Here is a 263,421-nt window from a genome sequence, read left to right as displayed (position 1 = left end):
CCAGGCCGCGCCCCCCGCCTCGGCGGGGCCGGGCCGGCTCCCCCCGCCCGCCGCCGCTGCCCGCCAAGCGCCCCCCGCCGCCGGGGGGCCCGGGGTGAGGGGGAGAAGGGCCCGGGGCGGGGGGGCCGCGGTGCGGGGCGCCGGGGGGCGTCGGGGGCCGCGCGGGAGGGGCCCTCCCGGCCGCGCCGCTGAGGCCCTTGAGCGCGCAGCCCCTGCCCCGCGCACAGGCCGGGAGGGGTCCTCGGGCCGCGGCGGGGCGGCGAGCCGCGCCCGGGGCTCCGCGCCAGCTGCCCGGAGAGGCGAGACGGAAATCTCCGAATCCTCCCAGGAATAAATGTAATTCCTGCGCGCGTCCCCGCCTCGCCTGCCCGGCGGGCAGCGGGCTGGGTGCCCAGGGCCCGCGGCCGGGGCACGGCGGCGCGGGCGAGCGGGCCTCGAGGAGCCCCGAGCGGGGAGACACCCGCTCCGGGACGGCGGACGGGCGCTCGGACAGCGGCCCCGCGGCAGGGCGAGAGAGATGGCGCGAGGGAATCTTCTGGAGGAAATGGAGGTACGCGGGCCCAGCCCATGGCCGGGGTCCCCATGGCCGGGGTCCCCATGGCCGGGGTCCCCATGGCCGGGGTCCCCATGGCCGGGCCCGGGCTCAGCGCGGGGCACCCAGCGGACCGCAGAGCCGCGCTCCGAGCCCTGCCGCGGGCCTCTGCCGCTGGCAAACCCGCTTTACCCTGGAAGTTTGCGTCTGGGCCCGTCAGCGTTTCGACAATATGAATGGGCTCGACAAATTTTTGATCAGCCTAATGGTTGGGGCCTATTAGAAGCTGCGGAACATGCTCACGATCAATTCCCTTATTCAGATGCGTGAATACAAGCTTAGAAAAGTAATTACAGGCACCTTTCTTTGGAAATCTTGAGGCTGTGTAGTTTCCCCATGGGAGATATGAGTAATAAATTCCCACCAAAAAAGAAAAAAGAAGCAAATGTGCTAAGCATTGTTCTTATTTTTTTTTTCTTTAATATTAAAGATTGTTGATTAAATGTTCCAGGTAGGGTGAGGGTGGTTGAATGCAAATCCTTCATTTTAACTCTTGTTTAAAAGAACGTGCAGAAAAACTTGATCTTAGTAATTTAGATCTTCTTTTCACTTTTTCAATTTTAGTTACCTTTCTTAAGAGAAACTGAGCAGGATTTCCTTTTTCGGTGAACATGTAAACATAAATTTGCAGCTGATCAGTATTACCAAATCTGGCTACTTTGATTCTTCAGCTAAGAGGTGACGTTGTATTCTATACACATTGAAGTAGTCTAGTTTAGCTTTAACATCCTTTATCCAGAATATTAACTTCTCACCCATTATAACTGTTACAAAATAGTGAATGGTACTTTACATTTTTAGCTCCTTATTTATGATTTGCGTCAAGTTCTGTTTGTATGAAAACTGACATTCAGCCAAAATTTACATGAAGTCATTTTAAAATTGTTCATTAAGATTACCTTAAATATGCTTGATGGATTTCAAAAGCCATGCTTGCATTGTAAAATATTTTATGAAACAACTAAAATAATGCCCTGTAGAATGGGAATTAAAGCAGAAGCTTCTGGTAGCCATGTCCTTCCCAATCTTTAGAGAAAGTAGATCTTCCCTGTCAGACTTGGGTTTAGCTGTAGATTGAAGGAGGAAAATAGGCAGGCTTTCTGCTCTTAGGCTGATTTTTTCAGCTTTGAGTTAAATAGTTCTTAACTGAACTACTCAAATGGATTGAAACAAAGACGACACTGGCCCTGCCTGCAGAGGAGACTGCAGCTCTCAGAGCTGGCTTTCCTGCATCACTTGCATCCTGCTCCATCTGCTTGGCCAGGGACTCCAGGCAGTTCAGTGGCGTCACCTCCAGAACTTCAGCACCAAACATCTTTTTTGATTGACTGTCTTAGCTCACGTCAGTACACGACAGCAAGTATAAAATCCAAGTTAGCTGCAATGTCAAGTACAAATTGAAGAGATGCAGATAAAATACCAACAAAACATTTCTTGATTATTTTTTTTTAAATAATGAACTTTGGGAGAAAATTTTATGGAATAATGTTGTCCAGTTAGGACAGTACTTGTAATGGGATTTTGATCAAATGCTTGGAATAATGAAGCAAGGAACCCTTCCATAGTTAGCCTGGGTTGTACAAAGAGATTGTTCCTTTAAGGTGGAAGAGCTTACAGATCTTATTTTTTGCATTAGTTTTGGTGGCAGAAAGGGTTCAGTGTGAACCTTCACTGACACAGCAATGGACAAAAATTAATTTCAGATGATAGGGGAAAAAACGATCCCCTTATTTAAAATGAGAGGCAGTCTGGCAAATGAAGTTCAGGAGACCACTGGGGAAGGCAGAAATGGATAATAAATATCGTCCTGTGTAACAGCACATCACTCTGTTTCTGCTGAATTTTTGACCATAATTTGGGTTTCCGCTTGTTGCCAACTGTGTATGTGTCGTTTAATTTAAATCTGTACTTCGAACCTACCCATTGAGTGAACAGATCTAGTCTACTTTAGGGGTTTTTAGGATTCTCGAGCCATTTGATTTTTACAGATAAGAGTTGGTGCAGACCTGTCAGCGCAGTGTCGCTGCAGAGGAGGAACAGTAGGCCACTGCTGAGTGACGGCCTCGAGCTCTGAAATCTGCAATCCATCCTCCCTGACGCTGCCCGTTTCGCATCCTCTGTGCTTCTCTGACGTGTCCAGCTCTGCACATGCACTGCAGAGCTGGTCTGTGCACGACTCGGGCTGGTACGTCCTAAACTGACTGGGCGCCTGTGGTACTTCCCTGAAGGCTCAGATGCCACGTGTGTCTGCAGGTAACAGCGGATCGGCACGCTCGGCGTGCTCTCAGCCAGGACACTGCACACAGAGCCTGCAAGTCACCCTTAGTGTACATGAGCTGTGATGCGTTGCTGCGTGTCCATAAAACCTGGACAAAGACAGGAAAACATCAGGTTGTGCCCGAGCATACTTAGTGCAGGGAGAGAATGACGTAGGTAGGGAGCCTCCTCTGTAACGTACCTTTACCTCCTCGTTGTCCGGAACGGAGAGACCCGTTACTTGGGCAGTGGAACTCCACTGCTAACATAGAAGATGGATTACAGGGTTTTTACCCTAAATTTTACATCTTTTCCACAGAAATTTAGAACAGGGTCTGATGCATGACTTGACTTTTTTTCCCATTGTCATTTCTTCAGTGGAGAGGAGTTCTCTAACATGCACTTTACTTTTAATCTAATAAATACATAGCTAGCTCTTAATGCTAAACATATCAAATCAGCCTCACGTAGTTTTCCAGTAAACCTCAGTGATCTTCTTTCAGCTGTGGTGAGGTGTTCCCTCCTAAAAAAACTCCTCATAAAACACAGAACTGCGATACTCTGCCTGTGGGGAGAAGCCCGCAGCCACGTAGAGATGTGTCTGTTCAACAGCGTGAAAGAGAAATTCCCTGTTCACAGTCCTGCATAGTCAACATTACCTGCTGGTAAACTTCAAGTTGCTGGAGTTGCTTACCATCGTGATTAAAAGCCTTTCTCGCATTATGTTGTGCTGGGCAAAAGAGGAGAGACAAAAGTCTCACAATTGCTTTCATACCGAGCAAACAGTTGTGCATTGTCCAATTGTACAGGCTGTTCTTGTTCTTAAAACTACAGTCTAGCAATACTATAGATATCATTGGGCCTTTTAATTTGCCCATCACCAGCAAAATGAAAAGCCAATGTCTGGAATCCCAAAGCACAATTATGTGGCTTATGAAACCGAGTAGGTATATCCAGCAGCTAAGGAAAAATGACAGGACAGAACCTCAGGCAAGCCAGCATTGTTTCATCCCGAAGATGCCAATAATGGCTTTGGAATTATATTCAGCTTTTAATTAAGACAAATGAGAAATGTCACAAATCATTCGTTGTACAGGTCACAGTGAAACCACGCAACTACTGTAGGGTTTCTCCTTCTTAAACACTGATGTAGTTCCCAGTTCCATTTAACTGGAGTTTTTCTTGACGTTTACTACTGTGCCAGAGGCTGGAGTACTACAAGTAGCTGAAGCCTGAATAGCACTTGCTTATGTTACTAATAGTAAGATAAAATATCTGCATTCTCCCGTATTAAAAAGGGAAAATTAAGTAGAGTGAATAAAAAAGAAAACCAAGTATTCGTATTTTGAAAGATCTGGAGTTATGTATTTGGAACGGCTCTAAAGATGAGCTTCTTTTCAGGGCTACACATTTAGAAATGTAACTGAGATGCCATCGATAGTGACGAAAGGTGTTCTCTTTTTTTACCAGTATTGTGTATCCTTCAGCTCAGGGGAATAAGTCCATTTCAACAACCAAGTGGACATATTTGTGCTCCTGTTTTAGGAACACAGATCCCTTTTATAGATGTTAAACACAGTTTACTAGTGAAAAAGTTTCATTTATTACAACTGCTTCATGTAGTGTCTTTCATGTAAACGTTATAAAAAGGATTTAGTGTTGGATTTAGAAGTTGGGGTTTGGGATTTTTTGCCCTTTGTTCTTGTTTTGTATTTTATTTCTTTGGAGGACTCTTTTTTTTCCCCTTTCAGGAAATTTCACATAATCTTTTCCATTCGTCATCAGCCAGGTTGCTGATTACCAGAGTAACTGCCAAGCTTTCAACTCCTTGTCATCAATGGGCTGTGAATGACAGACAGCATTAATGTTGGCAAGCTCCCACTCTCCTTTTCGCCTTTCCCAAATGTAATTAAACTGCACTAATACAGCAAAAGAAAAGCTGCAGCTTTATTTTACTCGCCCTAATAACATAACAATTAAATCACAGAAGCACACAATACAGTCAAATAAAGCCGTCATGACAAGGAAATTCAGAGGTAAGGGAAGTGGGTATCTACCATTTAGAGCAAAACCTGAGTAACGAGTCCCTTCCCCTTCCCCTTCCCCTTCCCCTTCCCCTTCCCTTCCCTTCCCTTCCTTTCCCTTCCCTTCCCTTCCCTTCCCCTTCCCTTCCCCTTCCCTTCCCCTTCCCTTCCCCTTCCCTTCCCCTTCCCCTTCCCTTCCCTCCCCTTCCCCTTCCCTCCCCTTCCCCTTCCCCTTCCTCCACCCACCGCACTGACCTTCCGCGGACGACAGGCCCACACCTCAGTAACCACTCCTGCAGCCTGGGGAAAGGCCTCAAGCGCTTCCTCTTCTCTTGCCCCTTGGGTTGAAGTGTAAAGGGAATAATGAGCTTCTCCTGCCGCTGATCTGTTACCTCCGGGGGGGGACAGCTGGGTAAGGAACAGAAAGGACGGGGGGCGTAAGGTGCCGCTTGGCCTGCCAGAAAGAGCTGGCGTTATCCTGAGCTCTGAAGAAGTTCGGGGGGGGTTAGAGGATGGCCAAGAGTCAGGAAGAGGGAGAACCCAGAGTCCTCACTTCGCTTGCAGAGGACTGTGGAGGCGTGTAGAGTGCACGGACACCACTGAACATTTCTGGGTAGATAAAGTGTCAGTAGATGAATTTATAGACATTTCTCTGGGCCAAGGCGAGAGCAGAAGCTGCTGGTCCTCCGAAAGGCAATGGAGTGTGCCCATAAACCTGCCCCTCCTTGCAGCAGTGCTCTAGGACGGGATGCACGCCCTGGTGAGGCTGAGGCCTGACTGCCGGGAGCTCTGGCAGCCCAGCTCGGAGCCCAGCATACACCCTGGCACCATGGCCGGGCGCCTTCGTCAAGCCATCGGTAAAAACAATACAGTTGGCTTATAAGAACTACTGTAAATTGACAGTAACGCAAAGAAATAGTCTGACTAAATGCAGACAGAAGAAAATAGCTAGCCAGAAACAAGGGAAGTCAAGAGGGAACCATGGAAGAGCCAGGACCCTCCCCAGCTCCCACCTGCGCAGCAGGGCTGGGGCTTGGTTACCGACCCGCGCAGGGACGGCTCCAGGGACAGTGACAGGCGTTAGGCCAGCCTGGCTAAACGGACTCTAAAGGAGCCTGTCTGCTCCTGCAGTTTTGGTGACTAATAGTGACTGTGAGTTGACAGGTGGTACCTTATAAATCCAGCCCGTGCCAAATTCTCTGAAGATCTGTAAGTGTGGAGTAAGTAATCTACCAGTGTGAACAAAGTGTCCTGCAACACTACACACCCTTCAGTGTTACGGCAGCCCTCCAGAGGAAGAAACTTCTGGCTGAAACCAAATTTTAGACCAAGTTTACAGCAGGATCTTACGGGTTACGTTTTTAGTAGCTCTGGAGCAGGTGTGAAGTTTTACATTTGATAATGTGGCTGATGTGTAGCAAAGAACAAAAAGGAAAATATAAAAATGTAAACCCATAATGTAAAAACAGATAGTGTACAGGAGGCACGCTAGAGAGATGGAGTTGAAGGTTTCTGTTAGATTTGTCCCAATACAGTACTTGCTTTAAACAGGCATTGGGAAATGGCCCAGAAGACCTGGTTAAGCGTCCTGCTGTTCCCTTCGACTCAGCAAAGAGGGAGGCTGCAGTGTTCCAAGCCAGCTCCGGGCCATCAGAGGGAGAAACAGCACAGCAAACACCCACCTCATCTGGTTTTGCCATCAAGCAAAGAAGAGGCCACAAAGGACATGGAAAACCATCTCAGAAGAGCATAACTGAGCCTTCAGCTGTTCTTGTGTGTCAACCATAACTCTTGTTAAAAAAAAAAAAAAAAAAAGCTGATTTGTTTTCTGCGTAGAAACTACCTTGAAAACACTTTCAAAGGCTTTCTCTGAGTGACCATGAATAGAAGATTCCCCAGACCATGTAAAAATTTAATCTGATTTTTCAGACTGAATATTAAGAAAAGATTGGTGGTAGGAATTGGCCCTAAAAATGAGAAAAAATGCTTTTATTGCAAGCAAGGTTTGCAGCATTTCCATGAGATGGCCTTTGTTTTTCATAGTGGGCAGCTACATTTGCAGGACCACCGGAGGAGGCTTTGCTCCAGAACTACTCCTGGCCTCTTCGCTGCACCCAGATACTACCCTGAGCACACGCTGGTATCTCTGAAGAAAATGAGATACTTACAAATGGGCTGGGATCAGCTGGAGGCGGCTGGGCTGAAACTGTACACAGAGCAATAGGAATTGTGTGAAAGAATGAATTCAGGCCTGGCACGTAGAACAGTGAGGAGGGAAATCCTACTCTTCAGACCTCTGAACACCAGCCAGCTCCCCAGAGACTTCCAGATGTGCAGTTTTGTGGGACTTCAGTCCTACCAGAGGAGGCTTATTTCTGTGTTTCACAGCATTACATAACCTTTGCATACAAGGGGTAGGAAGGGAATGTTATTTCAGTGGTCAGCGTGTGATTTAGTATTCAGAAGTTCTGACTTTGTTAACTGACCTGAGGGCTTCAAACCTCATTTTCAATTAGACACAGATGCTAGTGTTTATGGAGTGGGTATTGATACAGGGATGTAAATGACTTGAGAGGAGAACAGTTTATTAAGAGTCAATGGCTAAACTCTCCTGGGAAAAATTATCATATGCTCTGCCAGTGATTGAAACTATAGAACATGTTCACAGCTACTTGTATGGCAAGAAGCTTGTGATGGGAATGGAGCAGCAGTGGCTCTTCAATTCCAAAGCAGAGGGGCAGCTCACTCCAGCCGCAGTGCTACAACCGGTTCTGTCGTAACCCAGGAGCGTGGCTCAGGCTTAGCAGTGACTGCTGTTGATGCTTTCTCCAGCTAGCTTCACCCTGGGACTGATTGCAAAGGCCAGCCTAAACAAGCCAGGAGCAAAGAACTGATTGTTCGGGGGCGTGAGCGTGTTTGGGAAGAGGTGATTGTTTTTCTCCCGCCCTGTATCTTGCAGAAGTGGAAGTCCAGTGGGACAGCAGCTATGGGGATTCCCAAGAAACCAAGTGATTCCCACAGAGAGAACCTGATAGCAGAGTACTGTGCTACTGGCAGCTGCTCTCCTGGGACATTGTCTCTCCCTTCGCATGCCTCAGCAAAGACCCTGTTCTCAGGGGGATGGCTCAGGGTTTAGGATCAAGTTCTGTATAAAAGATGGGGAGAAAGCGGTAGATGATGAGATTAGCTGGCTCTGGATCTGTTGAAAAAGAAGGCTGTAGTGTAATATCACTATTTGAAAACTGCTGGATATCTGAGGGGTTGCAAAGCGGTATGATTTCCTTTGCACAAGTTACAAAATAAGTGTAGAAGAAGTGGCTAGGAACCATTAAAAGACAGGGAAGGCCCCTGTCTGGCAGTGTTTTGCTAAGCAGATCTTCCCAGTATTTTTGAATAAGGGCTAGTAATTATTATTTGCTTGAGGTTTTTGAACTAGTTCACAAATGGCATAAAGATTACTTGGGCAGGCATTGTCAGGGCCCTGAGAGCACTAATAAATCTTAATGACCCTGACCAGCCTCACCTGAGGCCTCCACCCACCCTCCTGGGCCCAGGAGCTCTATTTAAGCCCAGCCCTGGCCTGCTAGTCTTTCTCTGAGCTTTGCTGGAGAAGGGAGGGGTTGCACTGTGCTTTATCAGCCTCTTGATCTGGCTCAGCCCATGGGCTGACTTCTTGGCTTGACCTGGCACCTGCCTCATTGCTGTGGACCTGTCTGGTGATGCTGAACCTGATCTTAACCCTGACCTAGGGACTGGCTTTCCAGCTTGACCTGAGACCTGCCCCAGCATCAAGGTATTGTCTTAAGATCTGGATTCTTGCTTGGACCTGGCCACCATCTCTAGGTTTGTCCTGCTGCATCCCTTGAGTTTTGTGGGACAGGCCCTGGCTAGTGAGGCGCCTGCCTCAGTGGCCCCAGCATTGCCCTTGACTGGCCTGCCTTTAGGGAACAGCCCTGCTCCCTCACAGATGAAAGGACAGCAGACTGTGCCAGAGAGGAGGAACTAGACTTGGAATTCTGGGGGTGGGTCATACACAGGTCAGGGAAGAAATTTTGAAGCAAACATGTTTCTATCAATTTGTGAGACCATAGGAAATCTGTTAAATATTGGCCCTCTCGGTGCAGCGCCCCGTGATCAGGCAGTAGAGGCACTCGGAGTGGATGCTGGCGGTTCAGCTGGCTCTTACCGACGCGAGGCAGGAGCTGGCATTTTGGATTCCTTCTGAACTTGTAGGAGTGAAGGCTAGTGCTCCTCATCTTGGCTGGGGGCTGGAGACTCCTGGAAGCCTTCTACCTGGGGTTACTGTAGAGTAACAGTTATTTAGGTCATTCAGGAGTTTTTAATTCCAAGAGAAACCGGAGTGTCCTGTGCTTGCTGGAATGTGTTTAGACAGCCTCCGTGCTCGGCTACTGATGCCTGCAGCGTGTGAGGCAGGAGTACTTCCCTGCTCCTGGGTGTGGGTGCTGTGCTGGGACCAGGCCCGGCGTCCCCCAGCCCTTTGCACGCCCATTGTCACTGCGATTCGGAGGCAGCTGGGAGCTGCTCAGCTGGGGAGATCAGGGCCGCAGGGGTGCACAGATGACACTCGGCAGCACCAGCAGCTCCTGAAACAAAGATGATTTGTTTGAAACATCTCGAGCCCGGCTCGGTTTCACTGGATCTAAGACAGCTTCTGAGTTTCTGGCAAACTTTGGAGACTATCATGTCCTCTCCACAGAGCAAATCACAGATGGAACTACTTGGAACTGGGAGTTTGAGTCTCTCTCGCTGCTTTGTGAAGTCAATGCTCATTTTAGCTGTGATAATCACCGAGCAGCTGAATGGTTTGGGGAACTTCCAGTTCAGAAGAATTCCTGAAAATATCTCACTTAGATTTGATTTGGATTTAAATCAAATCCAAAAAGCCCCCTCAAATTTCCATTGAACTGCAAATCTTGCTTTTGAGCCAGATCTGACTGGAAACCTTAAACTGAGTAAGCCTTGGATGGGACCCTACACAGAAGTGATGTGGATGCAAGTGGTGTCATTGAAGGTAGCCTGGGGTTCAGTCTTGGAAATAAATTGTCATGTCCAGCTGAGAGCATTTCCAAGGTTAAGATTATTCTCCTCCCTTCACCATCCTAGAAAAGGAGAGAATACCTGTCAATCTTGAAATAGCAAACGCTGCTTCAGTAACCAGCTCCCTCCATCAGGACGCAGTGCGGGGCTCAGCCAGCAGTTCCCACTCCTCCACCAGACGCTGTTCAGGGGCCGGTTCTAAGGGGTCCTGCCGAGCAGCCCGAAACGAGTCTGGGCGGGGAATGGAGCACTCCAAAGAAAGATGCCCCAAGGTACAACTGGCTTGGAGCAGCACACAAAAGCATCCTGATAGAAAGGTAGGAAGCAGCTGCTTAAAATTATATAGTTTGTAATGAATCTTCTATAAGGACTCCCTTAATTTTTATTTCCTTTTGGAGGTGACTTATAGGTGTCAACCTTCTGTCCTGAGCTGCAGTGATGAGTGAGGTTAACTGAGATGTGGCTATGAACTGCCTTGAATCTGATCCTAATTGCTGCCTTATACTTTCAGTAAGTGCTAAGAAGCTGTAAAGCTCCTTCATGAAACACTGCAGCAGAAGTGATGGAGATTTCAATCCAATGCTCATGGTCCAGAACCAAAGATAGGAAAAGCTGTTCAGGAATTCACAGGATGTGGCCCCAGAGTCTTCAGTGGGAATCCCTTTGGAGGGAATGCAGCGGGTGGCTATGGAAAACAGAGAAAGCTAAGTAGGCAGAATGAACAAGTATTGGGAGTATGGTCCTAACAAAAGCAGAGAAGAGGTTTTTTGGGCTGAACTGTGCCAGATGACTGGTGCTGTGAGCACAGACAGTCTCCTGCTATTTGCATCCTCTTCTGTTCAGGCAGGATGGCAGCAGAGAAATAGCTGATGACTCCACCAACCCGTTTCTCCTCTGAACTGGAACACCCTGCGATGCCCAGAGTGGTGGCTCGGCAGGTAAGAGGGGTTATAACACACACACGTTACCTGCTAGAAAAGCTGTGATGGCTTAGAAACTAGTTTCTCTCCTCTGCTCAGTGCCTGGATCCAGTCTGTCATCTGGTTGTTTGCAAATGAGCAATAGTGGGAGAAAAAGTCCTGGCACAGGGGGAAGTGGAACCTGCGCACTGAAATTAAGGAATTGGGACAAGTGCAGATGAAAGTCCACAGTAAGAATATTTTTGTTCACAGTGCCAAGAAAAAGCATGAATGATACTGTTATCTTGGAAAATAGAAATATCATCCAGTGATGTCAGAACCTCAGAAAAAATGTCAAAGATGTTGGAACATTTACAATACAATCTTTACTGTTTTGATGTCATCAACATGTTGTTCTCACTATTTTCTATGATGAGAATTTACTGAGTCAACTTGTCTTCAAGTTAAATGTACTATGTACAGTGAGTAAGCTAACCTTAGTTATATAGTATTACAAGGGGGAATGCTAACTACACTCACTTTTGCACTCTTGAAAACTGTATTTCTTCTAACAGAAAACGCCACCCATTCATTTTTCAGAGTTACAACACTCAGGCAGGTGAGAACTGATTTTTAAAAGAATGGCTTCAACAAATAAGAGACGGGGAAGGGGGTTGATCCCACCTGTGGTGCTGAAGTTTGCCTCTTGTTACTTTGCTTCAGCTGGTCTCACACCAGATACTGGTCCATCTCTCCTACAAAAATTACCTCTCAGAATGAGATCCCAAGGTACCTTTCCCTCCTGACGCTGAAATATCGGTTCCTTTTCTGCTTCATTCGTTACTTTAATCTTCTCAGCTCCACCTTTTCACTTTTCCCATCACTTTTCTTGATACATGAGAAAAGTGTCTTCCTCAGCCTTTATGTTCATTTAGTTTTGTCCCTCTTCTCCCCCTATGTATTGACAGAACAAATACTCAGCCCTTTGCATTTTCCTTATCTTTAACCCTGGCTGCTGTGAATCTGCTGTGTGCTCCCAAGGGTCTCCGTTCTCCAGCCTGCTCCTTCTGACTGAGTTGCTTTTTTTGTCACCGTCCAGCGCACGCTCGAGTCCCAGTGGAAGCTAGGCTGCTTGGTGTTAATTCCACACTTTGTTGCAGACTCTGAGAGACTCCAGCTCTCTTAAGAGTTACTTCTGACTGAAGCGGTCTTCGTACAGCTGAACTGAAGTGGCTGTTCTTTTCATGTTGTCTTCTCCACATGGTGGCTGCCTGCCACCTCGAGTTCCCTGTTCCTTCTCCTAGATCCCTGTTCCCTGTCCGTACACACAGCTCAGACCGTGACCCTGTGTATCCCCACACGTATATTCCCTGACATTTTCCTGCAATCTGTTTGAGATCAGCAGTTCTTTATTTGAAATCTCACCCTAAATATCTAATTTTAAATTTTTAACTTTTGCCCTTTCATTTTTCTCTGCAGAACTTTCCCTTTCTTCTCAAAGCAGGTAATTCCTCCGTTCTCTTTCCCTTTTTATATGCTTTTTGAGCAGCTTTGTCTTTTCTACTCTTCAGATGGCTGTTGGCCAAAACCCAATGTATACATTTCAGCAGAGCAGTCATCCCATGCAACTAAAATCTCATCACAGCCCTTTTCCCCCTAGCAAAGGTAGACTGGGTAGTATTTCTAGACAGTTAATGAATCTTTAAGTGCCTCCCTGTTTCTGAGAGGGGTGCCACACACCTGACTCTCTCCCCTTCAAGCAGAAGTGAGGTAGCTGCTTTTGCTAATTACATGGAAGGTGACATATGCAGAGATTGGACAACAAGCAGACTGGAGCCAAACGAGTCCAAGGGGCTCACAACTGGAGAGCATGGTCTGATGCCTCGTTCCTCCCCCTCCTTGCACTTGGCCAAGTATTTCTTCAAAATGTGACATGGGTTTCTTCTCTTGCTAAAACAGTGGTCCTTGCCATACCGTGTCTCTTATCATAGATACAATCTGCAAAATCCTTTGGCTTTGTAACAGGAACCTCCCTTATCTGAGCTAAGCCATTAGAAGCCACAGTCCTTCGGTGTGTCTCATCCGGCCTCTTCCCGCTCCACTTCAAATCACTGCATTGGCTTTTCACACCAAGCAGAAGCTCATTCCTGTTACCCTTCAGTGCTCAGGACCTGTCTGCCAGCTTGAACCCTGCAAACACCCTACTTGTACCAACTGGTATGGGCCATCTTCCTTCCCTGCTGCCCCTCCTTTAACCACCCGTGTGCCTGGGACAGGGTGCTGGGTGTGTGCTGCAGCCCCACTCCTCACCAGAGCTCCCCTCGGCCGCCCTGCAGTAACCTCGCTGTTCTTCTGAACTTTGCCATTGAGGATGTTAAATGTCCAAAAGAAACAACCTGTTCCCTCAATATCAGAACTGCTCGGGTGCTTTATGGAGATGTACTGTGGTCTCTGATGAAGAGCAGTCTCTGACCAAGACTTTTTTCATGGTTGAGACATCTGTCCAGTCACTCACACACATGGATACTTGACATTAAAGATATCTTAATCTAAATGACACCCACCTCAGCAGAGGCAATTGTGGGCTCTTTGGTCACTGGAATTCACCAGTGTTGTAAGAATTCAGTTACTCGGTTTGGAACCCCTGCGCTCTGGTTAGAAGCTGTTAATGACTTGCAGAGGTGCTCTGGGAGGGACAGATGTGCACACTGAGAACACGATTGCACAAGTAAAAGGCCTAGAAAGAGTCTTCTAATGTTTGTAGGCACCATATTAATCTCAAGCTGGTTTATTGTTGCAGTTCTTGTCTATCTTCTTGCACTGTGATTCCTGGTAATACTGCCCTACCTACCACACCGTTTATGGGGTGTAATGTGTTCTTATATATGCACGCTCCTGATTATGTTTACACGGGCATAATGCCCATTTTTAATTTATTTTTTATTACATGAGTATAAGGTGGCATCAGGTGTTTCCCTCCTTTCTGTTGTTGTTCAGACCTGCCAAAATAGGTCTGCAAAGAAACTTGGTGCATGTATCCTTTAAACATACCCAATTATGCAAACTGCCTTCAAGAAGTTCTGCTGGTCTGTAGATTTGAGGGTTTTTATAACTTAGCACAAGGCAATTGAAAAAATAGCTCTGTACCAGCGTACAGAGGGAGAAGTCGGATACTTCTTTTCTCAGTTTTGTTGTTTTTGTTGAAAGAACAAAGAGCTCTGGTGGCAGAGGTCACATCTGTGTCTGCGTTTTGTACAGTGGCAAGCACTCAACACGTAGTCACTGATACACGGGCAGGGCAATTTGCAAATAGGGGTGCTGTAATAATATGTCTAAACACAGAACTTGGGCACTCTATTAAGGTCCTCCAGGGCTCTCACAGTTTGAATCAATTTGGCAGCAATGTTGGGTGCTTTATAAAAGCAAGACTAAACAAAAAGAAAATTAAAAAAAAAAGACTCACTTGAGACATGGAAATTTGGACATTATTCAAACCACAAAGCAAAATGGGTGTTCAGGGCAGTACAGCTGGTGGCTGCTGAAATAGATCTGGAAGTTGGAAGAAGCTCCACTTAGTTCCACTGGTGCAAATCCTCTCAAAGGCGAGAACTCAGTGCACTGCAGCTTTCCAAAGCTGTAGCAGGTAAAAAGATTTGAGCGATTTCTCAAAAACAGATGAAATGGCAGCGGCATAAACACATCTCTCCGATCCCTGATTGTGTTAGAGCTTTAGCTACAGTGCGATTACGGTAAGAAAGCGTGACTCATCACGGGACACTGCAAAATAGAACAGGGGGCTGTGCACACATAACCTTCCTGTTGTTTGGATTTTACTGCAAATGCAATGAATTACAGAACTGGCTTTGGCTAAATATAGACAATAATGAGAGCAGTATTTAAAATTCAGGGTTAAAGAAGAAAACAAGATGGAGTTAGGGTGTCAGTGTAAGCTCTGTGGGGCAGGGTCTGATTCTTTCTCAGCGTTTGCACCATGCCAAAATTAATAAGAGGGCCCTGATTATGGATCTGGAGCAACTAGAATTAGAAGATAAATGAATCTTCAAGACACCCAAATCACAAAGCAATAGCATCCGAGAGAAAATGTCATTAAATGTGCTGCATATGTACTAAAATTAAACCCACTAAAGGGATGCTTAGTCAGAAGATTTTACAAAGTTGGGGCTTTGTATACAGAATTCATATTACATTCTGTATGTATATTAGGCAATAATTTCCAGCTTCCTTAATTTGTTATTTGTTTACATTTTTCCTAATTACTAGCCTTAATTCTGTTTCATTACTTCCCACAATGTTAAACCACATAAAAGAACATCTACCAAGTGAATAATACTTATCACTACCCAAATGAAAGTGTAACAAAACCTAAACCCGTTAACTCTGCAACTGTGCTGAGGCGTCTGTGCTGTGGCGAGGTCACAGCTCGAGGCTGCAAGGGAGGACCCCGGGTCTTGCCTCGGGTCTGCCAAGAAGTGATTCTGGATGCCGTCCAGCTTTCGCTGATGTTAATGTTAGAACTCGCACCAAGTTTAGTGACTGGTTTCAAGTCACGCATCTTCTTATGCCTTGTTTTGCTCCCACTAAAAAGAAACCAAATACAGAATAGAACAGGGTGAACACTTTTTCCCTGCAAAAATGTTTTCTAGGGGGAGGAGGAAAAAGGGGAGTAAACTACAGGAACTGGGCAAAAAGATACCTAAATAGTAGAGAAATTGAGCGATTTGGGTTGCAATACAAAGGATTTCTAAGCGATGTTTAGATGACCCCTTAAACTTTGTCTTGTACCTAAAGTACTTGAGGGGGCAAAACTGAGTTCATAGTTCTGAGGCCTGGCTCTTGGGAAGGCAGTGGATTCCCTGCTTTCCTGGAAAAGCACTAACTAAAGAGAAGACAGTTTCCTGAAACAGACCCATCTTCAAATCCCCTTTCTTATTTTTCATTTTTCTCCAGAATTCTCCTAGCAACTAAACTACACAAGGGCAAATAATAATCTCCCTTTTATTTGATCAACTTCCCTTATGAATCTGGCCAATTCTTCCCCAGTTTTCATTCTTCAGAAACGCTCAGAAATAAAACACTGCAGGTCAAACGGAATGTTTCCTTTCACTCAAAAAGGAATGTTTTCCCTTTTGCTAAAGCCTAAAGTGTTACTGTGGGTCATACTGAAACCAAAAAGTGTCTGAGATTCAGCTACCAAAATCATTTATTCACACAGCTCCGTGGCAGGGGGTTTTTCATGGCAAATTAACAACTGTAGTATGCTTTGGGACCTTTGGATGAAAGGGACTATAGCACTGGAAGGGATTATTAGGTATATTTAATTTGCCTTTAGTAACATGATGGAGGAAATAATCAGTATATTAAACATACATGAAATATTTTTGGAATGTGTAGTCTGTTGGAAAGGAATGAATGGTTCATGTTATTAGCTGGGAAGTGAAGTATATATAATCCACTGTGTGTGGTTGTCATCAAAGTCCTACCAGGAATGCAAGACTAAACGTGCTATTTTTACCTTCTTTTTCTTTCCTGCTTTGTTTGTGGTTTTGGCAGAACAAAAAGAGACCTGGATAAAATGAGAAAGATCGTTTTGCATTTATCATGATTGTGTTTGAGGCACTGTCTTCAGTGTGAAGGCACAATAAGCTTTTCATTTATTATTTGCATTAGAGTAGAGCATGGAAGCTGAGGCTGATACTAGAACTCCATCATCCCAGGCACTCTGTGTACTCACGGGGAGGAACAGGCTCTGCACCCAGAGAGCTGTGATCAGACAGTTATGGCAAATGACGAGGAGTGAGCGGAGTCACAGAGGAGTACCCCTGTGTTTACCCCATACCTGGAAGGGAACAAAGACAGTGCTTGGCTTCTGGTCCGCCGCCTCTCCCGTTCCTTATTTTCTTGAAACACGCTGCCTTCCTCTGGAATGATGCTCCCAACAGCCCACGATTCCCCTAGAAGCATCATCTTTTCTGTCCACAGATCTCAGCTGAGGCAGTGGATGGGTGTGACACGTGATTCCCTGGAAGATGCACACAGAGGCACCCATGTTATTTTAACTTTGTTGTGACAGAAATTTTAAAATAAACATATTCCTTTCATCTCCCAAACCTGACCTGGCAAGAGCATGCATTTAAAGAAGCCAGTGATAACACCATACAAGAGATTAATCAGCCTTAAATCCATACCATTTGTAAGAGAAAATGGGATGGTACAAGCCTAGTCTTATTTTATTTCAGTATTTTAACAACAGATGCAATGCTGCCTTTGTTATTATCCTTTATTCCTCAGACAGTGTTCCCCCTCCTAATTATTACTTGTCGTCTTTAGTAAGATTGAGAAATGGCATTCTCTGAGCTCAGGTAAATATCAAAGCAGTCTTACTTGTAATGACAGACCTGCTCTCGCTGGGGAGTGAAGTGTAATGAGCTAAAAAAGGAATTTAGCAAGCTTTCCAAATTAAATAATGTATTAATTTCTTCCGAACAGAGGTCCCCAGCCCCGCTTGAACACAAGGGGGCTTATAAATACCTGCCAAGTGTGAGGCAGCCCAGCACACCGCAGCCCCGAAGCCGAAGGCCACGAGGAACCCCCTTCGCTCCGGGGCTCTGCGGGAAGCAGCTCCAGATGCACAAAGCTGCCCCCGTCGCCCTGCGTGGGCCTCGGGCCCTTGCCGCCAGCCCGGGACTCGCCCTGCCCACGCCGGCCTGTGCCCCGTCACTCCCCGGTCTGACGGCGCTCCCGCCCCGTGCCACCTCTCACAGCTCACCGGGCGCCTCGGCTGCTGGCATCCTGGTGATAGCCCCTCAAAAATGGCTGGTTTTCAGCTTTTGTGACTGCAGAGAACAGTTTGAATATAGACGTTCTAAAGGCTTGAAAAGCAAAGGCAAGTTAAAACCCAGGCTTTTTTCTTTAATATTTTAATTTAGGCAGATACTCTTTTGTTTTAGGTATGTGTTTATCTAAAAGGAATAATGGACGATAAGAAACTCATTCCGCTCAGTGGTTTTAACCTCTTGGAAAATTCTTTAGGACTGTGCTGAAAAATCAGTGCGTTGAATGATTTTCTTCTGGCAAACATAACTTCTTATTCCGGGAAGGGTTTGGGACCAAAACTCCAAACCGCTTTATGAAGAGTTTAGTGTTTCTCTCAGTGGAGTGCCTTGAGGTGGTTCGAAGCAGCACGTGGGTAGAGGCGACGGGGGAGCTGTGACTTTGCAACCCGCCGGCTCGGTGGGACTCTGCGGAGCCGACGCTGCTCTGGACACGGCGATAGGAGCAGATGGTAAACCTGGGCATGGAAAGCTGGAAGAGAAAGCATGGGAGCCCCGACTCGCCACTCTCTTCAGCACAGCCATAATTAATGCTTTCTTATTTAGGTAGGGAGGAACAGACTTTCAAAAGTGTTAAGAAATAAAGGAACATTCCCTGAAACTGAGAAATTTGCAGGCTATCACGGATATAGCAAAACTGACAGAGCTGGCCAGAAATTTGCCATTTAAGTACTGCTTCCAAAAATCTCATTTTGTTCATTAAATTCAAATCAATTTCATTTAAATCAATACTTAATGAGTGAAATGATCTTTTTCGCTTTGGGAAAGGATCAAGAATCTGCTTTGCAGGCTTCGTTTATCAGCTTTTCCCCTTTTCTATGTATTAATCTTTCGTTACTTCAAAATGAGTCAGTAGTACTGATAGAAATCCTCGGGTTTTTTAGGCCAAAGTGTCAAAATGTCTTTTTTTTCATTAAAATATAAACAAAGGGCAGTTTCAATCAGAATTTAGAAATAGCTGTTTTTGATGTAAAAGAGAAGTTTCCCTCCGGTACCACGGTGATGACGCAGCGTTTGCACCGTACGTTCTTCCTAGTGCCTGGGACCAAGGTAAAAATGTGAGGAATATGTAAATACCGTGTTTAATTTGGATATTTCCTATCCAAAGTGGTTTAAAAATAGGCTCTTCAAGATATTTAGTCGGGAAAGAGGCAGCGGAAGGCGTTTCTTGTGAGGTCCTGAAAATATTTATTTTCAGTCTGACCCATAACGGGGTAGAAAGGGTCGAAACCCCCGGCAGGGCCGGCTCTCGCCGCCTCCTCACCCGCCGCCAGCCCCGCGGAAGGATTTTGACGTGGCGAAAACCCGCCTGTTCCCCCCCAAACCCGCCTGTTCCCCCAAACTCGGCGGGCTGAGGCGGGCGGCAGCGCCCCCTGGTGGCGCGCGGCGGGCGGGCGCGCGCGGGCGGCCATGGCGGCGCCTCCGGGCCGGGGCCGCCGAGATGGAGGGGAGGAGTGAGGCCCTCGGCGGGCTCCCTGCCGGCTCCGCCGCAGCTGCCGCCTTCCTCCGCTCTACGTCTCCTCCCGGCTTCGCCTGAGGGGGCTCCGCGCCCTGCCAGGTCCTGCCGTGCTGGGGCGGGTGTGCTCGGCTCTGCTCCCGTCACCCACCCGCCCCGCGGCCCCCAGCGCCGGTTACACAAAACCCGGCGGGGCCGAGGTGCGGTAGATCACGCACACAGGTGATGAAAGAAACCGAGCCGTTTCCTTCCCCTCCCAAGAGACAGGACGAGGGGTAAATGAGCCCTGCGGTACACGGGCGGCCGCCCAAATCCGTTTCTTCCTTTTTCTTCCAGACTACGTGGACAGAGTGCCCGCCTCGGTTTCCCGCGGCCGCGGGGCCAGTCGTTCGCACTGCGGGCCCCGTGCTCGGCAGCCGGGATCCAGCAGATCCTCCCTACGTGGGAGCGGGGCCTGGCGAAAGGAAGCCTCGTCTCCCGCCACCCCTCCCGAAGAGAGGACAGCCCCGCGCCGCCGCCTCCCCTGCTCCTCGGGTACCGCACTCGGAGGAGGTGGCGCTGCTCAGAGCCGCGGCGCTGCGAGCCTTCCACACGCGCTCGAGTGTTTCTGCCAGAGCCCACCACAGCGCTCTGCCGAGCTCTCAATCCTTGTGCCCGTTATTTTTGATATTTGGGTGAAAATGCTAAGCACAGGGTCTTGGCTGACAGCCACAGGCTGAAGAAACGCCCGTATCCAGGCAATGCTCAGGTATGTGGTAAGTAGGTAGACAGACAGATAAAACCATAGGTAGATTGCTCACCCGATCTGTAGATCAGTCACGGGTGACATCTTCTTCAAGATCATTAATCACTAACAGCCTCAGAAGCAATGCATTAAAAAGTAAATATTTTATGGATTTTTTTTTTTTTAAGATTTTGAGACAGTGTTTGAGGCTTTTGAAAAAACAGGAACATTTAACTCATTAAAAATAGCCATATTCTTTTATTTGGCAAAGGGGGCAGGATTCCCACTTTTTAAAAACTTTCCCATTCTTTTTCCTTACCCACAGGGGGAAAAGTGTGTAAAAAACAGAACACCAAAACCCATTTTTCTGCATAATTTATCTTTTCCCTTGGAAAAGGGATTTGCCTGCCTTGTTTTACCTGAAATGTGAGAGAGGACTTGTGTTCCAATGGGTAAGAAGAAAGTAAATGAGAGGGCTTTTTGCTCTCTACTTACTTTGTTACGTTTTCCTTTTTATTCCATGGAAGAAGAAAAATGGTGACAGAACATTTCTTCCCACACACTCTATTTCGAGTTCTGTGCCCTTTTCTTTGAGAAGAAGGGGTTTAGAGAGCACAGAACTGGAATAAACCCCCCCAAAAAATCCCTTTTTTTTTTTTTTCCAAAATATTTCTTCTTATGAGAAAGGCAGATGTAAGATAGCAAATAACATTGAAAGTGTTTGCTTTTAAAAGTGGTACTAGGAATTATAGTCATGTTTTTCTTAGGTTTTCAAATAACTTTCCTCTTCCTTGAAATGTCTGCTGTTTTGTGGAAGTTGTTTCACTTTTTTAGTCAAAATCTGCAAACGGAAATTTTCTTTCAGGGTTTCAACAGAAGAAAAAAAAAATAAAACGTGAGAAATTTGTCAGGAAAAAAAAAAATCCTGCCAACCAGCTTCCATAGTTACATGAATTGGAAAATGGAGCCATTGCTGGTGCTGCTATCTCTTACTTGACTGACATCTGGTCTGGATGAGTACATTCAGCTAATCAGCACATGGGATGTTAATCAGGTGAGATCCCCCATCCTCTTTGCTCCTTCTGTAATTAGGCACCTGTGGGGCTGTGGTCACTAGGTAAAGCCTCTGCTCCAGGACTGTCCAGGTCAGCCCTGGACACGTGGCCATCCTAGACAGAGCAAGTAGCTCCCTGTGAGAATGTGCCACCTTTACGGGAATGAAAAAAGATCAGGGAAAGGGAGAAGCAAAACAGGAATTAGTGTTTTCACATTGGTGTGGTCAGAGATATGGCAAAGAGTTAAGTACAGGCTCTTTGTGCCAAAAAGGCTGTCTTATATTTTTAGGTGTTTATAATTTTTCAGCCTGCTGCAGCATTTAGTGCTAATAAAACATCAGACTGTGAATATTTGAAGATTAAGCTACTGCTGCAGGTGGATTGCTCTGATACCTCCTCAAGCAGTTTCCAAGCTGGGCAATGGCCTGCTCTGCATTATTACTCTGTGGACAAGGCATGCCCTCATATGTTTAAAGCTGTAAAAGGAAGACGTGACAGTAAATTTCTATGGGAAATTCTTGCTGGGAATATATATTCTTAATGATAATTTCATCAGCTGTTGGCAGAACACACTCATGGCCTTCTGCAGTTGTGGTGGCCTCGTTGCAATCTGTTGGAAGACCTGAGTGCGAGGCAGTGATCTCGCAGTCGGGGCTGCCCTGGGCAGCAGAGCCTCCCCTCTGCAGAGGGCACACGGCGTAACTCCCCGTTGGACCTGTGCTCCTGTGGACTCGCCTTGTCAGGATTCCTGGGAAAGCGCCACAGAGAAGCCAACGGCCAGTGGGATGTTGTCCTGGGGGTTCAGTGGGCTGGTAGGCTCTGCCCCTGCTTATCCAGGTGCCATGAATCCCCTGTAATTCAGGCACATAAATGAAGAAGCTGCCCTGAGCTTCCTTTGTAATCAGCAGAGGAAGTTCCCCCCCGATGGTAATTCAGTTCCTAAGTAAGGAGCAGTGCGTCTCCAGAGGATGTTTGGGCTCGCTCAGGTAGCTCGGCTGAGGTGGATCCTACCACCATCCCTTCGTTCTTCCCCGCTGGAAGTGCCGGAGAAGGCTCCGCTGCCCCTGGTGCCACGGCAGCGAGGGTGCCAGGTGCTGAAGAAATCTGGGTAGTCGCGATACGAGAGGAGGAACAACAGAGATCTGGCTGGTCCTTCCAGCGGCCCGGGGGGCAGGCCGGGCAGCGCTGGCCTGCTGACATGAGCAGGCCGTGCCTGCTGAGCCACCGCCAGCTCCTGTCTCCTCTGGCGCCCGCCAAGAAGCGGAGGCAGCGCTGCCCGGCCTCTCCTCCTGCGGAGGCTCTGCGCCCACTCGCGCCAGGGCAGCCCCGTGACTCGCTCCCCACAGAGGGCTTCTCCAGCAGCTACTGTCTCCTATAAAACGGTGCTGGCTTCCCCCTTCACTGAAGGGTCGGCGTTCTTTCTCCACGGTGTTTCCTCAGGAGTGGCACGGGTAGGCACGCGCCTCGCTGAGCCCCCGGGCGGGAGTTAGGCCTCCGCAGCAGTCTGACCCGCCGAGCGTGGCACTGCTGCCCGCTTCCTGCCCCCCTGCCTGCACTAACTCTCGAGAGAGCCGGTTTGGGGCTAAGACAGAAAGCTATTTTTTTTCTTCTCCTTCAGCTTAGTTCAGGAGCAGTGGGAATGTGTAGCAGGATGCCACAGCAGTCCCTCGCCCCCTCCAAGGCAGGACAGAGCAGAGCCCGGGACCGCCAGCCCCCGGGTACCTCGGTGGCGTCTCCCCCCGCGGGCTGACCGCTGAGCGCCTTCATCTCTGTCAGCACCTACCCGTATTGCTCCAGTGCATTGCTTGGGCTTATTAACCACACAGCTAATTAGAAAGACTTGCAAATGGCTTGAACTAAATTGCTCTCGCACTTGATTCTGGTTTCAAAAGAAACTCTAGATTAGGCATCCCAGTCTCCACAGGGAGGCAGCAGAATACCTGTCAATTTGTTTGCAAGCTGAAACTGCCTGATGCTTTTTTTTTTTTCTTTTCTTTTAAAGAACTCATACCCAGTACATACATTGTTTGGATAAGAGGTTTTAAGAATTTAAGTTCAGATGAAAATTCTTTTTTTTCTTGCCAAGATAAAGCTTGCCAAGATCAACATTCCCCTTATTTCCTTCTAAGCTGCCACTGAAATGATTTACAAGTTATATAAGAGCTGATTTTGAAAGAAATATGCATTTAATTAGAAACTAAAAATCACAGTGTCTCATTCAAAATAGTATAGTTAAAGTTCTGTCAGTATTTCCATTATTTTCAGGGATTTATCACCTCAGAAGAAAGCATTCTACTCTGCTGAAACTTGGAATTTTAGGCCTCAATACTATAAACATAAAATAGGTAGGAGCTAATAATACTATAAGGTCCAGCCTTTCCAAACCAGGCGTTCAAATATCATGGAGCAGACACACACCCAGCGCCACAGATTATGTGACTGGCTTAAAAATAACTGATTTTTCAGAATAATAAACATTATGTTCTTTTTGTTTGTCTTCTGACTTGTAAGAATTTACAATCTATATTTTCAAAATGCAAAATCCTGCCACCACAGGGCCTGAAAACTTACTTTATTTTTGCTTTTCCCCTTTTCCTAAGTGGAAGTTGAGAATTTTTGCATGCTCACATGACCCCGAAAGGTGGTCCTTGAAAAAAAAAAAAATTGCAAATATTGCAGGACATGTGAAAACACATATCTTCACTAAATTCAACTACATGTAACTTTTATGGACTGCCTGTATTCTTAGGGTAGCTTGCTAGGAAACAGTCAGAAATACTTTCAATAAAGCAGAATGGACAGCCAGGAAGATTTAAACTATATATTTGCTTCAGTCCGAAGCAGTTGAATGTAAATGTATCATTCAGAGAAAAGACAGATGTTCACTTTCATTGTTTTTTTTAAAAATGTGAGCATATTCCTTATTTTTAACCGTTAGCTTTATCTGCAGAAGAGGTATCTCACTGCTAGGAGCAGCATGTGTTTCTTTCGTACTGTTCTGAAGTAGGTATCAGTCTGCCTCTGAAGTTCACTTCACAGGAGGAATTCCAAGCAAGCTTTGTCAGCTCCTTTGCCACACCATGTATGTGCAAAAATACTCTTCTCACCAGAGGAGTCAATTAATTGATCCAGTGTGGCAAATCCTCCATTCCTGGTGAGTCTTGGGATTTTAGACTATTCTCACAGGTTCACTGACTTAACGTCTAGTCTGGAGGTAGGAGAGAAAGATTTTGCTCTCTTCTTGGTCATTTCTATCCCATGCAGTGCTAGATTTACTTTGTGCAACTCCCATCTACTTAAGAAAGACGAGGAATATTTTATATTTTTTTCTCTCGTAAGATTCTGTTGAAAGTAAAAGCCTTTAAAATTATAGTGCATTTTTATCACATGCAGAGATTTTCTTGATATGCTTTTCAACACTACAATTCCAAAATTGGTCTGCGTGAAAAGCTTTCAGATTTTTTTTTATATAAGCACACTCCTGTGAGAAGCATTCAACCAAAATGCTTGTCAGGGCCCTGGGAACACTAATAGGTGTGGTCTCTCCAGGGCCTTAGTGACCCTGACTGGCCTCACCTGGAGCCCCCACCACCCCCTCTGTCCATTTAGGCTGGGACTAAAGGCTGTGCTTGTGGGTTGGCTGCCTGGGGGGGGTGGATCTCCTAGCCTGACCTTGGACCCGCCTTGTCACCTTGCTTGGTGCTGGCTGGGGAGGACCTGTTGCTGTCCCCATCCTGCGCCACTGCTCTGTGTCTGGTGCTGGGGGACTGTGCGTGGCTGGTGGGGTCACTGTGCCCCTTGTGTGGTCTTCCCCTGGGCAGTAGCCCGGCTCTTTGCTGCACCCAAACAGTGCTGTTCCATTAGAAAAATTTTTCCTGGTGAAACGGGTAGAGAGAACTGTCCTGCAAGCACCAGGCTGAAGCCAAAGCACCAAACGGTGGCTTTCAGTCCTACCTGAGGGAAGCGGTGAGCTTGCAACCTCGGGGTGAAAAGCTCCAGAACGGATTACCAGAGCCGGGAGCTGTGTAGTGCCTTTGAAACAACATGGTTAGAGGTAGAAGATGAATGGTAGCGATGGGAAGCCATTGATGGTGGAAAGCTCTGGTGAGGCACCCACTTCCCCCTTCGCCACCAGCACTGTTCCTGCTGCTTCGGAGGCGCTTCCCTCGCAGCATTGCTAAGCTGAGCTGAAGGGGGGTTGGATGCCCCACGGTGACATGGAGTGTGTGGCGCTGGGAAAGAGCCAAAGGAGAGCTCCAGCTCTGCAGTGGTTGGAAAACTGGAACTCAAACACTGGACACAACCTAGCATTAGTTAGGAAGGAGTCCTGGACCACACTTCATTCCTGCAGCAACAGCCAGAAGCACAGCCACCAAACTGCACCTTGTCAGTGCTGTTCCATGAGCGTGAGAGGGCTTTAGGCCTGAGAAACTGAGGCCCCAAACCCTGCAGGGCTTGTCCTGCCCCAAGGAGAGAGGGGCCAATCTTCAGCCTCTGCCTAGAGGCTTTGACGGGGCTCTAGCACTGTGGTGTACCCCAAAGAACAGCTGCTGGGTACGGGGGGTGCGAGGCCTCCTGAGCCTTTGGTTCCTCCTCTGTGTAACTGCCAACCTGCACTTACAGGGTTGCTGGGAAGATGAATGCATTAGTGACTGCAAAGCACTACAGGGATGTCTCTTGTCAGTAATTTGTTATCAGTCTTTCCTTCTGCGCTGCCTTATCTCCTGTGTTTGGGTTGGTGTCCTCCTGGTGTCCCAGTGATATTTAAAACGGTATTGTGGTTAAGGACAAATGCACCTCAGAGCTGCCGCACCAGCACCGCTGTGTTTCAGCAGTAATGGGAAGCCAAGGACCTGACAACAGGGCATCACTGAAGTTTTTAGGTTTTTGTGACATCTTCTCTTAAATAAGTGGGATTCAAAGGCTCTGATTTGGGCTCAGGAAAGGACAATCCATCTATTTTTAAAATTAGCTGATCTGTTTTTCACGCCGTTGCGCCGCAGCGTTTCTGTTCCCTGCCCTCCCTTTCACTTCAGATGTAGCCACATTTTGGTGGTGCTATATATAGCATCAAAACACTTTGGGATCCTTCCAGTGCATAAGTCACGGGTGCATGTCAGGTATGTCTTTAGCACAGCACTTTCTCGTAGGCATCGTGGTCAAAGCACAGCCTTGGAGCGCTGCCTGGCTCCCAGCTCAAAGCTGAGCCTACTGTGTGTGGCTTGACTAGAATGTTGGAGTAGTAGACTTGCTGAGAAAAAAAAAAACAATTTTGTCTGCATCTTTGTTATGGCAACAAGCTCCTCACCCTGGATTAATTGCAGTTTCCAAGGAGGTTGACAGCTCTGCCCATTTCCATAGGAAAGGAAATACCCAGAGCAGGCCCAGAGGAGGCCTTTCCAGGAATTCGGGGTTTGCGATACCTATCGGGTCAGATATCCTGTTCCTAGCAGCTGTCAGGACATGATGCTTCAAAGGAAGCTGGGTAAGTTTAGCTAGCCACAGCATAACTAACTCAGCCTGGGAGAACTGAGGTAAGCATCACTTTAGGCAGTGCAGGACTCAGCTTTCTGCCTGGAATATGAGATCTGGTTACCCCTGGCTTAGTGAGTGGTACAGCTGTAACCTTAGCAGCAACCACATTCAGGCTTCTACAGCTCTGCCAGCAATTTTCATTGTCCCTTTCAGTTACCTGTTCAGCATCTGCTATGTATTCCCAAGGGTTTTCCAACCAGAATCAGATACAGCGCAATGGGGAGGCACCGTGTAATTTTGTGTGATCGGTTATGTGATTCTTCAGCAACGTAATCTCTGCTGGGTCCTGATTTTGAAACAGATGGGAAGTGGGCAGAGAGCTGAAAGCCTTAGGACCACTCAGCTTCAGCTGCTTTCCTGCCCACTGAATTGCAAGGTCAGGCCTTCCTTAAGGCTCTGGTAAGAGCCATATGCTAGAGATACCACCAGTCCTTCTGCTGTTCCTTCGAGTGTCTGTTGACTTTGGAGGCCAGACATCTTCTGTTACCCTTTACCGAGTGCAGCATGGAGGCATCACAACACCAAATATTTTATTCTATCCTTCCAATGTGTCTCATCTTTTGAAAGCTTCCGGTGTTAACTAAATTTGCCATCCAGAGCAAATGGACTCTGAAAATCAAGAATTCGCTTACTTCTCATCTGACTTTCCCTCCTCCTTGGGTTGTTGTGTGCCGGTGTTACTTCCTTGCGTCTAGGAATGGGTTGACTTGAAAGTAGGTTGGTAATTTAACCACACTTATCTCTAATTATCTCTACAGGAAGGGGACTCCTGAAAATGTTTAGTAGACAAATAAAATAGAGAAACAGCTTATTTCATACCTTACTAAACTGGTATATCTTTTTTTCTGAAGTGTTAGGCACAGTAGAGGGAGAAAATTTATTTCAAATTTTGTTGGGGTAAGGTAAAGGATTAATCAGTCTCTACTATTCCAAGTAATTTAATTTTTCAAATGGAACATTCCTTCTCCAAGCCTCTGGAGATATCGTATCTTCTAGCACAGGAAAATCAATAGATACGAAGGTTCCAGTTCAGTTTCCCCTGGATGTGATCGAGTACATTCAAATATTAAGTGATAAATGGGCTAATTTACACATCTGCAAAACTTGCATTAGCATTTTACTAACTCCCTGCAGTGTCATGAGGTTTAATTAACAGTTGTAAAGCACTCCTCTGAATGAAAGGTATGACTTTTTACATGTGAGATTATGTAGATCCATCAGCTTCAGCTGTATTTGTAACAGCTGTCTAGAAAACTAATAGCTTTGCAGATTTACTGCTGTGCTCTGCTGCTTTCTGCTAGCCTGCATTTTGTGTAAGTTTGATACTGGTGGTAACTTTCAGAGATCGAGACCAAACCTAAATTTGTATTCAGCTGAATTAATTGTTCAATAGAATTTCCTTGCATTTTAATACCTGTAACTTAGACTGTGTCAAATTAAAACAAAGTGCACCACATTATTAGTGAGAACGCTGGTTTTCAGGTAGCTGTGAAAAAAAATATAATCTTAACTCCATGCAGCCTCAGTGAGCCAACACAGTTGAAATCTTCTGCCTGCAGCATCACCAGGACAGTAAACCTGATCCTGGTGGCAGGACCAAGGTTGAAGGCACTGGCACCTCTACAAATAGTCTTAAGAAGACACTGGCTGAAGTGACAGTTCAAAATATCTGTGCAGTTCTTATCTGAAGGCTCTTTCTCAGTTTCTACTGATGTGGGTTTGTATGTTCCCGCCTTGAGACTGCCCAGAGTGTTTTGACGAGATCACCAGTCCTAACTAAAGATCGTGATGAGACTACCTGACTGGGGTACACAGGGTTTCATTTTTTAAAAAAAACCTCCTTACCCTCTGTTCTACTCTGTCAATGTCTCTCCTGCTAATCTGGTGTAACAACTGCCCTTTTTGGGTAGGTGGAAGGGAAAGAGGTGGCACTGAATGCATGGCCTTCAATTCAGCAGCAAAAACCTGCAGCCTGCTTAAGTACTTACTCACTTTGGCATTTGCCTTTTGAAGTGTTCTGCATCACCTGCTATTGTTCACTTGTTCCAGCATCGCTTTTTCCTGTCATTGGTTTAAAAACTAAAGAGAGACAGACGCAGAACGTGATTGCCTTTGGGAGGGCCCCGTCCCCACTCACTGGAGCTGCTGTGTTCTCTCTGGAACCAGGCGGAGGCCCCGGCCCTGCAGCTGAGCCCCCACGCCCTGCTGCCCCACACCGTGCCTCTCCCCACCTGCCTGGAGGCTGGCACCCAGCTGGCGGGCGTGGGCAGGATGAGAAACCACCAGGTCGGTTGTTGGGCATTGTTCTGTGGTTCTGCGGGATGTGCCAGTACCACGTACGGATCGAGCAGGGTACCCCGGGCCTGCGTAACCAGCGAGAGAATTACCATACTTACATCAGAGTACAGCAGTTAACCTGAAGTTGCATTATACATTCTTTATTGCTCTATTGATCTCAAATATCCAGGACTGCCAATTACAGCCATCTCTGCTTTAATTATTTTTATCTGTATTGGCAGCACACAGATCAGCACTGTAGGAGCACACCTGTCCGAAGCGTTTCCTCACCTTTCCTTAGGACAGCCAATTTATGTTCAATTGTGTTTATAACCCAGCAATTCTCTGGCAAGTTACACAAACCAGAAATCATCCTGACTTGATCCAGATGGTGATATGCATTTTGATGATTCCTTTAGTCACTTTCTAAGACAAGGATGATGTTTGGGATGTACTTTTTTAACCAGCACATCTTGTCTGGATGGATAGAAAGCAGTCTTGCAAATAATTATCACCTCTGCGTCAGTGCTGGAGCAGGAAGCAATGCTGTACTGGTGCTAGTGAAGCACAGAAAAGTGTAGAGTCGTCTTTGGAGCTCTAATCACTGAGCAGTGACTCACCCACAGCAGGTCAGCAACAAACTGCAGTCACCATCATTCTGTTATTCTGCTCTTAAATTGTTTCATTTTCCTGTGAGAATTATGACAAAAAAAATGCACAAACCTTATGTGTGACAGCAAAAATGTTCCAAGAGAGAGAAAAATCTCATTGTTGATGACTTTAATCACTGTACCCTGAAAGGGAGTGAATGATGCCTCCGTGAACTGAAATTACCAATAGTACCTGGGAGTGTACAGGAAGGAAAAAGAGCACAAACAGAACCGTGTCCCTGCTCTTGTATACGCAAGAGCAGGTGTAGGGGCTGCAGGGAGGCGGTTGAGTCGCCTGTGGAACAGCTCAGCCCCTCTCCTCACTGTCCTCCCTCCCTCCCTCCGGCCGGGTGGGCTTTTGCCCCGGCAGGTTCCTGTGGAGGCCCCAGCGCCGGAGCCCTTGGCCGGCCTCCTCCCATGGGCAGCGCCGGGAGCCCTGGGGAAGGCCCCACGCCCTCGGCTCCCCCTGAGCCCCGTCCAGGGTGGGTGCCCGGCCCTTCAGGGCGCTGCCCTGGGCGGGGAGGGGACGGGATCCCGCTGCACCTCCTCAGCGGGAGCCCAGGCGCTGCCCTGCCCACGCTTGGCCAAGCCATCCCGTGGGACGGCTGGAGCGGAGGAGAGTGGAAGAGGTAAAATAACTGGAGACGGTTTAAAGCAGAGAATGAAAGATTGACTTAATAAGCAGAGTTGTCCCGTCATGTTGTAATATCTCCAGAGGGTCTCTGTGCCTCTTTGTGTTGCCACCCACAAAGTTTTAGAGGGACTGCTTTGTTTGTAGCTGTGGCGCAATCTGCAGACCAAATGAAGGATGTGCCGTTCCACTGAAATCTGTTGTTTCATGACTTGAAATTACATCTTTTGTTTGACACTAGACCACATTGTACTTCCTGATTTTTTTTTTTTTCTTCTGTTGGCATTTCAAGCATTGGATGGTGTTTCTCAGTCAAAGCAAATCCATCCATCCTCTGTCAGGAGCACTTCGTTTCTAGGCAAATGAAATGGTCTGTATCATTCCTTGTCATCTTTGTTCTTCAATCAATTATTCTTTAATCTTTATTCAATGTATTCCTTCTGCTTGAAACAACCAAATAGCCCTGATGTTGCACTTCACAGGTTCTGTACTTTCTTTAGTAATACTGATTTGTCTTTCAATTCCACTGGTGAAAAGGCCAATTTGCAAACAAATGGCCTGGGAAACAAATGTGAAAGCACATTACACAAAACCAGGCAAATTATTCTGTGCAATCACTGTTTTGTACAATACCAGCTCGCCACAGTTAGGGTGTCAGCTCGTGGCCAAGCTGCAGCACGCTGAGAGCCTCTGTTGGCAAGATATTTTTCTCAGTTGCCTTGAACAGGTGGGAGAGGAGTGCCCCGTTTCCTCTGTGCTTGTGTTAGGTGCTAAGCTCTTGGCCTTTATTGGCCCTGGACCCTCACTGCTTTCTTACTGCTGTGAGATTTTTAGAGGCAGTGACTGTTGACTAAGGCCTGTGTCATTGCCGTGTGGTGTCCAGTCAGAGGACGCATTCCATCAGTGGAAACTCAAGGTTGGGTGATGCCCCCTGGTCTAGGAAGACAAATAAGGTCATAAATACTAGTTGGATGGTTTAGTATTGTGTTATGGTTCAGCCCTGCAGCCAGCCACTGCGTAGGGAGCTGCAGCATGTGCAAAGTGCCATGCACCCACAGGCCGTCTGCTTCTGTGGTGATGTGATTTATAAGGTAGCTAACAAGCTCCTGCTCTGGCCAGAGGTGTCACAGCGCGTCAACAGCGGCCCATCGGAAAAAAACCCAAACAAAAAACACTGTGAATTGAAGTTTTTTGTTGTAGTTTAACCCAGCAGGCAGGTAAACACGACACAGAGAGAATCAGAAAAAAGGTAACACTCGTGGGTTGAGATAAGGACAGTTTAATAGGACAGAAAAGAAAGGAAAAATAAGAATAATGATAGAAGAACATACAAAGCAAGTGCTGCCCAACGCAGGTGCTCAGCACCCGCTGAGCGATGCCCGGCCCGTCCTGAGCAGCGATCGCTGCCCCCGGCCAGCTCCCCCCCGGTTGCTGTGCTCAGGACGAGGTCCCACGGCCTGGACTAGCCCTTTGGCCAGCTGGGATCAGCTGTCCTGGCTGTGCCCCCTCCCAGCTCTTGTGCCCCCAGCCCGCTCGCTGGCAGGGCAGCAGGAGGAGCTGGAGAGGCCTTGGCTTAGTGTGAGCCCGGCTCAGCAGCACCTGAAACACCGGCGTGTCAGCAGCCTTATTCTGCTCCGAAATGCAAACCCCAGCGCTGGGCCAGCTGCTAGGAAGGACATTAACTTTACCCCAGCCAAAACCAGGACGTTTTAAAGGTGAAATTTGGAAATAGCGCGGGGCACAGCGGGGTCACATTCTGTAGTGCGGGGAGAACCCAGCCTGGAACGGCAGAGCCTCTCCGAGGTGGAGTCCTGACCAGTCTCTGCATTCAGATGTCACTGCTCAGTTCTCATGTCCCAGTTACGTTAAAATGTTTCATGTCCATGGTTTTGAGACAAAAAGTTTACTCAGACACTGAATGTCTCATTTAATAATATGTTACCGAGTGCTTTAATTATACCGAGAGAGCAATTTTATTGTACTGGCACCAACAGTTTCAGCAAATGTCAAGCAAACTGCAAATGAGGCAATTCCAGACTGGACTTTTATTGAATTAAATGGATTATTTCCTTGGTGCCTTCGAATTCTTCAAATATGTCTGGAATCTCTTACCCATTTCTCTAAGTGTGCCGAAACCAGATTATTAAATGGCCCATTTTCCATAATATCAGTCTGGATTTTTCTCATCAGTCCCCTGATTATTATAAATTGCATGGTGTGATATTTCAGAAGATTAATATTCCATCTGCCCTGCACACTGCCAGGAGATCAAAACGATTGGCTGCTCCAGCTCCGACTTAATCTGCATGACAGGCTAAGGGCTGTAAACACCCTACGTGCTCACGGTGGGCTTGTCTACATGGGTGGTTTGTGCTGGTGAAAGCTGCCTCTGTCAGTGTACGGAGCGCCGTGCCGTACATCGTTGCAAAAGTACTCTGGAGCTTTGAATTCAGTTGAGATTAGTAGCACTGTCACAGTGGAATAAATTTTATTGAATATCAAGCTAATTTTGCCCATGCTCCCACGTTTTGTTAGCTGTCGTGTTACCTTCCTGTGTTTCTTGGGATCTTGTCCCATATGGCTGCCCAGAAGAGTCCCACTTATTTCTGCCCATCTGCTGCTGCACGTTGGTAAGCGAGAAAAAGGAGCTCTTCCCCATTGTAAGGGAAGTAGCATTAGTGCCCAGGTGTGTGGGACACCTCCCCACAAGCCTGGGTACAGCACCAGCCCCCCAGCCCCGTCAGCAGCAGCCGGCAGCCCCAGTTTGTTTGGATATGGTTATGGTTTCTGCCTGGTGGTTACGGCGACACGTCACAGCAAAGAACCGTTCTGTGATGTGAATCTCCTTGCACAGTGACATTCACACTGGGGTATAATACACGGCCTGGTCTCTGCTTTCCACACCAGTTTCAGTATGAAGGTTAGTGGAATGAGGATAGCAGCAATAAACCCCATATTTGTAACCCAGAAGAGAGTAAAATTCAGTGTTCTGTTCTGCATCAGTGTGGCTGAGCTGTGAGCTGGAGGCAGTGTGGGTGCTCTCCCAGCCGGAGGCAGGGTGCTCCTTGCCTAGGCCAGCCTCGTCCCATCAGTCCGTGGCTCTGCCTGCGCAGGAGCTAGCGTCTCCCCTCCGTGTGGCAGCACAACCTGCGCACGCTGGTGTTGACGGGAACCCCGCACCTGCCTACGCTGAGAGAGGGGGCTCCAGGAAAGCCCCTGTCATCCTCTGTGTCACATAAAAGCTTGTTCCTGCCATACTCTGAAGGATGGGGTGTACATCTGGCAGCTGCCAGCTGCGGAGTCAGGAGGTAGATCAGAACTGTCCCACCCGTTGGTTGTTCTCAGTCTTTTTTTTCAGTGTCGCCCTGTTCCCTCATGCTAGAGGCTGGGGGGAGACTTACTCATTGAGCCAGCAGCGCATCAGTGTTACGTGGCAATTGGTATTCTTAAGCCATCTGTGACAAAGGTGAGCTTCGCCTCACAGGGGAAGGTGATTCTGGTAATTTTTTACACTCAGAACTAATCTGGATTGTAGATATTCAAAGGCAGTTGTGACACACAGCGTTGTTCACTTACAGAAATGGCTTTTGGTTCTTCTTCCTCTGTATGTTTATACTTGTAGCCTTTGCTGACCAGTTCTGTTCCAGTGTAATTCTGCTCACCATTGGTGCCCAAAGGGACAGGAGAACATTCCCAGAAATTGCAATTGGGAGAGCTTTCGTGAGGCCCACCCGTACATCTCTGCATTTCTCACTGAGCGGTGTCAGGACGTGAAATTCACCTCTTGGTACAACCCCACTGTAATACTGTAAATCAGGAATGAATCTGGTATATTGTATCGCTGAAATCATGGTATGTAGGGTGTTTAATCCCGTGTTTAACATTGTTCTGAATCTAAGCCTTCCCCAGCTCAGGAAGTTTTAATTGCTAATGAACACTCTTTAGAAGCCCTTTTCCGACTCATTTTTTGGTCCCTGCTAATAACAACCACATTTAAACTGCTAAAAGACATTGGAACTGGTGTGAACAAAAACATATTATCTGTTATTTTTGTGTAGTTGAAGCTAGCAAGGCCAACCAAAACCGGTCCTGCTGAATTTCATACAAACACGTGTGAAATAATCACCACCCTGAAGATTTCGCCATGAGGCAGAAGGCAAAGCCATGCCTGCCCAGCTTCCAAACCAGGGACGGCCTCTCCAGCCAGGTCGGAACCCGCAGAAAAGCTTCCCTTTGCGCGTTGTCACCAGGCAGATCCCGTTCCAGTGCACAAAGCCGACGTTACGGTGCCGTCAGGGGGGTGAGCTGGGCGAGGGCTGTGACAGTACAGGGCATCGGGGCTGTGGCAAATGCTGCACAGCAGGTCTCTTGCTGCCTCTGATGTTTGGTCTCTTCTCTTTGATTATTCAGTTTTCTGCATTTTTTGATGGCAGATCTTTTCTCTTTCCTAGTAAGAATAGAACCTGTTGTCCTCCAGATATTTCTACAGACAAAGGATTTTACAAAAAGCACTTTATGAACAGTGGCGGAAGTTGTGACTCTGCCCTTGACAGCGGTTGGACAGAGAGCAAGAGAGGTAGGGGAAAACCAAACATACACTCAGCCTGGATGTTGAGTGGCTGGGGTTTTTTTAAATTTTTTTTTACTTCTATGGAGAATGTCAGTACCCAGCAAATGACTGAATACCACTGAAACCCCACTTTTTTAAGCATTGTCTTAAAAGATTTCCGGTTTGAGTTTTTAATTTAAAAATAGGAAATGATCGCAGCAAACAGATTATTCCCACAAGAATTTTCATTTTGCTGAAAGTCTGATCTTCAAGTGTATGAAAAATTACATTTTTCATCCAGCTCCTGCTGCCCGGACAGAACCAGGATGTATCAGTATCTCTTTCACAGAGACGTTCTCTGAAGATGATCATAGTAGCCCTTTAATGCTACTTGTGCTTATTTAAACTACCAGAACTGCTACTAATGGCTTTGACCCTGCTCCTCCACCCTGCTACAGCTGTGAGTAGAGTCAGGCAGAACTGCTGTAGGTGTTGAAGCACTGCTGAATGCCGTTCAGGGAGCTAACTGTTTCTTGTGCTTGCTGAAGAATTTCCAGTTGAAGTAAAAATATAAACAGCTTTTTTTTTTTTTTTTCTCTGCTGTTTTTAGATGAAGGCTCAGAGTTTCTGCTGGGGGAGGCTGACGTTGCCTTTCAGGGGTACTTCTACAGTCTGGCCCGCTATGTCTCGGTAGTGTTCACTCAGCCCACCCAGACACGGCAGAGACGGGTCACTTCTTCTGACTTTGGGAGCTTAGGGCATGTTCCTAGACTTAGATCTCGTCTAGTGCTCTTTCTCGTGGCCAGGATTCAGAGCCTGAGACCTCTCAAACCAACCATCACACAAATTTTTTGAGTCCTACAAAGGCTTTGAGAACTCTAAACTGGTGCTGAACCTCTCATTCAGCTGAGCTAGAAAAACACAGAGGCAGAGAACACAGGTTCTACCACTGAAATTTTATTTCTAAAGCACCTGGCTGTGCAGGTGGAAACCAAGTTAAGATGATTTATCCAAATTTACCACTTCTGTAAGTCTAAAGTTTTATCATTATTGGGGCAGACACTTCCTGTCTTGCAGGAAGGTCACTGCATGGAGCTGACAGCACTGCAGCAGTGATTGCTTCTGTGTGCTCCTCATCTCCCTTCCGCATTCTCCCCTGAGATACTGCTCCTGGAGTCAGTATACTCAGCTGTGGTCTCCTGCACAGAACTCGTCCTGGTGAGCGGTGAGGGGACGGGAGCTGGGCTGTGCGGAGCTGATGTCCCCAGCACGTCGCTCTGAGCTTTGCACAGTGGTGGCCCTCCAGTGGGCCAGGTGACTGATCTTACCCGGCGGAGCGCCTTGGAGTACCAGAGACTGTGGACCTCACCCTCCTCACTGTCCTACTTCTCCCTTGCTTTATAGACACTTTGAATTAGAAGGCTGCAATAAAATAATAACACTAATCTCTTAGGGACACAGAGGTGCTGACTAGGAGCAGCCAGTGTGTGTGCCGGTCACGCTGCGTCACTAGCCCAAGATCTCTTTGTGAAGCCGGTGTGTTTAGCAGGGTAGATACAGCCACTAAAGGGTAAAGATTAATATTGGAACTTAATTATAAAAGTCACTCTGAAAAAGGTCCTGGATGTTCCAGTTGAATGATGCTGGATATTTTTTATGGCATAATGGTCTGAATTATTCATCTTGCCAGTGCCAAGCATTGTTATCATGGTCTTGAAGATGAAACCCTCTATTTTTTGAGTGTGCAGCCACAGGGAGAGTCCGGGGTGAAAACTGCCCCATTAATTTCAGAGAGGTAGCAATTGGTCTCCAGAAACCAATTTTCTACCTGATATTTGGACAGTCAAGAAAGGGATAGTTTTAGTGACCCTGAGAGAGTCCCACTGAAAGGTGCTTTATCCAGTGGAAATGAAAACAAAATCTGTTCATGATGAAAACCACCCTTTCTATTAGAGAAAAATATTACAACTGGAGTGAAAATAGCCAAACCAACTTTTACACTATTTCTGTCTGAAATACTCAAAACAATCGACTGTGAGATTCAGTTCTTCACGTAACCAGGTTTGTTCCACAGCGGCTGTAACGTGACACAAATGCAGAGGAAGAACACATTCTGAAAAGTAATCAGTTTTCCAATTTGAATATGTGGTAGCGGCTCTCTTTTACAGAATAGCATCTTTTATCTGAATAGTTCAAAGCATTCCTCAGATAGTTTATTACATCTCACCACCCCCTCTCTGAGGCTTTTAAATATTATTTTTCTCATTGCAGAAGATGGAAAAATGGAGAAATCAGAAAAATGAAGTTACTTTCCTAAGACCACACAGTGAGTGAGAATCAGAGTGAAGAGCAGAAGTCTGAAGCGATAACTTCTGCTCTGCCATCCCAAGCACTGGATTATATAGTTTGCCTGTGACATTCCCTACAGTGAGAGGGAATAGCTTTCTAAAGATCTGCTATAATTCAGCCTGGAAGTTACTGGGACAGATGTGTTAATTACTGGGTGAAATTCTGTGACCTAACTATTCAAGGGGTCAGACTAGATGGTCAGAAAGGTCTTGTCTAGTCTTAAAATATAAGACTCATTACCACCATACAAACCTATTTGCCCTTTCTCTCCTTCCAACAAAAGTCAGCAATTAGCCTTGTTTAAAAGCTTGCTATGAAACTGCATTTTTCAAGTCTGAGGCATATTATGCCAGAGGTTAGAAAAAATAGCTTCAGAAATCCTGAAAAATTGACAGATTGAATCAATCAAATCCATTTTTAATTTTATTTTGACAAAAATTCACACTGGGGCTGACAGCTCCTTGTAAAAACAACTTTGCTGACTGCAGTTTGAAACACACATGCTATAAAACCTTGGGAACAGGATTTATAATAGAAACCTGGCAGTCTCCTAACTCTACCAGTATTATCACCATGTGTGACAATAATATATTAGGACCGTACTTCAGAGCTCCTTCATTAGATTCTGACATGTGGAGGAGAAAGGAGAGCCTGAAGACTAGGGAGGACACAGAGTGCAGCCTCAGCTGTGCGTATTTATCATCTAAATCAAGTGAAGGCTATTTATTGACTTATTGATTCTAATTCAAAATGAGAACTTAATTAAAAGTTTAGTTCATTACCACACAATTACATGGCCCTCAAGACATTTCCAGGCTAGTAAAGTGCATGCTTAATCATGTGGAGTATTGGGAAGGCAGAATCTTCAGTTGTTATAAATCAGACATTAGTGGTGCCATGCTAATTTACGCCATCTGGGGACAGGGCCTATTAGTTTTCTATGCAGGAGACAGTTGTTATTGTTTTAAATAAGGGAACTACAATGTAATGTTGTCCTTTGCTGAGCAACAGCATATGTTAACTTCCCACCAGAAGGCAAAGTAGTGATGAGAAGTGTAGTCTCGGTGCCATATATACCACACATCTATATATATATACACCAGCCTCAGAACAGAAGCGCTCGCAAACAGCGTAAAGGACTCTCTGCCAAAATGTTAATACCAGGCCCCAGAGAAGCCGTTCTGCCTCGGAAACGTGCTGTAGTGACTCTGCTAAGAGAGATTCTGGCAAAGAGCAAACGTTCCTGCCAGTCGCTCCGAAGAACCCCCGCACACGTGTACAAACACGGACGTGCTGCGCGAGCGCTGACGTCCCTCCCGGTTCTCACCCCGCGGCCCGCGCCTACACCTCGCAGGGTGTCCCGCTGCTTCCCCTCGGCACAGCCGGCGGGACACTTTGGTCGTGTGGATTGGGCTGCCGAGGTGCTCTGAATGCAGCAGATTTAGGATCTGACCTCGCAGAGTCCCGGCTGTATTTGCGTTAGGGTAACACAGTGTGCCAGGGATCTGATCTGGAGTGTTTTTACACGGTTACTTTTCTTTGGAGCATTTTTGCATATTTACAAATGGTCAGAACTTACAGTCTGGAATCAAATTGTGAAAGACTTTCGCATGCAGGCACGAGGCGTGTCAAGGCACAGAGCATCTGAAGGCAAGTTAGGCTGCTCGTGTGGGTACACATGTGTATTATCAGGGACTGAAGTTCACACACTAAAAAACCTCAGCAAAACCACACAGAATGATCCCCAATAAGAGCCCAAAGTCTTGGCTTTGCCTGGCATCTTTACACAGCTAACGCCTTCTATCTTGGAGCCCCCTAGAAAGGGTTAGGAGGGGCAATTTCTGCATACACTCGTATTTTGGACCCAGTAACGCTGGGCGGGCTAACATCAAGGAACTCACATTAGGGACTAAGTGATTTTTCAGCTTATACGTCCTGTGCTTTGGCTCCAACACGTGAGTCAGCCACCAGGCAGGGAGCGGGCGCAGACACGGTTGCAGCCATTCTCTGTTAGCTACGGGGCTGTCACCTGCAGTCGAGAGGAGGTGACCTGGCAGGGCAGCAGGCGTGGGGGGCGGTGTGAGCAGCACAAATGATACCTGTTTGATCTGAAGGATGGGGGCAAGTGAGTGCAGAAGGACGCCAGACCCTGCCAGGAAGCTGCTTTTGTGCATCTGTCGCCCAGCAAGAAGGAAGCGTGTCAGCGGGAGCGGGGATTGACCTACGCAGGGACACGCGTGTCGTGTGACTGCGGTGGTGGGGACAGGCAGAGCCTGAGGTGACGGAGCTTTTGAAAACCGGCAGCTCTGTGGGCCAAGGAGTGTCCATGTGAGAAATCGATTGAGCAAAGAGGCATTTTAATAGCTGCGTAGTAGGTGCACCTGCTACTGCTCAATGTTCAACCAAACAGTATTTTCAACTATTGATTGAGCACATCCCAGAGCTGCCGAGGAGCTGCTTCCATAATGCCAGACAATGTGTGTGACTGCTCTTCCCTGTTGTCTTGGACATCTCCGGAACAAGAAGACGTAGGCTGAGATGGCCTCTGCTATGCTTGGTTGCAGTATCTCCAGCTAGCAAGAACCCACGTTTTATCCATTACAATTAGGTTAATGGTTTGTGCCTTTCTAGCGCTCAGAGCTCTGAGCCAGCACACTGAGTTTGTGGCAATAGCTGGATGAAACATCCTGCTGTCTCAGATCCCACTTACTGTTGCACTAATTGTTTTTTCTCTCCCTGCTTGTGCTTCCTCCTAGGTTTTGGTAGGTTGAGATCAAGCAGCCTTTTTGTGTGTGGCCAGTATATATTACTGGAACGGACAGAGGCAGAAGTAAGGATAAAAGGGTTTGCCTTGCAGCCATGCTCTGTGCCATAGCTTGTAAACTGGAGTAATTTTTATTTTGCTTCTTTGCTTCTGGTATGTCTGTCTGGTTTTTCCATTTAAAAAATCAAAACAAAGAAAACCCAACATGTTTTTGCCTAGTTCCCTTGCAGAACTTTTGGCATCCGAGAGAGAATTTCCCTGACACCTTATGAATCCCACCGCAGCCTGAAATAGAGCAGTTCAGGGCCAGCAGAGCTCTTCCTAAACCTGCCATCAGTAGACATGCTAACCAAGCAGTTTCTCACTGCTTTTTAGGCTCGCAGAGACTGGTCTGGAGGGGAAGAGCTCATGCCAGATAAATTTTGCATTGATTTCAGATAGTGTCCTAGCAGTGAGGGTAGCTCAACGTTACAACAATAGACGAAGGGGGCAGCATGATTGACATCCCTTGGAGTCTTTAAGAGGCAGTTTGGATATCTTTCTAAAAGATATTCTTTCAAACTGGCTTTGGTATGAATGGTCCCTTCTGGCCAAGGAATCTGTCCAGAATGTATCATTCATTCAGCTCTTTCCTTCATATGTAACAGGCAGAATAAGTCCTCAGCATGATCATCATTTGCATACAGATAATGGTTGTAATAAAAGCCTGTGCTTCAGGGGTTTAGCTGGGTAACCACTGGGGTCAAGAAAGATTTTTTTTCTCCCGCTATACAATTAGCCAGATGTACTCTGGGTTAGTGTTTGCTCAGTGCCTCCGAAGCACTGGAAACTGGCCATGCCTAGAGCCCGACTCCTCCCTGGCGAGCGTCGCAGCGGCCGGGGGTGCCCTGAGCCTCGGCGCCCCGGCCCCGGGGGAGGCCGTTGGCTCTCTGCTCAACCCTCGGTGCTCTCCGGCAGCGTGGGAGCAGGCTGGCTGTGGGTACCTCACCAAGCAATCCCTCCTCCCGGGTCGCCCGGTACCGGAGGGGCCTTGGAAATGTAACAACCTGCAGTCAAGGTTAACGTAACCCCTTTGTTTCTAAACTCTTCTGCCTGACGCCAGTTGCAGAGCTGTAAACCCCTTTTGTGCTCATAATGGCATTTGGGGAAGACGATCCCAAGAAGTTCTGAGGGGGGAGCATCTGCCTTAAACAAGCAGTGGTTCCTTGCAGCCTGCCCCTCTGCTGCAGGATCTGTAGCGCCTGTGTCAGTGCAGCCCCCCCAGTCCCCCCGATGGAGGGGCTGCAGGTGCGCAGGCCGGGGCACACCAGGAGCCTCTGCCCCAGCCTGGGCCCCGGGGTGCTCAGGCACACCCCGTGTATTAGCACCCAGCGGGAAGGCCCGGGGCAGCCTGGCTGCCGATGGAGAGCCTGCTGCGCCCTGGCTGTCTCTGGCAGCGGTTTTCTTTGGAGTGGTGAGGGCAGACTGTGAACCTGGAGGAGGAGAGCAGAGGTGAGGGTAGCCTGCTGGTTTGGTGCTTGCTTTCAGTGCCTTCCAGACAGCTAAACTGTGATAATCCACATTGACAACATGCTTGTGTCAGATTAATTCCTACCTTGGGGACTCTGAGCACTACCTGTATTACGCAGATTCTTAGAGAAATAATAATCCCTGGACTGAATCTTGCCTGTGTGAGTAAACAGGTAAGTATAAAGACCTCTGCCGGAGAGTCTGCAGCAACAGATCCTCAGGCAACACAAAATGGACCTGATCCTTCCGTCCTGATCCCCAGCGACTGTCCTGGAGCAGGACGAAGCCCAGCGCGGTTTGCCAGGAGGCGTTGCTGGGACCTGCTGGCTGCTGCGGAAGACGCGCAGCAGCTCCTGTGCTGCAGAGTGCTCGGGCTGAGGCCCTGGCCCTTTACCGTGGTTCCTTCGGCAGTAAAACATCCATCTTTGCGACAGAGTGGCCACAGCGACGCCATACAAATGCATTTCCTAATGCAGATCCTGCACCTGAGGATCTGTCCTCATCCTGCAGCTCTCATCATCCCTGTTTTCATTGTTGTAAGCAACTGGAGCTGCTCCCAGGAGTGCATCTGCTGTTAATCTTGCCCAGTGCTGGAAAGTTTTACTTCCAAGCATTTTTCTACTCAAAATGTGACTTCCTGTGGCTACTCCACTACACAGGTTTGTTGGCTGTTAATATAATCTAGTTCTTTTCACTTTGTCCACGGTAGCTTTTCTCCTCTTGTTTTGTTCGGAATTTCCACAAAGATGGATCTTAATGCTGGTTTTAGCTGTTGAAACCGAGGCTGGGGGCCTGCCCCTAGTGTACCTAAACTCATAGAGCACCGTCTTGGCACAAAACAAGATCTGATTTGCACCCTTCCTTTCTTACTGCTGCACAGTGGTAACAGCAGCGTGGTAGCAACAGGAGTTATCTAACGTATAACCAAAAATCTGTCTTGTGTAGGGTGGGAAAGCATCGAGTTTCTTAGGACTGAGCACCACAAGAGGAATGCCTGTTCTAAGGAACTTCCTTTCAAGCCATTCTTTCAGTATTTTAGTGTGTTCTTATACTGTCTATTTAGGCAGAGTGCTGGTTTTTCACCAGTACTCTTAAGCGGGGCTGGATTTGTCACATTAGGTGTTTACAAAATCTTCTCCCTCTCCACCCCCCCCTCAACCCCCCTGTATATTTGTTTTCTTTTTGGCATTAATAGCAGAGCTGCCTCCAAATTTTCAAAATCTAAGTAGACAGTTTTTCAGCAAAAATTCTGCCAAATACTGCTTGTTTTCAACCCTCCTGCAGAGTACTAGAAGTCAGTGGAATTTCTTTTCACTAACAAAAGTTCATAAAGTCTAATTGTACTTAGAATTTTTGGACGTTTTTCCAGTTATTTCTAGCTCCTACTGGACCTTCATTTTTGTGCTGTTTGGTAATCTTTTCTTTCCTTTGCAGGGAAGGATAGCACCTGATTTACCCTTAAACCTGCTTTCTCTAGAACTTTGTCACCTTTCAGTGGGTGTGCAGGTATTTTCCCTTCTTTTTTGCAGGGAACAGATATTCCAGTTTCAAGCTGATTTTCTTATAACCACAATCATTTAAATACACATTGGTCCTCAGTCCTGTCTTGCCTAGTGAGGCTGCTGTTGTCAGTGACGTGCCAGCGTATGACACCAGGACAAACATTTGCTCATCAGCAGTCAATATGCCAGCTCGGGGATCATAAACTACCTTTTACAAGCCTTACAAAAAACTGGGAATTTTTAGTTTAGGATATATTGACTGTTAAATATGAAATGTTACCTTTAAAACAAAATCACAGACGTTTAGCGTTACACCAGTTGAAATTCCTCTCTCTCAAAATATTTTAAGTTAGGGTACAATCTAAAAAAAAAAAAAGAACTTACATTTTTCCAACCATTCCTATAATTTTCTTTAGTGAACTGTATTAATCTCAAAAATTTTAATCAGGGTTGCTGCTACCGTTTTCTGTGAGGGTTGGATTTGGTTGTTTGCCCCACTGTCTGAGGAGTGTTGCAATCATCTGTAAACACAGGGGACATTTAGAGTTAATAAAAGGAAAACACTGAAGCTTTGATCCGGGGAGAAGCAGGAGGTGGGTTTTGTTTTTGAATTTCTTCTTCATGATTTTACAGTTTATTAGTGCCAGGTTAAACAAGCTAATGGGTTCAAATTATAACAAAATAATTGCAGTGGTTTATAGAGCCGCTATGAAATAACCCCCCCTCCCCTTTTTAACCTTTCATCTTAGTCTCATTCTTATCTGTGGACTGCCCCTTTGCCCTCCCCTTCCACTTTGCCTGAAAAATAAGCAGAAAATACAGTTTGCATTATGCCTGTACACACTTCTAGTTTTTTTAATACCTCCCCAGAGGAAAGCAGATAAATAAATATACATTTTTCAATAGTTGTAGACCATTTGTTTAACATTGGCTAACTCCCCAATAACTAGCAGAAGATTATACACGCAAATCTAATTTTCTTGCTAACTTAAATCTCTCTTGGGAACCTTGGTGGCTGCCTGCAAACATTTTCCTTGAATCAGCAGTATTATGTTGCTAAAAGTATATAATGTAAAAAGCGAACTAAAAAATGGAAGAAGATTTAGAAAGTAGGAGGAGATGGAAAAGGGAAGTACTATAAAGGGAAGGGCATCTATAAAGACAGAGGGGTCTAAGCCTTTTACAATAGAGGCAGGCTGAAATAACCATGGTTTCTTCTTTGAGTCGTGAGAATAGCTATTTTCTTGTTTAAAAGCTTAAAGAGCTATTAAGTTGGGCAAATCACTGGTAAAACAGCTGGAAATGTAAATAGCAATTTAAACAGTCCATTGCCCCTCAATCCAAATGTGGAATGTGCAGATCTACTTCAAAAAAGTTCCTCTGGTTTTATTATATTGTCAACGGTAAGAGGATTGAGTAGGCATCCTTTCTCCGTGGGCTGAATGGAGACGGTGTGCTTTATTTAGAAAATCCACAATTTTTTTTCCTTTTCTCATTTTTCTCTTTTTTTCCTTCCCCCCCCCTTTTTTTTCCTTTTTTCCTTTTTCTCAATTTTTTTTTCTTTTTTCTTTTTTTCTTTTTTTTTTTTTTTTGCAAGTGAGCAGACGGGTCTCTAATTTTCACACCATTCTCCCTTAGAGACCTCCTTCAATTGCACCATTCTTTCATTATGTGGAACTAATGAAGTGCTCTGCAACCTTTAGGTCTCCAAAGAATCCATTGCTCTAGGAATATAGTCCTTAAATAAAACATGTTTCATTGGCTGACTTCAAAACACTATTCTTAGGGGGGGGAGGGAGGGGGGATAAATAATTGGCCTGGAATCACTGTGTGAAAAAAGAAGAAATTACATCGGACAATGCTTTTAAATTATAGTTACAGTCAAAGGATACATTCAGCAATGGCAGTTTTGGGTCTTATTCCTAGTAAGTTGCCAAAATTGGAATATAATTTTTTGAAGTCCCAAATTACAAATCTTTGTATGACTATTGTCTTTTCAGTGCTTGTCTTCTATTGAAAACTAACGGGTTTTGTGGTGTAACAAATAATGCCATGCCCGATCAATAAGACTAATAATTCAGCAGCTGAGTTTGAAGGCTGGCTGCCTTGGGTGGCTTAAGAATAACACCTCACATTTTATACGTTGCTTTTCATCTCAAAGTGCCCACCAAACACGAACTCACTCACGTGGCTGTTTGTTCAGCCTGCGGAAGCGTAGAGCTGCATTACCCGTGACGTGTCGGGTGCTTTACTCTCCCGTGAATATTTGTGGGTATGAATGCAACTTATTTTCGTTTGCCATGATGGACCTTGTAGAACACAGCTATTTCAAATTTGTCAAAGTCTCTTCTCTTTCTAAGCAATGTCTGCCCTCTGGCATTTTTAATTGATTTGCCTTTCTTCTCTAAAGCTTTTAATTGGTCTGAGCCCTGTTTTCCTTCCCCTGCCCTAAACCCAGTACCCTTACAACTGAAATGTGCTCTCTCATAATATCTTTGTCTGCAAAATCTGCTTAAAAAAAAAGGGGGGGGGGGGGGGGAGGGGGGTGATGACAGGGGGAAATAAAGCTGTAGTTCAACATAAGGTTGCTTGTATATGTCAAGCTTTTATCTGAACCTAGCAAAGAAATGTAAACATCTCATTTTTTATTAGTATTCATTTCCTTTAGCCTTGCTTATCTTTTGCTTAATTTTATTTGGTGCTTGATCTAATTTGTAGCATATTGGATTTTGGCTTTGGTAAACTGAAATAACACTATCAGCATGATTATTGTTATAATACTGGCATGAGAGATTTGCTGGCTTAATTTCAGTGAAAGCTGGAACAAACTGTAATGTCTGTCTTTGTCTGTAAAACAATTTATATTTATAGAAACTGTTGTAATCGTCTCTTTTTGAGTGAAAGGATTTCTTGGAGCATAACTGTTCTACAAAACCCAAGTGTTATCCCAAATTTCTAGTCTAAAAATAACGTATTTAAGCTCCGTCAAACAGATTAGAAAACATTGCTTAATGAAGATGGAGCTTTAGTTTTTGGGTGGCTAAGGACAAGTTGCAGTCTCTAATTAGCTCCCTCTGAATCTTGGTAGGACAGCACACTGCGCTTTGCAGTATTAAAGACTGTGGAGCAGAAGTCAAGAATAAGGACTAAGTTTTGCCAAGGTCGTTAGCAGCGGTGGTTGCCTAATTGTGGACTCCCTTGCGTGGCCTGATTTCAAGCCTGCACGGAGCTCCCTATCGCGGCGTTAAGCCACTCGGAGACACCTGAAATCCCTTCGAAAGCCTCGGCTGTGACTCTGTTTCTGGGTTTCCAAACGTCCCATGTGAACCTGAGAAAGTCATTTAACCTCTCTGTATGTTCTTTATCTTTACAAGGGGAGAATACTGCTCCCCTTTTCTGTGTTACAAGAACTAATTAATGAATATTTATCAATGTCTCTGTGCAGAAGTGAGTTGTACAATAGTGGCCTTGTGATAAATAATTTTTAAGTTGCAGATTTGGAACCTGCTGGAGTTCCTATAGCCTGGTGTAGAGTCACTCCTGAGCTGTATCTGTCGGCTCCTCGTGTGGAACCCGGGTGCCCAGGGAGACGGTTCCTCTTGGGTTCTGCCCCCAGCAGCGTACGCGGTCCCTGGCTGAGGAGCCGTGGCTGGGCGGCAGCGGGAGCCCAGCGGGATGGAGGGGGAGCCCCCGCAGAGCGGGCTGTGGGCTCTGCGGCACCTGCGCCGTGTCCAGCAGGGACTGGGGCAGAGCGGGAGCTTCCCGTGCGCCCCCAGAGCCCCTCATCGGGCCCTTCAGATCTGCAGGGCCGGCACGGCCTTGGCGCACGCTCCAGGGCATGAGTGAAGGCCAAGTAAAACCAGCAGAAAGCTCGACATTGTTCTGAGTTGTTGGGTTGGACGTGCAGATGAGAGTGAGCCCCTGTTTGAACAGGTAATCACATGCTAGCTGAAAACCAAACCTACAGGGAGAGCTGTAGGAGGTGGATATGCCCTGCTCAGTGTCAGGTCAATGAACACTGACATGTAGATTAAATTGTCTGTTTCCAGGTATAAAGAGAGAAACCTGAGATGCTGTGTTTAAAGCAGGTTCTGAACATCCACAAGATCTTACATGTGCCGTCTGCCACCTTGCTCTTGGCCCAGGTACGTCTCCACATACACCTCACGTGGCCTTTCTGGTATCCAAGGATTCTCTGCCTTCACTTGGACATGGGCAGGGCAAGGATTGATTTCGCTTTTCTATCATTCTACTGCAGGTGTTTGACTGAAATGAATTCCAGATTATTTTAGATGTGTAAGTAAAGCATGATCAGTTGAAGCAGGATGAGAATTTATCTGGGAGCTCTCCCGCAGGTCTCAGCTTCTGCTTCCTGTATTTTCCCTCAGTGATAGTATGTGTCTTTCCTGATTTCGTGAGCGCGCTGCTGTGAACCAGTTTTACCATCCTGTTCTGTTCTGTAAGCTGTAATTTAGCATACCCACGTTAATCCAGTCCATCTCTAATGACATAATAATACTAACAAACTGCAACGTTATTAATGGGCCTATGCTGCATTTCATCTCATTTGAAAAGAGAATCGGTAAGCACATGAGACCAGATCCCACTCTCTTTATTCACGCAGCTATGCCCATTCAGTTGAACAGGATAATATGCAGGATTAAGGTGAGTGGAATTTTACCCTTTCTATATCAGGGCCTCCTGAGGACGCTGCATTTAATTCTATTTGATAATCTTCTCTTTTATTTGCCATTTCACACCACCTGAAACTGCAGCTGCCTGTCAGGAATTGAGTTAGTCTGAGCTTGAGCTATCTGGTAGGTAGCTTAGTGCACTAAAGCACTGGCTCCTCTGGAGAGCCCTGAGGGAGAAGAACTCATTTAGCAGAAAATGATAATTGGGTTTCCAAATGGTTCTGGAATTGCCGCTCTATATCTGGGTAGGATGATGCATTTGAAAAGCCTCTGCAAGTGCGTAACCGAGCGGGCTGTGCTTTGAAGGAGAGGCTGGGCTCCTGGGCACCCTGATTCCTGGTTCCTTTAAAGATGATCACTGGGAAAACGTGAGAGAAGCGTTCTACCCCAGAGGCGCAGCGAGCTTTCAGCAGGAGGGGCTCGGGGAGGGATGTTTGTGTTCGGTGCTGGAGAGGGGTCACTGCCCAGTCCTTCACAGCAGCACTGGGAAAAGGGGCTGGCGACTGCACGAGCATGGCCCAGGAGCCACAGGCTCCTCAGCACCACGCACCGCCCTCTGAGCAGGGCTCTGAAATAGAACCTGGGGCTGGGGAAAAATGTCGTAGAGGAATGAAGATTTGCTGCCCTTTTGTTTTCATAAACTCTCTGCAAACTCCGGTTAGAAGAGCTGCAAATACCAACACCCATGGGTGTATAGACTTTTTTTTTTTTTAAGAAGGGGGAGACACTGGTTGATGTAGAAAAGTCTGAGGCAAAGATCTGGCCGTAGATATTTTCTGTGGTATCTCCTCTGTTGGAAGTTTCCCTTAAAGCACATGGTCATGCTACTTTGGTTCCATCGGCTTAGTCGGGTGTGCTGAGAGGGCAGCACGGTTCTGCTCAAAACGTGCTCTTTGCCTGCTGCTGCATAGTTCTGTGGGAACTGGATTTTACTTGTATCGTGCCCATTAAAACCCAAAGCACACAACTGTATTCTTACATCAAACTTTTATTTTTCGTTTACTTTGGCTAGTCTTTCAGACTAAAACATGCTTATCTTCCTTGGGTAATGCTCACAATAGTGCTCAGCATCCACTTTTAAGTGTTTGAACGTCTAAAAATGTGAGGAACACAAATTATCCTTCCATAAAAGAATCTGCTCGGTCTTCTTGAAAGTTAAACGGTATTCTGGTAGTTAAAGAAGCTTGATCCAAGTATTTTAAGGATCCTACTGTGAGATGAGGCAGTCCCTTTTTTCCTTCTCTCTTAAAAGACACTGAGGAAAACGATCTTCTCCCCGCTTTGAACAGTTCTCTGTTCAGAAGCCCTGTCCTGTTTACTGGGAAGAGTTGCACCTCCTTATCTGTCCCACTCCGTAGCTGATCTGAGCGGAGATGACACCGGAGCTGCTTACCCAGGGCTGTAGGAGATGGGACCTTGCTTGTTCTCACTGTGAGCCTTCGCTTGCCCCGCGGTGCTGCTCTGCCAGTCACTTCTTACCAGGTGAACACAGAGTCCTCATGCTAGAAGACTCCAGGCTGAACGTGCTGCTGCCACCGACCTGGTAGTCCCTTGTCTTTCCAGGTGGCCGCCGGAGTGTTTTATAGCCACTTGGCACGGCTGGAGAGGCCTGGGCGACCATCCAAGCAAGGGAGATGCGGGCTCTGTGGGCAAAGCCAAGCCCAGTTCAGCTGTGTGAGAGGAACAGAATTACTGAATTAAAATGTATTTAATTACAGTACAAGGAATTACACATGTTTCTATTTCAATATAGGCTCCTACTTTGCAATAAAACTCAATTTGGTCAACACAGGTTTTGCCTAGGATAGAAGTTGTTACTGGTAATAGACCGGGCTTACTGGATAAAGTCAGGGCTTGATCTAAAGCAGCCCTTTAGCTGCTTTATGCAAATCTCCACCACCCCATAGCTCCCCGCTCCGTAGCTAGCTGGGACTGGGGATCCTAAAGGGATTGATGCCCTGACCTGGGCCTTGGTCCTCCAGATGTTTTTGATGGAAGTGTTTTTCTCCCTGCAGTAAATTGAACATTTGGTGCAATACAAAATTACCTAATTTTCAACAGCATTGGACCCTTTTCGTATTACAGCACATTAAAAGGAAAGCCTTGAGAGTAGCTTTGGTACTATGGGCCTCCCTGAAGAATGCAGAATTTCAGATCAGTACGCAAATCTCACTCTAGCTCTCAGGAGCAGGATGGGTGGGTGGGGAAGGAAGAAAATTGCAGGAGCAGGCTGCATTGCAGATATTTTTCTTTCCCATCTGCATGAAGGTGTTATGAGAAACAACCTTAAATTGTTTTTGGAATTGTGGAGTCAGGAAAAATTTGGATTAAAGAACTTCTGTTGGAATTTTCTTAGTGTCTTGTTGGTGCTGTTAATGTTTGAACGGAAACATTTTGAGTTCAGGAAGGGTCTGTAAGAACTGATGTGAGGGTCTTACAGGATCTTGCCATGACTGGGCGAGATGTCCTGCCAGCTCACTCACCTCTGCCGCTGCTCTCACGGGCTGCAGTTGAGATTTGCAGCCTCTGGAAGTCTTGAGGTTTCGGGGGGGGGAGGCAGATAGGCAGGGCTCTGAATTGGAACAAAATAAAATTTCACAGTATTAAGTCCTCTGTGAAGTGGAATCAGCTTTTTCCTCTGAACTGCTGTTGTGGTATGTTCTGCAGAGCAGAGGGGACTGCCCGTGTGGATTAGAGCCCTGTTACTCCCCACATTTGGCTTTGAGCTGAGCTGAAGGATAAAGGGCCTGTGAGTAGAGGCCGTGGCCCCTTCTCTTTATCTCGCAGTATACGATTCCGAGCCTGCTGAGACCGTCTTTGCAGCAGTCTATATGCAGGAGTGGTCCTGCTGATGAATACGTACGTGATTCAGCGTTCCTTGCCTGTTCAGGGCCTTGATTAGAGCGGGAAAGCACACAGATAACTGACTGCAGATCGAGGGTAACAGTACGAAAGGGAACAATGGAAGTACCTCTGCTTGAGGGCCCTAATCAGGGCTTTGAAGAAGAAATCGGAGCTGGCTGTAGCCATTTTTGAAGGACAAGTTCACCTTAAAAAGACTGATCATAAAATGTCTCCTAAAACAACCCAAAAGCTTTCTCATCTCTTGGGTTACTAGAATTCTTGTTGCTGTCCTGTGCAGTTGTTAGTCAATGACTATCCAGGATTTAAGTTTAAAAATGACTGGCATAAGCCTAAGATACCCAAACCAGTACTTTCCCCTGAGTTGCTTGACCTTTTTAGACAGTGCAAACCTGGGTGGTCAAGAGAATAGCCTGTTGAAACAGCAGCAATACAACATATTTCTTTGCAATCACAATAATCAGTGAAAGGCGTTCTGAGAGTGAGCTGCCAATGGTAAGAATACGACGGTAAGTGATCCGTGCCAGATCAGGAGCCAGAACTCGTGCTGGCATGAAGCGGCTGTTTTGAAGGCTTCTGTGGAGGAGTCGTTGAGTTAAAATTCTGATTCTACTCTGGTCTAAAGTTAGTGGATGGACAAAGAGTAGTGGGATCCTGCTCACTGCATCCCCTTTGTAGTCAGGATAGACTTGGATGCTGGTGTATTAGCACCTCCTACCTCTCCCTGTGAAGTCCAGGTCAGTGTGCTGTGGCTTAGCTTCCGTCAGCTGGTTCTTGTTTAAATGGGAGTGCTCTCGCCATCCATTCCCTTTAGAACATAGGCTGGCACAGAAATCTGAACGCTCAGCTACTGTTTCCCTAGTCTTCCGTTTTTGGGTTGGGCTTTTTTTGCCTTGCTATTTCCCTTCTGGCTCCCCTTCGCCTTCGCTTCCTAAAACCAAACCATTTCAGAATGCTGCTGTCCGTCTCCTTGTGAGCACAAAGACACATCGCTGCCTCCAAAAGTATTTTGGCAACAGAGTTAACAAACAGGACTTTAAGAAAGGTATCCTTTCCAGCTTCATGTTTCCCCAGGTCCTTGTCGTCGTCTTCCACCTGCTGTGGTGTAATCTCAGAGCAGGTAGTACCTACGACCTTGTTCTGTGCAATTTCTCTTGCAGCTTTTGTGGAAGTCCCTCATTCATTTTAGAGGAGACTGCTGCCACCAGTCTCCTGCGTAATGCAGGTCATGAAGTTTTACCCAGCCCTTTATGCATCAAGTCCTCATTCACCTCTTTGAGATTGCAACCTTCATCTTGGAGAAGATGTGTCTTTTACCAGGGTGGAGTGAGCACCAGTAATGGAGGATCTGCTCTGCTTTTTGTGGTGGTGGTGGTATGTTCCAGCTCTTCATTAATATTGTAATCTTTTCCTCTCAGTGGTTACAATCTAAGAAAGAAGGAAAAAAAAATATCTCTTGCTCTTTCTAGTAATGTTTTCCCCCCTCCTCTCTAGCTGCTAAAGCATTTTTCTGATTGGGAAGCTGCCTGCAAGACAGTTAAGGGGAAAGCACAATGCTCAATACGGCGTATCACGATCCACCGTGGTAAAAGATTTGCAGGTTTTTAAGGAAATGTTTTTGTATGAGTTTTAATCTCATTTGGCACCCTGGCAATGGAAGGGGAGGGTCGGTTGGATGAAGCAGGTGACATGTTTTGGAGGAAGGTAAGAAACAGGAGAGCAGCTCTCCTCAAGCGTGAGTTGATGTACCTCTTCAAAGTTTGGCACTAACTCACACCTTTTTTTGGCCAGAATATCCAAATTTACCACTACTTCCACAGTGTTTCAAACATTGTCTCACTTCCTGAGAGAGTAAGATAAAATTGATTGTAATATCACCAAAGGTATGGAATAAATATCCCCTTTTAACTGTTGCAGCAGCTGCTATGTAATTCCCCACCCCCTCCAAGGAAAAAGAAAAAAACATCCTCCTCCTCTCAGACACCAAACCTTCTCGTAAAAAACTTTCATTATGGATTATACTGGACTTTTTTTTTTTCCTCTTTTCTCCCAAGGACAAATCAATGAAATACTTTAGCTGCAGGTTGCTACTTAACTTCTGGAAAATTTAGATGCTGTGTTTTCCTGGAAGGAAGTAACATAGCATTGAGCATGTGGTGCTATGCATGTCCATTGCCTCTAGTTTCTGAAGCTTCCTCTAAATCAGTGTAGAAATGCAAAATAGTCTATATTGCTTCGAAGAGCTGGTTTCACATTGTTCCTTTCTTCCTAACAGAAAAGATTTAAGTAAAGCTTGGAGATACATGGTTCAGTGTTCAAAGTATAGCCGCTCCCTGCACAAATTCTGGCACGTGGCCCCCGTGTCCACTGTCCAAGGGAGCCGGGTTTTGCTCAGCCCTTCATACTACGCTTCGGGGAGAGAGAAGAACTTAAGTTAAATAAAAGGGTTCTCCTGTCAGGGTTTGTATGTCTCCCTGGCCTCATGAAAGCCCTAACTGTGGAGACAGACAAAACAAATTCAGTATGTTATTTTGTGAGGTGCTGTATTAACAGTGATAGACAGGCGCCGCCACAGCAGCCTTGCCCTGTAATCGGCCGGGCTGGCCAGAAGGAAGGAAGAGAACCACAAAGGCAGAGGAGCAGGGATTCCCCGAGGTTTGCACAGCCTGCCCGGCGCTGGCTGATTCCCAGCCCTGCCTACAGCTTGTGTGGCCTCCTGAGGCAGCCTTGCCCTCAGTCCACAGGTGTTGATAAATAGCAAACAGGGAGAACAAATAATTCTGCAGATGCTGTTCTGTCTTCTCAGAGAATTTTTGGAATGGTGCTTGTCTGTGGGAGAAGGGGGTCTGACGGCAGGGCTGCTCTCCTGCAGACACCTTCTGTTTATGCCCTCGGCCTTCCTGACATGCAGGTCTTCGTGGACCTTTCACTCTGGAAAGAGATGGGTCCTAATAAAACATATCTCTTTTATTAGTATCTATTATTATTATTTTATTGGAATATTCCTCAAAAGCTTCATACTGAGGAATATTCCAATAAAATAATAATAATAAATACTAATAAAATAAAAGAAGCCCATGCGACCCGTGAACACGCAAGCTGTCGCTGCAGGCTGCCCGGAGGTTTTGGGGCAGAGCTCAGGTCTGTTGGCAGAGAGCTTAAACAACGGCAGAGGTTCCCAGGCCAGGCCCCCCACCTGCAGCCCAGGGAGCCCCCGGTTACCCCGGCACTCAGCGCAGATTTATGGTCGTGAATCAGGCGCTCAGTTTCCACGTTGGAAGAAGCTGCTTAGTCATTACTTTAAATTTTTCATGGAAGCATCAGTGCAGTTGGTACAGGGATGATGTTAGATGATGATACACAAACACAGAAGCATAATTACAAGTGGAAAAGGTGACAGTCCACAAGGGTCCCTTTTCTGAGAGGTGGCCCTTAGCAAGGGAAACTGGAAATATTCAGCCTGGTACCACAGATCATATTCCTTATTATATGTGATGATCCTGACTTAAGGTTCAGGCCCTCTTTTGATAAACACTGTGCCACTGTATTGCCTGATATGTTCTGTCAGTCAGGATCTTGGTCTAAAATTAAAAAAAAAAAGAGGCCAGTGTGCCACCCTTGGAGTTTAAAAGGACATATCTAGCTAGTGTGATATTTGGATCAAGGCGACTCCCTTTCCTGAGTGCCATACGGGTGGTGTTAGTACTGCTCAGATCATACATAAATGTGTAGAATCCGGGAAGATAGAAGGCACAAGTGTAGTGATTTCTGTAAGTGACTTCACAGGTGCAGTTGGCGTGACACGGTACATGCTAGAGACTGAGTCACCAGGGCAATTGGAGTATTTTGTTGCTTTAGGAAACCTTTTTATTACACTGTGACTTTGTAAAAGTTGAGATAGTTCATGTTTAGACATTTCTAGTTAATTCCGTCATGGAAAATAGACTTTCTGGACAATTTATCCCATGATAAATGTAGTTTGATTTTATGAAGTGCAAGGACAAGGCCAATTATGAAAGCTTTCTAAAAGAATTAGTAGGAAGGCTTAGCCTTATTTTTCACCTAGGACGAAGCTCTGGCAGTTTTTGACAAGAAGAGCCTTTCCAGAAAGGTGGGGCTGCGGGGCTGAGCCGGCAGGGCCGGCCCGGGGAGCGGCCAGGGCGCCCACCGCTCCTTCCAGCGCGGCCCCATCTCACTAGGTGGAGCTCTAAGGTCCCCGGTAACCCCGCGGGGATATCCCGGGGAAGGTCCCCGCCGGGAATTCACAACCCTTGGCCCCTGGTCACCTCAGCAGAAACAAGGGATTGGTACCCTGCCCCAGCCCTGAGGGATTAAGGACGGGAATGCCCACAGCAGGGTGGGAGCATTCAGAAAGCAAGCGGCGTTTGCGCCGTGCTCTGGTTGTTGCGTTTTCCGAAGGAAAAAGGTAGTGGCGTGTACTTTTACTAACCAGCAGCAGGGCTGAGCAACTTCTCTTACGTTTCCTTCCCATCTCTTCAGGCTTAAAGATACTTATTAGTGCTACTCTCTGAGCAGGCACCTTGAACTGAAAGGACGGTTGGGAGGAACTTGACAAAAAGAGGCATCGGAGGCTGCGGCGGGATGTGTTTATGATCCGGGTGACAAGTGCGTGTCACACACACCGGGCAGCCTGGCTGGGGAACTGGGGGGCGTGAAAGCAACCTAGAGTAGCAAAGCGTTTCAGTAAGGGGGGGCTGTTGAAGAAGGTGTCAAGCGGAGAGAGGTGCACAGGCAGGGTGGGGGATGTCTGCGAGCTGTTGCAGCCCCTGGAGAACAATCCCCTGGAAGACTTCGGGGTCGAGAAATTTGCCTCCAGGGGGGCACATTTCTCGCGTTTGGGTTTAAAACGGACGGATTTTGTCCCTCGGGGTGGCGGTGGGGGCGACGCTCACCCACAGGGTGTGCAGCGGGGCCGGTCACAGCCCCCGAGGATTTCGGGGAGAGCGTCCGGCCAGGGCAGGCCGGGGCCGCCTGGGGTGCGGGGGGTGGAGGGGGCGGCCGGGGGGGCCGGAGCCTCCGCAGCCAAGGCGCTGGAGAAAGGCGGCGGGTGGCCGTGACCCCTGGCCAGGGGGACCGGCAGCGCGGGGAGCGAGGCGAGGGGAAGGCCGGGGGGACACACACAGAGCACACACACAGAAAGAAAAAAAAAAAAAAAGTTTTCTTTTCGTCTGAGCCCGGGAAGGGGGAAGATCCCCCCGAGCCGTTGTCTAGGCGACGGGCGGCCGGGCCGGGCGGCCCCCAGCCATTTCCCGGCGGCCCCCGGGGAGGGCGCGGGGCTGCGCCCCGGAGCCGCCCCCGGCCGCGGGGGGCGCCCTGGCGGGGCCGGCGGTGGCGCCAGGGCCCGTGCGCGCGGGCCCCGCGGGGAACAAAGCCGCGCGCTCGCGCCCCGCGGCCGCCCCGGCCCGGCGGAGCCCGGCGGAGGGTTCGCCCGGCGGCGGGCCCGGGGGCAGGCCCGGGGGCAGGCCCGGGGGCAGGCCCGGGGGCGGCCCCGGCCCGGCCCGGCCGCCGGCCCCGCCTCCGCCGCGGGAGCCCCGGCGAATCAGCGGGGCGCTGTCAGGGCGTCAGCGCCGGCGGCTCCGCGCGGCCGCCCCGAGCGCGTCCCTCGGCGCAGAGCGGCGCGGCGGAGCGCATCCTTATCATGGGCACGGCTCGCTTGTCGCGGCGCTGCTGCTTGCTCCTCGCGCTCGCCTGGGCCGGCAGGCTGGCGGCAGGCGGCGGGGGCGCAGGTAAGAAGGCGCGGGGGGGGGCGCTCCGCCGCCGGGCCGCCTTCCCCGGGCTCGGGCTGCGCGGAGCCGCGGCCCCGGGGGGACCGCGTTCGCCTCGCCCGCCCGGTGTAAGGTGTCGAGGGGGAAGGTGGCTCCTGGCCGCTCACAGCGCCGGGGGAGGGGGGCGGTTGTGGCGGGGAGGCGTTCTCCGGCGTGCTTGACACTGCCGGGGCCGGCGGCCGGAGGGAGAGACGGGGGAGAAAAAGTTACTGAAGCGCCTGAGACGGATCTGTGCTGAGCGCGGGAGGCTCCGCAGGGAAGCGCAGGCTGTGAAAATCTCCGCAGGTTTGTCCCTGCCCGCGCCTTAGCCCACAGACCTGGTGCTCCTCCACCGCCGCGCTCGCTCTGGGTAATAGCAGCGATGATACTGAGTCTGTGCTCCGGTGTTTAAAGAGAAAAAAAAAAAAAAAAACAACCAAACCCCATCTGCCTAGGAATGCTGCAAGCCCAAAGTAATTTCTTAAAGATGTGTATGCAGTCTCCGAAGTTGTGCTAGGAGAAAACCTTTAAGGTAGGGGGGCGGGGGCAAGAAAAGAAATCCCTTTTCCTCAGATACAAGAGTTTAAACGCAACAAAATGAACGAAGTCAGCGTAGAAGTTCAAGAAATGCGGTGTGAGATGTGGAGCGGAGCAGGGGCTCGCATTTGGTTTTGCCCTTTCATTTGACTCATTGGCATTCACGCCTGACTCCCAGGCATCCTCTGGTTGCTGTGAAATGTCCCCCTTGGCTCAGTGCAGTTTGAATTTTTGACGGCATTATAAAGAGTCTAGCTGTCACTTTTGCTGATCTTGATGGGAGATGGGTGCCGGTTTAATGAGTCAAAAGTATGAACCAAAGCGTTTAAAAAAAAAAACACCACCAACTCTTCCTTTTGTTTTTGCGCTCGGCTGGTTCTCTGTCTGATCCGGGAACACCCTCGGACCCCCTCAGCTAATTCGCGTAAATCATAGCTCGAGCTGAAGCGGCTCAGCGGTTAAAATGAACGAGCGGAGGGAACAAGGAGGTTCCAGCCGCCCCGCGCCTCTCCAGAAGAGACAGCGCTCTGCGTCCCGTTCCCCTCCGTCTGGAGAGAAGCAGGGCGCAGAGCGGTGCTCCCGGGGCTGTGCCCCCGCAGGACGGGGTTATTCTCCGCTCTCCAGACAGCCCCCGCCGGTGGCTTTGAAGGCTCCGTGTGTTCCCGCCGGCGGCGGCCTTGGGGGTCCCGCTCCAACGGCTTTCCCCGCAGTGCCCCTGCCCTGGGGCTCGGCGACTGGCTGGCACGGACCCGCTGCCCGTGGCTCTCGCTGGGGGCCCCCCTCCGCTCCTGAGCCCTAGAAATGAAGGGGGGTGCGCCCTGCGGGGCTCCGCCGGCCGGGACCCGCCGCCCCGGGGCCGGGGCAGCCGCCCGAGGTGCGGTGCTGACGGGGCGGCGGCGCCGGGGAGCGCGGGGGGCAGGGGTTAGGCCGGGCTTTAAGTGTTCCCATGTTAACCGCACACCCCATCCCTGAATAGGTCGGAGCGCCTTTTTTTTTTTTTTTTTTTTTTCCTCTCTTCTATGTTCACTTCATTAACATTCCCACGACTACCAGATCTCGACTCTCTCTCATCCTCCTCCCTCCCCCATCCTCTTTAAATCCGGGGGAGAAAACGAATGCCCGTCACTGAAATGTTTGTAAAGGCTCGCTACCCTGAAAACAAGAAAAGCGGTCTGGGTCGCCCCTTTCAGCGTCCGGCTCGCCACGAAAGCACCCGCCGGAGCCGGGGCCACAGCTGGGGCTTCTTCCCGCTGAAGGAGCTTTAGCCCACGCAGCTGATGTCGGTGCAGGTTGCTTTTCTCCGCGTTAACTTACCGAGTTTCGTAGGCTCTTCCTTTTACTTTTTTTTTTTTTTTTAAATAAAAGGATTAATGTGGTTTTGCTGTTGAAATATTTCTTCTCCTCATTCCCCCACCAACATAGTTTATTTAAACTGAGGTCTTTCTAAATGAAGGTGCTCGAACATGCAAATAGGCTTTTTTTTTTTTTTTTCCCCCTCTGAACGCTCGTTTAAGCGCTCTGTTGTACTCAGACGTGGGTCTCCAGTACGAGAGCCCCCAGCAGACGCCAGTCTGTAGTAGGGCTGGGGATTCCGTGGTGCGGGGCCGTGGGACCGAGCCCCCCAGCTTGGAGGAGCCGTGCTTACGAGCGACTCGAGGGGAGTAACCGCTCCGTGGGTTCGGGTATTTAACCTCGGCTGCTCCCCGCTCCAGGGGGCACTGGGAGGGAGGCGGGCGGGCAGCCTCTTCGGTCGGTCCTCGCCGCTGTGGTGTGTCTCGGGTCTCCTTCTCATCTGTCCCCTCGGGGTTCTTTCTGTGCTTCCAGAGGTTGATGAGTGCGCAGAAGCGACGGACGACTGTCACATCGATGCCATTTGCCAGAACACACCGAAATCCTACAAATGCATCTGCAAGCCAGGCTATAAAGGCGAAGGGAAACAATGCGAAGGTAAGGACAGCTCGTCTCCTCTCCCGTCTCTCCGCTCCTCCCTTCTCTTATTTGTTTGCTCTTTAAAAGCTTTTGTAAATAGCTGAATTCCTGAAACGATTAATGCAGATTTACAGCTGCTTGACCTCCAGTCTCGGTGTTTATTGGCAAGCGTCCCCCTGCTGCTTCTTCTGATTGTCCGGCGGCACAGGCGTCGTGCCCGCCAGCCTGCTTTTAAACAGTAAAAAACCCCAAACCCCAAAGGGGGTGTTCCCCGCCGAGGTGACTCCCGGGTGAGCACCAGCCGCTCGCCCCGGGCAGGGCCGGGCGCCCCGGTGAGCTCCTGGGGGGCTCCCTGCGGGGGGGCGCCCCTCACGGCTGCCGGGGTCCCGGCCCGGCCGCTCTCCTCGCGTCCCCCCGGGGCAGAGGGAGCTGGCACCTTCCGCCCGGCTGGCGGGGGGGTTACCGGCACCCTCCCCGGCCGGCACGGAGCCGTGTCTCTGTGACACTGGCACTTGCTTCTCTTTGACTCTGCGGGCCACGAGCCTCTGGTTTTGCGTTTGTGGAACGCTCTTTTAAAAGGGGATATTTCAGATTATTGCGCTTACACAGAGTGTAAGAACTTGGTTTACTTCTGTATGTCCTCACATCAATCCCTGCAAATGGAAAAGACCCAGCCTGTTTTATTAGGCACTGTGCACGCTCATATTTCAGATTTTATGAACTCCACCTTGTCTATTGAACCTCAGCAGAGAGATCATTCTCTGGTGAAAAGAACAAATACTGTAATCACAGCAGAATGCCTTGCAAGTAAAAGACGGAAGATTTTTTTTCTTTTCCTGCTTTTGTAGATGCTTAGCAGCTATAAAAATTCTCCTTCCAGTCCTCTCTCGTTCTATGGCAGACTGAAACTTTTTCAAAATGTATATGGCCAGTCCATTAAAAAGATTAAAGACCTAGAAATGACTTTGCTGAAGTCTACAAAAATTTGAAACCACATATTATTCTCCATGGACTTCCAGAGTGTTTGTTCAAGTGCCCTCATAAAGCATTTTTGTGGTTGTCATATTTTTCTGTCTTGGCCTTAAATTGACAGAGACAAATTCCTACTGTCCACCTCTCGGTGCTCTAATGTCTCGGAGCTGCTGTTCATTTAGGAGCCATATTTTCTTTCTCACAAACAGAATAATCATTCAGCACCACATCTTCCTCTATTCACCCTTTCCAGAGAAAGAGCTCTCTGCAGAGAAAATGTGTTCAAGGCCACAGCTGTGGAGGTTACAGCGTTCTCAGAGTTGGTGGTACTTCTTGGGTTGGTTTTCCACATCAGAAGTTTCCTTGAGCATTAACTGCTCCTGTTTGTAGCTGTTGAGCTCTGTTTATGGCAGACCTGGAGGATAGAGATTATTTAGTGCATCTGTTTCTCTTTGCCTGACTTACCTTGGCTCGGTAGAGAAGACAGCTCAATAAGTAGTGAAAAATCAGATTTCTCTGTGGAATGATGTACGTAGTCATTGAAGTTCTGTGGCTGATGTCAGACTCCTGCATCTGATGGAATTTAGTGTCTAATGAGCTTGATAAGTGACGTAAGCTGGGGCAGACTGCAGTGCCTTCTGCACAGATGCTCAGTATTAGGTAAACGAGTGTAAGGTGTCTAAACCAGGTATTACTATGGGTGATACATCACTTTTTTTTTTACAGTGTTACAGTAACAGTTCTAAAGATTTTGCATCAGCTCTGTATCTTAAGTTTGTAATTAATATCAAACTTTTGGGTAAGCAGAAAACTTCAAATAATTCTGGATGCTTCCCTTCTGGAGTTTATTTTAGATTACTTATGTAGTAAGTCTTAATTTGATCCCAAAGTACCTTGAAACTTTGTCACTGAAGTTGTGTACCCCAGCGGCAGGCAGATACTACGTCCCTGCCATAAGTGAGGCAGCTCAGCAGCGCAGGAAGGGTCCTACAAGCCCGTGGCACACCCAGGATCTGCCTCAGCTCCACTTTTCACATAGAGCAGCCTGAGCTCAAGTACTCCAAACCTACAGAAATAAACACACTCTCGCTATTGATTGATATTTAATGTTCTGTCACATCAAAACACCTGTAATTAACCCTTAACAATTACCTTTTATCTTAAAAGTGGTCGTGCTTGTAGTAACAAAGATTAAATACGCCCGATGGTTTTCAATGTGCCAAACCCAAAGCTGGGTCATTAAATGATTCTGGGTCTTTAGAACTGAGCTTTTCTAAATAAGCTTTTTGATCACTTAAACTAGTTACCTATGAGAAGAGGATGGCTTTTGCACAGATAATGTGTCTCTTTACAGGGAGTTTGCTAAAAAATTAGTTACTCTTCCTGTGTGAAGAGCATTCAGTATAGCATGAGTAACTCCCTTACAGCGCGGGCTCTCGCATGCAGCCAGAGTTACTGAACGAGCAGAATGACGATAGTGCAGTGAGCTGAAAGAAATGATACTATGTGATCAAATTTATTCTAATACATTTTAATGAACTACCAGTTTAGGTTATACTGAGGCATTACAATTAATTTAGAAAGGTGTGCATGTTAATTTACCTTAAACATCAGACTTAAATGCTCCTTTAATTCACTTAAACCCCATTTTTAGAGAAAGAGTATGGGAACAAACATGATTTGGATGATTCTGTAGTTTTATAAAAGCTTCATGTGTGTACATATAAAAGCACATATTTGCACAGAGATATCCAGTATGTGAATGTGTATCTTGTGTACTCTTGTGCATTTATTTATAATTTTTTATTAAAAGAAAATGAATGGTTTAAGAAAAATAGGATCTCCAGGCTAATGCAGGAAGTGTGGAGCCCAGCCACTTGTGCAGGATTTTGTGCGTATTTTGACCTAAAGGGCGGGGGGAAATACGTAAGACAGAAACATTCCTTTAAGGGCACGTGTAGAGCTCTAACAGCAATTATAGCTAAATGAAACATCTTCTTGACAGTTTGTTAAATTCCTTTAGCAGGGAATTTGTTTCTGAACTTTGCTTCTCCCGAAGTGCCTTTTGGACTGGGTTTCTCCCGGGTTGGAGGATTGGGGATGACTTCCCAGTTTGCAGATCTACCCTACCTTCTTTATTTCTTTTTTTTCTGGGTAGCCTTCTTGCCTGAACCAGCTGAGCTGTTTCTTTCTGCAGAGCAGAGTTGTTTCTCCAGAGAGAGGAGCTGCTTGTTCCTCGAGTGCCCCGCCTGCCTCCGTAGCTGCCCCCGGCGGGCGCGGCGCTGTGCTGTGGTACCTCCCGTATCACATACTAGAGCCTTTGACCCCGGATTCTCTCGCTGGCCTTGTCGTAGGACAGAACAATGTGTCCAACCCAGGGATTCTTTAAAAAAATATTTGCTTTCAAGTGTCCATTTCTCTTCAATGTACAAAATCTAGGCATCGCTAGCTGGTTCAGTTGCCCTGGCAGACCTGCTATTACCGAGGAGATCTTCCCTGTCGTGATTTTAGTCAGCATCTCAAAGGCTGTGCCCTGCCTTTGGCCGCAGGCATGCTCTCCCATGCTCCCTAGGGCTTTGTCCTTCTCTACATTGACTTTCGGTCTCTCCACAGGTTGGTATCTCAGTAAAATTGTTAGTTGGAAAATTGTGCCAAAGCAATGGAACTTCCAAAGGGTTGAAAAGAATTCCAAGTCCTGAGGTTCCCTGGGCCTTGGTAGGGCCTCCTTTGTCCCCGGTGCCAGTGTTGCCTGTTGTAGGGTACTCTGTCACTGAGCAGTTTATGAAGGGCTTTAGCTCTCAAACCTAGTTAATTGTTATTGTCCATGCTACTCCTCAGGCTGTTCCAAACCCTCACGCCATTAATGGTTAAAATAATCTGTAGAATTTCTGGTTAATGTTTGTCTGTGCCCATTTTATATCCAGTTAGTATGTTAACTTTATTCTCTATTTTAAATACTTCTTTTTCCTCAGCCTACTGTTTATCCTCTGTGTGACTGGTTTCAGTGAGTTGCTCTAGCTGTAGTTTCTTTGTCTTGTGGATGATACCTTACGTGTGGGACGCTTCCTCTACAGTTTGCAGAGGATGTGATTGGCTGGATGTGATCTTTCCTTAAGACATGTTCACTGGGTCCTGTTCCTTCTGGGTTGCAAAACTCTGCTCTGAGCTTTCCCATACTGAGTAAGATTGCTCTCTTGCTGTGTTTTTCCTACTGTCTTTCATAGTATTTGCATAACTGTTGTTCAGTTCTTTAAAGAATTGGTTTCATGCAGCTGTCCTGTTTCTTGAACTCTTGGTACAGAAGAGAAATGCTCACAACTTTTAGCTGTACTTTTTTTTAATTCCCGCTGTGAAGCGTCATAGTGCTGTCGATGGGGTTGTCTCTGAGGGCAGTGTATGTGTACTGTGGTGAAGCACCTTGGCAGAGGCTGCCTCGAGAGTGTGACTGTCGGGTTTCTGCTCGTGCTGGACGTTCTGCTGGGCTGCTGCCTGGGGAGGCCTGGGCCGTTCTGGGGATGTAGGTTTGTCGTATGTCGATGCACTTGCAGTGCTCTTCGTGGCGTATACTCTGCTTATGTCCATTTGGAAACACAGACTGCTTGTCCTTCCTGAACCCCAGTGCTCACCTGAGGGCTGCTTAGCTGAGGGAGGCTTCTGGAGAATGTACAGCCAAATGATCTAGCGAGGCATCTCCTCATCTGGGGCTGATACGCTGCCCGTCACAATTTCTGCCATGGTTCCTAACGTTTGTCAGTGCACGCTGAATGGAAGCAATAAGGTATCTGAAAAAACAACAAATCTGGGTATGTCAGTGCAAGTTATTTCCACGGATGTTGTGTGGTGTCTGACTTTGTCTCCGACACAGTCAGTGGCTGCAGACAGAAAAGCATGGAGTACTGTACAGATCATCTCTAAACTGTTAAAAGCCTTTTTCTGACCTAGGAATTCTCATTTTCTGGCAACAACAGCATAGCGAGTTTCTTAACTTTGGCAAAGGTTTCGGACTCTCGGATCTACCTCATGTGCAGGTGCAATAATGTCCTGAAGCCAAAACTCAAACTACCCACGGTGTTTGCAGCAATTCACTAAGGTTTGAAGTGAAAGCTCATTGCATTTACAGTGAATCAGAAACGGCATAGATAAACCACTCATAATAATCTTCAGTAATTTTGTGGGTGTAAGGTCAAGTTTCTTCTTACACCTGCTTGTTAGATCTGTTTTTAAAGGATTTTAAACAAATCTTAGCAGCTGGAAAAACATACAGAAAACTTATCTTCTTCTCACTCTCATTTGAATAATAATGATTGTTTCTTCAGGCTTGACTTAAAGTTCTTCTTACAATTTTAATCTTGTCCTCCTATTTTACCTTTTGTGTTCTTAAGAAGCTGCTCTCACTCACTGGATCTTAATTTTACTGTAGTCTTTCAAATATCTGCTGTGCTCTTCTCATGTTCTTCAAAAATTAATCCAAATACTGTGACGGGGCTGCTCTGAATCAGTCAGCCTGGAAGCAGCATAGGACATTGCAGAGTTCTCATTTCCCAGCTCCTGGTATCTCACACTGAAGCCGCCTCTGCTCTGCAGGGATAAGTACGGGGCTCTGGATGTCTTAAACAGAACAGCCATCCCATTTCTTTTAAGAGCTCCATGGTGTCCTCTCAGTCCCCTCTCAGCGGTTCTTTCTGAAGTGAACCATCTTTACCAACACTGTCATGTGAGAGTGAATGAGCACTGCTGGGTGTCCTTCGCTCTCTCAGACTTGGGCATCTCGGTGCTTGCACAGCTCTGGTAGGCTCAGGCTTGTGCTGTCTGTGTGTCTCTGCTGAGTAACAGTGATGCGCTGAGCAAGGCAGCTTCAGTGACTTCTTCCTGATTGATGAGTCTGCTAATTGCAATAGAAGGTGAACTCATTCCCTCAGGGAAGGGTCATCCTCTGGGATCTTGCAAATATTGACTCATTTCAGCTGAATATTATCACTACATCCATAGCCTTACTGCTTGGAAGAAGGTGCTCTGGGAAGCTGTTTTGGTCAAATCCACTAATATTATCTACTGATGACATCCCACTACGTGTCTGTCGGGGAACAAAGGATTTTCCATGTTGGTGTATTGAGCCTTTTCCTCCCTGAAAACACTGCAAATATCTATGCCTGTTGTCTGCCTGTTCTGAAAAGCTGCAGGAAGATGGAATGCAAACATTTTTCCTAAATATTGTTTCATCCTCTGTTCATATCCTTATTCTCATTTTGCTATTTTCTGTGCAGCCGTTTCAGGACTGGATCTCTGTTCAGCGCCTGAGGCTTTGGCACTGGTCTGATTCCTTTTGAACTGGTTGTCCGGTAATCTTGAGGTTTGCTGTGAATGTTAGGTACTGAAGCTGCCATGCTTTCTGGTCTCCCAGCTAGAGTACTTAACAGATGGCATTGATGTCATGCGTTGAACCTGATGTCACCCTCCCATGGTGGCTGTGCTGAGGTCTGTGACGCTGGTTTTGTCCTGCTGCCTTGCACCAGCCTGTCTGAGCACAGAGGAGAGACACTCGGCTACCTCTCAGTCCTGTGGTGATTTTTATTTCAGGGTCAAATCTTCCTTCTCAGTTTTATTCACACAGATTATAGCTTTACTCTGGGTGAAGAAGCAAAAAAATGGGGGAGGAAGAATACAAACTAGCTTCTTTGATTTGAGTTAGTAACTATATTATTTTTTCTTTTCTCTCTGTAAATCCTACTTATTTGATTGGGTTACTTGATGCATCTTTTTTGGCTTAGGCTGATAAAAGCGTTTCCCAGAATCAAATTCTGAGGTCTTTTATATCTGTGTTTTTGTTTCGTTGGTGGTTTGTTTTTTTTTAATTGTTTGATACCATTTAATACTTGATTCTGAACTTGCCAGTTTTCTGAATTACTTCAGGGGATGGAGAAGAAGTAGCAAGAAAATACTCCTGAGAACATTTTATAGTAAACCAGAATTGTATTACAGCTTAAGTGAATTAACAGTGTATGATAACTTTTTGTTTTCTCCGTCATGCTGCTTCTGTTCCTTGAATAGGGCTTTTGTTTGGGCCAGGGTCAAGCTTTGATTGTATTTATTTATTTATTTCAGATTGCTTTATTTTTCAGACTGTTCAGCAGTTTATCCCATAATACCCGAGTACCCCTCAGTTGGCTCACAGTGCCATCAGTCCCGGTGCCACACACGCTATTGTTTTCTCCTCTCCCTTTTCCTCCCTACCCTGTCCTACCTCTCCGATCTACTTTCTGGCAGCCCATAATGCTGCCTCAGTGAACAGCTCCCCCGGTGGTCCAGTTTGGAAATCTTCCATTTTTACTTAGAAATTTTTTTTCACCCTCTAGAAATGCTTTTTGGATACAAATATCACTATATTTTGCATAAACAAATACCACACCGCTAGAAATCTGGCCTCATTATTCAGCAGCATTACATGTAATTCTCAATTTGGAAAAACCACGGGTTTTTCCAAGGATACTTCTCTAAATAGTTGATAAGCTCCCTGTCTGCTGGACGGTCTATGGGTACTCCGGGAACTTATATATAAAATTTCATCAGTCTTGACAGTTACTAAGCTGCCCAGCCCAGGGTGGCCTCCTGTGGTGATGTAAACTTGGTGTTTAGAAGGAACAACTTCTTTCTCCCAAATATACCGTATAAACTATCTGGCAGGACAATTCTAATAAAATGAAGGAGCATAAATAGAGTGTTCTAAGCTCAGTATGTAAGAGTCTGTCCTTTTGCCTTCATTCTTTAGACATCTGCCAGCCGCCGCCCAGTGTTCCTTGCGCTCCCACCTGTCACCTTTACTTTGGGAGCGGTCCCTTTTCTCGCAGCCTCCGTTATGTTGTCTCGTACATCCTGTCACTCAGCTGTCTCCTAACCTTGTCATTGCCCTACCGCAAATCCTACATCTCTTTCTTCTCTCCTCTCCTAGTGTATTTTCACCTGCTTCTTTTCCATTTTATTCAGTTTTCCTTCCCTTGTCCTCTCCCTCAGTGGCCTGTTGCTGTTCCAGGGTGTTCTGCGACCCGGTGTCCCACAGCGAGACCTCTGGGACTGGAGAGCCGGTACCTGCAGGCTCTGGGGACTCCTTACCAGTCCCTTCCCTTGAGTTCTGTCGTCCAAGTCGGAACAGCTCCCCCAGCGCTCAGAGTTTCCCTTTTTCTTCCTTTTTCTCGCCCTCTTTCCTGGCCCCGCCACCAGCTCAGAGTTCCCTTGTCCCTCAGCACGTTCCCTGCTGTTCCCACCCCGCAGCCCCACGGCTCTCCCCTCGGGTGCCTGGCTGCCGAGATTGCCTTTGCCTGCCTGCTGCCCGTCGTTTCTCAGCTCCCCTTCGGTTAGGGGGACTGTCCTCAGGGGGATCCATTGCACCTCCACAGCACCCGGTCTCTGTCCTGAGTCTGAAGGTGAGCTGGTGCCCGGGGCAGGGGGCCTCTGGCTGGAGGGTGGCAGAGGAGTTGGGCACCGTGACCTTGTGCCCCTCCCTAAGCCTTGCCCAGAGAAGCACCGCTCCTGCGGCACCCGTCTCCTCTCCTCGGCGCTGGAGCTGGTGCAGGGATGTCAGGGCCCTGTGGGTGTAGTGGGAGTCACGGGTGGGGGTGCAGCGCTGTACCCGTTGCAGAGGATGGTGGAGGTAGCCTCTGCACCCGTGGCAGTAGTCCAACCCCTTCTAGACCAGGATACCCGGGAGCCTTGGCTACAGGGCAAGTTTGAGCCAGCCTCAGGTAGCCCTGGGGTGGAGGATGTGTGGCAGGAAAAATGTGTGTACAGCCTGGCTGGAAAAAGGAGGAATGCTCTCCTTCCTCAGTGCACTGATTTAGAAAGTTCCTGTTTGCTTGATCGTGCTGCTTTTGTTGTTGGTTTTTTTTTTTGGTTTTTGTTTTTTTTTGCATGTGGGCATTGATGTGGGCTATACTTCGAAGAGTATCACTGAAATAATGCCCCCAAAAGCAGAAGAGAAGCCAAAGGATTACAGCGTGGCTCCATAAGCTGTTCTACGCGCTGAAAGGCAATGAACGGGGGTGTAGGGGCTGAAACAAAGGGCAGGGAGAGGGTGGTGGTGGCCAAGGTGAATAGATTTCCTAATCTGGTTTAGTTTCTGGAGCCACTGTGTTGTGAAACTGCAGCCTAAGGCTGAAAAAACATCAACCAAGAAGGACACTTCAAAACTTTAGCTACCTAAATTTCAGCAGATGACTGCTGAGCTTGTGAATTTATTTGATTCTGATTTTTTTTGTTTTAATGATTTTTTTTAAATGCCTATTTTTTTTTGTTTGGTGAATTTTCATCTGTAATTTGGCCAGTTTTTTCTGTCCCAAGAAATCTGCTGAAAGGTAACTCCCTGCCGCCTTACAGGAAACAAAATCCGAGAGCATTAAATCTGTTCAAGTAATTGTTTGGGGTTTTTTTTTTAAATGTAGTAAAGCAGTGAATTTTCCATATGATCATTTCAGAAAAAAGGCAACTTCCTGGGTTTTTTGTTAGTTTTCACTTGTTCTAAATTTCAGCTGAAAAAAAGACCTGCTTTAAAGCAGATACCTTGCATGAAAAATTCTAGCCCATCTATAATTGTTTGGTGGTTACAGGAAACTGAAGGTGGGGTGTGACAGGCGCCCTTGGAATTTCAAGGCTTTTCTACACATTTAGGGTGCTCAGCAAAAGCAATACACTTACATTACGGTTTGAAGAGCTGTTTTGTTCAAATGCTTTGATTATCAGGGTACTTGAGCGTGTGCTTGATCTTAAGAAGCTGTTGCTCTTTAAAGTAATTCTGTTTAAAGGCTTTATGGAATCGAAGATAGTGTCTTTACTTTACAGTGCTCCTTCTCTGGGGCTGTAGAAGATCAGTTTTTCCTTCAGTGACCAAGGAATAGAAGAAAAAGATAACGATCACTTAATGAACTGATGTAAGACCTTCATCTTGCAGGTGCTTTACACCTGAAACTCGGTGCCTAAGACAGGAGCAGTTTGTTTGGTGTGTAGGCCCCGTAGATAACACAGCAAACTCGAGACCATGCTTTCACAACTACTGATGTTTTACGGTGCAGCCACCAAAGACAGAATCAGAAACATTAAACAGATTAAATGACCTTCAGATCATTCTGATTCCTATAATCAATCTGTTAAGCAGCTAAGCTGTTATTTCAGAGAATATAAAGCCCAGTTTTCATTTACTCCCAGTTAGAGATTGCTAAACTCTGCACACCTGCCTCTGCGTTCCCATGCCTTAGTCTGCATGAACCTCTGTCAGTCCTTGCGTTTAACGAGGCATCGTCTCACAGAAGGTTAAATTTTTAACTGGAAAAATAAGAAGTGATGCATAATACTGATTTGGTGATTATTAATGTTTGGGGATGTGGGTGTTGCTGCAGAATAGGCCTCAGAGACAGTGAGTGGGAGCCTCTGCAGGGGTAGTTATCTGTTGGCCATATCGTTGCTGAAGATACTACAGGACGTAACTGCTGTGCATTCCATTCGCTTGTCAGAGTGAAACTGCACCCAAGTGCCTTTGTTCTGATTTCATGATCTGGAAGCAGAGGCTGCATCCAAAACTTTCAGGCAAGTTGTCTCCCTGTTACAGTGAAAAAGTGCTTGAAGTAAGCAGGTACTGCTTTGCTGAATGGGGAGCACAGGTAGCGTGTATCTATATTTTTTGGCAGCACGTATGTAGGAGAAATTTGGCATCTGACTTGGTACCTCTAGAGATGATAGTGTCTCTGCTGAGTAGAGCTGTGTGTGCCTTTGTTCCTTCTGCACTTTGCTAAACTTTCTTGGAAAAGGGTTCCATAAAAATTGTGATTTGGAGACGTGTCTATATTTTTACCTAACTACAAGTGCCAAAGTCTGGCTTTATTTAGAAATGTCCATTTTCTGAGGCATTCCAATCTGTCTGAAGATGAATGTGATCAAAGTTCCTCTTTCCACATCCTTCCCCTCAACCACCCCAGTTATTTTTGTGCAGTGGTCAGCTTCACCTGCTCCGTAAGGCTGGTCTGGGTACGGCACACCCAGGAAGGGCAGGTGCTCGGGAGGGACCGCTCCTGCCTCCAAAAACCCTGCAGTCAGCTCCCGGTGGCTCTCGGTGGGCACGCTGGGGAGAGGCGGGCTGGCCTGGCAGGCTGCCCCAAGGCGTGAGCCTGCCTCCCCGGGGACGCCTCTCAACTCTTGGGCTACTGGAGGGCACACACAAGCGGAGCCCCGGGGCTTTTGCTTGCCCCGAGTCCCTCGGAAAGCGAATTGACCTCTGTACAGACTGGAGTGTGCAGACGTATTCGGAGCACGGGGAATAAATGAGGGGAGGAGGGCTGCCAGAATTACTCTGACCTGGAAGAGTGAGCCAGAGAATAAGGCAGGAATAGACAAACTTGCCTGCTAATAGACAAACTCAGCCTGTTTTCCTGAAATAAAAACCTGCAGGCTGAAATGGCTTGGTTTGGGTATAGGCGGTTCCTTAGGGACAGACTGTCTCACTATGTGAAAATGGAAGCAGCTGCTTCTATATACAAAGAGTTTTGCATCTAAGGAGATTATGGCCTCAGAATGAAAGAACTTTTCTATTACAATTCTCTCAAAAGCTGTAACAGTGAAAGCAACCCCTCAAATTGTTGTTTATAGTATGATTAACTGTTCCAGTTGACTAGGAAACAACTTTTTTTTTTTTTTTTGTGATACGGATAAAATCCAGGGTGCTGTCACTTAGGTTTTATGTTAACAGTTTTGTTAACTTCTAAACCGATATACAAATGATTTATCTTCTTTATGCTTCTGGCACTTTTCAAAACAGAAACAGTGAAAGGATGCAATCTTTTTAAAATTCTTTTTCTTGAGGGAAGTGTGAGAGCTGCTTTATAGAAAAAAAAAAAATTCAGTTGTCTGCATCACATGTGGTTTTATGAAGCAAAACCCAAAAGCTTTAGCATTTATTCTGAGTAAGGAGTAGACACAAATCTCTTCAGGATAGCAGCAGTAATTTCATCCATTTTCTAGAATAGCTTATTGACATAGTTTGAGTTAATAGAAAAGTTTGGAGTGCTTTCACTGGAGTTTGGTGCACAAAGCAAGTGCATGCACATGTACGAATGCCTGTGTGCACCTGCATTCCCACAGACGACCTTGATTACAAATATCATTGTAATAGATTTGGGTATCCTGAGGAGTGTCCAGGTTGTCAACTTGCATGTTAGCCTGTGCCTGAGTAGCACAGTTACTAGAATATGTTCCTGTACTGCTTATCCTCAAAGGCTTTTAGTCGTTGCCGTTAATAGAGATGTTACGGTTTAGGCCCTGGGGGTAATTTTGCAGTGTTTTTCAGACCAGTATTTTGGTGTCCTGGGTGGAAGGTCACGGGCAGTGGCTGCAGCCTGCTCTGCAGTGGGAAGGCACCGCCAGCCCTTACCCCAAGTGGGGTTACGTGGTGGAGCTGCCCGAGTTAGCCGAGGCAGGGCTGGAGGCTCGGAGCCCCGGGGGGACCTTCCTGGAAGGACCAGCACGTGTCTGTGAGCGTTGCCTTTCACTGAGGAAAGGGCCAGAGTTTGTAATCCTGGAGCCGCCTGATGATCCTCTGCAGACGGTTTCTGCGGGTCCCGTGTTTGATGGAAAGGGCAGCCTGCTGTCCTGGTCACGTCACCGGATTTATGCAGGCGAGGGTGTGTGCCTGTGGGGAGCCCTGCAGAGCCCAGAGAGCGCGGTTTGGGGTTTGGGTGGGAGCGTGGACACAGGGTCCTGCAGGGCGAGGGCGCTGCCGCAGCTGGGCAGGGGTGTCCCTGGGGCACGTCGTGCCCGTGGAAATACGGGCCTCGGGCTTGCTCGGCGCATTTTGCTTGAACTCGCTAAAATAACTTGATCTCAAAGATGAGACCAAGCAGGAAGAATTTCAGTCTTTGAAGAAGCTGTGAAAATGTGAAGTGGAAGGAAGGTGAGGTGGGAGTGTTTTGAAAGGTGGTTTATGTAAGCAACACAAGTTGCAGTGTGCTTCAACCTTGACCTGTCAGCAGTCCATACGCGACATACGTGCTTAAGCCTGTTATGCCAAGTCTAAACACAACTGTCAAAAGGGAGAAATGTGCTACTGGGGAGTTTACTGCATGCTTTTATTAGTGAACTATATAAAATTAAGGGAGAAAAACTGTAATAGGAGCAGGCTTTATGCTATATTTATAAAATTACAAAATTAATATTTTATATTTTGTTTTCTAAATTATGCCTGGTAAGGTGTAACATATAAACATTATGTTCTACTGAAAATCTAGTTCACTGATGGGTTCTTTAGTAAATTTTATGAACAGCAAGGAAGTATAAAACTGAAGGGAAATACACATCTTCTGGTCTGAATTAGTCACTGACATGGTCTTTTCTATTATAGTATTTGAAGCAGGAGGGAGTGCTTTAAATGCTTCAACCCATTTAACCTTAATTGCTCAGTTTTAATAGACATTTGCTAACTAAAGGAACCAAATTATAGCTTGAATTAGGCCTTACGAATCTTAATGAAAAGCTCTACTTTATAATCGGAAACAGCCTATGTTTAAAACAGTAAGCCTTTCTTAAATGCCTTATTTTAAAATGCTAAGGCCCTTTTGATAATTGTTCAGACTGAATACGGGTAACCATTATTCTCCTTATATTGCACTTAATTAAAAATATCTTCTCCATGTGGTTTTGTGCCTTCTGCTGGCTGTAAAATTGTTTGACTGGTGGGGGGTGGGATTACTTTACTTTTCCTGTGGTAATTTGAAAACATATTGCTGCCCTTTGTTTTAAAAGTTTTTTGGGGTCAGGAGTTACGAAATTAACATGTGAATCAATGCAAACATTAGCTTCCTGCATTTCTCTGTCCTTAAGTGAAGCTTGTCAGTCACTTCAATTAATTGTTATATTAGGCACGTAATTACAACCATTAATCATACAACCTATAATTCATTGAGTTTAACTTTTCAGTTGTGCTCAGACAGTTGATTTTGGGCTTTATGTTGCACTCGGTCCAGAGACCTGACTTCCAGTCAAAATAGAGACTGTTCTGTCGGGAGGGAAGCCCTGGCGCTCTCTGTTGCGCGTTTGTTATACTGGTAGGGTGTCTGTTCGTTTCAGGGGTGTCTGGAGAGGGCAAAGGAGGATTTGATCCGTCCCAATACGGATCTCAGTAGCACAGAGCAGTGCACCTCAGCAGTTTACCTGCTTTCCCTTTAGAGCTGACGGGGAGAAATAGGAATTTCCTGCAGTCAGGTCGCCTTGTATTGCTGGAGATAAAATCCAGGTCAGGTAAATCGTGCCCTGTAACTGATGTTGTTCTCTCTAACACAGACGTGGACATCTACAACTGGGCGTTTGAAGTTGGGTGGGGTGTCTGGGCCAAAGAGTCAGCAGCTGAGGGTTTCAGAGTCCCTTAAAACTAATGGAAATATTCTGCACTTAACTGTGCTCTGAATTCAACCAGGACAAGGGATTTTTATGCTGCCATATCATCATTTGATCATTATGAAATTCATCCTCCAGTCTCAGTTCTACTTTTTTAAAAACTTAATTCTTTAATTTAAAATAGGCCCCCACCTCTCCAGCACAGGCATATAATTAAAAACAAAACAAAGCAAACCCCCACAACTTTATTTTAGAAAAAACCTGATTTTTTAAAAATTGTGTTTTCTTAGAACTCAGCCTTAAGATTTTTCTTGCTGCATCCTACTTAGGAAGCGCTGCTAGACTGTGTGATCATCCCTTTGCTTTGACTGAACTGCTTTTCATTCCAGTAGCCGAGTTGCCTGCTTGCATAAACAAAGTGTAAATCAAGAGTCCTTTACACTAAAGCCTGCTGGACCTTTATGTGCACTTAGAAGGAACTTTTCAGAAAAGTTACTTGTGCCAGTTATGGAGATGGACAGACCTTCCTGAATGTCAGTCTCATTTGCCTAGTTACCAGGTCTTTGGAATACCCCTTAAGCATTTTTTAGGATTTCTCCTTATTGTCCAGTGTGTTGTATGTTCCGTGTGGATGGAGCGTACAAAGCTTGTTAGATGTTACCCATTATGGGCAGGTAAAACCAGGGCTCTTGGCAGTGGGTTCAAAGAACGCTGGTCCCTACCTATGCTACATACCTATGTGTATTTATCTTTTAATACCTTTAAGCTGGCCAGAACGAGTTTGACTGAAGATCTGTGTAGCCTGATGTGCAGCCCCTGACAGTGGCCAACAGTGGGTGCTGAGGATAGATGATGATAAAACACGTGACATGGAAGAACGCAGTTAGAGGTGCAGAGGCTTCTTGAGCCAGAAGTTTCATTCAAATCACCGTGTTTGACGGCATCTTCAGAACAGAAATGGAAAACGAGTATGTTTGCTTCCAGAGGGGTTGTGCAGGACTCACAGCTGGTGGATGGGTGGTTAGCCATGATCAGTATGCTGGAAAAGAACTGGGCAGGAACAGGTAATCGTATATCCCTGCATATACTCTTCTTGGCCTCCCATCTACTGTTGTTTACCATGAGTGTCACATCATGTTTCTCTCCATGGCCAAATCTTACAAAACCAGATTCTAGTTTTTGGCTGGGCAGCAAACAGCATCTTCAGAACAACCGGCCTTCCCTCTTCCCTCACAATGAGGAAAGTCTCAAGTCAGTTGTGAAAAATGAAGAGGTGCTTTGAAAAGCTTGACCTCAGTGTTTAACCTGGTTTTACTTGGTTACATTGTTAAACCAGGTGCCAGGGATGAACACCCATAACGTTATTTCATTTTGAGCCCTTTACTGAGAGTGCAGTCCTGCATTAATCACCGCCGAGTTAACTAGTCAGGCCTTGGTGCCCTGTTTTCAATGGATAACCAGGGATGTTGTGATGTGTTCTCCCCTGGACTTTGGTTTATATGTCTTAGAAATACTATGATTGTACATCAGATAAAACCTTAAAAGAGGGACTGGCTAGAAAGATGAGAAGGAGGAAGGAAAAGCATGAGGAACTCATCAAGAACATTTCAGAAAGTGACTTCTCTAATCTCTAGTTTTATATTGGATGTCTTGTCAAATTTTAAAAAAACCCACCCTAAACCGTTTATTGGGTTGTTAATCAAGTCTTTAGTCAAGAGATTGCTGCATTTTGCTTATCAGTGCACAATAAAATAGCATTGCTGTAAAAGGCATCTCATGAGAAATCATCTATGAGAGCATTGGGAGTAACTCTCCAGGGCTAAACAAATATTTATATAAACTCACCCACTTTTGTCCGCCTGCTGTTGGGGAGGAGGGCAGTACCCTTAGACTGCCTGGCTTTGTGGTGCCTTCTGTCAAGATTACATCCTTTGGTGTAATGCACAGAAGTTGTGGGCATTCTTTGTTTTTCTCTACCTAACGTTCTCCCCAACGTAACAAACGAATATAATGGCAAAAAATTACCAAAGTAAAATTACCGGGCTATGAATATCAGCTCTCTCCAACTTTCAGCAAATGCCCATGTTACTGTTTCCATATCTGCAGTTTCATTTTTTTCTCTGAATAGCATTAACAGTGCTGGAAGCTGCGTGTGCTTGCCGGTACAGGGTATTTGAACGCTGGAGCAGAAATGTCTAATTTCTGGGGAAAGCCAAGATTGTATCTGTTTGCTCTATCTTTCTTTCTTGTCTGAACATCAGATGTGAGCACTGCTTATAACTGAAAATATTTGAGTCACAGGTCAGTGATGGTGTTTTTCACATTTGAATTTTGGATTTAATCCTTAGCACTTTTCCTGGATCTTCCTCGCTGTGAAGTAGGTGTTTGTCCAGCCCGCCCCGGCTCCTCCATCCCTCACCCCTGGGTGCCAGGCACAGAGCAGCACCTAAGGTCACTGGTTCCTGTGCAGGGAGCCCCTGCTCCTGCTTCTTTCTCCAGTGGCCAGGGAGTCCAGGCAGTGTTCTGAGGAGTCTCTAAAGGGCAATAATGGAAGAGCTGATGGGTTCGTTATCTGTAGATCTGGGTCTCTCTGCTGGACAGTTGTTACACATCCACAGGTCAAAACCCAAGGGCTGCTTACCACTGGTTTTCAGGTTTTCTCCGTTGTTATTTGTCTCTGGTGACAAATAGAGCTCTGTCTCGCAGACCAATTTCTGTGTGGCTTTTTAGAAGACTACGCAGAGCCTACATCATAACTAATAACTCTCTTTGTGAATAATATTTTAGAATCGTCAGCATGTGTCAGTGGGACAGGGTTCTGTGTTTCAGGAATAAAAACCTTGAATCCAGAAATTATGTTAATTTAATATTTGTTTGAAAATAAAACCCTTTTGTATTGTTTCACTACAACAGCATCTAGAGCTTCTTGTTGATACTGGCCAGAGCCATGCTTTCAAAAAATGTTCTGTCTGTACACTCAAACAAAATTACATGGCAGGTACTTTATACATTGTGGAGATAGAATTGTTGTCAAGAAGCTGAGAGGCTCTGCCAGAATTCTGAGTTGCGCAGCAAAATTGCCAAATGTTTTGGCATCTTGAAAATACTTCCACACTTCATGACTGTGCCGTTCCCAAATCCACTGACTTCTTACTGAGACAGCTCTTCGGGCTGTGAACTGTCCCAGGCGGTGCTTTGTAGGCACTCACATCTAGGGTATTACATTTATCACGGGTTCAGTAAGATTTTACTGAAAGTTGAGATTCTGAAACACAATTCTGTGACAAGGTGAATTTGTCATTGCAGGAACAAAATGTGACTTGATTATCTTCAACTCTTGCACAGTAACAAAATCTGTAGCCTAGTAACTTTTTTACCTGTAGAGTGCACGAAGCTGAAGGGTGCTGGACAAAAATGAGTTTGAGCGTTTTGTAAGCCCATCTCAGATTTTTTAAAAATTCTTGTAGGTCTTTGATTTCTATTTAGTTTAGTCTTCTCAGATCTTTTTGAAGCAAATATATCAAGTTCATAAGAGATATTTCTCTTAAATCTAGGGTCCTCTCAACTAACTTTACTCAGTTTGTTTCCTAAAGATGCTGAGTACCCACAGCCCTGTGAGGGACTCGTAAGAAAAATGAATACTTACCATTCTTCTGAAAACATGAGTTTATATGTGGATAATGCATCTATATCTAGGCTGGAGCACAAAATAATTTTTAAGCAGACTTATTACCAGTGTACAACACCATAGAAAAGAGAAGGAAGATCTGAAATCCCCAGTACTGTCTCCTGGATAAGAAATATGGAATGTAAAATGATTGATACTGGAATTTAGGCAACACACTGGTATTAATATATTACTTTTGCCAAAGTTACTCTGGAGGGTTAATTACCATGAGCTGTGAGGGACTTTTAGTTCATTGAGTTTTAACGAATAATGAATAATCTCAGTTTTTAGTACAGTATGTGTACAGCTGTTTTATCATCATGTGGACCTTCCTACTCTAGATAAACACTTCTGTAGCTGGAAAAACTATTTATGGCAAAACCAAACAATGATTCTGAAACAAAGAAGGATCTGTGCTGTGATGATCCAGTTACCCTCCGGTCAGCTGCCGTCTAGTAGGTGAGGAGCTGCAGTCTGCCTGCTTGTGAAGGAGTTGGGAGTGCCAGTCCTTCCAGGCTGCGCTCTCCCCTCCGCAGGCCGCAGTGCTGGGCGGCTGCTGGGGGCTGCGAGAGCCTCCGCGCTCGGGAGCGGGTCGCTGCGCACCCGGCAGCGCTGGCGTCTGGGGCTCTTAGCTGTCGGGTCCGGCACTGCCAGGGGACACAGATCCGTGATCCCCGGAGTATCCCGGTTAGAAGCAGCCACCCGACTTCAGCCAGCGTTGCAATGAAAGGCAGAGCGCTGGGGAGGTCATTTGGGAAGGTGCAGCGGCTCTCTGGTGGCAGCACACGTCCTGGGGAGCTGCCCTGCTCCTGGGGTCACAGCGCTCCGGTGCTCTCCTGGGCCTTCTGGAGCTGGGAAAATCCTCGTCTGATACCTGCCCACAGAGTGGGGAGCCTGAGCGAGTAATGCAGGATGACAGGCAGCCCTGCGTTTTACAAACCCTGTGTGATACAAATTACCTCCTGTTAACGCAACAGAGCACTTCTCAGCCAAGAGTCTGCAGTAGGCCAAGGACTACTGCTGAAGCACGTGTGCCAAAAATATTAGCTTGAGAAGGTAAGCCTGCTGACAGAAGATGGAAATTCACCGTACAAGGGTTTGCAGCTCTGCTGGAGAATGCAGCAGTTCCTCACATCTGAGAAGGTTGAAAGCCGCTGCTCTGTAGCCTGTCAGGCTGCTTGTGGCCTTAGCTGTCCCAGCCTGAAACTGAAGTGGTGTTAATCTGCCAGGGACTAATGACACGTGTGCAGCAGGATATCAAGAAATCGTCCATTCTACAGTATGTGATCTGCCACTGACTCGTTCGGAAACAAGCAAGGAGGAGTAGCCACCTTCTGTTCTCCCACATGAGGGGCCACAGAAAGTAAGTTAATAGTCATCCACTGACAGGTAATAAGGGAATTTATTTCAGAATTGAAGCTTGGGATTGTTTCCTTTTGTCAGTGGACAGAAATGTAAAAGTTAAATGTAAAGGAAGGTTGGAGGTACGCAATTTAAGAATGAGGGAGATGCCTACAGGGGTTGCAAAAAAGAGTAAGTGAATGATATTTGTATCGATGAGCTAGTTCCTCTGGTTTGGATTGCTCCCTCAGAATTTTCAGATGCACATTTCAATTTAAAGATCTAGGAATAACCTCCTGCCATGACCGGCTGAAACAATAATCATTAGGACACAGGCACACCGGTAAGGCGCACAAAAATATTCTCCCTTTAGATCTCCAAGAACTTTCAAGGTTAGATGGGGAATCAAACATTTCTCATTATATTAAAAGAGGGAATGGTGGTGAAAATGGCTGTGACTTAGAAGCGGTGGGGAAAATGCCGTCAAATGTCATGTTTCACATTCATAACAACTTGTGAACAGGAAATCTCTCTGCTTGAGCTTGTCGGGCATGGCAGCTACTAAATAAAGACAGACTCTAAAACTGTGCTGTGCTCTGCAGGTATCCATCTTTATGTGGGTATCTCACTTGCAGTTCAAAGAACTTGCAGCCAGTCTGTTTAAATATCAATTAAGAAAAATGTCAAACCACAACAACCTCTAATCAAGGGTTCAAGATGTGTAATGCAGGATAACAATAATTTTGGGTTTATCTAGAAAACTGTGTTAACCAGGAATGGAGCTGGAAGGGTCCCCGATAGGTTTCCATTGTGCTGGCTGAGGTGGCAAATGTCACGGAAGGATAATACTCTGGTATACAAATAGAAAATACATTGTTCCCCAGGGAAAGAAGTCTGCTTAATTTATTTTTTCCTTTAAATGACTGTAGCTGTCCAAAGGTTTTAGACCCCCAAAAAGTACTCTAGGTAAAAAAACCTGTCTAAACCTAATCTTAATGCAGTAGCAAGACTTGTCAGTTAAGCTGTCAAAAACTGTCAGGTTCTAAATGAAGGGTGTTCCGCATCATTTATTTGATCTCCTCTCTGTTCCTGCTACCATAAAGAGTATTTAAGTGGCTGGCAAATTGCACCAAGTGCACATGGAATCTCAGCTTTCAGCTTCTGTGTTCTTTTTTTATATTTTTAAATATTTTTTATTCCCCTGTACTTCAGTGATAACCTTCCCTTGACAAAGTACCTGTACACTGAAGCAGTAATACCTGCCTTGAACTGCAGGTGTCCTGAGAGTGAATCACAGGGGCAGAGTCTTTGGTCTGTTGTCAGCTTGATTGGCATATCAACGTCCAGCCATTAAAAATGTTCTTAGAACTCTTTGTACCGCAAGTTTAGGCAAGGAGGGAAATGAGCAGGAAGGAGAACAGAGGCAGGAAACTGAGGAAGGGAAGGTGAATTTAAGAAAAATGTAAGGAAGGGAGTCTCCAGAGACCACGTTTCTTATCAGTGAATGAAGAATGTGACGGTCATTCACCAAAAATGTAAAATATAATCATTCAGCTGCTGCAGAAAGTTTGGATTTTCACAATCTTGCCTTGTTTCATTTAACAATATGTGAGCTGGATCAGCTGAATTCTGCTTACCTCCCTGGGCGCTTGACACTGTCCAGCCACTAGAGCCTTTAAATGTGATTTTTTTGTATGACGTGATAAACAGTATTTGAAGATCATGAACCACAACTTGCAGAATGACAAGTGTTAAGCACGCCAATGTTTTCTACAGCCGATGAACTCCAAAGCTGATGCATGCAGTTGCCCCTTAGAGCAGTACTTGTGTGTCTGAAGGCTTGTCTGGTGTTCCCCGGCAGCGAAGGCCACTCTGACAAGGCCATCCCTACTCTGTGAAATCGGACAATTTGATCCACACTTGCTGTGATCAGTGTCGTAATAGGAAACAATTTCAGACACAGGACAAAATAAAGATCTACAATAGGTGTCTCTGCTTTCTCTAAAATTAGGAGATAATAAATGTGGTCAGAGAAAAAAACAAACAGAAAGTAAAAAAGTCCCATCCTACAGCTGGTGATAAATTGGGTGAGGTCTCATCTGGCCTTGCAAATATATCCGAGATGTTTTCAGGCGGGATAGTTCTAAATATGATGTTGTTCACACTTCAAAAATGTATGTGCTGTTCAACCAGCTGGACATACCTCTACATAGTTTGGTTGGTATTCCATTCCCCCCCCACTTCTTTCAGACCAGTACTTCAACAAGAAATAAAGCATGATGAACTTTATGCTCAGTCATCATGGCAGAAAAGGAAACAAAACTCTTACAGAGTACTTGGTGTTTTCTGGAAACTGTATGAAATGGCTTCCAGAAAAACACCCCAACAATACCACAGATTGCATCCAAATCATCTCCAATAAGTTGGCATGGCATTTTCATTTTATTGCTGGTTTAGTACTGGAAAATAGGGGTATGTCACATTTTTGAGGGAAGTTGTAAAATTAATTTTTTTCTTTGTGTATGCACTAATGGGAAAAACATTGAAGGGGCAGTACCCATAGTGGAAAGGCTCTTGAGGGATTACACTGAAAAAACCCTCATGCTAGACAACCCCTTGTACGTGTTCTTTCTCCTTTCTCCACTGAAAAACATCAGGCTGCTTTTTCTGATTTTACCTTATTCCCAGCCTACTCACCCTTGACCTTGGCTCTCAGAGTAGCCCTAATGGCTATCAAATTTTACAGTTTTCTTGGGCGCAAGCATCTTGAAAATATCATGACAACTTGAAAGCTGTAAAAACTGCACTGTGTGTTCCTCTGATTCATTAGATCGTAACATTCCCAAAGTCACAGCATCTAAAAAATAAAGACGTTGACGTTTACGAGTCAAAAAATAAAGTATCTCAGGAAGAACCAGATGTAGCAAATGATAGATTAGAATTTGTTTTCTGTTATAGAAAAAGTGACTTACAAAGCTTTTAATGGGAAGGGATTTTCAGAAGCAGACTTCACTCTGAGATGAATGCCAAGGTGTTGTTTGGAGTAGAAAAAAAATGGAATGAATCTTGATATGTCAGTATTTTCTACATCAGACTGAGACTTGGAGTAGGCGTGGAGTTCCGCTATCACAAAACTCGGAGGGAAGCAGTATTTCAGCAGGTCAGGTTGAGTGGAATTGATAACATTTTCCCAGCTGATCCGTCATAACATCTAGCTGGGTCAGCTCTTGCAAATTTGAAGAGCAGAGCTGAGCGGACTTTACAAATAATTTTGAACATGTGGAAATGTGCTGATGCTAAACTCCTCTTGAGAACATAACCATTTCAGTATTCTTGCTCAGGTTGAATGCTTTCCAGAGAGCTGAACTTTTGGCAAATTTGGCCCTGCACTTGACCAAAATGGTCTCTAACCTATGTGTGAGCTTTTCTCCTGATCTTTGAGGCTGGAGCTGGTTCCTTTCTTAGGGAAGGTGCAACTTGATATTAGAAATGCAGATGTTGTAGGTTCAGGTTATCCCGTGTGCGTGTGTAGCTGCGGGAAGTATATTAAATGTAGAATCTGCCAAAGCAGCAGAGTATGTAGAAATATTCCCATGTTGGTTTTATTTATTTTAATGGCTTTTACAGTCCCCAAATCCAGTCATTAAAGAGAGTAAGATGCTGATCTGATTATGATCCAGGGCTTGAACTTGTTTGTGGTGTTGTCAGTGTGCACATCGCCTCGCCGCCGCCCGCTTCCCGAGTACAGTCCCGGTGTCGGTGCTGCTGCCGCTTCTGAACAGAAGCGGGAATAACAGATTGAAGTGCTGATCCTGTCTGGCATATCTCTTTACTGTGAGTCCCAGGAAATGTATCTTCCTGGCTCCATGAGGCCAGTGGCAAAAACCCCTCTTGACTTTTGTGGGATTGGGATTTCACTGAGGGCGTTTCACCTTTGGATATTACAAGGTCACTTCTTTCCCCAGCATCCGAGATCAAGGTTGCATAAAACTATGCAGTGGTGAAGACAGCTCTGTTCATGCTGCGGCTCTATTCTTAACGGGGTAGGATTTGGAACCCAGGGAGGGGCGTTTCTCCTGTATTTGTCTGTGGAAATGAGGATAATGCCTTGTGATCAAAACCCACTGAAGAATCAGTAAAAATTTTTTGAAAGCCTTTGAGAGAAGCCATAAAAGTGCAAAATATTACCACATGGAAATACGCGTTCCAGCATTTTGCAATGTCCTTTGCTGCATACCAGTTCTGGGTAAGCAGGCAACATGCTGCAGTTGCAGAACTGTAGTATGACTTTTTTTGGCAGAAGACAACTGATAATAGAGAATTCTGCAAGTGGCATGCTTTGTCCTCCATAGGGGGCTAGCAGGAACTTCTCATGGTGCAGGAAGGTAAAAACAGTTTCTTTGTTGGCGAGTTTGTAAGGAAAATGTTATTTACTGTCTCCGTAACACCTCTTTGGCAGTATTTTGTTTAAAGCAGCTAGATAAATAGATAAAAATATACACCAAAATACTTTTCAGATACTGAATGAGTATGTGGATTTATCCATCAATATACACTTACAAAGACTTTATTATTTGTTTTTCTAGCTATTTTATGGATCCAGTTCCTTTAGGAAATATTCCACATCTGCATAATATACCTGTGTGCTAAGTTGTGTTTGTGGTTCTCTAAATTGATGTGGGCAGACAGCTTCCTTTGGCTATGTATTTTAAAATGTCCAAGCACATAAATTACTCCTTTCAAAGTCAATTGAAATTTGTGTTTACTAAATTAACTCCAGATCTTCCCCTTACATTAGTAGTCAAGAAATACTTTAAAGTGAACGCAGATTTTACCCAATCCTACTCCTGTTTTGAACGTCTTCTGTTGCATTGTGAGTGTTGGGATCTGTGGCCTTGACAGACGCCAAGACAAAGGTTGTGCCAATGCACTTTCCCATTTTCTATAGAATCTGTGGAGTTGAAGACTAAAAGCTGGGTTTGGCTCGTTGACTTTCAGGCCTCAGCCATTCTTCCTTTTGCATGTTAATAGCCATAAGGCTTCTGTGACAGTTTAGCTGTGACACTCATCCAAAATTCATCAATTCCATGCAGACATTTGCCTTGATTTCAGTAGCTTTGCTCCTAATGATCTGTAGCTGTGCTGACAAATTTTGTTACATGTGTTGTAATGATTCTTGGACATTCGGGAGCTTAATGAATGGCAACTGGTATAATGAGGAGTGGGAATGGATGTTGCTGGAGGTAGATGTGCTTTCCTGGCTTAAGTCTGTGGCACTTTCTAGCGAAGGTCATTAGTGCTTGGAAAAGATGGTTAGCACACTGAAAAAGCTTAGGCAGGAGGGGAACTAGTGTTTTCCTCACTCTGTGCTACATTTGGTTTGTCTTCTGGACATTAGTTATTGCGTGCTGATGTGTCTTTGTTCTCTGCTGAAACAGAAGGCTGAAATATTGTGATACTGGAAGCAGAAGAGATCAGTTCTTGTTTTATTTTCAACATTCCTTAGTCACGTTGTATGTGCTCCTGGAAGAGCTGCTTCTCCGCAAGGGTGGGTGGCCCTGTGAGACTGCCGAGAGTGCCGTCCCTTTGTTGCAGAGCACACAGATGAAATCAGTTTCTAGGATGGCGTTGGTTGCACCCCTAATAATGCAAGAAGCTTTAACCCCAGGGTGTATAAGGTACATACGGGTCCCCTCAGATTAAAAAGAATTAGGTCACTTCAAGAAGGCAACTTCTAATTCTTTTCCTGTAATTGCAGTATACTGATTATAAATTACAGCACTGCCTCATGGTAACAAATGCTCAGGTTGTCTCAGATACTTGTCTATGTTTTTAGAAAAAGTTCTTGGATGCTTACGTAATAGTTGCAGTCCTGTACAGTACGTCCTCTTTAAGTCCCACCACCGAGGAGGACAGCAGCAGAGCATGGCAGTGCTGTGCTCCCTAGGGCTGCTGATCAGGTATTTCCAGGCTGGAACAAAAAGATTCACCTGTGCTTTCCAGAAGGAATCACGATGTCGTTCCCAAGCTTCTTTCACCTTGGCAAATAGCTGAACCAGTAGAGTTACTAGCACACCCAAGTAAGCAAGGTTCTTTTTATCTCTTTTCTCCTGATAATATTTTCCCATAGAAAGCTTGAAACAAAGAGTGGATTTTGGACATTTCCCAAACCAGTTCCAGAAAGAGAATGGTCAGAATTATCCCACCGACAGCTGAGGATGTGGTTGCCTACATCCAGCCCTGGCACTGGGAGCTGCTGGCTCATTTGAACACAGGAAGCCCAAATAGATTCTTGGCAGACAATACAATTATTATAAGTGGCCCTACGCCTTCTCTAATCATTCTGGTGCGTTTAATTTTGTTTTTTTTTTTCCCAGGGCTTCTGTAATTGGTGGTATTGTAATACTATATAAAATGAATTCCTCTTAGAGAGGAAACTGCAATACTTTAAGGTGTTTTCTGCACTAAACACCCCGGGAGTTGTATGTCTGCACAGCCAGAATTTACTGCAGTGAAAACTTTGTCGGTATTTTGCCAATGTTTCCCATTCAGGTTTCCCACTGAGAGCTAGACTCAGTAAACCTTGCTAATTCAATAGTGTGTGCACCTGCATCCAGCCCAGCAATTTTGTGGTCGGGTGGCAACATTTCTCTGTTTGTCTTGTTTCATTTTTGTGTTACGGTAATTTCTTCGTGGTGAAAGACAATATTAAGTGATCAAATGCTGAAAATGTTAAGGGTAGTTGAAGCTACAAAATTAGTGGGAAGAGTTAACTTTCTGAGTTAGAGTGTTTGGAGCCAAGAGTTTGATTAACACCCGATTCTATCAATTACAGGAAAAAAAGAATAATGGGATATGACCTAACGAAAAGGAAGAGAACAGCACTGGCTCCTGCAAATTTTGAGTTTTACAGTAGATAAAATTAAGAGCAAACCTTCAGGTTTTCCGTGTTTGAATGTACTCCTGTTGCTTTTATCTCTACATTAAGCTTACTAAGGAAGCCATATCCTGCCATGTCAGATGTAATATTGTGCCCATACATTACAGTTGTTCAGCACTTTCACTGAGGCATTCTTTAAAGACTGTCCTCCTCCAGGTATCGGAGGAGAGAACATGGGGTGGTGGTCACACTGTTGGCAGGCACCTCTGCTTTTCCTTTTCTTTGGATGCAGCTGCAGCTTCAAAGAAGTTCAACACTGGGACTTTGCAGGCTCTGTGCATGCTTTTGATGGAGTTTTTTGTTTGGTTGGTTTTGTTTTAAAAAACGAAGTGTTAAATTCACCAGTCTTTATCCCCTTGGTGTTTTACTAGCAATACTGGAGATAGAAATTCCAGTCAGCCTGCCAGGTAAAGTCTCTTAAATAGCAATGTGGTTTTGGAGGGGAAAGAAACACCAAAAAACCCACAACATGGCTCTTAAAAATAGGTAGAATGTTTGGCTCCACTCCTAGTTTTGTACAGCTCTCAGGGTACAAAAGGGTGAAGTAATCTTCCAGTCTTTTTTCAAAATTTAATGTATCTGGAACTCCTTGAGAGAGAGATACAAAAAGAATCTGTTCCTTTTGTTATTTTTCTGGTTTATGTATCTATTAGATTACCCCTTCTGGAATTTAAGTATTTGTCTTACATCAGCACCTTGTGTTGCTAATCACGGTACAGCTTGTTAGAAATAAGTATTATATAAGGGGTAGACATTCCAAAGGCTCTGCGTTTCTTTGATTTTTGTCCCTTTTGAAGGCTCTCCCATCACTTATTTAAACAAATAGTCCTATTTATTCCTTGTTTGAAAAAAGGGCATGAATTGATCAGCCCTGGGTAGTCTGATGCTGAGTAACAGAACAACTGATAACACTTTCTTCTGAAGAAACTCGGTGCTGGAAAGAAGAACAAATCTTGGCAATAAGTTACCACTTTTCCTGAGCATCCTGAAGGAATGCCCGACACGCCTGACATCAAAATCATGTTACGTGCTTTTTGATTATTGACTTGGCCTGTTAAAACATGGCCTTACTGTAGAGCTCTATTTTCATCGCTGTAGCCTGAGAATGAGAGGAAGTTTCTGGAAACATTCATGGTTATGGAAGCTGCAGATACCTGCTAAGTGGAAACCTCCCTGGAACGCTTCGGCTGCGTGCGCGCAGGCGCTGCGGGCTGTGGCTGAAGGAGGGTGGGTGGCTTCTCGGGGACTTCCCCCTGCCAGGCTGCGGCTGTGTTCAGAATGAGCCCAGCGTGCAGTAGGCATCGTTCTGGTTATTGTTTTCAGGAAGAATCAGAGATGGATCTTTTTCTTGCTATACCTGGCTCTGGAAGGGAGAGCACATCCACAAGCTGTGCTGACTCAGCACTTGTCTAACTGGCCGTCGTTAGCAGAGGCTGGGAATTTTCTGAAAGAGAGCAGTGGTTGAAGTTTAAGCAGCAGGTCGTATTTTGTGAGGAAGATCCCTTCTCCAGCTTCTCATTTCCAGCATTGTTGTGGTGCTGAATGCTGAGTTACAGAAAAGCTGACCAGCTTTGCAGTACAGCCCAGTCTGTCGTTCTGGTTTCCAGCTGCTGAGGGGATTGTAGAAGGGGGCATCACAGCTGTTGGAGGGAAGGGGATGGAGACCTGGGCTATTCTCTGTGTAAAGTACATTTCTGAGGGGGAAGGCTTGCAAAAACACTGGGGAGAAGTCTGTCCCTACTCTGACAGATCAAACCTCTCAGGGGATTGTGCAAGGAGGGACAAACCGAGCCCGGCTCGGTCCAAGGGCAGAAATGCCGCCAGTGTCGAGCAGCTGAGTCTCAGCTGGCTCGTCAGAAGAATCTGGTTTTACCAAACTACCTTGCTGCCTTGGATTGCAGCTGGGTATGATACCAGGCAGCAAAGCTTTTCCTGCAGGACTTCTAAAAGTAAAAAAAAAAAAAAAAAAAAAAAAAAGGTTGTGTGAATGTGAACCTAATTCAGAAATAGTCCAGCCACCTTGGCAACGGAAGGCAGGTTTGCAGTGTAGAGCCAGGACAGCCCTGATGTAATAACAGGTGATTTTCTAACAAGATGGCTTGACGCGTTTATCATGCACTGTGTAACTTAGGGCCAGCAGCTGGGGTTGTTGGTCTCGTGCACCAGCAGGTTTAGAGCTGACTGTGATGGTTTGTGGGTTTTCAGTTGGTTGATGGGCACCACTGAATGATTCACGGCAGTGACTGTGCTGCTGACGTTCCATGCATGAGCCAAGATACAATCTGTAAAAAGAAGAAAGTTTTCACTTTCTAAAATGAGTGAAGAAGTGATTTTTTTGTGTGAGGGAGTGACAATCATAACAGGATTGTTTGTAGTTGAAGCAGAATGCATCTCTTACCATTCATGGTACTCTTTCAGACACTGGCCAGTGTAAAAAAAAAAAAATATTCTAGAGTACCTTCTAAGAAAAAAACGTTGGACTTTTTGTTGTGGTTGTTGCTGTACATGAATTAATACAGAAAATTGTAATTCTGTTGTGGGGGAGGTGGAAGAGGCAGACAAAACCGTTCCAAGTTATCAGTAGTAACTTCGTAACGCTCAGGGCACTGTGACAGCTGTTTCAGCAATGGTGTTTTTCAAGGTTTATTGTACAGCACTACAGTACAGCTTTATGTATTGTCAGGAACATACCAGGTCTTCCTTGTTCTAAGACAATTTTTTGTGAAACAAGGCATACTTTTGTCTTATGCCATATTAATAGCATGTTTCAGATAGTTGTTCGTTATAACAAAGTCAAGGGTCTAACTCATTGCTTGATTATTTTAAAGAAAACAAAAACTACATTTTAAATATAAAAAATGTAGTGAAATCAGGTGTTTAATTTTTGACAACATATCATTGTTTACTGTGATGATACTACACTTATTTTGGGAAGGAATTTTCTATCCATTGGCTTGCTGCTTTTCAGTCCTGCACGACCCCGATACATTGAGTCAGTATTTCCCTGAGCAGCTGTTGGATGAAATCCACAGTACGAGTATACAGGAAGATCTGAACATCCCTAGATTCAGAGACCATGCCTGGTTGGAGAAGTTGTTCTGTGTGCTTAGTATTCTCTTTTTACAAAAGTTTCTTCTTCCTCCCCTTGTGTTTTAGATATCGACGAGTGTGAAAATGACTTCTACAACGGGGGTTGTGTCCATGAGTGTATCAACATTCCAGGCAACTACCGGTGTACGTGCTACGATGGGTTCATGTTAGCACACGATGGCCACAACTGTCTTGGTGAGTAGGACATGCTGGCTGGGGTAAGAAGGCCTGACCTGCTGGCTGCGTTTTGTCATCTGGTGTATTGTCAGTGGAGACTCCATCCAGATCACACTGAATAGATTCCAACCTGTCTGTTGACTCCACTGGGGTTTAGACCACACCCTTAAAGTTGGTAGTTGGCACTCATAATCCTAACACACTCAAATCAGTTTGCCCATGTTTAACATTGCTAAAAAACCCCTGACCTCCAAAGCCTGTGCTGGATGTTTGGGCTTCTTTTTCAAGAACAATAACCTGTCCTATCCCCTTAAATATATTTTGCCTGTTTCTTCCAGCTTTTGTCATTCCAGTCATATCTTTAGAGCTCCCCCTCCCCTTTTATCCCTTGTAGGGTAACATAGTTCTGGGATTTGCTGTACAAACATAAATTTCAGAATGTTAAAAGTGCAAGTGTGGTGAGGGAATACTTGGGCAATAAAACAGTTATCAGTAATAGCTGTTTACGAAGGGGAGGGACACCGTCCACAAAGTGTACAAGCCATGTTCAGAGCAGGATCTTAATTGCTTCAGCAGTCTGAGAATTTGGGAATCTGTTGTTTTGATTCATGTCCGTTGTTCTGGTTTAAATAGGTTGGGTTTATGCTATAAGCTAAAATATGTTTTGGTTTGAAATTTCTTCACACCAGTTACCTGGAAATGAACTTTGACTGCTATGTCCAGGTTCCCATACTTGCTTACTTGGCAGTCATTGTAGGCAAATCCTAGTGCCTAGGGACTACCTTTCTCAGTATTCCTAATATAAATGCAATGAGCAGTGTTTTTCACAGTCACAAATTCATTTAAAGGTGATGTTTATAAACAGTGTGGAAAAGGGGTAATTTTTTTGTGTCATGCAGCATCTTTACTTTGGTAAAAACTGAGATTCTTTGCAATAAAAGTCAAGAAATCAGGTAGTGAACCAGAAATAAAGTCCAGTAACACGAGTCTGCACACGCTGAAGCTATGAAACAACTAGAATTTCTGAGCAAGGATTTGGTTAGCCTTCCAGCAGATGTATTTCCTACTGCGTTGATTTTCAAATGGACTAATATTTATTCAGATGGACTATATATCCTGACCACTGACAGGCTTTGGACTCAATCTTCCAAATTTCATTTGTTCTAGAACAGACTGGATAGACTTATTCACCTCAACCTGAGGCGGTCAAATGATTAATTATGCAAGAGGTATTTCTTATACAAAGAGCAGCCAGCCATTCATTTAAAAAAGAAAGGAAAACTCTGTGTATACTAATGTTCATAAATATCTCTTAATAAAACAGGGCACAAACATAATCAAATAGTTCAGCTATTTGGAATTCAAATAACCGTGTACGTCCGTTGTTGCAATCAGCTTGCTATTTTCGATTTGTTTTCAAATGGTTCCCACAGTAGTGGGGAAAGCAGGTTAGCGAGTTTGAACAGCTAAAGGAGTGGCCTGACGAAGGCTGAGCCGCTCAGGAGATCTGTGGGATTTGTTTTGACCCTGCTGTCTGTGGTGTTGCTCTCTGGTCAGGGAACATACAGGTGGGATCTACAGAGATAGCCGAGTTACTCATTTTCTTTTCATTAATTTCTATTCAGTCACTTGGGGTTTTTTTTTTGGGGGGGAAAAAAAAAAAAAAAAAGGCCTACAGTAATAGAAACAGGTGGCTGAGGCTGAGTATGTTGATCCGAAGCTTGCCAAGAGGTCTTTCAAGGTTTTTAGCATCGGTGTCTGTCCATATTCACGGTCTACTCTGAGCTGACGCTTTGTGTTACCCCAAAACTGTTAGGAGCCATGTTGCTTCTAGAAGAGGTTTGGTGAACAGATGAGTGGGAATACTAGCAAAGGGCTCCCTTTCTGCTGCTGTGGAACTTGAGGACACTGGCAAAGGTCACAGTGGCCTTTCTAATGTGAGATCACGGACTGGGGAGGTTTCTCTTCCTCCACCGTAGGTTGAGTATTTGCAACTTGTGACTGGCCTTTGATATGTCTCAGTAAAACAGCTGCTTTTACTTAGAGGCACTGAAAAAGGAACCAAGGCACACTCCTCTTTCACCCTTCTTTAAAATTTGAGTGAGTTTACCAAAGACAAAAGTGTCTGGTTGAGAGGTCTCGGACTGCAGTTTGCAGTCCTGGCAGTGCCTGTGCAGATCCTGCTGTGGCTGCCTGTTGTGTGCAAACCCAGTTTGGGGCACCATTGCTGGGAGAGAAAAAACTTCATTTTCCTGTCACATTTGGTCCCTAGCTGGTGCTGCTGTTCTCAGCTGTCCTGGCTGCTGGGGTGGCCTCTCTGTGCCCGTTAGCACAGGATCAGTTCTGGAGAGGGAGACAGTCCCCAGTCTCTTCCGTTCTGACTAGTTGTGTTTGCCTTCACTTACCTACCAGAATTGGTAAATGCAGTTGGCTGTTTTTAAGAGGATGCAGTGAGGTCTCAAATCAAACCCAAACCTTGTATTTGCACTTAGTTAAATTAGGATTTCTGTAACCTTGTGGGAAATTTTCCCAGCATGTAAAACTTGATTAATTTCTTCCAAAGAATTTTTTTTTTCCCCATGAGAAAATTAGGCACTGAAAGTTTTGATGAGTCCACTGGTTTCCACCTGTTCTTGCCTTTTTTTTTCCCCCCTGCCCTCTACTCTCCTCACCCTCCCTCCCCAACCTCTGTAGGACTTTCAGAACTGCCAAAATGAAGATCGCTAGTTAGGCAGCATATCTTACATTCTATATATCAAGTTCATGTTCCCATTAGAAGAGGCATGTCATGTTTGATCAGCATACTGAAATTAACTGTTTTCACATCAAGTAAGGCTGGTTTGGATCTTGTATAGAATTATGTCATTTCCATGGAATTTGTAGACAAGCCTATGGAAGTCATGGTAGGTTGGTTTTTGAAAACCCCGCCTGAGCCATCTTCTCGTACAGCACCATGGATGCAGATATGCTTGGACAGAAGATTTACTTGGAGTGACCCAACATCAGACTACACTGTTCCTACTCCTGCCTCCTCCTTTGGCCTTCCGGGCATTATTGTTGGGGTCTGTTTTGTCAGCACACAGGGAGCCAGCAGCAAGAGACCTTGGGGGCCAGTATGACTGCCTGAATACAGGAGCCTCGTGGCAGTGAGAACACCCTGGAGCTGGGAGATGTAACGTCAGATCATGGAATCATCCAGTAGCTCAAGCTGGAAGGGACCCGTAAGGATCAGCGAGTCTAGAGGCCTACAGGGGTAGATGTGGAGTGTGAGTCGGCGGGTAGATGGAATGACATTAGGAATCTAAACTGGCACCTGACTCCGATGTTTAGAGAGCTGAATTGCACTCTCGATGACTCGAGCTGCATTTTATCACACACACCCCCCCCCCCCACCTGAGGGTGTTGGCTGGTGATTTCGGATAGAAGGCCCAGGGATGGGACCCCGTGGTGGGGCACGGAGAGTCCTGTAGGCCATCTAGGAAGCAGGTTGTAGCGGATGAGACTGTTGTATCAGGGTTTCTGCAGCTCTTGCTCGACTGAAGCCTATGCAAAATCTTAAGCCATCTCTTCTTGTCAGGGTTTGCATTCCTTTTTAAATCTTCACTGGATGTCTTTCTAGTAACGTCAGTGAGGCATGATTAAAATCTTCTTTATAAATAGCAAACTTGGAGTATTCACAACTAATTAGATCAGATGCAGTTGACAGGTTAAGTGTTTTTTCCTGAATTCTTGTTTTGACATTCTTTCTTTTTAATCAAGTGAAATTTCTTATTTATTTATTTGTTGGGAGGAGGTGTTTGGTTAAGAATTCGTGGTTAAAATTTGTACTGGAAAATGTCCAAAATTGTCCCCAGGGGAACTCAACTTGCTCTCTATTTGACATTTTTATTGAGGAATTTCTTAAATATAACATGAAATGACGCCACTGGGAATTCAAACTATGATGAGATCCTTGTCTGGCTAAAAATAATTTATTTTAGCACTGTAATCACTTGAAATAGCAGTTCTTTCTCAGAATGGCTCTAAATTCTGCTCAGTGCATGCAAGACTAATATTTGGTATCACGCAATAGGTTTTTCTTTATCCTTCATTTGAAACCAGTCATGAAATATGTTCTCCCCTTTCATATATGAAATACCAATCTGGGGTTTTTTTATTAGCAATTAGCTCGCAGGTCCACATGTTCTTTTCTGTTTGATCATGTTTTTCTCCATGATCTTACTGATAAATTGATTTTTTTCCCTTTTTGTGTCTTTCACAAGTTGAGGCACACTATCAATTTTCATTGTCTCTTGCCTTTAGGAGAGATGATGGCATAACTGATCGTCCTGTTAGTGCCAAACACTTTACCCATCTCATTTGCACTAAATCAGAGTCTGCTGGCAGATATCTGGTAAAATCTGTGCATCTGTACTACAGAGTATCAACGGTAAGACTTAGGCCTTTAAAACTGGTTATTCAAAATGTCCTTCCTCCCTGCTCTGCTTCAGCATGACACTTAGAGGTGTTCCTAGTCTGCTTGGTTTTTTTCACTTTCTTGGTTGAATACTAAGAAGACCGGCACTGGGCACTCATATGTGTGAGTGCGTTATTGATTTGAGGCCTCTTTGGCAGTCGACTATACTTGTGCTGTGGGAGGCTTTCAGCAGGTAGCCGAGGAGGTGGGTCGAGCCTGGTGGTGTAAGCCTGGGTGCTGCACAAAGTGAGGTACGTGATGGATGGGGCTGCCGTGGAGGAGGCTTGAGAGTTTGTCTTCCTTTCTGGTGAGAATTTCAGGGGAGCTTGGGATAGCTGCCAATATGGTGACTCTGGAACGTACCCTGGAGGGTAAAAGAGAATCTCCTGGGTTTTTTAGTTGACTTTCAAGCTATTGGAATAGACATTGTCATATGGAAAGAAACCCTGTACTCCCCCTTCAGCGGTAAGGCTTCAGCTGGTGGAGGACGCTGCACTTGGATGGGGCCAAAAGAGAGCACTGAGAATAACGAGTAATCTAGAAAACAGAATCATAGAATGCCTTGAGTTGGAAGGGACCCATAAGGATCATGAAGTCTAACATGGCTAATACCAGAAGAATGAAAGAAAATGTCTAGTTTTCTTCTAGGGAAGAGAAGACAAAAAAGAAGACACAATAGCCATCAAATCCCAAAAAGGCTATGTTTGTATCCCTGTGCAGAAGTGAATGAGGTAGTGCAGTAGTATTTGGTTGCCCCACTTGGGAAATTCCAAAGAAGTGTTGAATTATTTTTCCTTTCTCCTGAAGGACTCTCCTGTGGAGCACCATGACCTTACATTAATCTCTCTCCTGCTGTATAAAGACGTGGCTTCCTGGGAGGGTATTATGTGCTGTGTCAGTCTGAAGCATCACCAGAGTTCTGAAGCTTATCATGGATTACTAAACCTGGGGATTTATCCAGGAAAAGCTTGCTTGGAGCCGTGCTGAAAGCAATTCTTGCTGGTGTTCCTGACTAAGTCTTACAAATTTATTCAGCATCTGGAAATAGGAAGTGGAAGAGAGTGCCATGACTATTTGAATCAGAAAGCAGAGAGCCTTGCTTCACAAAATTTCCTTGCCAAAGGGCTGGTGTATCAGCTGATACCCCAGCTGTTCCAACCCTTCGGGACTCACCTGCCTCTGACCAGAATGTGAAAAAATGGGGCATGAAGAGTGTGCAAGAAAAATACGTGGCAGCAGAAGCTGACTGTCATTGGCTCTTGAGAAAATGATGTAATACCTCCTCCGCATTCTGCTCTTCTATCCTTCTTTCCTGGAGGCAGACTTTTGTACATACAGTTAGGGAATTCTTCCAATAAACCCGACACAAATCTTTGTTTTCTGTTTGTCAAACCAAATCTGGGTGTGACAAATACTTCAGGTTAAAGAATGGAATTGCATGGAGTGATGATTTTCTTTTGCTTATCTATTCAGATATATATGAATAGCTATGAAGTGCTACTCATCTCTGTTTTGTGTGGGGTTTTAATTTAATTTTCTTTCCAGCTTTGATTTGTGATAGTTCCTTTTTAATAGGAAGGAAGCATGGCTTTTTTGCAAAAACACTTCTTGCTTCTAGGTTACACTCAACTCTTCTTTCTTCTAAAGAGTAGCACAGGTTTCATGAAGTCCTCTGCTCTTTATAATTTCTATAATTGCAAGTGTGCTCAAGAAGGTTATAAATTCTTCTTATAAACCATCAAAAAAGATACAAGAAGCATGAACAGAAAGTTTATTATAATGTATTCAGAGACATGTTTATTTTATTCATAGGTTTTTCTGTGGTATTAATTGCTGTAATATAGGAACATGCGTGAACACCTTGTAAATACTGGTAGATTTGTCCTCAGAAAATCCTGTTAGGAAAAGAATTATAATTTTCATTGTTTTATAGATGAGGAACTAGGGCAAACAGATTAAGTTACTTCTCAGTCTTCTCACAGGATGTCGGGATGTCTGCAGCATAGCCAAGAATAGAATCCTTACCCTTCTGAATCCCTGCTTACATTCTCTTATTTCAAATATTCTGTGTAACTTTGGTTGCTCTTACAGAAAAACAACAATTAGTAAATTTGGACGTTATAATATGATATCTTGATTAAATATCTTGTATGTCAGACCTCCTGAAAATAACTACAGAAGAAGGTTTTGATGATGCAGTATAGTTTATGTTTCTTCTCAGTCAGACACAGAATTAACTGCTGAAGAGTCATGGGAAGCCGAGTGAACCTCTGATTATAAATTAAGCCAGAAATGCAATTACTAGTGTGCGTTATGGATTCCATGGAGCCCTCCGCAAGAGCGGGATGTTCAGTGCCGCAGGCAAAAGCACAAGCACGGTGTCAGCTGTGATTCAGCAGCAGAGAACTGAGCAGCAAAGCCTTGGCTATGCCCACAACCTTCCTGGTATCCTCTGGGTAGCAGGCCCGCTTTCCCAGCCTGGGAACGGACACAACCGCTGTATTTGTCTGTTCTCAGATGCTCTTTTCCATTTCTTGACCAAGTGGCTAAGTCACATGGCAGCCCCTGTGGGAGGGAGAGGTGGCACCTGCCCCAGAGCAGCTGAACCTGCCCCAGAGCAGCTGAACCTGCCCCAGGAGCGGTAGGAGTCTGGAGCTCTGGTGGGCAACGGCCAGAGCAAGAGCTGCAGCCAGAGGAGAACTGGGACCAACCCAGAGCAGGCGGTCACAGGCCTCGAAGCACCATCTGACTGTTAGGAAATGGCCTTGGGATCCCAAATCAGCCTAAAAACTAGATTCGTGCTTGAAATCACACAGTTTCATTTCTTCTAAGGTCTGAGGTTAGGATTTAAACCCAAGTTCCCCTTTTGCAGTGCTCCTTTAAAATCTGTTGGTTTATTTTAAGAGGGGAGAGGTTTTAATCCTGACATGTAGGCTGGACTCCTCACTGGGCTGTAGCGATTCCCAGTCCAACTCGGATGGCAAAAAGAACATTAGGATGTACACCCTGTATGTACATCACATTGTATTATTCATCCTCTTTCAGGGAATGTTCCAGTGCTCTATGTTTTTCTTTCAAAACATTCCCAAACCAGCTAGAACCAAAATCTACCTATTCTGCTCTTCTGTTTGAACACCCCCCTCGATGTGGGGGATTATGGCCTAATCTGTTTGTCAACATGAAGGGGGAGGAGAGTTGCAAGTGTATGAGAAATAATTTCTAAAGCTCCCAGATGTAAAATGTCAAGAAGTGGTACATAACTCATTTAGGATTCCATAATCACTGGTATGATTAAAGAGATCAATGACTTCCTTTTAATTTTTCTTCCTCTCCAGACAGCTGTGCACAATGTGTTGCTTGCTTGAACTCCAGACGAATGCATCTATTGCTGATGTTTATTTTTCTGTTTCCCAACAGTTCAAATAGGTTTTATTTTCTTTTAATGTGAACATTTTTAAAATAAAACTAAACTGCTTTTGAAAAGTTGGTTTTAGTTTCATAAAAACAAATATTTTAGAGAAGCTGGAAAATGATCCATTTTCTTGGTCTTCTTTGTCCTTCTTTCTATCTGCCGGTTTTCCTTGTCCTTCTCTCCTAATTCCAGGAGAGCATTAGGTGAGCCAGCAGGTAAGTATTGTCCTCCTCTAGCATGTCAGCAGGGCCTCTAATATTATCATCAGGCATAAACTGTCTTCCTGATTTTCATGGTTGCTAATCTTAAGCTCCCTGGCAGACAGAGGAGGGTGGAATACACCCAATAGCCTTCTTTTCATAACTCTTCGTTTTTATTAAACACATGTAAAATTATGGTATTTTTGTAGGGAAAGTTATTAATCTAAACCTTGAAGCTCTTGCTCATTTCCAGTGAGAGCTTTGCTTGAGTAGAACTTCAGGGCTTGGCTCTGATTTCATGTCTTAAGAGGAGGAGGCCACACTCCCAAATGGGGGCTCTGTGCTTGAGCAGCAGGGATCTGCTCTAAATATGAGGGGCCCAGGCCCAAGATGGGAATGGGGCCCTATATATTACATATTTACAGGCAGGAGGAGAAGTGTTGAAATGCAGGGTTTAACAATAGGTGTACCTCTGTGTTTTAAACCTTTATGCGTTCTGTATTTCTGCAAACGACGCCTGGCAGTGGTTGGGTCCTCGGAGCGCAGTAAGGACCTTGGGATTAGAGGACCCCTGCAAGTGGAGGCCCTGAGGTATGAAGCTACTGAACCTCTGCCAGACAAGCTGCAGTGGGTGCATGCACAAAAATCCACACTGCAAATTGCACAACTAACTGAATTTTAGCGACGCATGCTTCTTCCAGGATGAAAAACTTTAAGTACATTTTTTTTAAAGACCTTTGTTTGTCAGATGCAAGCCTAAATGACAAAGAAAGTTACTTTCTGGTATGTGTCTTCAGCGAACTAGTTTTTACTGTCTTACTGTTTTCAGATCTTTTATCTGTCTTGCTTGCTCTATGTTTTAGATTAATGATAACAGCTGTGATTGATCACAGCAATTTGAAGTATCCAGGTACAGTGGCGTGCACCAGGCTCTGTAACATGGACTACTGCTCTGCAATGCCTTCTGCTAGCTGATGAGCAGGTGCTGAGCGAGTAGGAATAGCTGGGATGATAACCGAGTGTTGTAGAGACAGTTCTGTGTTAGATGTTGACATACAACTTCTGGGTATGTGTGTTTACTTTTGTTACTTGGTTGCCCACAGCATGTGAGAGTCTTCATGGTGCAAGTAGTAGCAGACAGTCACAGAAATAAGTTAAATCTCTCTTTTGAGAGGGGATTATAATATGCTAGTTCGGATGATCTTCCTCTCCTAAACCTCAGATTTAGTTTTATGGCGTCTGGTACGTGTAGGAATTTCCAGACTCTGAGCCGTTTGCAGCCTCCTCTCTTCATGACAGGTTCCATGATGGAGGGATGAGAATGTTATCATGGTGTTTGCATACAAATTTGAAAAACATTTGACAACCAAGAAGTTAAGCCCTACGTTTCTGTAAAGCTTATGAAGCCCTCAAATTAAGAATCACTTCCTTTAAATGTCATAGCCAGCACTTCAGCTGATGGAGTGTAAATGTCTGCGTGGAAGCCATCTATCTGCTCACCTTGGGTCACTGGAGCAGTAGGTGTTTGGTGTGCGTGCCTGCACGCCTCCTGGAGTACCTGCTTACTGTGCTCCAACGAACTGCTACCTGTTTGCTCACAGATGTAGTCCCATGGGCTCCAGTTAACGTACACCTTTGAGAATGGGATTGTTGCTGTTAGACCTTTGGAGCCCCAGATTGGAGACTGATTTTGAAAATGCTTCCACATTCACTCTGCAAATCTAATAAAAATATGGAATTTTCACTGTGGCTGATGAAAGGCCTCTGATACCCAGCCCTCTCTGAAGCTAGGAGCTTTTCTTATCCTGCTTTTTTAATTTCTGTATCTGAAAGTTTACCCCTTCTGAGTTCAAATGAGATACAACTTTCTTTACGTGTTAATTTGCCATGTTTGCTTTCTTAAGCCAGTGTGATCTGAGAAGTACCAAAACCAATACAAATATAAATCAACATAGGCCCAAAGTTTTTTGTGAAGTAATCAAAAGTGTAGGGTAAATCTTGATCGCTGTCAACTATGAAGTTAGATTCTCAGACTGTCATAATAAATTAAGAAAATGGGAGCTATGTGACAGCAGCATCAATCTCAGTCTCTTGTTCCTGCAAGTCTTCTTGTTGTCTGAGTTGTTTTTTTTTTTAAATACTTACTCCCTGAAGGAGGTAATCAATCATAGTAAAGGTTTCTCTGCATGGAACGCTCAGAAAAGTAAAGAATAATCAGCTTAGAGTGTGAAGTTAATATGTATAAGTTAAATCAGTTAAATCCCATAGGGATGCTCTTATTTTGTCTGATGTGGCTGTGTCTTACAAGGTTCAGCAAAGTCAGAGTTTTATTCTGCATTATTTATTCTGCATCCTTACCGCATTCGTGTTTGTATTAGTTTCGTGTACTTTCTCATAATAGCATATTTCAAAGCCAGTGTGGCCTGTATTGATGTATACCTTAAGAGAAAAGCTATAGAATATATTAAAATTAACCAAAGCTATGGGAGCCACATTGTGTTTAGCACCTAAAGCGAGGGAGCGGGTGTTCTCACCTGAGGGTGCAGGATTTCAGCCCATAATGGGTGTGTTTGCCAGTCAGATGTACAGGCTGACCTTCATGGAGCGGTGGCGTTGTCAGCCCCAGCAGCTGCACAGATCCAGTTAAAGCACTGGATGCAGACGGGTTACAAGGAGCCACCAGAGAAGGTGGAGAGCAGTCTGGGCTCTGATTCCAGGTATAGTCACTGTCATTGTGCTCTGCTCAGAATGCAGTCAGTCCTTGGCAGGGTTGATTTATGATAAACAGCGTGACTTAGAGAGTCAAGAAACAGCCATCAGAAAGAATGGCTGCTGTGTAGTTGCTTGCGTTATTAGAAAACGAAACAAACCTCTCTGCCAGCATGGATGAGTACCCGAGAAGAGGCTGGCAGGGAGTTCCCTTGTTCAGTAGATTCCAGGGTCTCAGCTCTCTGTAGTGCCCTGCTCTTGCTGTCTAATACTTCCCATTAATTTCTGCATCTTGTCATTATCCTTTTGACTTCCGTGTACAGGGCGTAAACTTGAAAGTTTGAATCAAACGACAAGACCAAGATAGAGGATTACTTTTACTGCTTCCGTTACCTTCTGCAAACTTCAATCCAGATCATTCTCACGTATCTCAAAATATTGCCTGTGTACACAGTCCTTACCAGAATTGTATCAGAGCACAAGATGTAGTTGTGCGTAAGAGGGGCAGGAAGGAACATGGACTAGTTGATGGCAGCATATTTCAATATGAGTTTGTGATGACTGTAGCCAACATCTAAATAATAATAATTACTCATTAATTAAAATGTTAATTGAAAAGTCACTGGACATGCTTGACAAGAATGAGTGTTTAGAGAATAGGGAAGGTTTAGGATTAAAGCAAAACTTATGATTATCAGGCCTTATGGGGAGAAATGTTTGGAAACAATTGTAATATATCCTTTGTTAAATAAATAGGTCTGGAGTGGACATCGGGTGTTGTGCTGTAGGACAGGAGCAGAAATGAGAGTCAAGGCAAAGCTTTTCCACTCCATCTCACATTATACAGTGAGTATAAGGTATAAGCATTAGTTATCCAGAAAGAAAGTTGGAGAATACTGCTTCAGTTGAGTCTGCAGCAGTGAATGATGCTGCAGAGGATGCCTGGGGGCAAGACAAAGAGAGGGACATTGTGGTAATAGACTGGATAATTTACTCAACTTGTCCCAGGTTCTTCCTTCAGCCGATCAGGACTGCTGCTTGTTTGCATCTGTAATTAGCTTCGCCCCTAGTTTATGGAGGAGTGTGAATCCAGCCCTGCAGTGTGGAATGCCCTCCGTGCGGCTTAGATGTCAGTGGGAGCTGCACGCTTATGGCTGCCGGAGCTGGGGCTGTCCGAGCCACACAGCAAGGGCTTCGTGCCGGCAGAGCAGTACCGTAGGTGAAAAGTAGCTGGTTCAGATTCATCCGAAATTGGTTTAGAGCCCGTATCAGAAGAATGGATAGCTTCCCTCAAAAACAATTGATTTGGAACTCTGTTGTGTTCAGGCACTGTTGTCAGGAGGCCACCATGTGTATGTCTCTAAAACAGGCGTGGCTACCAAGTGAGGGGATAGCAGCTACAGCGAAGATGGCACATTAAGGAGCCTGGATGTTTATTTTGGAAATGCTAAAAGCCGCAGAAAGGCTTTTGGTGTCTTAAAAGGACAGACAGTGGTGCCCAGTTGTTTGAGAAAGGAATCAACAAGTGACGTCCAGAGACTCGACCTTGACGCGGGATTCCCGCAGCGTGGGTGGGGCGGTGCCTGCAGCTCGGGGGGCAGGGCCCGCGCAGGGACCCCCTGCGGGACGACCCCTCCCCACGCTGCCCCCTCTGTGTCGGGGAGGGCTCGGGGATTCCACTGTGTGTCAGAATAGCTACAGAAGAGAGATTTTGAGCGTTCCTTCCCAAGGTGCCCATGTCCGTGACCGTGCAGGCTGACCCGCGGCCTGGCCAGTGAGTGCCGAGGTGACGGCAGCCCCCTCAGGGGAGGGGTTCTCCGGGACGGGTCGCGGGCGTCGCTTCCTGGTACGAGGTTCTAGGGATCTGTTCAGTGGTTGGTTTAGAATGATGTTAATATTCATCACCCAAGAGCTACCTTGTGATTAGTACTTCATGTTTCTCTTCTGTAAAATGTGCTCTTTTTTTATTTTTAGGCGAAGGTAATTTTTCACACCTTTTTTTTTTTTTAATGTCTACTCCAGTAAACATTCACTGCCGTAGGAGCTGGGTTTTTTGCAAGTGGATCTCTTCTCAGCAAGAGCTCTAGTGAAGAATTCTTCAACTGTAGTAGTGTTTAAAGTTCCAGATACAAGGGTGGGATGGTTTTTTTTCCTTTTTTTCACCAGATTTTTCAGTTTCTGAAAGAAGAGGACAAAAAAGCAGTATTATCTCCTTATGTGCAAATAGCAGAAAATCTGGGCCCTGCTCTTCAATTCTTGGTGAGGTCCGATTTTAGAACTCCTGGAGATACAAATGCTGTAGATGTAGGTAGCAGTGTCTCTTTCTTCTGGTATTTCCCTTGGCATGCTCATGTAAGGTCGGTCTAAGCAAGCTGGTTTAGCAGTTATTTCAGTTAGTGACGGTTCCCGTGTCCGTGGCCCCCTCAGCTGATGATGCAGCGTGTCTTGGCTTGTAGGGCCATTCCAGCAGCAGCACCTGCCTGCAGCCTCTCATCTGACACCGCTTCCTTCACTCCCACCTGCCAGACTTACTCTCTGGGTTTCCACACCTATCTTGAAATCAGAGCTTCCCAGACGCCTACTCTGATAGAGCATCGTGGTACTTGGAGGGAATGGAATAGAGGAGTGAGAAGAATATGTGCCAGATGTGGTGTCATTAAGGTCAACTTCTAGAAATGAGCACTTTTTGCTTTAAACATGATAGACTGAAGTCATTTGAATTGTCTCTGTAATTATGATATTTGTGTATTGCTGTGCTCTACGGCTCAGAATAAACGATCATATGAGTCTGAGGGGGATTAGTAAGATCAAGAACGGTGCAGAAAAGGCAGGTAGGGAATGAATATTTACTATTTCTCGCAGTAAAGGGGTTAGGGGGCAGTCATTCAGGTTATAAAGCAGTGTGTTTGAAATAAAAGTATGTCTTTTTTTAATTAACTCACAGTTAAATTGCAGAAGCAATTGCCCCATTATATTGGGTTCAGAAGAGATTAAACAAAGCCGCGCAGGAAAGACCCAGCAGGACAGTGATCTAGCAGGTGCTTAGGAAGGTTAATAGGTACCTGATAGCTGAAAGCTGCTGGCAGCGGTGCTGTCCCACCTCTACAGTCTTCTCCCGAGTGTCAAATACGTGGCAGTGTCAAAGAGAGGATGCTGGGCTAGACATTCTTCTGGTATAAGAATAACTATGGCTACAGTTATTCCAGGAATGTGATTTTTTTTTTTTTTTTTAAATTAGATTTTCAGCCAGCTTTCTGACTAGAAACATTCAGAATATAATGATTTTAAAATTCCAGAACCAGGCACCTGTATTTTCTGAGTTTGCGGTTGCTAACTGTTTCTCTTACAAATACAAGCTGTCCTCAGGGGTGTTTTGTTGCTGACATTTGAGGAAGGTCTGCAGCATTGGGATCAGCAGTTCGTCTCTCGATCACCGTGTTCTGCACTGGTACAATAGGTATCTTTGACACTTTTGGAAGATAGTTCTCTAAGAGCATCTTAGAGAAAAACTAGCAGGATCAGCTCTCTGCATCACGAGTCAGAGTCCTGTTTTTAGAAGTCTCCAAAGAATCTCAATGCTATAGTAAGTGAATTGCACTGTGGCTCCCAAATGCTTTAGAGACTTTGAAGATGAGACTCAGATTTCTGAGAGGCTTAAGTGCTTGTGACGATGCCGGTGTGAAAGAAGAATGTCAGAAGGAAGGAAGAGCCGATCTCGGGAGGAAGTGGACAGCGGACATGCTGTTCTTGACACTGACTCTGTGGAGTGTTGCCACTCTCCTGTCTTCCTGCTTGTGGCTTTGGTTTCAGGTTCCCTTAGCAGACCTCTCCCTTGGGGGTGTCCAGAGAGGACACTCGATCAGAACAGCTTCTGTAGGCCAGATACTGCAGGAGGTTCTGAGCCAGATCAGGGTGAAATACCAGTGGAGCTAGTTTGAAAAGTTCATCAGATAAATTAAATGAGAAACTGAAAACATTTGTTTATTTAATAAATAAAACATCCATCTTTATCAGCTGTAAGGTCTCCTATGCTTTGATACTGTTCCACACTCCCGCTCGCTAGAGGAGCTGGTCTTACCCAGGTAGGGAACACAGGTTTGGTCATGTGATGGCGGTGGGCCAAAAAGCTAGAGGTCTTATGCAAATTCAGATATGCATTAATTTGCATCATGCTTCTGATATATAGATATATCTATCTATGTATGTATTTATGCATCCATTATCTCTCCTTCTCTTTTGAAAGATACTTCTCCTTTCCCAGCCTCTCCCTGAGCTGACTCTTCCCATATTCCTTCTTGTTCTTGGGGATGACTGGCCAGTTTGAAGTGGGGGCCCCTATTTCCCTGGAGACACGGGCTTGTCACCCAGGTCTAAACTCTGTAGAAGCAGTTCTAGCTCTGGTGCTGATTGTCATCTTAGCTATTTATTTCTGCTGGTAAGAATGGTTAAGGGCTGTGGAAACGGAGTTATTTTTAGAAATTTCCATCAGAGACTGTCTTTGGAAGACATAATCCCAGGACAGTACTTTGTGATGAGTGTTCCAGACATTTATTCACTTTCTCCTAGTTTGCCCTCCTCTTTCTGAGGATGGGGGCTGAAGCAGCCATGTGGGATAACCACCTGAGCTCAGCGAGGTGAGACCCTTTTTCCCCCCTTTAGTGAGTTTGGGTTGTTAGGCTTGCTGAAACCTTGCTCCAGCTTCCACCCTGGCATCATCAGTGGGATCATGAGGCTCAGGAGAAGCAGTGGATAATGTGCTCGTAGGAAATCAGCACACCGTCAGGTGGCGAGGCCGAAATGGATGAAAGAACATTTGCCAGATACAGAGCCTGGGAAATGGATTTGAGTTTCCGTGCACCAGCTTGGAGGAAAGGAGACCTGCTCCTGCTGCCTTGGGGCTGTTGTCCTCGGGGAGACAACCCTGGCTCTGGGTAACATGACCAGTGGTAGCTGATTTTGTGCAAAAGGTTGCTGAAGAAGACATGTCTCTTTGCTAAAAAAAAAAAAAATAAAAAAAATAATCTTTTTTATAAAGTGTAGAGTAATAAAGCAAGTGAGCCTTGTATTTGTGCTCAGTAAATTTTAAGGTTTTAAAAATGAGTTTGGCTGGGGCTTAGAGAAGATGTTTGAGTGAAGGGATTTTACCTCCTAAGTGACTTTTCCTGTATGTAGAGTCAGGCCCTGGGGTGTCGGTCTCCAGCAGGTGGAAACTGTCACGCAGGGTGGCCACAATTAAAGTTCCTTAGGATCCACCCTCAGGTTTTCAGACAGTCATCAGCCCAGTTTGACGTGTAGAGCCTCCAAAACTGGAGCCAGAAGATCTCTGTTGAAAACCTGGCTACTTACGTTGGTGTTTATGTGGAACTTAATCTCTAGAAAATCTGGCCCAAAATGTAATCTCACATATGCTGCATTACCGCTGTTTACACGTTCAGCTGTGTAACTTGAGCTGCATTGAACAAGAGTTGCACAAACAACGAAAGGAAGAAAAAGCCCCTTTGGCAGCTATTTCATTTTTGAGCTTTGAAAAAATTCAGATACGTGAAGGAATTATTCTGCCAGATCTGCCAAGGCTTGACCTCGTTGCAGTTGATGGAGTTCTCTCTCCTAAATTCAGAAAAGTTTTCTACCCCATTCTCTAAAATGGGTTAGTAATAGGCTGATCATAAAGTGATTTTATTGGAAAGAAATTTTACCAAGTAAATAATTGAGTAAATATTTTCCAGGCAGCCATGTCCAATAGATTGCATGGTATGGTGGATAATAAGCAATGCTGCCTTTTAAGAGTGCAGTAATACGAAGTGCTCCAAAGAGCCTGACCCTGGTGGGATTGAGGCCTGAGAAGAGAAAATGTTAATCCTCCAGTACCAGGCCAAGATTTACTGGAAGGCTATGGAAATAGAGATATAGTACTCCTAGATCCCAGCTGCTCCCTTTCTTCAACTCCTTCTCTTCATAAATGCATATTAAAATAATTTTGAGCCAAGTAATTGAAAACAATTGGAAGAAATTCCTCATAGTAAAAACTTTTAAAGAGTTTAAATGGTAATAACTTTTGTTCCAGCATATGGATTTGGGGCTTGGTGTTAAATTGAGCTGTCTCTTTATGGAAGCGGTAAATCACGAGAATTTGCTATCAAGAGCAGAAAAAAAATGTTTATAAATCATGGCATTTGTTTCAGATTATTCATCGGAGCTGGAAGGCAATTGTTCAAGTTGCTTTGTGATACTATAAACAGAGCTCTGGGAAGGCTGCGTACTTCATAGCAAAATTCTGGGGTTTGTACATATACCAACTGAGAATTTTCCTTCAGTAAGTGTTCAACTGATGTTCCAGAGAGGAGACTCTAGATTCCAGTGTGCTGTTTAGAAGGAACAGGTTCGAATTGGCGCTAACAGGGCAGCAAGGCCTGCTGACTCAGAGGAAGGGTCTCACCGAGTTGCCTTGTTTCTCATTCCTTCTTGTACTGCAGCAGACAAGGGAAGTCTTCTCTTCTCCTTTTCCCATGCGCTCCCAAACTGCCCTTATGGCCTTATGGAAAGGTTCAAATCTGGAAAGGAGTAAGAACTGAAGGCGCGGAGGATTTTGATACAGAAAATTGGAAGCAATAGTGCTTGACATTTCCTGGTAGTTAAAAAAAAAAAGAGAGAGACTGTCTCCACGCTCGCGCTGTAGTTCGAGACAGGAGGAGACTGCCTGGTTTCCCTGGGTGCTGCTGTAGTTCCTCTGGAGCTTTTTTTTCTCTGTGAGAAAGAGCTGCAGTGGCTGCCCCATGAAGTGCAGCAGCACACCAGCGCAGGCAGAGCTGCCGCAAGCAGCCCCGTTCCTGCGTTAGTTACTGGCTGAGTTTCTGCAGCATTTCAGAGCTTCCTGGCCTCGCCTGCAAGAGTACTGGCAAGAGCACCTTGGTTTTACGTTGGTGTATTGTGGCCAGTCCTGGAGGAATTAACTTCTGCAGGAGCTGTGCCAGGTCTTCTGAGGTTTTGAACGTTGTGGATCCTTTAGCTTCGTTGTGTTTCCCCCTGCCTCCAAAAATAAAATGAAAGCAAAACACCCCAACTCAGCTGCTGACATGTTGGCACATACTGTGAAATAGCTAACTAGTTGCAGAGTCTCCTTAAGAGGAAAACATGTATTTTTCAGGTGGCAAGTTGCTTTTATCCGAAGAAAAACCAGAAATTGGATATGATATACCTTTTATGAGCAAAACAGGAGAGCTGCAAGGTTGAATGTGGGTCAGATATCTTTTAGTGGCGGTGGTTTCCCAATGCTGAAACATATGTCTCTGTTAAACACAACAGCATAAAAACTTTTATGCCAAAGAGAGGTGATGGGGGGTAAGCAGGGACCCTCAAAACAGCCAGTAGCTAATGCTGCCTTTGTGGTTTTTATATATTTGCCTATTAAAATGACAATACAGACATGGAACATTTAGATTTAAGAAGCCTTCTTTTCATTAAACAACATTAAACAAACTGACAAAGTAGGGGGTTATGACTCCAGTAATTGAAACATGCTGTTCTGTTCAAGACCAGAACTCTATAAAGACTCTTTTCACCCAGTAATGCCCTTTGTGTTTGCCTGCTACCCCTGCTAGAAATTACTGTAGGCCTGAAGTATGTCTTTCCAAGTGGAGTGGGAATGACAGGGTGCAACACCACACTTGGCAGATGGGGTCACAGCCTTTTTAGGACGTTAACATTCATTGTGCATTGGAAATCAATTTGCAGCTCAGAATGCATGGAGACTTAGCTGGACTCCCCTCCCCACTGGCTTTTTATGTTAACTTTAAACCTAGGATGCAGGAAAAAGAATTAGATGGATTAATTTGGATTAACTCTGATGGGGTTCGGGTAGTTTTCATTAGCTTCATTTTCAGTGTGCCTTTTTGTGCATTCCTTGCTCTTCTAGTTGTATATTTTGAATCTGTACATTATCTTGATTCTTTGTCCTTCTCTCTTCTAGATGTTGATGAGTGTCAGGATAACAATGGAGGGTGCCAGCAGATCTGTGTAAATACTATGGGCAGCTATGAATGCCAGTGCAAAGAGGGCTTTTTTCTGAGTGATAACCAGCACACCTGCATTCATCGCTCCATTGGTAAGTTGCCAGTGTGTAAATTGTGCTCTTTACAAGAACTGTGTTCAATCAGAAATCCACAAACTGTTTGGGGGGATTTTTTTTTTTAATCTGTAGGGCTCCCAGAATCATTTCACTGGTTGGTTGGAATTGATTGATTCCTCTGCTACCCAAACTTGCAGCAGAGCCATAAATAAGACGGGAGACAAGGCTCTAGTTTGACACAGAAATGAGACTTCGTTCAAACAGCAGACTCCTTGGGCAGGCAGGGGCAGATTTGCAAACAGCAACTTTCTGCCTCTGAGTTTCCAAGGCTTAAAAGTTTCTCATCTGTTTATGGTATAATAGTTCACCTGTCTTCCACCTCGGAGAGCATGGTATCTTAAATCAAAATGAACAGCTTGTTGTTTCTGGAAGCTGTGCAGGTTATGGGGTTTTGCCAGTCGTGTAACTCATTGATTCACTGCAGACTGGTGATGGCTGATATTATATTGACACAGCGTTTTATTTTGGTTCAGTACCCTGTCTGGGGTGGATTGGAAAACTGCTCCTCTGTTGCCTATGCAGTAGCAGTAGAAATAAGGAATCCCTGCAAAACTTTGATTCTTGTCTGCAGCTGATTTTGACTAGAATAAGCAGCTCTCCCTTTTCTATACATGTCAGACATGGAAGACAAGTTTGAGTGGAAAGGGAGAAAAGAAAACAGCATAGCTATAAATCTTTGCAATTACGTGGAGCCTTGATGTGCTCCTTGGGAGTTGTAGTGACCCTGGCAGCACTGGGAATACGTGCTAGCCAGCTCATTTACCCGTGGGCACCACAGAGTGACAAAGGGGCGAGACGAGTCTGGTGATCAACCATGTGAGCAGGCTGTAAATTTCAACAAGCCACACAAATGGTTCTGAACTATTTTAAGTCACTAAAATTAACCAGAAAATCCTACCTGAGCATAGAGTATGAATTTTAGTCACTCTGTTGACAAGAAAGCAAAATCTTGTAGCCTAGCATCTCTCAGAAATGTGAATGTATTTCTGCACCGTGTGTCTGTTTACACAGAGTTACAGAGACAAGTAGTAATTTTGATTTTCAAAAATGTGAACCTCCAGAATATATTCACAAGTCCACTTTTTAGCATGATTATTAAGTTTTAAGCAATTGAGGTATTTTTCTTATGACAAGACCATAGAATTAAGCTCCATCAACCAGTGCATTTTAAAGGTTGTTATCTAATAGGTTTTTAGTCATTCTTTTCAACATAAATTGTTCAAATTTCTGTCTGGTGTAGAGTAACCCTGACACAAAGATATCCAACAGAGCAAGGAATAGTAGCTGGAGGCTTAATGAAAGCCACTTGCAGAGTACTGCGATACAATCGTTATTTCAATTTGCACGTTATAAAAATTCCCAGCTGCAATAAAAGAGAATTTGGTTATCTGAGCTGGAAACTAATGAAATAAATGAAAAATGGGACTTTAAAGGCAAAAGTTTCTCCTAAGGAATAGATTTATTGAGGGAGTTCTTATGGCAAAGAGGATTCCTGGTTTGCCGGAAGGACTGGGGGAGTGCATTGGAAGGTTGGCTGCTGCGTGCACATAATAAATGCGCGTGGAAATAATGTGTTTGTGGTAACTTGCTTACAAAGAAAATGCCATATAAGACATGGATGTTTAATTTGAAGCAACATCTTCAAATTATTTTAGATCTGGAAAAACCAAGCAACCTTCCGAATAGACTGGCGGTGATTGCCAAGTGTTTTATGAACAAATGGTTTGTAGCTTTTCAAAAGTAAAGTGTCAGTTTACAGCAACAGCAAACGTTACCCTGCAGTGCCATGCCCCCCCCCAGATACACCGTGTGGGTATGCGGGAGGAAGGAAATGAGGTGAAATTATCCCTTCCACTTGTCAGGGGTGACTGAACTGCAAATAGTAAACATGCACGGTGAGAAAGTAAATGGCTTTTTTAATATCTGTATTTACTCCCTTTCATCTGTCTCACTTGTAAGTGGGGCTACAGAAACGGTTGAAACGCAAAAATACGGATGGACGTATTGAGCCAGAACTGTGCCCAGGGCTCGCTTGTGTCTGTGCCTCTGTTGATAAACAAGGCTGAAGTGGACAAAGGCACACCACACAGCCAGCTCTGCAATCCAAACACAAAGCGCTGACTTGCCAAAGCCCTTTAGCAGGGCTTGTTGACTTTGAGCATAATAAGATCCATTAATTGCAGTGGGATTACTTTTCTGTCTCTGAAAAATGCATGTGCAGTCACACAATCTCGGTGTCCTTGACGTTACCTAAAGTCTCTCCAAGGACTTAGCTAGTCTAAAGCAATCAACCACAAGGTTCTGCATGCAGCTCGCTGCCACCTTTTCCCTCCTGTTTTCGAATGCCGTGGGAGAGGGGCAGAAGCCCCGCAGGGTGCTCGGGGTGTCCTTGGGGGGAGCTCGGAAGGGAGGGAGCAGCCGAGGCCCGGGCGGTGCCCTGCCCGCAGGCCCACGGCAGGGCTGGGGCTCTGGGCTCCTCAGCCCCTTCAGTGCTGGGGTAGTTTCAGGGTTGAAAAAGGCGTTGGACGTTCTCATGGGGGCTGAGCAGAGGAAGGAATATGTCCCTTCGTGCACTGAGCGGCCAAGGGAAAGGTGTCTTCCAATATGAGGCACCTCCCTAAGACTGTGGGCTGCTGAGGGGGTTCCTCGGGTTCCAGCGGCGGCTGTGCCCGTCCCAGTGTCTCAGGGCTGTGTTGTACCACCCTGCTCCTACCCACAAGCTGGGTTAAAAGCCGCACTAGAGCTCAGGGTACGGGCTTTTAATATCATCCTTGTGTCCCAAATGACATGTTTGCTTGCCATCTAGAAGTGTGCTTACTATTTCCTGCAGGCAGAAAGGATTAATGATGCACAAGAAATAGGAATTTTATACCGGTGGGAGGCCAGGCTGACATTAAAGTCAGGGCAAACCCTTGTTTCCCAGGACTTGCTTTGTTTCACTGCTTCATTATGGGCCTACTGATTTCTTATGTTTAGTCTCCAGTATCTTTTGGGAGGATATTATGCCCAGTAAAACTTATGTCAATTTATTTTTGCATGAAACTTAATTTTCTTTTGCTGAGTCAGATTTCAATACTAGTTTACTCACAATAATGATGACAACAATGGGGGGAAAGAACGGGAGGGAGAATGGATTGTAAAAGGTACAGAGAACTTAACAGTTGTTTATCTTGCTACATCTTAACTGCAATAATAAGTGTGAAGACTGTGAATTATGCCAGAGACAGGTTTGTGTTTGCTTCCTCATGACTTAAAAAGAAACGAGAATAAAACAGCTGTTACTGTGTCATCTCCAGCTCCAGAGGGAGCATGTGTTTAATAAATGTGGAGATTAGTATTGTACACTACAGCTGTGACTGGGTCAGGTGAGTGGGTTACAGCATGAGTTCCCTTAATTGGATGATAAGCCAAAAGCCCCGATTCAGCAAAGCTTCTGGGCACATCCTTGAAGTCTCAGCGATAGTGGAGTTGGTTATAAATCTGAGTTGGGCTTAGAAAGAATCACAGCAGACAGAGTTGGCTGTATGTGCCTGTATCTCCGTTGAAGCTCAGAGCCAACAGAACGGAGGGTATGGTGTGTCCCACCTGCGTCACAGCTCTAGAAGACGTTGTGGTCAGGAGCCCTGGCTATGAGCTGCCTCACCAGAATTCTCAGCTGGAGGGCTGTAGAAAGCCCTTGCTGCCCCACCTCCAGCGGGCACGTCTCCTGACACACAAAGGGTGTTTGCTTCAAGCCAGATACTTCATGAGTTCTGTGGCTAGAAAGACTTCTGTCGTTTTAGATTCCATCCCCTGAATGTCTGCCTAAAGCACAGTTATAGTAATGGTCTTGTATCTGCTAATCCTTCACTGCCATGGTTTTTATACAGCCAGTGCCAAGTAGACTGAAAAGGCAGCTGCAATTAGGAGTGGCAATTATAAGTGGAGACAAGAAGAGGTGGAGAAGTACCCGGCTTATAGCGGGCTGGAAATTATGATGGTCTGGTCAAACAGTGGAAAAGCTTTTTACACGGTTGTCACTATCATTTTCAAGCCTGTTAAAAAACGATTTGGCAAGGAAATGCATTTTCACTTCCCCTTATCCCATTAGCCTTATGTTCTCAGCAGAGTTAGGGAGTTTGACATAAAGTCAAGCTACCACAATTTAGCAAATTACTGTGCTACAGAGTCTCAAAACCAGCTTTGCTCTTGCTGAACTGAAAGTGTAATAGTTTGGTCCCAGAGGAAGGGGAAACATGCTAAGCCGAGTTGTCTTGCATTTGTCATGGGCTAAGTGGGCTTATGAAATGGCTTACCACGCTTGTGCTGATCCATAGTAACTTGTTAAACTTTATTACATGTTTAAACCCTTGTTAATTCTGCAGTAGTAGCATAGGAGTCCTTTGCTTGGCTGACATCAAACTACCAAGTTTCTTCTTGTGAGGATTATAAAACCACCTGTGTTCATTTTTTTTTCATTCCTACTTCTCTTGATTTATTTTTATTCTTTACCTGTTTTCTTAGTTCAGTACAACTTTACAGCAGTAGAATAATGTGTTAGGACTCCCTGGGAGGAAGCATGATCCTGTCAGTGCAGGAAAGGTTACAGGTTGGGATTCTGGACTTTATTCCCGTCTCTGGTGCTGATGCCTTGTGGGACTCTGGGCAAGAAGGTTATTGTGACTCAGAATTTCTGCAAAGCACTTCAGAGGACAGAGGAGGTTTTTCTACAGAAAGCACAATAATCTATTCATATTTAGATGAATGTGGAAGGGTGACTTTAAATAATTAAGTGTTGCCAGCACCGTTCCAGACTTTATGAAGTACAAGGTTTCTCATCTCAACTATGAAAGCTCTTTCATGATGATGTAACTGGTTAAATTACTCCATTACTTGCATATACTTTGCCATAGCTACCCCGAGTACAGGCATCCCATTCACTGGAGCCAAACAGTCCTATTTATCTTTTCAAATTGGATCCTAATATGATTGTAAAGTAGAGGAATATACTAGGTAAAGTAAATTTTAAGGCTATCAATTCATGTGCCTTTAGATAATGTAATAAGAAAACCTTGCAGGCAAAGTCAGCTTTATCTGGACAAACATACAGAGATCTCAGAAGCCTTTTCTTAGAACTGCACACAGTATGACCTAAGGGTAATAGAAACTTGCCTGTTTGTACATTCCCACATAATACATTTTGAATAAATAGTTCAATTGATTATCTTTCACAGACTATAGGATATAGAATATGTCCAGGAAAAAAGGCTTGATAAACCATTTTAAATCTCATTGTACTCTGTTAGATGTGTGTAACCTTTTAAATCTCTGTCTAACCCACAAAAATTGCTGTACTTTGGTTTCAGGGGTTCTTACTTGCTCCAGCAGCCTGGGTGAAGGGCACCTCACCATTTGCTTTATCCATTCCTCTGGAATGGAAGGAGTTGGTAATTTGTCTGGAGGGAAAGTGCAACAGGTGAAAACACCTGGTGTAAGTAAAAAGCAATCTCTGTTAGGCCTGATTCCCCCCCCCCCCCATGTATCCATGATTTATTATGATTAGGACTAGTAAAGTTACACTGATGTAAAACTAGTTTAAGTGAATTAAGTTCAGCTGTGAGGGGAAGCGGTAACTATATAATCATAAAAACAACATTAGGTGAAAGTTTAGTACTAGATATGAGAGTAAGTGGTCTCATAGAATCGAAGAGCAACCCAGGTCAGAGGGACCTTGGCAGATAACCTGGTCCAACCTTTTGTGGGAGAGGGAGCCCAGATGACGTTGAGTGCCCTGTCCAGCTGCACCTTGAAAACCATCAGTGGAGGGGACTCTGCCACGTCCCTGGGGAGGTTGTTCCAGTGAATGATCGTTCTCATTGTAAAACATTTCTTTCTTATGTCAAGATAAAACATCTGGTGCAACTTTTAGCCATTGTCCTTTGTCTTCTTCATGTGGCTTCTTGTGAAGAGAGCACCTCTTTGTAGCAGCCCTTTAAGTACTGTCCAAATAAAGCTAAGTGTATCCAAATAAAACTGCAAAAGCAGAGCTTAAAGTATCAAAATTGTCAGTAGGTTTTTTGTTGTATTGTTATTCCCCCCAGCTTTTCACATTAAGGCCTTCGATAAATGTCAGATTAAATGGTCATGCTTAGGATGTCTTAGAATTGGATACAAAGGCATGTCACTTTTGGCTTACAAAAATTTTAAATGCCTCTGAAACCTGAGGCTGCAATCTTCCTTTTATAGGTAGGAAAACTGAGATGTAAATATTACAGTACTTCCTAAAGTTCTTGTGCCTGTGTCTCAGCTGCAGAGTAGATTCACTCCATTAGAGCAGCTGCAGTCCTGTTCCTCAGAGCAGCCCAGATGGAAACCAGGATGTGAGGCAACGATATAAGATAGGAGATCAGGGCAGAGTTTTGGTATATCCCAAGCTGCAGAGTTAAACGCAGCCAAGTAGAGTCGGCTGCAGGCCCTCACGGGGGCCAGTTCAGACCCACGTCACAGTTATACGCAGCAAAGTATGATGAAGTCTCTACATATTCTACCTTCGTTTTATAGCTCACTTGCTTTCTGAAGGAAAAATATTGTGCTTCAAAATTTTCTGGGACTTAGAATTAGGCTTCAGAAAGAAAACCAAGTTTTGTTGAGTAATCGATACCCTCTGGTGCTTTGCTTCAGCTGAGGTTGAATGCACCAGTAAACTGACCGGTTAGCAGGATGCAGTGGGAGTGAGTTCATTGAAACTCCGAAGGAGAAATCTCCCAACACTCAGGAAGAATAGCAGATTGCCAGATTTTGCCAAAATCTGGGGTTGAATTCTAAGAGCATTGTGCAGAAGCTGTCCTGTAACAGGTCCCAGATTTACATCTACTGATCAGAACAGACATAAATATTTTTAAAAAGGAAAGAAAATAATACTAAAAAAAATAAAGGCTAGATGTACTAGAAAACTTCAGCTGGTAAGTAATCCAGAAGGCGGGTCTATAACTTGCATATAGTGCTTGAACAGTAATAAAAGTAAACGCACAGTGGACCGTGAGGCAGTGATAAACTAGACAGCGGGTCACTGCGCAGCGAGCCCCAGTCTGAGATAGTTTCAGGGTACAGTAGTTGTTTGTGCATGGCTCCGATCCAGTGCCTTTTGGTATGAAAAGGATGAAACTAAAGGGGAAAAAGAAGCGTGTGAGAAATAATGAAGCTGGAGATGCAAAGAAGTGTGTCTTGGAAAGAGCAGCTGTTTGACACGCCCTGCAGCAGCGCGACAGCCCGCCAGCTTGCTGGGGGAGCGGGAATTTGTCAGTCAGATCAAAAATCTCTCCACACCTGTGTGACAGAAAGTGCAGCAAGCAGTCTGTGACTGGGCAACTGACTGACTGGCAGTGCTGACAGGATGGGAAAGCTATACGCACGAATGGGAAAACACACTGGAAAGTAGTACCTTAAGAGAAAAAAAATAAAGAGAAAATATGCAAAGGGGGCTTTCACACTCAATCATTCAATAGCACTGGAAGTGAACCAATGTTCTGTTCATACTGTCTGCTCTGGCTGTAGCAGCATTATACTAAATAAAAGAACTGACATGTTTTTTAAAGGCCTCCAGCATCCAGTTGACTGAAACATCAGGTGAGAAAGATCTGGGAAGAATATTAAGCCACAGTGTACTGGAAAAAAGCTGCATTCACACACACAACAAACGGGCTCTGTTCTAGCGTGTCCCGCGTCGTATTTGTCACGGGGTGTCTCTTGTGCCATCAGGGGCACGACGGTGAGTTTGGGGCCTGCTCTGAATACTGTGTGAAGGTGCTCAGCATCTTTCCTACCTGCTGTGGTCGCTGCGGGCCTCTGTGTGTGTGTCCTGTGTTCCTCACTGTGCAGGGGAATTGCGCGCAGACCGTGCCGCAGGCGCTGTCCCTCTGCTCTTGGTGACAAACCTCAGATGCGATCCAGCAGGGACGCTCTGGAGGCCAATACCACAATGTGGTTTTGGTTATAAACCAGTAGGAATTCCAGGTATGAATGCCAAATACCTGCTCATGTATACTGTTACCCTCCTGTATATGGTATGCAGACTATGCATTTAATGAGTTCTATTAATTATTCAATCCCATGTAATTATGTTTGAGGTTGCTCTGAGCTATTCTGAAGTAATTTAAGAGTTAATGGAAATAAGAAGGAAGATGCTTGTATTTAATAGCCGTGTATATTTTCAAGCCTAAGAATACTTGCATGCTCTGTTAAGCTTTATATCTTAGAAGCATCTAGGTTGTAAAATTGTTGGTTTTGTTACTGTTCTTGATAGTATATCAATTATTTTTTACTTGAGCACCAGTCAAGAATGAGGCCAGATTGCACAGTACAAACTGGGAACGTTTACAGCCCAAGTGAAGGAGGCAAACACGGGGCAGAAGACAGCGCAAAACGCAGTCACTGGGAATGCTTTCGTGGCAGAAACGTAGTAGCACCATGAGATTTTCTTAAGAGGGGCACAAAGGAAGAAGAGCGAGCCAAGGGTATGTCAGGCAAACGGGAAGTAAGAGGAGGAGGGAGAAACAGGCAGGGAGGTGGGGAGGAGGTGAAGTGGAGGAGAACAGGCTGAAGGAGAAGAGAAGGGTGTGAAACAGCACAAGGCAAGATCTGTACTTCTCTGTCTCCTTAATTCCCTGGCTACTAATGCCATTTCTTGTCCGTACCCTCTCCCTCATGGTTTTCTTTCCACTTGACTAACTCCCCTCCCCTATAAACCGCAGTGTAGTCACAGTATGGTCAAACTGCAACAGTGTCTTTGAAAAGGAATGGTTTTTCTGGGTGGAACGGTCACGTGCTGAGCTTGCAAAGCCGACCCGCAGTCATGTGCAGGTGATGACGCCCTTGCAAGGGTTCAACGCCTTTGCTTCTCCCAGGAGTCAAGAAATGCAGCACAGAGACATTAAGCGTAGCAGGGAGAAGCCTGGCGTGTAGTGACTCTCTGGACTGTGTTCACCGCTGATAAGAGCACTGAGCTTGCGCAGTGAATCCATTTACCTGCTTTGTGTGTGTGATGCACAGTGTGATTGAGCACTTCAGAAGGCTCTGCCTCACTTACCAGTGCTGAGAAGCTGCACATCATCTTCTCTTGTTCCCACAGAAAACGTTCACTTTAGAGTTAAAGCAACAGCTCTTTTGTCCCTCTTTGATATGGAGCACCTCCTGTAAAAGTTCTTCTCTGTGTTTACAGCTGACTAAACCACTGCACACCCGGTGTAAGGCAGTAGTATCCAGCATGGTGTGCTGCCAGCGTTGTGTTGCACTGGTGATTTACCTGAGTTGGCAGCTTTTCTCCTTACAGTTAACATGGGCTGAGGATAATGTAATAGCTGTTATCTTCAATCCATATCAAACTGCAAAGTATTAGACAGGCCAAAACTATGAGCCTCCTTACTCAGACATTAATTTTTGACAGAAATTCACATGATTGGTGTTGGCATTTTAGTATTTAGTGTAATGAGAATTGGTTATTTAAACTGACATTTGTTTGGAATGCTACAAATGCCAAGATAGGGCAGCAGTGATGTGAATTGTTCTTATGCCGTGCATTTCTCATTCCGCCTGCTTCACAAGAGAATTTCCAGTTATTTGCTTCTCTAATCACTAATTCGCTAGAGGATGTCTCAGGAGTCTACAAAAAAACTACCTCAGTACTCTAAACCCCCCTCTGAAATAGGAGCTATTATGCCATGTGCTGTAAATTACTGTTAGGGGAGGCAGAAAAGTTAAATAATTTGCCTAGAGTTACGCAGGATGGCTGCAGAAATACCGAGAGCTTTCCAGAAAAGCTGTGAAGGAATCATTTGACAGAGCATGCACTTTAATTGATACTATGTTGATTTCACCAAATCTGTTTTATAAAACTGAGTATCTGGTTTTATGTGTGCTCCTACTAGGAACAGAATGCAGATACCCCGAGACCCATTCTTTTGGTCTGTGATTTAATTCCCTTCTTTCATCCCTGGTGCACTTTAACACCAGTGATTGATGAATTACATGTACATGTTCAGAGATCAAAGCGTAGCACGGGGAGCTGGGGGTAACAGTGCATTTTGCAAATCCTGCCCTTTCCCGCCTTTCCTCCCCACGCTTTTTGTTCTGTTTGTGCTCTATTGGCTCGCTGTTGTAAATCGAACAATTTCTGGTGGTGCCAGGCAGCTTGACTTCGTGCTGCGCTTCGGGATGCCTGGGGACTCTGCGCTGGGCCCTTGTGCCGGGAAGGCAGCCAGCCTGGCACTGGGAACGTGTGGGGGCTGAAAAGCGCGTGCAGCTACCTGAACGGGTCAGCCAGGTGTTGTCAACATTCTTCTCGGAAGGAGTGTATTTTCCATTAAATCAGGGTTTGTTCTCTGAAGGAGCTGCTCTTCTTGGAATAATAACAATCGCATATAAAAAAGAAATCGCAGAAAAACCCAAACATGCAAACTCGGAAGCCCTTGGGCGCGGGGGTACGGCCCGTGGCGGTCAGGCAGCCCTGCCGCTCCCCGGGCGGCTGTGGCGTCCCGGCCTGGCGAGCGGCGCCGGGGCAGAGCCACTGGGAGCTCGCGCTGGCCCGAGGTGTCTGTGGGGCGAAGGAGCCTGTTCTGGCAGAGCTTCTGAACCGCCCGTTGCACAGGCGCAGCAGTTGGGTGCTGGGGAGCCTTCCAGGGCAAGGCCAGACTAACCGAGACGGGTCCTGGCAGCCCTGGGCTGGGCCTGGGGGAGCCTGGCCTGGCCTGGCCTGGCGGACGGCCGCTCGCTCTGCTCCAGGGCCGGCTTCCCGCTCCTCGCCTCCCCGGGGAGCTGCCTCCCCGCTTCCCAGCCAGAGCTAGCATTTGGCCTAAGCGCCGCCTTAAGGCACATTTAATTACCCTGCTCTGGTTGGAGTCTATCATATCATTAAAAAAAAGCCCGTAATAAGCTGTTTTAAACCAGGATGTGGTGATCAGTGCTTTCCTAGCCTAATCTGTGTGTCTCCCTTAAATCCCAAACACTGTGTTTACCTGGAGACTTATTTTGAGACTTTCTGTGGAGATCTCCATGTGACTTTTTAGCGTGTGGCTAAGTTACCATTTGTCTTCAGCTGGAATTAGTTGAAAATGCCTTGTGCTGTTCAATCTTCCGAGAATTCACAGAAAGAGATAGCGAGCTGTCATTCCTGTGCTGTCTCGCAGAGAAGCTGGCCACTTATCAGCCGAATGAACTCAGAATTAATCTGGAGGATTACCTGTCAAGAGCTCACTGAAATGCTCCGTGAAACAGCTCATGGTAGAGTGAAATGCCAGAAAAACAATAAAATCAAAGTGGTGATTCTCAGTAATTCAGTCTTTTAAAAGCAGAGCCTTGGTGGGAGCAGGAAAGCCCCTTTGTGTTATGTTGTTCTCATTAGTTTCATGCACAAGGGACATCAGGTGGCTGAAGGAATTTTCCTGTTGTCTGGACTGGATGTTTTTTAACCCAGCTCTGAGGGTTTCTAGACCTATATTGTAAATGGTGCCACTGCTGAGTGCCCATCAAATTCCCTTCTTGCTATTAGTTGCAAGTGCCCAAACCCAGACTATAAATATATCTCCAAGCACTCAAAGTTTATTGATGTGTCATTTGGTTAAATATTTTATGGGGTTGTTTTGTTCCTTCATTTCCTCTAAAAACACCTGTGAAGGCCTCATTTTCTTCGTGTTTATTATGACTCACTTTGTGGTGATACTTTTGTGCTGAGCTATATACTAAGTTGAGCTATCTCAAAAGCAACACTGTGGTCAGAAGCGTGGCTGTGTTGAATGACTTCCCATTTTTCCTGTTCCGTATTTATTCTCTCTTAGGACTTCCAGTGTCTATTTACAGGCAGAAACAGGACTTCCTTGCTTTCCAGTATATCCTGGTATCAGGAAAAACTGTCATTTTTTGTGTTTACCTCGACCACCAACAAAGACTGTCCGAATTAAAATCTCTATTCAGTGTTTAGCTGGTGTTTTTCATCCAAGTATAGAAATCAGATAGAGCTGCTTATCAAGAAGCATTCTATTTTTCCATGTTCGCCCTTGCACAGCAATATTGTCTGCACTCTATTTACTGTCTCAAAGTCTTGTTGACCTCTTGCAAACAGCTCATAGCTTCCAAAGGATTTTCTTCACCTTTCTTTTCTCAGGCTGTTAAAGCCACGGTGGCTACAAGCAGAAATGCTGCTAGCAGATGCCATGCTTGTTTCCATGTGCAGCTCTGCCAACGTATCTTCATCTTCATTCATCCCGTCCTTTCACCTCCTTGCTCCTTTCAAGAAATGGAATCCCAGTTAGGCGTATGCATGGCAACTAGGATGAAATAATATGGTTTGGTTAGACCATGAAATCTGTAGAGGCGAAGGACTGTTCCCGCCCCAGCTTGGGGTGCTCTCTGAAGTGAGGTGAGGTGGAGTCTGACCAGACCGGTTGAGAAGCGACCAAACACCCAGCAGCTTCAGCAGGATTTGAACAGGCAGCACGAGACTCTGGACATCTGCCAGCGAGAGAGACTGGATCAGGAGGTGGTGCAAATTATGATTTAGTTCTCTGGGTTACACCATTGCACAGGTAAAGTTGTGAATAGCTGCACTGCCATCATAAACTTTTCACTTCCTCTGGAAGACCTGAGCAACCTGTTTTACTAATCTATAGGACTGAAGTGTCTCTAGGACCTACGCAGAACTTTGACAGAGTACAGAGTGCCAGAAGAAAACCCGTAGGTGATATGTAGATTAAAGGCAGCTCAGTACTGAAGAATAGGCTTGCAGGGCAATTACATAGTTTGCTAATGCAAAATGCTACTAATGATTGCTGTAGTAAGCCGTTGGTACTCACTGCAGCAGAGCCCTGAGCAGGTGCTGAGAGAGTCACCATGGTGCAGAAGAGAGCCTGCTAGTTTTGAGGTGAAGAAACTGTTCTGCAATGACAAATACGCCTCAATGCACAGAGGAAGAGCAACGCTACAAGAGCAGCAGAGTGATATGTGTACAGGCTGGATGTTTCTCACCTGAATGTGGCCGCAGAGTATGCAGACTACTACGAGAAGCAGGCTCTGCCCCTTTCTCACCATGGTTGCCCCAGAAACATTTCATTCATTTCTTAAGTGCAACTTGCAGACTAGGCTTCCACACATTGTGTGGCGATAGCATTTGGGCTTAAACGGCTAATAACGTTGGCCTGCTATTTCAGGTGCCTCCACGTGAAATCCGATGCTGAGTGCCCCAGAAAAAACCTAACTGTTTGTGACAGGCAGGGGATGGGCTTTGCTGCGGTGTGGCGGATGTGTTTGACTGCACGCCCGCTGGGTGTTGGCTCGGGGCTGCTTGGAGCTGGAATGGAGAAGCGAGAGCAGGATTTTGGTGGATGTAAATACTAACGATAGCGAAAGGAGAAGGTATAACTGTGCTTTAAAATGGTCCTCATGGTAATATTCTTGCTCAGATAATAAAGGATTTTGTTGCCTGAGGTCACCAGACAGTGTTTCTTGAATGCCTTAATGGTGCCGTCTGAGCAAATCTTGATCACAGGTAACTTTTCTCAAAGGGCAATATATTCATCATCTCCATTCCACACCCATCCTTCCCCAGCACCTCTCGCTTTTCCCCTGACCTGGACCCTGCAGCATCGCCTTCCAGAGCGTGAATCACTCATCTCTCTGCCTCATGCCCCCACCAAATGTTATCATCGCGCTCGCTCGAACCCTGACATTTGATTTGTGTAAGCTAGCACTGCTGTGTGGCTCAGACTGACATTCAGATTCCTTCTCTGAGGACAACTCTGGGAAAACAGAGCAACATACTGCGTTTCCACAGAATGGTAAACTATCTTCCCGTGAAATCAAACCCAGTGGAAAGTTTGGAAGAGTTTTCATAGGTAAATGGCCCTTCCATGTTGCAGATATGCTGGACTCTTATAAGGCTCAGAAAACAGCATGTAATTCCCCCAATGTATGTGTATTTAAAATTGGTGTATACAGTTACATATGCATTTTGTAAATACTTTTCCTAAGCTGTCCTTGAATGTGGCTGCTGTGACCCCACTCCTTGCTTGCCATACCCAAGGGAGGCAGCATTGATTTTGTTCTCTGGGTTTTGTAGGTTTTTCTGAAAGCAAGGGAGAGGCTTGTGCCTACATTGCATTTTACTTTAATGTATGGGCAGGCTTTCAGGCCTTTGTTGTTGGGACTATTCATGTGCTTAAGTGTTTTGCTGGATTGGAGCCACAGAGCAGTTAATGAATTAGTGCACATACCAGGGTATAGCATTCTATTTCTCCTTTCCAGACAGTTTGCATTTCCAGTATTTGTGTAGGATATGGGGTGACCAGCAGCCTGTTTTCTTTATTTACAAAACTGTATGTAGAAATGTCTTCTCAGTAGCTTGTATTTCTGCATCGCCTTCTGATAGATGAATTATCTTCCCTTTTTCTTCCCATCCAAACTGTTTTCTAAGGAAAAAGTGTTTGTGGTGACCACTGTTGCCATACTTTCCTCTCTTCCATGGAAGTGTAACGTATGACTATATTTTCCTTGTGCTGTGTCCCAGACAGTGTCAGAAACAGAATTTAGTGGCCAAATAATTAGAGTGATGGTGGCAACAGGTATTCAGTGCCGGCTGACAGAAGCTTCCCTGAAAGCATTTGCCTAATTCTGTGCTTCCAGCTTGGAGTATGGAAGAGTAGTTGTGCATCTTCTTGGCAAATTTCTTCTTTGGAATTAGATTTCGACAGTGGTGTTCGGATTGGGAAAGCACATGTTTGTACACAACTCGTTAGGCGGCAGATGAGTTCTCGTTTTGCTGAGTTACTGTGATCTTCTCTATTGGTAGTACTTGAGTAGCAGATTGCCCCGTGAGCTGAGTATCTCCGCTCTTCCAGCGGCACTGCTTTGTGCGCCGCGTGCTGTCACTCACCAGCCCCGTTGTGTCCCAGCTGACTCGGGTCCTGATTTCTTCTTTGGATTAATACTCGGTGGCTCTCTCGCAGCACGGTCGTGCCCCAGTAGAGCCCATGGCGCCAGAGTTCCACCTTGCAGGAAGCAGCACTGCTGATGGATCTGCTCCTGCACGTTGACGCTGTTTCCTGGCCTGCCGGGACTCTCTCCGTCCTGCAGCCTGATGCTCTCTGTCTCCAGTGCTTGGTGGCATCAACCTTTCATTGCTGTGTGGGCTGGTAGACCAGCAGGAATTTTAAGGTGTTGGTGTATGTTTTGTTTTCTCACAGTGCTGCTTCTGAGGTAGCTACCTATTCTGTAATAGCAGCCTTTCGTCCCGAAGCGGCGCAGGGGGCTCCGTGGTGTGGGCCTAGGAAATGCCCTTCCCTCTGCACAGAGGTGCTCCAAGGCAAGGACAGGGTGAGAGGCACGTACAGCATGCTCTGGGTCATAACGCTCCCGGCAGGGATGAGCACTACCATCAAGTGAACGGAAGGAGGAGCTAGGGATTGTTTTCCCTTCACCATCTCCCCAAAGAACAACTGGAACTCATCAAGTAAGAGGGTACAGAGACAGGTGGAGGCAAAAGCCTTAAGTTTGGTGTTGTATAGAGCAGATATGCTAACAAGCAACCAGGGGCAAAGAGTGAAGAGCAGATGGACTTGTTCTGTGAGGGGTGCAAGATCCCTCATAGCGAGAAATAAGGAAAGAGAGGTTTGTAGAACAAGCAAAGTTGCAAGAGGCAGCTACTCTGTAGGTAAAGAGAGGAAACTGGAGTGGTAACTGGCAAGGGATGTTATGACAGAAGAAAGCTGGCAATGCAGTAGCTGTTGGCCAGCATTACATTAATTTGGGAGTTGGACTCGATGATCCTTACGGGTCTTTTCCAGCTGAAGATATGGTATGATTCTGTGACTAAGGGTGTTAGCAAGAAAGCCAACACAAAGCAGGAGGATGCCTCAGGAAGACAGAACTAGATTGGGGTCAGAGAATGACAGAAGAAAACTGGGTGAGTGACGTTAAAGGAATAGGAAGGAAGAGGAAAAATTCTAGATCCTTGCTTGGAATTCTCCCTTGCATTATCTTCCCTTTCTCTCCATAAGAGGAGACAAGCAGCTCAGCCACCCCCGTCGTTAGCATGCCCTTTTTCCATACCCGAGCACTCTGAGCAGAAGCCCCTTTGAGATGGGGCAATGAAGAGACGGGTTCTGGGCAGGGTATGTCACACTGATTTGGGCAGTTGGGCAACAGACCCTCCATTGTGCTAGAAGATACTTTAAAGACAGTACATGGAATTTTTGTATTTCCAGGGACCTGCAAAAGATGCATCAGATTACGGTGGTGAGCCCCCTTACCTTCTCTGGGATATAGAAGGGAGTTACTTACACCTGGGAGGTCAGGAGAAATCTCTTGGGATCCGTTCTGCCCCTGTTAGGTTGATCAGGTTCTGTACAGCAATACAACCTGGCGGTCACTTGGTGAGAGGGTAGGGGGATGAGTTAGATTCCTGTAAACAGCCTCAGCAAAGAGGAGTTGGTGGTAACTATGTCGTATTATATACAGTACGGTGCTGGGCGTTTGTTTCTCCACTGAAGAGTAAGTGGGAAGTGAAAGAAAACATACCTAGGCATAGTGAAATGTGTCTGTGCTTCTAGTCAGTGTATTGGTACGTGCTGATTGATAAAAGCATATATCCCTTCACACAGCAATTTCAGTCTGAGTCCTGGACCTTCTGAAGGTGTATGGATAGTAAGCACGTAAAGAATACCTAAAATAACTGCTGGTGTTTTGAGGTAGAGAGGAGTTATTCTCTAACACAGTGTAAGCACAGTAAAACATCTGTACAGTCCTTCAGCTCTCCGCGTTGAATTGGTCATTTGCTGAGCTGATTCTCACTCCTTACAATGTGAGCAGCGGGCCTCAGTTGATGGTGTCATTACACCAACACAGATCTCAGATTAATACCACTGTTGCCCTTTTGGTTTGAGTCTCTGATTACAAGGAAACGGATACACTCCGAGATGCTGTGAGGGAAAAGAACTTACTCCTGCTTTCAATCTCTGTGGAGAAAGCAGAAAGTCATGCTGCCTTCCACTGTTCCTGCTAGATGAATGCAGTGACTGTGTGTAGCACCCTCCTGTGGTGCCTTGTGGCTTTTACTGCTAGTTTTATTTTCTTCTCTGATCTCTCTTTACCAAAATTACTGTCTTCATACTGACTCACGAGTTGTAGCCAAGACTGAGGACAGAAAGGTAATGAGTAATTCATGCGATGCTGTCAGCTTTCCTCATGGCTCTTACTCTTATTTTTGGATCCTACCACATCTTGATGCTAAAAAACATTTTATTGCTTTAATCTTCTGGTTTCTGAATGTATTTAGTGTAATGTTAAGAAGGTATTTGAAAGAAGGAGAATTATTATGAAGAGGTAGGTATAGTGTGAATAAACACTCTTCATCACACCTCTCAAAATTCCTCATTCTTACTTGCTGGTAGCATCTCTTTTACTCCATTTCTGACCCCTTGTCTGAGCAAGAAATTGTCAGTCATGCTGAAATTAGTTTAAAGACTTCATATGTGAACAGTCACCTGAATGATTTCTTCCTACAGTTTACTTTAAGAGCTGAACTTACGTTTCCAGGGTGTAGATCAAGCAGCACTAGTCTGCTGTGATGCTACTCCATTCCATCTGTTCTGCTGTATCCTAATCATCTTCATGTGAAAACACTGCAGTATTAATCTGCATCATCCAGAGAAGTTATTTCTATTGCGTATTGCTTGTTTGTATTCTCATCTTTTTCCCAAGAAGCGTGTAGAGGATCTCATAATTCTTTTCCCCTTCTTGCGTTCCCCTCCTGGAAGGGTGTGTCTGTCATAAACCAGCTTTACCTTTCTCAGGCAGAATTACACCTCGATGAAGAAGTGTGCTTTTAGCTAGGGCATTCACAGTAGGGATTTTTTAATTCCTTTGAAGATAATAAGAAACTGGGTGTAGAAGTCATTTAAGATAAGAAACAAAAATTTGTTGACACTGATGTAGAAAAAGGAGTGGACGTCTCGTGTGCCTCATCTAGGTCGGGCGCTGCGGTTCTCTGTAGTGCAGCACCAGCATTTCCTGAGCACTAGAGGTTTTGGGCCTGGGTTATCACCTTGCTGTGGTCACACTGAAAGAGGATAACATCATCAACTACTGAACTCGGTTTCCTTTTTAGCCAGAAGGTTTAGAAGGTGCTAACTTGCCTCTGTTAAGGTTTACTGGGCAAGGAGTGCAAGAGGCTGCTTTAGCTAGGGGTAGAGCTGACTAACACTGAGCCAGAAGAGGCTGCAGAGTGTCTGTAAGCGGGTCAAAACCCTGTCCTGTGTCCAAGTGCTGCATTAGTCACACTTCTTCATGGAGCTACTTTCAGACTGACAGCTGAGATGCATCAGCGGTAGAACAGGCTGCTTCCGTTACAAGGAACTACTCAGCAATGCATTTCTACAACAAGGACTAATTTTCTGATCATGCTTTGCAGCTCTGTGTTTAAGCCTTTGGTTCCTTCAGGTACAGAGTGACTTTTTTTTTTTTTTTTTTTTTGAATGACTAAAGGTCTTCTACCTCCATAATAAAAACAGACACTATTCCATATGGGTTTAAAAACCAGCCATACCAAAATTAGGTTGATCTGATATGTTTCAGACTCTTGTTATCTGTTAGAGAATGTTGCTCCTTTGTATATTAAATTGCTGTTACATGTCACTGTAGAAACAAGAATGGTTAGGTGAGTGATGGGAGAAAGGCTGACAGAAAAGCACTAATTAAATAGTGTTTTGCAAAGCCCTCATTGAAATTCATAGCTTAGTACCTTTGGGGACTTGAAAGTAGGGGAGATGGAAAGATTTCAATTAAAAAGGTATTTGTATGGTTCTTTGTGAAGCCAATCATTGCCTTTTTAATATAAAACATGTAAGTGTCTGTCTGACATGCTTTACAAATATCAGACATCATGCCTTGAAACAATGAGCGTTTTAATAGGTCTCAGAGCAAGATATTTCGAAATAAAATAAAAATGCCATAGACCTAAAATTTTATTCAGAGCAAGGCTTTGGTTGGTTTTTTTTTTTAAGCACAAGTGCAATCTTATTTCTATATTGATTGACTGATTAAAAAATTTGTAAGGGAAAATATACTTGCAAAAAGAAATACAGTTGTTTAATTAATTTAGTTATTTGTATTCAGCTACAGTTGTAGTTGTCATTTACAGTTTTTTAATGTACACAATGGTTCTTTTATTCTTACAGTGCTTTTAGATTTATTATTTTTTTAATTTCAAGGAGTCCTGTAGCATGACACCTCATTGTGCTGGTGTCTGAGCAACCTCAGTCAGTAAGTAGCAGGGCTATAGCAGTGTATGGCCGGGACAGACCATGAGGGCCACCAGCTGGAGTCACCTGCAGGAGATCCGGTGTCAGAAGGGTTCAGAGAACATCTGTTCCAGGCACAACTGAATACCACGAGCCACAGAACGCTTGTCAGCAAAACAAACTCAAAATTTACAGTAGAACCCCAGAAGCCACAACTGTAATTTACCACAGTAAGAAAAATTCGGGCCACTGCCAGGTTCCTCGATCCCTGAAGTCACGGGGAATGGAAACCGAATTTCCAGATAAGCCGAGTGTTCTGTGCCCAGTTATAGAAGAGAGCAGATCCAGAATGACTGCTGCTGAGCTGCCTTGTCCCTCCATCTCCCGGTCAGAGTATGAGGAGCACGTCCCAGTAAACAAACATGGCAGGTGCTTTGAGCAGCTGCTGTAAGAGCAGTAAAACCTGCCCAGTCTAAGCAGTACAGGTCGTCTTCTTGCTGGGTCACGAGCTCTGTCTCAGTCTCACGTTCCCAGGCAAAGCCAGGAGTTTTATAGCATGCTGGGGAGAGTCCCTGGAACGGGTTAGTGCGGATGACGGGATTCAGGGCAAGGTGCCTGAGCAGAGTGGGTTTTGCAGAGAGGTGCAGGGTTATTTGGATCTCATTAGATCTTGTGAAACGCTTGACGCTGTATCTTGAAGCCACAAGGTTTCAACCCAGTGAATCTCTAGAGCATTGGCCTGGAATGAACAGGATTTCTTGGCTGGAGCACAAACAACATCGTATTAGGTCAGTGCCCTTTTAAGGGAAAATTGCTCAGGAATTTAATCTTCTTCGCTTTATCTGGGTTTGTGTTGGGCATCTATGATGACACTTGGACCCTTAACTGCTGCATCCTTGGCAGCAGCAGAGCAATTAACAGGCTTCACAGGAAGGACAGATGCAAAAGGCTGGTCATTCTGATAAGTTCTACCTCCTTTATGGGTACAGAATGGCCAAGGAAGATGTAACAGAATGCTTTATTTGAAATTAATCCTTTCATCTAATACCACTCCCCACCCAAGTCCTGCTCATCAGCTGCCTTTTTTTCAGAAGTTGCCCTGTTTGCTTGATCCAGGAGTTTATCTAGGGAAGCACTCTGCTGATTTTATTTCTGCAGATTTCTCATGTAGAACTGCTCAGGTTATGCCCATTAAAAAACTTCCTTATGGTTGTTGTCAGGAGGTAGCTCTGGGTTAGGACCTGTTGTCCCGTGGTCAGCGGAACACTTGCTCCCTACCTGCGCCCACACGCTGTGTGTGACCCCTGCTGTGTCCGTCTCCCTCGTGACTGTGGCCCCAGGCTGCCCCTCCCGTGTCCCCAGTCCCTGTGAGGGTGGACATGGCGTGTGCTGGGGTGGGTTCTGGGCTGGGCTTTTCTCAGTGAGTCCTCTCTTGCTCCGCATGCTGCCGGAGTGGCTCGGATGCCAGGTGAAGCGGGTAGTTCTTGTGCTAGTGTTGCAGCCTTTCCCAGCTGCAGTGCCAGTCTGGTTCTCTCCTCTCTGGTTGCCAGTTTTCACAAAGCTTGTAGGAATATAATTATCTTTGATAACTCTACCCTTGAGCTGAGCGAGTTGGGATTGTCCAGTGGAGTCCAGAGTGACTGAGTGGAAGGACTGACAGATGGACAAGACAGCACAGTCACACAAGCATTGTTTCCTTGTAACCAACAATAATAACAAATACCCGGTAAATAATAATAACAAATTTTACTAATAGTAACATGTAATAAAAATAAATCTCAATTCATTTATTTGGTATCTATAGCTGCATTTTATTTTAAAGTAATGGCTACTTGAAAAGTTTGGGTGTCTAGGCTTGCATTTTTCGGTTCTGAGATTTTCTTAATTTTCTTTTTAAAAAGTTCTATACATAACTTGAATAAAAATATATACTCTCTTAAAATTTATTGTATTTTTTAGCCATCCTCACTTAATTACGGCTGCTTTACACAGGCTTAAACACGGTAAGAACATAGTCTGCCAGTGGCAAAGCTTGTGCATTTTACACTCTGAAAAAGCACATAACTATCACTTAGGTGATGAATATTTCAGCAGAGGAGCTGGCATTGAACAAGATGATGCTATTTTCTTTTTATACCACTAAGAATCTTAAAAGACTGACTTCACTGTGGTAATTGCTACACAAGTGGTGAAAATCTCTAATGCAGTGCATTTGTTTTGTGACTGGTGCTGTGGCCAAAAAATGTATTTAGGCAGCATTACTGAAGAGCTTGTGGAAAAGTGGTGTTAATTTGTAGTACAGTAGCTCTTAGGTCAGGGTCTGTTGTGTTAAGTGCTTACCCTCTATACAGCGCGGGTGAGACAGGCTGAGAGGTTGAGGCTCTCCCTTGCCGCGGGGACAGACAAAAGCTGTGTATCCCTACCTTAGGGACGGGGAAGCCTGGCATCCAGCTGCCTCCCCATCTCCAGCCTTCACTGCTGGTGTCGGGCAGCATTTCACAGACAAACTGTGCATTAGTTGAAAAATCGTGTTTATGCAGTCTGGAATGATAAGCAAATTCACAGAGAAATCAGAAAACTCATTCAGGCAGAGAAATAGGATTTTGAAATTAAATACACATACATTTCATTTAGATTTTAGGGGGAAAAAAGGGTAAAATACCCAAAATCATTGCAGGTTAAAAAACTATTTTGCTTGTCTTTAAATGAAACTGTTGATGCTTCATTTTGCTCAGAAAATTGCAAAAAATATCTGCTAAACCTACATGAAACAGAAAACCAGAAGTCTTTTCGACTTGCTGCCCAAAGCCACCCCCGTGATGGGTACGAGGGACAGTGCTCTCCAAAGCTTCGGTTGCAGGGGTGACGATGCACTCCAGCCAGGAAGGGCTGGGAGCTGAGGCGCTCTGTGGAGAGCAGGAGGCACCTCCAGCAGGCCCCCAGGAGCACTGGTATTAACATGCCTGAAGTTAATAGTGCAAATATATCCTTTGCCTTTGATTTTGATGTGGATTTGGTCCTCTGATGTAATGTCAAGAGCTGTAAGATAAGCTTACTTCTGTTTGAAAAAGCAGCCAGTTACATCCTGTTATTGGTCTGCAAGGGCAGCAAGGAACAGGATTTATTCCACCAGTATTATTGCAAATATAAGAAGAATGCTTAGATGGTAAAATGTGTAGCATGCATGTAACGTTTGTCTCAGTGGCAACTAAACCCCCACTAAGTAAATTGAAAAGAAAATTTCCTTTTAAATTCTGAAATAAAATTCCACTGCACTCTAGATTTTACTTTATATGGTAAACACTTGTTTAAAGTTATTTAAAATTCTTGCAACTTAGGCGCTTTTTTAAAAAAAGTTGCCAGTATTTTCCAATGTACGTACCTAACTTTGCATTCTGTGTTATGAGTTAGTTTGCCCGTAAGGATCTTAGGAAGGAAAATGGTCTTTTCAGTCAGAAAGCTGTTGGGTAAACGTAAAGGGGAATCCACTATGTAAGTGTGTGAGTCGGTGCTTACCTGCCCGTTTATTTCTGTGAATTAGCAGCAGAAAGGCTAAAAAGGAGAGTGCTTTATGAGTAAAGTAATCGTTTTGTTATCCAGGAAGAGCGTGGGACGGAATAATCTGTTACTGCTGGAAGAAGCCCGAGCGCGTGGCCCTGGGGAGCTGGGGGGAGCGGTGCCCTGTTCAGCTCCCGCTTGCCTGTGGCCCCGGGGGAGGCGCCGAGCAGGGCAGCCCATGGGATGCTCCCTGGCACCGTTTCCAGCTCGGGTGTGGTTTGTGAGCTTTGTGGCCGTTAGTGGGTCTCTCCTCCACGTGCTATTCCTCTTTGCCCTCGAGTCCGCGCAGGCCCTGGGCCGGGAGCCCACAGGCCGGGAGCCCGCAGGCCGGGAGCCCGCAGGCCGGGAGCCCGCAGGCCGGGAGCCCGCAGGCCGGGAGCCCGCAGGCCGGGAGCCCGCAGGCCGGGAGCCCACAGGCCTGCTGCCTCGCCCGCGGAGCTGCCGCCGCCTGCTGCCCCCTCCCGGCTCCTGCTCCCCCGGCCGGGGGCCTCTAGTTCCCCTGGAGCAGGGGAGCTCTTGGTCTGGAGGCGCCTCGGACGTCTGCCACACGTAGGTAACCATGGCCAGCGTGCGCTGGGTGCCCGGCAGCAGGCAGCGCCGAGCGCCGCGGCTGGGCCTGCGGGTGGCGGGGCCGTGTACGTGGGGAGAGGTGAGGCCTCTTGGGTGCTTTTTCAGTTGGGGTTTTCTTTCAGTAGTTGAATTTATTTTTTCCTCAGGAGGTGAAATCTGTAGTTTGAATGTTCCAGCGTGTGTAAGCCAGCCCTGATTTATTATAATGAGTACAAGTGGATGCTTCTTCCTAATTTTGTTTCCACCTTTATTAGGGGTGAATCCAAAAGGTTGTAGATCCATGCTGGTGTCTGTCAGAGGGCCATGAGAAATGGTGGGAGTTTGCTTGCTTGAAGATTACCTGGGATTCTGGGTTTAAAAACATAGTAAGGGAAGCACACGGGAAATATGAAGCATGAGAGAGATTTCTGAATAGTTAAAACAGGATTTGTTTAGCAAAAACATCAAATATGTTTCAAAGTAAATACTGAGTGGAGCTGAAAAAAATCTGTGACTGTATTTCCCTCTCTCCAAATAGACTAACTGATGTCAAGCTCTGTTTCATGTGGGTGGCTTGCCATTAAGAAGGGTTATTTTTGTTGCACTTGATAGTACAAAAAGGTCACTTTTTCTCCCTTTCTTAAAAGGTACAGTGGAGGTTTCTGCCCAGTCAGGGCTAACCAGGCAGGCATGCTGCTTTAGTCCTTTCTGCTGCCTTTGTGGCTGGTAATTCTTCCTTCCAACTGCTTCACACTGTGCTGCCAGACAATCCCTATCTGGTATCACGATGCACTTTCAGTCTAAGCACACCAGTTTCTGCAGCGTGCTCTGCAGGTCTGTCGCTTTCCCCAGACATTAAGTGGATACAGGTGTGGGGGGAGGCAAGAGGAAGCAATTAGACCAAGTATCAAAGCTCCCCCTCTGTACTGATATGAGGTGGAAAATACAAGTAGCAGAACTTGTTAACTGTGTCAGAATGTCTGAATAACAGGGAAAAGGGATGGAAATACGTTGTTCAAAACGTTGCGTTGGGGTGTCGTTCACTCCTTTGTTCGAATTACAGAAATATATTTCAATTATCCTTTTACTGAGTCATTGGGTTAGGTCCAATCTTGCAAACTTTTAGAAGCATACTTACTTTTACTCCATAAAGATAATTTAATGTGATATCAATATGATTCTTTGGTCAAAGTTAGCAGTTGTTTTTCTATGAAATAATCACAGAAAGGAAAACAGATGGAGCCATGTTCTGACTGTATTAGTAGCTCGTGTTCTAGTGTTGAGGCTGCCGTCATGCACCTCATGAGTTCTGAAGAAAGGAACTATAGAAGTGATCTGAAAAATAAAAAAAGAAAATTTGTCCTTTTTAAAAAAAATAATCCCATCTGCACTGTATATTTCTGAGCAAATAAAACAGTTATGGGATTAATCCAACACTACTGTTTTCAGTGCATCTTCATGTTGAATTTAGCAGGATTAAACACATAACCACTAAGGGGTTTGTTTAGTTTCCAAGAGTTTTTCTGTTCATGCTATTCTGCTGGAGGGTATTGTTACCTGGTTTGCTTTACAAATTCCCGTCCTGTGACTTAGGTGTAATAGGTTACAATGAGTACACTTCCAAAAGCAATAGATACAGAGAAATAATTTTTCGGAGATAACTCATTTTTTGGTACCACCTGATTCTTTCTAGTCATATCGTGAAATGAGGCTGTGCCTCGGAAATGTCAGCAGTGAAATTAGCTTCGAACTAGAGCAGGAATGAATCTCCAAAACCAGAACTCTGATCTCAGCTGAGGTTTTGGAGTAGCAGGTGTGTTCCTAAAGCAGACAGCACGGGCATAATGCGAGTTATCATATAACTCTTCACTCTTCTGAACCATGAAAAATTTCTGTTTCTGCGCACACCTAAGGAAGAATAAATGAAAGGCTGTATTGGAGACTGACTCAAACACTGTTGGTCTAACACAGGCGTTTTGACACAGTCTCTTACTGAACAGTTTTGCCAACAGCTTCAACAAAAGCAGGATGGGGCTTCAGATTGGAGCCGTTTGAATTTCTGCTTTTCAAAAGGGACGGGTGTACCTGTAAGTCTGTTTGGCTACAGCCTGGCATTGAATGGGCTACCTTTCAGAACGAGAGATCTTAGTAATTGCTCAAAAACATACTCCTTCAGCAGAAACCCAGAGTTAGATCCTGAAATACTGACACAGCCATTCCGAAAGCTGGCCTAAATAAAAGAGGAGTTGATAAGTCACTGTCTCAGTCAGTGGAAATACTTCTGCTTACTACCAATGGATGGTGCCTCAGACTCACCATGACTACAGCAAGTGAATTCTGACATCAGGAAGAACGCCCTTCATTTCATAAAAGGAACAGGGAGTGTGTTTAAAAGAATAGGTGATGCAAGTATATAAAGGTCCAAACTATTTTCTAGTGCTCTCTGACCGTTCCTCCTAATTTTTATTATGCAATTTTCAAGGCTATTAGGTGTGACTCAGCTTGCTTTCCCTTCTTTTGCAACCACCTTCCAATCACAGAAATAAGCTGAAGTGGATAACAGCTCTGGCCTTTTGCTCCCAGCACTCTATTTCTACTACAGCGTGTTGTTTTAATGGAATGACTTAGGTGGTCTCGGTTCAGATCCCAGTTGACTGGAGACCATATTATAAAACCACTGCATGCAGATTCAGTGGAATTGGCAGCCTTTGCCTGAAATAAATCCAGGGCCAAACAGGCATAAAGAATGAATTATTTCTTGCTTCTAGAGAGGGTCTCTTTAGGTCAGGGTTGAAAGCATTGGCAGGCCAGTGTAGGGAAGCTTCCACTCCAGCTGCCTGCATTGAAATTAGGCGGTCGATAAATAGAGGACTACAGTCTTCAGCACTGCCAACTCCTTAACCTTCATTAGCACAAATATTTGCTCAGGATTTTATGAATGTTGTATGTTCAATGTCTGCTGTTGTATTTCATTCCTAGAATGATACTTTTCAGGACAAAATATTAGGGACTTGTCTTCTTCTTATCAGACAGGCAGCAGGATGAGCAAGGTGTACAAGATGCTGCAGTTTTCAAAGATAAGTTTCTGTAAATGTCTCAGAGCATTTCCCCTTGTCTGTGGGCGTTGGGTTATACGGTAAAGAGGTAGCATGAATTTTTCCTTTATAAAATACACAGGACGCCCACAGGGACTCATAACCTGACTTCAAAAAACTGCTTTCTTAAGCCACTCCTTCTGGCAAACTAGGAATCCCTGGAGAGCTGGGTTAGTCTGTGGTCTTGGCAGGGTTTTCTTCTGGCCCACCAGGTCTGGTGCAAGCACAGGTAGTCCTAGGCATAAATAACTCTGATTTTAATGAAAAAGATTTATGTGGTCATAAAGGAAAAGTTTCCCAGTGAGCCAGTTCTGTACATGGCTAAATACCTAGCCACCTATGCACAGAGAAATAGTGTCTTTTTTTTCATATTCTTCCACCACATAAACAATAGAGATGACTCTGGAGAACGCTCTTACTGCAGTGTACGTTCACTTGCTGGAAGTTTCTTAGCAGATGCACGTGGATTTTACCCAGCCTTTGGAGCAGATCACTGGAAGTGAATATCCCACAAATAGAGAAGACGTAGAAAAGGACCCCTCTCCCCCAGAACAGCGTTTCTGATTTGGGTAATAGCTCTTTGTATTTCCTGATCGGGAATCCAGGGCAGCATCAGGGGAGGGAATTAGGGATCTAATACTTAAGTTTGGATGATCAGTTGCAAATATCTTTTCACGCCTGGGGATCACTTCTCACGCTGGGGTTCATCACCCTACAAGCAGAGCTTGCCCTTAGGCGGGGGGCACCTGCGCCTTCCCCTGACAGCTGCTGTGGCAGGTTCCCAGGCGGCTGCGGCTGCGGGCCGTGCCCTGCTTGCAGAAACAGGAGCTGACTCAGGCAGATGTGGAAGTTCTCTCCATCTTTTTTCAAAGCAAAATATAGGGAGGATTTAAAATAGCATCAACAGTGAAAAATCAGTGCTATTGAAATTTCAGCAAATTTTGATTTTATCTTAAAGCTGAGGATTTGCCTAAGCCGTGGAGGACGTCACAGTGTGTTGCAGGTGTTAGAACAGTCAGTCAGTCATAGCTGGGACCATCTAATGGTGTAAGAAAGATAGGGATTGTCAGAAGAGACTGTTTTTTTCAGACTTACTTGATAGATATGGAAAACCTGGCAAGCTTTGAGCATGTAAAATCTTCAGGTCTGGAATAGAAACAAGAATGTTCAAAAGTACATATGAACTGAGCCCAGTTGTTCCCCGTTTCACTGGATGCACTGAGGGAAACACTGGCTGTAGTGAGCAGGGGAAGAAAGGGGGATGAGGTCGTTATCGCCAGTGGGAGAAAAGGGAGAGAGAGTGCTAACTGATCTTCAGGTGATACTGCCTCAGTATCTCCTCCATGCAGGTACCTTGGTTTATTTTGTTACTTGGATTTTTTTGTAAAAGCATATTGCTAAGGTGGCAAAAGCACAAGGGACAAATATCACCAGTGTGAACTCAGCAGTAATTGCATAACAAATAACTGATAATTTTATTACAGAAATCCTCAGAATTAGTTTACAGATGTTTATAAAAGCCATTCCACCAAGTGTAACATGGTTCATAATTGCTGTGCTGAGAAATAGGTACCTTTAACAAAGCGAAATCCAGCAATGCAAGACCCGTTCTAACTTTGAAGCTTTGAGAAATCGATCTTTGAAGGTGTCTTCCAACCTAAATTATTCAATAATTTTACGACGGCAAGACTTAGAGTAATTGGTGTTGTGAGGATATGGTGATGAGTATGTAGGTAGGGAGGTGTAATGGTTGGGCTACAAGAGTGTTTTCTGGACCTTTGTTGTAATTGTAATGCTGGGAGTAGTTCAAAATGTATGTACATAACCAAGTCAGATCTCTCGCTCAGGAATTAGGGTAAATTTGTTTGCAAACTCTTACAGTGGAGTCACCACGTGCAATGATCCGCTCTTAGGTCGGGGGGGGATATAAGGAGAGAAGGTAGGATTTCTGAGCAGGCGTTCTCCTTGTTCACATTCCCAGACTAGGGTACTATGTGAAGTTCTTTTCCATTCCCTTTCAATTATTTTATTTTATTTACAGAGCAAATTCTAAAATAGCATACAAATTATTTTGAAACTCTCCACATTTGGCCTTTCTTTTTGAAGACTGCATAGCCTGTGCCTCGGATACCGCATCCGAGAGCCATTCCTATCTCCCTTAAATCCGGAGGCACTGAGTCAGCCATAGCCCTTCTCCAGCCTTTCCAGTCTTAGCTGAAAGACTGGGATGTTACAAGCATGTCATACTGTGACAGGGGCTTATTAGGAAAGAAGCAAATACACTCTTCAGCTTATATAAGAATGCACAGGAACACACAGATGTATTCAGGCTGCACTGCAGCTTTATGCACAGTGGGTTTTTTGCTTGATCAATATTATGTGAAATGCGTTCATTTCAGGTCCACCTTCAGAAGTCTTTTTTTTAAAGGTCTGCAATCAAAACATGTTATTTTATTACTTGAATATCTGTTCTGGTAAGACTTGCACATGTCAGTAAAGCATAACACAAGCTCTACGATCTCCGCATGACAATTGAATCTCTTGATTTCCCCAGAGCAGTTGAGGTTGGAAGGCAGCTCTGGAGACCATCTAGTCCAACTCCTTTGCTCAAAGCAGGATCAGCCAGAGTAGGCTGTCCAGGCCCGTATCCAGGCAGGGGCTGAATATCTCCAAGGAGGAAGGCTCCACATCCTGGCTGGGCAGCCTGTGCCAGTGTTCAAGCATCCCCACAGTGAAAATGGCATTTGTTACGTTTCAGCGGAATTTTCTGTATTTCAGTATCTCAGTTTGTGCTCCTTGCCTCTTGTCCTGTCACTGGGCACCTCTGAGAAGAGTCTGGCTCCGTCGTCTTTACTTCCCCTGTCAGGTAATTATACACACGGATAAGGTCCCCCTGAGCCTTCTGTTCTTGAGGCTAAATGGTCCCAGCTTCTCTTCATATGTCAGATGCTCCAACCCCTTACTCATAACTCTTCACTGGACCCTCTCTGGTAGGGTCCAGGCTGAGCACCAGATGCATAAACAAAGAATAAACAGCCTTCACATATACAAGATTTTTGCTTCAAAATACTGTCTCCGGGCTAAAAGAATCCCTGCCATGTCCTGAAAGCAAATTCACGTGGAGGTGGGGGAGCCAACGTTTGGAAGGACTTGTCTCACACCCCCAGAAACTGTACCAAGTAATTAGCAGAAGGTGCAGATCTAGAACTGGCTGCTTACAAAATTATAACATGCTTTGTGCTTACTAACATTTTGTGAACAACTCTAATATTCCAGTATTTCACGTTAAGCCTGCAGAGTAGGACTGTTTCCCTGGCCTTTTTTCTCTACACTTTAACTTCATTGCTGAAAACTATTATTTTTCGTTTCTGGTCAGTGTATTTTTTTTAAATGGTTTAAAGAAAAACTCACATTGTTTTTAGCCCAAAATATGCTGTTATTCTTTGAAACAAGTTAAGGTGGATGTTTTTGATCATCTCTATTAAACGGGCTGGGAGGGAGTCTCCCTGGTTATAGGGGATGGCTGCTGAGAGGGCGTTGGTCTGGGTTGGATTCAGTGGCCCAGCTGTAATCCAGGGGCAGTAGTGGTTAGTACAGGTGCTTCATCGGACCTCAGGGCCGCAGCAGCACAAAGAGGAGGCTTGGTCTCTCCAGTAGTTGCAGCTCAGAGCGTTCATTCGTAAAGAACAGGCTGTTTGATTAAATCCAGTTTTTCTGTGCCCCTGTACGCGCTCCGTTAGAAGTCCTGTCTCCCCGAGCTGTGCCATGGCGGTGCCCACCCGCGGTGGCTCTCTTCCCGGAGCGGTGTTGCTCAGCCCTGCGGTCAGGCAGAGAGCAGAACACAGAACTGAAGCAAAGATCTTCCCATCTAAACAGGCAGAAGAGAGCGAGCCGTAGGAGTTTTCAGTGAATTTCCTCCAGGCATTGCAAGAGATCCGGCTTCCTGAGTTGTATCCCGTGCTCAGTCCAGGAGAGCAGCCTTTGAGGGCACAACTTGAGCTGAATACTTCTTCATCTGCAGCTTTTTTTGTTGGCAGCTCTCACAATTTCTTTATATTTAAAATGGATTTCTGATTAAAAGCACAGATCATGCAAGAAATAACTTTTCGACAAGTGGGCAAACGCACTTCTGAAAATCAGAGCTTAGGTGTGAATTCTTACGTACACTCAAAATACTGATTTTCATAAATAATGTGTAATTCCAGCTTAAAATTTGCTGTTTCAGCAAATGCTTTTACCAGCAAATTATCTGTGTGAAATTCATTGAAAGCATGCCTAAAAAGGGAATGCAACATTCATGAGCATTTATTTTAAAATTCAGATGTGCATTGGGCATTTAAAAAAAAAAAAAAGGTACCTATTGCATTCTAACTCAGGTCTCCAATCATACAGAATTTTATTGCTCAGAACCAACATCCGTGTAGACCATACTGGTGATGATTCGTGGTAACTACTGCACCATGTAATAGTAGGGTTTAGCCCTGAAAAATACCATCAAATTATATAACTATCTCATCTTGTAAACCACAGAGCAGATAGATGGTAAATACTTGGGGATCCAATGGAGAGTAATTATCAGGTGAGCTGCAAGGACATGTAATTATTGGGAATACCGATGGTATTTACTGATGTAGTTACCACATAAGTCAAATATACTTCAGGACTCCATACTCATTCTCAGTGTAAAGCGTAACCATTAGTTTTTGTCATGGGTTTTCTCCCAGAATTCTTCTGTTTGTTGAGTTTTCAGCTCATGTTTCCCGTTGCAGCCGCCCAAAGGAAGGGCTCAGCCCCCTTATCACACGTCCTGGGGGAAGGTCAGAAACCTTCTGTGCCATCCATCTTCTCTGTCCTCCACTTCCTTCGACGTGCAGGTAGTTTTACTCACTTTGTTTTCCCTAGTATCCTGTGTTCCTGGCCTGCAGCCCCATGGCCGGCGCAGCCAGTCCAGCCAGCAAACCTGGCACTCGCAGTACTACGCTTCCAGCTTCCGTTACTCAGTTTGCACACAGCAGCTCTGACAGAGAGCACACTTACTGTAACAGAGTGCGGTGGCCAAAACCTGAAGAAAGGTTCTAGGCACCTCCAAAATAAAAGGCAACAACTTTAAGCAACAATCAATACCTACATTTCTTGACACTTGCATAGACTGACGTGAACATGCAAAGGCGAGGCACGACCATGGCGTAAACAGTCACCGCTGGTCAGGGTGGCAGGGAGGCAGGGAATAGTAGGATGAAAGGACTCTAAACTTTGGGAGGAAACAGTGATAGATTCACTAGATGTAGTTGTTGCACTCTCAGAGTGAAATAGATTTGTCAGCTTTTCTGCTGTATCTTATGATTTGTGGGTCGAAGGTGCTCATCAGGTTTTTGTTTCACTGTGCCAGTATATTATAGAAACTTTCCATTTTCATCAGAAGTCGACACCTTTGTTTCCTTTACTGCACTTCAGGCCTTCCCAGAACCAGCAGGTTCTTCACTGTTATACATTGCACAGGACGAGAACATCATAGTTTAACTGAAGCTGAACACAGTAATCGAGATGCTGGACAGTATTTTTTTAAAAAAACCTCTATTTATTTGAAACAAATAAGTGTTATTTTTGGTGGTCACGTGCTAGACTGCTGTCTTAGCCAGACGCATGCACAAAGATCCACGTGCACTTTTTCTAGTCTCACAGTTTGTTCATGATGTCCCAAGTCTTTATTTTAGTTGATGTATTAGAAGACCTGTTGGAGCAGGTCCAGAGGAGGCCACAGAAATGATCAGAGAGATGGAGCACCTCTCCTGTGAGGCCAGGCTGAGGGACCTGCGGCTGGTCGGCCTGGGGAAGAGCAGGCTCCGGGGAGACCTTAGAGCAACCTCTCGGGGCTGGAAGGGGCTGCAGGAAAGCGGGGAGGGACTCGTCATCAGGGGGGAGGGATAGGATGAGGTGGAGTGGTTTTAAACTAAAAGAGGAGAGATTCGAACTGGATACAAGGAAGAAAGTTTTTATCGTGAGGGCGGTGAACCACTGGCACAGGTTGCCCAAGAGGTGGTAGATGCCCCATCCCTGGAAACACTCAGGCTCGGGTTGGACGGGCTCTGAGAACCTGATGGAGTTGGGGGTGTCCCTGCTCGCTGCCGGGGGTGCACTCGATGGCCATTGGAGGTCCCTTCCACCCCAAACATTCTGGGATTCTGTGAAGAGCCGATCGGGTCGTTTGTGCTTTTTGCAGAGAGCACGAGCCTAAGGAGGAGACAGACTGCCTCCGGCTCGCTCCTGGACCTGTCGCGTTGTTTTGTCTAAAATGGCTTTCTCTTTCTACTTCGTGTGAGACATAACACCGACACGATAGCCACTGCTGTCCAATATAGCGAATGTGTTGAATCATCTTTTAAAAAACATTTGTCTGACATTATGTTGGAGAAGTTCCAGTTCACCAGCAAGATGAGGTAACAGAGGAATAGTCACATTGTCTCTGTGCGTTTCATGTCACACGTCCAAGAGAGATTCTGACTTCTAGGGGAGTTTATTTCTCTCTCTCAGCCGTTCAGGGAGAGAACAGAGACTGGACTTCTGCTTTAGACAGAATCTATTTGAGAGGGATTGTAAAAATACAGGCTTCCCACTTTCACATCCCTGAGTTTCTTCAGAGTTACTGCTGTAATCTAAGCAGTCTTAAATGTGGCTTTACTGTTTGTTCATCTAAGATGCAGTTGGTTTAGAGATTTGTGGGAAGCAGTATTTTTGCTGTGAGAAGTAGCATTTAAAATTGCTGGTTCAACTGGCCTTACTATGAGAACAATGCTATTGAATTTTCTTCAAACTTCTTTATTATCTTTGGAGAGCTTTTGAAGATATTGAGAGCAGGCATAATTACCAAGAAGCAATTTTAATAATTCTAGAAATCTCTAGCTATGTTTCCTATTTTGCATTTTCTCTTTGACACTGTTCCTGTAACACCGATTTCTTCATGTCACTGCGTGGCATAGGCAGGTACATTAATTTATCCTTACTCCTAGAAAATGAAGCTTAGCACTTGAGGCCTTTGACCTCATCTGAGAGGGTGAGAAATTACTTCTTTAGTTTTAAACTCTGAAAAGTTGTTATAGAACCAAAGAAGCTGTCCATATTAAACTAAATATAATACTTTCTGTTGATAACAGATCTGCCCACAACTTGTTTCTCTTCAAAAGGTACCTATGCAGAGGTCATTGTTAAAAAACAAGCTTTCACGATCTATGCTAAATAAAGCACAAATTTGTGCCAGGTTATCAGAAAATCTGTCACATAATCTTGTGTTCTGACATTAGCAACTTGGGACCCCTAGTACAACCAAATCAGTGACAGTTTTCTGTTCAGATGAAGACCCCTTCCTAGCTACTCCTTTAATAAGGAGATGAGGTGGTGGTTCTGCGCCAGTGATTATTGCGTTGTACTATAGCTTTTGGATCTGAAAGCTCTTGCAACATCATAAATTCCATGTAAAGAGCAACAACTTCTAAATTATCAGTCTTCGATTACTCAATGTTTCATTAAAAAAACCCTATTTTGTAGGACTGTAAGTGCAAATGCCATCTTAGAAAAATACATTAGTGCAAAACCTCTTAACAAAGTACTGTTTATTTATAAGATTACGAGGTTTTACCTAACATTAGTCTGATTCCTTCTTATTTCTTAATCCATTGACATTAATAAAACTTGCATGCAAGAGAGAAGACCTGGAAGACAACAGGGTCAAAAGCAGCATAGCAAACCCTCTCAGTACTTAGGAAATTTGGCAATTATCATCATGGAGAAGAAAAAGTAGAGTGGCTGCCAGTAGGATTTCACAACAGTAGATGGAAGGAAAATCTCTGTCCTTTTGCTCACACCATAAAGTTGAAGATGGAAACTCAGTGGCATCAGTGTGGAGCAGCAATCTTATAAATGATGTAAAATGGCTTCCTAGTGCTGGGAAGCTCGGGGCTCTTGGGCTGGGGTAGTACGAATCGTAGCTGGCACATGTGCCAGGCCTATAAATTTCTGTGCCTGAGTTGTGAAGCGAGGTCATAAAAGCAGCTTCACGGGAGAAATGCAGGCCCAGAGAAAGGAGAAGGGCTCCCTGTAGCGTCTCCGAGGGGCTCAGGGGTGCTGTCCCAGTTTTGCTTTCTGGCACCCACCACTTGGCCTGCCCTCTGCATTCCTTTTGTTCTGCACAGAAAGGGCGGGTGGCGCTTCCAGTCCGGTAAACACGCGTGTCCCAGGGTAGCACTGTGTTCCCTTCCTTGGCTGGCCGAGTGAGGTAGCTGGACTTTGTTGTGCATATGTTGGGTTTAATTCAGATTATGGTACCCTGTAATTTTTAAGGATGTGGATTACCATCAAACCAGATTTTTAACTTTGAAGTCAGACCATTGTTTCTACGAGTGTAGAAAAAAGCGCATCAGTGATGCCCAAAACCAACATACAACATGTATTCAAATGGCGTAAAACTCACACCCTGTGGCAACTTTCCAGGTCCACAAACTCTTCTAAATTATGGTAACAACACAGGTTGGGTTATTTTTAAATTGGTGAAATAAGAAACATACTGTTAAACATACAAAGAACTTAACTTCATCAGCACTTGGGAGTGCTAAGCTCTCCCAGTCTGGCACCTGGCGACTGAAACTCCTGTTTGTATCACAGCTTGTTTGCCCAGCACTTTGCTTCTGGACATCCAGCGTGTCCCCTGCGGCGCTCCGCTGGATGATGGTAACGATGGTCCTTATGCCAGTGCAGAGAGGAATGCTCATAATGTTTCTTTGGTCTGATGTCACCCCACAAGCAGCCTGGTTATAGAGAGCTGTGGTGAGAAAGATTGTAGCAGATGAAACCAAGCCTTCCCACAAAACTCTAATAGAGATGCTGAAAAACACATGTTTTCTCAAGCCAAGCACTTCGGTGGCATCGAGCTGTAGTTGTATAAGGTCACAGAGGAACACGGGATAGAAGTGAGGGGCACACCTTTTTCGGGTGAGCCTGAAAGCTGTATTCCCTCCCTCTGGCTGCTGTCCTTTCCATTCATTTCTCCATTATCCCACTTTTTCTGTGTTACTCTTCTCCTGTTACTCCAGGTCCAGGGAGTTTAACTTACTGATCAGTTCAGCACACTGCCTTCCCTATTCCATATCCACACTAGATCACTTCCAGGACTTCACCAAAACCAGCTTTGCTTGCCTTCCCTTTATGGGGCTTCCCTTTCATCTCCAGCCTGGGTCTGTGACCCCAGACCTTCTCCTGACTGCTTATGTGCTGTGTGCCAGCATTATTACTCACATCCTCTACGGGCCTCTGTCCAGCTCCTCTGACTCAGTGGCAGTGACTGACCCTTCATTCCTGCCTGGCCTCCTTCATCTCCTTATCGTGCCTCTTCCCCGGGACCTCTCTCTCATCTGCTTTCTCCATCTGAGCAGGGCCCACGCACTCACAGCTTTCATTTTGCTCTCAGCCAAGGATCTGGCAAGCTCTTTAGCAGAGATGTGTCACAAGGAGTCTACCCTGTTACCTATGGGGTGATAAAAGCGCAGCTGTAAGACATACAGCCTTTCAGTGCTATCTCTGAGAACATTTAAAAAATACTTCTGTGACTTAAGTGTAGGGGAAATGCACCCATTCAAGTAGAAATGGTGGAGATGTAGAGGTTGATGCATTCTTTCTGAAGCCGTGAAAACAACTGCAGTTTTAGTTGGGATATGGCATGATGTAGTTGGCTTTTTTGGGAGAGTCTGCCTTTTGCCACAGTGGAAGTTATTAATTCTGAAGACCCACAAAGGCACGCTTCTGGGTTCCATTCCGCAGGCATCCCTAACATGAAAAGGTAGTTCTCTTTCGAGAAGCACCATACGTATTCAGAATATGTTAGCACAGGGGAGTTTGAATTTTGACATTATTCCTTCTGCTTTTCCATTGAAAAATGGCACAATTTTACATGATCAAGTGGAGGAAATTCCGCCTGAGAATTCAAGGGACAGAAAAAGAGAATGATTTAGCTGATGCCTGATTATCGTCAGGAATTTTTTTGTTTCTTCACTTACTGATGAAAGAGAATAATATTGTAAAGCAGCAGAATATCTTTTTAAAATGTCTCATCTCAGAAGCTTTTTCCTCTCTTCAGAATAAAAATAAAAAATTTTCTCAAATGTCTGTGCAAGATTGTGTTCACACTGAAGTGACCCTTATGTATTACGTGCATTCTGGAGTAACCTATGAGCAGTTAGAATTACCAAGTGTCCTTCCAGTCACAGAGTCCAGCAAAGTTAAGAAAGTGTTGCTTAACAAAACACATGTATGCTTTTAATACTTCATAAATTAAGCAAATAAACTCCCAGTGGCCTTAAAAGTATCTCAGAGGAGTGCAGGAGACTGACCAGTTCATCAGAACCATGGGTTTGTTTTGTTGACAGCCGTGCGGGAGGGTTGATCCGAGGGACTGGTAGACTGGGAGTTGCTGTTCAGCTTTCAGCCTCTTGAGTTCAGCTGGGGAATTACAAAACTAGATATTTTCTGTCCAAGTCTCAGGCAAACCAGAAGGGAAGGCAATCATAACACTTCCTTCCAAGAGTTTGTCTTCTATTCCTTCAACTTCAGAGGTAAAGGATAACGTTTGGATACTAAGAAAGAGATTTCACTAATTTCTGTTTTCTGGGGAACTTGGCAAATAGTCCCTCAGATAAGCTGAGTTAGCCCATTAGCTGTCCTATTAAAGCCTTTCAGCAGAGCTTTCTAAACAATTCTTACATGTGTTGAAATCTAGACAGAAGGTGGAAGCTTTTTTTCCATGAAACCGAACCCAGTCAGCGTTAGCATTTCAGCTGAATTGGATAGTGGAGTACTTTGAAACATTGCAGAGGCTCTAAAACAGAAAGGAAAAGAATTGGTTCCTGCCATCTCCGTATGTTGTTCATCTTTACTGGCTCACAATTCCTTTAGGATTTCCACAGTAACAAGTGGAGAGCTGAAGGAGCTATCCAAAATGAGCAAGCATTAGCTCTCACTTTAGAGGTGGAGAGACAGAAGCAGTGAGAAATCAAAGGACAACACAAGACAATAACATGTTCAGGAAAAGAATTCAAGTATCTTGCATTCGCTTTCCTAACTAGCTCAGGCTTTCCATTGTAAATGTGGCTGTACCGTTGAGCTGTTAGCTTTTACTCACAGACCATTCTCATTCAGCTAAAGAGTTTGGAATTGCTTCATCCTAATAAATTAATTTGACTGCATTAAACCTGATTAAAGCTTTCTGCTGTGTATCTTGGTCTAACTCTGTCAGACGTATGTGCCTGAGCTTACCAACTCCTCATCTCCAACTCACATGCTCCAACGGTCTTTAAAATTTGTCAATTCTTTCTTCCTTCCCTCCGCACTTTTCTCTTACTTATGTTCCTTTTACTATCTAGAGGCAAGGAGAGGAAGCGGGAGATTCTCCCATCATCATCTTCAACCTCTGAGTCTGGTATAGGTGTGTAGGGAAAGGCCCAAAAGATGTAAAAAGCTTTTGCACAACATGTGGACCTTCACTTTGTGTGGGAAACCCTGAGCGGCACATGCAGAGCTCCCACGTGCACATCGCCCGTCAGAGTCAGGACAAAAGCGCAACGTTTCAGAAGGGCTCCCTGTTCTTATGTTGTGTGACTCTTCAGAGTCCCTGCAGTCACATCTCGCTTTGGTAAGGGTTCCGTTATTTAGGAACTGACTTTGTGTACTGAGTGCATCTGCCATTTTGCTTTGGCCTTTGAGGTTTTAAAGTTCACCGTGCTTTACAACTGTTTGGTAACACATGTAGTGTTGAAATCCTGTTTCCCCCGGTTGTACAGAATCAGAATAGCTTCCTGTTATTATCCTTCTCAAAAAGCCAAACTTTCCCACCACAGACAACTTTAAACTGCTGGCTTCAAATTTATATTGATTCTGTCACTAATCCGGTGGCTTTTGATATGAGTCTTTTAGGTGAATGTGCAGGGTTCTTTAAATTTAATTGCAGCAGATGTTTCTCTGGGTTTTCTCTCTCCCATTTCACTCTGGATTTTAGTTGTTTTTCCTTGGAAAGGTACATGAAAGGGAAATCCTTGTATAGTCAAATGTTTGTTTTACCATGTAAAGCTTGCAAAGGGTCCTTAGCCTGGGCTGATTTCTTCTTGAAGAGCTGTAATTATTCATGGAAAGGGAAAAAAAAAGCCTTTATCACTAATAGGCTTCTTGGTGCTTCTTGTAACAGTCTTTATTATTCCTTTCTACATAATTTTCTATTGATGAGGTGAAAAAAAGGCTTCCTCTGCTGTTGAGAGAGAAAAGGTAATTGTTCTTTTTTCACATTTACCAATGCTTATTGCGTTCCTTATGTGTTTAAAGGACAAGGATGCAGAAAATTATGTTATTGATGGCATCACCATGGCAACAGTTCTTTGGAATAACACATTCTGGCATTGTTATTCTGCACACACAAAAAAGGGGGACTTTCTTTTAAGCACAAACAGATTGTGCCCCTTTTAAATGCACCCATGAACTTTGCTTTTCTGAAGATTTACAGACTGGTTTGGGGCAGAAAGGATTCTGACATCATTTACCTCTCTGTGTACATCACATTATGGTGTTAAAAAAAAAACACTTTGAAAAAGCCAATGGTTTAAAGAGACACAGTATGGGAAGGATACATAAACATTTCTTTGATCAGAAAGACAAAAAAAACTTGAAGGGATTTTGAAATTTATGAGCTCTAGCACCAGGCCCACTAAATAATCAACCAAGAGACAGAGCAGAATGGAGGAGCCAAGCACTCTGAGCTTATTAAAGTGGTTATTTAGTTATGACAGTACTCCAGATAACATAGCTTTTACCCCAGCCACTACACACATCTTAAAACATTTTTATAGGCAATCGAATTGCCCATTCACAAGGCAGTTTGCAAACACAGATTTTGCCTTTCAAATTCAGTCTTCCATTGTCCTTGGTATTGACAGTCTTGCTAGAACGACGTTTGAGAAGTCACAGCTTTTTCTAAGGCATAGCATCATTTTATTCTTTCTTGACTCCACTGGAACTCTGAGTTGGACTACTTTAGTTCTCTGATACTCATCAGAGAAATATGTATGTGTTTTTATTAAAAAAAAAAAAAAAAAAAGGAAGGGAATGTATTGAAATTGGGAACAGGTCTGAAATCTGTCCTGCGCTCTGTGCTGCAGTTCCTGGCACCCTAGTGTGCACCTTCAAGTTCGGCTTCCCCAAGGGACAAGCGATTGCTTACACCCCACTGCTGCACGGAACCTTGGGGTTTGAACCCAAGAACGCTGTGCGCCTACAGAGAGCTTGTGCTTTGTGCAGACTGCTTAAGTGTACCCACAGTCGCATTTTTGAGAGAAACTGTAGTTGACTCAATGGCTCTAGATAGACTGTTAAAATGTCGCTTCCAGGTTGTGTGTGATTTTTCTGAAAGTCTCCACCGCTGGTGGAAATCAGCTGGTTTGTTGGTGGACAATAGCTTAGACCCCTGGATTTCTCTGCTGCCAAAATGTTGATGGCAGCGTGGAGCTCTGGGGGCTATAGCACAGCTCTAGATGGATGTCGCTCCACAGCCAGCTTTCTAGAGCTGAAGCGACCCCAGAAATCTGAACGGAGGCTGGACAAAGTCTGCTGCTTTCTCCCTTATCTTTGAGAAACGTGAGCAGCTTTGTGCTACGGGGGCAAGTCTGTGAATTCTTAACATCATGGTCAGTGTTTTTTTTTGTAAGGATCAAAATAACAGAATGAGCTTTGAATCTCGGTCATGTTTAGCCCTACAAAAATGATAAACCTGATGTAAGGTAATCATTTCATCTGTGCTCCGTATTTACCTGCGGAGCAGCAGGCAGTCTTCATTTCTTGCACAATGTATTTTTGGGTTCAGATAGGTTGTATATGCATTAGTACATATAGCATTGTATATAATTATGACTATCCATTACCTATATAAATTAGTACATATGTAATGATACATCTATAATAGTATATTGTATATTACTGTATATATTATATAGTATAATATATCATTTTACTAATTAGTCCTACAATGTATTTTCTGTTTACATAAAACAGAAAATAGGAAAAAGTCTGTTGCGTGTATGAAACTTCTTCCAGCCGTCAACACTTAGTGATGTCTTTATGTGTTGTGCTCATGGTAATAAAATAATCTTACTAGAATAGCAAAATTAGTATCAGATTTCCTCAGACAACATTGTCTGGGGTGTATTATGCCTTAGCAATGTAGTGCCATAAGTCAAGGCCACAGGAGACTGTTACTTCCCTGAAAAAGAATTTGAGAGTTGTGAGAATATTCCCAGGGCAGAACAGGCATTGCTGAGGTCGTTCTGCCCCTTGAGTTTGGAAGTAAAACCTCACACACACCCAGGGCCCTTCATCATCTGTTGGTTCCATGAGGGGTGAAGCTTAACAGGAACCCGAAGGAAGAATCTGCTTCTTTCGGCTGCTTTGCAAGGTTTGCTCGCTCCCCAGCGTTCTGAACTAACAGAGCCGGAAAGTAAACCTGCTCAGCAGCCCTTCCTGCCTCCAGAGGTGCTATCGAGGACGCGCTCGTTTTGTGTTTAATTACGTGATGTTGCAAGGAGTTATGAAATTTCCCTGGGATGAGTTCAGGATGTGAAGGAGTTCCTGAAAGCAAAGTGTTGTTGAAATATTTACTGTTATTCTGTCTATTTAAATATACTCCCTGTGTTTGAAACACTGCCCTAGAAGTATTTATTTTTGAAGTATTTTATTAGAAATATTTATTTCTGGATACCAAGGCTGTCTTGTGTCAGCTATGCAGATTTCAGAAAAGGGAAGAAAAGACAAGATTTTAGTAGTCTTTTTTTTTAATCCCATCATCCCATCTCTTGCCTTATCTTACACAAATGATACTATAATGATTTAAACTTCCGTTAGACCCAGTTCAAAGCCTTCTCATGAAACATCAATGAAAAGCAGTCTTTGCAATGACATCATTTCTTTATATTTGTGGAAAGTGTCTGCTTTCTGAGATTGTTTTAAGTCTGTTTATTGGAGGACTAAAAACTTTGCAGCATCTTTGTAAGAAGCTTCAAGCATTTGTTTATATACGGAGTTTTCCTGTGACCAGGCAGGTAAAAAACATCTTCTTGCCATTGTCTGGTCTAATACTCTACAATTTGCCCATGTTATAAATAGGTACTTTGTACCCCAAGAGAGAATCTCTTTGAAAAGAGTGAGCCAGAGTTTCATATCTCTAGTATGCTATGAGGCCCAAAGACCTAGAATTTTCAAAAATAACCTGGAAGTTCTTCATTTTGGTGACAACTTGGGACTTCCTTGTAGTCACTGAACCTGAGACCGCCTGAGGGTATTCGCGCATGCCTTGGGGATGTCATTTGCCAGCTCTGTGTAGCACCACATCTCTGGGGACCGGGATATCAGAAGGACTCAAGGTTTATCAGCTCCCACCCAGGCACCAAGAAATAGGACTCAGATGGCAAAAGCTATTTCCCAGCTGTGCCTCCTGCGTGGCCTTGTCTGCCCCCAGCGTCACCTCCGTCTGCCAGGGACTCCCAAAACCCAACCTGTTGTTTTGCTTTACTGTTTAAGGAATTGCAATTTAAAGATGAAGCAAAACTAAAAGCAGATTGTAGTAGTGTTGACTGTGTTTTGGTTTGCTTTCCTGCCTTGCCCTTGTCTTTCTCCTCCCCTGCCATGTATTTCCCTTTGTGCAGAGTCACTGGTAATGGCAGGTGCCAAGCAGATACCGACAGCCTTGGCTCTGCCAGAGCAGCAGGCACACACATTCCCTGGGCTATCTTGCTGAATTTTCTTTGAGATAAACCCTGTCTGTGTGAGAAGGTAACAGAGGCTGTTGGGAGGGTTCTCAGAGAGCACCAGCTTCTACTGGCAGCTCTGCAGCGTGGGAGAGGGACTGAGGTGGCCAGACTTCTTTAGTGTGACCCACCGAGAGCCATCACACCAACCTGGGCTGGATTTCAGCCAGTCTTTCTTATGCTCTATTCTTGGTCCCACAGGAATTGCTGACATTTTCTAAAAACTTTTGAGTCTATTTCCTTTCCCTACCTGCATGGTTTTTCTGCTAAATGAAACTTGGTCTGTTCACTCCCACCATTCACTTAATCTTTCTATCCTCTTTTCTGAAATTACAGTGCCTTTGCAGAATTGAAAATACTTGCTTTTACTGCTGGCAGAATTAAGTTATATTTCTGACACATGACTGTTTCTAAATCTTAAGACAAAATCCCTCTTCGGGGCTGGATGACACGTGGTTTTGTGGCTGCCACTCAGAGCAGGAACATCTTGCCAGGGATCAGACTGCGGGCCTGCCTGCTGGAGATGCTGTCCCTAAGCACGATTTATATACAAACTGAAAACACATGTAATTGCTAAACAAACTTGAATTTGTTTATTTTGTAATATACCAGCAGCTGTTTTCTTGTAGGATGTCCAGGATTTCTCCAGCCAACCTACTTAACAGTAAAATTCTGTTTCCTTGGGTTCGTTTGCCTGATTTATTTGTTTTCTTCTCAACCTCTGTTGGGGTGAGTTGTAGTCACTGAAACAGTTGCATTTTCCTAAAGCTTTCGGCAGAACCAAGCAATTTAGTTCAGGAATGAAGATGGAAAGAAGTCTTGCACTCATTCAGTTAACAAGTGGCACAGATCACTGCATTGCCAGTGAGGTTTCTCTCTCGACTCTACTCGCCTGTGCCTACGTTCGTGCTTTGTACCCACGGCTGTGATCGGCTGAGGAGGGGTAGCTGCCTCAGTCAATTAGTTTCATCCTCTCTTTTCGTACTGAAGAGAGTAAATCTTGGTGGGTTTCTCATGTGAAGACATACTCTGTTTTGAGGTGAGAGCATCCTAGGCTCTCAGTGGTGAGCCGGACATTCACAGAATCAAGAATCAGGCCTGTATTAGTGAACCAGAAATGCCCAGATCTGATGCAACAGTGCAGCATAAAGGTCAGATCCAGGCTGCTGGAAAACAATCCTTTGGCTTCGGTGGAGCCGAGGTCTGACCGTGTGTGTTTGTTGACTGTTACTGGGTGGTTCAGCCAACGTTGGTCCTTCTCGCTCCTGTGCGCACACACGATGCCGGCCTTAGAGGGCTGGAGCAGGGACCTTCACAGGTGGGGCCGGGGAGCCGCTTTCCACAGGCCAGCCACAGTTAAGTGTGCTTTTCTGGGACAGTCAGCCATCTAACTGCATTTATAGGACCACAGTTTACATGCTTAATGTGACATTTGACTTGAAACAGCCATCTTGCGCTTTCACTGACATCACGTTCCTGTCTCCATCAGAAACTTACTGTGTTTTGTTTGGCTTCCAGTCCTGACAGAGTAAACCAGAAACTCCGGGAGAGGAGTTTCTCTCTCAGTCCACTGAATGGTTTGGTTATTGACCGGTGTGTTTTCCTGAGGCACTGTAGTGCCTCACATGCTTTTTAAAAAGAAAACAAACAAAAAATTCCCACTATGCTAACAGTTTAGTAAACAACTAAAATAAGAATGCTTGTTTCCTCTTGTGTTCTTTCCTCTCTCTGCGGATGAAGATATATTCCCCCTTTCTAGCACCAGGCATTGAGAGTGACCATAACTGACGACCAGGTGATCTAAAGGCATGCTACGTGCTGCTTCTTACTTTATCATTATTGTATGTACAGTGTACTTGGTACGATCATGTTTTCGCCATGATACATAATAGGTACTGATAGAGTTTAACTGTATCGACTGATCCCGCTGCAGCTGAACTCCACCCTAGCAGTTCTCCACGAGGGAGAAGTCCTCAAAGTCCCGAATGTCGCTGGGAGCGGTTGCGTAGCACCAATGGATCCCCTGCCCTGGCAGAAGCAATTATCCCCTATAACTGGGATTGATGGAGAGGAACTAACCACAGCAATTGCTTGTTGTTTGTCTGATACAGATTTATGCTTTACTTTACGTACAGGGTGTGTTCATTAAAAGTGTGTAAAGCATTCATAAATAATTAAGCACTGTGACTTATTTTTGTCCAGCAAGCTAATGACTTGCATATAACTTATAGTTAATGTCTTTTAACTCTTCTGGAAGTTACTGGAGCAGAATCATACAAATTCCATGTGATGTATGAATTTCATAAATCATGTATACAACTTTTTAAATTAGTCTTTTATAAGATTCTTTTTTTTTTTTTTAAACAAGGGTGCGACTGTAATATGAGATTCCACCGTGTTGCTAAAATTAACTTACCAACAAAAAAAGAGAATCCAATTATGTAGTTCTGAGGATTGAGTATCAGTGACGGGCATGCTACTGTGCATGTCAGTGTGTCTGTATGGATTAAGTTCAAGATTTCTTGTATTTTCTTACAACATTCAGCCACATATAGTCTGACAATATTCTAAAGGTATTACTGTATTATATCTTTGGTGCAATTTTAAAGCAGTCTTTTTCAGATTGTGTTTGGAATCAGCATGTTTATCTGGAAGTTATAAAAAGTAGCAGCAATATAACTACAGAATAAGTGAAATTGTGACAACATAGAGTATAATGTAAGCATAGATGCTGAACCACAGAGTAAAATAATTGCTAGAAGTCTTTAAGATGAGAACAGGCAGTGATAATGAAACACGAAGGCTGATCAGTACCTTGGTTGTCACAGTCAGCCCGATTTAAGCACTTCCAGAGCCACTGAGCTGAAAACATTTTTAAAGCATAATACAATGGAGGAGTCATTGTATCAGACTGAACATTTTGCAGAATAGCACTATTAAGAGATTTGTGTAACTAGATGGCAGACTGGATTAATGTAGTAGACTCACACCCAAATCTCTCCTAGGCCAGGAGCAAAAATGAACATGGATGTGGGTCATATAACAATGTCTGCCACTCTCCCATGAACAATCTTTTGTAACTGAAAGTCAGAAGAAATCCAGGAATGCAATAGGCGAGAGTTTCTCAAGTCAGATCTAAAATGCTGAGAGAGGATTTAGTTTAATTAGATTAGTGTTCTCCTTTCTTTAGTGGCATTTCTCTTCCTGTTTATAATATATTTTCTATTGGATTTTGTTTTGCTGTCTTTTTGTAAGATGAGTTTGATGAGAATGTGTCTGTGTTTGCGAAGTTTATTTTGCCATCTGCCAGCACTGCTGAGGAGAGCACGCACCCATTCTTGGGCTGTACTTCAGAGAGTACCGTGGGTAGCAGCATGTGGGATTAAGATACTGCTTTTATTAGCAGTTAACGTGAAAAACCTAGAACCTTTCAGCGTTGGACGTGTAGCGTCAGGACAATGAAGTAAGGATTTTTTTGGTGTACAGACTTCTCTTTGATCAACATTTGGTCTTTCCCTTGGTTTGGGAGCTGTGGCCCGTAGTCCCCGCATCAGCACTAGGGGCTGGGACACACAGCTGAGGGCAGAGCTCAAGAGCAGCAGCTGGAACAGCTCCTCGAGTTCCAAGCCAGGGCGATGCAGTTGTGCACACGGGAGAGGCAGCGGGGCCACGAGCCCGTGTGGTGACAGCTGTAGCTCTGTGGGTACTTTCTGGTTCAGGCTCAGGTGGAAGGTCCATTGCCTGATACTTTGCCCGGGCCGTGCAACATAGAGGAGTAGAACTGCTGCTGGCATACTTGCGTAGCATCCTGGGAAGGGCCTCGGGTGATTCCGTAGGTGTTTCCCCTCTGCCCCCTGGGCCTGTGCCACGCTGGTCAGCTGTGGGCAGGAGCGACACGTGGAGCACAGGGCAGCCCTCTTGGTGCGGGGGCGCCTCTGCTGACCTGGGCCTTGTGGTCATTTAAGAGAAAGCCTTAAAACGCGTTTAAATGAGCAGGAGAATCCCACCCCATTTTTCCGCGATCGTGCTGTTTGTACGAGTGACTAGTTTTCCTCCTGTTTCCCCAACTCAAGCCCCTTTGTCCTTGGCCGTGCCGGTCACCCCCGGGATACAGCGGCTTGTCTGGAGCGGGGCGCTGCGGGGGGCTGGGGCGGCCGCCCCCGGGGTCACCCCTTGTCTGGGGCCCAGAGGGCTGAGCCCAGGGCAGGCGCCGGGTGCCGCAGAGCAGCCCCTTTCCCCCAGGGCAGTCCCGCCGTGCTGCGCCCCCCCGGGGGCTCTAAACGAGGGGTAACGCGCGGCCCAGGGTTGACTCAGGAGTGGCGGGGGGAGATGGGAACGGGGACATCTCCTGCTGTGAGGGCAGCGCGGGGCCGGGGTTCCGCCGGCGCTCCCCGTCAGTCCAGTGCAGGAAAACAGGCGGGGGGGGCGTCAGGGGTTCTGGTCCAGTTTGGGGTTTGGACCACATCCCGCCGAAGGGGAACTGCACCAAGTCATCCGAGGAGTATTTTCTTCTCTCATTTATATGCATTTGTATAGCAGCTAAACTAGCATCAGGAAGGTATCTAGCATATTTTTGTGAGGTTTAGCGTGATTTAGATGCTGTATCCTAAAAGGCTCAGTATTGCCCACAGAGTCTGCTTGCAAGAAAAGTAAATCTTATGTATCAACAGTGATTCATAAATCATTTCTGTATGTAGATTGATACAGAAGACATCTGGCCAAATACTGTATTTGTTGAAAAATGAAAATTTGGAATGATTAAAATTATTTGCAAATTAACACAGATTTGGTTTAGATTACATTTTAAACAAGCCAAAATATTTATTAGCTTGCATTTTTATTTAAATTTTTTTTTCAGGCCTAAGCAAAATTTTATTCAGGAATTTTTTGTAATTCTTAGGGTTTCTGAAAAATAGTAAAATATAAGTGAGAAGCTTGGTTGTGGATGAGTTCCTGCTCTTAACTGAAGGATAATGGTCTTTCATCTCAATGGAAAAACTTGTATTTTCTGAAACTGTGGGTTTCAGGCTTAGGAGATTTCTATGATGATGTTCTCCAGCTAAACAGGAAACTGAAATAATTTTTCTACAGCCCCAACTACCTGAGGAATGCAATAACTGAAATGATTAATACAGTAACTGAAATATTGTGGCCTTACACACAACTACCGGCATAAAATTCTGCTTTGTCTTTCACTTCTGTTTCAAAATGCAATAATTCTGGTCTTTGATTTCTCCCGATATTTTTAGCAGTGCACAGTTTCTGTCTTCTCAAGTGATTTTAACAATGGCAGATAGTCACTATCTGTAAGTAAACACTGAAAATCGCTCGCTTCATTACACTTCTGGGCCATTAAATCTTCTTTCATCTGTCTAATTCCTCTCTCCTCATTGCCCCAGCAGTGTGACTCAATCAGGCATGTGTTATCTTTCCCAGATCCTTTTCTGAACATGGTGTAGTGCGCAGGAATGCAGTTTGTCAAACACATTGTGTCTGAAATCCTTTGTTGGGAGAAGTGGAGAGAAAGAGATTATAAAATGCCTCAAAACCTTCAATCAGCCCGTTCCCAGGTTTCTTATATCTGTTCAGCCTGACAAAACCTTCTACCTCACTTGGATGTGCCGAGTGGCGTGGTGTACAGCACATAGTGTGTGTTGTGTCTTTAGTAGCATCTGTTGTCCAGGCTGCAGTTTACAGGGAGTAACTTACTTTGTGCTTTGGCAAGTTTTTAGACTCATTAAGGCCAACACAGAGGAGAATTCAGAAGAAAGAGATATATCTGTTGTCTGTAATGCTGGTTTTCACAGACAGTGAGATTTCAGATCCTGACAGTTTATGGAGGAGAGATGGTGGTGTGTGTCTTTCATTGCTCTGCTAATACAAACCTGGCTGAGGTAAAGCCAAGCCATGCACGTAACTTCTGAGGCCGTCACCTCCTGTCGGCCTGAGGGACTCTGACCGACTTTCTGTAGCGTTTCCCCCTCACAATTCTGTGCACAGAGTTTCTTAGTCGCTATTTTATAGACTGATTTGTGTTCAGTTAAAAACCATTTTGTATGCAGAGAAAATGATGCTCAAATTCATGATAAAGCCTTGACACTTGGCTCCAGGTATTTGCTCGTGTGAGAGCGGCCCCGGCCGAGGGGCAGCCTGGGGGTGCCAGGGGGTGCCTGTACTTTCTGTCAGAATGTAAAGGGGGGGCAGTCATCCTTTTCACCGTGGGAAGCAGAAAGTGCAGCAGCCCTGAAAAAACCTTTCCTTACACTACAATGTCACTGTGGACTGAACATTTCGCACTGGAGTTGTGAGAAATTAGCCTGGGAGAGGAGGAGTGGCCGAGCTGGGGAGGGAGAGGCGAGCTGCGGGGCCGTGCTGGGGCAGTACCTGCCCTCCTCACGGCAGTAGGCTGAGAGATGCTCTGAACCCTCCATCCCTCTGCGCAGAGCGCTTGTCTCTCCTTTCCAGGTCAGATACCCAGGGGGAAGTCCGGGCAGGCTTTGTAATGCAAATCTAGCTAGGCTCCTTCAGGCCAGGCATGCTGGATGCTGACCCACAAGGCCTGAGTTCAAGATCTCTGTGAACGTGTGGGATTTGAATGAGGTCGGTAGTGAAGGCCCCTAAGAGCATAAGGCACGTCGGTATCTGGATCACTGGCATGCTTCAGAGGGCTGGTTCCTGCTGCTCCTGGGCAGAAACATTCGCAGGAGTCTGCCCATGGCGCTTGGGTGGTTGTCGAACAGCTGGTATGTTTTGTTGGATAAAGTCAGAGAGGAAGGCGGAGGTAGGTGTGTTGGAGGTGGGCTGTGCTGGGCGTGGGTGACAGATAATTGAGATGAATAGCAAATACTGAAGAAAGACATCCAGGCAAAAATGTTCAGACACAACCTTTGGTAGATTTTGTGTGTTAAAAAACACAAAGCACATTAACAGGCAAATAAAAATGCACCAGACAGTAACAACCATTAAATTTATGCAAGGAAAAAATAACAGTGAGATATTCAACTCTGACAACCAGCTGTGGGACAGACAATGTCCTGGAGTGTCCTTTAGATCCATGATATTTTCCTGACAGGTTAGAATGTGGATATGGAATAGGGGTCACAAGCCCTGGTTTCTACGTGCAGCACAGACACCCTATACTCCATGGGAGTACTCCATACTCCAGCACCTGTTGTATTTGCCCCAGAGGAGGTTTGCCCTTTGTTACCCAGTTTTGGTGATCGTATACCTCGTGTTCTTGTGCCTTGTGACACATAGGCCAGATGCAAAATAAAAATTGCATTTAAAATTACTGGAGGACTGGACGTGTATAATTATTTTGTAATTTTATTTCAGTACTAATATTTTCCATTTTTCTGTCTTTTTTTTTTTTTTTTTTTTACAGAGGGTATGAACTGTATGAACAAAGATCACGGGTGTGCACACATCTGCCGGGAGACACCCAAAGGTGGGGTTGCCTGTGAATGTAGGCCTGGCTTTGAACTTGCCAAAAACCAGAAGGACTGCAAATGTAGGTAGATGAAGATTAAATTTCAAATGCCCCAAAATGTCTTATTTTCTTTATTGTTGTTATTTTCCAAAAGCCAAGAAATCAACTTTGTTTTGGCCAGAGGTGATTTGTAATTTTACTAATGTGGTTTTTGCTGTAGAAGGTGTGCTTGGGGATGGGTAAGAGGGGTTCAGTAACAGGACGTTGGCAGTGACTCTATTAGGAAAATGGCAACAACTTTTCTACCTTCCTGTGAGTGCAGAAAAGCAAGGGGTCACTGTAATCCAGGCTTTCCTTGCAAAGCAAAACAAATAAAGCACAGAGGATTCTGGCTTGCAGTATTTTCAAAGCCCACAGTGATAGATGCATGATAAATCTACTAAAGGATTTAATGATAAGCCCAGCACAGCTATCAAATTAAGAGTGCTAAAAAAGGTTTTAAAGGATAAGAATATTTGCTTTAGTCCTGATTCCACTACACTCAGTCTACTTTCCTTGTTATTAGTTTGAAAACGTGCAGCTCTATTATATATACTGTTCTTCAAAGGAAAACCCTGAGTGATGCATTCTCGAAGCTGGGATGCTGAAGATACAGATATCCATTAGCCCCCCAAATTGGAAATTGTTCTGTACAGTTTAAAATAATTGACCCTCTGTAACCTGGCACTGTCACCTGAAAGCTGCCAGAATGCATGGGAGTCTTTCTGATGGCTTCAGGGACTCCAAGAGCTTGCTTTCCTGCTCCGTAGCTTTGTGAGAGACGAGAAAAAGGAAGTGCAGCAAAATGACATGAAACATGTTCTGTGCTTTGCGTAGGGCCAGTATTTTTGTGAAAGCCTTTCTTCCACTTCAGCTTTTTTCTTCCTGAGATGTCCACTGTGTAAAACACGCTTAGATGAGTTCCCAAGTACAAAGTCAAAAGAATCACCTTTGAATATAATCAAGAAATGCCACAGGATATTGTACAGCCTGATCGCTCCTCAGCATTAAGAGGCTACATGGGGCCAAAGGCAAAAGCAGAGAGAAAAATTACCTTTATTGTAATTTTAATTGTCAGTGTTTGTTAGAAGTGACCATTGCGTGCTGTTAATTGAAGTGCAGCATCAGCTACATTGTCAAAGTGAGAGAGGATGTTTATTGATGTTGTTTATTATTTGTTCCACACATTTGTACATTCCTTAGGAACTACATTACCCTTTTCATAGTGAGATGGTGACAGGAGGATTAAAGCCTTTTCTAGAACAACAATTCTAAATGCCTCAAGGTTTAATAGAGTGAAAAACTTGATTTTATTCTGTGCCCTGTGGTGTTTGGGTTGTAGTAATGAATTTTTGCTTACAGACCTTTAAGTAGGGACAGTGAGTTTTTCAAGGATGCAGCGCTTGCTGCAGAGTACACCAACCCCTAAACCCACAGCACATTCTGCAAATATACTGCAGAGTCTTATTTAAAATAACTATACTTCTAGCCCTTCCAAATGCAAAGAAGTATAAAGCTGTAGCCAGATAGCCTGGGACAATAATTGTGAGATTACAGCAGGCTATTTATAAAGGTCCAGTTATGAAATCAAATCTTGAATTTTAAAAAAGCCTTTTTCCCAGCTAACCATTTCAGTGGAAATGGCTTAAATCTTGAGCTGCAGCTTGGCAAGTGCTGGGTGCAGCTGTGTGGAAGAGCTGAAAAAAATACACTTGCCCCTGGTCAGCCCAGACGGGGTCGTAGCCCAGTGCAGCAGGGACTGCCAGGGTCTGATGGACCCCCAGTATATATATCCCTGCAGCCCTCCATTATTCTGATTTCTCACGGTCCCTCCAGGAGACTCTGCCTGTCAGGGTTTGTCGGTGCTTGCTTCTCTGGTTTTTCATGTTACCAAGTGGCAGAGAACCAGGACCTCACTAAGGGAATTTTTATCAGCCAGTTTGCAATTGAACCAGAATACTGGGAGAGGCTTCCAGATGTATTGGCCCAAGTCCACTAGTAATAGACATGTTCCTCAGTTAAAAAAGGTGTTAAAATAAGTTAGAGAGCATGAAAAATTGGGGGGAGGCTTTTTCTGCCTGCATTATGGGATTGTCATTACACCTAATGACATGGTTGTGTCTCACCTGGTTAAGTCATGGCATGCTAATACGGCAGTCACCGGTGGGGTCTTGCTTCATTCAGTGGGCGCCGTGGGCAGTGCTCACTAAACAGGCTTTTGTTCAGTAACTTCCTCTCCAGAACTCAGTGTCATGCCTTGCCTGCTGCACAGTATTTAAACCCTATTGTGAACTTAAAATTTTTAATTTCCTCATGGGTTTCCCCGTGATACTCATTACTGTAATGTCAGAGTGCTTTGTAGGCATTGGTACTGTATTTTCAGAACACTCTTGTCAAGTTCAAAAGTACTGGTTTGCCTGTCTTACAAATGGGAAGTGAATATAAAGATGTTAATGTCAGAGCCATTTAGTAGTGATAGATGATTAACAAGAACCACCCAGAACCCAGCACAGCGTTTATAGCACTTCAGGACGATCAAAGCCGAGCTCCCAGTGACTCCAGCTGTGGTTGCAAAAGCCACGGAGAAGGGAGTATAGTATTTGTGACTGCAATAGATGGGAGTCAAGTGACGTGCCAAGTCCCCGGAGCAATTCCATGGCAGGGCAGGTTAGGGGGTTTTAGGGCTCTGTTCACTGAACAAGACCGTCCTTTCTTGACAGTCTGTTTCTGATTTACTGCTCCTTCTGCAGCAGATGAGACAAGGTTCTCCAGCTGTCTCCACAGACCTGACCCCCCAGCTCCCCTGTGCGTGGAATAAGACAGGAGTGTTTTCTGCAGTTGTCATTAAGGATCGTTATCGCGATACAATAAGTCTGTGTATCAGAAGTCTGGTATTTTGTTGGGTTTTGAGTGCTTAATATTGCAACTTCAGTGGTTTCTTAGTGTAAATTTTAAACATACAGTTTCTCAGTTACAAAAAAAAAAATAATCTTGCCCCCATGCTAGGAAAACACAGGCACTGAGGCTGGGGGGGACCTCAGGAGGTCATCTAGAAGTACAGCAAGCAGTCGTACAGAGCCGGTCATAATTGCTCCGAAGAGCTGAGTCCTTTAGACCCAAAGCAGCAGGAAACTACCGTTTTCTGTGTACACAGGCCATTAGAAGAAGAATATGCTTTGTCAGTGGTTTTCATAGATACTTGCTGGCAGCAGAAAGAAGAGATTCAGGAATAGTGAATTTGGTTCCAGATTATAGTGGAAAAATGTGGGAAGTGACCTCCTCTTTCTACATCTGCATCCCTGATGGATTTTAAGATCCTGCTCCTGAGCATGATTGCATTAGTAATTTTTAATAAACTGAAGGTTTTTTCATCTAACATGAACAAACCAAGACATTTTTTGGTAATCTCACTATTAGCTGGAACGTGAGAAAGTGAGAGGAAACCTAAAGTAGATACACATACCTGCAAGTTGCAGCCTAAAGGAAATAATTCTGCTGGAGTTATAAACAAGTGAAAACTGAGTCCTTTAATGAAAAATGCTGGATAACCTTAACTGCAGCTATTTCTATCTGTCCCTTCTGATAATAATGACTGAAGTGAGCAGGAGGGCTAGTGCTAAGTAATTCTAAAATCCCGTCCAGTCTGTTTACAGTAAGATGCCAAGTGGGAGCTTTTCAGCCCCTGCTGACAGTGTTCTCATGCAGCTATTCGCTGTCAGTGCAAAGATCTCCAGAATGTTAAAAATGTAAGGCCATGCTAGAATAAATAATGCAAGCAATGTTGCCTGCCCAGCTTTGCCACATAGAAAGAGATGCCCATATAGTTATATAATTTATATATTCAGTGGCCTGTTTAGTTAAAAAGCAGCACCATTTTCTGTTTATCTGAAATCTCAGTGTGCTGGTTTGAGTGTCACAGAAAGCCATGCTGCAAAACCAAAAGATCTGTCTTGTTGCAAATTTGGTGGCATCAGAGCCATAGTATATATTTCAGTCCACATGCGGACAAGATCAGGACGTTGTTGTCTTAGGGATTTTTTGGGTTAGTGGGTACTAAATGCTAGGTCTAATATTTGGCCACCCATTTTCAAATACTCCTAGTCGTGGGCCTGTCAGAGGGGAGAGACCAGGGCAGGGACAGTGTGAAAGCTCAGAGATGCACTGAAAGCAGGATTTAGTCTGTAGAGTGAGGCTGAGTTCTGGTATTTTCTGTCTTCTGGAGGTTTTAGCACGGAACATCAGTATCGTTATTTAGTGGGATAAGTACGTGAAAATCCCTTTTGTTCTCCAAGATATCAGTCCTCTTCCAGACAGTTGCTGCTTGTCTGTCCTCATCAAAATGTCCTTTCAGGACAGTCCCTGTGTGGGCAGGGGGGGAGGCTGTGACCTCCCTGCAGAGCTGGGTCTGAGGAGCGCTGAGCTCGGCCGGCAGCCCCAGCCCACGCAGGCGGTGGGGCCTGGGGGGCCCGGGGGGGTCAGGCCGTCTCAGGAGCCGGGGCGGGGGCAGCGAAGGAAGGGCTCGGTCTGCAGCCTGCCTGGGCAGCGGTGTGGGGAGAACCCTCCGGAACCTGCCAGAGCCACGTGTGCTCCGCTCCGCAGGGTCCCCGTCACCGCGCAGGGTCCCCGTCACCGCTTGGGGTCCCCGTCACCGTGCAGGGTCCCCGTCACCACGCAGGGCCCCCGTCACTGCTTAGGGTCCCCGTCACCACGCAGGGTCCCCGTCACCACGCAGGGTCCCCGTCACTGCTTAGGGTCCCCGTCACCGCTTGGGGTCCCCGTCACCGTGCAGGGTCCCCGTCACCACGCAGGGCCCCCGTCACTGCTTAGGGTCCCCGTCACCGCGCAGGGTCCCCGTCACCGCGCAGGGTCCCCGTCACCACACAGGGCCCCCGTCACTGCTTAGGGTCCCCGTCACCGCACAGGGTCCCCGTCACCGCGCAGGGTCCCCGTCACCGTGCAGGGTCCCCGTCACTGCTTAGGGTCCCCGTCACCGCGCAGGGTCCCCGTCACCGTGCACGGTCCCCATCACCACGCAGGGCCCCCGTCACTGCTTAGGGTCCCCGTCACCGCACAGGGTCCCCGTCACCACGCAGGGTCCCCGTCACCGTGCACGGTCCCCATCACCACGCAGGGCCCCCGTCACTGCTCAGGGTCCCCGTCACCGCACAGGGTCCCCGTCACCTTGCAGGGCCCCCATCACCGCACAGGGTCCCGGTCACCGCGCAGGGTCCCGGTCAGGGCATCGCTCCCCCGGGGAGGGAAGGGCCTTGGGCTGTGCTCAGGACATAGGTGAGTGCTGGAGCGCTCCCAGTGCGATGCTGTCACTCTGCTTTGAAACCTCCTGCGTGGGGATAAGTATATCTGAGTGCTCACAGATATGTGTATTTTCTCCTTTGGCAAAAAAAATACTTAATATTTTCCATCTCCTTGTAACAAGTTACAATATTCAAAGGTGATCTGTCTGTCAGAATTTACCTTTTTGTTTGCCTCTGATGAATGTCCCAGGCTCTGAATGAGCACACAGGCCTTTGCACAGCTCTACAGTCCAAATCTATTAGAAATCGTTTTTAAAAGAACACTTTAAGATTTCTTATTAATTTTGCTTTAATGCTTTCTGACAAAAAATGGAGTAGATGTGGATGTCCCTTTGCTTTTAAATAATTTTGATTTTCTTCCTCTAAGCAAAAGAAAATTCACATTGTCTCTGCCACAGAACTAAGGCTGGAAGAAAATTGGAATTACGTATATTACAACTGGATTTTGTACCAGTTTTCCCTGCAGAGTGTCAAGCTCCAGTTTAAAATAAATAAATAAATTGTAGTCTAGACAGAAATTAAAATCTTTCAAAAAGGTGATTTACTAAAATTTGTAAGAGACAGGGAAAGGAACATGTATTTCATTGACTGGATGGAACAGGAACCAGTAACTCTAGTATGGAGAGAAACTATAAGAGAATTGTGTGATTCTGCAGGATTTGCTATAAACCCATCTGTCCAGGGCGATTTTTCCTAGACAAATATAATAAGGAAAAGTCCCCTATATTGTGTGGATTGGAGCAACCACGTTGGGGTATTTTTCCCTCTGCCAGCAGAGGCTTTCAACAAGGAACGCCAGAAATAACCACTGCGGTCAAGTTGTTTAAAATACACACTTTGTTGCTGATTGCACCTTAAAATGTTCAGTAAAAATACTGTTGACTCGTAATGTATTTAAACATCTGGCCTAAACAACACCTTTAAGTTAATTCCTGATGGCACTGCGGTCCCGCAGGGATAGAAACACTGAATGAACCCCCAGGGAGTGGCGTGAGGGGTCAAGGGGAGGGAGGGAGGGTAGGCAGACAGACAGACAGACATCCCCTTCCCCGACTCGCCCTGCAGCTGCCCCAGCTCTGGGGGGTGGGAAGCAGCCGCCGTCTGTAGCCCCGGTGCCCCCCTGGTCCCGGCCCGGCCGAGAGCTCACAGCCCGGCTGCAGCCTCCGGCTCAGCCTCCTCCAGGTGAGCCAAGTCACTGCGGCGTATCTAATGTGGCAGAGGGAGCCACAAGGAAAAGATTAACCCCAGACATTGCAAAATCAAAGAAGGGGCAAAAAGAAGAGAGGTGGATGAGGGCAGGAGTAGTGTTGAGCAAGGAAGTGATTTGTAAGCATGACTGCATTGGAAAGGCGGGAGGTTTAAGAATGGAGAATTAAGGTCAAATTTAATTAGTTTTGTATCAAAAATAAAAGCTAAAATGTTGTGGTGTATTGAAGGAAATGAAATGTTGCTGCCATTTGATTCAAAGCAGAATGGTTTCCTTCATGTATTTTTTCACAAAAATAAATCCATAGCTAAGTTATAAAACTGGAGATGGAAAAAGAGCGCCTGGGGATGGTTGTTGCTTAGGGGGCTTTTTAAATGTAATCCTAGGAAGTTTAGGATTCTTATGACTTGGGGTATGTGAGTTCAGTTCCCTCCTCAGTCTGGTGGGACTGAACCACAATTGCCATTTTCCAGTCTAGTGCCCAAACTCAAGCTCCAAAAACGGGACATGGATCAGGCTGCTCTCCATCACCCTCACTGACATTCTTTCCGGTTGGATAAATCAGCAATATTCCTGGGAGGAGAGGTGGGAATCCCTCTTCTCGGGGGGTAGTTCTTACCCACGGGCCGTGTGTCTATTCCCTCAGTTCCTCTGAACACAGAGGGATTTTACTCAGAGTATCCACGTGAAGGACCCGGGATGCTCGTGCCCGTAGCAGCCTCTGCTCCGTGCTGACTGCGCACGCAGGGACGGGCAGTTCCTGCGGGGCCCTGTGCCACACTCCAGGGACTGCAGATGTAAACTTGCAGTTCCCTCTGGCAGGAGGTTTGGGTGGGCATTCTGTTGGGTATGCTGTGGTGGGTCTCCCTCAGTTGCTTTTCTCAGAATTGTTCCGTTTTAAGCGAAATACTGAAGTGACTGGTGGGAGAGCCATGAGTGCTCAGCACTGGGATATTTCCATTCTGGTTACTGTGACTGAAAACTCCAGTCTACTCCATTTTAAGCAGCTAGTGTTAAAGCAGAGGCACTGAGGTCGGCGGGCAGTTACATCAGCTTAGTCCTGTTGGATTTGATAGAACCTCAGTTTAAATTTAGATCATGGTTTTTAAATCCTCTTAGCCATTGTCTTGGTTTTACTCTATGTTGCGATTTTCTACCTTGGTTCATTTATAAACTTTGTTATCTAAAAAGAAAATTCTGCGAAGACCAATGTAAGGAAGTTCCTTCTGGTTAGTAGGAGTCAGTATTTAAATTACTATATTTGAACACATTGAAGCCCTGTGAAATGATGAGTATGATCTAACTGAATAATGATACATTGGATTTGCCCTGTATCTGCCAGTATATATATACACTAATGAAGACCTTAGTCCAAATGACCTGTATATAAAGACAGTAAATTGAATTCAGAACTCAGTCAAATCAGAATTGTGTTATTCAGCATCGAGCTCTGTGACTGCAAGGGATGAAACGGAGCAGGGGCAGAGGAGAGGTGTTGGTAATGGCACCAGCCAGCTTAATATGGAAAAACTGGTTTGCCTTCAGAGTCAGAAATTAAATCCATCATGTAACAAAGGAAAGTTAATCTGATCTGTTAACTGATGTACACTTCAAAACTCTACCTGCCATAAAAAATGATTGCTTTAAGGTGTAGTATTTTTCCACTGCAGGGCAAGTTAACTGCTAAAAGCCCTTTGGCACCATGTGCTTGGAAGTGCCAGTGACATCTCTGCTCTTTCCTTCCTAGCTGAGGCCGTCAGGCTGCAGGGCCATAACAACCCTGTATTTTGTGTTTAGAGAAGAAAAGAAAAAAACAACATGTTTCCTGTTTTATCTGTAAACATTCTTCTACTCTAGGAGAACCAGTGCTTGAAATAATAGATTTCAAGATTCAGATGGTTCTATTCTTGCTGTTTGGTCTCTGCTTCCTCCACTTAGAGAATGAAGGGGAAGGAAAAGAGAAATGCTGCCTGTAGACTTGGAATTATACATCTGTGTTAGTAGACTGGGCATTGCTTCATGCCACGTACAGCACAGGTGGCCTTTAGGAAGAGATGGAATTGGCTAACCCCTCCTCCTGAAATTACAGATACAAATAAGATGAGGAAAAACCTTCCTTTTTTCTTTCTCTTTTTTTCTTCACTGCATGGATTGAGAGGAGGGCGAGAGACAGGAGCGTGGCAAAGATAAGGGGGGTCAGAAGGAATAAGAAACGCAAATAACTGCAAATATAAATGTGATGTTGCCATATGTCTTGGTTTGTTACTGCTCTTCTGAATTCTGAAAGGCCTAATTGCTTTCGTTGAAAAGACTAATTGGTTTCATTGTCATTTTATTTATATATACATATATACACATTCATTTGGGGCTTAACTAGTAACCTGTAACTATGGGAATGGAGGCTGCCAACACACCTGTGATGACACAGATTCTGGTCCTGTGTGTGGTTGTCATCAGAAGTATGCCCTACATTCAGATGGCCGAACCTGCATTGGTAAGTACTTCTCTGCAGCGCGTTTTGTTTCATATTCCTGCTAGAATACCTCTGTGCACATCTGTGTGTGGTGTGTGTGTGGTGTGTGTGTGTGTGTGTGTGTGTGTCTCCCAGGGGATCCGCAGGGCTGCCGGGAGGAGCGTGCGCCGGCAGGTCCTGCTCCATAGAGAGAGGCATTTGTGTGTGTTCTGTCAAAACGTTTGTTAAAGAAGTATCCCTGCGTTACTCCTTTGCAACTTTTATTTCTTTTCATAGTGCTAATAATTTTTGAAGTAAAAAGCTGTAGAACATTTGTAAGTGTGAAAGAAAGTTCAGCTCTTTCATTCACTTTCATGAGCCAAGACTTCCTTGCGTGAGCGAGGTGAGGAAAATAATCCTCTTTTCTAAGCTCTTATCGGGGAAAATTAATCATCATGAGGTGCTTTCTTCCCTGTTGTATGTTTTGTGATTCTAAAAATTACAGCACTTGCAGTGAATAAGCTTTCACTCAGCTTGTCCGTAGGGAAAAGCCGTTCAAGAGATGGAGCATCTTGGGAGATGCTGTCCAAACATTTATGATTATAAAATACATTGTTTACTTAACACCATTTCTTTCCACTCTGCTTTTTTTTTTTTCTAAATAAAAAAAAATATTTTTGCAAGTTAAAATTTGGAATTTCTTACTCACAGATCAGAACCTAAAATCCATAATGGTTTTCACTAGCATTGTTGGCTTTTTTTGGTTGTTTAATTTCAAATTGTTACAAATTCCTAGTCATCTCCTGCCGCTAAAAAAGCACGGACACATCTTTGTCACCTTTTCTCTCCTCTGTCGACACTGCAAGGCCGAGCACTTGAGGGCCACAGAGCCCTGTCAGTTCTCCGTGGCCACCCCTTGGGCAGAGCCGTGGCCCAGAGCTCCCTGCCAAGCCTTGGACTCGGCCAGGCGCGTGCGGGTGAGGGCTGGGCTGGCCGGGGCAGCTCCGCGGGCCGGGCACGCTGCCCTCCAGCTCAGCCCTCCGGCTCAGCCCTCCAGCTCAGCCCTCCGGCTCAGCCCTCCAGCTCTGCCCTCCAGCTCTGCCCTCCAGCTCTGCCCTTGGGCTCTGCCCTCCGGCTCTGCCCTCCAGCACTGCCCTCCAGCTCAGCCCTCCGGCTCAGCCCTCCAGCTCTGCCCTCCAGCTCTGCCCTCCAGCTCTGCCCTCTGGCTCTGCCCTCCAGCTCTGCCCTTGGGCTCTGCCCTCCAGCTCTGCCCTCCAGCTCTGCCCTCTGGCTCTACCCTCCAGCTCTGCCCTTGGGCTCTGCCCTCCAGCTCTGCCCTTGGGCTCTGCCCTCCAGCTCTGCCCTCTGGCTCTGCCCTCCAGCTCTGCCCTTGGGCTCTGCCCTCCAGCTCTGCCCTCCAGCTCTGCCCTTGGGCTCTGCCCTCCAGCTCTGCCCTCTGGCTCTGCCCTCCAGCTCTGCCCTCCAGCACTGCCCTCCAGCTCTACCCTCCGGCTCTGCCCTCCTGCTCTGCCCTCTAGCTCTACCCTTGGGCTCTGCCCTCCTGCTCTGCCCTCTAGCACTGCCCTTGGGCTCTACCCTCCAGCTCTGCCCTCCTGCTCTGTCCTTGGGCTCTACCCTCGGGCTCTGCCCTCCTGCTCTGCCCTCTAACTCTGCCCTTGGGCTCTACCCTCCTGCTCTGCCCTCCTGCTCTGTCCTTGGGCTCTACCCTCGGGCTCTGCCCTCCTGCTCTGCCCTCTAGCTCTGCCCTTGGGCTCTACCCTCCAGCTCTGCCCTCCAGCTCTGCCCTCCTGCTCTGTCCTCGGGCTCTGCCCTTGGGCTCTGCCCTCCAGCGCTGCCCTCTGGCTCTGCCGCGTGCTCACCCCCGGGGCTCGCTCTACTCCAGATTAACGTGGAGGGAGGGCCCCGTCCTACGGCCCCGTCGTACAGTCCCGCTCTTGGCATAACCCTCCCCAAGCCTGCGGCACTGCCAGATGCAGAGGATCTGCAAGAGCGAGGGCCTTGAGAGCAGGGTTTATTGGACAGAGAATTGATCTTCTATTTATTAGTGTTCGCTAATATCCTTGGATTGATGGGGTTTTTGTCCAGCATGTAAAAATGATTTTAAAAGCTGTGTAGACTGCACCTGTTTTTTGCTTTTTTTTTCCATTTTTGTAATGTGATACATACAACTCCATGTTACATTCCTTGGTCTTGTGATGTAAGTCACATATTACTGCCTGTGCTGATTTTCTTCCCTCTAAGTAGTTCTTTCTCTTAGAATACTTTCACATTTTTTAATTTATTTTTTACATTTTTATTCCTGCTTTCTGGTGATGGTTCCTGATTGCCTGTCTTGTCTGATAACTGACGTTCATTAATTATTTACAGAGCAAAATAAAAAAAAAAAAAAAAAACTCAAACAAAAGCCTCTATTGCAGCCTGATCCCATCTAGAACTTGTTAAAAACAAAACAAAACAACTTCTTGTTACCACTCAACCATGTAGTGTTGCCACAAACAAAACCTGCCAGCCTCCTCCTCCTCCTCACTTCAGTGATTCCAGTGTTTGCTGTCTTCAGTGGTGTGTATATTCCAGGCATCACTGCAAGAATGCAAACTTCTGCAATGCCAGATAAATACTTGTTGACCCTTCGTCTAACATATTTTGTCTTCGTTTGCTTGACTTACCCTTTTATTTTTTTGTTTGCTGCATGTGAAAGTCCCCACTTGCATCTTGTTTTTTGTTTTCCTAATAAGCATTCCTCTCTCTGTATAAATCATTTTATTTACCCAGCTGCTGCTTCTCCATTGCTCTCCAGTATCAGAAATCTTTATTTTATTTCCCTTACTGATCATCTCTTCCCACACTTGTGACTGTTTCTGTGTATTTCTAATGAAGCATAACCAAACTAAAGTCCTCATTGCGCTGTATGGAACTCTTACATGTAGGGTATCAGACTACCTCGTACAATGACCTTTGCTGACATCATCTTGCTTACTGCATGCTTATAAAGTTACTAAACCCTGTTCTTGCAACATCTTTCCTAGCATTGAATGTTTAGCTAGTAGTGTTTCATAGACAAGCAGGCAACCAGCACTGCCCAAATTGATCTTTTTTTGTGTTTGTTTGGTTTGTTGTTTGTTTATTTTTGTTGTTGTTTTTGTTTAATTTGCATGCTGTCGTTTGGTTTCTCCTCACGATGTGTCAGTCTGTACGAGACTGTGGTGCGTCCATGCCCATCCATCACCGGACTCTTCCAGCTCGCTCTGTCTGTCTCGGTCTTCTGCCTGCCACCTTCAGATCCCGGTGCCCCCACTAGCCCGAAGCCCTTGACAGTTTGTCTTTGGTAGTTTGTTTAACTAGCATCCCTGAATTTTAATTTTCACCATTAACACCTCTCTGGGGCACTCCTGGTAGCTGTCTTGTTCTTCAGTAGGAATCCAGCTTCCCATATGTAGTTAATTACTTCATAGTTGACCATTCTTTCTCCTCCCCCTCTTTCTTCCTCCTTTTCCTAAACACCCGTTAATTTTGTCCTGGGGTCTCAAAGGGAATTAACTCTCTAACGGGGATTTAGTGCTTTCATGCCTTGCTTCTTGGCTTTGGCTGTGCCATGCCAAGAAACTGTCTTAGGCAGTGGAAAATTGGGCTTGTGATTAACCAACTGCTCCATGTTTGTCCCTTACTTGTGTTTTAGAGAAGGATGAGGCTGCAATTGAGAGTTCTGAGTACAATGCCACGTCAGTAGCTGATGTGGACAAGCGGGTGAAACGGCGGCTACTTATGGGTAACACTTTTCTTCCACTTCCTTTGTTGTGCTCTCACTTTTGTCTGTATGTGTGTGGGGGGGAGGTTCTCTTTTGGTCTCATTTGGTCCTTTTGGTTTTGGTTTGGTTTGGTTTTTTTTAACCTGACTTCATCTGTATGGAAAGGTCACCGATTTTGTTAAGTTCTCATCTGTTGTACAACTTCATTTCTTGTTTTTAAACTTTTTTTTCCTAATGCTGCAGCTTTAATGTTCAGTTTCTTCTGCACAGAAAGAAGCTTTTGCCATTAACCTTACTTACCTTATGCAAGCTACTTCTTACATGTGATTTGTGTGTGTTTGTGTGTATGTGTTGCTGTAGGATTCCTGAGAAATCTCATGTTGCAGACCTGCTTATTGACTTAAAAGGGGGTGATGATATGAAACAATGTACTATTACATGTGTGGCGTTAAATGAGCAACTGCATTTGCATACTTAATATTTGCACTGCTTTGACTGAAATGTAAATATTATGACTGGAAATTCATTTATTTCCTTTGTGCAGCTAGCCTTTTAGTAACCACTGAAAGATTTTTCCCTAGTGACTAGTGAGTTTCTGTACGTTCTTCTTTCAAGCCTGAAGCTGGCTTGTTTCTCTGTGCTGTTGGAGCCTGAGGGTGGAAGGGATGAGGAAGTGCATTGAACAATGAGGATAATTCTTTAGCTTCTGCTCTCAGTTAACCCACTGCACACCCTTGTGCTCGTCTTCTTCATGTTACATTTATGGCCATTAGTGGGAATGACCCTTTGGAAATAGAACGGGTAGAGTGGCTGGACCTCTGCCAGACTCTTTTCATGTGACAGAGGCACGGGGTAGCACAGACTGCTGAGTGACACCAGTGGGCTGGAGGTTTTCAGGTGGTTTATTACTCTGGTTTCCGTTCTGGTGCCCTACTCACCACATACAATTACTTCCACTAGGTGTTAAACGTAGCGAGCATTGGTGAGGTGTAGCCAGCGAACTGTCTACAGGACAGGGGATCTTCACCCACGGAAGCGATTCTGGCAAGACAGGATTCTGCTCTTTTCCTTCCTGGTGCTGTTCCCTTTCTTAAAGCCCCGAGTCCGTTGCAGACTCTGCCCTGCTGGCCCTGGGCGAGCTCAGCTCTGGCTGTCAGCATCCACGCCTGCCTGGCAGGACCCCCTCTAGGAGCTTGGGAGCCTCACCTGGGATGTTTACTTGATTTCTGGGCTAATAGTTGCAGCAGGGGATAACATCTATAAAGTTTCCATATCGCTTGTATCTCACCTCCCGTGACAAACCATCCGCTGAACCGCAGGCCGGCGCGCAGCCCCTGCGTCAGAAACGCCGTGGGGCTGCAGCTCTGGAACGGCATGAGGTGGTAATGTTGAGGGAGAATATTTTCCCTCCTGTGAAAACCTGGGCATATGTTCCTTTATTTGTAGATTATCTATGATTGTTAATTTGCAGTTAGTTTGCAGACCTAGCCAGTGACCCGTATCAATTTGTTGTTTAATGATGCACTGTTTAAATTAATTCATGCTAACGAAAGCTATGAGGCAGCTCACCTTGCTCTCTAAAGGTGCTATTAACACTCTTAGCTGTAATTTCACTGAGACCCATAGTCTCACAGGAAGTCAGAACAAAAATGTACAGAGGTCCTCTAGACCACTGGAAAATCCAGTCCTCCAGGTCTGATGGTGAGTTTGCCCAGCCACTGACAGTCTGTGCAATGTGGTTTAGAGGGATGGAGGAACAGAGTGCACTGCCTCCCCCTCTGACAGCAGTAATTATCCAACCTGAAAATGAGCTCACACTGCTTACAGAAGTCCAGCAGCAACGATTAGCAACTAGCTTCTTAGTTACACCGGTCTGCAAGCTCCAAGCTGAACACAGACTCTAGAAACAGGTTTAGGGAGAGAGTTAAGAATCTGGTTTGCAAAAGACATTGTTTAACTCTTCAGTAGCTCCTGTATTAGCAGGTACCAGACAAGCTGAGAGTTGAGAGGACATGCTGTGTTTGAATGACTGGTTCCTTAGAAAAACATTAACTAGAGCTGAAAAGAAATTTAATTAGTGAGATCTGAGTGGGTGGCTTATTACTTAGGGAATTTTCTACTTGTTTATTTCTACTGACTTCTGATGCTCAGAAAATCCACAATTTATTTTTTTTTAATGGCGTCTTACTACATTTCAAAAGTATAATGGCATTTCCATGAAATTCCATGTGTCTTCAGATGCTTCCTAAGCAGCTGTTTTAGAAAGTACTGGAAGGCTCCTCAAGAAACTTTGTTACCAGCTTCTGTAAATGGACTGTGATTTTTGACCCTCCCGCAGGCAGTCTTGGGAGAGTAGAGAAGTAGATGACTTTATGTAATTTTAGTAGTCTGATGAAAGATGCTTTCAATTGCAAGCCCTGAGACCATAGTTTCTAGTCCCTTGTCATTACAATGACTATGGTCTTTATCACCCTTAATATCAGCCAAGGCTAAGAATATGTTTGCATGAGATCCCTTCAGGAGAAGGGACTGCTGCCAGATGTGGCAGACATTTTGCTACAGCAAGACTGGCCCCTCTGTAGCTCTGGCTGACTCTGACAGGGGCCCGTGTCCTGGGACTTGTGGCTAAATCTTAAACAGAGAAAAGTAGGTAAATATGCTTCCTTCCTTCCTTCCTGTTAGATGCATTTTCATCTAGATCTTGTGAGGCAGACAAGAAACCCGTCTTTGATGATCTCCAAGGAACCTTCCTTTTAGAGCCATCTGGTGGTTTCTAGGAATTTTCATCTGAGTCTTCATAATGTTTGGAAAGACCCTGGGGGCTTCCAGCCATCCTTTATCTCCCCTGTTCAGAGAAAAACACTCTGACTCAGAGTAAAGGCTGCTCTCGTTGAAGAGGTGGCACTGAGTAACCTCTCCCTGCTCAGTGCATGCTCGTACAGCTCGTGTGCGTTGTCCTCCCCTCCCCGGGCAGTGCTGCTGGGGATGGGCCGGAGCTCAGCCTTACTGCGCCCCAGCTGGGCTCCGGGGGAGGCTCTGCCGGAGCTCTGCGGTGGCCGCTGCGGGCCGGCCGCTGAGCCAGGCACGTTCTGTGGGTCAGGAGGGCAGGTGCCCAGTCACCTGCAGGAGTGCACACGCCCCACCCTCCTCTGTTCACCGCCACCTTGCTGCAGGGCACCTCGCACTTACTACAGGTCCGTAGGGCACAACCAGTGTCTTCAGGTCTCCTTAAACATCTGGTATAGTTTATCTTGCAGTTCGTTGAGCACTGCCTTCAGCTCTTAAAATTAGGTTCAAATCTCTGTTTTGTAGGGTACAACACAATTTTTTCTGAAAATATTTTCAGTGTGTTTCTTAGGAGCAGTCACAGAAACCTCCTCATTTTCCCTTCCCTTCTTCTCCTCAAGAACTTATCTGCCAGGACTGTTTTTCCTGTCATAGCATCGTAGCATGAGACTGCCCTGCCTCATTAGAGCAGTGTGCTAATGCATTTAATTATTACAAATAGTTCAGTCTAGATGCAGCATCAGTTTGAAACACAGTGTATCATGCCCTGCCTACCTGGATGAAAGCCGTTCTGGGGTGGGCACACAACTTCAGAAGTGCCAAATTTCCGCTCAATCCTACTAATACACATACCCTCAACATATTTTGTCCGGTGTCACACCTTCAGCAGTGGAAGTTGCTTTTATTGATGTATCCAGTTTCCAAATCTCCTTTTGCTGTTGCAGCCCTGGACAGAATTCCTGTCCCGTGGCCCCAGAGTCTACAGCTGTAAAGATGAGGCATCCACTGGCCTAGTGCTTCATCGTTCTGTATATTGGAAATCATCGAGTCTCACTGTCAGTATTACTCTAGTCTTGGGTGCTCTCTTTCACTTGAAAAGGCTACAGGGTTCTTTTAGAGCAATGATCGGGGTTTTTACATAGAACTTGATCCCACGGACACAAAAATAGATTGCACAGCATTGGTCATGCCGTTGGGCTGCCTCATTACGAGTAAGTCAGCTGCTCACAAAGATGTGACAGGCAGCTGGGAACTTCCTCTTTGAGGAAGCAGAACTGCAGAACTGTCTGCTCTTAAGACTCAGAAAGTCCTCATCTCCTAATCAGAGGTAATGCTTTGTTCTTTGGCTACTTTTTACATCAACTCTTAGAGCCAAGAAATGTTATTATGTATTTTTTAGATTGTCTTTCAAAATGCAGTCACTTGGCACATTGTCACCACAGGCCTTACTAGGCTGTGTGAATCCTTAAGGTGTTTTAGTGACGCAAACACAATGTTCTATCCAGGACATTTCTTAGATCTTATTTTTGAAGAGGTGGGCCTGACCCATTTCTCACCATGTTTCATTTCCCTCCCCATATTCTTTAGTAGTCAGGTGGATCAGGTTCATATGGGCTTGAACCCAAGTGACTTCAGAACAACTGCAAGGGCTACGTTTCTCTCCCTTATCTTCAGTCGACCTTTTCCATTCTTTCCAGATGTTGTAAGAACTCACTTAGGCAATAAAATGTTCTTCCTCTGACCCTGGAAGGTAGAAGGTTGGTTGTTTCTTGTCTCAGAGTTTTGCAAAGTTCTTTTCAGTACATCAAAGAGCAAGAAGACATTGAACCCATCTTGAAGAAGTGCAGTAAATTCCCTTGCACGTTTAAGGCCAGGGTGATGCTGCAAATGGCAGTAGCACCTTCTCTACAAGTGTCTTCAGAAACCCAAACTCTACTCTGGAATTCACTCTTTCCCAAGATGTGTTCAACACATCGTGTGTCAGGACAGCTTTGCCACTGGACACTGACTTCTTGGGTCATCAGTAAGGCTTTTGCAGCCCACCTCAGATACAGGACTGTAATTCTTTTCCCTTCCCTTGAGGCTGCCTCCCAAGATCCCTACAAATTATTTTATTGTCAACTGAAGTGCTTGTGTAAACTGTAAAGTGCATTGGAAATGTCGTGGACATCGTTACTGCTGAAGTTTGCCTCTGCCTAGATTGTTTCTGTAGTCGAGGAAGCGCTTCAAGTCACCTGGGCCATCACACCAAGGACCGGCTTTGCCCGGCTGGCAGATGTTACATGTGTGCCTGTAGTACACTCCATCCCTGTTTTCCCGAGGGCTCTGGCCTGTCTGTTCATGGCACATAACCAGCAATGAAGGTGGTATTTTCACTAGTTCTGTATCTTCCCTTGTTGTGGCAGCAATCATTTGACTTCTGCAGATGGCTCTCTCCCATTTTCAGTAGCCTTCCAGCCACTTCCAGTGAGCACCAGCTCCCTGCCGGGAGAGCCGAGTGTGCTAAGGGTGTGTCTGCTAATCCCAGCAATCCCTAGAGATGAGAGCTGTGGAACCTGCAGTTTGGGTTGGCTTCTGACAGAGAACGTCACTGCATGGTGTATCTTGTTTTCCCTTGGCATGGGCTTGCTTTGGGAAGCGCACTTCCAGGGTCAGTTTGACTCCCAGGCTCTCGGGCACTGCAGCAGGCGGCCAGGGCTGGCTCGGGCTGGGGCATCACCAGCACAAGTCCTGCTGTGGGCACGTCCGTGCCACGGCAGCGCTGCTCTCTGCGTGCTGCTCGGGTCTCCATCCACTCTTGTGCCTCCTGAAGGCACCTGGGAACATCAGCCAACGTAACTTGTTTATCCTCTCCTGGTCAAAGCTGGTTTGACTTCAGATTGTTAACCCCATACTTACAATGGATTTTAATGAGCTGCTGGCATCATATTTTTAAAAAATAACACAATTTAAGCTTATGGTCATTACTTACTGTATTTGCAGCAAAGGCAAACATTTTAGCATATGTTATATCAAATAGAGATATTTACAACTTCAGAGCTGATCCTTCTTACATTAAATGTACCCATTGGGACCTAAAGTGGTACCCAACTTTACGTATCTTGAGTCATCTCAGCTTAATAATCAGCCATATGTTTTTACAATTATCTAAGCATTAGGCTGTTCACCCTGGACATGACGCACGCTTTGGCTTTCATTTGTCAGGGAGCAGATCCTCTGGGAGCGCCCCTGCCCTGGTCACCTCAGGGCAGGAGGGCACCTGGTTACAGCTGATACCACCCCAGATCACCACTGCAGGTATCGGACTGTGTCAGGCCTGGCCCTTGCCGAGCAGAGCTGGGTGTGAGCTGAACGTGCTCCCCAGGGGTCCAGGGCGGACCGGCCCTCCCAAGCACCACCCTTGCATCTGCTCTTGCCCCTGGCAGAAGCGTGCAGGTTGTGGGGGCATTGGGCAGGCGTTGGGCACCCCTCAGCAGAGCTGCCCGCTCTGTTGCCGCGCTGCCGAGTCCGTCCCGTCCCTCGGGAAGCTCCCACAGCAGGGCTGCACCCCGCAGAGAAGGCAAGAGCACCCAGCTGAGATGCGTTCTCTGTGTGCAGGTTCATCTGGTCAGCACAGGAGAAATCCCGGTCCACCTGGAAATTCTTGGGATTCCAGAGCTTAGACGAAATGATGGCACGGGGCTGTGTGCTCTTAAGGCTGAAAGTATCTCAGGGCGAGTATGCAGCCTTCTTTTTCCTTCTGCCTCTCCCTGTGTGAAATGCTGGGGTTTAACCCCAAGCCCCACATTAATGCTGACATGTGGGTGATTCCCCCAGCCCTTCCCAAGGGGGGTGAGTTTCCCTTTAGGCTCCCCCCAGGGTGCTCTGGCCTGGCAGACAGAGCCATGGGGTAAAGGAGCCCCAGGGGTCCCGCAGTGAGTAACCCAAGGTCAGGTGTCCCACGCAGGGGTAACAGCTGGGACCCCTGGCAGGAGGGGCAGTGTCTGTGTGTGAGGGGGATGCCCTGTGCAGAGTTCCCCGTTGGGGAAGGACCTCCCGCCTCCCTGGGACTGGGCTCCACTCAGGTCTGGCTTTGGTAAACGCGGGCTGTGCAGAGATTCAGTGTGTGGCTTCCTTGGTCTGATGTGTTTGGCTTGTTGACCCGGTTGTCTCCCGTCCCTTCTCTGGGAGACTGCATGTCACCATTTACCCCACCCATTGCTGGTTGTGCGGTGTCGTTGTTGGGGTCAGTGGGGTTGATGTCGATTATGTATAACCTGAGTGACTGGTTTGTACCCCCAGTGCTCAGCCATGGACTGACCCTTTTGTATCAAATAGGATTTGGTTATTGGTTCATCTTTATGCTGGCGGTGTCCTTTTATGCTAGACCTGGTAACTGGCAAAACACTGTGACATGTTGCAGACTTGAGGGTTATAGCCTTTTCTACTGAGGACATAAATTCGGCAGAACAGCAAGGGGGTGTTATGGCTTATGGTTTTTGGAGTCATGGAGTAACTGTTCTCATGGGCTTTCTAGTCCATCATGCCTACCTGACCCAAGGTGTTGCCTCCAGTCTGGTGGTTTCTTTGTTAGGAATTTCAGGACTTAAGCTCTTCGAATCACTGTTTTCTACCAGCAGAGACATACAGCTCGCTCTTGATTACGGGAAAATGTTAATTAGAATTACCAGAGTCTTGTAATGAAAGCAATTTTCTCTTGCCACGTGTGAAATTAAAATTACCAACATGGAAACCTTCCTCAGTCATTACTTTCAGTCATCCAGAGCTCTCTCCTCTGGTGGGTCACTGTGAATAACTTCTCCAAAGTCAAACCTCTGTCTTGAATTACTGTGTAAAACACACAATGATTGTGTAGTTCCTATGGAAATCCACCATTTTCTGGATTTCAGGACTCTGTGGTGGAGCCATATTTAGCTCCTTTGGAGCTCAGGAGGGAGCTGTAGAACTGTAGAGCTTACTGAAGCCATGCATTCTTTACCTTAAAAAATCCTTTAATCTGATGAGAGTTTTCTGGCAAAAGATTTTCTTTTTTCTTGAAAAAAGTTTTGTGGTAAGACTCTGGTTTTCACAGTGCTTTTGCCTGGAAGGATCTTCAGAAGAGAGAGACAGAATGTAGTCTGGTTAGAGCATTCATTTGAAATGTGAAGAGATTATACCGAAGACCCTTTCACGGGGATTTGCCAACCATCTTCAAGGGAAATGTTGGGCTGTAAAGTCAGACTAACTCATGAAGGCGCTCTACCCTCGGGGCCAGTGTTGGTAACCGATAGCCTGGTAGGGCCTTGGCATTCTTCAGTTTCAATAAACCTAAAGGACTAGAAAACAGGACCTGGGTTTCTAACGTGGCATGTAATGCCCCAGCTGCCAAGCCACTGGAATAAAGAGCATTAGGAGCTCTTGTTTTCCATTAGAAAATTTCTAAAAGTCTAAGCTTGTTTTATTCCAATGTGAATTAAAAATGGATTCTGCAGACTTCATTTTTGGTTCTCTTTCAAAATAGAATGAGTGTCCAGGTGAACCTACTCCCAGTCTTCTGTCTCAAAGAGCAGGGAGATGGACAAGCTGGTGTTTGTTTTCAAGTGTTCTTCCAAAGCAATTAACTTCTATCATAGTTACAGCCTACCAAGGGTCACTTTAAGCCAAGAGCACCTTTTCAGCATGCACTTCAGTTCCTAGCTTTGTTGTACTACCTTCTAGGACTCTTTCAGATTACTTAAAATATGTCTTTATTTCTCTGAATGGCTTTTATCTGACTTAGAAATTCTCACTGCCAGAAAGCCGAGTGTGCTGCTCTGTATGCATCACAATCTTTGTGTGCTTTAATCAATGAAGTATTTAAAACATATTATTAGCAGGCATATCGCCAGGAGGATCCCTAACCCAGTTACTAGCTGTGAAACCAAGACCTCACTTTAACTCTGTCAGTTCTGCTTTGCTATATGAAATCATAGAAAACAGGGGGAAGGAATCCCGCGGTCATTCATGCATTCTCTCTCTCTCAAGGGCAGATCCTTTCATCTCGAGTTACCGTCACTTTTATTCACTGAGTTTGTGAATGGTGTGCTATTTCCTCTAAAAATCCCTTTTCTTCATTTCTTTGATAAAGACTCCGACCGTATCCAGAATTCCTACCAGTACTTTCCATTGTTTTTCTTTTCCATTTAAAATGAAAGGATTTCTCCAAGGTCAGGAGATAATGCTTAATGCTCCTTCCCAGTGCTCAGAGTATTTAATTTTTTCTTAAATTCAGTTTCTCTACTTAGAAAAAGCAACACAGTCACAAGTGATCGTGCTGGTTTTGGGGGACCAGACTGGCCTCATCCTGTGCTTATAAAACACCTGATCCCATCTGTCAGGTGACGTTCCCCAAATAGGCAGTGTTCTCTGAAGAGGAATCCAGCTTTTCTGGAAGGAGAGCTGTGGGATTCGTGATTCGGTGCAAGATTCACCAGGTTGTTTCTTCACACATTCCGTATGTGGCAGTGCAGAATTCTCATCCTATTTTCATGCAGATAAAATTCTACCAATCATGAAATTGCACGGAAATGAGGAGACAAGCATAACCGCGTGAAGAATTCCACATCCTGAAAGTTACCCTTTCTGTCTCACCTTTTTCATTCCCTGAACATGAAGCTCTTTCAGTTTTCCTTCCTCTGTTCACAGCTATTTGTTTCTTTCATTATACTCTTCTGAATGCTCTTTCTCCATCCTTTCAGCACCACAGAGCATCATTTGCATGAGAATAGCATAGATCTCACTTAACTAGGAATTCAAATATTTCAGTTGTGTGTTTAGTTTCTCCTTGGGCTTGTCCTTTGGGTCCCCCCTGTACCCTGATCTCATGGCATATACCACATGTACTGCCACTTGCAGGAAAATTGTTTTTAGGGATGGCGGCAGCATTCTGATCATCTGTTCTCTGTCTCATTCCTTCCTTACTCTTACTGCAGATTCCCCCTTACTTAAAGGCAAGCTCATCTGTATCATCAACAGAGTAATACAAAAAAAACCCAAAAATGCCTTTCCTGAGTTAAGTTTTTAATCTCTTCCAAGTTTCAGGCTTTCAGAATTTGTGTATTTTTGGTTGGAATTTGGGTAGGATTTTGAGTGGATTTTTACCCAGTTAGTCGCCGTCAGTCACAGCTACGAGCTCACCTGCATACAGTTGTGATGCCACCGGTGATTAGGTATTCCTGTAAGATTCTGCCCTGTGACACAGAGGTTCAGAGGAGGAGCTGTGCCAGCCCCAGGGCAGCGGGATTGAGAAGGGGCTGTGCCCCGGCGCTGTACCCCGGGCAGCTGGTGCCGCCATCCCAGGGCGAGGGAACCGCCGAGGTCCCGGCGGCCGCCGCTGAGCCAGCCTGAGCGAGGAGCCGCCCCGCGCCGAGGGGGGTGATTAGGCCACAGCTGGTGCACTAATTTGATTCCAGATACTTTTTGCATTAAACTGAGTTAGTTCAACGTTCTTTAAGGTGAGGGAGCCAACACCACTCAGCTGAGCAGGATCTGGCCCTCCCACAGAACTGCTCTAATTCCTTTGCACCATCACCGTTTCCTGACTGTAACTTCGTAGTAGCTGGCACAGTGGAGTCCTGGTGTTGGTTCTTACCAGGGCTCCAAAATGCTACAGAGATACAAGGAGTCATTGCAGATGATGGCAACTAATGGTTTAAGATTAGGCCTTCTCAGAATAAAAACAATCATGAGTATGTACTTTTTTCCCCCTCTTAAAAGAATCACCCAATTCCTGGCAGTTTCTTTGAAATCTTACTTTAAAAAAAAAAAATCCAGTTTAAATTTGAGATAGGATTCACCAATATTGTGTGTGCACTATCTAGGACTGGTTCTGCAGTTTCATTTCTGCTGACATGTGCTGTAAAATCTGTTGGGAATAGGGGCAGGACATAAAATAAATGAGGAGAGATTGGCAACTTGGCACAGCTAGGTGATGAACATTGATGGCATTTTTCAGCTTCTCAGTGTTCGTACTTACGGAGTGCCAGATACTTGCCTTGCTTTCACGGATATCCTTAGTCTTTTCTTCACTTGTTCAAATATGTTTTCCTGACTTGTACACATAGCCTGGAGAGTCAGGTTGTGTATTGCTGTGAATTAAACACAGACAAGTCAACCCATTTTTCTGTGTTTAGGATAGGTAAACAGGTTATCTCTTGGTTCAGACACAGTAGCAGTTTACAGCACATCTGCTGAGGAGCAGAGACTGGTGGTGGTTTAACCCTTCTGCCACTCCAGTTCCCAGGCAATATTCCTTCCCAGGCGCCTCATTAGGAAAAAGTGGCCTGAGGTCCTCCAGGTGTCTCACGGGTGCCCTGGCTAAACCAGGGAGTGCTCTGCAGCCGCCATTCCGCTTGCAGCCTGCAGCCTTCGTTACATCAGCATCGACTTGTTCCCGTGTCTGATCACCCTCCTCCTTGCAGAGGTGCCCTAGCCCTCCTCTCGCCCCGTGCCCAGGACACAGCAGCCCAGGTCAGCCCGCTCGCAGGCGGGTACCAGCGACTGCGGATGGGCAGCTGGGCTCGTAGGCAGTGCTTGGACAAGCCAAGCTAGAGTCAATGTCTCTTCCTGAGGGCTCTTCGTGACTGGCTCAGCCTTCTCCTGTGGTGGGCAGGATCACACCTCGCGGTCCAAAGAGAGTGCTTGTCTCCTCCTGAAATGCGTTTCTTGCCCGCCACTCAAAGGAGCTGCTTTTGGTTTAAGTCTCCTTAAGAAACGTGGTTGATCACTTTGTTACTTGTCCCTTTCATTCCTTACGCCCATGTACAGCATCTTTAAGTTTTTAATCTTTTTAAGAGAATAATTTGAAAATTTCCTTAAGCCAATTTTGATCACACTGAACAGTCTATCGGATGTTTTCAGACTGACTGAGACTGGCAAAGCAGAGCTCTGCATACAGGTGTGGCTATATGTACACATTCCAGAGCTGATGAGATTAATTTTTTAAGTAGAACATAATTAAAGCCAATCCAAAATGACTGACCTTGCTTAAAACAATACAGACACCAACCTGTCTGTCATAAAACACTTTTTCATATTAATTCTGTTGCATACTGTGCTAATCTAAAGGAATTTAAGAGTGGATAGAAAAGATTAAATTCTCTTGTCCCTGTAAAAAATTACATTTGCAGAGGAATAAATATTATCAGGGCAAAAAGTAAATGAAGAGTGGGGAGTGTCAAGTCTTGCTTTTAATTTCAGTACTATGGGTAGTAATTTCCGTACTATTGGTAGGAATAAAACCAGTGCTATTTTGTTCTGTTGGATGGGATTATTCCACCCCATACGCAGGACCTAGCTTTGCCTTCAGTGAAGCTCATCATGAAGCTCAGGATGTTTTCCCCAACCTGTTAAGGCCCCTCTGAATAGCAGCCCAACTCTCCAGTGCATTGACCACTCCCCCAATTTGGTATCATCCACAAGTTTGCAGAAAGTGCCATCCATCCCTTAGTGCAGGTTGTTAGTAGAGACTTTAGGCAGCGTTGGCCCTAATGTGACCAGCTGAGGCTGAGGAGTAGCTCTAGCTGGACTTTGTGCCACTGACTCAACCCTTCGAGTCCAGCTGCCCAGCCAATTTTGCACTCCCTGCATTATCCCCTTACCCAGGCTCCCTCTCACCGCTGTGGCCATAGGGATACTGTGGAAGACCATGTCAAAGCGCGTGCTAAACGCAGGGTGAGGAACATCCACAGCTCTCCCCTGTCCACAGGGTAGGTGATGTCACTGTAGAAGGCAGCTGGGTAGGGCACGATTTACCTCAGGAAGCTCACGCCAGCCGTTCCCAATCGTCTCATCTTTCACGGCAAATGGCTTCCAGGACAATGTGCTCCATAAACTTACGGGGGTCTGATGCAGGGCCGGCTGGTGAGAGGTTCCCCAGATTCCCCTCCTGCCTTTCTTGATGTTTACCTTCTCCAGTCATCGGGAACCCAGCCTTGTCCTCGTGACATATCCAAGATGAGAGAGTGGCCTCGCTCAGACGTACGTTGTGTGTGACCTGCAGATGTGTCCCTTCCAGCCCCCCCGCGTAAGGCTCTGCTGCTTTGCACCATATCTCCGTTCCTAAAGCATCCGTTGGGATCTCAGTTTGCGTTGACCCAGGCCGACAAATGGAATAATAAAGATTTCAAGATTGGCCTGATTCTGAGTAATAGCCTTAAAATTACATCAGGTTCTTTTGATCATTGAGGCAAAATGAAGTCACAAAAATTGGAGGCAAATTTTGGAGACCCTTATCATCAAGGCGGTTTTTCAGTGGCTTCATGAAAAAACTGGGTACTTCAAAACCCAGATTTGAATAGAAGCTTACATTTTGAGTGGTTATGTTTACCTGTTTCATAGAAGAAGCTAAATTTAGGTTTTCAGAAATGTCCCCAATCCCTGACACGTGTTCAGAGTTTCAGGCATTTAAAAGCATTCAAAGGCAAGTACCTCCTGCCTGGTGTCAGTCTTCTGTGTAACAAAGTGAGCAGGCTCTGCTGCCATCGGGGAGAGATTCTGCTTTAGTTCAAAAACTTCAGGACTAGAACCTGGAGACCTGATCTTGCACTGCTGAAGTGACATACTAGGGGACTGGATCCCCATGTGTAACTCGGGCAGTGTTCCTGCTGCGGTGCTGAAGGACCGACAGCGCAGCCCTGTGCTTCCTGGCGGCGTGTTCGAATGTCCAGCAGCAGTGCAGATCCCACGGTGCGGTGAGCTGTTGTTAAAACAGGTGATTACTCAATTACCAACTACAGAATCATGATTCTGATTATTTCTTGTCTATAGATCCGGGAAGCAGATACATGAGAGATTGTTCCAGAATTAGGAATGCAGAAACACGGTGTGAGCTGTCCCAGACTGCTTTGTGTAAATAGATGCCCTTTTCTTTGGATCCCTGTTTCTGAGTTTTCTGGTGGGAGTTCAATAAGGATGTAAGTGGGGCTACAAACATCACTTTAAATTCACAGCAAAGTCTAATAGTTTCAAATGAGGAGCATTATCATAACTCAGAGAATTTAAATGTCAGCTACATGTCATTACTTTATTTGTGTCTTCCAGTTCTTTTTCTGCTCCCTCATCAGAACAAAAAACATCAGAAACATGCCAAACAGTCTGAAACAAAACAAACAAAAAAAAAGGTGTAATAAATATGCTGAGGTTGCCTTTCCCAGAGGAAAAAACAGTGGAAAGCGGTCTATCGGATCAGTATCACCATAAAGATCTGATCCAGGTTTGGAATATCTGTTCTTCCCCTTCCATATAGGCATAGTTCCTCCAGCACGATAGCGTGGAAATACGTAATTGGCTTCTGCTCTTTACTGGAGACCTAAAACTTGTATTTGCATTTCAAATATATGCTAAGATTTGATAGTGGTGGGGTGAAGAGTGAGTTGAAGTCATTTCTAACAGGAAGGCAGGTGGTGACACACGTTGGTTGAGGGTGTGGGTAGGCCTCAGCTATTCTATTTGGTGTAGTTTGTAATCCTGCTTTCCCACATTCTGCGAGTCACATTCGCTTTCCTTTACCAACGTTTTCTCACGACCTTGAGTTTAAGGAGTTTCATCAATACATCTCTCCGATTATCCAAAGTGTTAGAGGTACTGTCAGACGTCTGCCTGCTCACTTGGATCTTCATTCTGTTAGAAGTCGTTGTGTATTAAAGTCAGAGTCACCAGGAAGGTTGAAGGGTATTTATCCTTTTTGGTTTGTTCTACTAAATCTCTGTGAAAATAAGAAAAGCTGGCTTGATTCCCTCTATTTATACATAGAAATAACTCTTGCTCACTGAATGACCCTTACCCTATAGATCCAGTCATCCATGCCATGGGAAAAAAAATTGTTGTGTCTATTCATTTTCACTGGATGTCATCCAGAAAGCAAAAATATTACTGCTTATGTTCATCTCGTGTTGATGAACTGCAATAAAGGACTCTTCACACGCCAGAGTTAATCTGCTGATGTAAGATTTAGTGCTCTTCCCAGTGCCATGCCAAACGTACATCTTCAGCACTTTTTCCTGGATTTTAACCTTAACTCTTTACTCCTGGCAAATCATCCTACCATTAAACTGTACCCAAGTAAAAAGTTTTAAATGACCTGAAACACTTTCCCTTCTCTGAAACAAAATCACTTGATCTGTTGGGCGGTGAGGACCCAGACACACATTCACATACAGATGGAAATGCAGCACCGTCACTGACAGAAGAATTCTTCAAGCAGCGGTGTCAGCCTCTGATTCTATGAACAGCCCTTCCCAGGGGAGCAAATGAAAATCAGAACTGTATTACTTAAGCAGCTAACTTGTCCTACAGGTCATGCCTGAGATGAGCAAGAACTCCGTCTGAAAATAAGGAGTTGCAGACTCAGCTCCATTTTCAGAGAGCTGTCCCGTCCATTTGCTAGCTGTGCTTGCTGGCAGTTCTAGGCAGATCCATTTGTATACTGATGGCTTTCTCTACATTATGCTGTTACATAGCTCACATGGCATAAACCCCCTAAAATCTATCTGGTAGAGCGTGCGTGGATGGGGACGGACAGCGGAGTCCTGTCCCGTGCTGTGAATGCACGTGTGCCCCAGGCCCTCGCTTTCAGATTGTTCAGAAGTGCCAGCAGCGTATTTCACAGCTCATGTAGAGGTCTGTGCCTGCGCAAAAGAAAGAAAAAACAACAGTTACACTTTTATTTTGAAGCAGTGAAGTCCCTCCAAAAGGCCAGTCTAAGTTCACCTTGAGGGCATTAGTAGAGGCTACTTTAAAATAAAAATCTTTTAGTACTAGTCAATTGACAGATAAAGCCCTTTCTGTTCTGTGTAAATAATTTTTGATCAGTGTACTGTTCTGAGGCAATTCCCGATTAGCATAGCCTAGAGCTTATTGTCAGACCCTGTCCACAGGGTACAATTGTGCCACAGACTGTGAATATGCAGCAATAGGAGTCTGTAAATCTGAGTAAGTAATGACAAAGCCTCTTTAGGGAAAGCCAGAATGAGGTGAGCTGAGCAGAATAATGGCAGTCTTGGGGGGCAGGGGTGTGTGTGTGTAATTTAATCAAAGCCAGAGCAACTGAAAAAGATGCTATTAAAGGGACTTGCTCTCTGAAGTAAATACTTTTCAGATAAACGCATAGTTCAAACTGACGGGGTGAATTGGCATCCTTACATCCCCTCTACTCTCTGGATCAAAGTGAAGTTAATAATTTCTCTTGCCTTTTATCTGTTTTCTGGATGTGTGTGTGGGTATGTGTGCGTGTGTCCGGTGTGCGCATGTGCACACACGAGTAACAGAAAAGAATGGCAACGAGGGAGGGGTTTTTGCTTTTTCTGTAATGAAGTTGAAGATTTTTTCTTAATGTAGTGGTACCTCGCAGTCATTGCCCACTGTTGTAAAAGCTCAGAAGTATTGCAGCTTTCTCTTGCCTGTGTTTGCCCAGCCACCCTTCTACATACTACAAGCACTGGGAAATTTCAATGACACAGCTTGGAATGGGTTCAGTGACCTCAATTATGCCCTCCCACCCACTCCAAACTCCTTTCAATTTGCAAAAAGCTTTAAGTGGACAAAACCCAGATGCCTTTTGCTTGTAGTTCAGTAAGAACAGATTGGGCATGTAGATTCTTGTCAAAGTGATATATGTAGTTCATTTTCCATTAACTCTTTCTTAACTAAGGATTTTAAATTCTCAGTTCCAAGTCTAGCACTCTGCTTTGCTTTCTGCTGCTTTTTAAAGTTCATTATGCCTACAGCATCATTTAAAAAAATGAACCTTAAAAAGCCTCGGCTGGACATTGACTGATACGAGAAACAGACTGAATGTTTGGTTCTGCTTTTAAAGGCAATCACTTTTTTTTCTTTTTAAACTTGTTTCGTATGTAATAACCCATCCTGTTGTCTAAGACAGTTCAAAAGCACTAACTAAATATAATAAATAAAAAGACCAGTTTTGGGGGGAGAAAGAAATCACGGCTTGTGGAAATGATTTACCAGTCCAAACCAGTACGTGGGCCCTGAGGACCCTGAAAGCTGCAGCGGGCTTGCCTAACCTAGATTGCTTTGTAACGTTGGGATGCTGCCCCGAGGAGTCGGTGCCTCTCCCCTCCCCCAGAACATTTCATTACACTCCCTTTCTCCCTCTCTCTGTCTCTCTTTCTCTCTCGTCCTGCAGAAACATGTGCTGTCAATAACGGAGGCTGTGACCGGACTTGCAAGGACACGGCGACAGGGGTCCGCTGCAGTTGCCCGGTTGGATTTACCCTGCAGCCTGATGGGAAAACGTGCAAAGGTCAGCTTCTGTTTGCTTTGCCATGCATCATTTGCCTTCAGCAGTTCCACTACAAGATGTAAATATTCGGTTATTTAATCAATACTTTTAAGTTGAGGCAATACTGGCACAGTGATTGCAACTGAGTTCATTAGCTTTCTGCTGCCCTAATTTCTCCGTATTTACCTATTTCAATCATTTTTCTCTTTATTTATTAGAGGGTTTTATTACTGCAAAGCAATGAGATACAGAGGTCAGACTGTTTCAGACTGACCGGAGATTTAAGGAAAAGCTCTGGGCTGCAGAAAGCCTTCCATTTCAAAGGACAGCCTGGTAGCCCTGTAAAACTCCAGCCATCCAGTGGTACCCGAATTTGTCCATTCAAAAAGCGAGTTAAAGTTCTCCAGCAGTACTGTGTTACCTGCAGATAATCAACTGGGTATCACTAAGTGAAGCCAAGCAAAAGAGGCAGAAGTATTGCTCAAAAACCCCCAGACAATTGTCCGCTTCTGCCCTTCAAAACAAAAGGAGCCAGCTGCAAGGGGAACCAAACCAACGTTTACCAGTGCTCGGGTCTGAGCCGCTGAGCTGAGGCTGACCCCTGTTCCAAAGGCAGCGCAAGAACCGGCGTGTTTTGTCCTTCATTAGCGTGTTAAAACTGAGGTCAGGGGAAGGGAGAAAAGAGCATCTGATACCGCTGTCAGCATCTGTTCTCAGTTAAGGAGACAGGGACAGTTCTCGCGTACCCCTGCAGAGCCCCACCGGCCCTGCGCAGGCCAGGAGCTGGGGGTGTGAGCGGGACCAGCCCCTCCATCAGCCGTTGTCCCCTCTCCCCGTGGGCTTCTCGGAGCTCCTTGCAAGAGCCTCGGTGGTGCCCAGCCAGGAGGACACTGCGTGTGCTCTTGTCACAGGGAATGCTTTTTTTATCACTCGGTGACTTAGCATGAGCTGACCTAACTTGCTAAGAAACTGTTGGGACTTTTTTCCTTCAAAGTAACCAGAAATGTCAGAATATCTTCAGTCCAGGGCTTGATGTTACTTAAAATAGTAAAACCCACAAAAATAAACAGAAAATGTGTGGTTTCCTCTTGCTTCAGGCTGAAAAATCCCAGTGCTTGGGCATGATCCTGTTAGTATTTATAGAAATAACAGTCCATTTGCCTGTTTATTTGAAAATAAAACATTTAAACTGCCATTGCACACAATGTTAATAGTTAAGGGTGAGCACACATCAAAAATCAGTCGGTTTAGTTCAAGCCACATAAAAATAAATCTTCATTTTTACAGGCAGACTAGCTAAGCCATAGCAGAGCAGTAACAGTGACTCCACCGAGAGCTTAAAAAGGAGGCATTTTAGTACTGTAACATACACCTAGACTGGATCATAATGTTTATTATTGAAACTGCATCATGAAAAAAAATGATTAATTCTAAATTTAGAAGTTTGGCCATAGAACTAATACGAAACAATATTTATATAATAATCAAGTCTATTATTAGTGTTACAGACAAAATGAAATATTCAACTGATCCTCAAGCCAAATACCCTAACTATTTTCCCCTTTTTTATGGAAAGAAAATATAAGAAACAGAATCTGTATTTTTATGATGCTGCAGATTCTTTCTTCTTTCTTAAAATAAGGAGCAACTGGAAATTAACTGACATGGTTTAACCAACCAACCAGGCCATTTGTTTTTAACCTTTATTTACACTTTAGGAAACACTCTTCATCGTAAAATGGTAAAATATGTGTTTTGCATTTATCTGTAATTAATAATATTTATCTGGTGTATTGCGCTGAGATTTCTGGGCTAGATTCTGCTTCCCTGAGGCTACAGTAACTTCCTATTTAAGCCTGTGCACAAAGGGTCCTGCACTTAAACTGCCCGGTGAAGCTTCTCCCACAGCTTTGGCAGGCAGCCCTCGCTCGAGACGCCTCTCTGGGGTTTACATCTGCTGGGTGCAAAAGTGGGGGTTCTGGTGGGGCTCCTCCTGCTTACAGGTCACGCCTGGAGAAGGCTGAGGTGGGGGGATGCCGTGTGCGTGTTCCTCCCTGAGAGTTCTATCGAAGCGAAAGAGAAACGTGATCAGCTCAAGCGCTCTCCTCTGGTTGCTCTCCTGTGGTTGCTCTCCTGTGGTTGCTCTCCTGTGGTTGCTCTCCTGTGGTTGCTCTCCTGTGGTTGCTCTCCTGTGGTTGCTCTCCTGGTTGCTCTCCTGGTTGCTCTCCTGGTTGCTCTCCCTGACTGGACTGGCCCACGATTTCTCATGCGGGCGGTTCCTTGTCCCCTCCAGCTGGAGCCGTACGCCTGCGCCGTCAGCGCGGTGGGTTACCGGGGGTGCCCGGTAGAGCGTCCTCGGGGGCCGGGCAGCCGTCACACCCCGGATTCCTGGAGCAGAGGCAGGGCTCAAGTCCATCGAGTCTCACGGCATCACCAAGGGAGGTCTTTCACTGCAGCTTTTTAAGAGAGGTTCTGTTTCTAACCATGGGGGAAAGATATGCCAGTATCTATTAATGGAAAGCAGAGAGAAAAATGAAATGGAGAAAAGCTGAGAGAAGTTGGAGGGATAATTAATATATTAACCCAAAAATGCAATTGTGGGTTGAGCAAAATTATTAATATGTTTAGGTTGAATTTAGCAAATAATGTTGACCAAAAATAATGTTTCTATTGGAAGGTGTACGGTTTTTCAGTCCATTTTGGCATCTTCCTCTCTAAGACATTTTACATAGTGCAGCTACTATTTGGAATTATGTAGTTGCTTAGAGTCAAGAGGCTTAAATAAGACTCAAAGAAACATGTGAACTTTTGAGTACTCCAAGGTGGACACTGTGTAACTTATTAATCTGTAATTCTAGCTCACTCCTAGGTGATTTCCTCAATAGTGTGCTTTTACCATACTGGTATTTTACAGAAATCTATTGCCACTTTTCTCCCGTATTTTGCATGAGGGAATTGGGTAAATTAAATAACATTTTTATTTTAAAATTAATGAAATAAATAAAAATGTTATTTTTCTAAATAACAAAAATTCCTAGATGGTTCTATTCAAAAATCAGGACTAGTCTGTTTTAGGCATTGTATAGACATATAATGGGAAAAACAGTTTACTGTCCAAAATGTTCACAGGTTTTTGTTTAGTAGTTTGGAATTTCATTAACTGTTTAATATAGAAAAAAGGCAAGTATATATACAAAAGGAAAGGCAATTTTTTAAGAAAGAGTATATGCAAACATGCTTAATTTGCCAAAAGATGGCAAATAAACCCTATTCAATGTAACTAACTACACTTTGTTTGCAGTATCATATTTAATATTCTGTAGTTCTGTCGTAAAAGCTGGGCTGGATTCAGATCACCGAGTACAGAACTGAGCCAGGACTAAAACTCTGGTATTTCTCCTGGCCCTTTCCCAACGCATCAGGGAATGGAGGGCACAGGAAAGCAATTTCCAAGCGGTACGAGGGACCTACCTGCAGGAGTTTTACCCGTGGCCTCTTTCACAGGCTCCGTGGGAAATGACAGTTCACTGTACCCCGAAGAACCAAGCTCCTCCTGTTAAGGCAGAGTGCAGTCTGGTTTACATCAAATGTTGACAAAATAGGGAAAAAAAGTTGTTGTGGATAAGGTTTTAATGTGGAATGTGGCCAGTAGGAAGGCTACTGTGGCAGAAGGTTGTTTTGGTTTCTGGAAGCTGAACAAAATCTGTTTGATCTCTGATTTTTTTCCCTTACATATGTTACTTACCTGATCTCATAGCGAAATAAGAGCAGAATGCTGTCTGTGGTCTAGATAGAGGGACCTCCAGATGCATTAATGGTGGCTGGGGTAAAACTTCATTAACCTTTTGCTGTTCTTTAAAAGTCAGTCTCCAACTCAAGCCTTCTCGGCTGGGTTGGCACACAACGGCGAATGCTCCTTGCTTCCCTTCAGCTTTCCCACCAACTTGGCTCTTAATAAGCCAAAGCCCAGAGGCTTTTGTCAGCTAAGAGACGAGACACATCCCAGGCAGAAAGAGTTCCATATTCTCCCTCTAATTAATGTTATTTAATTTCTCCTGCCGTTGTAACGGGGTGATCCCAGCTTGATGCTGAGATCATTGGATGCTGTCAGTTGTTGTGCTACACACGACAGGGCAGCGTAGTTCCTCTCCTCAAATGCCCACCGAGTCATCCCACAGAGTCAGCTGATGCAGACCCCGAGGGAGCCGGAGGATTACAAGACACAGTGGCCCAGGGTGCTCATTGTTCATTGCCTCCTACCCACTTTTTAATATCCCCTGTATTGTGCTTATCAAGGGTGGTGTGGTCCCTGGCTGCCTTGCTGCTTGGTTTCTGTGCCTCCTTCCCGCTGAGTGCCCTCTCTTGCAGCCAGCTCAATCTGCCCTCGGCGAGAAGATTCATCATTTGACCGTTTTAATTATATTAAATACAAATTACGTAGCTGATAAAGCAAGAGACTTACTTGCAAAAAAGCTTGTGGGATTCAGGAGGAGTGAAGTCAGACTAGATTAGACTTAGCAGAGATTCTGAAGGTTGTGTAAATCCAGGTGCCAGAGTGGATCAGATGCTCCAGGGCTGGTGTGCCCAGGGCAGCTGAGCCCGGGGAAGGGCCCGCCGTGGCTGTGGGGGCACCTGAGGGACGGGGGCTTGCTCGGGGGCTCTCCGGGGGTGGGTTAGAGCAGGGGGAAGGGCCACAGGCCCCTGGCACTGGAAAACGTGGGACTGTGTGTGCGATGTGCTCCCTCGCTGCCGCAGGGGTTGGGAGGGAGAGCGTGCCCCCAGCGCCCCGCGGTGCTGCAGCTCCCCAGGGCACAGGCATCGGCACGGGGTGCACCCGCTGCGCCCCCCGAGCCAGAGGCCGGATTTGTGAGCAGGAGAGGGAAGCATAACGGGGTGTCTCGGGGTTATGGAGCAAAGCCCCGTCTCTGATAGGCCTTTCCCATAAACCTCTGTGAAGGGCCCCCTCACCCTGCAGCGCCCCGTGGGTGTTTGTAACAGCAGGTGTATTGTTCGTTCAGCCCGGTTTCTGTTCTGCTGTCGGGGGGAGCTTCGCAGTGGGGTCTGGGGGAGGTGGATACCCAGCTGGGCTACAATGCCAGAGCTTTTAGTAGCAATATGGTGTTCCACTGGTAGTCTGCCACCAGCTGTGGCCGAAGGCAGCAGCAGTCATTCACGTGCCTGACTAGATCTTTGCCAAGCTCAGGTGACGCCGTGGACGTGTATTTAGGAGACAGACAGGTCTCTGCACATCTCCACCCTGAGATGGGGCGTTCTGTTTACCGTGCAACACTGAGTAAGCCCTACTCAGCCCTCTGGCATATTGTTTAACCGGGGCAGTGTTACGCTGGGGTTATGTGACTGGATGCTGTTTAGGCAAACATTTCTCCTTCCTGCTGTCTCATTGTCATGGTTACCCAGCAATGGGGTGTGCTCTTGAAACCGGCCCCCATCCTTTTGCATTCAGATGCAGCAAAGAAATGTGGCACTTACATGCTTAAATACTTGACTGTGCTGCAGTGGGAGCCGCAGAAATGCCTTCGTGTTGAACGGTTTGTCCAACAGCCCCGCTGATCGTTAAGCAATCGAGAAAAGAAGAGCAGGAGCACAGAGACTAGTGAACAGTTTCCGTCAACAAACTGAATCAAAATTTATTGACATAAAAGGCAATTTTTGCATTGGATTTATTAGGGAATTTCTCTTTTTCATCTTTCTTAATTGCAGTCTATTACAGCAGGAAAATTCTTTTCAAATTGGTTTTGGATACAGAAATTTAAACCCTGCAAGTAAATTAAATTTTGAAAATGGGATTGTTTCTGTGAGGAAGGAGTTACAGAACGAGTTTCAGCGAAGCAAAATGTCATGTTTTGTTAAATATGAACTGAAAGGTTTCATTAAATTAAATGTTTAGAATTAACGCTTGACATCACTTTGGTACGAGAAAATGACTCAGATGTTGAAGGCTTTCCTCTCTTTTCATTCAGAACACACTAACACTGAGCGAAAAGCTCACAATGAACAGTTTAGCTGGCCAATTTGGCTTCATTTCCTGGCTACAGAATATCTGTGAACAGTTATGATTTCATCCATCATTCCATTAGTCAAAATTACTTAAAATTTGGTTTCGGTTTTTTCTCTAAATTGGATTAAATTGACGAAAGCTTTCAGATTCCATCTTGTCAGTCCCAATCAATCCATATAAAACTGAAAACGTTTCCTCTTTTTTTTTAGAAAGGAACACCAGAAGGAGTTGCAGGTTATTTTTATTGCTTATTATTAGTAAGGTGCAGTTGTTACTTTGGTCCATCACCTATTAGCTTGCTTGAGTTCTGAGGCTGTGACTGATTGGATAAGTCTGAGTGGTACCTTTTTTCACGGACTGCCTTAAAAGGGGAAGTTTTCTCAGTAGGAGTAATCACCTGTGATGAATCCAGGTTCTCTTTGGTTAATATCTCTGATGAATTTGACATTTTTTTACATGCCAGTAAAAGTTTGACAGTAAAATATACCCCTGTGCAAGATAACCTCTGTAAAATATATGCAGGAGTCCAGTTGACAGCAAGGCAGATAGAACTTGAGTGGCACCCATGACCACGTTTTTCACATCATGTAAATGTCTCCGTGCCTTTAGAATCAGCTCTGTAGGTTTGGAGCAGATCTTCTCCACTAAGAGGCGAATGCAGGACAGCATAAATTAATTTGTGTGAATGAACTTTTTTTTTCTTTTTTTGGTTTAGGCACTGTTCTGTTTTTCTTCCTGAGCTATAAGGAGACCTCCTTGAAAGTGGTCACCCAAATACAAGGTTTTCTGAGTTAGATTGCCACAGAAAATTCTTGGGCTTCTGTTCAAGTGAGACCATCATTTTACCAGAGGTATACATAACTTTTTCATAAATGCACAGGCAGCATTAGGGAAGACATCACTAAAGTAGCATGCTGAACGGTAACCTGAGTTCCCTGCTAAAGCCACAGCGCTTAGGTATTTAGCTTCTGCACAACTTCAAGGAACGCACTGCGTTAGAATCACCAAGATGCTGTGCTGTAAAGCTGTAATTATGGTCCCTGCTGAATTCATTCACATACACCAGCATTTTAAATGAAAAGGAATTTAAATGATCTCTTCTAGAGTTTAAACTTCTCGAGGTTGCTCACAGGGGCAAATCTGTTCATAGCAGCCTGACCGCTCCTTGAGATCTGCAGCCTTCGGTGCCTCTGCCGTCCGCAGCCCCTCCCTGGGATACCGGGATACTCCTCACAGTGAAAGGAGTGCTGGTGCCTGGTGGTGCTGTCAGTGGGTGTTGTACTGGCACCCAGGGCAGGTCCTGGAACATACAAAAAGAGCTTTTCCCAGCTCACCTTTCTCTAGCAGCATGAAGATTTTTTTAACATGTGTAAAGAGGTCAGTTTAGCTTCCCCCACGTTAGACAGGTACGTATTCTGACCCATTAGCCACAAGGAGCCGTTAGCATTTTCCAGTGCTCTCAAAAAAAAGGGTAAAACCAGACATACAAACAGTGTGAAGGAACAGGCTCAAATGAAGCAGGTTCCCAGCAGTCCTCACCTCCCCTGCAGGCAGAGAGCTGTGGTACCAGCAAATGGCAGTGGAAATGTCGGTCACCGGTTGCAAGCAGCAGTGGGCTCTTTGAAGAGGATGTCTGGCAAAGCCAGAAAGGGCAGAGACCTGCCTGCATTATTCCCTTTTCTTTTGATTACATTTCCCTTGATAACTGCGGCACCTGAAATGGCCGTTTACTTCTGTGTCGTATCTTTAAGAGAATTTATGTAGTTAACGGAGCAGTTGTACTCTTAATCCTGGTTCATACCATTGCTGCTTGATGCCGGAGCCCTCTGGTGCAGAACACATTACAGTCTGCTAACTGAGAAGTGCCTTGTATTCACCGTTTGGTTTGGAAAGTAGCATATGGAAACAGTCCCTTAGCCTTGCTCTCGGCCAGGGCACGGGGATGGTGAGGGAGAGCAGCTTTTTGTTTAAGCTAGGAAGTAGCTTCTCTTTGCTTGCTGCGCATAAATAAAATCATCTGAAGGATATCCTAGAGCACTGGTGTGCGAGTTGCTTAGAGTCTGTCAGAAGTAATAAAGGGAAAGACAGGATTGCACTCAGTAGGCTCTCATTTGCTATTTTGGTATCTCCACTGGAAAAAAATGCAAAACTCTGCAAATAGAACCAGGTTGTGGTACACTGAGTGCTGAGACCCTCGGTGAAGAACCTGACCAAGCAGATGGAACATTTTAACCCTGATTCCTGGGAGTGGCAAGTGATAGAGGGTCTGCAGGTGATTGGCCATATACATGTCAGGTTTTTTAGAGGAAGATTTCAGAAAATGGAATCCTTCTGGGATTTCAAGTCGAGAACCTCAGAAAAAAAGGCGTTGAAAATTATTGTTTAGTTTTGAAAATAGAGGTTGTCATCCTCAGGCCTCTGTATCGCCTGTGGCCTCTGAGACTCTCCCTTTGCTCCCCGAGGCCCATGCTGCCCCCACCATGGACACCAGCACTGGCTTTCCTCTGGGGCCTTGTGCCTTTTACTGCGCTCAGGAATCCCAGTGACCCCTTTTTTAGAATATGGTCAGAAGAATTGGTGACCTCAATAAAAAATACGCACATCAGCCCTGGTAATTCCTGGGGGGATTCGGGGCCTTACCTCCTGTGGCCGAGGTACCTCCTGTTGGCAGAGTCTCGGAGGTGTGTGCCTGGGGAAATGAGAGGGATCCGCTGGGACCCCCGAACTCAAACCCTGCCGCAGTAACGTCCTCGTGAGCTCACACATGTAGCCTGAGCCCAGCCTGTAGGGTACTGGCCCTGACAGGATCTCTAACTGGTTACCCGTTCCACTTCCCTTCAGAGTCTGACCAGGGAGGAATAAAGTGACTCTTCTTGGTCTCAACAATAGAAGTGAAATGTAAGAAAAGAATAGAGGTTAATAGGGCAGTGCAGAGAGGCCTGTGTCCTCCACTCACATGTGAAAGTCAGTGCAGGAAAAAATCCCAGTCTCTCTCTGGTTTCCTTCTACCTTCTGTGTCACTCTCAGAAAAACATCCTACTCCAGAGGAATCAGGCTTCCTGATCTTTCTCAACAGTGGGCCATAGCCTGTTTGTCAGAGCCAGCCCACAAGCTATCTGGAGTCAGGGGATAGAATTTTAGAAGTTAATTATTAAAGTATGTGTTGTCTTTTAACAACCCTTAAGTGTTTACTGAAGTGGTTTATTTTGAGCCATTCTTCCTTCCTGATGACTTTCTCCCTGCTTCTCATCAACTCAACAACCAAGAGTAAACTTCCCAATAGTCAAATCAAGCTCTAGTTTTCATAATTCATTATGCAGCGACTCTACTTCCATCAGACCCCTTATATGACTCTGCTTTCAAGCTACAGCTTACCCTCCCAGTGTTTGTAACTAGAAGTAAGTGCATGTTCGATATAAACACCATTTGAGCTTGCTTCTCTGTATGTGTAAGCAAAGAGCTGTCAGAAAATATATCAGATATAATCACAAGCCACCACAGCCATGAATCAAACCAGAAAATACCTTCTCCCTCTCCATGCTGAACACAAGGCAAATGCAAATCTTATGGCTGAAGTCCACCTTTTATCCTAAAAACAAGGAAAAAAACCCAAGCAACTTCTTTTATCTTTGCATGCATAAATTGTATGGCAAAGAATGGAGAATGTCCAGAGGCATGTCTTTGCCTTGTGTGAGAAGTCAGCACCTGATTAAATTCATGGACACAAGACTGATGTGAGGAATGATGGCGGTGAAAATGTGGGTCCTCCAGTAACTAGACTAGTGCTTTTAGGAGGAACAAAAATAGCCATTTTCTGTAAATACGCAATTAAACATTCAATTAAAATAGCTGAATTTTTTTGCCTTCTGACAAAGAAGTTCTGACCGTTTTCCAGTGCTTTGGCGTGGTGAAAGCGCCGTGAGGCCAGATGCCGTTTTCAGGGAGCAATCAGCTGCTTGGCAGGGGCAGATCTCTGTGAATCTCAAAGTGCTCAGTTGATTTATGGAACCCAACAGATTTTCTGGGAAGATGTTGCAGCAGCAGCCACAGCAAAGGATCTCCCTGTCTCTTCCCCTTCCTAATACTCCTCTTCTTCTGACAAAACCCGTATGATTAAGAAAATTGAGGCATTTGTGCTAAAGAAGCAACCAAAGGCAGCCAGTGGGTGATTTAGGACTATGAACCAATAGATGCAGCTGCCTAACCAAAGAGAAGAGTAACAAAAACAACCTTAAATGGAAGGAAAATTAGGACTTTTGTCATTAAAACAGCAGTCCTGTTCAGGGCTTGAGTCCTGGCAAGAGTTTCTGAGAACACCCACTTTGTAACCGCCTTGGGACGGCACCGAGAAGATTGTGTTCTGTCCAACTCGGGAAATGCTTCTGCAGGGAATTCTTCGGCTTATGGATCAACCATAGGCACGGGCTGTGCTGCAGAGAGTAGGTACGCTTGGTGAGAGAAGAAGGTGCAAAGGAAATTTTCTAAGTTTGATAGGAGTGACAAATGGAAGAGTAAAGCCAGAAGAGAATATTAAATAACAGAGGCAGTCTTGAGCTTTTTTTTGTTCCAGTAGGACTTAAGCAAGATGCAAGACTATCCATGTCCAAAAAACCCTCATAAAGATCAGGATTGAGAGAGGGAAACGGCGTAACTGATGGAAGAGCAATGGTGAAGTTCAGTTTATCAAAAGAGCTGCTCGTGTTAGAAGAGGTGGATAGGACTAGGAGATCAGACCAGAACGTGAGCTCCCAGGTAGCTACAAAAACATTTTCAAAATAGCTACCTAAATGTGGTTTAAAGAAGAGACATTGAGGCCTGTCTGCAGTAGCCTTATTGCTGAGGGCACAGTCGCTTTCTGTGACTGCGTCCATGTCATCAGTCTCCAGACAAAGAACAAATAAGATCAGCCCGGTGCGAGGGGAGCGGGGAGAGCGTCGGGCAGGCACCTGCGGCGGCTGGGCAGAGAGCTCTGTCCTGCCCACACCCACCTGGCCCAGCACTGCTGCCCGGGAAACAACTGTTTCAAGACCTGATAAGGCTGGAAGGTGACTCAGAATTAGGATTCTAAATTTTCTCCTCACGTTCTTCAAGAAAAGAGAGAGTTGACTGCTGTCAGTGCAGAGACAAACCTGGCATGTGATGACAGCGTCTGAGTGAGAGGCGGAGGGGGGCACAGAGAGAGGAGAAGGGTCAGCAGAGCTGACGGTAAAACCCAGGTGGTGGAGGAGATGTTGAAGAGACAGAAAGGTGCTGGTCACCAGCAGAAAATGTGTGGGCAGAAAAGGGAGAAAACTGTTGGTGGTAGGTGGCTGCAAGCGGTCGGAAGCCTGGTGAGGGGATCAGAAGAATGAGCAGCGGGACGCTGAGCGGAGGGTCTGTATGTCAGCTGCCATCACACCAGCACGTTTCACAGACAGACATCCGCTGATCCAGGCTTTCTGGGAGAACTGAACTTCCAGGCAACAGCGAGAAAAATGAAATTATAAACCCATGGAATTTTAAAAAATGAGAGGAAATGCAGATTTTAAATACCAACACAGGTGAAATTTGTCAGAAAGAAGAATGTCGAATGGGAGACAAAAATACAATGAAGAAGATAGGGTGGAGAGCAGAATCCAAGAAACAAAACTGGCTAACATCTGCCTTCTAACTGTTGCTGCAAATTTATCTAATCCAGAATGTGTGTAAAACTTTCACTGTCCCTTCCCTTTTTGGGGGGGAATAGCCTTTTTATTTTTTTTTTAGGTCAAAGACACAATTCATTTGTCTGCTGTAGACTTGTTCATGACAGACAAATATAATATAACAGATTATCTTCCATTAAAAAATTTCAGACTTGGGTCAGCTGCCATGTAACTCACTCAGTTTCATTCCCTCCCAGGGGTTCCATCTATCCCCACCAAATAAATTTATGTGTACTAAGTTCAGGGTTTTTCATGACTAGGCAATATCCCCGTTCCCTGGAAATTTGCAGTTGTTATTTGTCTTTGTGAACCTCCCCTTTGAAAATGCCAAATCCTTTAAATTAATGCTTGGGAGGGTCATATTTTGCATTTCAGTTGTTGAAAAGACCTTGCATTTATTCAACAATATAAAGCTCCCTGAGGATCAGCAACCGCAGTTTATTATGTAAAAGTGAGCTGTGCTGTCTGTAATTCGGGAGTTGACTACTCACATAATCATAGCTACCAACATTCAAAACTTAGAGTATTTTTTTCATTCTTTTATTATTGCGTTTTTCACCATAAAATACAGATTGTTTCTTCCATGGCTAGATCCTGCTCTCAGCGAAGCATTCGTCTTCCCTGGAACAGAACAAGATCCCTGCTTGACTGAAGTAATGTCTTCGGAAGGTTTGGGAGGCTTAATTTTTCTCAACAGCCAAATTTCTTGGATTCATTATCAGCTGTGAGGCATTTGAATTACCACGGGCTAATTGTATTCAGCTGTCCTCTTCAGTAGCAATAGCTTTATCATAGGGAAGCTAGCAGAGTTTTAATGGGATTTTAGAGAGAGCATCACTGCCTTCAACTGTCCTTAATACCAATTTTATTTTAAAGTTTTATTTATCAAACAAAATTTTTAGAAGCAAACTGAGATTCTTGGAAATAAGCACACAGCTTTCCTGAGCAGATAATAGTTCCAGGTGGAACTGAAAACAAGGAGGGAAATGAAAACAACTGAGTGAAGGTGAATGGAGTTAACGTGCTGAGTCTGGGGATTCCTGTGCCTGGGTTCAGGAGCGCACAGCTTGCTCTTCGTTGGGGTTACACGGGGAAACTGAAGAGTGTAAGGGCAAGGCCTTGTTTTTGAGTGAGACCTAGTACAGAGGAAGCGCCCGGGGGTGTCAGCTCCCCAGCTGGGTCTGACAGGTACCTGACGGAACTGAGTGAGCCCCTTTACTGATGCTGTGGTGTGGAACCTTCAGCAGCCCGGATAGCTCTCCTGCCTTGGCTCCTCCTGCGTGAAATGCAGAAACATTAAACATAGCACCACGATGGCCGGAGTGGCTCTGTGGATAATTAAGGCAGCTAAGTAGTCAGCCCAGTGTATCTGCAGCATTTCAGCCACAGCCTCCCCAGCTCTGCACGTCTCACAGTCGTGGCCCTCGGGGTTTCCCAGAGCCGGAGGTTCTGTCCTTTCCACGGCCTTTGTAAAACGGAGACGTCAGCTGTTGTCCCCGGGTGCAGGTGGGAGTCTTAACTGCACACTTACCCCTCTCCCCCCAGTGCTTTATAAAAAGCATTCTGATTCATAAAATAATGCAGTAGGAAGAAAAATGACTTTATTCTTTGGGATTCCCATGGCTTTGGGACACACACACACACACACACACGTTTTTGCATTTATCTTAGCCCAGACACTAAGACTCTCAGCCTGTTTCTTTCTGTCTCCAGTCCACATTCGGGTGTCACAGCCTGAGACAGCTTGCACTGCTCAGGTTCGTAGCATTGCACTAACATGTTTTTAAGCCTAAAAAAGAATTCAGTGTTCAGCAAAAATTTTAAATGAAAATCCTTTCTTTTCACGTTAGATTTAGTAAATCCCTTTCCTTTCACAAATGAGAAATCAGGACCTAAACTATTCTGACAGCATTTCTGAGTTTTTCACTTTCGAAGCTTTTTGTGTTTTATAAATCTAATTAACTGTAATAAGAAAATAATAGGACATAATGTTTGTTTTACAAGGTGATTGATCTCTTGGCAGCCTGGCAGACTCTTTTATTGATTGGTTGGTGGATAATGTCAGAGTGGATATGTCCTGGAGGAGAATAGCTGACACCTAAATCCATATGTGACAGATTACCATCTGTGTTGGAAGACAGGTTTCTTGGTAAAATTGCAAAGATAACAGGTGAAAATGGAGAAAGTGACATGAGGGAAATGTGTTGAAACCTGCCCCAACCTTTCCATGCTCTAAGAGCATTTACACAAAGCTCTCCATTTTGTGGGCAGCCTGTTTTCAGGATGAGGGAGATTAAATTTTAATTACACTCATTCCTGTCTGCCCAGTCAAGTTTTAATTCTGTTAATTAGGAAAATGCCTTGCCCCACAACCTAGCCATAAAGCTAATTAAACAGAGAACCCTCATTTGCTACTTAGTGGAACTTCAGTAATGATTATCATACATTACAGTTAATTAGCACTGTGGGAGGGAAAATGAGGATGTCGCTGAAGTGCGAAACTCCAATTAGAGGTGCTGTAATGTATGCCTGCCTTCATTCCGTAGCTGTCTGGTGCAGGGAAGTCACACACTACCCTACCTGCCTCACTTTCACATCTGTTACAGAAGAATTCATTAAACTTATCTCTCCTGCAGAAGTGTTATGTAGGTTTAATGTAATGAACCTGATAAGATGCTGGCCTTTGAAATCCTCAAGTAGGAAACGCTGCATAAATAGGATTATTCCTCCTTGAGACATGCAAAACCTGTTAGAGGCAACGACCTGCACTGGGTGGTGGAACAGCACAGGTGCTCCCTGAAGTGGAGGAGGCTGTACGGTTCTGCACATACTCATAAAAACTTCAGGGAGGAACCTTACCAACGCGGAACAGGCTGCTGTATCAGACCAGTCAGAAGCCCAGACCGCAAATTAAAAATATCTGTAATTTGACTCAAAAGTTTTGGCAGTAAATGACTGATTCAAAATGCTTTGTTCAGTTAGAATAATCCATTTTAAGGTATTGGTCCTGGAAACATCAATTGATGATTGCCAATACCCCATTATACAGATGGAGTAAAGTAGAGAGGTGTTACAACTTGCCCATAAACCTGTTGTAAAACTGGAACTAGGACTTCGAACTCCCTGTAGACTGTCAGACAGCAGCTGGCTTGATGTTTGCTGCAGGGAACAGCAGAACCTAAATTCTACTTTGATTTAGATTTTCTCACAGTGGCACTGAATCCAGTGAGTCTGAGGATATGAAATTATCCTTAAACCTTAATAAAATATCCCTGGCATACATTATTTAAAACAGTATGGAAAATGTTATTTAGGCCACGGCAAGTGTAGCCTGATAGGTTATGTTTATGTTGATCCCGAGTTACTTATAGTTCAAGTTTTATTGCAAATACTGATGTAATTGCAGTGTGAGCACTGGTGGCTCTGGCAGTGATGTCGGGTAGAACAACACGTGCTCTGTGCTGATTGACACGCTCTCTAGGCAAGGGAGCCTGCTGGCTTGTGCACTGGGCTTGGATTCAAGTGTGGATGAGTGAGTTTGTTTTTCTGTGCCTCTATTTCCCCACCTCTGACATGGGGTTAAAAAGTTCTGTGGCTGCTTTATAAAGTACTTTGTGGTCTGTGTGCATCAGGGAACTGATACTTGTGTCAACAAGGCAACGCTAGTTAGAGGGTTTAGGGGACAGTGGTGATTTGTAGAAGCATGAGAAAAGAGAAGGAAAGAAAAGCAAAGGAAAATTATGAAAGCAGGGAATAAGAAGGATAGCAGGCTAGCCCACTTTGCAGAAAATATGTCTATATTGATGTCCACTCCGTGCTGGTAACGGCATTATTGATCCTAAAATGCTGTCATTAATAAAAACAAGAAGAGTATGAAGTTTCTGTAATTATTTTAGGTTGATCTGGGAGTATGTTATTTCCCTGGAGCTAGGTAGCATTTTACAAATGCGAAGGATTAGACAGACACAACCAGTTCAAATATTTGTCCAGGCACTGAGAGGAGAAGCCTCACTTCCGCCGGTGCTGTGTGGGAATCCCACAGCCAAGTGAGCCTGCACGTTGATTCCCTTCCCGTTGCCTTTAAGCAGCTTATGTGAGTGAAATGTTAAATTCTAAGTTGCCTAAAATCCCTGCTTTTTAGTGGTTCCCTGACTCGTACGCAGCAAGGCAAGTCTCTGTGAGCTCCTGTGCCCCCGCGCGGGCGCAGCCCGGTCAGAGGCAGGGCCTGCTGCGGACCGACCTCGCGGGTCGGGCTGTGGGAGGGTGCGAGTGGAACAGGAGCAGACAGTGTCATCAGGCTGCACAAGGACGTGAACAGAGAAATAACAGCCTGCCTCTTCCACCTGGTCAAATTGTGCAGCTTACCGCCAAGCATCCGAGCTTGTTCCTTTATTTAAGGCTGATTCCACGGCCTCACTCCTATTTGAGATCCTCAGACAGCTTAGGAGAATCCCTTATTTCAGAAATACTTTATGTATTCCTCCTTCATTCTCCTGAAGTCATCGCCCCCTTCATTCTGCTGAAATGAGCTTTTGAGTGTCCAAAAGAATACAGAGAGCTCTGCAAAATAACCTCAAGGAACGGGCACGCTGAGAGCGCCTGGGGCTGGTGCCAGCTCTGGGACTCGCCACCAAATGGCAGAAGGCTCCAGGGCCGCGTAGGCAGAGCCAGAGGGGCCGTGCTGGGCTTCCCCGGGCTCCGTGTGGGTGCCAGGCCCCGGGGTGGGGCCTCCCCGCTCGGGAGCAGCAGCACGGCCCAGGGCTGGCCGCTGGGTTCCGACGGGCCCACGGCTCCTGGGGGGGTTGCTGAGTTCCATCTCCAGACTCATGTTGATGGCTTTTTTCCCCCAAATACTAGAACTTTAAAGCAGGTTTTAGCTACCTTGGGCAAACCATGTTTGCTTTGATTTTAGTGCCATAGGGGGAGGGGAATGGACCATTTTCAGGGCTAACGGGAGCCTTGAGTGCTTGGTTCCCTGTTACGCTCCATCCTCACCTGACATTTTTGACTAGGGAGTTTTAATGCTTCCGTGGATTTTCAGTGGCCTGTATTTTCCATTCCTGCACGTGTCCCATTTGCGTGGGGCACATCAGCGGGTGTTTGTAGCAGGGCAGCAGCCTGCGTGAGCGAGGTATCGTTTGGCAGCGCTGCCTCACTGCACGGAGCAATCCGTGGCTGCTGATGCACTGAAAGCCCATCAGACCTCCTGGTCTGAAGGGACCGGCACGCTGTCCGAGCGCCGAGCACCAGGGCACTTTACGTACAGCCCCCCGTGGTGCAGTACACTGGGAGCAGAGCCCTGGGGACAGCTTGAGCCTTTCTCCTGCAACCTGCGTCGTAGCTGAAAAGGAGCCACCTGAGAACTGTGTGGGAGGACCCCAGGTTTGTGACCCCTACAGACAGTCCCAGTAGCAGCATGGGGATAGCTGACTAAATCATTGCAGGCTGGTGGAGGCGGGGATGGGTTCCACTGTGCTTCCTCTCCCTGCGTGGCGGGCAGATGTGCCTAGTCTCTGCGCAGCTCAAACAGGCACTTGACAGAGTTGGGGACCAGTCAGCCTAACGATAAATGGGGCCTCGCCTTCTCACACAGTGGAATCCTTTATTTTCACATGCCCCATAACACGCATTATTTATAGCTATGGAAAGAAAAATAGTGGGGATACAGACTTGGTGCAATTTCTGTGAACCAGTTAGACATGATACGGTTGGGTGCTGCTCTCTTCCCAGTGCAGTGCAGCAATGCACTGCTCTCCATAGAGTGAAATAATTTCACATGCCTCGTCAGTCTCGCTATGGCCGTGGAAAGAAATACAGGGAAAGCAGAGACATTGGCACTGTTTGTGTTATTTAGAATGTTTTTGCCACTAACAGTTTTGACCTCTATTCTGTTTTGATGGTCCTGGTTTCAAAAGGCCACGTCATGTTTTCCAGCTAGAAGAAATGAATAAATACTTTCTTTTCCTGTGGACTCTCCCAGGTTTTACCCAGATTCTGGTTCAGAAATATTCCAAAGACTTATTGGTGTAAAACTGACATGCTGCACTGTCAGTGGAATTACAATGATTAACAGCTTCCAATCTACCCTCTGAGGCCAGGAGGGTTTCATTTTTGTCCCTTATGGTCTTCAGAGACCCTGAAAAGAAAGTTAGTGAGACTGGAATTTGGAATTTAACATGTGAAATCCAGGGGCTGTAATTTAAAACGTCAGTCCTTACTTCAGATGGTGTTTGACAGGCTGCAAGTAATTTCTGCTTCAAGCAGTCTCAGGCAGCAGAGTAACCCAAAGGTCATGTTGTGCTTATCACAGGTAAAAGATCTTCATGATAGATGACTACTCGGTGTTTATGATGCGTAATATATTAGTAATTTTAATTCACAGTTCCATTTGTCCAGGAGTTCTGTCAGGACAAGCTGAACTATAGTTAGGTACCCCTGTCTGCAGCACAGGCCCAGCTGCACCTGCCCAAGCTGGGAAGAATCACTACAGATGGAAATGCCAGCCTGCAGGAACTGGGCCCACAAGTCTTGGGTTTTCACCACTGATCCTGACCTGTGCTGGTGATCCAGCTGAAACCAGACGGGCTGCTGCCTCCGGTCCCGTGGTATTGCGCAGAGCAACCCTCCGTGTGTCCTCCACCAGGTTTATCAGGTTGGGAGCCTCAGGTTGGCTCTCCTCGGCTAGCCTAACCCCAGAACTAGAGGACCACAGGCAACAAACACGACTCCTGATTTCGGAGCACTTTGAGAGCTGTGTTACCTGAGACATAAAGATTTAAGCTGGCTCTGTGCGAGGCACTCGGGGTGATGCCACCACAGCTGCTCCCTACCCCCTGCTTCCAATAGCGCTGAACGCAGGAGCTGCTCCTCTGCAGGGCCAGGCACGAGAGTAAGGAGCAGCAGTGTTAGTTCAGGGGCTCTCTGGGCAAATTTGCTCTCACTTTGCCACAAATGGAACTCATAACTGACTGTATATGTTGGTCTTGCTTATTTGAGTAGCGCGTTCCCCTGAGCGTATTCCTGTCAGGGTCAGTGCAGCAAAGTGCTTCTTAGAAAAGAGGGCTGACTTTGCCTCTCAGCTCTTAGAATGTCTGGACTGACCTCCTCGCTCCTTGCTGCTCTTTATATTTTACAGGCAGAAACATGGTAAGAGCCATACTACCCCCCCATGTCTGCAATGATGTTTTCAAAAATGAATGAATGGCATCCATTAAAACTCATCCTAAATTCAAATAATTTTTAAATGCACCGTTCATTCACCAGCATCCTGCTCTCTTGGATAAATTTCCATCTCCACATATTAGCTCTTTTGGCACCTAGATTTGCGTTTTGCGAGATGTGCTTTGCGAACGGCCAGCTGTTACCTCAGAGTTTCAGAGCTCTTACAGCAAGAGGCTTTTCAGTAGGAAAAATCACTCTCCACTCGCTTTTCTGAAAGGTCTTGTTTTCACTTCCAGAATAGGCAGCCAAGGCTCTGGTTGTATTACTTCTTCACTGTATGCATCCCTAAAAAGAGCTGGGGTTTGGCACTGTTATTCTCCGGGGGGTGGAAGTACTTTTTTTCAAATAAATGTGGATCCATGGGTTGGGGGGCGGGGGGAGAGATGGGAAGATGCCCTGTATTTCAGATTATGTTCTGTGCCTATTATATAGTTATTGCACAAGACTTTATGGGTTGGAAAAGGGACTGGTCATTCCAGTTCTTCAGCACCTTTGGGAGAAGTTGTAATGGGGAGGAAGTAGCATCTACCAGTCTGAAATTCAGAACAGAGGTCTTATCAAGTTCATCAGTGCACTTCATAATCGTTATTTAAAGTGAATGCCATTGCTGCCATCCGTCATACATACATACATAGAGATGGCTTTCAAATAAAGGCAATAGGTTCTCTGCCTTCAGAACAACTGAAGCAGCAATTTCACATGCACTCGCAGTTGCTCTCCTGTGATACCAAATCAGAAAAGTCAGACAGGTGCAAATGGGTGTTCAGTGACAGTGTTCATAGTGGACAAACTTGCATGCAATGCTAATTCTAGACAAACGTACCCCTGCGTTTGTGTATGTAGGGATAATGGAATTATTTTTTCAGAATTCACATATGTTTTTCTTCATGTTTGTTGTTATTTCCATTTTTCTTGGGGTTTGGTATTTCCTATGTAAGGTGGGGGATTCACGTCTTACACGGGCTGAATCCTTCTGTCAAGCTGAGCCCTACACCTACAGAGAAACTTCCTTAATGTTCTTTAACGTGGGGGTGCCTCAGCCTGGGTCATGGGGCGCGTCCAGTTCTGAGGGAAGTACCTCTGTCTGCAGAACAGCTCAGCCCCAGGCCCTTTTGCGAGCCTCGCGGGGAGGCTTGGGGAGGGATACCTGCCCAGCCCCATCCCCGGCAGGGACAGCAGCCTCCCGGGGATCTCAGTAACCTCCCACACTCTCGCCCTGAACTACTGAATTGCTGCCAGGAACTAAACTTTATCCCGTTCCTTCTTTGCAGACATTGATGAGTGCTTGGTGAACAACGGTGGCTGTGACCATTTCTGCCGAAACACAGTTGGCAGCTTTGAGTGCAGCTGCCAGAAAGGCTATAAGCTGCTCACAGATGAACGGACCTGCCAAGGTAATACTTTATTTCTTTTACTCGTTCCATAATGAGGATGTTGTTTTTCATGGATTTTTTTGGAGGGGGGGGTAATGAAATCATTTCTACTACGTGTTTTAATTGTACTGTCATAGGAAGTAAAGTTAGAAAAGACCTTCCAGACTGTCATTTCCTGAGGGGGTTTAGAAGATTTTTGGAAATGTATTGTTCCCGTGGCTTTAGTAGTAGGAATGCCAGCGTCCTGCTGAAGTGCAGAAAGCCGTGTGGTGTAGTGAATAGGCTCAGGCAAGGAGCCTGGTGTTCAGATCCTCTAATCTGCTCTGATCTAACGGGACAGAGGCTTGTCATATTTACACCAGAGTCATTAGAGTAACCTACTGGAATTTGCAACATTTCAACTTTTAAAAAGAGTCTAATTTGTGAGCTCACCTCTGCCTGACAGAAGCTATTTATGAAGGGATAACGGAGCTTTGTGAGAATTGAAGTGTGGTTTGTATTGTTTGATGTCCACGTCATGGTTTGTTATCTGCGTCATATGATGTTATATACTCTGTGACTAAGGAAGTGCATAACCATTTCCAACTTACGTACGAACCTTGTACCCTTGGAGAAATGACACTCAACACTTGAGCTCTGTAACTTTACTCTTTAAAAGCCTCCTAGAAAAGGGTAGAAATATGAGCATGCGTCAGGAGAGAGAGGAGTGGAAGGAGGGTGGGAGGATGTACTCAATTAAAATTTTGTGCAGGAATTGCCTGTTTATTAATACATAATTCCTTGCATGGGTTCTGAACACACAGAAGTTATAAGTAAGTCTGAAATAGCGTTAGTATTTTAGAGCTTCTCTTTTCGTCAACAAAAGAGAAACTAAGGTCTGAAGATACAAACATCATTCAAAAAATTTTCTCATTGGTGCTTCCATCATCCGAGAAGCTTACTCCACCCACGCTGTGTGAGCAGACACAGAAGTCGGTGCAAGGTTGGCTTCAAGCTGGGACAGGGCAGGAAGGGCCGGGAGTGGCACAGTTAGTGCCACGGGACCGGGCAGAAACAACATTGTCGGGTCGTGTCAGACAAGGGGAGGTTGTCAGGCTTGGTGTACCTGATAAAAATAGGAACGAAATGTTTAAAAGAAATGTTCCCTTCATGCTGTATTTAGAGAGTTAGGAGTACTTTCTGGGTTATGAATGTCATGTGTGGTGACACGCTCTCACTGTGGTATCAGTCAGAGGTTTCACCACTGAAGGAACTGTAATTACACAGTGAAGCACTCAAGAGACAAGGCAAGCCCTGCGTTCTCGGTAGGTGAGAGCTGGTGCAAAATTTATTTGTTCGTTATGTTCTTAGTAACAGACTTTGAAAGCTACGTGTAAATAATCAGATATCTGCCATGTTAATGGGAAACTAGAAGCAGCTTTGTAAATGTTGTTCACCTGAGTTTTGTTTCTCCGTGTGCGTGCCTGGGCTGCCGAGGGAGTGGGTCACTGGTAGTGGTAGGTACGCGCAAGGAGTGACGCAGCAGCTGATCTTCTCCCCCCGTTTGTGAGAGTGGACGGGGAAGGCCAAAGGTGCTGTGGCCATCCCTCCCTGGCCCGTGGCAGTGAGCGGGGGCAGGCGCGCTGCCTGCCTCTGCGGGCACTTGGACTCGCCACCTGCAGCTTGTCTGTCGCTCTAACAGAGGGGTTACTGCAGGCCCAGAGAATTTTTGGGCTGGAGAAGTTCCTCCGGTCTCAGAAGTGCTGTTTCTGCACACAGGGAGATGGGGAGGACAGTTGTTTCCTGCCTGACGTCTGAGGTACGTGGCCCCAGCAGGTGCTTGGAGCAGCGCGGCAGGCCGCCGGCCCGGCCGGGCAGCGCTGCGTCCTTCCGTTCCTGTCTGCTGCCTGAGGTGATAATTGGTGACTCCGGCAGTCAGTAGCCCTGCTAATAAAGGAAAGTGAATAGAGATCAAGAAATCACTGGGGTATGAATCACCTGTACTTTGCTGCTTCTGCTGCAAAAAGACTATAGTCAGTGGAAGTGGTTGTAGTTATTAATGTCAGGTCTGACAGAAAAATGTGGTTTGGGGTTAGTGACTGCTGGAATATCAATCATACATGGGCTTTTCTGGTAACAGCCAGTCAACACTGACCGTAGAGCGTTACTGAGAGATTCAGGGAAATTTATTTTGGGCATATTAACCTTTCCAATGCGTGAAATAGAAAAGTCTAAATTGTATTTATAAAAGATGCTGTTGTTCACATTACATCTGTTGTTTTGATTCATAATAGACTTTCAATGACTTACGATCTGGCTGTCAACATTGCCTTTCTCCTCTGGTTTTCATTTTTAAAATAAAGATTTCTTTCAGTTAGGAATCAACGTGTTTACCAAATACTCATTTAGGGCCTTAGAAGTCTGCACTGCGTGGGGCTGAGTCCTACCTCGTTCGGGTGGCCTCCCTAGTGCATAGGGAGGTCGTCACTGACATCAAGGGACAGATTCTGCTAACCTTGGGCAAAATGCCCATGGGAACAGCTAAGCTCGCCCTTTTGTGACCTGCAGAACCCTGAATGAGTCTGTGCCTGTGTCTGATTCACAGGAAATTACCAGTGAAGAAGAACAAAGCCACAGGTCCAGTTCATGTTAGCTGTATTTTTCAAACTGATGAAAAATACAGGTAAGCTGTTGCTGCATAACTTTCTTCGTATGATCATTAACTTCAGCACAAGGCAATTTTACCTGTTTCAATAAAAAGGTTTCTTCATATTCCCTGTGAAATTCTGGGGTTGTCCCACCTCATGTCATTTCCTTGATGTCCTTTCATTGTAGACCTCAGAGCTGACTTTTAGAATGCAGGGAAATTGTATCAAAGTCTCAGACTTTGTTCTGGTTGTTTGCAGAGCTCCCACCCCATCGTACCAAATGCCTTACCCACATTCATCCTCTCTGTGAAGAGGAAAGTATTTCTCTCTCAGTTTTTCAGACAGGAAGGGGGAAGCCAAATATAGCAGCTTGCCTGAGATCACACATGTGAATGCCTGGACCACCTTGGAGAATAAACCTCCAGTTTTTGTGAATCTGCCCATTACAAGACAGATTTTTTCTCATGTGTTTGTGCTCATACCCTGATAGGAAAATTCGTTGGTTTTCAGGAGCTCTGCAGCCTGCTGCTCTCTTGGTGCCACTAGCTGGCCGCCCCGCATGCCTGTGTAAGCAGCCCTTGCGTTTGTAAAGGGCATTAACATCTTCTGCATTTGTCTGGTCACAGCTAAACCATTTTTAGCCCTGGCTGCAAAGAAAACCATTGTCAATCACAGATTACTTCTGCTAGGGAGTGGTTCTCACGCTGTGGCTCCTTGTTAGACAAGGAGAATGTGGGGGTTTCCCTTCCTTTCCCCTCCCCTGCATTCCAGCCATTTAAAAGGAAACTTATTTGTAACCCAGAAGGTGAAGAATCCACAGTGCCCTGCCACTGATACTGTGGAGTCTGATACTGCTTTCCCAGAGTCTTTCTTTTCACACAAACTTAAAAATAGATTATTTTTTTTTCCCTCCTTTGACAGTGAAATCACTGTATGATAATACCAAACCCACCTATTGTGTATTATTTTAACAGATCCCTTAAGTCTAAGGTATTGTAAATTCTTTGATGCAGGAAGGAACGGTTGGATCTGTTTGTGTAAACCCAGCAAGAGAGGCCTGCATCTCCTTTGGGTGTGTAATACAAATAACATAGCTATATTGATAGCAAGGGGAGCTTGTGTTTGTAACCTTGGTGGTAATTAACAGCAGGACAACAACCCAGATTGGTTTTAGAACCACATCAGCAACAAAACAGCCAGCAAGACTGTTTAAAGCTGCAATGAATGTGTGTAAGCACAGACATAATTGCCTTAATCCTCAGCCAATATGAGTTTTAAAGCCAGTTAACTTAATTGCTTATTCAGTTTCTGTTTGTTGTGCAGTGATCTCGAAAAAAACTCAACAATAAGCAGTCTCCCTGCTCCACTCAAGTTCAAGCTTCATTAAGCACCCAGAAAAATGTGTGAAATTCTATCAGAAATAATTTTCCTGGTGTAGGAATCGCCTTTTGCAAAGCAAGACAAGGGGAGACAGCACACGCAGTTGTCGTGAGTCTCCCCAGGGAGTGGCAGAGTTGGGAAGATAAGTTATGTTCAGAAAAAAGGTGCTTTTCTTGGGAGCATCCAGGGATCAACATGTAGTACTTCAGCCTGCTAAATCTCCACCCTCGCCACTGCGCCTTTCCACCTCTGACCAGATTAGGGCCAAATCCTCCTACACTGGGGAATTTAAACTTTTGCAGGGGGCAGTTGGAGGCATTTGCATCATTCCAGTGCCCTTACAGCCTCCCAGGCAGGCTCAGGCGGGGCTGGATGGTCGCTGGGTCTCACGTGCAGCCCCAGTAGCCCTTCACCAGCCTTTCACCAGCCTTTCACCAGCCTTTCACCAGCCCTGTGAGCTGTGCAGGCGCTGGGGACGGTGGCTGTCCCCCAGGCAGGAGTCCTCTGGGGCACCTGGAGTACCAGGAACACCTGCCTGGGCTGCCCGGCACCCGCGGGGCTTCTTGAAGGCCACGTGTTCACACACCGTAGGTGACAACATTTTTTATTTGCTTTGGTCTATTGCCTGTTTGACTGTTGGTTTTTCTTCTATACGCTCCTGGCAGATTTGAACTGAGTGCAACTGATTCTCCTGTAACTAGACACTGGCAGAGGGCCTCGTACTCTGCTGGTGCTGTCTGTGCAAAGGAGATTCGGTGCTGCAGTGCCCCCGATTCACCATATATTGAATTTTCCCTCTGTGGCCACGTTTTTGCTAGAGGTTTGGAGGTTTTTAACACCACAAAGCTATCCAATAGAAGCCCAAGTATAGCTGATTTGAGGTGATTTTTCCTCTCATTACAGAAGACCTGAGCATTTCCACTATCATATTTGCATACCTGGACTTTTCTTTCTGTCTTCTAAAACGAATGTGTTTCTTATATGCCCTGCTGTATCCCCCCTTCCTCTCTCCTCAGCTTCACTTTGTTCCTCAAAAACCTGCTGCTCATGGCATGGAACAGCTGGAAGTAATGGCTAGAGCCAAGGACATGAGTAGATATTGAGGCAGTTTTCTTAGTAACTCTGCCAGCATATTGCAGTGCTGACCTGCAAAACACATCAAACCTTGCCCAGCTCTGGTTTTTTGTTTCTCACGTTGTCCCTGATCAAACCTGATGAGTGTACCAAGTTTTGTAATAGCTTTGCGATGTGTTACCGGGCACACCTCCCAGCTCTTGCCGTCCACAACTGGTTTTTACTTATGATCTGAAATAAGATTTGAACCCAGCCTCAGGCCTTCTGGGTTAACCCACTGCACCGCAGAACTGAAACCCGTGCAGTCCTCAAGTAATACTGTTAAATGGGAGACTGACCTTTCTTCACTGCCAAGTAGGTCTTCACGCCAGAGAATGTGATGTGATTAGACCTAGCTGACCCTGTGACTGATCTGTTGGTAGAGGGATGCTTTGCACAGGGCTCCCAAGGCATAATTGTCAAGAGAAGCCTTCTTTCATTCCAGAATGTGAGAAAGAAAAGTAGCACCTTGAAAAATATAGTAACTGTCTATGATCCAAGGATCCTACAGGCCTGGTCTTGAAACATTGCCATATTAACTGGGTGTATAATCCCCTCTCATAACATCCACCTTTTCACTTATTTGTACAAAATATGCACTATTAGCCTTCCAAGGGCAAGATCTGAATCTCCCAGCATGGTATCTCCATTCTGAAAATGGGGATGAAATGAAGGATTAATCATACAGGGAAGGACAGATAGAAAGTGTTTGTGGGAATTATTTTTGGCCTAAAGAAGCCCACAAAGATTAGCTACAAAGATCTCACTATACTCTTCTGTATGGAACCATTGATGATACATATGGCTGTACAGGACCAGTTTAATCCCAAATAAATCAGTGCATCCACACCAGCAGCACTGGATCACCAGACATCTTTGACACAGAGTGTCCAAATTAAAAAATAAAAAAGGGTCCAAAGAGATTTGCACCCTTGGGTTACGTGACAGCGACCTGCCACCCCCATTTGGTCCTGTAACCCAGTAAAGCAACTGGCCTTGCCCCAGTCACAGGTCCTGGTGGAGGGCTCGGGACGAGGATCCGCCCCGTGCTTGGGTTTATACAGGACACACTCACCCGCCTCGGGTCGCTCAGCCAGGGCAGGGGCAGGGCAGGAGCAGCTCTCCCTCTCTCTTTGCATCCTGAAAACAGAACAGGGAGAGTCCCACGTCCTGCGTCCCCGTTTTAAAACGCTGAAGAAAGTCCTTGGACTAGCAGGACAGGGGAGTGTTCTGCCAGGATTCGCCCAGCCCGGCCAAGCTGCCCTTCACCTTGCTGCTGCTGCCCCAGCTCTCCCTGCTCGCCGTGGGAGCTGAGGGCACCCGCCTGCAGCCCTAGAGGCAGGGCGCTGGGAGAAGTGTCCAGGGGGGGCAGCTGCACCGGACAGCAGTGAGGAGACTGGGCAAACCCTTCAGGTGGTCTGGATCACTGTGACAACTACTGTTCCATCTAAGTCAGGTTAAAAGGCAGCGGGTGAGCCCCAGACCCCTCGGGTTCAATACAGCAGTATTAAGGTTTGGGCAACTTTCTAGTGAAAAATGTTGGGAAGTGTTGGTTGTTGGTCTACCCCCTCTCTTTCCTTTTCTCCCCCCATTAAATTCATAAAAGAAGCAAATGTTGAATAAAAGTATCATTGTTAGCCTTCCCTTGTGTCTGGAGTGGCAGTAACACAGAGCTCCACAGCCTGGTGAGACACTGTAAAGAGGACACCAGCAGAAATTTTACTGCTTGATGAGGATTTTTCTTAAAATTTAAAATACATTTCTAGCTGCACCTCCCTGACTGAGTTGTCACCCTCACGGCCAGGGCTGAACTGCAGTGGGAGGCGTGAGGGTGCTCTGCCCGTGTCCTTGGGAGGGGGGAGCCCGGGGGTCCCCGGGGCGCCTTTGCCCTCTGGAGCGGGCAGCAAGCAGACTCACAAGTCCCCTCACTGACTTCTGCCTGAGTGTGCACGTGCATTTGCTGTCAGTCTGAAGCCTACCCAGGGCTCCACGTCACCCTCACTGCTACCGAGGGAAGGCTGCTGTGCTCCGCAGCGTCACACAGGGAACCTGCGGGCCCCGTTATCTTACAGCGCTCGAGCAGGGTGAGTCGGTGCCAGTGCAGGGTGATCCGTGAGGGAGAGAGGGGAGAAGGGGCTCGAGCCATGCCCCTGTCAACACTCCTCCGAGTGGTACCCATGAAGGGGAGAGGGCTTGCCTTGGCACACTCACACTCATCCACGTCAGACAGGCGTGCTGTAAGATACAGAATACCTTGCCTTGACAGAGGCAGATTTGCAGCCAGGCCAGCTGGCAACGGCCCAGTATGTTTAGTGGTGTGAGCACTTGGTCTGTGAGCAGCGACGCTGGCCCAGGGGCCAGCGTGGCCAGGGCCGGCGAGAGCTGGCGGTGTGCCGGGAGGGACCCTGGGAGCTGCTTGTGGAAGTCAGACGAGCTCGCAGAAGGAAAACTCAAGATGATTTCCCTGTCGCTGATGATGTTCATTCCCCATGCAGATTTTCTCTAAGGCATTCTGTGTCACTGAGCCTTACAAAAATATCTTGCTTATGACAAGCACCATATTGCTTCTAGCATCAGATTAAAAAAATACTCCGCTGGGAAGCAACATGTTACGCTGTCAGTAAAACGGGTACTTCTGAAAGCCTTGCTGTTACACATGGTGCTTACTCTTGGTGTCACTGAGATTGTGAGTAGTGGTACAGTCTGCCTCTGTGAGAAAAAAAGGGTTGCAAGATCATACCCAGAAACAATCAGTGCCCCAGGCATGAAGTAAAAACAGCTCTAGCCAGTACGAGTTTGTTTGCCAAGTGATAGTATCTCCCGTGTTGGTTGCAGCAATTAAGTCTGCTGAAACATGAAAACAAATACGTCCCCCACACCTCCAGTTCTCCTCTCTGCAGCACAGTGTTATCATAAGTTAAAGGCAAATTTCCTTTGGTTGCTGCTCCTTGGAAGAAATATTAAACCTCACAATCTAGGCTTTCAATCACTTTCTAATGGGGTGAGACCTGATGTGTGGAGGGCAGATGGGACAGATTATTCCTCCTCTATTTTCCCATGAAGCTTCTGATACGGGCTACTGTTGGAAGTGAGATACTAGATGAGTTTGACCTCGGGTCTCATTCAGTATGGTAGCTCTTATACTCCGATGTTAAACTCTATAAAGTATACTGCTATCAAATTGCTTTTTACAGCTCGGTCTGGCCCCCTCCCCTTGATGATGTGTGTGGGAAGCCAAGCAAAACGTTCCATTAGTGTTTAGAAAGAGAATTTGAGATATATTTTTCAGTTGATGCTGTAGGATTTATGATGTGTATAGTGCAGAAATGATTTTACTGGACTAGAATCATGTTCTGTATTAATGAATTACCAGGATGTGAGTCAGCCTTGGAATAGTTTGAGCAGGAAGGTAGCATTCTTCCACAAACAATAATCTGTTGATAAATAGTGCTGAAAGCTGTAATTCAATAGGAATTGTTTTTAAAGAGAAGCAGAGAAAGACTGTATGTGTATATATATTCTCCACGGTGGCAGTGGTGCGTGTTGAGATAATGCCACATCACTGCGCTCAGCCACTTCATCCCATTGATGAGGTTGGGTATCCTTTACACCGAGTGCTCTACAGAACTGCAATGAAATGACAACCCTATCCCAAATGTTCCGAAGACTTTCCTTTTCCTGTGCTTGCACCTACCCTTCTGGGCCTTTTAAAAGTGCCCTGTTTTGTCTCTTCTGCTCTGATGAGCATAAACCCCTAACCTGTTGGAGCGGAGCGGGGTGATTTTCTCCCAGTAGCCATGTTAAGAACTGCTGCTGCTTGTTTTGATACCTTGGAGAGGAGGCCTTAGTTAGGACAGGTGGGATGAAACCAAAAATCTGAGCTCAAATATTAAGAGGCAGTGGACCAGAGGAGTGAGTATCTTCTGGGATTTTGCTGGGTGGAGGGTTTTTTGATGTGTATTTGCAAAACATTTCTGTCGATGTTTTCGGAGGAATACCTTCCATTTCTCGACTCCACGGAGGGCAGCCTTTCTGAGCAGGGTTTTAAGCCAGCCTTTGAAGCAGAGCCAGAGAACAGTATATTCAGTGGCCAACGACTCCAGCAAGAGCTTGAAGCAAGCTGGGAATGCCAAGTCAGGTCCATGGGAGACGTCTGAGTTTTCAGTTGAAAACTGAAATGGTGTTGTTGTACTTGCTCTTTCAGCACCATCAAATAACACCAGGCACGTTTTCACCCAGACCAGTCTCTTGTTCCTTCAAGAAGTCTCATTAGCAGCTCCTACTAAAGGGTGATGGAGACAAACACCTTAGCAAAGAGAACAGTTTCCTCTTTTCAGAAATACATCTCAAATTCAAATGTGTTGCAGGATAGAGGGAATATTCCTTGCTTGATACAGGGAGGGTAAAGCCTTTTTCATGTTGTCTCATCAGGCTGTCAAGCTGCTCTTACAGAGTTGCTGTGTAAGTAGTGGCTTGAGCAGAGTGCAGACTACTAAACATGTTTATGTTTGTAGGAGAACAAATAAACCTGCCTGATGTTTCTTTTAATGCACTTCTACTCTTGATAAATGGCTGCTCCTACCCCCAGCACTTGAAGCAGTAGCAGAGTTTATTGCCATAATAGCAGTGGGTAACTCAGCTTGCCTTTGCCTTGGAAAATGATTGATTTTGGAAAAGGATAGATGTTTGCTCACAAAATCTTGGCAATGTTTTGATGAAAGCACTTTGTTTTCTTAAAAAAATGTTGTGAAAGTATTGCCTGTAATTGCGATTCAGATTGTCCTAACATCACAATGGTAAGAGGATAAATGTGATAGGAGCCAAAGCCAATTGCCTCCTGCTGGGCTCCTCAGATTACTGGAGGAACCTGAGCACGACAAAGCACTCCTGTAATGGGGAGGGGTGGGAAAGATCTAGGACAGGTGAGCACAGACCCGAGAGCAAGGGTAGTGTCTGGGAAGTCTACAGTCTGAGCATTGACACGACCTCGGCCTCCAGTGACAAGACCTTCATCACGCAGAAACAGCCTTTTGCCTTTCTCGTCTCTCTCTCTCTCACCTCGTACCACAGCAGGTTCAGCCCTCAACGCTCGGAGGCCCTTGTGCTGCTGCTAAGCGGTGATGTCCCGCTGTGACATGTAGGAGTACCCCTACAAGCAAGTTGGCTGGACAGGATCTCTATTTTCATGCCATAAATGATTTTGTTTCAAACTCTTGTGTCAAAGACAACCCGTACATGAAGCGAGGAGGCTGTGAAGCGAATAGACTGAATGTCAGAGGTGTGGTGGGGACAGTGGCCCCCCCAAAAGCAGGACGTTTGTTCACACATGCACCCACCTTCCACATGACCGTGCAGATGGGGCTGCCCAGCCCGATCACGGGGCGCCGAGGGAGGCGCTGGGAGCAGCTGCACGCGTGCCAGGGAGCTGCAGCCTGTCGGTGCTGGCACACACAGCGGCTTGGACTTACCACAAATACCAGCGACTGGAGTTGCACTCTCATCTCCAGGCTAAGCCTTCGGAGGTACAGTTTTAAGTCAGGCTCATTTATCACAGCTGTGTTGACCTTTCTCTGATTTGCCATCACTGAAAGGTTGCAAATGTACTTAGACTGTCTTTGGCACGTGGCCTTTCACCAGGCAGTTCCAGCCCTTCCTGATCCAATAGTGAGTATTTTGTAGCTCTTAGGAAAAACCTGTGACCTGACAAAGTGCTTAGCTCAACTCATCTTCTATTGATTTTAAAAGTAGTAGGTTCTAAAGATGAACAATACAGCTATAAATGTACTTAGGCGGTTTTTATACCATTAGCTTTGGTTGCATTTAGAAAACAGTGGTGCTTTACTCAGGTTCAGATCCCTGTAGTGCATTTTTAAATCTTTTAGAGGGCCTTTTAAAAATTGTTATCCACAAGGATGGGTAACAGTAAGGAGAAAAAGTAAGATGCGAGCAATTTCCATGATCGATGGTGAGGCTAAGTGTGATGCACTCGGTAGCGAAAACCAGCTATGATTGGAAATGCCCTTACAGAACACCTCCCTCGGCTCCCTTTGTGTCTGTGACCTTGGGCAGACACTCATTTTATACCGTAGTATCTAGTTATTAGTAGGTTTTTTTCATGTTCCATAAGACACCCAGCCAACTTTCTTACCTGCAAAAATAATTCCTTTCTTTGTTTAACTTCTCTGTGTGATGGTATCTGCAGAGCTGTCTCTGGTGATCGGCGTGTCTCTCTGCAGACCTTCTGCTCAGGGTTCTTCTGCCCTCTCTGCCCCCTTTCCCTGTCTGAGAGCAGAAGGGGATTCCTAAAGTTTCTTCTCTTGGGGTACATGAGCGCTCAGTGTGAGCGTGTCCAGAGGGGTCTGTACAGGGGGAATGCTCAGGGGGTGCCTCGGGCTCGCAGGAGGCGATCTGTCCTCAGCCACAGCACGGATCTGTGGCCTCTCCCCAGCTCCAGAAGCTCACACATGGTGCCACTGGTCATTAAACTGAACCCCAGCTGACTGAGGTTCTCTCTGAAGTGGTTCCATAAACCGGGCAGAAGCTGGGGCAGGGGTGGTCGAAATACGGTCAGAGGCGTCCGGGCGCGTTGGGCTGGGGGGGTTGGATGTGGGTCCTGGTGTGAGGGACCAAGTGTCGTTCCTCGTTAGATACCAGAGGTACTGCTGCAGCCACTCAGAAAGCCTCAGGACCCGGCGCTGATTTTCTCATTCCTCTCTCTGCTAGGACAGCTGCCCAGACTCAGGGCTGCTGAAGGAACGGAGGAAGAGGGGCCTCGGCTTGGCCCTTCCGAGGCCGGGCACCTCTTCCTCCTCAGCAGTCCTGTGGGCAGAAGCTGCCACTGCTGCTCTCCAGCTCTCCTCGCGGCACTGGGATTGAGCAAGGGGGTTTGCGCAACCATGTTTAAAATATTAGAAGAACTTGTTATCTGCCAGAAGGGAATTTATCAGTTAATCCTCTACCATTATTCTGTTTTTTAGTTTGGTGCTGCTTACAGAAAAAAAAGGTGGTGGAGTCCTTCACAATGCTGCTAGGAAAAATGTTGGAAACCTTTTTCTTTGCCCAATAGCAGAGAAAAAATAATAATGTAATAATAATGGTGGTGATGATGATGATGAGGTATTTCATTACAGAAATGCAAAAAACCTTGGTCCAAATCCCACCCACTATAGTCAAAGATACCCCCAAAGACCCCAGAGTTAGCTGCCAATTTTTGCCTGGCTGAAATGGCCAAATTCTGTAGTTTCCATCCAAACCCATAAATCTTCCCAGCCCCTCAGGCAAAGCTTTTGGTGAGCCAACAGCAAGCACATAGTTCCGTGGGTGATGCATGAGGCAGAACAAGACCCTACTGACTGACTGGGAGCAGACCTGGCTCTGCAGTGCTGACAGGAAGAGGAATGTATGGTGGTCAGTTGACTTGGCACATCTGGTGAGGGAACACTTAGGGAATAGGTATTTACTGCATTAAGATGTCGTTCTGCAGCCCCATTTCTGCAGGCTCTGAGGAAGCCCTGAGGGAAGCTTGTGGAGGAGAATGAGCTTGCGGATTTTGTGGGGGAGAAAATGAAATAGGGAATTTTTGAAAGAAACTGGAAAGAGAAGGGGAAATTAATTTGTTGGTACATGAGATCACATAAAACTCCCTTGGAAGAGTTCCTAAAGAAAGGATTGTATTTACTCTGGAGAGGGAGCAAACAGTTTAGGCCTACAATTTTACTGCCAAGTCTTGTTTCTTAACCTGCTTTCCTTCTGTTTTCAAATCCCAGAGATAGCACAGTGGTTCCCAGAAAGTGCAACTGGTCTCTTTTGATGAGGTCTGATAGCAGAGATAAAGAAAATGAGCTGCCATTTGCCTGTAAAGACTCTCCTAAATGTGCTGTCTTGTTCTTCCCAACAGCAGTTCCCGTTGCTGTAAGTTCTGGGTAAACAGTGGGAAACCAGGTGCTCTGATGTTAATGAGGGTGATGAGTTTACTGGGTTCAGAGTTGTCCCCTCGGTGCATAGACCTGACTCCTGCAGCTCCCCGGAGCACTGAAGGGGCCGGGGAAGGGTGACTGTCTGCTGAGCCGAGCGGCGCCCGTGGTGGGAGTGAGCAGAGGCAGGCAGCCTCCAGGAATCCTGAGCTGGACTCCTGCCTTCTTGTGTGCAGCCGCAGACCCAACAAAATAATCTGAGAAACAGATCAAGAGATACCTGCTCATTGCTGGAAGGGTCAGGTATGCATTACACTCTTAAGAGAAATTACTCAGCCTTTACCAAATGTAGCAATTAACAAGGATCACACCAATTTGAACTCTAAAAATTAAACTGATGGAGAGAAGACTTAAGAGGGAAACACCTAGACAATCCCTTCTGGAACAAGATGCTTCTGGAGGTTACCAAGCAAAATGCTAGAGGCTGCTTAAGAGCAGGGGGTCAGACTAAATGAGTGCAGTCATCTTGCTGGCATTAAATATACTCATTCTATCAAAATAAACATCCAGTTTTTATCCACACTGCTAGCACTTGGGAGACGTCATTCAGCTTCAGACATGTAGCAGAAATGTGCGAACACACAGAGAAGGGAGAAATCCGTGATGCCCAGGTAGTCCTTAGAGCAAAATAACAGCATGTAAAGTCATCAGACCTTAAAGATGAACAAGAGGGACAACTGTGGCTCCCTGAACTGGGCTTGCACTAGGGCCGTGGAGTGTTGATGCTGGGTTTAGTACTGCACAAAGGCAGACACGGCTTCTCTGAAGTGATCGGCCGTTAGACAGCCTCAAGAGCAGAGACCCCGGTTATTGAACTTACTGTGCATACAGTTAGGCTGGGAGGAAGCTGAAGACTCTTCCCAGACCTCATCATGCTGAATAAAAACATCCAGACATCAAAGGATGCAAGGCCGTGAGGCAGGACTAGGTGGATGGTAGGACTGGTGGCCTTGGCACAGCTGGAGGCGCAAGGGTAGGTTGAAGCTGAGTAGCTTGGCAAGAGAGCAGGCGCCTCGGTGCGTGGGGCCCAGAAGGAGGAATGGGGCACAGTGACAGAAGCCGTGTTAAGCCACTGCCCCTGCAGGAGCTGTTGCCTTCTGTGGCAGCAGGTACCTTCTGTGGGGCGCGGAGCAGAAGCGAGATGGAGGCCGGATCCCTCCGGCGGGAGCATGGCTGGAGGCGCCTCTGCAGAGCCCGGCGCCGCTGCGGGTCCGCGCGGGTGCTGGTTTCCCTCCTTCCCATGCGGAGCGAGACACGGGCCTGGCTGTAGCTTTACTGCCCAAATCTCTGAGATCAGAGACTCGCTGATGGCTGGGAGCGAATCAAATGCTCTGCCTGGTCTGGCTAAACTCGATCCGCTCGGGTTTGCTGTCGCGTTTGCTACAGGCAGGCTCCTGTCCCTGCCGCGGGAGCGTGTTCCGCCAGCCTGGGGCAGGCTCTGGCTGCGCCGGGGCACCGCGACCCAGGACGGGGCAGAACTTGCCACCGGGTGCTGCTGTGTGCCCATCCCTGGAGCTGAGTAATAGTCACTTCACTTTGTGCTGCTAAAGCCTGGGAATACCTCCTCTCTGGGATGCTGACATAATAAGTCACAGGTTTCTAATTATTTATTGCCTCTGTCTCAAGTATATTTTGCAGGGTTGTTTTGCAGTTTATATACATTTATTTGTTTTACTACCACTTTTCATTCTAAGAACAAATCATTTCTAATAAAAAGCACATTTCCTTGCCAGCAGAATCAATTTCCTTCAGAAGTCTTTCATTCCCTTATTAGTGTGTTACATTTGGTCTTCACTAATCACATAGTTAACTGTGAGCAATAAAGTTCTTAAATAAATAAATGCTCTGGTCCAAGTCAACATTAGCCATAATGGACAGTGTCCCACTTAAATTTCTGAAATTCAAGATGTGACTGTGCTACTTAGGCACTTACATTCACATTAAAAGTGTAGCAATTAATGCCAGATCTGTTTTTTCTGCAGGTCATTAGTATGTTATTAACAATTAAGTCTCAGCAACAAGTTGACTTGATTGCAAGTCAGTAATGCAGTGGGGAGCCCAAGTGGGAGTGGCTTTTCAATTACTTTTAAAGGTTTGGGGTTAGGGCTTTTTTTTCTTTTCCCTTTGTGTTAGCTTTCTCCAGAAGCACTCAGTGGGAAGGTAATGAAGTAGAAGGTTTGTACATTACTACATCTTTCCGTGCTTCCTCTTCGTTTGTTTTATTATTGTGGACTTTGAAACATAAGGAGCAGTTAGCTGTGAGCCGTTCCTTCTGGGCGGTGTTGGATGCGGATTAGAGAGTTGTGTTCTCAGATGGAGGATGCATTTTTACTAACTGTGAACAGGGGTAAGTCACTCTGGATCAGCAAACGTGAGATGCGGTGGAAACCCCATCATATGGCTGCTGTAGCAAAATAATACCGTTCCCACTACTGAATTTAAACCAGCCTTTGTTGGAGAACCTAGCTTGAATCATGACTCCCTACGGTCCGGCAAGCACTCGGATTAAGATGTGTGGTTTCCCTAATGTCTGTCAAGCCGTGCTGGGAAGCACGCTGGCTGGGCTGCAGGGGAACAACATTTCCATGGGTGGTATCAGTTCCCTGCAGAATCAGAGGGGAGGGGGAGAAGACAGAGAACAGCTTTCAGCCAAAATACATATAGCAAAGCATTAGCGTTTATTTTAAAAACATCATGTAACACTTCAGAGTTTCTCTGTATGTGTGCTCAATGAATGAGAAAAAGGAAAGGCTCCATTTCTCAGAGGAGCCGATGCCTTGGGAGCTGAGAAATGTGAACACAAAATGTTCTGGCTGAGCCTTGAGCTTGCCCTGTGCGCGCGGTCGGTGCAGTGGGGTACTCCATGCCGAGTGCCTGTTTGGCTTGGGGTTAAAAATCAACCAGGGGTGCACGGGACAGACAAAATAAGGCTGTGTATTGTGGACTTCGGCATTAGGAGCGTGTGGCCACATAGGGAGGTAAACCCTGCTTACCCAGCCCTGGCCTTCTGGGCGCGGGGCGGTGGGAGACCCGGGGCGGTGGGAGACCCGGGGCGGTGGGAGAACTGGGGCGGTGGGAGACCCAGGCCGGCACTGCCCGCTCAGACACTGCAGACTGCGAGTTCCCTGCTCTGGGTGGGCTCCCCAGCATCCCGGGCAGCACCTGGGCGGGCGCAGAGCTTTGCTGCCACAGACCTGGTGCTGCTGGGCGGGAGTGCCTGGAGGCACAGCTGTGAGAGCGCCTCAAGTGACCGCTTCTGACTGAAGTGATCTGGGTTCAGGCTCTCATGAATCCTTTGAGTGGTGAAGGAATTGGTAGCAGAGATAGATACTTCCTTTTCTCTTTATTTTACTTCCTATTTCTAAGCAAAAAATATTTATTTGCTATTTAATTTCTATTTGAAATAGTATGTTTACATTTAATTTGTATATTTTGCATCTCTATGCGGTGATCTAGTGTATACTTCATGCCTTGCTTCACTGAACACAGACAAATCAAATATAAGATAGGTTCTTTGCTTACAGCATCCAGAATCATTACAGTCTGCGCTCTGTCCCAAATCCCTGTTATAGCTTTTATTGATTGTCTTTGAGCTGCTCCTCTCCTGTTCTCTGCAGCACAAATAGCACCAGCAAATAACAGTGATCTCCCCTTGCCGTCTTTATTTTCAGACCACATGAAAAAACGCTCCAAGCAGCGAGACCAAACTCGTATTCAAGCATCATGTGGCCTGTGTTTTGGAAGGAGGCTCCCAGTTTCATAAATTAACCTGGTTGCTTAATGTATGTTTCAGAGAAAAGCTGTTGTGATGACCATTAGTTTTCTTGAACCAATTTTTTCACTTGTTATTAGTGCTGACAAACAAAATGATACTGAGGAAGAAAGAGGGAAGGAAATCCTTATTTTTCAGTAAATTTTTAATGCACAATTGGGCAAACCAGGCATCGAATTGTCCAGTTCTATAACCACAGCCCCCAAATCACACATGTTCCTCTCTGCAAGTGAAGTTTGCACGTGCACATTCTGTCAGGGAGTCAGAGCAGATTCTACACCAGTTTGCAGTTGGCAGAACATCTCTGACTGCAGCTGTTTACCAGCCTCACCTGTGTATGTAGGGTTGAGCTGCTTGCTTGCAGTGCTGGTGCTTTTTGGAAGTGTCCTGCTTTACACTTTGATTTCCCGATCATTGGTTTCGTTTAATTACTCTGGAATTTATTTCAGAGGAGAAAGCAATGACGATCAAGAATACAGGGGACTGCATTTGAGGACTGGAGACAGAGTACAGAAAGGAGCCTTTCACTTCAGAGCTGCTGGTAGGAATCCAGCTCCATTTCAGACTTAGCAAAAATCATTACTGTGTGATGGCTTCTTGGTGCCTCGCACTCTACGTCCACAAATGAGTCAGTGTCCACATCACACAAACCACCAGAACAATTGGTGCTACTGTAATTGGGAGTCTACTGGCAGCACCAGTGGAAAGGGCAGGGACCTGAATGAGCGTGGAAAATGAGCTGCTCTCTCCCTGCTCCCTCAGGACACCTTTGAGACACATGTGTGTGAGGAAACTTAGCAGGAATTTGATCTGTGGTAGCTCCCTTCTGGAGATGGATGGAAGACTCTCCTTTCCAGTGCTGACAATCAGACACCCACTAACAAACATTATATTCAAGAAAAAGAACAATCATGGGATCGAGTAATGTGTGAAAGCATGAACTAAAAAAAAAAAAAACAAACCCAACCCAACTGAGTATGATTGAAAAATCAGCAATAAAATCCGAATGCTGACTTGAAATAATAGGAACAGAGCCAACCAGATATTGCCCAGCGTGAGCACCACTGGCAGCATTCGCTTCCCTCACAGACAGGGGAATCCTGCTCTTTCCTTAAAGCACTGAACATCTCTTTGAGTCAGAGCCCTTCTAGGCGAAAATAAAGGAGCACTTCCACCGTTCAGACGCTCTCTTTGGAGATGAGACGGTGCCTCGATGTGATGGAGCAGCGCCTGGAGGGAGCTCCCTGGAGCTGCTCCAGCCCCTGAGCTTGGCCTTTCCTCTCAGCGCTCTGCTGCGGAGCAGGAGCTCCTCGTCCTGCACTTCAGAGGCTGCCATTGGTAATCCTGCAAAAAATCCGCCTCTGGCAGGAAACCGATTGTGTGCTATCGGAGATCAATTTACCCGTAGTTCCTGCAGGCGCAGGGCGTGAGCTCTGAAGGCATCTCTCCGTGTGCTGAGATGACACAACCACGTGTGCTGGCTGTAGTGGGGAATGGGATACAAATTTTTGACTAAGCGAAAGTAAAAAGAATGTGTCTGATATCAAATGGTGCATTAGCAAATCTGAAATGTTCTGAGACAGCTTGGACTATTTGTGAATTCATGCCAAATTCAACTAAAAATAGAATAGAAACTTCAACCTCAAGTTGAAGTTTTCCACTACAGTTCCTTGAAAACAAAACATTTTGACTTTTCATTTTTAAAACAGTTCAAAAACATAATTTAAATAACTTTGAAACATTTCAAGAGCGTCCCAGATGCAGTGAGTTAATTTCTTGGTATTTATTTTGGTGTGTGAGAGGCAGGAAAATTCAGAGACCCGATACAAAAATCCGTGTGTGTTTGAGTATGTACATGTGCTTGGGAGCAGGGGGATTGACCACGAAACTGAAAGAGAAATTAATTGTTCTTAGCACTTTAGCTGTAACCACACCTCTGCTTTTATAGTTGTGGGCTTCTCTTCAGCAGGTAATGCCACCAGCTTGTGTAGTGTTGCTTGTACAAAGGAGACAAAGACTTTGATACCTACGTTCATTCCCAGCCGTGTGGTGATCAGGATTTGCAGCCCAGGGCTGTGAGGGTGAAAACCAGGAGTAACTCCCCACTCCTCAGTCTCTTGTGAGGTAGACCTGTATCACGGGAGCGGTGGGAAGCAAGCACACCCCTTCAGGGTAAACACGGGAAAGGAGTGTGGAGCACCAGGAAGGTGGGAAAGCCAGCTTTGGAGTTTCTGGGAGCCAGGGGATAACAGTGCCCAGAACACAGATTTCAGAGTTTAAAAATAAAACAAAGTGCGAGAGGATTTCAGCATCCTGCATCACACCACCGGTTTCTTTCAGCGAAGAGCATGTGGTGCATATTTTTCCCTTTTCTATGATCAGTGCCGAATTCCTCAGGGGGCTGGTGACGGGGGGCCGTGGCGCTGGGGCAGCCGGGGTCCCTGGGGCAGTGCCCTGCGCTCCGCCGGCGGGAGGAGAGGGCCCCGGGCTGGCCTGGGCACGGAAAGCCTGCGTGGGGGCTCCGCGTTTGGTCGGCCAAGGCAAGAGGCGCAATTCCTCAGAGGCTGGACTTGGGAGAACAGCAGCAAGAGGCGGGGTGAGGAGTTTAAATGGCAAAAAAGCTTTTAATAGCAGGCTTTGTGTTATAATAAAAGCATTCGTTTCAGCATCTCTGCCGGCCAGCGTGAGCAGTATAAGTTTATGAGTAGGCGACGTTTGGCGTAATGGAAATGCATTTGTCCATCCCAAGTGCCTCTTGCCTGGCCAGCAGATGAGAGGCCATGGTATCGGGCAGCCTGTCCTTTCCAGGGCAGAGGGCGATGTGCATCCTTCATGCAGAGAAAATCCTGTGAAGGCCTAAGCCATGAGGGGTACAGCACGGAGCGGTGGGTGTGAGGAACCCCACTGACTGCAATAGTGCAGGATAAGATCACTAGTGAGAAATACCAAATTATTTTTGAAAAAGAGTCTTCAAGGTAAGTCAGAGGCCAGAAAATGAGCTGCTTTTGTAAATTCCCTGCAATACCATATAGCCAACAAGGTTACACGTGAATGAAAGCATGATGTATGATTTGGCTTCTTACGCATTAAAAATCCTTTAAAACTGTAACTGCAGTGTTCATTCCCAAATGATTTTACTTTATGTATTTATTTAGAGAAAACTGAAGCAGTTTGCCATTTATGTGTATTCAAAAGCCTTATATTTCCAAGACTATAAAGGAAACCTTAAAAAGAAATCACTTTCAGAACTCAAATAATGGTGTTTTAAAATTCATAGGAAAATGCATTAAAATGAAATAGATGTAAAAAAATCTCAGTTGTCCTTTTTCGCTACTTGATTGTAACAAGTGATTGTGATGCTCACATAAAACTGGATACCCTGGATTTTTGCTCATCGTGTGTTTCATATTATGTTCTGTGTTTGCCTGAACAGTTGCTTTTCACGTTGTGAATTCTCTTTGTGTGAATGTTTTGAAACACTTAAAATTGGAGATCATATAAAATATAGCTGGTTACAACGTTCTAAATTTGTGCATAAACTCTCACACAGATTTTGGCGTTGTGTACACATACGCAAGATCTTATTTTTATAGTTCTTGAAGTATTTGCATTTGTAATAGCAGGATGAGACCTAGAATGGTTCATTAAACTTCAAAATTACACAAATAATACTTGAATATAAGAAATGGGTAGCACACCCTTAAGTGTTTGTGAATTTCCACGTTTTTTTCAAGCACCCACATCTTTCTAAGCATGTGCAATGTGAAAGTCCAAGTTATATATAGCAGTAGGTTATGTTCTTAATGAGCAACTTTAGAAAGTGTGCAAGCTATTAAGGGAATACTATTCCATTCATTTATACCTCAGAAATATTAGAGGAATGCGATTTTTCTTGAAATTGCTACTCTTAAATAACACCATTATATTAATTTCTCTGACCTTTCAACAGAAAAAAAATTAATCACTGAAGAGGATTCTAGGAAAGCCAGTTGACTGAGGATAAAATGCACCTAAAAGTGCTATTATTTTGCACACATTGCTATTTAAAGTACCTTTAATGTAACGGTTTTCAGCACTGATGGCTGCTGTCACATAAACCTTTATGTCACCCTGCTCAGCAAGGCCTTTGCACTGTCTTTGGGGCCATGTGCTGTGAATTGTTTTCTTCACAGGCTGCTGGATGGAAGAAACTGTGTAAATAAGGGTCTCACAGTAGAGATGCCTGACGGTTTTAAGGGGAAGAGGTCAAATTTTCTTGAATTAGGTAGAATGTGGACTTTGGACTAAGATTTCCTGCGTCGGTGCAGCCGGTCCGTTCCGTTCCGACAGCGGTTTAGTCTCAGCATTAGTCCCCTCGCGCCCCGCAGGGCTCTGGGAGCCCGGCCTGGGCAGAGCTGAGCTCTGGAGGTGACTCCCTGGCCTGTGGGCAGGGGGAAGGAGGAGTGGTCACTGGCAGAAGGAATGATGTGATTGAACCCAAAAGTTCTGTTCTGAAACCCCCAAAATCTTAATAACCCCCCAGCCCTGCTGGGAAAATACAATCAGAAGTTAAAGGTTGCCATCTAATGGCGAACAGATATAATTCGGTTTTCATGGTTTTTCTTAAGTTATCTTTTCTTACATTTCTCCATTTACCTGCAAGTCCTTTCTTTATAGAGGAATGAGACTGATGTTTTATTCAGATTTTACCTGGGGGGATATCTGCTGGTTTATCAGTAACGAGATGCTGCGACTCAGTGTGAAATTGCAGCCATTCAGTTTAACCGAATTCTAATTTCTTAATGCTTTTTCTGTGAATTCAGATATAGATGAGTGTTCCTTCGAAAGGACCTGTGATCACACCTGCATCAACTACCCCGGAAGCTTTGAATGTCTCTGCCACAAAGGCTACACGCTCTACGGGCTGACGCACTGTGGAGGTTTGGAAACTGAGTTTTGCTTATCTGTTTGCTTGTCTGCTTTGTGAACTGTTTATGAGCCACACTTCGATTTAGCTGAAGATTTTAGAACTGAAGAAGATAAACCAGTGAAGTTAAAATAAAGCTAAAATAGCGTGAGCTGGGTATGACTAAAATTTCAGCACCTCAAATCTGTTGAAGCATTCCCGGGAGGAGAACATCAATAAAACCCAACAGCCAGGTGTTTTTGTGGCACTGGTGCCAGGATGTTCTTCCACAGCCATGGCCAGGCAGCCTCGGGGCTGGGGCTCCTGGCGCCGTGCAGGGGAGGCTCCTTACAGGGTTTACAACACAGAGTTACCAGTTGGTGCTTCCTCAGGAGTGGGGTAGTCACAGTTGTATTTTCAGAAGGAAGGCTTCACTTTGCGGACAACAAAAAGGAGAGGGATGTCAGTTTTACAAAGATTACAGATTTTGGCTCTGTTGGTATTTGTCCTTACCAGACTGTGACATGAGCTGCCCATGGAACTAACGGAAGGCTGTGGGGCACCTTGTCCCCATCTTCCATGGAGCTACTCCAGCTCTTCAGCCTTTTTGGCATGAATGAAAAGAATTGTGCTGTAATGTCTGGTTGTCCAGGGCAGGGATATTTTTTAAGTGCATCATAGGGTAGTATTACCACAATGACCAAATTAGAGGTTCAACTTCTTGACCAAGACGGCAAATTTCAGAGCACTGAAATTAATCTTCAGTGTCAGTTCAGCTTCAGTCTTATAAATAAGACTGAAATAGGACCAAAACTCTGAGCTGGAAATACTCAGCACTGAACTTCAGGCAAAAGCATAACCAGATCCAAACCTCCTGCCCTTTTCCACAATGGGCAGATCCAAAATCAGCTCTGAATCCAGGCTTGTCTAGGCCCCGGGCTTTGCCACTCAGGCCTATCATTAGTTTTAGTCAGCCCCTGGAGAGTTGTGTTTACAGTGGAACAAATAACTTACCCTGGCTGCCATCCATATGGCACCGAGCAGAAGTCGAAACTAGAGAGAAATAGTGAGAACCTTCAAAAATATTTTGTGCCAGCTTGCCTCTTATCAAGCTTTCTCTCCATCTTGTTTCCCCTCTACTAGTAATTAATAAACAACATGGCAGTGTCCTTGTGCTGGGCCTTCTGTGCTGAGGGGGAACCCCTGTTTCTCTGGGATCGTTTTCATGGCATCTCTTGTAACAAAGCACAAAAGTGTCAGAAGGGAATCTTTTAGAAGGCTGGTGCTAAGCACTTATACCACCTGTGTATGTAGAGCCCTGCCTGCAGTGTATTGACTCCTGCGGGACCGTTCAATGCCTTTCAGAATTTGGTGGCTTCTTCAGGAGCTTCGTTCTGAGCTGAGGTACCCGACAGCAAGAGCTCGGCTTTGAACAGTTGGGCCAGAGCTCAGTGGCAGCACCACTGTGGACTAGAGGTGTGTTTCGGTGTATGGGTTCACAGATAGATCCCACTCAGCACAAGCCTCACCACTATGTACAACATTTTACAGAAAATGTTTTTTCTGGGACTGTCTCCCCTGTCAGTTTTTGGAACTGCTGACCCAGGACCTCCAGAAGTCCTGACTCTGACCCCAAAATCATAACATAGTCTAGAAACATGCCTGTTGTATGAGGGTGTCTTTCTCGGTTACTTTTATGCACGTACGCCGTGGTTTTTAGATTTTTTGCTTAACCACACAGGCTGAAATCTTGCATCAGAAGAAGCAAGCTGATTCTGGATTCCAGCAGCTGCCCTAGTAAAAACTGCCATGTTCCCATCAAGTGCCACAAGACACAGAGGAAGTCTTGGCTGATATGTATGGGCTGGTATTTGTTAACCAGCGCAGGGCTGAGCGTGTGCTTGAGCCCAGTCCCTGATCGGCACCACCTCCCACCCGTACCTCGCCCTCCACTGGGCTCCAGAACTGGGCCCTGGGAGAACTGGGCTGAGCTCAGGCTGTGCCCCCCGGCCCCTGTGGGCTCACCGGACCCAGGCAGGCGGCAGTGGGAGTTCAAGCCTGGGCTCTGGCCTGGTTTGGAAAGGCGGTTGGACACTCGGCCTGTGAGCACTGATGGCCAGATCTCCCTCAGAAACCCATTAAGGGACAATTTTCCTTGCACAGCTATGTTTTGAGGCCTGTCATTAAGCCAGAATATTAGCAGTTGGTGTATCTCCCGTTGGTTTGGTGTCGTTCTGGCTGGTTTGGACTGATGTCAGGTGGCACAGCCTGGGCCTTGTTCAGTCTGTCCCTGTAACACCTCCCTCTGAGGGAGCGGAGGGCAGCTGCGCCCCGCGGGCAGAAACCCCGGGCTGAGGGCAGAAACCCCGGGCTGAGGGAGGCCCTGCAGGGCCCCAGGTGACAGCAGCGGGGTGAGATAGGCCCTGCAGGGCACAAGGTGACAGCAGTGGGGTGAGGGAGGCCCTGCAGGGCCCCAGGTGACAGCAGCGGGCTGAGGGAGGCCCTGCAGGGCCCCAGGTGACAGCAGCGGGCTGAGGGAGGCCCTGCAGGGCACAAGGTGACAGCAGCGGGGTGAGGGAGGCCCTGCAGGGCCCCAGGTGACAGCAGCGGGGTGAGGGAGGCCCTGCAGGGCACAAGGTGACAGCAGCAGGGTGAGGGAGGCCCTGCAGGGCACAAGGTGACAGCAGCGGGGTGAGAGAGGCCCTGCAGGGCCCCAGGTGACAGCAGCAGGGTGAGGGAGGCCCTGCAGGGCCCCAGGTGACAGCAGTGGGGTGAGGGAGGCCCTGCAGGGCCCCAGGTGACAGCAGCGGGGTGAGGGAGGCCCTGCAGGGCCCCAGGTGACAGCAGCGGGGTGAGGGAGGCCCTGCAGGGCCCCAGGTGACAGCAGCAGGGTGAGGGAGGCCCTGCAGGGCACAAGGTGACAGCAGCGGGGTGAGGGAGGCCCTGCAGGGCCCCAGGTGACAGCAGCGGGGTGAGGGAGGCCCTGCAGGGCACAAGGTGACAGCAGCGGGGTGAGGGAGGCCCTGCAGGGCCCCAGGTGACAGCAGCGGGCTGAGGGAGGCCCTGCAGGGCCCCAGGTGACAGCAGCGGGGTGGTGGAGGCCCTGCAGGGCCCCAGGTGACAGCAGCAGGGTGAGGGAGGCCCTGCAGGGCACAAGGTGACAGCAGCGGGGTGAGGGAGGCCCTGCAGGGCCCCAGGTGACAGCAGCGGGGTGAGGGAGGCCCTGCAGGGCACAAGGTGACAGCAGCGGGGTGAGGGAGGCCCTGCAGGGCACAAGGTGACAGCAGCAGGGTGAGGGAGGCCCTGCAGGGCACAAGGTGACAGCAGCGGGGTGAGGGAGGCCCTGCAGGGCACAAGGTGACAGCAGCGGGGTGAGGGAGGCCCTGCAGGGCACAAGGTGACAGCAGCAGGGTGAGGGAGGCCCTGCAGGGCCCCAGGTGACAGCAGCGGGGTGAGGGAGGCCCTGCAGGGCACAAGGTGACAGCAGCGGGGCCACAGCTCAGAACAAGGGTTATGGCCACACTAGTGAATCAGTCAGGGGTCACTGTGCCCGACGACAATTGTGGCCTGTCCCATGCAGTGCCCTGAGCGTGGTCTGGAGGTGAGTACGTGGCAGCACAGCTCCTGTGGAGGATCCTGGGGTGGATAAACACCCCTCTGGGGTGGGGGGAGAGGAGAGGGGAGATGGGCCCGGCAGCACAAGTGTAGAAATGCTGATTCCCTGGATTGGGAAGGATATACCTCATACTGACTAAATACTTTTCTAATGTATCAAAAGGTGAAAGAGTTTATGTGGAGTATCAGTGATAACGTATCTGGTAATTGCTTTGCCTTCCTGCAAGCTTTTACCTTTCATTTTTATTTAAGGAGTAGAAGACTAAATAAACTACCCCTCAGCTGCGAGGTTCCTACCAGATCTGTTTCCTCCTTCATCTGAATCATTTCTAAAAGCAAACTCTGTGAATCACTACAGAGAATTTATCTGCCTGTTATGCAAAAGTGAGCTAATCTCCCAGATGTTTATGCCTCTGACATTTTTCCACCTCATGCAATATACATTATTGTCCAGATGCTGCAGAGACTTTTGAGCATGTTCTGTATCTTGTGAGTACTTCCAAGAATTTCAGTGTAACTACTGCTGGCAAGTAAATGGTATCGTATGCATAAATCCTGGAAAGAGTAGGAGCTGTACGTGTGTCTAAGGGCAAATACATGCAGTGTGCCCTCAAATTGTTTGCTGTGAATATTGTCTACATTTATACATGTCTATATAGACTTAAATGTGGAAGATGTAGTAGAAACAGATATCCGTATGCGTGTAATACCTTAATGCACAGTATACGTGTGTGTGTGGTTAACACTCTTCTCACCTTTAATTCAGATATTGATGAATGCAGCATCAGCAACGGTAGCTGTGACTATGGGTGTCTCAATACAATGGGGAGCTATGAGTGCCTCTGTCCACCCGGGAAGAAACTGCACTGGAACAAGAAGGACTGTGTTGGTAAGTGTGGGAGGCTGACTCGGGTGACTGGTGACACCCCCCTTCTCCAGGAGGGAGGAAGAGCCCGTGGTTTCCTCTGAGGGATGCTGCATTCCGCAGTGTAGATCCCCAGATTCATTTTATAAACCTGGTTAACACCTGATCCTAATTCAGGCCAGGATAGAACTCCAGGGGGATTAGAGAATGGCCAATATCTTGGATTTTATTTGTGCTGATTTTTTTTTTTAATTTTACAAGTCCATTCACACAAATCTGAATTGTCATTATTTTATGTATTTTATACCTTTGTCCTTTGTCCATCTCTATGCCTCAGCTATAAGTCTTATTTCCCTCTAAAACTAATTTAGAATATTCAAAATGTTTAAGTGCTTACAAGTAGGAAATGGCATTCAGGTTAATATCTGCATTCACAGCACCATAACCCAGTTTTTCAAGTTATCTCCGAAGGTGTCCTGCTTAACATAAAGTACTGACACTAGTGTGTCAAAAGTATTGATTATAACGAGTACCAATCCTGAGGCCGCTGAAATTATGGCACTTGCTGCTAGTGCCACTTTGTGGCAGATCTGAATTTCTGTATCCTTTAAGGAGATGACTTCTTGGCCATGGCTACAGCCATTCAAAGTATTTTCTGTGAGATTTTTAGTTCCATTTTCATGTTTTTAATGGGAATGGCATACCTTGGGTCTTCTACAGTCAAATTTAGGTTGTGGGGTTTGGTTTGGTTTTTTTTTTAACCATGAATAACTTCTCATAGATACACTTGGGGCTGATGCCTAATACCTAACTGGGAGCAAGGTAGAACAAGAAAGGGGGGGACCTTGCTTAAGGGAATCTCTGCACATACTGAGGAAAGTCTGGAGTAGAGGGCACCTCCCTGGCCTCTTGCATCACCATGCAGTAGTGGGATTTTTTCACCAACGTGGATATGTGAGCAGCATGGAAAGCACTTCATAACCGAGGTGGAGTATCTCAACTGGGTTTCAGCCTTTGCCACTGACTTTCTTCCTAACCACAATGAAGTACTTCATTTTTCCTGCTTACCTTTACATTTATTACCTTCCCTGCTATATAGAGAAGTAAGTACTGTACGAGTGAGAAATGGTTAACTCTGGTTTTTTAGTTATCCGCTAGGTCTCCCTTGCACCTGTACCAGTTGGTCCTTGGGAAAGGAGTTTGTAAATCAACAGCAGGGACTAAAATCTTTTGAGGTCTGGTATATAGTTAGACCACAGAAGCTTAGTGCTATATTCCCTCTCAACCTATTAAGAATGCTGTTCCTGTGGTGAGAGGCTGTATTGGAAATATTTTCGTAGCTGTAAATTTCTCTTCATTATTTGTAATAATGAAGTTGAAAGACAGAAAATAGAACACCCTTCTCTATTGCTATACACTGGTTTATCTGATGAATTTAATGAGGCTTAAAATGAGTGTCATCTCCCTGCTGATCGCCTGCCGTTATTACCAACATTGTTTAGAGGAAGCTGCATTCTACATTGTTACAAAAGCGCAATAAAAAGGAGGAGGATGCTATTTGGTGATCCTGAATGCCACATGATTTGGAGACATTTGCAGTAACAAAATCCTCTTCTGCTCAGCAATGACACTTTGTGCTTGTGTTGTCTCCTCAGTCCAAAGAAATATTTTCTCTAAAAACATCACCAAAGCAACGTAAGAGACCTTAGAAGGGAGGTAAGTGGAGGGTGATTATTCCCGTAGGTGAGCTGCGACCATCGGGCGTGTTTAGGGACTGGTCAGTGTTTATCTGTTACCCAGCAGTGAGCCAGGCTCATGCCCCAGCGGGTGCCTGCTGGGGCCCTTCCTCCGCACCCCAGCCAGGCCAGGCTCATTCCAGCTGCCACGTGTGACTTGCCCTGGTTCAGCCCAGCTTTACTGGGCTTTTCCCAAAGCCTGCTGGACCCGGAGGGGTCTGGCTGCTGCAGCTCCGATGTGCCGCCACCTTGGGGCTGTTCGGTGGCGAAGCAAGAGCCGGGCAGCAGCCAGGGCAGAGTTAAACCTTCGGGGAGCAGGAGGGAAGCGGTGAGGCTGCCTCAGTGCGGGTACTGACGGCACCTGCCGGGAACGAACCCCCGCGTGTGTGTGGAGAAAGGTCCCAAGATCAAACTGAAATAAATGCCGGGTTGTAACTGTCAGTGGCACGCCATCATCTTGGGGTGAAGCGCAGAGACTGGCCCAGCAGTTCATCACGGTTCCTGTGGCCTCAGCTAAAACCCAGGCAGGCCCCTGCCCCAACAGAGGAGCAGCTTGTGAGACCTGCAGCACCCTGTCCTCGTCCTGCCGTGAAGCCGGGGCAGAAGCTGGGTGTCCCCATCACACGGGCTGCCGGGTGCTTCTGCGGTGGGCGCTGGCGAGACGTGGCTGGTGTCTGTGTGTCACAGTGTCCGTTCCAGTGTCACTATGGGCACGTCACCAGCACCCGTCTCCATCCCGGCACGGCCTGCCTCGCCTCCGCCTGCCTGGGCAGTTTTCTGTTTTCAGGAGCTAGACTGTGGAGCTGAAACTAAAAGTCTGTGAGAGAGTGAGAGGTGGAAAATCCCACTTTAGCGGTCATCTAAATAGAGATCTTTGTGCAGGTGACTCCTGTGCGTGGTGTGGTAGCTGGCCTGTCAAAGCAGAGAGCTCTGATCCAGGAGAGGGAGAGGACATCTCTGTTACCTCCTGCTCCGGAGGGGGCCGGGCGTGCACACAGAACTGTGCTCACCCCTGCGTTCAGACCTGGACAGTCCCAAAGTGGAGCACGGGAAGGCAAGACTGATCTACAGTTTAGGTCGAAAAATGTGAAGGAGTTTCATTTTCAATGAAATATTCATTTTCAGGATCCAGATACTCTCTCCCTAATAGGTGCTTAGTTCAGAAATGCCTGGACCTGTGATTTCCCTTTGTTGCCACTTCTGCCTTTCCTCACCAAGTGGATGCACAACGTTCTGGGTTGGGCAGTGTCTGATTTTTTTTTCTTTTTTCTTTTTTTTTCTCCTCAGAGGTGGTGAAATGTCTCCCGCATGCCAAACCAGCTCCCAAGGCCCAGCTAGTGTGTAGCAAGACAGGAGGCATAGAGAGCTGCTTCCTGTCGTGCCCATCCAATACTCTTTTTGTTCCAGGTTTGTACAAAGTATTTATCCTCCTAAGCCTAAGATGTGACTTAATGATTTTCTCTGAATGTATTCATGATTCTTGCATTCAGGTTTTGTTAGGGACAACTGTAAATGAGCAAAAACATCATTATAAACTAAATTGGGCCAGACATGCACATCACTAATTACAAGACGAGCTGATTGTGGTTACATTAGAGGTTTGGCCCTCTGTGGTTTAATTTGAGGTGTGGTTCGCGAGAGTGGGGAAATTCTAACGACAACCTGAGAGACACATCTGCCTTAACCAGGATCGTGCAAAAGAAAAATTTTAATATATTGAATTGCTGTGTCAAAAGTGAGGAAACAATGAACAGTTGATTTCAGTGAATTCCGGTTAATTTTCAGTACCATGTTTTTAAACTTGAGTCGAGTCCCCTGGACCTATCCAGGCATCTGCTTAAAGTGCTGGACTCTGCATCGTGGCCTGACATCACCCGTAACTGTGTGATGGAGCAGGAGCAGAAACAAATCCCAAAGCGGAGGGTCCCCCCGAGAGGGGCTGAGCCGGGCGAGCAGGGTCTGAGGTGGGCGGAGGGCTGGGAGGGACACGCTGGGGCGTTTAAGGCCGTGGCTGCCCCAGCACGTGAGCGAGCTCCCTCTCTCAGCCGGGGCAGAGGGTGACCTACAGCTGCCTTAAACCTGACCCACTGCCTCACGCTGGAGGGCTGCAGCTGGCTCTGCTTCAGGGGGGCTGTGGCAAAAAGGATCTCTCAGTGGTAGTTGCTGCAGTTGAGGATTTTCATAAATTTTGCTGGTAATAGTTCAGCTGAGTGTTACTTACAGAAACTCAAGCATTTCATCTACCCTCCCCTCCTTTTTTTTTTTAGCATCATTTGCTACATTTTCATGGAATTTTCATCTGCAGAGTTTTGCGGGGCAGGTGGGATGGGGAATTGCTGTTGCTTTTTCATACAGGTTCTGGTTCTGACAGAGGATTAATTTTCCACAAGAGTGTCTCTACTTTTCATGTTAGTCCTGGCATTAGTGTGGTAGAGCTGTTCACACTTTATTTTCAGTTTAGCAGAAATTACTGGAACCATGCATTTGTCTAATTTGTATGCACCAATACACAGTTTTATCTGTGCAATACGTAAACCCTGTTAGGGTTTCAGTATGCTATTGTTTTCTTTCTGCCAATAGATTCTGTCAGTCTGAAGCTAAAATTATTACGAAAGTACGTGGTTTACTTTTTAAATTGGAGATGATCAAAGCACAAGGACTTAGCCATGGACAAACACAAAATATTTTCTGCTTGGGCATCACGGAATTATTTACAGCTAACCTCATGGCAGATTGTTTATGCAGTGTAACATTTCCATGCTGGGAGAAACAAAACTTATAGTCAACACTGTGAAGCAGTGGCCTTTGGCAAACGATTTCAGCTACGTAAAATCCAAGTTCAGCACTTGAAGTGCCTCCTTATTCAGCAGTGTGTGTGCTCAGGAGCGAGCGCGGTGCTGGGGGTGAGAGGGGAGCGGGTGCTTCGTGGGGCGGGTGCCCTGACGCTGCGTTCTGCCCCGCAGACTCGGAGAGCAGCTACACGCTGAGCTGTGGAGTCCCCGTGCAGCAAGGCAAGGCCCCGCAGAAGCGCAACGCCACCCTGCCCAGCTGCGCAGGTGGGTGCTGCCGTGCCCGCATGGGCGTCTCGCGCTGGGTGCTGGGTGCTGGGTGTGGGGGCCCCCAGAGCGTGGGGCAGCTGCAGGACGTGCGGCCGGCATTGCAGCAGCCTGTGCTTCATCGTGTGCAGCCCCCCTGAGGAATGGAGTGTGCTTCGTCACCCTCCAGCATGGCACTGTGTTGGTAGGTGACTGCAGGAGTGCTGGAGGCTTGAGATATATTCAACAGGGACAAATATTTAGAATAATTTACTTCCCCTAGTCCAGCAAGGCAATAACGAGCATATCAAGCCGGTGTTTCTTCCCAGAGTTGGAAGTGAGCCCAGGGCCCATCAGTAGCCCATGAGCAGAGGTGTGGTGGGTCCCGGAGTCCTTCCTTGGGAGCACAGGTCCTGCTGCTGGGGATTCCCAGTAAAGAGGGTGTGAGACTTCCATGAGCATCTACTGCTTTTCATTCATCTTGTTCTCAGGAGTGGCTGAATTATTTTTGCAGAGACGTTTCAAAATGTGTCTTAAAGTTGACATTCAGCATCAAAAAATAAAGTTCAACTCAAAATGGTTGAAGTCTGGCAAAATTAGAAGCAGCTGAAACAGCACCCAGCAGTGGAAGTCTCAGGCCACTCTCCGTGTCCTGACCTGCAGAACTGCTCTGGGGTTTGCCAGCCCTCTGCCTCCTGTCTCTCCCATACGTGGGTGCCTTAGGAGGTGCAGTGCTGGGGCATGAGGCGAGGCAGCAGGTGTGTTTGCCTGGGGCACAGGGACAGGCCACCTCTGTAGTCCGGGCTCAGCAAGGCCCTCCCAGGGACAGAGGCACCCACCTTGCAGCACTTACCTGCGACCACCCTCCACCTGCTCCACGGCCCACGGGCAGCCCGCGGCAGCTGGCGGGTGTCGGGCCAGGCCCAGCCTTTGCCACCGTGGGTCCGTGAGGAAGCAGCCAGCAGCTGCATTTCCTAAGCAGCCCGTGGCTGTGTAACAGCCTTTGAACTCACAGGGCATAACCAGCTTGGATTTAAAGCTGAAGAATAAAGCTTGTGAGCCATAGACCACAGTCAAATAAAGACCTTTCCTTTGGATGATTTTCAGTTGCCAGCAGTGTAGCTCCACTAAATTTGTCTTATTCCTGGTTGGCATTAGCAAGGGCAGGGTTACAGCCAAGTAACGGGGGAAGTCACAGACAGAAAGTCAGAAACAAAAGGTAAGAATTAACCTTTTCCATAGTAAGAGACAAAGTCCCCCAACTTCCACCAAGATGTGCAGGCCTGCTGGAGGGGAAGTGTGTGTGCAGAGCATGTGAGGTACTAGCAAATTAATTAATCTTTATGGGCTCAAGAGTAAGTGCTTATGTGAAAAAATGAACCTAGGGAAACGGATCCTCTTGTACAAGGTGTATAACTCTTGGGCTGTCTCTTATGTTGCAAAAAGACCTTTGAGTCTGGTTTTAAAAATAAAGTTTCAGACTTCATTTCACCTGCATCCCAAATGATAACTTTTTTTACCATACATCAACAGATTCGTTAACCCCTCCAATCAAGCAGAAAGCTCGTTTTAAAATTAAAGATGCAAAGTGCCATTTACGGCCTCGCAGCAAAGAAAAAACAAAAGATTCTGGGAAGCAAGCTGGTTTAGGTATGTGGATTCTTCTAACATGTAAACAAGGTTCTGGTTTTTTGTTTGCTTGCTTTCTTTTTTGCATATTTTGTTTCCACACTGCAGACAGAAAAAAATATTTACAAAGTTTGGTCATAACTACCAAAAATCTGGAATTAACAAGAAGTTTGCGTCAGGCTGAATCAGAGTAATCAAATGTTTTTAAAACTTGGTATGACTAGGTGTGGGGGTTTGTTTTTATTAGATTTTAACAGCACTTTTAAAGTTGGAACAAAAAAGAGATTTTAAAGGTCATATGTATTTAACAGATCTTCATGGCGTTTCTTGTCCTCCATCCCCTCGATATCACGACAGGGACAATCAAAGAGTGTTTGGGTGTTATTGCTGTGCATTTGCACAGCTTAAAATATTTGCAGTTCATTTAAATTTAATATTATCTTGAATTTTTCTGGATTTTAATACACAGTATTGGTGTAATTACAATAGCTCATACTGTTGCTTAAAGCAACTCAGCAGCTTACAGCAAATGTCTGCTGGGGATGTTCTGTTGTGAATCTGCATTACCACCACCTTTGGTAGGTGGAGAGGAGTCATGTATGAGCCCTGAACAGAGAAGACTAGTAACACCCATCCTAAAAAAATGCTAATGGTTTAAAGATATTATTTTTAAAATTTAGACTCGTATTTTATCTTTACCTTTAAATCTAGAGATTTATCTCCCTAATTTTCCAAGTAGTGGCTTAAAACAAGACTCAGCTGTCAGGCAGCTTACCTTGTCCTTATGTATTACCTTCTTTTAATAAGATATGGTTATCAAACTCATTTTTAAAGTCATAGAAGTTGGGTTTGATCCATACAGTCACCATGGGAATGTTTTTCTTGGATGCATTTCCTTGTCCTTTGCTTGCTTTGCTTTGTGTTTGTTATGTCATCTGAACTTCTGGGTCTAATAGTTATTATATAATGCAATATGGATTGTATCATACAGCCACACACTTGGAATGAAATCCTTCTGGTGCCCTGAGTGCTAGAAATTCCTCTCTGACCAGAAGGTCAATCACTTAGCACAAGAAGGATGTTTTTCACACAGATTTCTTTATATAGGCAGAGGATGTTTATGTCACTGTGTCCCAGCATGTTGTGGCCCTTCTCCTCAGCAGTTACACATAACTGATGAGGGCATTCAGGTCCTCTGGCTTGTGATAGGGCAAGAGGAAATGGCATCAAGTTGCAGCAGGGGAGGTTTAGATTGGACAGTAGGAGAATTTTCTTCACCAGAAGAGCAGGCTGCCCAGGGAAGTGGTGGAGTCCCCATCCCTGGAGGTGTTTCAGAGCGTGTGGACGTGGCGCTTAGGGACGGGTGGTGGACTTGGCAGTGTGAGGTTGGCAGTTGGACTTCACCATCTTAAAGGTGTTTCCAACCTAAAGGATTCTGTGATTTCCCCTAGATAAAGCCTTCCAATACGTTTTCATAACCTCCCAAAGACTTTTAAAACCTTTGATACCTGGTGGTTGTCGTTGCTGAAGGAGATGGAATATCCAGCTGGTATTTTCCAGAGGCCCAGGCCTGCCACTCTCTTGAATTTGTGAACATTGACTCTCTTGCTTTGTTTAACCATCACATGAGTGTGTATAGTATTGCTGATCTTAACTAATTTCTGTAAAGAGCTTTCTAATTCTTACGCAGAAGAGAGACAGGCAGTAGAGGTACCACTGTGCAGCTGAGCATCACCACACTATATTTTTGCCTCCTGCACTCACTAGCAAAACAAGCAAACCCAAAATTGCTCAGAGAAGGTGTCTAACAGTGCGTGTGGAATGTTAGGAAGCCTTCGCTGCGTTCACCGTAACCCAGCTGAGGTACCGCTTGTGGGCCTGTCACTTGCTACTTTGCTACTTGATTTCTTTTCTGTGTTGCTTCTCTCACGCAAAGGAGGTCAATTCCCTTGTACAGACAACTGCCAGGTGACCTTTGTGAACCTCAAGTGTGATTCCTCCAAGAAGAAACGCCGAGGCCGCAAGTCACCGTCCAAGGAAGTGTCCCATATCACTGCGGAGTTTGAAGTGGAGATGAAGTCGGAAGAAGTCTCAGGTTTGTGAAAGATCTGTCTGTGGAGAGAAATGAGAGTTCAGTTCCTCTGTGTGTTGTTAGAATCTCTTTGATGCTATTTCATCAAGCTGCCATGCAAACCTTTTAGCACAAGCCTCATTCAACAGCCTCTCCAAACTCAAAGTTTCAGGGATTTAATTGAAAGGAATCGGGTATGAAATTAAGCCAAAGGAACAAAGATTGAACCTGCGGCAAAGTTCCTTCAAAGCCTCGAGTTAAGTCATGTACTTCAATTTAGTCTGATTTCTTTAAACAGCAGAAGTGCTAATTGATGCACAGAGACTGTAAGGATTAGGTAGAAGTTCTGCAGCAACGACGATAAAAATATCCTCCAAAATGTAAGTTGCTGAAACTTCAGTCTGAAAATCAAACATTTTTATCACACATTTGAAAAATTCATGTTTTCCTAACAAACTTCAGGAAGAAAAAGAATTGCTTCAAGTTATTCATGAGATGGAATATTGTGCTATGAAATCCTGCCGAAGGAAACGTGGGCTGAATTCTATAAACACGTCAGTCCTCAAAGGCAGTTTCCTGACCCTGAGGGGTACCACGCTAGCCAAGGGGTTCAAAGAGCAGTGGTGCCAGAAAGCACCTTTCTGCGTGTCGCTCGGGTGTTTGGGTCGGGCAGTAGTCCCTGAGCAGCTCAGTAAAGCACGGGCAGGGAAGATGGGCAGGGAAGAGTCAGAAGCGTCAGTGGTGTCAGACAGAGCCTGTGTCCGGGAGCACCACGCGGTGGTGGTGGTGCCTGCTGCAGCCCTCTCCCCGGGCCCTCGGTGTAACCAGGTTCCCTAACGCTGGAGATAAGACACCAGCACTGGGTGGGCACTGACAGGCCGTGGCACTCCTTTGGGGGCCCTCGGTGTCCGGCCTTGCCCGTTGAAAGGCCTGATCTGGAGTACAATGAGCTGCTTCCACGATTTATATGGGGCAGGCCGTGAAGCAAGAGAGGTGTCACTGTGCGACGCAGGTAAGTTGTTTGTTAAGCACCTCTTTTTAAACATGAATCTCAATTGCTTCTAGTTTTGTTATCATTTCCCATCTAGACACCTGTAACATTGACTGTGTTCGGAAAAGGATGGAGCAGAAGCTGCAAACTGCAATCAAAACATTGAGGAAATCTATTAATAAACAGCAATTTTACATTCAGTTTTCTGGGACAGAATATGAAGTGGCTCAGAAGCCAGCTAAAGCTGCTGAAGGGCACGAAGCTTGCAGTACAGGGCAAGTGCTGCAGGATGGAAAATGCGGTAAGTCCCAGCTCTGCTCAGCCACGAGCAACCCAAAATGAACCAGTCCCTAGCGAGCCAGGCAGGAAATCTGTGAGAGAACAGACAGTTTAGGAGGCTGTTATCACCCAGTGTGTGTGCATGGACCACTGAGGGGCCGTAAGGCTTTGGAGGGAGTTGGTTAAATGATGGCAGGAGAACAAAAGCAGCACAGACGTGCACACATTCCCATGCTGTCAGCTGGGACGTATCAAGGCCTGTCCTGAGGCAATGCTGGCAGTTAGTTCCCAGTCGCTCCCAGCATCTTTTGAAAACTTAATTACAATTCTGTAAAACAATAATACAGTATTTGCCTAGGTGCTGTGGTTTTTTAGTTTTATATCCCCTCTCACTCTCCTCACCGCCAAATCATCCAGACCTGTGGGTATGTTGATACTCACTGCTCGAGAGATCCAGGAAGAAAGAGATTCTATAGAAATCTATTTTGATTTTATGTAAAATACCTAATCTCTTTAAGCCTTTTCGCAGTCTATCAGGCTCTAGTGCTTTACTGGGAGCAAGGGGCTAGCACAAACCTGTTAGTGGCAGTTCTCAGCACTGCAACCTTTCTGATCGCTTGCAGTCATCTTCTCAAAGTCAGTGTATCTGTTTTTCCAACTTCTTTTAGACACCAGGTGATTTCCAAGCAAAAAGAAGTAGTTACATGCAGCTCTGATAGGTGCCTCTAATGCCTCGGTTCAGAGGCTGCTCCCATGGTAGAGGCACAGTGCTTTAGAAACCCGATTGGAAGGCCGTTGCTGTCGGTGTCCGGAAGCCCGTACTCCTTAACTACCTGTGCCCAGCAGAGGAGAACGTGGAACACGGTTATGTGCCCTGTTGCAGCAAGAAAAGCATTTGTATTCATATCTGTATTTAAAACACCTTCCAGACAGGGTGTTTGAGTGTCAACAGACATGAAGTATTACAGGGGATACGTTGCCCTCAGAGAAATCTCCACAGCTGATCTCAGGAGACAGACGTTTTGTAGTTGTCTGCTGCCAAACCAACACGTAAATGCACCCAGTGTAAACAAAAAACTGACATCATTTCCACCACTGTTTTAATTAAATTGCAATATACTGTTCTAAGACTGCATCAGCTTTATTAACACCATGTGTCTGATAAGCACTGCAGCACAGTACGATGCCATTTCATAGCTGAAACGGTGGAAGGGCCCTGCCCTGGTGTAAACTGCCCACAGCAGAGGTGGGCCTGTTGACGTGAGGGGAGGATCCTGGACTAACATATGCCACTATAATACTGGGGCCAGAGAGATCCATCTTCTCTAAATGTTTGATGTAAAGGCAAATAATGTGATCAAAATGAAAGTCCTTATGTAGATTCCCCTTTTCTCTTCTCAGTTACCTGCAGCACGGGCACCTTTTATAGCGGAGAACATAATCAGTGCGTTCCTTGCTCACCAGGAACATACCAAGACACAGAAGGTCAACTTACCTGTGAGCCTTGCCCAAGTAACGATGGACAGGGAGTAGCAGGCGCCCGGAATGTGTCAGAATGTGGAGGCAAGTTTAATTTGATTATAAAAGGATTAGGTGTTGCCACACAGCCTGTGAGGCATGGAGGCTGAAAGAGGGGAGAGCCTTCCACACTTCTGTCTGGTAAAGGTAACAGAAGAAATCTCTGTGCACTTACAAGCGATACACAAAAAGGTTTTGGCTTGTTCCATCTCCTGACATTGCCAACGAGAAGATGGGACCTGCTGCAGCAATGTGAGTTGTGGTATGGGAATGAGCAAGGCAGGCAGAGCCCTCTGCTTCAAGTCGGGGTGGAACCTGGACACTCCTCGACTTGCAGGGACTCGCCAGGTATATTGGGAGCCAAAGGGATGGATTACTTTGGACTGGTATTGGTGAGTCTAATGAACCTGCTGAGCTCATGTCCTGCGTGAGGGGCAGTTTGCCTGGTCTAACCAGCAGCAGTCATACCTTTGAGATCGTTAGGCTGCGGGGGTCTGCAACCTGCACGCAGAGCCAACGACTGCGGGTCCTGGTGCTGCCTGAATTCACGGGAGCTTTTGGCAAGGGATGTCGCAGCGCTGACTCAACTTTGTGATACGTGAATTAGGTAATAATAGTTATAAGACCTGGTTTCAGAAGAGAGCTGTGCTTCCACTGTGACTTGATCAAGATAAGGTTTTAAGACACAACTGTTAATTACTTTATTTACCTTATTTCATTGCAGCTGAGCAAAATCTAGTTTACAGCAGATACATTATCTGACTTTGAAAGAAGTCTGCCCTGTGTTCTAACTTCAACACTCATCCGTGGAGTTCACATTAGTGCTTTCTGCAAGAGTATCTGGAGTGAACACACAACGAATGTCACTTGAGAAGCTGCCACTTTCTCCCCATCCACTGAATAAAAAATAACTGTAGTGTATCCAGTCCAAACACATGGTAGATTCTGGTGATTTACTGTATGAAGGAACTATCACAGGAAAATTCTCAAAAATGCCTGTACATCTTTCATATGTTCATTTGTATTTATCCAAAATTAAACAAGAATAGATTATTAAATTAAAATCTGAGTTTATGAAGGTTGACTATAGTATACTGACCAAAGCAGCACAACGACTAGAGGAAAAAGCCTGTTTTGTTTCAAGGCTTTCATTTGAATTATTCTGCACAACCACTAAAAGAACCCCTTCTGGTTATTTTTGCAGAGTGGATCTGTCTCAAAATGTTTGTTGTCAGATCACAGCAGTCAGGTTTTCTGCTCAACTCTCCCCTTTTCTTTTTCTCTCAAAGTGGCAAGAGAGAAGATGCTTTGGACTTCATAAACCTCCCTGTCAAAGATTTTATCAAAATCAGTCTGCCTCCATAAAATGTGCCAGCATATGTGATGAAACAGTGTATTTTGATGAACACTGATTCTGTTAGGAATGTACTCACCACCTGTAATCAACAGTATTTTTGCGTCACATCTTCTGGAGCGGTAACGCATGTGTAGTAACGAATGAGCTGTGTCTGAAATCCTCACCCCTACAGCTGAGGCACCTACAAGTGTGTAAGAGATGTTAAGCACCTGCAGTGCAGAACTCTGGCGCAGCTGCAAGTGAATAACGTGCTGTGATAGTTTCCATGGGATCCTTGTGGGTACAAGGCCAAAACCCCCCTGGAAAAGCTAGTCATTCGGGGCATTTCTCAGGGAAATCAGCTCAGATCTATTCTGTTGGCAGTTTCAGTACAGAAGGCAAGAAGGGAGCAAGTTAGCTCAGTCTGATAGGTAGGGACTGAGCCGTAGTGCTGGGAGCATCAGGTGTTGGCAGGAGTGAAACCCAACTGTCCTGCTGCTTTAGAAGGATGTGTGGGCCCTGCTTCACGGGTGCTTAATGTTCACACTAAAATCCAGACCCAATCCTGCTCTTCAGGAGCCACCTTCGTGGTTGGACTAGACCAGATGGATCAGTTCTGCTACAATAACAGTAGCAGAATTGTCTTCAAATTAGTAATATCACTTCTAAACTTGCATTAGTAGCATCAGGATTTCACAGTGTCCCAGCAGCCAGCTTGTGCAGTCGCACAGCAGTCGCTGGGGTGGAAGTGCACTAACCCCAGAGGTCCTGGCCCCACGGGTGTCCACAGGAGTTTGACTCTCGGGGGGACAGAACTTGAACTCTGCTTTTGCTCAGAAGCTCTAGTTCATCCTAAGGGCCAAGTGCCCAAGATGCCCCCAGCGTTTCCCAGCAAGTATCATGGTTCTCAAGAGACCCCAACCCCACCTAGAGCTCTCAGAACTTTCAGGTTTTCAGGGTAGTTGTTTCTGCCTGCTGCTCAGGGAAGCTGAATTACAAATATTGAGGTTAGGCCACCTCCTGATGGGAACACCTGCCATCTCAGAGCGCTGGGCTCCCAGGCTGGGCTGGTGGAGACAGGCGTTAATGCCAGAATCTTGAAAAACCTGATGTCCTGATTCCCTGTCAAGGAGTAAAGTACTCAAGCTACAAGAACCAAGCCAAACAAACACCTGTCAGAAACTGCCTGGAGAGCAGGTTTGGAAACTGCCTTGTACCTGTCACTAGACTCATTCACAAAGTGCTTTGCTTTACACAAGTCACCGCTTTCTGGGGGAAGAGCTTCTGGCAAGCTCTAGTTTTCAGAGCTGTGTGGAAAGCTGCTGGTGTCAGCCATTCTCACAGACAGGGTGCTGGACTGGTCCCATCCAGACCGGTAAGGCCCATGATCTGCTGTTGCTGTATCTCTTGAAATGGAGATATAAAAAGCAATTACTTTCTTCACAGATATGGTGCAACGTTTCATTTGTTCCTGTAGAGTGCTTTGAAATTCTCAGATGAAAGACTTGGTGAAAGTACAAAATATTGTAACAACATCTTAACAGAGCCCTTGCTAAAAAAAAACCAAACCACAGAAACGCAGGTAGCAAAGAGCTTATTGAGAACTAGTTGTATTTGCTGGTGTGGTCCTTAGGAAGCAGTTACAGAACCACACAAAGCCAGCAGGTGAGATCAGAATTGGATCTGCAGCTGTCGTGATGTCACATGTTTCAGTTAAAGGGAGCGTTGGTAGCTACTGCTGGGTTTTATGCTTTGTCCAGGAAGGTCGGCTCACTAATGTAGGTGATTTTCCATTTCTAGGGCAGTGTTCTCCTGGGCACTATTCTTCGGATGGTTTTAAACCTTGTCGAGTCTGTCCTCTGGGTACGTACCAGCCGGAACCAGGCAGGACCCTCTGCTTTCCGTGTGGCGGTGGGCTCATGACCAAGTATGAAGGTGCTGTTTCCTTTCAGGACTGTGAAACCAAAGGTGAGTTTCAAATCTTTCCCCAATTCATAATCATGCTGCTTGCCCTTTTGTTTTAAGCTTCAATGCCAAGGAGCTTTCAAAGGCCCCAAAACTAACGTAGTCGCTGCATATAGAAACACGGGGTGTGATTCCCTGACGTGGTCAGGAGTCTGTAAACTAGGAACGACCTCCCGAGGTTGTGGGGACCAAACAGGCTTTATGGTTCCTTTGGAATTCACCACAGGCAGGTGCAGCGCCGGCGCTGCAGCTGGTGAGTGAGTCAGCCCCACTGCATGGCAGGAAATAAGACAAACTGGCGTTAGACGATGCTTTGGTCTTCATATTTTTATTTACCAAATTAGAAAAACTAACCACTACATTATACAACGCTAAGGACTGATTGTTAATGAGCTGGGCAGAAACTGTAAGTGTGCAATGTTGCGTCTTCCATCGTGTCAACTTCCAGTGCAAAGGCTGAGGGAGGAACCTGCCCACATGCACTTCGGTTTGGTGACTGGAAGGACGTGCTGGGCCTGGCAAACAGACCCTCTCCTGCTCTTGGGAAAGGTGTGCCAGTGTCGAGGCAGACACGTATCAGCTTCCAGTTATTACAAACTCACTGGAAACCACTGTCTGAAATACAGTGAGAGACATACCTAGGTTTGTAACGTATGGTTTGTAAGGGTTTAACTCCAGTCTTTGGAACATAATTCTAGTTAGAAGGGCCTTTGTAATGGGAAATACAGGGAGCTGCTGTCTCTTTTCCTTTTCTGGCCCTGTAATATACTGTGGAAGGGGGATCGTGAGGCACGTCCAGGGTAGAGGAAAGTTCTCTCTGCACTGAAGATTGCTACTTTGTGAAATCATGCACCTCCCACCTTACAGTTCATTGTTCTCCTGGACACTACTACAACTCCACAACACACAGATGTATCCGATGCCCCGTGGGAACGTACCAGCCTGAGTTTGGTCAAAACTACTGCATCACCTGCCCTGGGAACACAAGTACGGATTTCGATGGCTCCACTAATGTTACCCACTGCAAAAGTAAGTTGCATTTGTTGTGTCTTTCCTAGTTAGCATCTATCTGCTGCCAGAGGGAATAGTAAAAATTGAGAGATTGAGAAAAAAACCTGGAAAAGTACCACTCAATACATGATTGTTTTGTCGCTAATGTAATTTGGCAGAGTGCCAGCTACAAGTTAAAACTACAGAGCCTTTGGTTTCCCAGATCCCGTAAGTGGTGTGGCAGTGGTGGTATCCCTCCGTGGCCCTGTAGAGCACAGTGTCTTCTCTCAGAGCAGCTGCCATCTTGCAATAATTCTGAAATAGGAGGAGAGTTGTCACACATGCTGCAACTGCCAGGTGATCGCTCGTGACAGTGCAACCTTCTCATAGGCGTTTTTGCAGCACTCACCCTCCTCTCTTCAATTACCATTTTAAATATCCCTGAGGATTCCAGTGCCATTTTATTTGATCTTTTGTGAACGACCAATTCTTTTAGACAAGCAATATTTTTCATTTCTACCCTGCTAATTTAAGAGAACGTCTCTATAATAATTAGGTAATGTCATCTCAGCTAACTATTCATTTGCAAGTCTGTCGTAAGTTTTTATTCTGATTAGTGTCATGTGTCTTTGAAGCCCTTCACCATTTCTAATGTAATTTGACTAAATTAGATATTTATATGTAATTTGAAGAAGTTTGATGATTTTCCTGTAAAATAAAACCATCCTTGTCACTGTTGTCTTAGATACTCCCTGTTTTCAAACCAATTTCTGACCTTGTATAATCTTTGAGGCTTTGATTAAGCAAAATATTTAAGCATATATCTTGTTTTATGTGGGTGAGTAGGCCTGGAAGGATCAAGCTTAAGTAACTTACTGAGTCAGGCTTCTGTGACAAATTCAATTGGAGTTTTGAAAACTCAGAAAGTAAAATGGATCCCTCAATGGCGATTTTTCTATTAACTGGTTTAATCCAAGATAAAGCAGAGCAGATCTGTAATCAAGATAAGGCTGGCTGTTGGGATCATCACACTCATTAGCTAAATCAGGTTAAAAACCAAGCGAAGCTAAAGCAGAATACCTCTGTGTGTCAGCGTGGTCTCAGGGGTAGCCACCGTGTGTGTGCCTCCACAGCGGGCTCCTGTGGACTTACCTGTGCTCGATTTTCAATCGGGTGTTAAAGCAGCCTGAGTGAAGCCTTGACTCAGTTTATACACTGGAGATGGAGGCAGGCCAGGTACTCCTGTCAAGGTTTTCCATGCTAAACAAAGAGGCAGCTGGAGAATGTGTGTTTTTCTAAAGCCACAAGGAGCTTGGACCTGCTCTTGACAAGACCTAGAAAAGCACCTCAAATTAGCTGATCAACTAACACAAATGCTAAATTGTGTTTCTCCACAGACCAGCACTGTGGAGGGGAACTGGGGGATTATACTGGCTACATTGAATCACCCAACTACCCTGGAGACTACCCGGCTAATGTGGAATGCATTTGGAATATAAATCCACCCCCAAAGAGGAGAATACTCATCGTCGTACCTGAGATATTTCTCCCAATTGAAGATGAATGTGGTGATGTTTTAGTAATGAGAAAAAGTGGTAAGTTACCAGTGGGTTCTGTAAATATTTATTGCAAACTGACTGAGTGGGAAGTTCATATTGAAGGGACGACTGTCTTCATCTATCCAGGGTTTCTAGAAGGACCTTTAGATGAACTGGCACGGCAGGTTCAAACAGAACACTGTACCAATAACAATTAACAGAGCAATATTAATTATTCAGGTGTCTTGGCTGAATCACAGAGCAGTTAATGGGCTGCTGTGGCCCAGTTACCACATGGGGTAAAGCGCTGCCAGTCTAGAAGTCAAGCAAGCTGTGTGAAGTTATCCTGGGAGAGCCTCTCCTGTCGTCTGGGCAGCCTGTGCGCTCAAGGTGTGCACAGGCCCAGCTCTTGCTAAATCCGGGCAGTGACACAGGTCCGTACTCCTGGCGCCTTCAAGAGATCCAGCGTTTTCCCAGTTTTACGTGGTTGTGTCTTTGATTGTGAAGTTAATTCAACAACTTCTGAAGTGAAGACACCAATGAGATACACTCCTCCTTCAGCCCTCCGTAGGCATCCAGCTTCTGCTGACTGTTGCTAAATCTCCACGCCCCAAACCCGAAAGGCAATTGTTTAGGTGGAACTTTGTTTAAAACAGCATATTTATATTTTACTTGCCAAAATGGTGTGTTTTTACTTGCTAAACCAGCGTATTTTTATTTGCTAAAACAATTTGCACAACTCTTTATCCTTGAGGGCTTGTGTTGACATCTCTCTGTATCAGGAGAATAAACCTGCTCACTGTAGGTGGAAGGAAATTATATCTGTCCAGAACAGTTTTTTAAAAGCAGAACAGTTACTGGAGCAGAACAGATCAGTCATCCTTCTAACCCCAAACTGTGGTTCCGACAGGGAGTGAAGCCAGGCACACCGGGGAGAGGTTTGACTTCCACCTCAGTACCAACAGTGGTGTTGAGACACACGCCGGGGGAAGGGGGGGCCGTGTCTCAGTGCTGTGATTTGTGAGCACTCTGTGTTTGGCATCGTAGGAGTAGGTCCTTAGAGGAGCCTCATGACGCATCCATAGTCATGTTGAAGACATCCTGCACCCTCCATCTGTTACTCCTGTGAGGGGCAAATGGGGGTCTTCCTGGTTCCCAGCTATTAGCCCAGTTTCAGCGTCAGAGATATGATAAATGTCATAGATAAATGACATTTTCTCTTCAAACCTACAGCCAGGTGCTTTGCACTGGGAGATGCTGGTCCATTACGATCCCAGTAAGAAAGGCTCTGAGACTCGGCAGGGTATCGTTTCAAAGGCTGTTTATTAGAGCTGTTGCTGTAGGGAGAGAAGAGCCTGGGTACCCTGACATCCCTTAGATGGGGGGACCACGGGATCCACGCGCTGAGCACGCCCTGGCCAGGGGAGAGGTGTTGCCCTTTCAGTCGTTCAAGCTACTGTAGGATTTTCTTACACAGAAACAACTCTACAACCCTGCTGCCTACTTAAGCTTCTTGCTGTGGGACAGAGGGGTTCCCACTGTCTTTGTGGAAAAACTTACAAAGACCACGTCCTTTCTGTCACAAAAAACTTCTCAGGAATATGTCAGCTGAGACATCTCTTGACATTTCTGACCTCTCGACCAGCAAGGGTGCAGAAATTTATTTTTTAAAGAACATTTCTTTATTTAACCTTCTTTCTAGCTTCTCCTACTTCAATTACTACGTATGAAACATGTCAGACTTACGAGAGACCTATTGCATTTACCTCAAGATCGAGGAAGCTCTGGATTCAGTTCAAGTCAAATGAAGGAAACAGTGGCAAAGGATTTCAGGTCCCCTATGTGACTTACGATGGTGAGAATGGGATTGCTTTCTGGTTTTGTGTTACATCTGAACTACAGAAAATCGTTCAGAATCTCTCTTACGCTGATTACAGGGAGAGAAGAATGAGGAAAAACTTGATGTAACTCATTTTTAGTCCAGTGATTTACTTTAAAACCAGCTGCAAAGACTTTGAAATAATGCCTACTTTTATTTTTATTCTTCTTCTAATACTTTAAGGATGGACAGCAAGTTACACAGAATTCCTTAAACTCAATCCTTACCCCACTGAATTCAACCAGACTCCTTTTAATTGGCATTTATCATATGCATAATGAGAATACCATTAAGAGCTGTGCATTTCAGGAAGCCCCTTTATCAAGTCCCACTGGTAACACACACAGTCTTGAAAATTATACATTAATAAAACCACAGGTCCAAGAGAGAAAAACAGTGTGATGCAAAAAGAAATATCCTTTCAGTAACCACTTTAATAAACTCACATTTTACAACAGTCTGTCTTGTCATATAAAAGATGCATTAAACTGTATGTTTTGGACTTTGGGATGATTTCTGTTTTAATGAAACAAAGACTTTCCTGTGATACCTTTGGCAGCTGTCAGTCCATCTCTTTTCCCAACACCAGTGCAGTTTTGTGAATGATGAGAAAATCTGTATTCAGCTGGTCATTCAGGACTCTAAATGAGAGCTGTTCTCAGGGCGGGAAACGAGGACCCGTTCCTGACTGCTGCTGACCTCACGTATAACCCCTGACACTGATTCCATATCCTTGGCCCTGTTTCTTCATCTCTAGAACACAGATAATAAGGCATTATCATCTGGAGGGAGAGGTGGTCTGGGGCTAAGTTAGTGTTTATATGGATAATTCAAAATTCCTGTTCTGGAGCAGTACAGAATTTGCATGTGATTAGATTGGACTACAGCAGCTTGAGAGACACTGAATAATTACCTGGTTGAAGAGGAGGTCTGGCTGATGTCTTGGCTATTATCCTCCCAAAGGATGTCACATGCTCACTCAACTGATGTTTATTTTTCAGAGGATTACCAACAACTAATAGAAGACATTGTTCGAGATGGACGGTTATACGCATCAGAAAACCATCAAGAAATTCTAAAGGTAAGGAAACTCTGCTGTACCTGAAGCTAACTAAGAATTCCTTTTCCTAAATGGTTTCCCAAGACAGTTCTCGTTACCCTGATAGGGTCATAATATTTAAACCTCAAGTGTGACCCCAAATTAACTTCTCTCTCTTCTGAGGTTTATGCTGGTATTTGGAGCAGCACAAACTCAGTAGCTCACTGAGCTGAGCACGTGCAAACTCCCTTTGCAGAATCAGGAACTAGACGAGATGTTACACGGGTTAGAAAAAGGAGTCAACCAAGAACCCGTTGTTTGAAGAGCCTTCTTCAGCCTCAGCCTGGCATGTGTTTAAATGAGTCATTAAGTTAGAATTTCCTGTCCATTGAAAAATGTGTTTACCTAAAGCCCTGTCCTGCCTCAACAAGACCTAACCCGAAGGTAGCACTGCAGGCTCCCTGAGATGGTTTTCCAAAGGCACAAGCAACACACTGGAGAGAATTGTGGAGGAAGGCTGCTGGGCTGCCTCCCATAGCAACTAATTAAAACCCAGAAGAGGCTGTTCAGGCGGCAAGGTTCAGCCGTGTAGACGAACAGCTCGGGAGGGAGAACAGCTTCACAGCCCGCTCCCCACCCAGCCCTGCCCGGCCCTGCCCGGCCCCCTGCCAGGCATGGGAGCAGGTCCTCAAGGGCTGGGCCTGGCTGAGGAGCAGCCCCCTCTCTCCTGCGGGTGGAGGGAGCGCCCTGGGCAGCAGCTGGAAGGGGCTGGAGGGGCGCTGGGGGCAGCTGACAGCTCATGACTCCTGCAGCCCGTTGGGGTGAACCCAGCTGCTGCCTGCCCGGCTCAGCACCTCCCAGGAACGGGAACTGCAAAAAAACATCCGGCACAGGAGGAAGATTCATCAGTACAGAACTCCACAGCAACATGGAGTAGTTTCCTTACACCGCTTTACCCAGAATCGGGTTTTTCAAAAAACCCCTGATGATGTTCATTAATTGTGAAAGCTGTGCAGACACTGAACACAAACCCTGTGTTTATCTAATATGTATGTTGTCTCCCATAGGACAAGAAACTGATTAAAGCTCTCTTTGACGTACTGGCACACCCACAGAACTATTTCAAGTACACAGCACAAGAGTCAAAAGAGATGTTTCCGAGATCATTTATAAAGCTACTGCGATCAAAAGTTTCCAGATTTCTACGACCATACAAGTAGTCTAGCGGTATTCCGGTTTGGTTACTTTGCATCCTTGTCAAATATTGTCTTTCCTCCATAGTAGAAACATTTGCTAATTTGAAGGCTCTTTTTTGCAGTCTTTGTTTTCAATTGTATATTGAAGAATACCTATAATGTTTTATAATCGTTAAAAGCCAATGTTCTGAATGGGATTTTTGCTACACAAAAAATTGTGCGTCCCTGAGTGCATCTAGCTGAAGATCCAGATTTGTGTCTGCACTAGTGTATCTTCACTTTCCATTTGAAATTACATTATGTAGAAAATATTCTTTCTAGCTTTTAATTTTTCATCAACAATAACTCTCATCAAAGCAAAGACAGAAACTCTTCAAATCCGATGAAACTACCTGCAGATGATAAGTTCTGTTGTAGAAAGAAGTATCTAGTATAAATAATACTTGGATTTTGAATTGCACTTGAAGTTTATATTGAATCTTTAGAAGAAGACAAAACAATCTAAATTTTATTTCTCATTTGTGGCTTAGTGGAACCTCTGTCCAAGTAGAAATCAAAAGGGGAAAAAAAGAAGAAAGAAAAAAAAAGAACCAGATGTATAATTTTGTTTTATGAATTACATGAGATCAAGTCCCGTGCCCTAATGTCCTTATGCTTTTATCTGTCCTCTTCTAAACTTCTTCAGAGGTTTGCCACTGTCAGTTACTTCACTGAGACAGGTTTAGCTCTGGATTTCCATACACCGGTTGGTCCCTTTGAAGGCATTTACAATAGGATAGGTGAGAAATGAGCAGCAACAACAGTAGTAGCCTTGTTTTTCTTTCCGTTAATAGAGCATCTAATTAAGTACAATATATAAATATATAAATATATACATCTATTTGTGGGTACCTTAGTAATGTTATCTTTAGTTACTGTAAATATTATTCGTGCTTAAATCCTTAATCCCACAGGCCCTATTTACTCATATCTATTTGTAACTTTGCTTAGATGATTAAATGACTTCTCCAAGTGCTTGTCACTTCCGTTAACACCAAACTGAAGCCTTTTGGAGTTTTAAATACTGGATAATGGCTTACGCTGGGACAGTCCTTCTCAACACACCTTATTTCAGGAAAAATAACATCAGTTAAGATGCAGCTGCTGTCCAGTAAAGGGTCAGCTCCTGCCTGTTCCGTGGGCACCACTGAAATGCAGACCAGCCGCTACCACAGCGCTGAGGGATCTGGTGGAGTTGGGAACTGTCAGTGTGAGGTTAGTGGTTGGTCTGGAGGAGCTTCAAGGGCTTTTCCAACCTGGACAGTTCTGTGATTCTACCCGTGAGGACACGACACACGAGAGGAGCTCCCCAGGGAGGCATCTCTGTTGGACCTGCCGTGCCCGGAGCGCTGGGAAGGGCCCTCTGCGGGGCGAGGGTGAGCGCTTGGGGAGGAGGTGGAGGCAGCCCCTGCCGTCTGCAGAGACCTGGCGCTCCCGTGTCCTGTCAGGAATTGCAAGTGCAGGGCCATCACCCACGGGCTGTCACCCACGGGGCTGTCTGCGCTGCAGGAGGGCATCAGCCTCCTGCCCAGGCCCCCTCTCAGAGTGACAGGGACTGCTGCAACAAGGCGATGGTAAAGCCTGTGTTTCCTTCTCTTTCCTGGCATGGGAGCTAATTTCACTGAGAAACTAGCTTTTATGTCAGTATTTCAGCCTCTTTACTTCCAAGTCCCTTCCTCTTGTATATCATTTTCCCTTTTGCTCCTACAAGTTTATTACATGGAGAAATTAACTTTCACGTCAGCATCCTCTCAGAAAAAGACCAACATACAGTTCTGCCCCCCCTGCATTTTTTTGCGTATCTACCCTGTGGTTTGACAACCCCTGGGACGCTCTCCAGGACATGCATGAGGGGCAGTCACAGTTAACTTCTTACACTTTGGTTTGTCTTTGAGCGAGTACTGTTTAAATTTACAGATTTGGTTTCTGTTGGCTACAAGTGGTTGAATGTTCCATTTCTAAGAGACACCTTAAGCATTCTGCTGAGTTTATCTACTTAGCCATCGTGTCATTTTGCTTGCCTTCTTTCCTTTTCTGTTGAAAAGTATAATTGTTTTCCTTTCTATGTCTGAACAGTTTCAACAGGGTCAAACAACTCAGACCTCTGATGAGCTTCCTCTTTAATATATATATATATTTATATATTAACCCTCAGATCAAAACATAATATCTCCATAAAAGTCCTTTTTTAGACATTGTTAAACCTAACTTTTTGTGAGGACTTTCCTTAAGTATTCATCCTGGGTTACTAAAGGTGGACATTCAGAGGAGATCTCATCAATCCCAGACTCAGTGCATGCCTGGAACAAAAAAAAAAAGTTACATGTATTTTTTACCTTAACAGGAGTTACTTGTAGAAAAAAATTAAATCTTAAAAAAGCAAAAATCTTTAGGCATTCAGTTAGTATAAGAATATAGCTAAAAAACTACTTCAGCCAAATAATGTTTCAAAGTCTGACAGGTTATTCAGAGTGATTAGAATGGGTCAGGATTGCAGCTCTTCTTCTGAAAGTTAGGAAGGAGAAGATAAGAAAGATATGGAGAAAAATAACTTCTTTGTTTGCTGAACCATCTACAGTGGTCTTTAGTATTTCAGACCAGTAAATGAAATTTGGAAGCTGATGCTGTGCAGTGAGTTTAGTAAATCCTTGCCAAAATTTCTGCTAACAACCCACGTGTTTGGACAGAATACCGCTGTACGACACTGGTGCCAAGCAGGACAAACTCCTCTCTGGAACAGGGCTGAAAGTAATTGTCCCGTGAGTCCAGAACCGCTGGCAGGTCCGTAACGTTCTCCGGGCTCTCAGCTACACGGGGATCCGGCGCGGCAGGGACCAGGAGAGGGCCGTGTCCCGGTTGTGGCCGCTGTTGGGAGAGCTGAGGGAGGCAAATGCCAGGGGGACCGGCTGCGCTCAGCTCTGGGGCCTCTCGCCCTGACTTACAGCCACACGTTAGGCAAACCAGGGTTGGGTTTAGTTAATCCTGACAGACAACCTGAGAGTGTGTGTCAGCTTGTGCTCCCCGGAGCCGTGCCAGGGCACGGACTCCACGGTCAGGACGGGGCGCTCGGGGACTCCTGTACCAAACACAGACTCTGTGGGGTTGAAAGTGAATAATCTGGCCTTGGAAGTGTACAGTGAAATGCTTCTGGATATGTAGGGGTTTCATACATGGTATGTTGAGAAAATGAGTCAGGTTGGAGTGTTTGCAGAAATGCCCTTGGCGGTGTACATTTCTAATGAAGCAAGGGATGACAAGTGGTCTCTAGGACAGTCTGATTTCAGCTGCTTTGTACAGCAGCACAGAATTTTTATATCAGCTCTAAAAGTTAAAAATGCTTTGACTTTCTTACTAAATTTATAGTTACAGAAATCAGCAGTTAGCAAATAGAGGGTGAGCTCAGCTCGTCATTTGTTAACGTGGGTGTAGGAGATCTTCACTGTCAGAAGTCAGAAAGCACATCGGTGCTGTACCCTGGCAGTACAGCGACACGGAATGTCTTCTGTGGAGAAGACCTAGACACGTTTGGGAATCAAAAGCCATGCAAGGAGAAAGATGGCTGCCTGTAAGAAAACTGGCTTTGTGAAATGAATCAATACATCGCAGAATATAAAAATTGGGCTTTTACCCTAAACATGAAATATTGCATTTAAACATATTCAATAAATACAGCCCTGCATCCGCTCTTACGGAATGGCACCTTGTGTGCGGGATAGGTGTTCCCCGGGAGGGCTGGAGAGTGGCTGTGACTGCCCAGTTCCACAACACAGACTGAGCTTTTGATTTCCAACTGGCAAACGCCCGTCTGCTTAAAAGCTGCACCTGTAGCACTTAACGTTTTATAAGCCTCCCCTCCCGCTCTAAAGACTGCACTTACTGCGGGTGAGGGGGTGGTGAATCATCCCTCCCTAATCCCTCCCTGTCCCCCCAGATGGCCGCGCAGGGGCCGCAGCAGTCACCAGCGGCTCCTCAGGGCCCCGGCGCTGCGCTGGCCGCTGGCTCGCGGTGGCCGCTGGCTCGCGGTGGCCGTGGGCAGGTGCCCCCGTGTGCCGTTGCAGCGCGGGCAGCACCGGGTCGGGTGTGCAGTAACAGGCTGCCACCTGCACCCGCCTGAACAGCAGCAGTGACTCTGCCTCCAGATTCAGCTCACCAAAACTGGATTTCAAGCCGCTGAAGTCTTCTTTCAGCCCATTTTTTTTTGCCCTGTCTTCCTTCCTCCAGCATACATTAGATTTTTACCTAAAGACCAACTTTTCAAAATAAATTGATTTCCTCATTGTGCCTCCCCCATACAATAAAGTTAAATCACAGTGTGTAATAACTACAGATTTAGACTGACCTTGCCTACGCATCAGCTTCATACTAGGGTTAAGCCTACTTAAAAGTGAGTAAGCTTACTTAAAACGAGCTTACCTAGTAAACTAGGCTCAGTTTAGTTTTAGTTTAGTTTTAGACTAGCTTAAAAAAGTACCGACTGGATGCAGAGTTTTCAGAGAGCCTGCATGGGGCGTGCTCAGCTGGGTTTGGAAGAGCACAGCTCAGGTGGGTTTGGAAGAGCACAGCTCAGGTGGGTTTGGAAGAGCACAGCTCAGCTGGGTCTGGAAGAGCACAGCTCAGCTGGGTCTGGAAGAGCACAGCTCAGCTGGGTTTGGGAGAGCACAGCTCAGGTGGGTTTGGAAGAGCACAGCTCAGCTGGGTCTGGAAGAGCACAGCTCAGCTGGGTCTGGAAGAGCACAGCTCAGCTGGGTTTGGAAGAGCACAGCTCAGGTGGGTTTGGGAGAGCACAGCTCAGCTGGGTCTGGAAGAGCACAGCTCAGGTGGGTCTGGAAGAGCACAGCTCAGCTGGGTCTGGAAGAGCACAGCTCAGGTGGGTTTGGAAGAGCACAGCTCAGCTGGGTCTGGAAGAGCACAGCTCAGCTGGGTTTGGAAGAGCACAGCTCAGGTGGGTTTGGGAGAGCACAGCTCAGCTGGGTCTGGAAGAGCACAGCTCAGGTGGGTCTGGAAGAGCACAGCTCAGGTGGGTTTGGAAGAGCACAGCTCAGCTGGGTTTGGAAGAGCACAGCTCAGCTGGGTCTGGAAGAGCACAGCTGGCCACAGCGCTGCCTGTGACTGGAGCGCAGGGGTGATGCCCCGAGAAATGTCTGGGGGGGGGTTAAACCTTCAAAGAGGAGAGGCAGCCCCGGCCCATGCCCCTCTGCAAGGGCCCAGCAGAGTTGAGTTCCTCAGGTCGGTTTTACCTGTGAACAACCCAGTTTTAATCTCACGGATAGCGAGTTACCCACCTCAGGGGCAGAAGCAGCGCTCTGACTGCCACGGGCGCTGCTGACGCTGGCAGCGCCCGGGTCTGGGCTCTGAACACCTTTGAGCGCTCTCAGAAAGGCAGCTGGAGCGAAATCTGCCACAACTGCATCCAGGGGCAAATTTCTCAGCCAGCTCAGGGGTCTGGATTTTCCCTTTTCTAACGATGGCAATGAGCAACACACGCAGTTACTTGTACCTGTGGCACGAGTTCCAGTAGTTGCATTTTTGTCGTAGTTTAAACCGACTGATTGACAGGAATGGTGGTAACTGGAGAGGCTGTACAGACCCTCAGTACTTTGAGACTTTAATGAAATAATTTTCTAGGATGAGAGACTGTTGTAAGCACTTGGGGGGGGAGAAAAAAAAAAGACTTTTGTCTCCCATAAGAATTTATGGAAGAAGGGAAATTTCTGTAAGGTAATATGAACTTATTCCTCAGAGTGAGACTTGGATTCAGAGAGAAGTCTCATGTTTTATCATAACATTTTTCATCTGAATGGAAAGAGACTGGGAAATAAACAATGTCAAAAAACCTGTTATCTAAGTATCTGAATATATACAATTCCAGTTTGTTACTTCATTTATTTATTCTGTTTTGTCACTAAGCTTTTAATCTATAAAATTAATATGTAATATACAAGAATAAAATGTACAGAAGTACCTTTAGATGTAATAATTTAAACCATCTGTATTCAGAAAGCGGAGATAACAAGTTTAAAGATATACAAACGATTGCAATTCCATTTTAGCTGAATTTCTCAATATCTAGAAAAGTGGCTTTGCTTAATTAAACTTTAATGATTGTGAAAATACCTTTTTTTAGAGTTTCTTTTTGTTACTTTTTTAATTAAAATTATTTTGTAAATATTGTTTTCTATGTTTTATACCTTAGGCCATTGATTTGCATTGACAGCAGCAGACACTCAACACGGTGATTACAAAGGTACTTTAGGAGGCTGGGGTGGATGTGGTCAGTATTTGTCCTCCTAGGTTACTGCTCCTGTTACTTCTGCAGTCTCACTGGCATCATAGGGAGAGTTTTCTGGGGCAATTTAATGTGCTAATTTTCATAGGATTGCCTATCACGTGTCATTCTGAAGTGCTCACCGTTTTCATACCATACGAAGCACATGTATTCTAAAGTTAGTGCTAGTTTTTCTGTGGTTAAGAAACAACACAAACCTCAGAAATAAAAGGGAATTCAAAAGGTTACACCCAAATATAGTATAAAGACAGGGAAAGGTGTGGTATCTGTGCTCCTAGGTGGCACTGGAAGGGATAAAACCTCATACTGGATCGGATCATAGAGCCTTTAGTATGCAAAACTGCCACTGAGGTCAGTGGTAGCTTCACCTCCAGAGAGCTCGCTACGATCACATCCATCATCTGTGAGGAGGAATTCCTGGTAGACTGGATTTCAGGGGAAATTACCTGGAGTGTAATACTGGTTTCTGTACCAATTTGCTCCGTGTAAATCACTGGGCAAGAGTGGCATTTTGAACTGAACCCTTGTAGATGCTGCTGGGACTTCTAAGCTTTATTACCGATGTAAATTATGTACAAACAGCTATTTCCATATGAAATGTACCATGATAGTTTAGAGCAAAGATAGTGAATAACTGTACAAAATTTGATACTTAGAAAATAAGTCTAAGTCTTAGAAAAAGTCTAAGCTTTACCAATATTTTAACAATACTGTCAGTTTTGTAGTAGAAAATGTTGTTGTAAATGTACCTTATAAGAAAATACATTTCCTTTTGCCTCTGTATATTAATGGCTTTGATTTCTATGTCAGAGCTCAAAATGAAGCATGTAATAAAACTTTTGTTAAAATCACTTTCATAATAAACATAAAATGGAATGGATACCCCTGTCTGCTCTTTATTTGTGTCCATGGAAAAGGCTCCATGCACCGGTGTGATGTAGACAGGAATCAGAAGAGAACTTCTCACTGTTTGATAGCACTTAGATATTTCGGTCTAAGTTTCATCTTCAGGCAACAGGGAGCTTTTTCTTTCTCATCGAACAACTGGAATTTGTGAGTGCTGGGGCATGAGTTCGATTCCTTCCAAAGAGACTTCAAGGGGAGTTTTTCAGAGCAAGAAGAAATCCTGGCTGGAGCAAAGCAGCACGTCACCAGCATCCCTCCAGGCCTTCAGCCCTTTCTTCCAATAACTGGGGTTACAGTGGCTCGCCCAGGCGGGTGCCCTCGCACAGCCCCTGCGAGCAGCAGCGGCGGGGAAGGAGGAAGGAAGGGGAAGGAAGGAAGAGGAAAGAAGGGGAAGGAAGAGGAAGGCAGCTCTCCTCACCGTTCCCACCACAAGCTGCCACAAAGACCGGCGGCGTCCAGACTCGCCTGCTGCTCGTCCCACCAGGCCCCACGACCCAAGGGTGCAGAGGCCCCGGGCAGCCCGGAGCCGCAGAGAGCCGGCCCCGCCACGGCTGCCCGAAGGCAGGCAGCAGCGCCGGGCAAGCACTCGGGGACACGGAGTGTGTAAATCCCGGGTCACAGCAGGGTCACGCTCCCCTTGCCTCTGGACAGGGCATGATTGCTGTGGCTCTACCCAGCAAAGCAGTGAAAATACATCCCACTCTTATTACTTGGTTTGTCTGCGGAAAAAAGATTGACCTCTTTTCTTTGGGTAATTGGAAAGTTTGACTTCACTATCAATTACTTATTGTGTATTTTCTGTGAACTTCCTCAGTTTTATAAAGTCATCTGGCAAAAAAGACGTAAACAAACAACCAGTTCAAATAAGCAGCAGTACACACTCCCGGCTGGAGACAACATTTTGTGTAGTGAACAAAATCTGTACAAAAAAGCAAGTGGTGTAAGGATGTGGCATGTGTAAGACACCACCATGTATCGAGTCTGTGGCACAGGCAGAAACAAGGGCTGTGTGTCATGGGGACCCTTTCCACAAGCAAGGTCCCATGAGGGCTGGGAACACCCCAGTCTCCACACTTCATAATAGGAGCGCAAGATCCCCACAGCAACCATCCTCGTTTTCCAAACCACAATATTAGCAAAAACACCCTCGAACTGAGAGTAGCGCAGTGGGAACCCTGTCAAGGAACACTGGAAATACAACTGGTCTTTGATCTGCCGCTGTCTAAGGGCGCGGGTCTCAGCGGCATCCCGGCAGAGCCTCTGTGCCGCGGGAGTGTGGGAACGCAGCGCGTGGCGGGGCAGACACGCTCTCGGGCAGGGAGGAGGATTTGCTGCGTTGGCTACACAGATACCCAGCCTCAGGCTGGGGCTAGATCCTCGCTCGGAGCGGCCGTGTGTAGTTACAGCACGTAGGCGTCAGTTTTAATCTCTTCCTCCTTTCTCTCTGCCTGAGCTCTTGCAGGTCTTTAGCCCCTCCTGAGAGCTGCGGTGATGTGCAGAGCGGCCCTGGGCGCAGGCCAGCGACTCCGGGCAGGGCAGCGAGCAAGCAGGGAGTTCTTCGACAGGGCGTTCGTCGACATTCTTCACCCACTGCACTCCATGAATTTGTGGCTTTCTTGACCAGCTGCTGACCTGAATTTCTACAACCTGCCTTCTAGAACCTCAACATAACTTTCCAGAACCTTAACCTGCCACAGCAGACAATCCACAGTGGGAGCGAGGAGAACCCCGCCGTGGGGGGAGCGAGGGGAAACCCTGCCATGGAGGAGAACCCCGCCGTGGAGGAGAACCCCGCCGTGGAGGAGAACCCCGCCACGGCAGTGGCTCTCAGCCAGCCCCGGCCTGCGCCCCGCAGCACCGGTGCCAGACGTCTCGCTTCGCTCTTGCGGCATCAGAATCGCACCCGAGTTGCGACCAAAGCTGCCAGTAACACTGAGGGACCCTCGGGTTAAACTGCCTGAGGCTGTTCCCTACAGAAATCTGGGAAGAAATGGATTTTCT

General features: G+C 45.7%; 1 protein-coding gene across 2 annotated transcripts; it reads left to right on the top strand.

The window, feature by feature from the left end:
- Positions 1-55,877: 55,877 nt before the first annotated feature.
- On the top strand, positions 55,878-256,305 carry SCUBE1 (signal peptide, CUB domain and EGF like domain containing 1). Of its 2 annotated transcripts, XM_074901184.1 has the most exons (23): positions 55,878-55,984; positions 58,364-58,486; positions 87,910-88,038; positions 106,764-106,898; positions 156,592-156,717; positions 165,575-165,691; positions 169,347-169,436; positions 186,365-186,481; positions 206,656-206,778; positions 228,425-228,541; positions 232,889-233,011; positions 236,011-236,130; positions 237,687-237,779; positions 239,292-239,408; positions 241,324-241,482; positions 242,547-242,750; positions 244,130-244,291; positions 247,383-247,550; positions 248,415-248,576; positions 249,935-250,132; positions 251,778-251,930; positions 252,956-253,035; positions 254,061-256,305. In XM_074901184.1, exons 1-23 carry the CDS (start codon positions 55,897-55,899, stop codon positions 254,211-254,213), a joined length of 3,057 nt encoding a protein of 1,018 aa, XP_074757285.1. In that variant the 5' UTR covers positions 55,878-55,896; the 3' UTR covers positions 254,214-256,305. The 2 variants fall into 2 exon arrangements, with proteins under 2 accessions (XP_074757285.1, XP_074757286.1); XM_074901185.1 differs by lacking the exon at positions 169,347-169,436.
- Positions 256,306-263,421: the final 7,116 nt, after the last annotated feature.

The sequence above is a fragment of the Athene noctua genome, chromosome 3, assembly GCF_965140245.1.
Source record: "Athene noctua chromosome 3, bAthNoc1.hap1.1, whole genome shotgun sequence".
Taxonomy (NCBI): domain Eukaryota; kingdom Metazoa; phylum Chordata; class Aves; order Strigiformes; family Strigidae; genus Athene; species Athene noctua.
The sequence above is the reverse complement of the archived record's forward strand: the minus strand, read 5'-3'. Positions and strand labels throughout refer to the sequence as shown.

What these genes read in the sequence shown, in the direction of transcription:
- SCUBE1 (XM_074901184.1), top strand. Translation starts at nt 55,897, where the DNA reads ATGGGCACGGCTCGCTTGTCGCGGCGCTGCTGCTTGCTCCTCGCGCTC. An exon ending in CGGGCTGACGCACTGTGGAG is followed by an intron (nt 228,542 to 232,888) that starts GTTTGGAAACTG and finishes CCTTTAATTCAG; the next exon opens with ATATTGATGAATGCAGCATC. An exon ending in GCTGCAGGATGGAAAATGCG is followed by an intron (nt 242,751 to 244,129) that starts GTAAGTCCCAGC and finishes TTCTCTTCTCAG; the next exon opens with TTACCTGCAGCACGGGCACC.